Genomic DNA, 247,836 nt, shown 5'->3' with positions numbered 1-247,836 from the left:
TGTTAATGAACTTAGAGACAGCATTGTCTTCTGGTGTCAGGATAAGCTTTCAAAGAGTGCAGGCTTGCCTGTGTAAAATGCATGCCCAGTCAGTGCAGAGTGCCAGTACAGTATATGGCAATGTCAGGACAGTCTTCCAAGTTTAGGCTTAGGATAATGAATGGGAAGTTGGACTATGAGAGGCTGAGAAGGGAAGTGCGTTAGTGTTTCTTGGGCCAAAGTTACAATAACACTGGAAAGCTACATCATAATCTGTTGTCCTGCTCTCAGAAATGTTTGACACTTGTAGCCCCATGTTTTCTTGAGGCAGGTTCGGATTCCTGCCTCTCTGTTAAAAGCATTGCAAAATAAATTCATCAGTTCAATTCTTGTGCTCATACAGCTAACAGTGTTTCTTTATAGTTATTTTTAGAGCTAAGTAAATGGTTTTGAGCAATGCCTCATGGCTTTTAAACATAAGAAAGGAATCCTGAGTGCATCCATGAGTCTTAATTTTATGGTTTAAAAATCAAGTAGGTGCAGTGGTTGAGCAGGATCTTTTAACACCCAGTGCCTGGTGTAGTGCGAGCACTTGTGCTTACATGGATGTGGCTGTGGATGTCTCCATGCCATGCCATGCTAATGCCTAGGCTATCCAGAGATGAAGCATCAGCCACTGTTAGTACTGCAGCACTCATCCTGAAAAACCTGTTTACATTGTCAGTCTTGTTATGTGTGACCATAAAGAAGGCAAAGAAAAAGGCAACAGAAATGACTGAAGATGTAAAATATTTTCCAATGCCTAAATAGTCTGGGACTCTCAGGGAAAAAAAGAGATGTTTTGGGTGGGGATGAGACAGTTTTCTGGGGAATCCTAAGTGACATTAGGAAAGTGACTGCTACCTCATCAGTATGAGGAACTCAAATTAAATTAGCATATTTCAAAGAAATGAGGTGTTTATTCTTTCATGAACAGTTAAAATTGCCTTAAGGTATTATTGATGTTAAAGGTTTGCATACTCAAAAATAACTTGATAAAATCCCGGCAGGAGGGATAGGGTCATTAAGGACTGCTTGGGCTGATGCCACTGCTGTCTTAGGAAAGAGACTGCTATGTGCATTGAGAGAACTTGGTAGGGCTTATCTTGCAACTAGCAGTGTGTGACTGCACCACTCTAAAGCTCTTCACAGGCATTTGCTGTGAGAGACAGGATGTGAAGCAGATGAGCCTTTGGTCTCTGCATGCCAGTCTTGTATGCCAGTCTTGTAACATGGAAAGGAGGTAGATTGTGTCTGTGAGCTTCCAGTGGCTTGTCTGAAACAAGAGGACAATAAAAATGCTTATGATGAAAAAAAAGGCAAGTGAGACTCTTCTGGAGAAAATCCCTTTTCTGAAATGATCTGAGAAAAAAATTTCTATTGCATTACTGGTATGTTCAAGGGGAAGAAAAATTTGAAGTTTCAGGTGCATAGCCTTCTCTACAGGTAATTCAGTGTGCTGAGAAATGCACTTTTTCATAAGATTTTCTATTGTTGTCACTCCAGCATACCCATTGCTCTTACTCATTAGAAAGGAAGATTAGTAAAGGGAAGGCCGGAGTTGGAAACTGCTTCGTAGCTCGTAAACATGGGGGGCAGTGGGAAGGTAAGCTTTGTATATGATGAGAAAACACACTTGTATGTCTGGATTTCAGACTTCCTAGATCACTTTCTTGTGGCTATGTGGTTTGAAATCCTTTAAATGATGATGTTTAGATGTGTCAATAGAGAAAAGGTGTCATTTTTGGTCAGTATTGGAACAGATGTTTGTTAGCTAGGCAAAATCCCCACAAAAATAAACAATGCAGCCAAGTGTAACTGTGATGATGATGATAAAAATAAACACTGTCCTTGGAGGCTGAAACATACACATTGTGAAACAGGCTTCATGAATATTTCTCACTTCTACTGGTGATATGACAATTTCCGGTTTTTTGTTTGGGTTTTTTTTTTTTTAGCAAGGCTATGCTCTGTTAGGAATTAGTTGTGCAGTCTGCTCATTAAGTGCTGAGTTACTGTTTTATAATGAATTCATGATTTGTAGACGCTTGAGGGAACTTGTGAAGCTTCTCTTTGAAAGCCTTAGGGATGTGATACAACTTTTTCCCCGAAAACTTTCCCTGCTGAAAACTGCAGTAAAAATTTTACCAACTCCAGTGCTCTTCAAAATTGTATCTTGGGCTGTGGTACTAGAAAGGGCATGATATTAAGGAAGATACAGAGCTGAACTTCTCCCTTGTCTGTTTTAAAATGAAGTTTGAGGTTTTCCTTCTTCAGCCCTTTACTGCTGGGAGCCTTTCAATTGCTCATTTCATGGGGACATTTCTATATTTACATGGTCTTGCCATGGTTTATTTTGTGGTTTAACCATATACTGGAAAAGTAAAGTTATGCTAACTACAGATTACTTTGCCAAAGTAAAATACACCCAAATTTATTCCTACCCCCTAATTTTGCAGTGTAGCTTGACTGATGCAATTCAACTCACTGACAAAAGTCTCTGATTTTAAGGCTTTTTTTTTTTTAAGAGTCAATTTGAGTTTTGTTATTTTTTAAACAGCTGAAGTGACATGGTTTATATATAAGCACAGGGACTAGAATCAATGTACAAAGTGAAAAATAAGTAATGAATTACAAACTTGCAGTGGGAGAGAAGGAGCTGGATGAGGAAGGACAGCAGCAATGAGATCCCTGGCATCAGCCCCTGGTTATTGGGTTGCAGAAGATGTTGTGTTTGTCTGGCAGTGGAACTCTTTCAAGGGCCATTATTGGAGGTGAATGAGCAAATCTTGGCTTTGGCAGCGGCTGGAGAGCAAAGACTGAAGTGTCCTTTTCCCAGAGCTTTCTGCCCTACAGCCACACTTTGCCAAAGAGGATATTTTTCTGTGGTGGATGTCGTAAGTATTTTTTAACAGTACGTTGTTTTCAGCAGTCATGGTGACCTTGCTGGTGGAGTCAATGCATTGCATTCCTCCTTACATCACTAGAATTTCTGATGCTTGGTGGCATGAATAAGCCACAGTCAGTAGCTAAAGTATATTTTTGCTTTGAGAAAGATAAATGTTGATATTTTTCTGAAACTATTACATTCCATCAGAAGATAACACTGTTATATGAAAACATTTCACCTTTAGAAACTGGAAAAAAAAACATTCAGAGATTTAAAGCAACAGTTTTGTCAAATTTTCTTTGCCCAGTTGTAAATATTTCCCAGCATAAGGTTTGAGGAAGCCAGTATGAAATAACATTTTCTGATGTCAACCTAACCGTGCAACATTTGGTGTCTGGATGTTAGTAGCAGAGATTTCACATTGAAAGTATACTCAGATTTATAACCGCAGTTCTCTGTATTTTTTATTAATGAAATGAGCTGTAAAATGTTTAAGATATGAATAAATTTGGAAATTCTTGTTCTCCTCTTTGCAAATAAATAGCCTGGAAAGTGTTTTATCGTTGGTCTGTTCTGTCAGTGTTTCAGTGAATTAGTCTTGGCTACAGCACTGTTTGTGAGAGCTATTACAAGTTACTTGGCTTTTTGGTGATGGTAGGGGTTTTGTCCTAAACAGCTAGAATTTTCCATTCTGTGTTTCTATGTTTCTTAATCACTGGGGTTTGCATCGTGGCTAAAAAAAAATGTAGCCTCAGTAGGCAATTGTTCTGTAAACTGATTTCAGAGAAAATTTGCCCTACCTTTAATGGAGAGAAAGTATCAGTTAATGTACAGGGTTTGTGTGGTATAGTACAGCATTGGTGGCATGCATCATTGCGGAGCACTACCAGATTTTTTTCAACCTTAGGTTATTTAAAAAATTTTTTTTTCTGTTTTTAGGAGCTACTTTTTAAATGGCTTATCTTTTCCCCCCCATTTTTCTATCTAAAATTATCTAATTTCTGCACTGCATTCATGAAATCTTTCTCATATTTGAAGTTCCAAGTAGCTTGGTTTTGATCTGCTGAAGTTTAGAGAGAGCAGCACTTCTTAAGAGTGAAGATAAAGAAATTGCAACTAGAAGGTAGTTTGAAGAAGCATCCCCATCTCTGTAAACAAGAAATACCAAGTGGTGGCTGACCAGGTGGCAACAGCCGGGTCACAGATGTCAGTCACGTCATCGCTCTGGGTCATATGTGTTTGCCAGGATCTGAGATGATGGCAGTGGAAACTGAAAGCTACAGCACAGTGACAGGCCAAAATGCATGGGAAAGGGGAAAGGTTGAACCTTTTCCCTCAAGCCTTTTCAGCGTGTCTTGTAACAAAGGTGAGCTTGGAAGCTGGCACAGAACAAACAAATCAGCTTTTTATGGCTGAGGAAAGATCTGAGAGCCTTTGTAGGAGCAGTCATCTGGTGTGACTTGTCCCTGTGCCTGTGTGCTCCTGTGGAAAGTGTTTTTGTGCTGAAAGGACAGCTTGCTAGAGGAGGTGTGGGGTGTGGGCACACACTCTTCCCAAAGACAGCTGAATGTGAGGCAAAGGAGTAGCCTGAGAGGATGGTCTCAGTGTCTGGTTTCTGGAGACATCCAGACATTCAGTGGAGGTGTAGCTGTGCACATCTTGGCAAGGCAAGTTGTGGTTGTGCCCGCTTTTGCCAATTCAAGACATCGTTAATTTAGCTAAAGCAGTCCTCTCCTGGCACAGCAAATGGGACAGGCATCCAAGGAAGTGTGACAATTCTCTCTTGAATGGGCTTGGTGCTGCAGTGTGGCCACCTCTCAGGCTGTGGCTCCAGGGGCAAGTGCTGTATGTGCTGCAGGGAGCAGCACTGCTGGCCTCAGTGGCAAGCAGCGGTAGTCACCACCCCATATATGAAGACATACATCGATGTCCTAGGAAATGTCCGTGGTCTCCATTTATTGGCACATGTTTGTATCACAATGGTGTCTTTTTTGTAGAACTACAGCTTTCAGGTCACTGGCTTGAAGCTGCAGGACCGGCAGCCTCAGTGCCTCCTGCAGGATGTCAATGACTCCTTCCAGTGGGGCCAGGGCTAACACTTGGGGTGCCCTGTACATAAAGATATTTTTTGATGTTTTTTTTGAGCTTAAGGCCTCCTCTAAAATACAAGAACATCAAAATGGTATTGGGGCCTTTTCTGCTCCTTTCCAGGGCATATAAGGCTTTCTTTGAAATCACCTGAAATGGGATTGCAGGATGTCTTGTGTACTGGTGTGCTGCTTCAGGAACTCCAGAGAGTCACAGAATAAAAGAATTAAAAATGCCATACCCAAAGCAGCAGGGTAATGTATGGAGAAAGGGGTGGTCTTGCTTTGGGGATAAAAGACAGCACTTTGTGTTCTTTACTCTGGGGGCCTGTCCTTGTCCTGGAGCTCTCTATTCAGGGTTTTTGGTAATTTAAAAAAAACTTAGGTAACATTATTTCCCAGAATATTGTGAATTAGTCAGGTCCTACCAGGTCTAATTTTGCTGATGTGGGATAAGTGTCATTTCTGTTTAATTTTTTAAATGATGCTGACTTCAGGGAAAGCTAACACTTTCCTTACTGGGGATGAGGATTGAGCCTAGGGCTGCTTTCTTTTTAACAGTAGGAGTGGGAGCAGCAGCCTTCACACAATGAAGTGTTTATTTATTCACTTCTCTGGTTTTGAAGACTTTAAATTTGAGTTCTACAAACTATGAAGTGTGTATACGAAAGGCTGCATTTTGAGTTGCAGTTATATTGCAGACTTGCAGAAGGTGACAAATTTACTTTATAATGTTGCTTTTTTACAGGTGCAGATTCCCTCTACAGAAATAGTTTCAGTCTCAGTGATGAAAAGCTCAACTCTTCAACTGCATCTACTCCAAGCTTGCCATCCCCTTCAGTAACTCCTTGTAAAGGTATCTTAATTTTAACTGTTGGCATTTCTTCCTAATTCTCAATTATATGGGCTTCTTGCTGGGAGGCAGGATTCACATGCTTGCATGGACTTTATTTTTCTTGTGGTGTTCTTTTTCTTTTTCTTGGTTTTTTTTTTTTTTTTTTTTAATGACAACAAAACTAAGGATTACTGTTGAGCAGACTACAGATCCAAGTATTGTTGTCTTGATTATAAATAGCAACAGCATTCTGTATCTGTGCTTTGCAGGTGGCCTGGCAACTCTTTTGGTTTTGAAACACTGAGCTAAAAAAATAGACTTTTCTGGCTGATAAGGATTAATTATTAACTTGTGTTGCTTCTTTACTGAAGCAACTAAGTGGCTTAAGTGTCCAATTTTTCTGTAAAAATGCTAAACCTGAATGCAGGGGTAGAGGGACTCCTCTGAAGCCATATGCTGCCATTTAAGTTAACAAAATTGCTCAGATCCATGTAGACCTTACACAGTGCTTATACAAGCCATATGTTAGCAATTCCTTCCTCCTTTGAAGCTATGCTGTTTCAAAGAGGCTTCTGTCTTGCAGCTGATCTGACTTCCCAGGCCAATGTTTCACTCAGGTTAAGTTGGATTAACTCTGGAGCAGACATGTCAATAAGTGAACACACACATGCACTACATGGTGCTTTTGTTACAACTGCTCTCCTCAGGTGCATGTTTAACAGATTTTCATACTTTCAATATCTTTTCCACACTGACCAGTCACAAAAAACCCAAGATAAATGCTTTCTTTTCAATTAGTGGGATATTAGGGAGCAATAATGAGTAACAGTTTCTATGAAGTAGCAAAGAAAGAGCACAATTAAATTGACAGGACATATTTGGCAAAGAATTACGCTAAAGGACAAGATGCTCTTCCTGATGAGAAGACAGGAGTTGGAACTGGTTTGGAAAAGACCACAGAAATGAGATAAGAAAGCAACCTGCTGTAAAACTAGATTGAATGGAACCAATGGTGTTGCCAGGAGTGGAAAATTTGGTGGATGTTTGGTTCCAAATTTAAAGTGAATGGACCCAGATGAAAGGATCTGGCAGCACAGCAAACCTGTGATACTGACATGATTTTAAAGGGCTGAGGTTTGAGTAGGACTGGGAGCTGGTTGGGATTGATTAGGGCCATGCATGCAGCATCTGAAGAGACAAAGCAGGAAAGATGGCCACAGTAGCAAAGACATGGATTAGTTGATATGGATCTTTTATTCTTCACTGCAGCCCTTTCATTTTAATGAGACTACATAAAGGATTGCTTTGTGTTGCTTCTGTCAAATAGAAAACTATAAAAGCTTAGAATTCCAGTTCAGTCTCCCATGTTCTCCAAGTGCTTTTGGACATTGCAGCAACCCTACTGCAACTCATTGCTGACGATAATCCACAGCATGTTTGGTACCCATGAAAATTATTTGGAGGCTTGTGTGTTTCTAGTGTTTTTTCTAGCCAGAGAAACATGTTGTGTCTAAGCAGTATTGGCCCTTGTTTTGCAGCAAAGCTTGGAGACACAAAAGAACTGGAGGACTTCATTGCTGATCTTGACAGAGCACTAGCAAGTAAGTAGATTTTTTTATTAGTTGCTTGCTTCTCACTTGGTACTTGTTAGAAAGAGTGTTGAAAGCCAATGTATAGGGAGAGAGGGAAGGGAAAAATATAAATAGTTTATATAATGTGGCTTCCTTTTGGTTTGCTAGTCCTGTGGATCATTATCTGGATAAGAGGGTAAAACAGACTAAATTTACACTTTGCCTGAATGTTCAAGGCATGCAGTTTAGCCTGTGTGTCAAAGACTGAACTCAATGAACCTCTGGTCCCACCTCTGGGTCAGCTGCGATTCACACCCCATTGACAGTGGATCGATAAATAAACATCCGTTTCTTAAATACGCAAAACTCAGTTGAAAAACTGGTGATCTATTTCTTCATTATAAAGCTAAGTAACTGGAGGAGTATATTTAGGTGAGAAAAACATTTTTGTTCTAGATTTTACTTTATGAAAGAATTAAGGAGCAGATATCTTTATCTGTTGACTTAAACCAAATGTCAAAATCCTGTTTGTGCTTGTCTTTACCAGGAATGGAATTTGGATCACTTTTTCTGCCACTATCTAGAAACTGAATCTTTCAGCTACAGTAATGACTTCTTCATTATGATTTTTAAAGAAAACCAAAAAACTGGCTACCTATTGCCAACCATGTACTCTACCTATTCCTTTTGCTTCTTCCTCTTCTGTTGTAGACATAATACCATTTCTTTTGTGTTTCAGGTTGAAGGTTTTTTTGTGTGGAACTGAGGCTATAGAGCCCAAACCAACAAGTTGTAGGACTAGACCTAAATAGCAGCATAAACAAAGCCCTCTCAAACTATGAACTCAGAGTTCTGTGTATTCATTAGGTATTTTCCCTTCCCTGTGTTTCTTGAAGATATGGACTTAATTCAAGACAGCTGCCCTTATGGGCTTCCTGCTTCCTTGCTGTCTCACTTGTATCTTAATCCTGGTTTCACTTCTCATACTTAAAATCCATTTTCTAGTTTCCTGCCCTCTCTCATGGATGTAAGCTTGAGCTAACTCCCTCTTTACCACTGAAATTTAATTAACCACTCTTCTGAAAAAACATCCAAGTTTTTGAAGGTTTGTGTAGGACAATGAAAGCCCAAACCAGTAAATATTTGCATTGCTGTAAATATCTTCCACAGCCATGTTGCAGCTCTGAAGGGGCTGCTTATAATACGTAGGTTTCATTTTTCCCTTGCAAAAGTACATCAAAGGTGAAGGCAGGAACTACCACCTGCTCTAGTGGTTTTGTGCTTTTTTTGGGTTTTTGTTTTTTTTTAATCCCAGCTAGACAAATCTCCAGTGATCTCAGCAGAGTTTCATTTATTCAGTGAGGAAGAAGTCCAACTTCCATCTGGTATTTATCATCACATTTTTGAGGAGTTGTGTGTATATGTTTGAGGTCACACAGAACTTTGTACACATACCTTTTCGAGCATAATGCACTTGTTAGAACAGCACTTGCCTTGTCTCTTCTGCACACCAGCATTTCAGCTTTCATGTAAACTTAAAAAAACGCCATAATTTGGCTTGTCAGGCAGTCTAGCAAGCTGGGCATAGGCAAGTGTTTGATATGTCAACAACATGCAATCTTATTTAATAGAAAGCCTAATGATCTTTCTTGTCCTATATTTTCAGGTATGTGAAATGAATTTTCAGCCTTGTGCTTGCATGTGAATGTCCTCTGAAGGATGTGACATCAATCAGTGAGAACTGCTGCCCTTGTCTGATAACTTCGCTCCCCAAAATACCCTCTGAACATAACCTTTGTGAACTCCTACAAGTATTTAACTGGCAACATTGGTTTTGGTTTTTTTGTTGTTTTTTTGTTTTTTCACTTTGCAGCAGATGAAATAAGATAACTTAAATGTTAGAGCTGTATTTTGCTTTAAAATATAGCTTGAATTTTAATTTTAATTTAAAGTTGCTTTTATGCAAATATATTTGTAATTTTATATAGTTGAAAACTTTAATGCTTTTTTCCATTATAATATATTTTTGTATGCAAATAAATCCTGAACTGGAATCCAGATGTCTGGAAGCTTCCTATGAATGTGCAAACTCTGAAATATAAGTACAAATTAAACTCTTATTGAAAACAACATGCTTTAAAATATCTTGATAATGGTATATTTCCTGCTAGGCAAAATTTGTTATGCTAGTTTAATGTTGTTGCTTAAATAAGAGAGCTTTGTACTATATAAAATTAATACAATCAGGAAAATAATAAATTTGGTCAAACAGTTACTTCAGATGTGTGTTAATACAAATGAAATAACACTGACTTATTTGACATTTGAACAATAACACCTCTTTTAAACTCTATGTAAAAGCTGGTTTTAAACTTAGACCATTTGATGGGAAGCACTCACTATTTGGAAGGTCAGACATTTAGGCCCATTAGTTTAAAGGTATGGAGGTCCTGTACCACCGAGAAAATACTTGTGTCTGCACTAATTACTTCTAACTACTTGTTAGAAGTACTTGTGTACTTGTAACATCAGGCCCTTGGGTCTGGAACAGTCACGCTCTCTGAAAAGACTTCCTGGCCATCACTGTGGTGCTGAAAGGGGGAAGGTGAACCTGCACTTTTACAAGGAACCTGATTCTTTCCACATGCATTAGGCTCTGGGATTGTCATTTTGTGAGCTCTCCTCTCCTTGTGAGCTGCTGCAGGCATTACACCTGGCTCTGCTGCCTGAGCTGTGCTCTCCAGGCTGTTCAGACAAAGTGAGCTGGGGCTGGGCTGGTTTGAGCTCCTGCCTAGTTTTGACCAAAGCTGTCTCGTGAGCAGTTGCTTGAATGGTTCAGTTTTTGTGCCCCTTTGATGTGTAATCTTTGAGTGTGTCTGCACCTGTGACACTGCTACCTGCTTAGGGCACCTTAAAGGACAGCTTTGGACCTGCATTCTGCAGCTTGAAGAAAACCTACTGTGTATTTCCCAACAGGAACACCGTAAGTATGGTGCAGATCCATCTCCCTGGAATTTAGATTTCCTAAAAAAGGACCAAAACATTTGGGTTTTATTAAACACCATATGATCCCCCCCAGTTTTATTCATTAGTAAGGAGAGGAAATTCTGAACTGGGTACATTTTTATGAGTCTCAAAGAGTATTGAGGTCGTTGTGTGGGTTTTTTCCTTCTTTCAGGCAGAAGGGCAATGCAAAGTGGAGCAGTGTGTGATGGAGTGTGTTCCTGAAGAGGAAGCATTTCTTTCAGCATTTCTTACTACAGATTCTGTTGATAAATTGTCCCTTAGAATAGAAAGGGAGTAAAATGTTTTAGGAGGGTAAAGGTTAAATTTCAGATCTTCATATCTGAAGGAAATAGTTATGATTCAGGTTTGAGGCAGTGATGTCCTTCTCCTTGCTCCAGGATCTTCTCACAGGCTTCTGCATCACCGGAATTATTAACAGTATAATAATCACCCCATTATTAACAGTGAAATTCACTGCTACTATGCTGTAAACATACAGGAGCAATTAATTATTCCTTTTTGTTGCCTCTGTGGAACTTGAGAGGGGTGTCTGCCCCACCCCCCAGTCCCAGGTGTGAAGGGATTCCTTTGGCTGGTGTAGGACCCCTGTTAAATGTAGAGACACTGTGAGCTGAGGGAAGGGAAACTAGGACAGCAGGGACAAGCTTCTGCTTCCCTTTTAAGAAACATCCTTAGCATAAGGCATGTTTTTAAACCTGCTGGAATAGCAGCAGCGGTTTTGGCTGTTTTTCTATATTTTAATGCTAGTTGGTAGTGTGAACAAGGAGGTGGCCACTTCAAGTGATCCTGAGGTGGGGGGGAGATGGAGAGCTATTTGCTCCTCTCTTCCTCAGGTTGGATTGTTTGAGGCAAGAGTTTTCCACTTTACTTCTGCAAGTTGTGGCTTGGTCCTGTTGAATACTCTGTGCATATAATCAGTATTTAAAGTCAGATGTCTCCCTTTACAGATTGAAATCACCACGTTAGTGCAGTACTTTGGAATGGCAATACTTTGTCCTTATGGACACCCAATTTTGAAGGTTTTTCCAGTATAAGCAAAGGTTTTAGCGAGACGTGTTCCTCATTTTGAATAATGCCAGTGGTGATGGAGTTGGAGGTTAAGTCACCATCTGTTTGGGTCTTCTAATCTTGTTTATACATGAACAGGTGGAGACTTCTTGCTCATACAGCAGATCTGGAGATCATCAGCTGCAAATCTGGGAGTATCTTCTGTGGAGCTGTTTATCTGATTTCTCGCCAGTTTATGTTCAGTTTTCAATGTGTCAGAAGGAAGGTACTAATGTAGCTGTCATTTCACTGGAGGATGTTTATGACTTAAGTTCATCATCTGATTGCATATGGCCCTGAAAAATGCATTGCTGGAAAAAGTTCTATCATACTTTATCCCCAAGAACGTTGCTGGAGATTGCGCTGTCCTTTTGGGCCTGGCTGACTTTTTAATCCTTATTTTGACCTCCCTCTCATGCTGCAATGCTGAATTTGAATTCAGAAGAGTCTCAACCCTGTTGTGCCAACAGCATTCACCCAGAAATGGAAATGAGCAGCTTAGACTAAGCAGATGTGTTGCCACAGCTTAACCTGTGGAAGATGAGGTGAAACAATTACTTGCACGTGTGCTCTTTACCTACTGCAAATTCAAGGTTAAATGGATTAGTTTAACCCTCCATCACCAAGCCTTGAGCTTATGTATCTTATCTTGGGTTTGCTGTTGACTCTGTGTGTCCTTGGTGCAAGCTGGTATCAGGTTGGTGACCTTAATAAGGGAGGGAGACCAGACAAAGGAGGGATTTATGCTTTTCCTGGGTTGCCATGTGTCTATAGCCACTACAGATGCACTGACAGCCAGGTGAGTTTCTAGGAGGGAGGAAAACAGTTGCATTGGCAGTGATGGAACTTGGTTGTAAGGGGAGGGCTCAACCCCTGCTGGCTCCCATGGCCCTTGTCCTGGTGCCTTCTCCCCTTGGTTACTGTTATGGGCTTTTTGGTACATGCTGGGTGTGGCACTGATTTCCAGCAGCATTGCCTAACCTGATGGGTCAAAGGGGTCAGGAGAATCCATGTTCAGAGCTCCACAGATTCATTTAAGCCTTGGTTTCAGCAGTGGATGCTTGCAAAGAAAACTGACACAGGAAGTTTCTGCCTGCTGGGAAACATTGGGAATTCACCTGTGGGAAAGGTCCGCTCTGCATGGGTCTCCTCTGGAGCTCATCTCAGATGGTTCAGGTGTACCCAGCTAACTGTGAGTGGTATTTGCACCACTGGAGCCCATCTTGGGAGATTTAATTTATGTGAATGTGCTAGACATGATATCTGCTAGACTGTTGGAGAGAAACTTCCCTAGTTGCAATGTTTAGAAGCAAAGCCAATATGACTGCAGCAATTCTTGAATTAAATCCAGCACTGCATACTGACAGCATGAAATCCATATTCTCAATGGGGAAATCTCCTGTTTTCTATGTTACTTGCTACATTACTGACTTTTTTTCAGCCTGGCCAACAGCTCTAGCTCTCTAGATAACTTTACAATAACGTAAGGTGATCCTGGCTGCTACATCTCATCAGTTTAGATTCTAAACTGTAAATCAGATTTGTAAGCCAGATCTTTTCAAGGTTCTTTTCTTTCTTAGACTTTAAAAGAGCTCTCAGTCAAACGCTGTAGATTGACCTGTGGGATTAAAATAGGCCAGTCTTTACAAAGGCACTCCAGTGCTCTGGTTGCTTTTGCTCTTTCACACCTATGTTTGGAAAGCTAAAATATTTATTAGTTTAGCTTTTAAAAGCTACAGACTGGAGGCCTGTGCCTCCATTCTCCCAAGACATCAGGGCTCACTGTCTTCTCTGGGAGGCCTAAGGATGCTTAAATAGGCTTCAAACTGGAGGTGAGTGTTGCCTTCTCCATAGCTGATGACTGCAACACTGATTGCCATCCTTTGGTTCTGTTGAAAATGTATTTCAGGTCATTAGTTTTAATTAAAAGTATTTCCCTTGTCTTAAAAAAAACCCAACAAAACAACTAAAGTATTATGGTACATATGTAGTCTTCATATTAAAAAAAAAAATCTTGCTACTCTATCAAATCAGGTCAGGACCAATTTAGCCTGAATTAAGCACTTAAGTAAATCACTGAGGTTAGGATGTGTCCCTTGGCTCCTTGAACAGCCGTTACAGAAAGGAGAGGGAGGCTGAATTATCCCCTAATGGTGGTCCTTTGCTACAGCAAATATTGTCAAACACTACGGTTCAGCAGGTTTTTGACTCGGGCTGCTAAATCCACTGACTAAAGAAAAGTATAGGTGTCAAAATAAACCCGCCCACAAGTGGCCTTAAAGTGTAACAACAGCTGGTGGGGCTGGCAGTGCAGAGGCAGGAACGTCCCGCTGGGCAGGGTTCCTGTGTTTGGGACTCTGCATCGCTCTGTGCCAGCACAGCAGCTCGCTTCAGCCCTGGGACTTGGGGCAGGGCACCGCTGTGCCAGGCGGGAGGTGCTGGGACCCCGGGCCGGGCACTAAGCCCATATGGGATGTCACGGGATGAGCCCACGGGAACTCTGTGCTCGGAAGCAGAGTTGCCAGAACACGCTGCAGGAGGCGTGCACTCCTCATCCTCACCACTGCCAGCACCCTGCCTGCCGACTCCCACCGTGTTAGGCAGGGTGAGAAGCTCCAGTGGCCTCCTTGGGCAGGAGCAAGGAAACCACAGGGAGTCCCAGGATGGTGCCTGGGTGTCACGGTGCTGAGCCAGGCCCGTGCCCTTTGGCTTTCTGCACCCTCAGAGCACACTCTCCTGACTTTTGCTGCTCCCCACCACTGCTCTCTGTCCACAGTCCTGCTCCAGTTCCTTTCCTGCCCACCCCATGCTCACAGCCAGGCCAGACCTGCTGCTGGAGCAGGACATCTGAGCCTTGGGGCTGTTTGGTTTTTTTTAAAAAAAGAAGTATTCTAGGACTGTGCCAGTGGCTATCTCAGCTGCAGACGATTTCTAGGTTGATTATCTGTAATGTGTGGCTCAGTGACTGAGGATGGAATGGATGCCACTGAAATTCATGGTGAAATTTGCGGGTGGGCTGGGATTTAACTCTGTCAGTGTGGAGCTGGGCTGATGGCTCCCTTAGAGCTCCAGAAAGCCTGTACATTTGGGGTGGGTCAGTTTTCTTGTGCAACACAACTAGGAATTTCTGAACACTATTTGGAACATCTCAGGAGACATTTAGCCTAGTCTCTAGGTTAAAATTGAGTGAAATATTGTCCCCTGGTTTTATTCCATCTGTCTGAGAGGCAGAGTGATTCATGAGGGGGGAACGGGACTTGACTCTCTTTCCCCCATAGGGTTTGGCAACAAGGTGGTGCTAAGAGGTTATACCCACAAATATTTTGTGCTTTCAAGCTGTGACTTCAGTGGACTCATGCAACATTAAACCCTGGTGCTGGCAATCTGTCCCCATGGACTGGTTCTCAAGATTCTGTATAGTTTAGTAGTTTTATGCTCTTGGAAAACTGATTTATGAACAATAGCTTTATGTTTGTTTATGTGTAGAGTTTATGATGTGAAACAAAATACGTGTTTTTCTCAGAGGCCAAACAGAACAGCTCAGCTCTCAGTCTCCAAATAGCATCCCAGATAATTTATTTTGTTGACAGCTGGTACAATGTGCTGCTAATACAACAGTAGTTACTACACATTAGCAGCCATACATCAGCTGCCTCAAAGCACTTTGGCATGCTCCAATAAATAAGTTCCACTACGAAGCTCAGAGCAGATCTCTCCAGCATGCAGCAGCCCCAGTTTGTGAGAGGTGAAAGTTTGGTGCTTGGCCAGAGGAGGCTGGCCATGTCCATCAGTGATCCAAAGACTGCATTAATGCTGAATTTAGAATTAGGGCTTCTTGTTCATAGCACTTCATCTTTATATAATCTTGTAGGAAATGTCTTGCCATAGCAAGTGTGTCTGACATTCCTGAGCCCTTGTTGAATGAAATTAAGAGAACCAACTTGGTGGGTTTTCCCTGAGTTTGCTACCGGGTAACTCCAGCCCAAATGACTGCAGAGGAAAGTTACAGAGTTTTGAGAAACTTGTCTGAAATCCAATATCTAAGGATATTGTTTAGTGTTTTCAGTAATGCTTTCATCAGGAACCATGTGTTTCCTTACACTTCCACTGACCATGAAGATATAAAGAAACACATGATCCCTGATGAAATGCATTACTGAAGTGCGCCTCCAGCTGCTGTGAAGGTACATCTTGACACAAAACTCTTCCCGTGAATGGTTCTCTGCCCTCTACATCTCTTTGTTTTTAACAAAACCCCTTCTTACAGAGTTGTCTTCCCAAATCAGACCAAAAGATGGGCATTACAGGCTGTCTGACAGCTGGTCCGTCCACAAAAAGGCAAAAGAAAAGAAGAGAGATACAGTTAGAGATTGCAGATTTCTTTTCCTCCTCCTTCATCTTCTTTTGTGGCTCAAAATTCACATGGTCTTCTCTGAGAAAGAGCTGTGAGAGACATAAGCCCCTTGCCTGTAACCTCAGAGGCAGAGAGCAGGCAGAGCCAGAGCTGAGCTAAATGAGACACTGCTCATCTCTCCAGGTTTTTAAACCTTCTGCATCCCAGCTGGCCCCATACCCCTGATTTGTGGGGCCATGGGAAAAGTGTATGAGCATTTAGACTATTTAATGGGCTCTGGCTTTCCCCAGCATCATCAGTGCCTTGTTGTGCATCGAGGGGCAGCAGCTCCCTCATCACATCCCTTATCAGTGGCCAAGTGTGGCTGTGGAATGACTCTGCTCCTGTTCCCCCCCTGCCCTGCCTGGCTCAGCTGCAGACTTGCACATGCCTTGGCTGTGCTAGAGCAGCAGCAAGCACCGAAACACAACTTATTGGAATATGACATCTGGGTTTTTTATTATTTAAAAAATATTTCATTTCATTTCATTTCATTTCATTTCATTTCATTTCATTTCATTTCATTTCATTTCATTATTTCATTTTATTTTATTTGTGATTAAATGGTTCAACTTCAGAGGATGGGCCCTGGTGTATGTGTTACTTTATTTATCCCTATCAGGGACAGGGATGGAGGGAAAGGGAACAAGCACCCAAACAATGGGCAATCTGGACTGAAAACCATTTTAATATTTAAAATGTCAGATCTGTTTTAGTGTTTATTTAATAGGATGCATCCACAACGTCTCAGATGAGTCTATGGACTTATGTTTAAGATTAAAACAAGCATTTCTCACAGTGACGGCTGGACCATCTGCCATTCTTCCCTAGTCCTCATGACAGAGTGGTTAAATAAGGAGCCATTCAGCATCTGCCAATTGTGCTTTTCAAGTGACCTTTCAAAAAACTGACTTCTTTTTGACTGAAAATAAATTTTACATTACCAAGCCAATGAGGCAGACTTCCCTGTATATTTTGAATAACATAGTTGTTTTGAAATGTCTCTTGGCTCCCATGTAACAAAAGCCTGATGTTAAAAAAAAAAAGGTGATTTAAACTGGTTCTGATTATTGGCTGATATTCAAAATACAGTAAGACATTTGAGCTTCTGTGCTGTCCTGTGACATGCCATTGTTAGCACCTCATGAAATAAGGGAAAGGGAGAAGAAAATCACCCAAACATTTCTGGAAACCTTCTTTGAGCCACCTTTTTTATTCAGGAATTTTTGCTTTCAGAGCACCTCTGTTGCAGACTATTTCCCCATAATGACGTGTCTAGACTTTGATGGAAAAATTTACAGGCAGCTCTTATTTCTCAGTCTTCTTTTCTCTTTCCATCCAGGGGTGAGCAGATGGTGTGGTGATGACGATGTCCAAAATGGGAACCAGACTCTGAACTGAGCCAGTTCCTTGAGGAAAGCCTTTCCTTTGGGGGTTTGATGTGCACAGATAGGCATATCCATAAAAGCCTGGCCTGAAGTAGGATGGTTTTGGTCCTCAAAAGAAGAACTCAGTAGAAGAGATGAAGGTGCAGAAGCAGGGAAAAGGCAAGGCAGGATTTCGAGGGTGCCAGGCTGTGATGATTTGCTTTCTCCATTTCTGGCGCACGCAACAGAGTTCTCTGAAGAGCTTTCAGAGGCAGAGTTACACGAGCTGGTGTGTCTGCATGCAGTGCCATGCTAACAGACTGGAAACTGGGATCCCAAAAGTGCGATTCCTGCTTTATATCTGTACATAAAAATGCATTTGTAGTATGTGTCTGTTAAATCACTGATATAATTTCAGACGTTTTCTCTGCAATTTACAGACCATTTCTGAAAGCCAGACCAGTTCTGTTGTATCTTTTGAAAGTTATAAATACCTCCATGAAAAATAATTTTTCCTGGCTTTTGTGACAACCAAATGTCAGGATGACAGACCTGACAGCCTTGCAAATGTTGATTTTTTACCAAGAAGGAACACTTCTATGTGGTAGTGATGTGTGGTTGCAAACTGACCATGCTAAAGGGAAAAGGCAGGAAAAGTGACTTCTCTCAGCTTTGCTCAGTAAAGGGCTCAGCTTCACATTTTCCTATTCTTTGGCTTTTCCCCAATTTCTGTGGTTTTGAGCTTTTATTTTCCCCCATAATCAGACTGATATCATAGGGATTTCCATGGAAACTGATGCCCTCAGCTCATCTCAGTGCCAGAATTACAACAGTCTCTTGTTCCTAATGGAAAAAAAGATGTAAGATTTCCCAACAACCCCAGTTCATGTGGTGAGTGATTTGCTAGCCTACATGCAGAGCCTAGTGTGATGCCTCCATCTACTTTCATGAAACCAGATGAGAAATAGAAGAAAAGTATATGTTAATGTGGTATGTGCATGTGTAAGTGTTAACCAGGTCAGTGTTTCTCTGCTGCCCATGAGGCCTTGCCTCTATCACCTTGGCTGTGTGAAGAAAAGACCCCAAGATGCTGGGTTTTCCCCAAAGGGAGAAAAACCACTGTTGTTTTGGGGCCCCACAGTGACCTTCTGCGGTGTCACGCTCCCTGCAATCACAAGCAAGTATCTAAGTTTTGCTGAAGTTGTTTGGTACAGTATCCAGTCCTTTTAGGGGTTAGCTTGCTGGTTTAAAGGAAGGTTGACCCCAAATTCTGCTCTCTGAAGTGAACCATTCCTCCTCCATCTAGCAGCAGGTGAAGGGAGGTTCAGGAGATGGTAGGACTGGTAGAATGAAACCCCTCTAAAAGCCTCATGCCCTCTGGCTTGGGTACCCTCCTTTGGAACCATCAAAGGGCGGCTGACAGAAATGGATGCTGAACCATTTTCAGATATGCCAGATGGGTGGATTATAGTGCTAATGTCATTCATCCAGAGGGAGGAAGCTGATGGATAGGCCATGTGTGTCTTGGCCCTTTTAGCATAATTACTTCCTTGCCAAAGCTTTGGGGAAAATAAAATGCTTTTAATGGAAGCTTGCCCAAACAACACCCAAACACTGACACAAGTCTCTGTGTGGCAAGTTTGAATCTACCTGGCTTGTTGGCTCACTGCTTCAGAAACCAAGCTACAGTGCAAGCAGTGAACAAGTGGAGTGTGACGCTCCCGCCTGATGCAAAGTGAAGCAGCCGATGCTGGAATGTGCACCAGAGAGCCAGCTCAGTAGAAATCAAGACCTACTTTAGCATCAAATTATGTATTCTCAGCTTTTAGAGGCTTGGCTTCAGGCCGTTTTTTTCATATTTAGCTCACTCTGTGCTTTAACTGGAGCTGAGAAATTGCTGACTCTGTCCTGTGAAACCTCAGCCGCCTGGACGAGGAGCTGACCTGACTCACTGCCAGCATCGTGCTCAGACCTACTGCCTGTTCTAAAGGCATTGAGCTCCTGTGCCTGACCCCTTGTGAGAGCCTATCCCCATCTGCAAGCCAGATTAACCCACCTCCCTACCAGTTCTAGGAAAATTACAGTGGCTTGAAATAATAGACTTTGACGTGGGTCCTTTTCCTGGGTGCCTAAGCGCGAGCAGATGGCTTTTCCTCCTACGTGCACACAGGTGTTCTCCCTTTGGAGAATTTATGGAGAATCCCATTTATGGCTTTTTGTTAAGCTTACAGCCTTGAGAGGTAGAAGTTGCTTCAGTGACAGGAAATAGAGTTTTGAGGTGTGTGTAGGCAGGACTCCTGCCATGTTCTTGGGGTTGCTAAAGTTGTACAGTATCTGGGGCTTTTTGGCTGTTGGGTGTGCAGAAGCTGAGGGAAGGAGCAGTGGGCGGACGCCTACAGGTCTCTCCTTGCTTCCATCCTGATGTGAAGGGAGTCACTGAGGAGCGTGTGCTCCTCTTGCAGCTGCTGAGATCCACCCCCAGATCCACCAGCATGCACAGCAAAAAAGGTCTATTTCCACATGTGTCAAAATTAGGGGCAGGAAAGTATTTATTTATATACTATGTGTAGGTGCTTTCTGGCTTTCTTTGGAGACATCCTCTCTGCCCTCAATTCATTTTCTCCTCTCCTATATCCCATGCTTCCTCTTTCTACCCCCAGCACCCCCCTCTCCCCTCCCTGCCCCTGATGAGTTCCTCCTGTTCCCAGGAATCGGGGCTGGGAGGCTCTTCTGCGGCTGGAGGGATTGACCTTGGCAGCTGCACAAGAGCCGGGGTGGTGCAACTTGGGTGCCCTCCAGGCTCCTGACTCACTGCAGGGGGCAACCACATCCCTCCTGGGGAGCTGAAATGATCCAGTTTGAACTCCAGGCCTCTTTCTACCTCTTTCCACTTCTGGGTTTTAGGATTCAGAGAGGAGGAAGGGCTCTCTGAAAGGGACCAGGGCTGCAGATGGACATCATCACTCCCATGCATGGCATTTACCACCTGCTCTGCATTTACCACCTGCTCTGCTTGGGAAAGGCAATGTGGGTATTTTTCTCTGCCCGATCATTTGAGTGGTGTTGCTTTGGCATGACTCAGGAGTGACTGTCTTTGCCCAAGATAAAGACTCCTTGCAAGCATGAATCCCTCTTCCAGAAGAATGTGACTCACTTGCCTCCACCCTCTTTGCTGCAGTCCACAGCTGTGATTCCCTTTGAAGCCTTTTTTGGGTTTCTTTCACCCCAAAACACAGGTTGACTTTGAGAAGTGGATCTGTGTATCCTAGGCCAAATTCTTCTCCCATGCAGCATTTGTGGGCTAAGTTGCTCAGATCCCTGCAGGCCACATCCAAGTTTTCCTTTTTGTATCGAGTTCTCATGTCAGATGGCCATTATAAGGCACGGGAATTTACTCTGATTTTCTGTGCTTAGCATACATCTCAGGGTTCCCTCCAGTGTTCTGCTCCAAGCCCTTATTCTCTGGCTGGTTGGGGACGTGGGTCTGTATCCAAGATCTGAGGTGGAGACCTGTCTCTGTGGCTGAATATTGGCAGCAACTGATCATAAAATCTTTCCAGTGCATGGAAAGGCTTCTAAGGAGACTTCCTCCAGCTGATTCCACCTGGTCATCTCCAATGCACCACATAGAGGGAATCTAAAACTGTAGCTTATTTTGCTATCCTTGTTTCTGCATACTTGTTTGACTTTAAGTAATTGCATCTCATTTAATGGTATTTTTCTGGATAGTTGATCAGATTATTAATTTATGGCATACCTCGCTGCCTTTGCTGAGCTTTTCATGCTGTGTCCCCTCATTTTTATCTTCTGATGCTCAGTCTCCAAGGACCTGTGCTTCTGCCTGAATAACATGTTAACCTTGGACATCAGATGCTTGTTCTTTTCCCCCGAGGTCCCAAACCACCTCTGGTGAAAGCTGACATTGTCTTAAAACCTCTGAATTCAATACAAATGATGTTCTGGACTTGGAAACAGGAGGCTGCCTGCAGATTTGGGCCCAAGCTTCTCATCTCCCCCATTTGTGACTAGAAATGCTCTAGTACCTTCTCCAGCCCTCTCATCATCTGTCTCAGATTTCAATGCATCACAAAGGGAGGGAAAAAAGCTCTTCAGACCACCCCAGCACCCCAGTTATAAAATGTTCCAGCCAGAACCAGTCTGTACTGATTTAGCAAAGCTTTTGGAAACCTTAGAAACTGCTAGTCCAAGGCTTGCCCCTCCGTGGTAAGGAGACTTGTGCAGCTAGGAGCCTTTGAGGATGTGCCCAGTGAAGAAGGTGCAAACACTTGACGGTGAATATTATGAAATCTGGAGAGCATTTTAAAAGGACATTTAAATATTTAACAATGACAGAGTGGCTCAAAGAATTGCCCAGGGAATAGCTCCCAGTCCCACTGCTGGAGTGCTGTTTGCTAAGAAAGGTCAAATAGCAAACTGCTGAGGACACGCATACCCAGCCAAAATCATGTTCTCTTTCAGGATGGTGTATCTGATCTGCTCAGGTCAAACAGTCAGCCATGGTTTTGTCTGCCTTGCTGAGACAAGAACATTTTAGGAAGCTAAAGCTAAAGCTATGACAAGTATTCAAAACACATCAAGGAGACTCCAAACTGTCTCAAACCTAATTTCAGGGCAGACATCAGAAATTATGCCAGAATTTTAATCCTTTGCTTGAATTGTGTGATATTTTAAAAACTTTTCCTGAAACCAGAAGGGCTGGAAGGTTCGCTTAAAAATAATGGGGAAATTTCACCTAATGTGATCTTAAAGCAGCCTCTGAATAAAAAGTGAGGGCTCCAAAATCAGTAAGTTTGAGCTCAGAAGTGGAAAAAGAAAAGTGTTTCTTCAGATATAACCAACTTAAGTGTGGTGGCTCTGCCTTGCCAGGTGTTCTATCTTTGTTGGTGTTCACTATCTAGAGAAGTTTCTTTCTGAAATGCTGTAGGAACTTCTCTGTTTGCTCTCTTATAGTGTGACATTTAAGGAACTGGACAGTAAGTAATTCTGGACTTCAAATAAGCCTTTGATTTCACTTTAGGCTTCTCAAACAGATGTTGTGACAGGTATGTAGGTCCATGGTAAGCAATGACAATTGTACAGGTATTTCCAGCTATTTTTGTAGCCCTTTTGTAGCTCTTCCACAGCATTAGGACCTAATTCTCACCTTCCCCTCAAATATTCCCCAATCATGAGACACTAATTTTGGATTCATGATTTAGATCAGATAACAGGAAGAAATTCTTCACCATGAGAGTGGCGAGAGACTGGTACAGGTTGCTCAGAGAAGCTGTGAATGCCCCATTCCTGGAAGTGTTCAAGGTCAGGCTGGATGCGGCTTTGAGCAACTTGGTGTGGTGGCAGGTATTCCTGCACATGGCAAGGGGTTGGTGTCTTCTAACCCAAAATCTTCTGTGGTTCTATGGTGCAAATCACATGCAGCCCCTTCTTGTATTCACCATAAATACAAACCAATGCCTCCCACAAGCTTCCCAGAAGGTCAAGTGCTGCACTATCATCTCACAGAAGCTCCCAGATCTATTAATCTGTTAATGAGGCATCACAGCTTTTTCCAGTCTCAGAAATGTAAAATGACTTTCTGTGAGTCCTGCCCTGTGCACTCCTTTGCAGTGTTACCATTGCCTCGATGAATTTTTCTGCCAGAGGTGAGGTACTTGTCCACCTGCAAAGGGAGAAGCTGGAAAAGCTCTTGGTGGGAGAGAATATTGCGGAAGGGGAGGAAACACTCTAGTGAAGGAAGATTTGGTGGTAAAATTATTAATTTTTTTACAGACAGGAGCAGCTGACAAATCCATCCCATCTATGCTTTTTTGTGTGGCATTACAAAATTAGAAAGTTGTTTTTCAATGAACATGAGACTGCTGAAGAACAGAAACTGAAGTGCTGTAAATAGTGCTGGGTTCTTTGAAGCCACAAAGAGGAGACTGTTCTGCTGGGAGATGCCAGGCCTGGGAACATGGGTTTCCTTTGTCCGTGCGTCATTATGCAGCAGCTGGCTTGCGCTGAGCACGACTCCCAGATTTGCTTGTGCTGCTAACTCAGGACAAAGAAGAGTCAGTGGCTGCCTGGGAGTGGTGGCCTAGAGAATTCAAGTCCTCCAACCCACCTGGCTCAATGGGGCAATGGTCTTCTATGGATACACGTGGCAGGGTAAAGAACGAGTCTGCAAGCAAAATTTGCTCAAATTATCTGAGATAATTGTTTCTGTTTTGTCTTAGGAGGGATAGAGAAGTCCCAGTTCTTTCTTGTAGGAGATATAGCTTAGTCTCCAATGTCCTTGTCACCAGTGCCAGTGGATTTTGCACTCAGGATGGTGGCAGCTGACATGAGCACCCCCGTGGGCTATTTGTGACTCCTGAATACAGCATTCCACTGCTCTGTTTGAGTAGTTTGGTTTAAAACACAGCTGAGGAAGCAACAGGCACTGATTGGGGTTAGTCCTGGACCTGGCTGAAACCTCTCCATGGGCACAGCCCAAGGGCAAATCACGGGGTACTTTGACTGGATGCAACTCCCCGAAAGTGTCACCTAATAAGAAAGGGTTGAACTGAGCCCAAACACACGAGACACCTGTAGAAGCCCATTACGTTTTGTCTGGTGCAAATGCATGTGTTCGGAGAATTTAGACCTCATCCTACATCACTGTCTGGTTTCTGGATGGATGGTGTCTCGCCTTGAAACTTGGAGCTATTTTCTTCCACCAGTTGTCTGTGTCTGTGCCTCAGCTTGGCACAGCCCTGCTCAGCTTTTGGTGTTGAAAGCAAGGAGGGTCATTAAATCCCACTGACCTTCAAAAGAGTCCAAAATAAAACCCTAACAATGTTTTTAATAAAGGTGCTGGCTCTGAGGGGTTTTGTCTCATGCACCTCATGCCAGATAATGGCACAAGAGATGCTTGTAAATGGGAACTTTATTAAACTTTATTAAAGGAGTCACAGAGGCAAGGGCTGCATCTTTCAGCCGTGCCATGGCAGAAGCGCTGCAATAAAGCTTAAATTAAGCTATGGAAAGCAGGTTTAACCACTCTCAGTGATTTTATCACGTCTGCATGGAAACATTTTCTTAACTAATGAACACATGGTGAAGTCGTTAATTGATTGTAGGTGCCTGAGAGCCTCCGTGCATTGCACTGATTAATTGCCTGCTCAGCTCTTAGTCTGTGAAGGATTGCAGGATTTAATGTCCCGTGGAGTCAAGCCTGAGGACAGACAACCACAAAACAAGAGGGTTAGGCACAGTTTCACCAAGTAACAGTAGCCAAGATCTGGGGGAAAAACCTGCCAAGATCATCAGCTGAAGTAAGTAACTCAAGAAGGAGCTGGGCAAGTTTCCAGAGCTGCAGAGTATGAGGTAAAGCCATTAACGGGATTTTTGGTTTTAAGATAATGAGAGATTGGTTAGTGATTGGGATTTCCTGGACTCCTGAGGCTTAGGAAATACTAGAAACACGGATGTGGAAGGCTGGCTTTGGGGAAGTGGGCTCAGGGGCTGCTCTGTGCCAACAACCAGCCTCCCGTGGCCCAGTGCCCTACAGAAGGAGGTGCCTGGCAGGATCTGAGGCATGTTAGTGTTCCCAAAGCCAAGAGAAGGGTGAGCTGCCCCATTTGGCTTGGCACTTGACAGCCATGGGGCAGCAGCTGGTGGTCTATACCCAGAGGAGGATGGAGTTGCCTCCAAGGTAGGGGGTCTTTTTTTTTTTTAATTATATTCCTCCTTCTTTCAGTGGTTTGGACAAAGGAGGTTGTGCTTTTCAGGGACAAAACTCACGAAACCCAGACAGCGACCACAAGAGCACAATGAGGTGTCTGCTTACAAATTGAATCTCTTGGGGGTTTAATGCCAAACTCTGCCCTTGCATTTGGAGAAGCCATAGAGATTTTTTTTTTTTCAGTGTAAGGGTTTTCTGACAGTGTTGTGGTGAAAATAAGGATTGTGTAAAAATGAATCGACCACTGACTGTGGGTTCTAAATCCAAGCAGAAATGGTCAGTGTGTGCTGTTACCCTGCTGAACAGCCAGCAGGAGCTTGGATGATGATGGATTAGCTGTTTTATTGAGCTGCTTACTTGTCTATGCCCTTAGGTTCCTCCTGTGTATCTACATTCTGGGGCCTGGAGGTGACCCTCTCAGATTCCACCAGACATCTGCCGTCGTGCTGCTCTTTGGAGCTTGGTGGCCCCTGAGTCTGGGAGCCAACATGTTTGCCATGCCCACTAGGAGAGGGAAGAGAGGCCCCAAAATCCTCTGATTGCTCTCTTCTTGTTATTTTTCTAAAAATTTGCATGAGATACAAATAGCATAAATTAACAAAGCCCATCAGCCTAAATGAAGAGATTTATCTTGCAGGTGGGCCTGCAAGATGGAGTTGGGCTTTTCCTAGAGCACCTTGTTGCAATTAGATTGTGTCAAACCTGGTCCAAACATGTACCTTTGCCTCTGGCTGTGTAAGGGTTAATGTGATTCACAGGATGCCTCATGCCTTTAATTTTTTCCGTAAGTAGATGATCATTGCAAATCTCTTGGCATGCTTTGCAGCCATCACCAACAGATCAAATAAATACTAATAAAATAACTAGCTTTTCAGAAAAGGGTTAAACCACACTACCAGCTGTGTCTTCACAAACACCACAGCATCTGAACTGCAAAAGTAATGTTCAAACCCCATCTGTAATGGAACAAGTTACTTTTATGCCTATGCATAGAATTTCTGTCTTTGACTCCCTGAGGAGTTTGCTTCATCTTGGCATTTCTCAGTGTTAACCAAGGCTCCCTGTCTGATGGATACTTGGGAGTTTCAGTTACTAGAAACGGATACTCAAATATTTGTATGCATTAGCCTTTGTTAAATCAAAACTGTTTTAATCATGGGTTTGTTGCAAGAATCTTAATTCCTGTCTTGACTTAATGTAATCCTGTACCATAATACTTTAATGCTGAGAAAGCCTCTGCCTGTTCCATTTTCCAGCACCCTTTTCTGTAGGAGGCATGCCCGCCTCATGGGGACTTGGGAGCACATTGGCATATCCTCCTTGGTGTCAACAAGGCTGGCTGATTAGCATGCACATGAAAATATCAATCAATCATCAATAAGGTTAAAACCAGCAAATTCTTCCCACCTGCAGTGCTCCTGCTGAAGCAGGAGATAAGGAATGGGAAGGAATGGTGTAGGATGGGAGCTGGTACCCTAAGGCAGTGGAGGACAATGTTAGTCACTACATCCTTCATTAGGTACATGGTGGAAAGTCACTAGCAGTGAGTTTTTGCAGCCTGGAGGGGACTGGAGATTCAGGCCTGGAGACTGGTCCCTTATGGTTTAGGTCCAGATCCACCCAAAACTCTGTAGATTAAAAAAATTTAAGGACTGAAGAAATGATGCTCACCTAGTTTTGGACAGAGTGTGAAAATTGAGCGATTCAAAGGGGGTTAGTTAGGTTTTCTTTTTAAAGCCATGAAGTGTTGAATTCCTGTTTTGAGGAAAAATTGACTAAACTTTGACCTTCATTGCCTTGCCAGTCTGAGTTTCCCACATTCACACACATGCTTTTCCTAGAAGAAGTCATCCAGAGGAACAACGTGCCTTTTGTTAGGAGCAGCCGGCTGAGTTAAATAATGCTGCTTTCAGACCCCTCCACGGCACGGAAAGAGCTTGGTGCCCTTTTGGTTTGCTGTCTCACATTATCTCAAGTAGGCTGGGCTTTGCAGGCTGTGAGCTGGCAGTCAGGAGGTCTCAAGCCCTCTGAAGAGGTGTGTTTGTTTTCTGAAGCGTGCACTGAGCAGGTCTCAGCTGAAATCCCAGGGAGATGCTGCCCTGCAAAGCCTGGGCCTCCAAAGGGTGGCTGGGGAAGAGCTGCTGGGTGGGATGAGGAGACGCCAAGTCTGGAGCCTGACGCCTACTCAGAGCAAGTCTCCACAGCACTTGAGAGGAATAGAGATAGAAAAGAGCTCTTTTTAGAGTGTCTTCTGCCTCATTCTGTGCCTGGGCACACTTATTCTTGCCATTTGCTTTTCTTTGTGCCAGCTTGGCTTTGACTTGTTTTCTACCTCTTTCTAGCCAGCCCCTCGCATCTATTTCTGCTCTCATTTATTTTAAAAAAATAACTTCTCTCCTGGTTTCCCTCTTCATTTCTGGTCGTGGTAGTGAAAGGAAGGATATTTTCCCTTTTTGTTTTCAGAGAGTCACTGCTGCTTCCTTTTTTCTTTTTTTTTTTTTTTTTTTTTTTTTTTTCTCACCCTGCAAATAAGGCACGCTAATGAGGGCACACACCAGTGCTCGAGAAGTAGGAAGCTTTTAAACACCCCTGGTGTGTGCTGGCCCCAATTTGTGTAACGGATTTTGGGGCAGGTGTGCTGTGTGGAGGGTGCAAACAATGCCTCAAAAGGCTCATGTGACAGCAAGGGTGACACTTATGTGTCAATGCAGGGACCTGCTGCAGGTGCTTGGTGTACGTCATAGTGTCTTGCCTTAGCAAACCACTTGTGCAATCTTTCAGCTGAACCACCTGGATGAGGCTGAGAAGGGAATGGAGGGGACTTGCAGGTGCCAGTGAGTGAGATTAAACTTCTGTTAAGTGACTGTGCATCTGCCTGTCAGTCCTGAGACACCCCTTAGGAGCTGCCCTCAACAGGAAGGATGATTACAGAAAGATAAAGGCTAATGGGCTGTGAGCTGCTTTTGACCAAACACTGGGATCTTTCAGCTGCTTTGTAAACCATTCAGATGCATTTATGGAAATGTTTTACTTCTATTTTGTGATTCCAAGTATTGGATTAACACTCTAAGATGCTAATTTAAAATGATATTTTGGCCTTTGTCATGATCTAACTCCAACTGAATGATTTATCTGTGATATGCATGTGGATAAAAATTCACAGTTGATGAATTAAAAAACAGAGGAGAAAGGACACTCTATGTTTTCATTGCATTATAAACTCCCTAATGACTTCAGAGCTTTAATACCATGTGATTAAAGCTTTAATAAAATAATTCATACTTCTCTGCACCCAGTGCACAAGCAGCATTAATGCTGGCCCATGTTTGGGTATGGATGCTGCAGTTCAGGGCTTGGCTCCTGAGTGTTGGGGTGTGGGGCTTCTGCTGCGTTAATCCGGATCTTGTGTATTTTAAGACCTTCTGCTTCCAATCTGTCCTGCCTGCAAAAGACCAGACCCCAGAGGCTCCTTGATCTTCTAGTACTCTTTGCAGCAGAGAGAGGAATGATTTGAGGGGATGATGATATTTTTTTCTGAGCTGGTGCTAAAGGAGATGAGAGTTTTGAGGTCTTAAATGCACTATAACACAGAGGAAAATCTGCAGTTCTGTGGGCATGGAGACCTTCTTGAGTGCAATGATGATTGAGGGGATTTAAAAATGTAAGAATGAGGGAGAATAAGACAACTTAAAAATTTCTTTTCAGTGGCACTTCCAGTGACTGCCCCCACTTCACTGTTCCATCACTCCATGCCTGTTCAGTGCTCAGCTACCACCTCTCCAGCAAATTTTTGAAATCACAGCAGGAGCAGAAAACAATCTCTGTCCTCTCCAAATGAGAAGATAACAGCAGAGGAGAAGTCAGGGATGATACGGGGAGCAGCTGTAGCGTGGCAGACCCATGTGTTCCAGGTCAGCACGGCCCTGGGCGAGCATGGGCTCCACTGTTTGCTCTTCCTAATGCGATTGCTGCCCTCAGATAGCAAGCTGACAGCCAGTTTACATCTCACTATAGGGGCTTGTTTGCCAGTCTGTGCCTGCCTGCCTTGTCCCATGAAATCTGTGCTTAAACATAAATATGGTCCTTCTCCAGGGTCTTAGTTGCAAATTTATTGATGAATGTGAGGCCCCTTTTCCTCTTGCATCTGGCTCACTCTCTGGGAACTCTGCCACACGGAAAATGGGTCACGTCAGAAAACTGAGGGAGTGAGGAGGACTATGGCAGCTGTATCACTACTCCGATTTTGCTGTTTCGGTCCCATTATATGGCTACTTTCTAAAGGGATGCAATGAGGTACTCAGTCCTCAGTACAGCAGAGAAGGAGGACAGTTTCAGTGTTCCCGGTTCACCCTCCTGAGGAATGCCAAGGGAGCTGGAGAGAGCAGGGTGTGGTGGAGACCTGCAGAGCAGTTTCAGATAATTCTGATAGATAAAAAAATATGGTCATTTTGGTGCATCAAAAATCTGCCACATTTTATGCTGCTGAATGCAGAAGGGGGAGCATTGTTGCTTCTAACAAAATACATTTCTTTAAAAACCTCAAACTTATTTGTAATTATCAACTTGGAAACCAAAGTAGGTGACCTTGCAGATGTTGAACCAATCCAAGCTGAAAAGCAGATGTTGCTGCAGATGGCATGGAACATGATTTAGTCACAACGACAGCAAAAATATGTGGGACACCATTCTTTATATCACCCTTCAGTATAACACATTTTCCTAACCATGAATGTTATTTGTGGACTTTTTCCAGACCACAGTCTGCATATAATATTGTCATCTTATTCAGCCTGGCCAGAGTAGTTCATATAAAACATTCATTTAATGATTTGGACTGAAAAGGCTGTTGCTAAGAATGGGCTTTTTATCAAATCCTGATACAAGAAGAACTTTTTTTTTTCTTCATATTTGTGAGATTTGTGTTTAGTTTATAGGTGCTGAGTGAATATTTCCACCCTCAGTAAGAGCTTTCAGGGACCAGTAAATTTTGTCTTGTGCTAAAATGAACTTGTACGTATTTAAAAAGAAAGCAAGCTCCTGCAATTTGTATACAGGGAACATAGATGGTGTATTCTAGTCCCCATGCCGCTGTTCCATGAGGTTAACAAGCCTCAATTTGTTCCGAGCACGTGCCTGGGAAGTTTATTTGCTGCCTGTTGCTGATGAGGAGGCTTTAGCACAAGAGCTGAAGGGCTGAAGCCGGAGGATCAACCCTCGTGGCTCTGATGTGGTGCCGGCTTTGGCAGCTGAGCTCCAGCTCTGAGCCTGCCTCAGCCAGGGTGGGTTTGTGCTGCTTGGTGCTCACAGTAGGGCTTGGCCAGGACACCTCACTGCTGCTCTGGGAGCCCAATGTGCCTCCCCTGACCACCCTCTCCTGGCTGCACACTGGAGTTTTCACTGGGGGTACTCTACTGGTGTTGCTGTGCCTGGTAGAGCTTTCTGGCAGCTTCATCTGCTTTTCTCACCTCCATCCTGATCACACCTGCTTTGGTGCTCAAGTCAAGCCAGTTCAGAAAGCTGAGCAGGTTGAACTTGAGGAATTTGTCCTTTTTTCTCCTGCTTGCTTTCTCTCCTTATGTTTCTTTTGGAATGGAGGGAGCTCTGGTGCCAGATTACACCCAGCTGGCTGAGGGATCCACAGCCTCATGCAACCAGGGGGTCTGGGTCTAGTTTCCAGCCCTACCTGGATTTGCACAGCTCAGCCTGTCCAAAGAAAAACTGTACGTGATGGGTGGAAAAACCAGGGTCAATATCTGAGATTTTTTTTATTTTACATTTCCAACTCTCAGTATATTTATGGCAGTGAGGTTTTTTCTTGATTAGAATCATAGTACAAGTGTAGTAGTAGATCTGTGCTCTGATACACAGAATTTTTCTGCATGCAGTCACACCAGATGTTCAGACTAAGGATGTTGTGAGTAATGCTAAAGTATTTTTAAAAATAGATTTTCATTTTCATAGCCTTAATTGTTCTGTCAAAAGGTGGAGGGAGAATAGATGGTCATGAAAATGAAGTTATTCAAATTTTATAATTTTGTCCTTGTCTTTGAAAAAAACCCACCATCATCTTCATCCTGAAGAATGTCATATCTCTTCTGCAATCTTCCCACATACACTTATTTCCCAAAAAACACAGTTGACTTTAAAACATTTTATTCAGTGACAGTCCTGTTCACACTGACACAGCAATCTCAAAAACAAAACCACTTCTGAATCAGGCAATTTGTTACCTGTTTATTTTGGTGGTGCAAAGCCTGTCTCCTAGAAGAGGAAATCCCTCAGCTGAACAGTTTGCTTTGCGAGCTATTTTTTGGTAGGGGAATTTGTTTGCTACAAATTGTTGTAAACAATCTCACATGCCTGAGTGAGACATCACCTGCATCTGCTCTGATTGAACATCTGCCTGGACTTTCTGGTTTGGTTTTTTTTTTAATTTTTGCACCAAAGTTAAATAATAATCCTACGTGACTGTGTAGTGTTACTAACTGGCTAGTGGGTATGAACACATTACATATAGAAACAGAATTAGACCAAAATCTGCATTACAAGAGGTAATTAAAATCACTACTGCTGATGTGACTAATGCAATTAAAGCATTAGTGATAGGTCAGGCCCTGCTCCAACTGGCAGCTCTATTCATTCACCGAAACAGGGCCTTTCCATACAAACTGATGAGTGGAAAAGCGCCTTATTAAACTGTGAGAAGAGATGAAAAATACCTTAACACGCTTTCAGAGGGGCTGAGTGACACACAAAGCTGGTGCCTGTGTTGCAATGGGAGCAGCAACTGGTGCTGCTGTCAGCCAGACAAAGCCACGTTACTCTTAAGCATTCCACTAATTTAAAAAAAAAAATGCACATTAGGAAGCTCTGCAAATCCCAGGAACATGAAAGAGGAGTGTTTGCTGAATTTTTGAACAGTGAAATAACACTGCAAGTCCTGGTGAGAGGGAAAAGCACAGTTGCTGCTTTGATTTCCCTGGGGTAGCAATAGGCACTAAAGCAGGTGAGAGATGTACGGCCTGGGGAAAATTTTGCCCTGAATTTTTATAATTTAGAGAGACACTGTCAGGTCAAATATGCTCTGCAGTGAAATGTTATTAAAGCCAAAACTAAAACCCTTTCCTTCTGACTTGACAATTTAAAAAAAAAGGTTCGCTCATTTCTTCTCCCTTACTCTCAAAATCTGCTGAAGTACCTCTTCCCCTCCACTTTTGACAGACCCCACCTACAGTGCTTCATCCAGCTCTGGGCCCCCAGCACAGTAAGGACATGGACCTGTTGGAGTGAGTCCAGAGGATGGACACAATGATGGTCAAGGGGCTGGAGCTCCTCTCCTGTGAAGACAGCCTGAGAGAGCTGGGGTTGTTCAGCTTGGAGAAAGCTCCAGCAAGACCTTACAGCACCTTCCAGTACCTAAAGGGGGCTCAGGAGAGCTGGAGAGGGTCATTTTACAAGGATATGTGGCGATAAGACAAGAGGGAATGGCCTTAAACTGAAAGAGGGGAGGTTTAGAACTTCCACCCACTCCCATCCACCCTCATGGCCAGGCTTGGCCCTGGACATGGCTGTGTCCTACAGGCCCAAAGAACAAGAACTGAAACACAACAGACATGTCCTGGAACAAAGAATAAAACCAAAGAGTACAGAAAGGTAACTGTAAAGGATGTAACTGTAATGAAAGTTAACTGTAAATGATACTTACACATGAAGTATAATTTAGAGGCATAAACAAAAGATTAAAAACTGGATTTATCATAGTTTTTCCCTTAAATAGCACTAATTTTTTAATGATAAAGATAACAATATTTTACTGCATGTAAATCTGAGGTGAGAAAGATTATCCAAACAAGTCATGTAGAAAGTGTACAGTGCATTTGCTAATTAACTGCAAGAAAAAGCTTCTTTTTTTACAGGACTGCTGGCGATAAAGGCAGACCTGCTAAAGGAATTTCCATGTAAAGACACATTTATTAAGAGCCTTATTAATATATCAGTTCTTTATTGCATTTAGTATTTCATCATATGTTTACAGGACCAAGATATTTTTATTTTGAAGCACACTTCCCCTTAGTAGCAGCATCTGTGTGTATGTGCGTACACGTGCATTTGCCCCAACCAGGGATAACCTTCTCAACCTTCTCCTCCCAATTCCCTTCTCTCCAAACAGGAACTGCATCTTCAGTCTCTTTGTTTTCGCATATATAGTTATCATAACAATGCTAACAAGACTTTGAAAAATGTCTTCCGTCCCCTCCTGTCATAAAGAGTTTGCAAGCTGACCAGACTGTGCAACTTATCCTAAACAGGGGACATTTTTGATGCTCTGGTAAAGATTTTTGCTGCAGGACTGATGCAGTAAAGAATGACCACCATAAGCTGGACCCCTTAAAAAAACAATGGTTGTATTTAATGAGACCAAATTAATCTGCCTCCTCCCTTCCAAAGATACTGCTCAAGGTGCAGCTTGATCAGCTGCAGGACTAAGAGAAATATTAAAAGAATTGCAATTCCTCCTTCAGATTTTTATAAGCACTCTTCCTGAACATTCTTCTATTCAGTTACTCTCTAATATCAGCAGAGTATCAGTGATGATGCACATCCTCCACACCAGCTTAATTAAGTCATACATTCAATTGATCGAGTTCCCAAAGAACTACAAAATATCTCTTCTTCAGTAGATAAAGAGGAAGATGAAGGCCTCATGTGGGACAAGCCAAACACCAACTGATTGAATCATAAAATAAATCTTCACAACTAACTTGGATATTAAATACATTCTAACACAGATATCTTGCTAAAATACTTTCTCCTCTTTCTTTATAAAATATAACTTAATTTTTCATGCCTAAATCTCTCCTCCAGTTTCATCTTCAAATGACCCAAGAAAAACAGACCACGAACATGCTCTAGCAAAGCACTAGTAAGCAATTTGTCTCCTGTTTGAAGAGTCACCCCCATGTGCCCAGGCAACCCCAGGGATTCTGTGCAACAGTGCACTGGGTACAGCAGTATTGGCTGTGCAAAGGAGACACGGTAGGAATTCATTCCCTCATTGGAAACACTGCCTCTTGGGTTCTGATGGGTGTTTTGACCCCTTCCCCTCACTTTTCACCGGCAGAACTGAGATGATCTATTTTTGGACTGTTTTACTTCTTACAGCCACTTTCTCTAGATCTGACAACCTGGAGCACTGTGCCTGATCAGACAATGAATGTTTATGTGTGAAGGCCAGTTTCCAAACTGCCCCATTGTTCCCAGCGTTGGGGTGAAGCCCTGATGCCCATCAAGACAAGAAAGCAACAGGAGAGGAAGGAAGGATTTCCTGCCTGGCAAGAGCAGTCCTGCTTAAATCAGAGATGGAGTTAACCACCCATTCAAACACATGCACGCAAAACACTGACACAGATTGCCTGGCTCTGCCTCGCACAGGATTACCAAATCCCAGTGAACCATGTTTAATGAAACAGGGTGAGATGATTCCATAGTGCTGGCAACAGAGCAGGCAGAGGAATGATCACAGACTGTCCTTTGTTTGTTTGTCCCTCCGGAAAAACATTCATTCTGTCGCCATCCTCTGCCCGGATGCAGCTCTTTGAATGTGCTAAGGTGCTTGAGAGATTCTGGGGGAAAACTTACAGCCTGGCTGTCATGTAGATTATAGTTGCTTGGCTGATTAGAGAAGGGTATGTATTTTCATTAATAATTGGGTTCATCCTCAGCTTTAGGGTTTGTACCTCCAGCAGGAGTACGGTGATGCTTAGGCACTTGACAGCATGGTAGATGTGAAGATCTGCTGCAAAATCTGAGGGATCTCTTTGGTATCCATGGCAATAAAAGACCGACCTGCTGGCAGCGTCCTCTGCAGCCTAAGGAGCAGAATGAAGGACAAGACACAATTACCACCTCAAATTGGCTTCCCTACCACAAGACAGGATTCCTCACATTGCTGTCACCATGCAATTAAAAGGTTTGGGAAAGCAACAGAGGGAGAAAACACTGAGAGCAGGTTCAGAAAACACTGAGAACAAAGAGTTCCTTTCAGCAACATAAACAGGTATGTTGCCAGAGATTTCTATCCATGTCCCCTTTCTGACATGCCAGAACTTCATTTTGATCAAGGTACCAGTGATCCCATGACATGTCACCACAACGGGTTTGCTGAGGACAGCTACAGATTTACAGTGGAAATGAAGATATTTATCCTAAATTGACTACCATGAACCCACAGCTCTTTCAGTTCAACAAATACAACGATTCTAACTGTGCTCTTTGTATTTCTTCTTTGACATAGGTGCAGATTACACGGAAATGTATTCTTCCGCCAGTATTAACCTAACACATTTTTCTTCACAGCTTAACCCACCCTTAAAAGTCAAACTAGATGCATGTTACAAACCCCATCTCCCTCATGTCCAGTTAGCAGGCCTGGGATTTATTTTTTCTCTGCTTTTTACATGAAATTTTGTTCTATACTATTCCTCTAATGCTAAGTAAACTCTCACTTTTAAAACTAGTTTTAAAAAAAGCTGGAACAGAGAATCCCCTTCTCCTTCCCCCACAGCAGTTACAGGAAGGCTTTGTCTAATTCTGTACTTTCACATACATAGAGATGCATTTCAGTGACAGCACTGTGTGCATTTTCCATACCCAGTGCATTAGGCCATTATAAGACCTCTTAAACAGCAGGATATAGTCAAAGATTTTTTTTCTTTTTTTAATTCCTATCAAAAATAAAGGGACTTTCTGTAATTATAATCCTTCAGAATGGATTCTCTCTTCATGAATAACACAGCTGTGACGTATAGACCTGTTGCCACAACTCATACCGTCTGTGCAGTTATATCTTTCAATCCTTTACTGCTTAAAATTATCCACTGAGGGCCAACTCCCTTTCAGATTTCCCTCATTCTCCTCCAGTTGAAGACTCAAACAGAAACAGAAAAGATGCTGTTGATATTTGTGGCTATACCAGCTTTAAATACAGTGGGCTCATAAGGACATAAGTGAGAGTTTTTACCGGGGCCTGTAATGACAGGATAAGGTGTAGAAGTTTTAAACTGGTGTAGAAGTTTTAAACTGGCAGAAGGTAGATTTAGATTGGAGATATGAAAGAAATTTTTACAATGAGAATGATGATGCAGTGACACAGGTCATCCAGAGAAGTTATGTTTGCCCTGTCCCTGGAAGTGGTCAAAATTAAGTTGAATCGGGCTTTGAACAATGTGATCTAGTGAAAGACGTCCCTGCCCATGGCAGGAGGGTTGGAATAGATGATATTCAAAGGTCCCTTCCAACCCAAACCATTCTATGATTTTATGATACTATGACCAAAACCTCAGTGCAGAACAACAGCATGGGCAACTCACTGCAATAAAAGCACAATTTAGATTTATGCAGAATGAAAGCAAACAGTACTAGGCGCAAACCAAACACACTTACCTATCTGCCTGGTCTCCCAAGGATCCTATAAATATGGCAAAAGCATTGACTTGAGTGTTGGTGGTCAAGACTTTTGCAAACCTGGATGGCTGAATTCCGTAACGCTCAAGATTGGCGTCACTTAAGACGATAACAAAATACTCGTCAGCCTCCTCCTTGGCGATTTCCCGAATGGCATGTTCTGTCCCTTCCAAGGTATGGTCTCCACTCATGCAGAACTGAGCGTGGGCATGCATGGTCTGTGTGCACAGCATAACCATGTGGAAACACATAAGATGACTTTAGGAACAAGCATTCATTTCAGCTAGCACAGGAGGGAGTAAATATTCAGTACTGCTGTATTAGGGGGTCCCTCAGAAATGAGACAGTGCTCCAGAGACAAAAGAAGATGCAACTCTTAGCACATAATATGTCATATTTTAAGACAGGCATCACTTCTTAAAAACACAGTTGGTCAAACAATCAAAACCCACACAGGGACCTAATTAGACTGGGCCTTAGGGAAGGTAAAATATTTTGATCAGCTGCAGTTTGAGTAGATATATTCCTATGTATTTTAGGAAGAAAACAGGGCTTAGTTTCCTAATTCTGTGAACAGCTCCTGCATGTTCATTGTTTGCACTGGGCTTCCAAATCCTAGTAGGGTCTTGGTTCTTATCAAATATCTGATTCCTGACAGTGGCAGTCACATTTTAAAATGATAAAACATTTTGTTTGAGCTGTTACAAAATAAATGCACCATATTCATTGATGAAGCTGTTACCTATGTAAAGGCCAGAAGTTTTAGGTGTTGTTAAATCAGGTTCTTTTAATCAAAGAGCTATTTAAAAAATAGTTTTTAAGGGAAGCTCAAATACACGCTTCCAGCCTATCAAGCTGCCAACCAGGTAAATCCTACAATATACTCAATTTTTCTTCATCCTACTACAGAAAAATTTTGGTGAATACACTCACCTTGCCACTGTGATTTAACATGTTTCCAATTTAGCAATGGCACATTTTCCCAACACTACTGTGAAGCATAACTTCTTGAAGGTACCAGGCTGAATCACTTACCTGGGATCCCTCTAGTGTTTTGAATGAGTCACTTATGCACTAATAATATCACATGATCTGGGTAGAGCTATCTGTATCACTGTATAATCTTTGGAATTTCCCCTATCCTTTGATAGGTAGTCAAAATTACACATTTAGGGTGCAACAGTCCAGAATAAGGCATACCCAGCTTCTACGGTTTCAGGCACAATTGGTTTTCTGCCATGTCTCTAAAAGGGCCTGTTTCAATTTTATGCAAATACACAGATTTTTGCTTTCTTGTCTTTCTTTTATTTTACTGTCCTCATTCTTTGACTTGCCTATAATTTTATCTTTGCAGTCATAAAATCCTTAATTACCAGCATCACTTATCAGTAGGATTTACCTTAATAATCTCTAATCTTTGCTTATTATTCTTGGGAACTTTGTCACTCTCAACCAAGCTGATGTTGAAGCCATCTCCTGAATGTCCAACAATGTCGTACTAGAAGAAAGAAACACCATCAGATCATCAGTCACCTGTTAGTCACAAATGGCCCTTGCCTCACAGTGACATAAGACAGATCAAAGGCAATTTGCAATTTTCAACAAAAGACCCCAAGTACGGTTCCCTGTTTCTGTTTATGAGCTGCTTAAGGGAAGTACTTGCAAATTCTCACTGACACAAAAACATAGGAAAGAATTGCTAAATAATGAAATTAAGGAATAGTTCCTTATTTCCATGGTGTGTTTTTCACATCATCCCATCAACTGCAGAGTGGTGATGTGTTAGATCAAGACCTTGCCCTCTCATATTGTCCATGTATTTCTTTTAAAGCAGCAATTTTCATCCTCTTGAGTCTGACAAACAAGAAGCACACTGTTTGAGAGTAGCTCCTGTGTTTGATGAATCTTTTTGATGATCTCATTCTGTTCTGAAAAAAAGGAAAGAATTACAAGTCCCCTTTCTTGAAAATCAGCACTCCTTATTTTTGTGCATAACAGATCAAAGCCATTGCTGAAAGTATGTAGAGAAGAGAATTCCAAGAGCCCCTGCATGTTTTCAAAGGAGATGGTGTGCACATCATTCTCCTATGAGATGCTGCAAAACTGACGTGTAGAACTGCAATAGTTCAAATATCCTCTTGAGCAAATAACACAGTATTGCCAAGGCCTCTGTTTTATGTGAGAGCTTCATTGTTGTTACATGAAAACCAAGACAAGCTGAGTTATGGCAAGGTCCTGACCGGCCCTTTGTGTTGTGGATGTGGCAGTCACCCCAGGGAGAATTCATGAGCAGGACACAAATGGATTTAAGAGCTGTCTACACCAAGCAAGAGAGCACAGTGTACAGAATCTGAGCCCAGAGAGACCTGAGCTGGTAATTCCTCAGCATGAACATGCCTGTATTTCCCCCTGCCTAGCTGGCACAGACCTGCCTTTACTTGACAGGGAGCCCTGATGCAGTATTTTACCTTTCTGTTTTCTTTTTATCAAGTACTGCTACAGGTTCCTGCTGGGTTCACCATCCCTAATTCCCACATAATCATTTGGTAAAAGGCAGATCTATTCCTCAAAGTTTTTCTGTCTTTTCTTTCCCATTGAAAGACACTTTATTTGGTCTAAGTCAGGTCCTAGAGAGAGAAGAAATGGCAGTCTTTACAGACAAAGATCTTTTGGTTTCCACATTTCTAATTTGCTTAAAAATATATCAAAAGAAAGCTAGAGCAGCTGGAATAACACCTTTTAAGGTGACACCTCACTCTGTAAAAGAGCAAACGTGCCACATACTGTAGATTATTTCACCCGAGGTCAGACTATTTTATGACAGCCCCATGTAAAGATTTTCTTCCCCTAGGAAATCTTTATATAATCTAGTCCCCACACAATCCCATTTCTTTCTGCTCTGTTGGCTTTTCCCATTTCTGCTCTCCTCAGCTCTCACATGCCTAGTATTTGCTACCCAGCCTCATGTAAAGCTTTCAGTCTGCCACACGCTTTTTCTTCAACACCTATTTCTTATCACCAATAATGCTTCAGACTCTCTCTTTCTTGATGGATATGAAGACATGGCAAATGAAAATACACAAATTTTGAGAATATTGTCGAGCTTACACTCAGCATACTTCCTAAATAAAACAGGAATATATCCTGTTTAATAAAACCTGAACCATGCACAGGGAATGTGTGCGTGAGTATTGTTTTAAACATTAGAGACTATTCAAATCAGAGGAACTAAATAAAGCAGAGGTTTAATGGAGCAGAAAATATACAGTGCTCATGGTTCTTATGTAATGTCAGAAATGCTCACACATCTTCAGGGTAGGCTCTTAATTATGAAACCTTGCACATCCTCTGCTAAGCAGTTTTGCATTCAGTATCCCTTTTAAATCAACAATCTAACTATGTAAAGCAAAATGCTGCCATTCTCCTGTGTAAAAAGACTGATCCCTTTGTGGAAGGCTCCTTCCTGGCTTCCTGGATGTCTCCCACTGGCTGTCCTTGTGTCAGCTCTGCCATACTGAGTTCATGGGAACAGGCCAAATTTTGCTGTTTGGGAATATCATTGTGGTTCTTGACATACACCAGTAACAGACCAAGCTTTCATCTCAAACAGTCTGAGTTTAAACTCAGTGTGACAGCCTGTGTAAGGGGAATTGCAGCATCTGCTAGATGAAACACTAGATGTTGACCCTACAGCAGGGCCCCTCCAGATTCTTGCACAAGGCAGGAACAGACAACCTGGTTACAGGCAAGGTGAGGCTGAAATGATCTGAGCAAACTATTACAGGCACAGAAAGGCATCCACCTGGGAACATCATGTCCTGTCTGCTCCCTGCTCAGAGAGCTGCTTATTATTCTTTGTGTGTGCCCATGCATGCACCTGATACGTATGCTTATCTTTAACAGATGTTATCAGTTTCCTTGTTTCTTTGCTGACAGCTTACTATGCTATTTGTGATTTAAAAACGTTTGGTGAGGCAGCAGGGAAGAAGCCGCTACTTGATTCATCCTGACTGCTGCATTCTAGGTCAAGTAGGGCCTCCTGAAAAACAGAGTGAGATCCTGCTGCGTTGTAGAAAAGAGGAGCTGTGGTCAACAGCCCTCGTGCGCTGGTCCTCATGGTCCTCTGATCCCTCTGGAAGCCAAGTCAAGGATCAGGAGTAGCCAAAATCTAAGGAGTGTGAGTTTACTTTTGGGAAACTCAGCTCCCCAAACTGTGAGGTTGGACGAGTTCACAGCGAGGGAATGTAGCTGCACTGACTTGGACCGACTTAAATCAACAATAAGACTGCAGGCTAGGAGACCCTCCCTGGGAGAGGGGATGGGAGTAGGCTCACAGAAAAGCTCTGAAGGTGACAGAAGAGAGATGTTTGCCCAGGGAAATATATGGAATCTGTCACAATTTAGGAAAACAGTCTGGGAGAGGAGCAAAACTGGAGCAAAGAAGCTTACTCTGAAATGGCAAAGAATTAAAATCTCTCTTTCTTGCAGTAAATTATTACCTCCTCCTGATTTGTGTTCTAGTAAATGAACCCTTAGTGATTTCTTATTATCTTAGTGCACTTATTGTAAAGAAAAGGTGCAGACAGCTCCATAGTCCTGGTCAACTGGGAGCCCCAGCACATGCAGGCACATGCAGACTTTGTCAAAAGCAGTTTCCTTCCTTTGCAGCAGCTAAAGACAAGCACAGAAGGAGGGCCTTTGAAAAGCAAGGATCCAATGTGATGCTATTTTCCCTATAAATTCCCTAAGGAAGATTTATGTGGATGGAGTTACAGGTGAGAGAAAAGCTGTGATACAATCTTACTTGGAATTGATTTTGGTTTTGTTTTACAAAATTGCAAGCAAAGGCTCTCAGGACAAATCCAGCAGCAAAATACATTTGCCGTGGTGCAGCTTAATTGAAATAATAGATTATTGTGGTACACAGGAGCTTGTTTTCCAATAGCCTCAGGTACCCTGAGACAAGGGCTACTCCATTCAGGGTACACAACATGTAAACATGTATCTTGAAATAGCATCATTTTGTTGGTTTCTTTCATAGGGAAAGGTTAAAACAATCCCTGTTCCACAGTCACATTTTGCACTGAATGGATGGTTGCTGCTGCCTAAAATGGGTAAAATGGGAGACTTTGTCTTCTGCAGCTGCCATGTCAAAAGGTTTCATTTCTGAAGGCATTTAAAAAGCTGAAAGATGTGTGCTGAATGTAAAAGACAGTGTGAATTAGACTCTGCTGGAGGGCTAGATCTTTATAAATTTGCCTCTTCTTTGGATAACACTGAACATTCTATTTTTCTGAATTTATTTCAAACCTTTTGTTTGTTATGTAAAAGAAACTATTCAGCCCAACATGTGGACTATTTCTTCTTTTCCTCAGTTAGCAGTGCTGCCTCCACAGTAAATTTTACAAACACAGAATGCTAAAAGAGGCATATAAAATCTTCAGTATCCCTTTAATACAGCTATAAATAACAATTTAGGCTTTTCCTACCAGTTACATAATATGCTATTTATTGAGTCACAATATTTTTAAGGCTTCATAAAATTGCTGTTGGATAATTTACTGGACATGCCTCCTCAATCTGCCATTATGTGTGCAAATCACAGTAATCGGGGATGATATAAAAACATACAGTTTGTGACAGACATAGTACTAACTCAGATAAAAAATAGAACAAACTGCCCTTCTGTGCATATCTAAACAACTGGCACCTAAAATGGGATGTTTAGAAGATGGTCATCCTGTTTTCCCCTTGACAAGGAATGATTCACTACCTGCACTTATGGGAAATCAAAGTAGGGAGGATGTCCCACATGAGCATAAAAAACTGAAAAATACCTGCTGCACTTGTCTGACTTTATAAAAGGTAAAGGTAAATCATTAAGGTCATAAAAGGTCATTACTTGCTTGGTGCAGTCGCATACCCAATACTCAACTCTTCTGTATAAGATGGCAAGAAGAAAATATTTTCTACCTTCACTCAGTGCTGTTAAGATAATCATACAATAAACTTCATTCCTCATACCAAGCAGTACCACCCATAGGGAAAGCTCAGCTGGGTGAGATAAAACAGCCAAGGAAAAGCCCATCTGATTAATTCACAACACAGCAGAGAAGCAAACCAAGCACCATCAGAAAAGTCATCCTGAGCAAAAGCCATGAATTGCTTTCCAAAGTCTGCACTGCAGTTAGATGGCTGAAGGAAACATTACTATGTAATGTAATATTACTTACTCAACAAGCTAGATGATCCCCCCAGCTCAACCCAAGTTTTACAAGATACCCCTCAAATTTGCAGCATATGTTGTTGTGAGTTGTGCAGATGGGGCTACAACAGGAACAGATAACAGCGGGTATATCTGAAGGCCAAAAAAGTCTATTTTTATAAAACCAGGGAAGAAGAGAATAAGGAAAAGGAAGAAAGAAAAAAGTGATAAACTGCAGATTTTTAATTGCACACTACACAGTTGTGTGTTCTTCTTTTTCAAATGGTTCCTCTCCCAGACATGAGAAATGTATGCGGTTTTTGCAGACATACCAAACCTTCAGCTTTATCCTGAGAAAAATCAACAGCATAATGCAAAATGTCAGGAGTTATACAGAACGGAGTCAGTGATATTTTAAAAAAATCACTGCCTCTCCTGCTCTCTGAAGCCTGACCCATAGATTTTAAAATCACAGAACTAAAGAGATTTTGTAATGATCTTAACTAATTCTTCACAGTGTGCTGGCTGCATGTCTAGTTCTATATGTCATTCCTTTACCATACACTTGAGGGTTCTGGGTTCTCAGCTTTAAAGCTGTACTGGCAATAAGGACAAGTGGTTATCCGACATTGTGTTACATCCTTCTCCAGTGTTATCACTTTCTAAGCCATTTTCCTCAGCTGTGTCAATTTTTATTCACAGAATTTCAATGTGAAACATTCAGAATTACATTCAGAATGTGAATGTAATTTATTGTTCAAAATAAGACTGGAATGAACAATTGTCCCCTGGTCACCATTTCTGTTTTAGTCAAGATTTTATTGGCTCCTTGATTTTTATCTCCTCCACTCTAAGCAGCTCTTACCAAGTAACTTGCTTAGTTATTTAGTCATTCCTTGTATGGGGATACTTCCACACCCTTTGCAATATTTGCTACCCTCTATTCTTTTTCAGCTCTACAAGGACTTTTGTGAGATGGGCGAGCAAAATTGCACACACTACTCCTAATGTGAATGTACTATGGATGTTTATAGCAATGCTCTCATGCATTCTCCTTTCTTCTCTCTTATTGTGTTAATTGTTTAGAACATTCTATTAGCTTTTTTTGACAGCTGGTGAGAACAGAGTGTTCGAAGAACCACACAACATAACTACAAGACATCTTTGTTGCGCACCAGTCTATAGCTGGGAGTGAGGACTAACAGAAAGCTGAGGCTTTCTCACTGTGCATTTAAAATCAAGATTATTTTATTCCACCTGCAGCGCTTTACATCTAAAAGCACTAAACACCACCTACCATTTTATTTCCCAGTCACCATTTATGGCCAGGACCTTCTCCAACTTCTTACAGCTGGATTTCCCTTTTGATTTTCTCAAATAACTTCATATAATTAGCAAATTTTGCCACCTCACTATTCATCCCCTTTAACAGATCACTTACAAATATACGAAACAACATAACAGCATGGACTCTGGCACAGATCCTAACACAGCTCCATCACTGACCCACTAAGAAATGACCACTCAGTCAGTTTCCTACATTTTTAGCAGTAGTTTGTTTATCTGAAGGATTTGCCTTTTATCCCCAAAAGTCTCTGGCAAGGGACTTTATCAATTGCTTTTGGCCAAGGAGACTCTACCAACCAACCAACCTACCTTGCTTGTTACACACCTTACTTCCCTTTACAAAACCATACTGACTACACTACAGTATACGATATTTATCCTTGTGCCCATTACTTTTCTGTGTGGATGATCCTGCATTTTGCCATACTCATATCTGTGTTGCTCAGATATGCCTGATTTATCAAGCTACACAAATTATGCTGCATAATTGCACCGTCACTGTAAATATTTGTCCTAAACTTTTCTATCATCGGTGAGCAGGAGAGACATAACAGCAGAACCAAAAAAGCCCTGATTTCCAATTATTTTTTAAATTATATTTGAGTTCCCATATGGCTTCTCTGGGCTAAAGTAGAAGTTTATGGTTACAGCATTTTCCTCCAACAGGATTATACAGCATCACTCTCTACCCAGCCTATTTTCATTATGTTTTCAGGAATGTAGTTACTTTGGGAACAAAACCATAGTTTCAAATTTGTTTGAAATTCTACAACATGCTCCCTTTAAGGAAGTTTAAGGGCAAGAAAGCATTACTGCCAAAGAAGATGGCAGAACATTCCTTGTTTTCTTAGGAAAAAAAATAATGCCTGTCTCCTTTTATAGACTTTTCTCTTGAAAAATAGATGTGTGCATGATTGTACTTTAGAAGACATTCTAAAAGCACATGCCTGATTTTGTACATGAGATTCTAAGAACAGAAACTTGTAGAATTATGTTGTTGGAGGAACAAGGTGAAGCAGACATGACTGAGTTGATCTGGACTAAGTTTCTATTAACTTTGTTTAGGAGATTTTACATTTTGTCCAGATGTATTTCAATTCTTATGTTTGATATGCTCTTCAGCAAAGGTAGTGGACATGTCTGTTCTTCTGTTAAACATAGGGTATGTCCAGAATTAACTGGAGACTGCCATTCCTGTCTTCTTTATGGCTAAAAAACATGGCCTAGACTTTGTTGAGGCTTACTGAGACAAAAAGAGCGTTATATTTATTCACATTTCATTTGCAGGCTACCATTAAATAACATTTGGAACCTAGTATGTTTCAGTACAAGAAATTATTTCTTGCTTTCAGTTAACTAGGAGAGAGAAGGGACAAAGAAATCTGGTCTCTTCCCATGATCAAGTACTGCTGTGTGCATTCTGGGTGGATGGAAGGACATGGTGTCTCTGCATGTCCTGAAGATCACATTTACTTGTGCTTTGTAGGCTTGTTTTTTCTCAAAGAAAATAGATAAAACCAGAAAAAAACCCCAGAAAATCTCACTAAATCAAAGTCTTAGATTGAATAGTCCCCTGCTGAAATGTGTAATGTTTCTTACCCTTTCATTAGTATTATTTTTCAGGTTGCTGGAAATAGATTAATGTCTTTATTTCCTTGTGGGAATGAATAATATTCTTTGGCTAGACTGGCTGCTGAAACACTTTTTCCACTGCTGCACACAGCATTTGCAATAACCAGAGAGTTCTCAGCCCAGCTGCAATTACCTTGAATTTGTGCTCATAATTCTCAAAAGCTTCCATGACCATGCAGACGGCCTCCATGGAGCGCTCCAGCCGTCCATCCACCCCGTTGAAGCGGTACATGCTGCCGGAAACATCCACCACCAGGCGCAGGCGCTTGGGCTTCTGCTGCGGGCTCCCCAGCTGACAAGGAAACACAACACAACTAAGCCCAGTAGAAATGGGAAAGCAAAACATCAGGAAAGATAAAACATTTCAGAAAGAGAACCCAATGCACTTTGCAAATCAAGAAAATTTTATCCAGCAAACATTGTTTGGTTTTGTTGATGCTTTTCTTTCAAGAACAAAAAAAAACCCCAACTATTTTTCTATTTCAAACCAGTTCTTTGACAGATAACTCAGCTCATTGTTTTCCCTTACCTTCAATGACTGGAAACAAAATATCTCAAAAAATTCCACACATGCTTGTCAGGAAAATACCTTTTCTATTTCAGTTTTGATTTTTAACATTTTATTTCAGTACAGAAACTCTCAAATTTGCTCCTTCTGCCAAGGCTCATAATGGAAATGCTTTTCTTTGGCATGCAGTACTGACAGGGACTGTATATGACTGTAAAAACTTGTCTGCTGAGGTTAATAACATTCCAAAAATGTTTGAAATCTTGTTCTGATTAACTATGAGTTCCATCTTCATTCTAATGCTAAAATCATTATTTTTTTCCTGAAAACAAATCCCATCTGTTCTAACAATTTTTGGCATAGTACATTCTAGGGAGGTGTTTTATTTAGCATGCAATGAGATGTGTCTGGATTCAAGTATGAGGCTATTAAAGATGATCTGACAAAAAATCAGTCACAATATAAACAAATAGCTAAAATATTCCTTTTACTTGTAAAGGATTTATGTACTTTATTCTTCTAATTATTCTTTTAATAGACTGTGGCATCCCTGCCCTCCCAGAAACAGAAGAAGAGAAAGCCCATTAAATCCTACATTTATTTTGGTCTTTATGCACACACTTAAAGGTGTCCTTTTTTTTTTCCTAATTGAGTTACTTTTACAAAGCCTTAAAACTGATACATTGAGTAAACACATTTTGAAACAAATGAGAGTTGAGGATTCAATCACTTTTCCCTTACTGATCTTTCACACAATCAGTGCCAAATTCCATAAATCATTCAAAGCAACATAAGGACCAAATAGGATAAAAATAATACCAGGGATTTATTGCATATGGCTAGCTGCCATGCAAAAAGATGCTGTACTCAGCCACTCAAAAAAACGACTTAGTGTACTTAAAAATTGCAATCTGTCATTAAGTATTGCTGTTAGGTACTATGGACTAGCCCCACTACTTTTGGCCAGGTTTAGTTGGTCTGATTCAAGTGGTTTCTCTGTTGCTGACTCACATAGGTCTAACTGCAAAGCCTTCTAAGGAATGGCTGAATCGAGCCATAGGACAGTCAACTTTATCATATCTTAATGGCTTCTCCTCATACTTTTTTTTTCTATTGTAATTTTTATTCTTGTAAGTCCAAGTATCTACGAAAATTTAAAATTATTTTCATACCATGGAATAAGGAAAATACATCTGTAAACCACTTTTTTTTTTTAACTTCCTAGGGGATCAGCATATTTGTTAACAAAAATTAGGTTAGTGAGAAAATGTTTTCCTTTTTTCTTATAAAAGCAAACAAAATAAATGTTTTCTGCTAATTGCCTTCTGATCATTAAAATATGAAATATTAACATAAAAAACTGTTGCACTGGGTCAAAACTTAGCACTGCCTAGACTGGTGTCCTCTTTCTGAGGGTGGCCAACAGGAGATATTTATGCAAGACTGTATGAAGAGGTACAGCAAATTTTCAATCCTATGGTTGCCTCTGTGTCAGGGACATCCCAGGCCAGAGATATTTTTCTGAGTTTCTCATCCATAAAATGTACTCAAACTCCAAACACAGACACTGTACAGCCACTAGGAAATCAGCAACCCGGTTAAGCTCTTCTCCACCTCTCCCTGCTTCTTTTTGGATACTTACTTGTGGCTCATGTTCTCCACGTCGTTTATATATGGCTTTTTCTCCTGTCAGCCCATCAATGATTTTGGCATCATCTAGCTCTCCAACAGCTTGGTGTCTCAGCCATTGTCTTTCTTTACCCTTGGCCTACAACAGAAAAGAAATCTTCCTCAGTGATGGGAGTGTATGTTAGACAATTTAAGACCTACTGCATGTGACATACACATTCATTTCTTTGTAACGATGTGATAGTTTTGGCATAAGTCAAATCCAACAAGTTCACAGCTGTCCTGGTCTTCTTCTCTGAAAGAAAAATCAACACTGACAAAGAACATGTTCCCTCTGTAATTTGGTCTTTTTCAGTAGTTTCATATATGGGAGTTGAACTGTGAACTGCAGAAATGTCAACCTTTCTTCTTGCAAATATGCTGAAAATGTGTGTGGCAAGCCTGTTCCGAAATACATACAACTGCAGGGACACACATAACTGACCATTTGTTAGGTGTTTTCAATCCACACAGAACAAGAAAAAAGTCATTAGGTGACTTAAAAAAACTAAACAGTCTGCACTTTATCCACTTTAGGCAATGGTAAATGGTTGCTTTTAAAACAGTAGTAACACAGTATAAACTACTTACATATTTTAAAAAACTTACTTTTAAAATAGTGATATTCAAGAGACGGTCCAATATACACTTCTTTTGTTTTAGTTAGAAGGACATTGATTATCTACAGCCTGACCTGATGAAAATACATTACAATTCATGAACTCAAACATTCACGAACCCCTGTACACAAAGCATGCAGTTAAGATTGAATACTCAAGTGTTATAATATTAAAAGGAACATATTTAAGCATGTTTTCAAAGGACAGCTTCATCATAGTTCATCATACATAAGATCCCCCTAAAGAGAGCAAACTCTGTATATTTGGGGTTTATGCTTTATTTAATTTCTTTAAATCTTCATGTTAAAATTGCATATCCTAGTAGTAAGCCCAACAAGGAAAGACAATTCTGAATTTGTATACATATAATGCTTTTGTCCTGTCAGCAAATTGCTGGCCAGCAACTGGAGGGAAATCAAATATCCAACAGGACACAAACTGCCTTAAACATTGACTTTCAGGAATGAAAAATCAATTCCTCTCTGATGAGCAGGAAGTCTTATATTACAAATCCTCAGTAAACTGCAGGCCTGGGATTTGAAAGGATGAATCTTTTTAGTTTTGCACAGGCAGGTAAGGACTTCTTCAAGCTCAGAGAATCTTTGATTTTGCTTTGGACTAAATGTATGAGTTTTTGTTTCCGTGTCTAGAAAAGGAGTTCTGGAGTTCAGACTATTGCCTTTAATTACTCAAGATTAATGGACTACTTGCCCATGAAAATAAGTGGGCAGAAAGACTATAAAGCCACAGAAAAAGATTTTGATTAACAAAATCAAAAGTTTTACAGATGCTTCTTGATGGGAAGCAAAAACAATGTTTTCCAAAAAACAGAAACCTCAGCCTCTTAGTAAATTACAGAAGGGAAAGTGGAAAAGATTTCTGAGGTTGGGAATTCAGCCAGTTGTGTTCTCTGATACATTTCCATGGTGCCTCAGTCTTAAACTGAGCTTTAAGCTGCTTTGGCAATGGGGCATCTATGAGTTTGTATCACCAACTAGGAATTTCTATTACCATTAAATATGCCAGGGATGAAAGCTAAATCCCTTCTTCCATAGGATCACTGATTCCTTTGTTGCCTTCAGAGCTGTGTAACATTCACCTGCAAATTCCCAGTGACTTCTGCATGTCCCACCAAAATGTCACACAGTAGTTTTCCTGCTGTGAGAAGCTCAGAGGAAAATTTCAACACTCCAATTAACCATTAAAAAAATACTCCTGAAGAAAAAATGCTGCTGAGTAAGCAAAGCCTGTCTAAAATGAATCATGCACCTTCCAGGGTGATGCAGATGAGATGGCTTTGTTCCTACTCAGCGACTGTAAGTGGCTGAACAGAGGTAGACCCTAATCACTTCGTTAGCACTGGTGTTTTGTCAAATTTTTGTCATTGCTTGCTTTTAGTAGGCAGGAGGGATACACAATGAAAGATTATAAAGTTCGAGCGTCACTGAGCAAATTCTCAACTAGTTTCACCATTCTTTTAATTTACAGTGCTCTATCTTTGCAGCTATTTGATGTTCAAGGAACAGCAGAGTGAGAAGAAAATGGCTTTTAAATATAGATGTAGCTAAAAACAGTTTAATACCTTTGAAAGTTTATTCAACAAAAGCCGGAATTTGAGCTGAAATTTTATTGGAGCAACATGGAGTTGACATCCTATCCTAAAATATGAAAGAATGCTGACAAAATCTCATCTTACCTCTTTCCAAAATAATGCTAAAATCAGGCTACTTAGTGCCTGCCTCTTCCATGCAGAACTACTAAGAATTTGTTTCCTTTTATGAATGCTGAAAAAAATAATCCCTTTAAGCAAGGGTGTTACACAGTGCACACATTTAACATATTACACAGAAACTTCAAATCCTTTTTCATATGCAATTTTCATATGTTTAAAACCAACTTAAGTTTAAAAGCATTTACAATTTTAAGGTAAAACCATAACTAATACATATGCACCTTGTTTTGATATTTGACTAGAAAGGACATAAAACATATTACAATTCCAATATACTGCAACCGTATTGACAGAAAAATATATTCATTGTGCTGCTTTTGAAATTAGAAAAATGTGCCAGATACTGTATCTTATCAGTATGGCAGTGACTGATCACAGTGCACCACTACAGTAATTCTTTTCACTGGAAGATGTCATAAGCATATTTACCAAAAAAAAAAAAAAAAAAATCAGCTGTTAAGTCTGTAAATGTCAGAGGAAAAGTTGTGTATGTGAAGTTATCTAAATATGTAGCTCGTAATGACAGAGGATGTATTAAACACTGCCAGTTATGGTCTGCATTTGTTTCTGGGAAAACATTACACAAATGTTCCCTTAGCTGCTGAGATCATGAAACTACTAGTGACAGGGCACAGGGTTTTTCATATTTCCAGCTCTCCAAGCTATGCTTATTATAGGACTGCTAGTATTTTACTCTTGCTGCTATGACCAGACTATTCCTACATGGTCTAAATCAGACAGTGCCCAGCAGGCTTAGTAACTCAGGCTCAGTTTGCCCAGTTTAAATGTAGGGGCCCAAATGACGCTGAGAAGCTACAGGGACTAACACAGAAGCTAAAGTTGCCCCTAATTCTCTCTGCAATAATCAATAACGAGAGAAGTACTTTCTGGAAAGCAAGTCATATAACATTAAAGAAGTTCTTCCTGAGTGACTGAGTGACCATAACCTTTTAAATTTGGAGTTCAGACAGACAAGCTTCAGGGGAGAGAAGAAAGAGCCCATCAGTGACAGGATTTCCTGGACTTCTGGCATTGCTACTTCTACAGAAGATAAACAAAAACTCATTATGTTTTGATAACTTTGTTCAAAGAGCTGACAGAGATCAGCGAGTTATAAAAAGCAAAATGAACAATGAAATTACATTCTCAGACTATGTTTATGTATCACTTTCAGGGATCTGCCTATTCCAAAAATCTCTTTCTGCTGTTACTAACTTTTGGCGAGCCATAGACAACTGGACCTTAATTCTAGCCTCTTGATTCTAGGGAGATAAAATGTAATCAAATGAATATATTTTAAACAAACACACAAAAATAACAATAAAAAGGCGTACATTGAAGAGAAAATGCAGGTTAAATAAACATGGGCAATGTGCTTTGATGATGTGAACACAGTTTGAAACAAAGCAAACTCTAACATTTTTAAAAAGCCAAACATGTTCTCTACTGAGCAGGTAATTTGTGATTTTCACAAAGTTAAAAACACAGAGACATTTGAGTTACAAATTTTACTGCAGTGAACTTTGCCATTGGTTTCTTTTCTGAGATATGAGGAATGATGGACTGCTAACAGAAAGAGAATTGTTCTAGTTGAGAACTCATGGTGTACAGGACTATACAGAAAATATTGGGAGACAGATGCACAGTGCTTCATGAGGGCTGGATGAATTACCATTCAAGTAACTTTTCTTCCCCTCTCAAAAATATCACATGAAATGTATTTGTACTCAGTTTCCTTATTAACAAAAGGCATTTTGCAACTAAGAAACTTCTATTATCATTTATCTTCATTTTCCTAGTTCATCTTCTAATAAAATCCCTACCAAAATCCATATAAAAATTTATAAAGTTAAACATTTTCTTTCCCTATTGCTCTTATTCTAAGCCTAGCTTTTTCAAATTCAGTAAATTGGTTTTTCATCATAAATTACATTTCCTATCTTTGTGGTTAGCTGATCCAGGTTTTGGAAGGAAGTTAGCAAAGTTTCATAAAACAGTGTGGCTTACAAGACTTTGCCTTGATCTTAAAATGACCTTTTTTAAAAAAGCAAGATGATATGCCTTCTTATATTAAAATATATTATTTTTTATTATGATTAACACGATCCCTGAACATAAGAATTTTGGCTCCAAGGGACAGACAAGGAAGACTCAAAAGAAGACTTCAAACTGAAGATTCACTTATTGATTTCATACCCAAGTATCCTTCCAATAGCACATATGCTAGAAACATGGCAAAACCCCCACCTACATATAAATGTTGTAGAAAAAAATGAGATTTGCATCTGATTTTTTTTCAACAGAGACCTGTCTTTATAAGCCAAAAGTCTGTGTCCTGAACTGAGACACATATTAAGTGCATGAATTACCTAATCATGCCCAACTTAAACCTTCATTACAGGAGGAGTTCTCTGAATTGGTACACTCATAATAAAACTGGCTAATGGCTCTCTGTGTATATATGTGATTATAGTAATGCTGTTCTAGCTAGATGGGTTTAAAAGTATAAATAAGGCAAAGAAATATTACCCTTCTTACTTGCAATACCAGGGTATTGGATTTCTTTGTCCAGGAGGAGGCTGTTAATCATACAGAGTGATTTCTCTCTGTATTTCAGTTTTATTGCTTAACACACAGCACACTGACTAATAAACTAAGGTATATATACACTAGTGGTTAGTAGCCCTCAACAGAAATATTTATAATCAAATATGTCTTATCAGGAGTAAATCACTTTCCCTTTAATTTTCACTGAAGATTAGCAGATGCCTCCTAGAAACAATGCACTTACAATTTTATTTACCCTGTATATGAACACCAGTATTAAAAAAACCCAGAACAACCATCATGCCAGTTACCAGAAGAAAGGCAAATGGGTGGTTTTAGTGAGTTTCCACTTAGGAGATTTGAGCTATACCTATTTCTATTAGCAAGAGTTAAAAACAGACCCGAGAAAAATCCATGTTTTCAGCTGCATATGCAGTATGGCTCTTGCCTGGAGTCTGCCTTTTAACATCTACAGGATTTGCACTTCACAGCTAAAAAATACTCTTTTGAACTGGAGGTAAAGACATGAATGGACTCTATGCACCTTCACAAATTCTTCTCATAAAGTGTAGTAGTATTTTCTCACAAAACTGTGCTCCTGAGTAAGTAACCTCTGCAAGGTGTGGAATGGGAATACTGTAACTTGTAGAGATGAGCACTGGGTTCTACTTGTAGGTTACCTTTTATAACAGTAATTTGAAACTATTTTTCCTAACTGATTATAACCTGAACCTGCGTTTAGCCTTCAAAGGTATGACCACCAGATGTTAACAGGATTTTAGCAGGATAGTATTTGGGGCCTAATGTAATGATCTCTCTGTGTTCCTTTATCAGAGAACCAAAGATTACCTGCAGATTGTCCAAGATGATGCGGAGTGACTGAACTTGACGTCGGACTGCTCCAGAGAACCTTTCATAAGTTGATGCATCATATTCACTCATCTGAATCTCTTTCAATCTAAAGGAAAGAACAAGGAGCTAAGAACAGTTTAGGAAACAAGCATACCTTTCCACTTATGCAAACCAGAAGTTTATTTACTTGATAACAGGGGAATTTAGACTGCAACAAGCACACAGAAGAGACAAATCGGAGAAGTGGCAGCTGCTCTTGTGAATTTTTGATAATGCAGATGTTCAATGTCTACAGGGACTGTATCACATTAAAACTTATTAAAGTTACTAATATATGACTCTCTCCTAATCTGCTTTAAAGTTTGAGAAGTAAATCAGAGGGTCTGAAAAATGTGATCAAATCTGAAAGGTTTTGTTGGCTCAGGTGTTGCTATCGGTACATGAAAGGATCATGAGTGTCTATTCATTAATTCACTGTCAGAGTATTTTAAACATATCCTGATTCATGCTTCAACACACAGGTTAAGTAAAGACACTATAAAATCTGTCCTTGAAGACCTACAAATACTGTCTCAAACACTTATCTTTGTGCTTCATTAAATGAAGAAACCTTGAAGAAAAGAAGTTTTAAATGAACATTAACAAAAATGTACTCCCCCATAGAAAACGAGCCATGCACTATCTTGTCCAGAGGCCTGTAACAGAGAGCACGCCTGCACCATGAAAACAGATACACGCTTTCTTTATAAAGAAAAAAGATGTGTCCATTTCAAGTTCTGTCTCACCTTTTAAACAACACAGCTTAGCAGAACAGGTGAAATTCACCATTGGAATGTAATTACAGAGGTCCAATAGTGAAGAATGAGCTAGGGGACAGGCAGACATACCGGGATTGCTCACTGTTCAGTATTTGCCATGACCCAACATCACACAGAGAGACAGTGGTTGTGTACTTGCCCACCCCACCCACCAGCATGTGGCTGGGTTCAGTCCTGAGCTAAACCACATTGGCCTATCCGTGCCCAGTCGACTTCAAACAAGCACTTTGTAACAGCATAATCTCACTCACAATGTAGAAAAAATACTGCATTTTTAACTGAACTGAATGGATAGTAAAGTATGCATAGGCTAATATTATTTCTGATGGCAAATTTTGTAACACTATCACAAGGTAATTGCCTGGATCATAAAGTATACCTGAGAACTGCTGTTTAGACCAACCCTTTGGAGATCATATTAAAATCAAACATCAAGTCTTTGTTTTCTCTATCATGATGTCTTTTTCAAATTTTGCATACACATAGTCATTATAGCCAACTCTTATTCATTAGAGGTAGGAAAAAGTAACTTTCAGTGATGCACATTTAATTTCAAGAATCCTGCCAAAAGAGTTCAGTATCTTCAGAACCATAAAAGAAACATTTTGTTTCAAACAAAAAGAACCTCACATGCTGTTTTTCTTTGTTGCATTCCACATCAATCTGAAGTGAAAGGTAGTTCAGAAAAATACTGCATCTGTTCCAGAGTAGTAGTTAATTTCATTTTTGTCAAACAGGGCAATTAAAAATGTTTACCATTAGAAATACTATCTAGCCAGGAAAGCATTAATAACTTTTATATGAAATTTCTCTCTCCTTTCCAGATAGTCCTGTATGAACAAAGCAGTGAAATCTGCAGTTTCCTTTCTTTTTTTTTTTTTGTCAGTCTAAGGAGTGCAACCTCCCTATTCTTATCTGTTAGTTCCTACAACTATACAAGGGGTGCAGAATAATGATCCAAGTCAAATGTGGTTTCATAATAGGCTACACTTGCAGTTGGTACATGCCAGCCCTCTTGGGTTTTGCAGGACAGGAATTGTTACCTCACGTACAGATACCCAGATTTTACAGGGCATAGCTGCATGCCCCACAGCATGTAGCACTAGCCAGGAATTTCCCCTTTTCTCTATCTAGTAAATCACACACAGGCAGTAGAAACTCATCAAAGCATGCCAGGTGTGTATACGGACATATGCACAGACAGATATACAGTATCCAAGACCATACATATCCATTGTTTCTATTTTGAAGCAGCTCAGAAGCAAATTGAAGAGGGGGGATGTTTTTTTTTTTTTAAATACAAAATACCAGAGATTGACTTGAGAGTCCAGTTGGTGGAAGAAATCTGAATCTCTATGCGTGTTCTGGGAAAGAGTTGATCAGTAATCACACATTACACTCATACTGGGAAGACATGCTGTTCGTGTTAATTAGCTGCTGAAGCTTAACAGTTCAAATTATAGAACCACAGAACATTCTGAGGTGGAAGGGATGCACAAAGATCATCAAGGCCAATTCTTAAGTGAATGGCCCATATAGGGATCAAACCCACAATATTATTAGCACCATGCTCTAACCATCTAACTACAGATCTTTCAATCAGAAGCAATTTGCTCACAGTGGTCCATTTTGGATGACACTTGTTAAATGATTAATTCCTAACAACATACAATCTGTATTTATCATAATTCAAAGTAATTTTCATATAATCTATTTCTTTTTAAAAAGATAAATATTTACCTCAATCTCCTTCTCCATATAGCTATGTTTTATTCTACCAAATCACACAGTCATTTTAACATTGTGGCTTAATTCAATAAAATATTCCACACATCTTGTCGAGAACAGCTAAACATGTGCTGGTAATCTCTGTTAAGTGATAATGAACAGGGTAAGGTAGCTGATAAATGCAGTTAAGAAATAAAATTGTTTTCAACCGTCTTTTTCAAATTCTCTGGGAAATGAAAAAGAAAAGAAAGACTTTCACATTACCTCCGTTTAAAGGCCTTTTCACCCATCTCTCGAGCAGCTCTCTTAACTTCCTCGGGAACAGCATCCTTTTCAGCTTGAGATACTTGGTAAACCCTGTGGCCAGCATCCAGTCGATATGGCCCACCTTTGCCACCTAACCCAGCAGTGTCTCTCCCACCTAAAACGGTTGAGATAAAAAAAAAAAAATTATGAATACACATTTGATAGAAAAATAACACGTTTTCTTTAAAGCTTCCATTGTCATCTACACATTCCAAAAATGTTGTTAACAATGCCCAGTTGAAATATTTATTGTCAAAGGTTTTCAAAACCAAACAGCTATCATGGTAAAGAAGAACTCCCATAGAATACTTGTGTTTATAGTTCCTTGAGACAAGATTGATGATGATTTCTACGCTGTACAAAGTGTATAGAACATATAAATCTTTTACATCTCTTCAAAGCTCCTGGTCCCAGACTCTGTCTTCTCCTTGGAATTCGTTGGTTTACACTGCTTCCAAATCACTTTATCTAGTGATTACTATCATGACCTATTAGGAGGTACTTTGCCTGTCCTGTGTACATCTTGCCTACACTAACTAATTTTTTGCAGCTGCAGGGATATCTAAGAGAATGGCAAATGAATCAGTCTAGTTTCTGTGGCTGCAAGCTTCTTGTTCTCTGTATGGCCAATAAAAAGAAACAAAAAATATATAATTGAAGAAGAGATCTACTACATACAGTTTAAGTTAGACATTGCAAATACTTCTTTTCTCTTTTACTGGCAATAAAGCAACCCTGTATTGGGTAAAACAGCTCTCAGCAGAGGACAGCTCGGTATAAAAGTATTTTTGACTGGCACAGCATCTCCCTTAGATATCTGTCAATGATGCATTAAAAACAAAACAAAAAACAATGAAAAACCTGTTCCACCAGCCCACATATTTCCACCAACATGTGGCATGTTGTCTGGATCTACTTTTCCATGTTTGGGGGAGCTGACATCCAAACCACTTTCCCTCTCAATGGTTATCTGTAAAAGAGAGGAAGAGAGATTTAAGTATCTCTTATAGTAAAGAAAACACCCTAACAATCAAAAAATAACATAGCAGGTGTGCTGAGTAGCTGTAGGACCAGCATTAGTTCAATTAATGCAACATAGCCCCTCAGAACAACACAGAGTAAAACAGGGCTCCTGAGTGGCACATTAGACCCACACCCAAATTAAGACTACTGCCACATCTGAACCCCTCTGCATTCTGTTCATACCCACTAGAACCATACTAGAAATTGCTTCCTGATAACTGCCCAACATAACTCAAAATCCCCCTGCAGACAGAATCACCTGCAGTTCAAACACTTCTCAGAGTATTTATTGTATATCCACAGCACTGCACTTCCATTTACACATTTCATGTGCACCCAACTTCAGTCTCACGTTCCCTATTGATGGGTAGATTAATGTTCCTTTCATGAACAGGGACTAAAGAGATGAGACTGGACAGCAAATGGCCAGTTCAAATGACAGGCTCACGCAATCCTTAACGTTGCTTACTGGACCAGAGAAGTTCTCCTGTGCTGGGTTTCCTAGACCTGTCTGCTGACGGCACTTTCGCTGCTGATTCACGGCACAGCTGAACCCCCGACAGCTGCCAGATGGTCAGGGCTGAGTCACTTTAGGCTGGGGCTGGATTTAAGTGGGTGATTGAAGGCAAAAATACTCCTTCCCGTTATGAACTCTGAGTCACGTAGTAAATCAGTGAATCATGTGTGAACTGCCCCTTAATAATCTTCTATAATTTAGTACCGCTTTATGTTTCTTTTCAACAAAACCCAGTGACTGGGATGGAAAATTAATGTCTCTAACCACTTAAAATTAACTTTCTTCTTATCTGCCATAATACATTTAATTCTCCAATGAATTTATGTGTCTCAATAACTACAATTTATTGCCTTCTCAGAAGTTCGCTGGCATTATCAGGGTTTTCACTGTAGAGCAGCTTAATCCTTGAATTCACTGTCTTGCAGACTCACCGCTGATATGAATTCCACACATGTTTTTGAACTGAAAACATGTGCTCTAACAACACTGCCCTGGCAGCTATTCAAAACATCATTTTCTTTCCCTTTACAGAATTTATATCAATTCAAAGAGGTACAATACATCCTCTGTGAACCATGTCATTAGTGTAAAATCAAGATCTAATCTGATAAATTACATCCATTTAACATTTGTATAGGGAGAAACATGCAACCACAACAGCATGTTACCCTTAGGGTTATATACGTTTTTGGTTCAAGAGATTTCCTCCAAAATAAACCATTCCTTTTTGGCATAACTGGTGGATTTAGAAACTATCAGAAACATTGGTTAACAAAAATTGCTGAATTTAGTTTAAAACAAAATTATAAAACCCAAATGATAGTTTCAGCCTCATGAAATAAAACACAATATTATTCTATAGTGAAAAACATGAAATTAGGCAAAAAATTTTACATGTTCATGCTTACATACTCTTTATAGAAAAATCCTTTTGTAAAAGAAAGCTCTATGAAACAAACATGACTATAACCAGTGATGCAATGTCGTATTCTATTTTTGTCAAGTTTTTCCATTGAAAAATTCCACTAAACATTTTGAAATACAAGCATGCTTTAAATCTTCGGTGAAAAGGTCTGTAGACAAAAGAGCTTTGTTGCTCATATATCTTTCTCAAGTATATGTTGTTCACAAATAGTGTTTTTAGTACAAATGCACTAGACAAATTTCTAATATAAACTTATTTTACAACAGTATTGATCTGATTAGATCTGAATAAAGTAGGTATTTGTAACTTTGAAATGGCATGTGGTTAATAGAAAATCTTCTACCTTATAGTGATTTTTTTGCTTTCTCTTCTTAAAGGACACCAAACATCCAACATTTAATTTCTGTTAAAACTTTGAATAAAAACTGATTGAGAAAGAAGAAACAAGGGCTACAATTTATCATAGCTTAAGAATGTGAGTTCTTCACTATTTTTCTTGTTATGTATAGTTAAAAGCTAAATGAATAACATAATTAAAAAATCAATGATACTGGAATGGAACACCACCATTGGTGTAAATGTAGTGTGTAAAAGATGTGTAAGTGTCATACCAGTGAACTGCAGCAGTTTCATCTACTTTTCTTTTAAGGATCATCTATGCAGACAAAAGGTAGTAGAATTTTGCTAAGTCTGAACACTTCAACAACCAATTTTTATTAGCATCGGTTTGCAGGGGGAATTATTTTTCAAATTTACCGTATACTTGAAAACTGCATTATATTAGCACACCACAGAATCCTCTAAAGAGAACCTTCTGGATATACTTTCCTGGTTTTTCTTTGGCTCTTAGATAATTATCCCTTTAGTGACTTGTCAGACTTTTCTCCTTCCCATTCCCATATCTATGGAAGGTAATTTTACAAGTTTCAAGGTAATTTTACAACCAACAACTTGTCTCTATTCTGAAAGCATCTCTGTAAACTAGAAGTTCGACTACCAAATACCTATATTAGAATTGAAGATACATTTTACAAATAAATAAACAGTAAATCAATGAGCCTTGACATGAAATCAGAGGGAGGATAAGGAAAAGACTGAAGAGAAAAACTTTTGGACAATGATACATTCTTCAGCATGACAAATATAAAGAGAAGGAAGAGCCATAGGTAGAGTCACCCCATTGAGGACTGGAGAAATTCTTGACATTAGAAACTATTGGAAAGGTAGATTTAAGGGTCAGAATTCAAAACTGGATGGATTCCAAAACCTGAGAAACTGAAGAACACCCAGCAGAAAATAACTAGTTTGTCTGGAATGAGAAGGAAGACAAGAAAAACAAGTGCTAAAAGCAGAGAAGGGATTTAAGCAAACCTAAAATCCACAGTAGCTCTGCCAGGCTTGTCTGACTGCAATTTCTACAATGAGTTTTTTACTACTGTTATGATGGGTATTTTTCAAATATATAAATTATCTCCTTGCTTAAAAGTTGACCTGTCCCCTCCTGAATACATTCCACTTGACTCTAATTGCAAGACTTCTATGAACTTTGTTTCTTTCAACAAATTTTGATTAACCACTCCTTCTTGAGAGAAATCTGTGCTCTTCCCAGCTAAACATGCACTGAAAGGCTCTATTCATTACTGCATCATTGTGCAGATTCCATACTGCCTGGTGTGTGTATTATGGCTTTGTGAAACAACACATAAATTCAGTCTTGAAGCCTTGAGCTCCAGCTATGAAGCACAGGTCAGAGTAGAATAGTTGGAAGAACTGGATTTTTCCCTCTGAAATTTCTTTTTGATTTCCAAAAGAACCACTATTTCCAAAAGACTCAAGGCACACATGTTTCAATTGTAAATTATCTAAACTTGTTTATACATATTGGTGATTCACAGTCAGTGTGAAAGCACTTTTCCACTCCCTGTTTGAGCAGGTTTTCTTCAAAGTCTCCATCACAGAAGAAGCACAACTGCCATCCTCTCCTGGAATATATGATTCTTATTTTATTCTCTGTAGAGTCCTAATTGTCAGTAATCATCAATGATCTTAGTCACTGGTTCAAGTATTTTTGTTCTCTCATTTTCTTTCTATATTCTCAGGCACTTATAGCAATAGGTAATGGGACTTTGTGATGCAGGCTCTGTAGGTCTTCCAAATTCAATGAAACAAACAAAAATTCTGTGTGAGAAGAATATGAACAGTTCAGGTCAGAAAGATGCCAAAGGAATGTGCTTTTTCTTAAGAGGCATTGGCATGAAAGAGTGCTGAAGAAAAAGGAAAATTAAGAAACAACCACAAATACCATGACTCATTAATGCTTTGACTTAATTTTGTGGTCCTGCCTCTTACACATCCATTAACTCTTGGCAGTAAGGGTAGCCAGGCAAGAATAGAACTAAACACTGATTTTACATTCAGTGAGAGATATGTGGTATCTGAACAACTTGCTCTAGATCAGTTCCTTCTGAAAAATATGAATGTATGCCCAAATGGTTTTACATGGCTACACTTTTTTTTTTTTTTTTCCCCCTGACAACACTGGGATTTTAAGAGCAAACTGCATAGGGAAAACTGACACAAACATACTCAGTTTGGAAACTAAGTTATCTTATCATCCTTCATAAAGAAGGTAAAGAAGCTCAGAGAAGTCCATTACATGATTTACCGCACTCAACAACATGGTGAAACCAGGTGTTCCACATCTGTGCCATATTTATGCGAACAGCCATTAAACACATACCAATCTGTAATAGTGGCCACTGTGAAGATGAGTCAAAGGCTGGAAGTTTTGTCTAGACTTCGGCTGGTCAGGCAAACTATGATATATTGTGTACTAAACAAATCTTAACTATTTTGGAAGTGGATCTAAAACCACATTCATGCCAGTTAAGTGAATGTGGGATTGAATTCTTTTGAATTCTGATGTGAAATCATCTAATTAAATAATGTTAACCCCTGGAGAGTAAAGAAACGCTGGCATACTTTGGACACTTTTATAATTCCTCAGTTAGAGACAGAGGCTGTATTTGCTGGGGATCACACAGTTGACCCAGATACACTGTGCGTTGCCCCTACAAGACACTGTCACAGCTATGGGAAGAAAAGAACTTGCATGAACCCATTAGAAAATAACCCACAATGAAAGCATGGGAATTATGAAGATAGATGCTTAAATACTCTATTATTAAAATCATTGATGTCCCACACATATCCATATTTCATTCTAATTCTGAGTTATTTTAACAATACAGTACTTGCCTTTCGGAGTTCAGAAATAATTTTCTTATAATGTATTGTGTGAAAAATCTTTCTGGCTCTCTGAGTAAAGCTGACCAAAAGCATTATCAAATTCAACTTCAGCTGATTTTGTACATGTGGCTTTAACGACATTTTAGCACACAGTAATCCTAATCCTACATTGTAGCAACTGAGAAGAAAAAAAAAACCCTTCAAAAAGAAGAGTCACCAGTCAGAGAGTCCCAAGCAGCACAACTGTGCACTTCCGTATCTTAGCAAGGACTACACAAAGTACATCTGCATTGAATGTATATCAATAGCTCTATTATTAACATGTTTATAATAGTATCCAATGAAATGAGTAAAAACCACTTAGCAAAGTCAACTGAAATGAATGTTTCAGTAGGTCTACTATTCAGTCATTCATGTTTCAGAGTATTAACAACATTTCCTGAAGTATTTTAAGCCATACATCAGCTCTTCATTCTTCAAGTCTGCTACAAGTAACTAAAGACTAAAATTCTTCAAGTTGTATTCATTGTGGAGACATGGAAAGAGAGGGAATTTAATCTCCTCCTGTCTTGTCCCACTTGAAATTTTATTTATTCCTGGCAGGTTTATGCAAGAGGTTGAGCCAACAGCTTTTACTGTCCAAACCTCCATTTACAGTTGTGTAAAAAACTGACTCCCTAAAACAGAACATGGGGCCAGAACATGTAGTCAGACTTAGCTGCTGGCAGAAAGAGAACTCATGGTTACAGGTTAGGAAATACCTTTTAGAATTTGTAAGCAGAAGTCAGACAAACTTGAAAATACTTCTAGCTTTGAATAGAAAAGTAATTATCGAGTGACAGCTTCCAGTAAAATGTGAAGGGCTTTTTCCTTAATGCCTACTGGGATGCAACCCAGATGCAGTTAATTTTTTTTGGTTGTAGATATTCCTGCCCTGTAACTGACACTGCAACACTGCAAATCCGCCAGAGAGTGGATGGTCTTTTAATACAGCAGCTTACTTTTGTATCCTGACAGGGTTAACCTCATTAAAATTCCTGAAGGGCGCAGGAGGTGTCAGTGCTTCCCATCCAGGACTGCTTGCCAGAAAGTTCCTTTGTGAGGCTCACAGCAACAAAAGCAAGTTTCTGCCACAGGAATGGCAAAGAAACTCTGGTTTCCAATGGGGTTGAGCTGCCTCATGTACAGGGGAAGAGACCTTTCACCTCTTAGCTTTATTTATCTCTGGCCCTGACAGGGTGAACTCATATCTAATTCTCTCACATAAAATGCAATGCTTATTTTAATACTCCAGGTACAAAAAGGTGGAAAAACCAGAAAAACCCACTTTGATTCCAGGTTAACATCCTGCAGGCATAAAGGGATGAAATTTTTACTTTAAAAAACAGTCTATATTTCCATTCTTCAAACCTCCCCAGATCATGTATTTCTTATCCTTTTGGGAATGTTTAAGCAGAGCTGGGCATTCCTTGCAGGCTTTTACACCTTCATAATAGAAATAAATGGAATTCCTCTTTGTTGCATGTGGTGACAAGGAATCAACCTCTCTACCAAGCCCTTTTAAGCATTCAGTGGATCATTCCACATACAACACATTTACTAAAGATGCAACCAGCATGATTTCATTTTTATACAACTGAAAAAATGCATACAAATTATACAAGCAAACAGGGACACAGCTGCAGTATTTACAGCTGTAAAGAATATTTATGGAGAAAAATCTTTAAAAAGAAGATTTTAGGGTGGCCAAATATTGTTTTCACGAGCACTTAATCTACTATTAGTAATAGTACTGCATTACTGTTTGTTTCTTCCTGTTAACCAGAAGAAAATAGGGAAAAGAATGTGTGCACTAAGGTTTGAGGTAGAATACAATTAGTACAATTCAGGTGCTTACTTCAGTTTAAATTAAGAAGGCATGCATTAGCTTAATTAGTTGCATGATTACACAGTCCTGGAAAGTAGGCAGATGTAGGCTGGCAAGATCCCATTCTTCATTTACTTTTTTATCATAAAGGAAAGAACTCTTTCAAGATCCAAATTAGAAGATATCCACTCTTATCGTAACATAGCTGAGATGTGGAGGGAAAGAGTTAATCTGGTATTTTGCTTTTTCATTAACATAAAACATATTAAACAGGGCAGTTTCTAGTCAGTGAAGACTATGGGCTACTTTTCATAGAAGGCACTAAATTATTGCCGAAAAATATTAGTTATGTGAATATTAATCCACTAGAAACACTATAAAGTTTAAGTATCTTGCTTTCTTTATTAGTGCTGTAGACAAAGATTGAGCATGCATTAGAAAAATATTGCAGGAAAAGAAGGGAAAACTTTGTAGATTTTTGCCTTTGGGTGATTTGGGAGATGGTAATTTCTTTATCAAAATCAGTACAAGACCTGCTTTCAGTCTCATACATTATTATGAAAAAAGATTGACTTTGACTGTAACAAAACACAACTGTACTCCATGCGAAAAATGCATTAAGCAATCCATCCCACAGTGGCACAAAGGATTAGGAAATGTATTCCATGGAATGCAGAATGTATTTCTGCAGATGTGGAAAAGACTGATGTTTCCCTGAAACAAAATAATTGCTTTTCTTTTATTCCTGAGCTTCTCCAACCTTAAACCCTCACTATTATCCTAGGCTGCATTTAACAGGTCACAAGAACATACCTTCCTCTAACACACTCTTTATCAGCAGCATGAACATATGCATTACATTCTCAAAGAGCAAAGAAGCTCCACATCAGGCAGATCCCAGGCTAACCTGCCTGTTCCATTGTGGTTTTGCACTCTACCATAAAACTGATTCTACTAAAGAGAGACAGAAAACTTTTTATAATCTGCTTACACAAACTAGAGAGAGAAAGGCATACACAGGCAAAACCCCCTCCAATGGCTGCTATTATGTTCACTTGTACCGTATCATGTACAGCTTTTTCCCATGTACTAAAAATTAGTATCATAATTTCTGTTCACAACAACAGCACAAAATTGAGTCCTAAGTGATTTTTCCACAGAAAAGATATTCAGTCTTAGATAAGACAATAAAAATGTGTGAAACGCATTGTTTCTTCAATTGCATCCTGAAATGAATAAACCATTTATTGCACTGCAGTATAAAACTTTTAATATGTTCTCTTTTTTTAAATTTGACTCCATTTTGATTTTCTATATTGTTTGTAAAACTTTGCAAGAGTTCAAACTGAACTAATGAAGCTTCATGCATAGTCTGACTCCTATGAACATTTAATTCCAAAAGTAGCATTTAAAATTCATGCAGGCATTAAGCTTTTGTCTTGAATACCAGAATTGTTAAAAGCATCATAACTTTGATGGCGCTTTAGAAAAGTGAATCTGGATGGGGAAGAGGTGGAGATTTGGAGTGAAATTTATAAAAAGCTGTATCTGGCTTGCAAATGAAGTTTATATACACCAACTAAAAAAACCAAACCACTGTACAAAATGCTGCTGTGGGCTCTTTTTTGAACTAAATGCTGTCACTTGAAGAACCAACTCAGAAACTCTGCCCAGCAGATGCATTAAGGTATTTTGCCCACAAAATGCACCGTACAGCTTAAAAGCTGGAAAACTAAATTAAGTAATAAGAGAAAGTAATACATTTATTTCATCTAATGTAATTTGTTATGTAAACACCTATGTAAAGTCTATTTTCCTCTCATTATTTAAAATTCCCTAGTCAATTCTAATAAACTATATATATAAGGTCATAACCTTTTTAGTATTTTAAACCGCTATGAAATAGTACCAGAGAAGACAGATAATGTCTACCTTGGTTATTTATTGTGACTACTACACACCTCCAAGATCAATGAACTCAGAAAACACTGAATTTGGCTTCTTCTGGAGTACTGTGAATAATCAACAGCTAGAAAGTGGGATAAGTGAACACATTATGTCAGTTTGGAATGGTCCAGTCTGAAGACCATAAGGTAAAAAGAAAGTTGAAAAAAAGTACATGTGGAAGGAGAAAAGCCTGATTTTCTGTATACCTCAGACCTTGTCAATGCTGTCCTTAAGAATCAGAGGCAGAAGTTATTTAATATTGTTTTCTTTTCTAAAGGAAAGTCTCTTATAATTTGCATTACTGTAACATATCAGATTATTTAAATTTTCCCTGTGTTTGTTCTTTCACTAATCAGGGAACCACTTTCATAAAGGCATAATTATTAGTATGCATTTGACTTGCTGAGGCAACAGGATTTCACTGGACTTAGGAGCTCCAACCTTTATGTCAGCAATGAGCGCTGCTGCAGACTTTGAGATCTTCAAGGCGGTGTGTTGTGGTAATAATATTTTCTCCCATGAGAACTTTGGGCTTCCACAGGAAGGTCAGAGGAAGAAAAGGGAGCTTTGTTAGATCGGTCTGCTCTAATAGAAAGTCAAGGTTACTTCCCTCCTGTTCTTGGCCTGTCTGCTCTAATTAGACTGGAAGACCTCTCTCTAGGAAAGTGAATGTATTTTAGACATGTTTGTACAGTGGCTCTAACAAGGCCCTCACTCAAGCTGGGGAAATTTATAGAAAAGGTATCTGACAGAGAATCAATGATCTTTACCTGAGCCACTTTATCCCATAAATACTTTAAGAGAGATGAATCTATTTAGATCTGCGAGTTAGCAGCTTTCCAGTCTCATACTTTCCCATACTCAGATGCCATCATTCAAGGGCTGCTACACAGCTGCTAGTCCTCATTTGAATAACTTATATAGTCCAGGAAGAGGTTACAGACCTAAGCTGTGGATTTGGGGCTCATGGATCTCAGAACTGGAAATGCTATCAAACTGTATCTTGCAATCCACCTATTGACTAAATAACTCTGTTATCTGCAGTGTTTCAAGATTTTCAGGATCCTGTGCAGGTCTGCAGAATGCCATCATATGGTTGTTCCAAACTTACAGAAACTCTCCATTGTATGTATTTCTCATAATTTATGGGGCTTGCACCGACAGTATTTTAAAAGCTAGGGAAACCACTGTTATTAGCCTACTGATGCCCTCGTGTGGTCAGAAAGACTGCTTGGTGCAAAGTAGAAAATAGAGAACGGGAGGGTGGTGGGGAGAAGAACCGGCCACTCTTGCTGAAGGTCATGCTTTTATCTCGGTTAAAGAACTGCAGCATTGATCAGTTCAGTCTTACCTTCAGCAAAAAGCTGGATTTTTGTTACATTTTAAAGTACAATGTCACTTTTTAAAAAGGGAGAAACACCCCAAACTATCAGTATAGACTGAAGTAGATTCAGCAAACAGAAGCAAATTGGAATCACTGAAACACCTGAATGAATTATTCTTTAGATAAACATCCAACCTAAAAAATTAGATTTCATCAGGTGAACTCACATTAACCTGAACTTTAAAGTACAGCTTCAGAAAATAAGAAAAGAAAAAAAGGATGTATTCAATTAAAAAAAAAAATCACTTAAGGGGTGAATACTTCATGTACAGTTCTACATGATTAGCTGCATGGAATACAAATGGAATAAATGAGACTATTCAAGAAAGGGAATAAGACAATCATTATCCAAATCGACTTTCAATGCTTGCTTATTATGAAATACAATCCCTGTGGGACTGGCTACATGCAAAGTTATGACGATCTCTTCAGGTAATTCTAATTCAAGACAGCCAATGTCTAGGTATGACAATTGGGAAAAAAAATGAGAATGTGTGTGCGTGCACACAAATATATACATCTACCTGTGTGTGAATACATAAGATAAACACACTCAGCTACATTTGCACATCCCTCACCTAATTTAATGTCATTCTTTTAACTTTAACAGTAAATGTGAGATTTTTGGCATTATGAATACTCGGGAGTGTACTCAACTTTGACTCAAGTTCAACCTTTATGTCAGGGGAAGTCATGAAAGCAAACTGAGGAAAAAATAGGAGAAAATGTTTCCAGGCTGATCCTCTTCTTTGGAAGGGCCTGGTTTCATACTAAGGTGTATCTTACACACTTCCTTTGGACTGACACACCTATAAAGAAGCATATCATTTTTTAAGCCGAGTGCTGCCCATCAGTCTTTAGACTAGAGAGCTGGGATGATGTAGGTGTTGTATTATTCAGGTTCTACACAGCACGTGCACTTGCTCATGGGTAAATGTATTTTATCTATTTTTAAACAGCTGGTGCCCACTCAATTCACATGTGCTACATGTTTGCTCTGCTCAGTCCTACACTATGTGATCTTGACATCATATTGGCTGAACCTGAACCATCTAGGAAACTCACCTGAGTTTCCTAGAGTTATAGAAGACATAACCTGAGTCAAACGTTTCAGCATTTTAAGTTTCTGAGGAAAAGAACACATTACACAGAATACTTATGTTACAGTGGGGTTCTGTCACAGGCCTAAGAGAAATAAGCAATATCCATCCTTGAAGAAGAAGTGTACTGTAGAACAAGCAGGCCTTGACCTTTAAGATCTGGTATGTACCAGGAAATTGTGACCCTGATTTAGGACAGCAGAAAGACAGGAAAATGGGAAGAAGTCTCTTTTTCTTCCTTGCTAACTATTCACTTAGATGTAAATACAAATTAATTTCCAACTAAGTACATGAATGCTTATGAGAAAGGCTTCCTATACTGAAAATGAGAGCGAACAGTCCATAGGAAATCAAAATAGTTACAATCACAACTACTTAATTCATTAGGCCTTTATATATAACCACAAACGGAGGCCACTGCTGCAGTTTCTGAAACCCATCTCATGCATGTAGGAGACAATACAAATACTGCAGATTCAACAAATTCATTAAAAAACAGACACAAAAAATCCCCCACCCAAATAAACGCCTAAAAAGTCTTAGTTCGCAAGAATTATTATTATTTTTTTTTAATCAATCAGATCACTTCTTTGGACAATCCTAGTATTGAAATTACAGGACTATCCTCAGCTTCAGGAAAGGAAATGACTATCCTCAGCTTCAGGATGTCACTTTGCATGGTGATATTACTGAGATAAAGACTATACCTGGATTTCAAAAAATGTTGTGAATTCCATTTTGAGTTCAGACACATATTAGCATAAACTAGATGACAAAGCTTTTGCAATTTTTGACTAAGTCTATTTTTATGCACTCTACAGGTTCGGATATGTTCTGGGGCTTTTGAAAACAATGGCATTCTGAGTACACAGCATGAAACACCTTGGACAACAACCTACAGCAGGATAACATTGAGTGGAGTGAATACAGAACTAAACGTTTTTTGCTAATAGTAACAGATAAATGCTTTAACATCTACGGAAATACCTCTAAATGATGCACCTTTTAATTATTTTTATCCAAGCACTGTATTTTATCTAAATGAGACATACCACTAAATAATGCTTACTGAAAGACAATATTTGAACTAAATCAGAATGTAATCAGTGCTGTTCTATTTAATTTCCATCAATAACCCTTGGATGAAGTAAATAACACAAACATATCAATGTTTGCCTATTGCCATGAAACTTTTAGGGCCAGATTTTTAAAATAAATTGTCTTTCAAATTCTCTTCAGGTATTGATAATGAAATGACCTTTTTGTCAGAGACACCAAACAGTGAAAAAGCTCAATGACTTTTGGAGTAGAGGTCACTGCTGTAGAAAATACAGAATTTTGTTTATATTTTGTATTTTAGACACTACAATTTAATAATTTCAGAATACTGTAGTATTATTTTGAGTTTAAAACTTCAATAAATGACAAAAAATTCTGACCAGCCTGTATAAATGCAAGCTTATATGTAAACACATACCATATTTTGATAAACTAATTTGGTAGCCTCAAGACTTCAGCAGTTTGAACTCTGCTGAGTATGTCAACAATACAAAACAAATGTTGTCTGTTTTGAAGATTGCCACAAATTATATCAAGGGAGCCTAATTACTGATTACAAGTGGAACAGCTGTTTGTTTTCCTCTTTCATTGCCTATGTATATCCAGCCTCCTTCTCAGAGCTAACATGTTTGTGAAAGCAAAAATGCAGCCCTAGAAGACAGTACCAACAGTTCCAACTGAAGCCTGGTTGAAGATTTGATTCCAATTCTTTGAAATTATATTTATATTGAAAGCCCTCTAATTCTTTTTTCTCTAAAGGGTCAGGAAGATTCAAAGAATTTGTGTGTGTTTCTGCAGGTCAGTGGTTCCCAACCATATAGACAGGTCTTGGATTGGTCTAAGAACATCACCATGAAGGGATAATAAGCTTTGGTAAGCCTGTGGCAGTTCTGTGGGATGCAACAATGGCAGTTTTAAGGGAAGGGGAAAATGGAGGTGGGTGGGTGATATGTGGAACACTGACAATTCTCTTGAAGTGAGTCTCTGCTACAAGATGATTGGGAATGATGAGTTTAGTCAAAGAACTAGAGAAACCTCATTAGACTCGAAGTTACGTAACATGAGCATGCACACAAAACATTACACAAGAGGAGATAATTTTCATACACTTGAATGAACAAATCAATACATGGCTGCAAAACATGTCAATTTTTGCAAAAACAGGTATTAGGACATATTTAGCTGCAGCATTCTTAGCAAAGTAATTGTCCCTGGATCAGGAGACATGTTCTTGCTATGCTCAATTTAACAGGGAAGATACATGAATATGTTTTTAAAGTCATAGGATCCTTTCATTTCCAGAAATGAATGCCTTAATAAAGTACTGCTTTATTTAAGGTGAAGGCCATCATAGCCAATTAGCAAAATACAGAGTTTACACAGCAAGTAAATATCTATTATGTTACTGGAGATTACATAAAATTAAAGACCAAATTTTTTTCTTATTCCTCTACGCCTTTGTAAACAAAGCTTCTTAGGTCTCGTTGTCTTTCCATTCAAAGCAAAGCAAAAAAGTAAAGCAGGGAAACAGAAGTTAGTGATAGTGATGCAAATCAGAAGATCACATAGGAGGCTTTGTTCCAGCCCTTTACCACAAATCAAAGGGCATGTTATTTCAGTTCTGACAAACCACTGGTTTGACACAGGGAAAAAGAAAGATATTCTAAGGAGACTTTACCCTGGAGTGTGCCCAGAAGTGAGGCAGGCTGTCAGTGGAGAGAAACTGTACAGCAGATTTTGAAAACTGCCTTGTGACTGTGGGAAAACTTCTTGGCCTTCTTAAAAATGGCTACTTGAGATTTCTAGTTACATGAGGTAAATTTTCTAATGGCATGTACTTTCCAAGCCAGTATTGTCTAATAATTTGTTGGCTATTATTGACAATATAGTAATATTGTCGAATCAAATAACAAGTTCTTAAAAAAAATAAAAAATGAAAAAGGAGAAAGGAAAAAATAACTATTAAAACTGGTCAAACTCCCTGGGCTGGTGTAAACCATCTATATCTGACCATAAGGTGGTGCTAGTGCTACTGCACTGGCAATGAACATGGCACTGGCAAAGCCACAAGTGTGGAGCACCAAGGTGCTACTGGATAACAGTTTCCTTTTCTCATGACTTTATGAATGGCATTTGCTGAGGTCCAGTAACATGAACACTTCAGTTCTTGCCCAAGTCTCTGTAACACAAGAACATCTTGTAGAAAGGGAGCTAAGAGCGGGAAAAGAAATAAAAGATGTTTTGGCCCAATGTTCATTCACAAAAAACCCCAACCAAAACCAGAGAGAGATCTAATAAAGAATAGACTCATTCTTCTTTCTCATTCTAATAAAAGATGCAACTGAATGGTCCTGAATGTTCCCTCTGTGTTGCAATGGTTCTCACACATACTAGCCAGTACATTAACACTCGTTTATACATACACATATACATGCACATAGACCATACATGTATATGCTGTGTATTTTCAGCATCTACCTAAACATTCCTCATTAGAACATGGCTGCATGGAGATCCTAGCAACTCTGCTCAGCTGGGAAAATTATAAGATTAGTCAAAGGCTCTACTGTGAATTCAAGGTGTTTTTCATCTAGGTTTCAAGTTTCTTTTTCAAAGTAAAACCCCTATTTTTTTTTTCCCAAGAATTCGAACTCTGAAAAAGTATATCATTTTCTTAAAAATTAATTTCATTGTTGTACATTCTGCAAGTTGCAGTTAAAAAATCCGTAGGAGATAAAGAATTTATTTGCATTTAATTGCACTGGAATTTGGCAAAAATACAAACAGTGTAAGACAAAGAGTCTGTCAGTAACCATAATTACAGCAGTTATAAAATGTTTTTAAATTAAACTACTGTGCCTCTTTTTTTCAGGAAAGAAGTCTATCAAATTTTTCTCACAGGTGCACTTCTACTTCACAATGTTTTTCAACACAGCTCTCCCTCAACCCTTTTCCCAGCTGAAAACTCATCCGTAGCTCATTTTGTTAGGTTTTCCAGTTCGGCTTTGTGAAGTCCTACCTGCACAGGACGACCATCTTCCTGGCCAATCATGTTCCTCCAATCCTGCAGTGACTGCTCGAGGCTTTCCAGCCCAGTCTCCCAAAGCCTCACACCTCCTCCCATGTCCACAGTAACCAAACCTACTTTGCCCAGTGGTGCCAGCAGGGCATCAGCATCTGAGATCTTAGAGAGCCAAGAAGTATATGGAGAGAGAGACTGTGACCTGAAAAACAAGAATTAATGTGATTTTTCTTGAGGTTGCAATTAAAACGGGGATGGATATTTCTGCAATTAAGGTGACAATTATATGAAATTACATCCTCATTTCATGAGAAACTGTAACTAAGCCCTGGGAAGCCACTATTTCATTTGAAACTTTACACCTACTGAAACTGGACATAACCAAAAGACACCTGACTGTATCAGAAGCGGTATAAAAGACCAGGCTGAAAGGCACTACGCTGCCAAAACCACTGCTGTAGTTTAGATACTCTGCTGTATCTGATCTATCTAAAAGTAGTCCATCTTTAGGAAAAAAAACCCAAACTATTAAGAATTTAAAAAAAAATGTAAAAAGATGCTACGGAAAAATATAAAACTAAAAAAGAAATAGAGAGAACATGATCTAAGCACTGAGGAAAATATGTTTCCATCAGCTTAGAGTAACACCTTTCTCTAGTGCTTTAATAAAATACTAAGATTTAAACACTCATTTAACGATGACACAGCTTTATGTACAGAGAATTGTAGCACTTTTTTAAACAGTCAGCTTGCTGACAAAAATTTACTGCTGAAAGACAGGGCCTAATAAGTAGATAATATGAAGAGAAATTTAGACAATGTAGGGAAGAATCTATGTGTTTTTCGGTACTGTTAATTGCATGCATAAATGACTTGGCAACTTGAACTAATGGCAAAATTAAAAATTTTCAAAAATATAAGAAGGAGCAATACATGTTTCTACCTATGACTGAAACCACCATGTACTAACTCAACTGAAAGAGTTATCTCAGCGTTTGACTGGGCTAACTTTGCCAGAAAGAAGAAAGGTTGTTAGATTTTAACAGAGAACTATTCTTATATATATATGATGAAAACTTACTTTGCTTATCAGTTCTAAATGGAGAACATTTTTAAATCTGGATTAAACTTCTGCTCAGATCCATATACAGCTTAAATCCTAGTGCTATCTTAAGGGTCCTAATGTTGAAATATGTCTTTGCAATTTCTGTTATTTCCTGTAAAATCCTAGTGAAAAATAAAGTGATTCCTTACTATTTTTATGGTAATGTCTTTAATTTTTGAATGACTAAGATGTATGCCAATGGACCAATTATAAATGGTGAACAGTGCAAAAATAATTCTCTATTAATTAAACTTTTCCCAGATTATTCATGAACCAGGATGAATTTAAATGAAAATAAGCACTGTCAAAATCAATATCAAGTGAACAGAATGATTAAAAAATTTCTTTGTATGTTTCATACATGTGCTATTCAAATATGCAAAGTGGAGAGAGTGCCATTTAAAACAAAAATGTTTACTATTATTACTACAATAGAAAATGGCAATTTGGTACTAAAACATATCTTGATACAATATTTGCAAATACTCTCTACAGCTGTGAGAGAGATCTTAAAACCAAACAGAAGCCATAGAATCTGGCTATTTTAATTCATCATACAAGATACTTGTGTATCATACAAGATACTTGGGAATTAATACTTTCCAAAGGGAGAATCACAGAAGAGCTCAAGTTATTTTCTAAGTGAATTTTATATAGGACCAGAACTTGATTCCCAGTTTCCTAACACCTAGTACTGAATCATTTTGCCTGTCTTTCTCAGATCTTAAGGATAGGGAAAAAGGAAAAGAAAACAAAGACTGCAAATGATAATGAAAGAGGGTGAATAAAGTGGATGGAAGAGGGGGAAGGAACAAAGGTAATGAAAATCAGAAGACAAAGCTACCTGTCATATTTACTAATTAATTGCTACACTTTCACTGGCATTACCTAGTAAAAACAGATAAATAATATTGACAAAAATATACTGCAATGTTTGCAGAATTTTACACTAGGTATGAATTAGTCTTACTTTCCACATCAAAAGAAATATATGCTTATCCTGAAGTAATAATAGACACTAAACTCTCTTTGCTCTTCTCTAAGATGACAGTGCTCTAATCAATAAAATCAGTTACCTAGGAATTGCAATGTATTTGATTTTCTTTGAATTAAGATCTGTTACTTCCAAGTATCCAGCAGCTGGTGGAGGAGTGACATCTGAAAACAAACAAACATGTTATTTTCCAGCTGCATGATTAACTGGTTATTGCATTTGCATTTAGCAGATTAAATTTAAACATTTTATTATACAGTACCTGTCAGAAAATGATAAGCTTTCATAGTCAATTCAGGAATATATACCTTGCAAATAAGGAATAGTTTTATTATTACAATAGTGAGTAATCAGACAGTCACAGTCAGAAAAGAACAATGTATTTGTATGGCAAATGTCAAAATTACACACAAATATAGCTCTGCTCACAAAAGCACTATTCAAACATTACTGCAATCCTTAACTCACTGCTTTGATCTGTCACTGAAGATAGTGTCAGTTGTATATCTGACTTTAAAAGCATATTGAGGAACATTTCAAAACATTGTGTTTATGACTTCCACTTGAAAATATCTCAGTAATACTAACCTAAACACTGTTCCCTGAAATTGAACCACATTTTTTGGAGGCAGATCCTCAATATCCAAAGATTTTATAACTTATAGGCCCTAGACTATCAAGCATTAAATATTTTATTTATGGACAGTTTAATGAATACACCTATTATAAGGTCCTTCCCTCAGAAATAAATTTGTGTTTATGTGCCTACACTGGCTTTTGCCAACTTATGAGTACACCGTGCCTGGGCTCAGAAGTGGCTTCCAGCTAGGAGCTGACTTTCATCTGTGTGGAGTAAATTGAAGCAGTTCTTCAGAAAAGAAACCACAAGACTGAATCCCACTGCCCAGTATGGGTACAAAATGGATGAAAGCAAGTTTAGATTTTCCTCTGAAACAACTACCTTTCACCTCCTTGAAAGACGGAGTCTGACCTTACCTGTAGAAGTGTTGATGCTCACATAGAGCACACAGAGAAATGACCAGTAAGATCAGCAGCATAAGGAGATCTAATATTCAAAGGACCACACAGAACAACTCACAGCAGCACTTTATGCATATCCAGTGTATTTATATATTGATAGTATACATGCCTACTGCAGCATATCTACTAACTTTACTCACCTTCATAAAAATGGGAATATCAAATGCATCAGAAACAGGGGGAAAAGGTCTGGAAAAATGCAGGTTTGTGGGCCAAAGACCACTTTTGGTTTCCCCTAGATTTTGTTACTGTTTTAAACTGTGCTCTCTCTCTCTTTTGTTAGTAATGAAGAATAAGATACACATTAAAAAAATCTGATGAAGATCTAGAACAAGGGCAGACACTGAACTAGAAAGGGTAAAACTTTGGGATAGGAATTAAAAATTAAGTTAATAAATTAGAGAAAAAATACAAATCAAACAAAGACAATATAAAGACAAAGGATTGTAGAGTAGGAAGTGGACAAAAAGGTAATCAAATGTTAAAATGCTATACAAGAACTGCTGGCTAGGCCCCAGAACTGCAGCCAAAAATCTTGACAATGAAACATGAACATCAGACATGAACAAGTGCAGTTCCTCTCTTGCCAAAGCCTGACTGAGAAGAACAGCTATGGACCACTCCAGACATCAAACTTTGAGGAAAACAGACACAATATTTAGTTCTGGGCTCCTCTGGAGCTTCTGGAACGGGTCCAGAGGAGGGCTATGAAGATGATGAGATTGGAGCAAACCTCTTATGAGGAAAGGCTGAGGGACCAGGGCCTGCTCAGCCTCAAGAAAAGAAAACTGAGAAAGGACCTCACCAATGTCTGTCAGTATCTAAAGGGAGGGTGTTAGAGGATGGACCAGGCTTTGCTCTGTGGTGCCAAGCAATAGGACAAGAGGCAACAGATAGAAAATGATGCACAGAAAGTTGCACCTGAACATGAGGAAAATCTCCTTTACTGTGATGATGACCAAGCACTGGAACTGGATGTCCAGAGAGGTTGTATAGTTTCCTTCCCTGGAGAGGAACTGTTTGGACACAATCCTGAATAACATACTCTAGAGGACCCCGCTGAGCAGGGAGATTGGATCAGATGACCTCAAGTGGTCCCTTCCAACCTTACCCATTCTGTGATTCTGTGACATGAAATAGTCCTGAAGATGACAAAGTGGTCAGAACAGATAAATGGACAAATAAGGACAAGTGCAAGATTTTTTTTCTTTTGTCTAAACAGAGGGGTTTTTTTTTAAAAAAAAAAAAAACACATCCAATCCTATTGAGAAGTTTGTTATGAAGAGAGCAATATTATCCTGAGTGAGTGAAGGTGACATGAAGTATTCAGTTTTGTTTAGAGAAAGAAAAGATGGATATCCTAAAAGCTTTTCTTATACAAGGAGAATGAAGCAATGCAATAGACCAATTGTTTGAAAAACATCAATTAAGAAGAGACTACACATGTCATCCAGTCCCAATATAAACAGGTGGACCAAATGATGTGTCAAGGCTATTTTGGTAACATTGTGTGTTACACTGCATGTTGTTCCAGTTAATGTCATACTCACAGAGATACACATTCAGTAATAGGCTGTTATTTTATGTTCATCTATATAGAAAGTGCTGAGAATCCAAGTAAATATTTGATCTCAAGTAGTCCCTCATCTCTACAGTCTTGTTTTTAGAATAAACATTAATTCTTCTTTGCTGGATGTTGCCATGATCTCTTCTCTGTGTTTATATTTTGTGTCCATACATCTATTTGCCATACATCTATCTCTTTGGGGAAATTATTACTTGTTGTAATTTCTTTTCAAGTATAACTATAATTTGGTTTACAGTTCCAATAAAATATATAGGCAATTATTTCTTTGCTTATTGTTCCTGGAATAGCTTCAGTAATACATATTGGAGTATGCTAGAGTTTGGCTGAGTACTTTGAATTATTAATAGAAATGGAAGGCCGTATGCCAGAACTGACCATTTGTCCAAGAAGATGAGAAAGAAAATCTGATAGATATGGAAACAAAATCAAAAATATAGAACAACTTCTCAAAGGCAAAAGAAGACAATAGTGCAAGAACTTCAAGGGACTGATACATACTTGATTTCACATAGCAGGATACCTTTGCTTCACTTTACCATCTCCCAGGGAAGGACACAACTTCCATAGGTAAGTAACTACAGGTTTCCAATCCAGAAACAATGGAGCCCCATTAGAAATAAGCAACACTGAATTTCAAGGGACCATGACTGTTAAGCAGCAATTGGTAGCAGTTAAATGTGTATTCAATCAAATATTCTGTCAATTAGTGAGACTGAGAGGCAAACTCCAAAAGAAATAACAGCCCAGCAGAGAGTGTTGCAAGAACAGAATCTCAAATGGGCCTCATAAGGGCTAGTACCTTATTATCTCACCTTCCAAGTGAGCACAAAGACACATGCTTCTCTTTTTCACTTGGAAATATTTTTGATTTGTACCATAATAAGGGCAATACTAGGTTCCTCTAATCCAGTATCCTGTCACCAAGAGTAGTTAGATGCTTGAAACGTGTAAAAACAAACAAGTGCACTATGGTATTTTCCTCAAGTCACCAACCAGTTCCAATCTAGGGGCTTCTTAAACTGAATGTGGTGTCTATATTTTTATATCTATGTATTTAGTTAACTTTCCAGGAGTTTGTCCAGATTTCTTTTGGATCCACATTTCAGCATTCCCAACATCCTTTGGGAAGTGGTTTCACAGGTCAGTACTCTATGAAGAACTACATCTTGTTCATTTTGATGAAGTTCCTAATGGCTTCATTAGCTGCTCCCCAACTCTGGCACTGAGTGCAAAATGGTTGTTTTTTTCCACATCTTCATGCCATACATGTTTTTGTAGAACTCTACCGTAAGTCCCTTTCCTGATCTTGTCTTCATACACTGGAGGGTTGACCAATGCAATCTTGCACATCCTTGTTGTCTTTTTCTGAACTTATCTCAGTTCAGCCTTCTCCAACCTTGAGATGAAGACCAAAACTGAACAGTGTTATGGACACGTGGATTTGTACAACAGCACGAAGAAGTTCCCTGCTTTTTCTGTTTCTTCCATAGTAATTTTTAACATCTGATTTGCTTTTTTCAAGTGTTACTGAGCTATCAAGTTGAACTAAGCTAGCAGTTGAATTCCTATCTTAATGAAACCATCTATCGTGAAAGCAAAATAACGTTTCTAAGACGTTCTCATGATCCCCATCTTTTTTTGATGCAGAATTAGGATATTTTTCTTCCTCCACATACTCATCTATACTGAATTTCACCTGTATTTCTATTGCATTCAGAATTGTAGATCTTCTTGTAATTCTTCATGCTAAATCCTTCCTACCATGAATAATAACCACTATTATCAGCAGTGTTACCTTAGTACAAATTTATTTTAAATTTTTTTTTTTTGTGACATGCTGGGGAGCACAGGTCACCAGAGGATTTTCCTCATAGCTCCTCCTTCACTAGAAAATCCAGCAATTAACTGATAAATGGAAATATCTTGAAAAAGTCCTGAAAAAGGTTATGGTACAGAAACCCAAGAATCTTGCTCAGGTCCTATTTAATCAAAACAGTAAGGTTATATTAAATATGGCTCAGTTAAAATTAGTCTTCACAATTCATAAATTAAAACATCACTCCAAAAAGAAAAATCAATGATAATGATCTTCAAGGCATGAAATCTTTCAACTTGAATGGCCATAAAACGCTGTATAAACCTCACACAATTTTCTATACATTTAAAGCTATCAATCCTTATTGATAAATACATTTTGTCAGAGCTGAGAAAGAAAATTAAACTGCTTAGTCAGACAGAAGCCAATTCTCAGACTGATAATATGCTCAGGTTACTGGTATCCTGGACTCATGAAGAATGTCCCCTGGTTTTTAATCATAATAAACTAGCAATACAAGGTGTTACATAGCACAGCAACTTAAAAGGCTTTTAAAAATAGCAGTCAAGATCTCAATTTAGGTATCATTTGGAAGGACTGAGGGAAGATACCTCCCTTACTCCCAAATTACTAAACTGATTTTAACAAAAGCTCAGAAGATTTACCTTCTAAAACATCTACTTCAGATTCAGATTTTTTTTTTCTGTGAAGGCCTGAAAAAAAGAGTGACCCAGTCTGACCCTTCTGCAGTTTATAAAGTATGAGAAGATTACAGCCTGAAGTTGTATAATTAGTTCCAAGATTCTAACTCCAACTAATTTTATTAAGTTTAATCTTTTTAAGAGGTAATCTTTCCTTCAGTTACAAAAGAAGGTAACTGAAGTTTTCTGCCTTGTTGATATCCGTCACTTAGCTTCTTTAGTCAAGTAAATGTTTTATCCTCTTGGTAATAAAAAGAATTTCTCTACATAGGGAAGTTGATGGGTGTTAAATGAGGACAGGCAGATTAGATCATTCATTCTGTTTGAGTTAATTTGGAATAAAATGTTTATTCTGGGACAGAGAGTTCACACAGAGATCAAATCAGGAATAGCTTCTTGTGCTGATGAAATCAAGCTATTCTACCAAACACAAATATTTTGGGCATTTTCTCTTTTGATAGTAAACTTTGGAGATTTCTAAAGGTAATTTTAATGCAAAACTCACAAACACTGTTATTTAACACTAATTGGTATATTTTCAGTTATTGGCTGAAGAAGCTAAAGTTATAATGATAACAGAAAGCTTGGCATGGCAGCACAAAAATGCCTGATGATCTGTAGTCTACACCTGCTTTATTAACGTCAGAATAGAGGACGGTTTTGCTGCATGTGAATGTCACTCATGCAACATTCTCTTGGACAGGAGAAGAACTAAATAGTCTGGGTTCTTCAGTTTAGAGAGAAGGAAGGAGTGACTGAAGGTGATGGTTAAGGTGAATGCAGAATTGTTACTCACCCAAGCCTACAATGCTAGAAAAGGAGGACCTGATAAACCTGGTAAGAGATCAGTATATCACAAAAGATCATGAACTTGTGAGCTTGCTGTGGAGGTGCACAGGTTCAAAGAGGCACCAGATAAACTTGTGGACAATAGGTCCATAAAAGGAGATCTAAAGACTGAGGCAGGGATGTCCTCTGCAACATCCCCAGCAAAACAAGTGCAAATATTGAGAAAGTGTGAAGAGAAAGACAAAGAAGCAGACAGCCTCACATGCATTCCCAAAATAACCTCTCCTATTGTTCCTGCTGGGGATAGAATTCTGAGTTAGTCATACAACAGGTTTATCACTGCATCTCTGTGTGACACTGAGCAGAAGCTAGAAATACTGGTGAAGGCCAATTGCTGAACTGGAATGGCCATATTCTATTACTGGCTTTCCTCTGCAGAGAGAGGGAAATCCCATCTACTGAGATATCTACAGCAGACACCCTGTTAATTCCTGAGAAGTAAAATTTAGCATGCTAATATGATTCCAATTAATTTTAAAACTATGTGCAACTGCACTCATTCCTTCTCAAATACCTGCTCTGTGACTATTTAAGAACATTCTGGAAAAATTAATGAGTGATAGCAGATTGCAAAACAAAAAACAAGTGTGTTGCAGCACAAGTATATGAACCTCTTACCTTTTGGGTAAATGTCTTTCAGAGGCACATCTCCAGGTGCTAAAATTCGGACTATTTGATTAGAAGCCAATAAAGTAACACAATTGGTTTGTTTTGCAGCTCCTGTTTTCCTCTGGGCTCCATAATAAAATGGATCAGAAGGAGAAGCACGTTTGTGACTCAGAGAGGAGTTTCTTTTCCAGCTATACACTTCACTGGGAGACTGCAAAAGAGAAGGTGCCGACTGAAGAAAACATTACTATTATTAAATCTAAGAACAAACACTTCTTGATAAGTTCCACTTCTTATGTAATTTCAAATCAAATGTAGCAATTGTGGTTGCTTCTGATGCTACCACATGACAAAGAATGGCCCGGATTATTTTGTCATCAAAAACTCCTGCAGGGGTGAAAACCAACAAACCATCTACGTGAGTTTTAGGCATCAGGATGCTCTGAAGATCTGAAGTTGAATCATCTTCTTTTTTTTTGAACCAGGAACCAAAAGCATTGAAATAACCTAATTTGGAATCGAACTGTTAGATTTCTACTAATATAGATAAACGCAAACAGGTATTTCATTAATAAATTCGATGTTAAGCAATAAGACTGGGACTTAGCTCCAGGTTCAGAGATTTAAGTGTACGTCTCCACATAAAAGCCAGTGGCTTCATCTCTCACTGTGGTTGAAAGCTCCTGGCAAAAAACCTCATCGCGAAGGTCTCAGTGTTTGGTAAACTGAGCATTGCTGTTACAAAAAAGAACTCAGATACCCTGTTCATACTAAACACCTACACCACCAGCACTAAACACTGAACCTGAAGTTTTGCCCCATCACTCTCACACCCACCCTCAGCACTCCCGCTTTGAAATTCACATGGATATCTCAAACTATGTCTGAGGAAAGATGGTACCTCATTCTAAATCAGGCAGAGCCAAAAATGCCTCATCACCCACACTGGTGTGTTAGTATTGAAGTGTGCAGCTTCTTTAGTGCTCCCTCCACTAGACCACAATAAACTTTGCCAGCAATAAACTCACATCTATTGCAAGTAATACAAAAAGCTTGAATAAACCATCTGGTATTATAAAATCAAACCAAGGAAAACTCAAAAGCTAATTGCAAAGACGGTCTTACTGACAAAAACATGTTTTTGAATAATTTTGGATTGCAAAGAATTTTCTTCTGTCATTTGGCTTTCCCAAAATTCATGTCTAGTAACAGTTACATTTTCTAATTTGCCCCAATTTAACAAATAAACATGACACACAATTATTTATTCCATAAGCATTACCCTTTTTATGTACCATTAGGTGGTAAATATAAAAAAGATCCAAAGAATTAAACATACTGCTTGTATTTTCCCTGTGTTTGCCTTTACTCCTTGCAACAGCCCAAGTCATTAGATTGCTAAGTTTCACTTTCTTTTCTGGTCCTTTTCTAACTGTGTCATGACAGTGAGCATACTTACATGCAGTATTTACACTTAGCTACGTTATTCAGTAGTGTAGAGGATTTATAGTTCTGCTATAATTTTCTGTATCTTTTTTTCTTTTTCCTTAATTGAGTCTTGTTACTTGCTGCACACTGGGCAAGAAGTTCACACTGAACAATTCAAAAATATACTGATATACTTCTTCTCAGAGGTTATGCTTAATTAAAAAACTGTAAAAACACTATTTAGAAAATATTACTCTAGCCAGCACTGTACAGAGCTCACCAAAAATGAATTTTGTCTGTGCTAGATATTGTATTGTCCCATTTTTACTACCTAAAATACTACTGACAACCCTCTAGATTAGATTACCATAACAAATGGTGTATAGTACATGAATTTGTCCCTTGCTGTCATTCCCTTCTTTTTCCAAATCATTTAGTAAACAGGTACTTAACAGGTTACAGAATAAATGAGACCACGTTATTTCACTGTACAATACTGCTGAGTATTTACCAAGAGGTCTGGGAAACCAATAACAATTGTAGCATAATTATGCTCATCTGAGAAGATCCTGTTGGGGGAGCTGATCTTTTGTCCCACAGCTGCAGTGAGGTTTTCTGAAGATAGCTGGTCAGTTGAAACTGCATGAGGCACACACAATTCTGACACTAAACAGAAAAATTAAACAAAATGAAAGTAATTAAATCCAGATGTGCAATAGGAAATTATATTAAGTGTAAGAGTGCTGAGCATTGAACACTGGCTATTACTTTGAGCATAAAATTACTAAAAAGCAGAAGATCTGATTATAGTATACTATAACACAGAGGAGAAGGAAGTAATCCTATTTTTGTAAAGTCAAGTTAAAATCAGGAAATAGTAGCTTTGTAGTTGCCTATACCACTTAATTTTGTCCTCTGCTGTACACATGAGGCAGGAAGCCTATGGAATAGAACAGAACAGCATGTGATCTCATTGAAAATTGTTGTAATACAAATGCACCAAAAGGCAAAACATAGGTTTGCATAGGTATGTGTCATTGTGACATTTCTTGGTGACTCTCTCGCTGTCTTTGCAATTTAAATAATGTTGTTTGCAAAGCATTTCTTTTAAATAATGGTCCGGTTTTCTTTGTCTTTAAGCTAAGAAAAATTGAATTTTATTCTGTGCATCTGTGAGAGCCCTTTACCTTGCCTCAAATTACCAACACAGTCAGAACCTGCTATCTTTAGTTCTGCACTGTTTTCACTTCGATGGGCACAAGACTGTCTTGTTTATATGGCAGTGGGAGAAAATCTTTCCTCCCTCAAAGGATAAAAAGTCTGGGTCAGCAGTAAACCCACACTGGTTTACCTTTTTTTAGTTCTCCTGCCACAGTTTCTACCTCAAATTGCAGGAACAGGCTGAAGATGTTACATTTGGGGTTTGCTGGATGATTTGGAAAAAGGTGGACAGGGGATATGATAATATTTCAGAATGGAAGAGAAGAAACAAGATAACAAAGGATAAAAATAGTACAGAAAGCATGCAGCAATAAACTGCCCACAGATACTTTGAGACTGGAAATTATAATAACATTTCTATCCATCTGAGGAATGATACTCCAGAATGTTTTCTAAATAAGGTAGTAAGAGGAAGGAAACTACTGTGCTCTGATAGCGCTTGATAAGTTGGTAGAGTAAACTGTACAAGACTTAAAAAGGATTCTGGATATTTAGGCTATGGTTAGTTTTTGGTATCCACCTGCTTGCTGTTTATGTAAACGAAGCCCTATTATTTGTCAATAACATTTGTTTGTACCATGTTTACACTTTATGTTAATCTCCTTTTTCTTATTTATGCTAGCCACAAGAACCAGAACAAAACTTGTTCCTTCTTGAAGAGATATAAAGTGGTTTCTCTGTTTGTCTGATACATAATGACCAAAACCTATGAATTCTTAAGTGGGATGCACATGTACTTGCAGTCTTATTAAACCAAGCAGACTGAAGATGTTGTGCACCATGATCAAATGCTTAGCGTTGAAAATGTTATCAGATTTGAAGACAGACAGATCTTAACAGGCAGACTGACAACCACTGCAGATTTCTGCCTTACTGTTACCTAAGACATGCCTCAATGTCTAGCACCATCTGGGAATTTTACTGATTAAATTCCCCCTATCTTTTAACACAAGTGTGACGGCCTCCTGCACACTATCAACAGAACTACAGAAACTGTGACTTCTGTTTTAACAGTGAGTGGTTTGTATTTTTCTAAGGGTTGGCAAATATTTCCTAGCTCACCTGAGTGTGAGTAGCAGACCTGCAACAGTCTACAGCCTGGAATCATTAGTATATTTGTTCCCTCCTATTCCTGTTCTAATTCCTGCCTAATCATCTTTTTTCCTTTTCCAGTCAGCATGCTCGTCTGCTTGATGAAATTCCATGACTGAGGGTCTTGAATACTACAATGAAACAAGATGATTTATTCAAACAACTTGAAGTTTGAGCATGGAATGTGCCATGCCTTGAGAAAAGCTGTTATTATTAACCAAACATGATAAGGGGGGGGAAAAAACAGAATCAGAGGTTGTTACTCAGACCTTTAAAGAGTCCTGTTTATGCAGCTGCAAACAGAAATGACAAAAAGAACACACAAAAAAAATGAACTAGCCAAGCTTGCATTCAGTACCTGTTGTTAAGCCAAATCCCATGTCAGCTGGCTCTTCACTCAATGCATGCAGCTGGCAAACCTCACTGTCTTGAGCTTCCATATGGGCACGCTTGGTTAAAAGAAATTTCCTGTAAAAGATGCGCGTTTGTAATAATTCCTGATTAAACTTGTCACTCCTAAACAAGGACTTTTGTCTTCTGAAACAGTGAAAACAATCTACATTTATATAAACAAGTTTATCAACACCTTTTGCTAAAATTAAATATAATTTCCCAAACATCCGTGAGATAGGAAAGGGTAGGCCAGAAAGTGGCAGATTTGTCTTCTGGTAACTATTTACACTTTCATTTTCTGTGCATTTATAAAAACGAGACAGCAGAGTAACATTTTCTTCATGTGACCATGAAAGTAAAGGAAGTAGGCACTAACTCTGGACAACATGTCTGTATTTCCAGAGACAGGTCCACCAACATCCTTATTTTTAAAGATCAATATCACCTCAGTAAAATTAGTATTAAAACGTATATGATCAGCTCTAGTCTAGACTTTCAGAGGCTGGAATATCCTCTTCATTTCCTACTCCAAATGTCTACCTGCATTTTCACCACAACAAATCTGCATCTTGAACACCCACTTTTTAAGTCCAGCCAGTTTCACAAACAGAAAAAAACACTTTGAGACCAGAAGTGAAACTCCTGAACACAAATGAGACACAAATAGCAAATACCATCAAGAAAACCAGGCTGAACTAACTTATTTGTTTCGTTTTCCACCAAGAGCCACCGGTCTTCAGCCACCAGGAAAACAGATTTCAGACTGATTGGAAGTGAGATGGTATGAGTTTGACCCTCCAATACATCCAGTACAATAAGGTGGTTTCTATAAAATTGGAAGCCAAGAAAATAATTATCAGATAGGGATATATACAAGGAGATCTGATGTAAATCAATTTAATACAAGGGTATAATTTACTCTCACCCTGTTTCTTTGTAGAATACCAGCCAGTTTTTGTGTGAAAACTCCCGGCACATTTTGTAGTTGCTCTGTATAGAAATACGTCATAGGATAATTAGTATTCGTTAGACTTGTCCCAGTGAGTTTGACTCCTCTGAAAGTGTACTGGTTTTTTTCTTTGTACTTAGAAGAATCCACAGCTTTAATTACCTCTCAGAATCCTATCTAGCTTGCCTTGTTCCTAGTCATAAATTCTATAATAACTGAGTTCATTATTTTGGACATAATTCATTGTAACAAAATGTTCCACTAATTCCAGTTCTAGCCCTAAAAAGGGGTATTTTAAAGACACACATTTTCAAAAAATTTATTTATATTTTATATATCAACATTCCATGATAATGCTATTTTATGTGTAAGATATTTAAACATACGTAAGAGTAAACAATTAAATGCTTGGGTGTAAAACCAGGAAAAATTGAATGATCCTGTTTTTCCAATACTGACATTTGCTTTTAAAAAAACTTAGTAAAATAAGGGCAGGTGTTATTCCTCACCATGTCTTCTTTGTTGCTCCACCAAGATGTTCTCTTAGGAGAGTCTTGAGCATCTGGTGAGAGCAAAAGTCGGCGAAGGGCACCGTTGCTTGTATCCAGCAACAAAACAACATTGCTCTGTAAATGAAAAGCAGATCCATGTACATCTCAAGCTCATTTAAGAGATAACAAATCTATCTGAAGCACTTTTGCAACTCGAGCCACTCAGGACATTTGAAAAGACGATCTGGATTTTGTCGCAAAACGTAAGCTAGATTTTCTTGGTTCATTTCAAAGCTCGTGGAGAAGCTGAATTGAAGAGGTTAAGTTCATGCACGGGCTGGAATGATATTACAGTTTTTCCACAGCATTTCTTCTATACATCTCACATTCACTTCTGCATAAATAACCTCTAGGAACTGGACTAGTATGGCTTACGTGTCGAAGATGCAGCTACAGATAAGAGACGTACCAATTAGTTCTGTCAAGTTACTAAAATATTTCATTTCAGTTTTCATGTTTTCTTACCAATTTTCTGTTGTACCTATTGCTTAAGTCCCACTGAAGGTGACAAACTGGTGAAAGAAGAAATGGACTTTCTCTCCAAGTCCATACTTCTGATACACCATATCAGATGCTCCATATTTGGGATACTTAAATATCCCAAGGTGTGACGATACTTGTGTGACCTGCACTCTTTGACAGCTTATAGTGTCAGAGATAGGACAGCTATTGGATGACAGCAGGATGACTCAAAAGGATGGAGACCAGAAGCAGATGGGATGGTGCAAATCTCCATGTATCACATGAAAAAATGGTGTGATAAATTTTGAACTTCTTCAGATTTCCCATTTGTTACTTGATGCCCAAGGGTCAACACATGCTATCAAGTGATGAAGGGTTTTTAAACATTTCTTTTGGCCAAGTACTATAGCTGCTCCTAATGTGTTTAACTAAGAATTCAAGACAATAGTCATTCAGGGCCAACCTTAACTGCATCAAATGACATTCAAAAGGTACAAAGGAATAAGTTAATTAAGCCTTGTGTTCAATTTTTTGTTTGCCATTCAAGGAAACATTCAGTTCTGCAAGGACATTAGGTTCTGCAAGGACTTACTAAAAGTAAACTGCCTACGTACAACATGTGCAATAACGCACAATAGACGTTAAGGAAGTAAAACATAAATTCCCACAAATTCCCCTAAATAAAACAAATACAAACAATCTGAGTCACAGCAGTTTTGTTCTTTTTGGGTACTCTTCATACTTTCACTAGAAATATTTGTGAGAGTTAACTTTAATAATGACAGTAATTTGAAACTAAATATGGTAAAGTATTTAAAATATTATCATGCTATTTGGAGCATTTGGGAATTTCAGTTCAAGTTCAATATTTCTAAAAAAAGAAGCTTGCTTATGTACTACAAACTGAAATTATAGAAATGTGGTTCAGGGAAAAAAATAGGACATTTGCTTTGTATTCTGGTTCTCTGTCATATTTCAATTATACAATTCTGAAACAGCATTAGCATTCCATGTGAGATAAAGAACACATATGAATCAATTACACTCTTCCACTTAGTGTTAAATTTATGAGAGCAGTTGGTAGTATAAAAAGCTTCTCTACTCCACCCCTTTTGATGTTAATGGTTTCCTTCTGTGCTAAGTGACTGATGTATATTCTGTCTGTATTTAAGAATAGATTTTTGCGTCACTTGTGAACACATCCAAGAGCAGCTCTGGCAACTCTTCAAGTGGGCTGGGAGAAGACGTTGGTGTGCAATTCTGCTCTGTTTGTTCTTGACTGGGAGAAAAGTAACCTTTGGGTGACCTCTCGACCCCAATGTCTGGAATTCCAAACTCTGGACAGATGCAAAAACCAATCTTGTGGTGTGTCTTTATTTTTAGTTACAAAGTTTCCCTTTCCTTCTTCTGTTTTTATTTTAGTTAGCATTTTCCCCTAAAAAGTTCTTAAACCAAACAGGGCTGTGACTTCATTTTGCTGGTATGGGAAGTTGTTCCTTATGGTTTTGCAGACAGAGGGGAGGGCTTGGGGAAGTTTCAGAGTGGGACAGTGCAAATAACTCAGTTTAACGTCCTTGTATTCTTCTCCCCAAACTCATTGTCAGTTTTGATCTGTTCTGCCCTCAGTGTTCATGTCCTGAGCAAGCAAGCCTGCAAACACAGTCTGCTTCAGACTGAGGCTCACCCTTAGCTTGGCAGGGTAACCATACATCCTCTTGCCTCCTGTCCCACCTTTTCTTTTAGAGCTACCCAAGGATCCCTTCGGTGATAGAAACATAAAAATCCTGACACTGTAAATATTAGGCACAGATACAAACATAAACACAGTGTTCATCAGGTTCAACTGGAAAAAGTCTGTGCAAGAATTTATGACAATCTTCATGGGTAGGGAAATATTTGCAAGTAGACTACTGGTGTTTAATTAATGCAAGTGATGTCTTCCAGGTGATCTGGGAGACTTTACCGTATTCAAGATTTCAGTGAACTGAGAACAACAAGTAGTGGTATAAGCTTTGTGTTCGTGGAAAATAAGCCTTCTCCCATTCTACAGAAAGTGCACACATTTCTATATAAGCAGACCTTTACTATAAGGTGTACTCATAGAAAAGGAAAGTCTTACATAATATATATAAAAAAGAAGAGATCTAGCTTTTGAAGAAAATAAGAAAATACACCCTTTGTTCTGAAGATATACATCAGAATATCATGGGGACTGCAGGTTACAGAGGTTACTACTACTATGTTACTGGTATTTCCATATTCAGGTCCTCACTTGTGCTTCAGTGCTCCAGATCACAAACTGATAAAAAAGTCTTCTTTTAAAAAATGGTTGCCATCTCCTACATATGGTGAGTGAGGTGGATCTCTGTGTCAGTTTCTGTGCCACAGACTCCCTCACTCCCTCGTTATCAGAGAGCTTTGACAGAACTGCAGCAGCACGTGAGACAGGGAGAAGCATTTCCCTCCCTCCCCACCCCATTTCCTGACCAAGAAAGATAAAAGCAGAGTTAAAGGATGCTGGCAGGACACTGCCTGAACAAAGCTGTTGTGCTCCCTGAGGCAGACTGTAGGTTACTCTGTTTGTCCAGTCGTAGCGTTTCAACACAGTAAAGTGCTTGTAAAAAATCCTGGAAGTGTGCTGTTAATTTACGAGCAAATCAATTCTCCATGTGCAGTTTGCTACTACAACCCCATACAAAATCATGCATAAAAGTTATCAAAATCCTTTTCTGTCTGTACTTGTTCTCCTGAGCAGTAGAAGTGATAGATGCAAAAAGAAAAGTGCATATGGAAGGCACAAACTTCAGCAGGAAATAAGAGTAGGCCCTGAAGTACTTGTAGGGAGGACAGATGGCAGAGACATTGCTGCTTTGAAAAGATTAATGCAATTCCCATCTTACAAAGAAATTACTTGAGATTTCTGCAGAGTCCTTTCAAAGCTTATGAGTTTAGTCTGAACAAAAAGATAGAGTCAAAACAGCTCGCACTCATTGAGACCAATGGCCACCATGAACAATAAAATAATCTACCCTTTCTTCCAAGAAGATGTAAATGTGGCTTAAAATCAGATAAATCTCCCACTTGTGCCATTAAGTTAAATTCCTGAGGAGTTTACTTTCAGTAAATTTTTATTTAAAAGGACAGGAAGAACTGGTGATTTTTCATTTTATTTCACTGGAGGGCTCTATTGAATCTAGATGGATGACATCTGGGAACAAGATAAAACACACAAGTTTATCTGAAGAGCCACGATATCATCATTTCATCTTTTCCAATAAGGTTATCATCCATTTAGAATTGTTCTTTTTTATAACTTAGTCAGGAACATTTATCTCCAAAGACCTTTATTAAAAGAAAAAAAAATGAAATGCTTTTGGTATTGTTTAATTAACGGTTTATATTGAATATTATAAAATAGCACTTGCCAAATGTCCCTTTTATTTAATAAAGGCAAGTTCTTATTTCTACAAATATTTTTAATACTTCTTACTCTTTTTGCAACTAAACACAGATTAATCTCTAAAGCATCAAATATGTTATTTATAGTATTTGTTTTTCTTGGGTTTTTTTTATGTACTCCAGCACAACTACCTAACCCTTGTAGCCTTGCTCAAAATGCAGATGTGCCACTAATCTACTTATCTTAACATGTGAATGCTGCAAGTTCTGAGTGCATGCTTGCCAGTGATCTTAGTACACCCAAATGTAGGCATCTTGACTATATGCCAAGCCTCCTTCTGGAGACAGCAGAAAGGGAGAGGCACTTCCAGAGGGCAATTAAACATGTTCTACTTTAGCTGAGATGAAATACTTTTCAGGTCACCTTTATTCTCCCAGAAAATACAGAAGGTACTTGGATCATGATCTTAGACCACCATATGCTTACCTGCTAACATCAATAATAATAGATTAAATTTCATATGCACCAACATCCACCTCATTTCACAGGTGCACAGAGAACATGATTTTTCCACAGTTCCACCGCATGGCTCCCTCTTGTGATTCAGTGAGAACTTGAGATCCTAACACTGGAACCTCAACATCAGGAAGGATAGCAGTGGCTGTGAAGACTACAACAGCAGCACTCATCTAGCCTATGTTTTAGTGCCTCACTTGAGAACCAAGCCCAAATAAATTACCAAAGTAGTCCATGGATACGAGCATGCAACATACGAGAGAACAATTTTTTTTTTTTGTCTAAGTTATATGCTTAAGTTCTCAAGAAGTCTAAAATTAATTTTGAATGGTGCCCTAAGAATAGGACTTTTTGCAAACAAGTTTGTAGTTAAATGAAAACATATTTTCAGAAACAGTGAATATGGTCTGCCTTAATGGTAAAAATAAGTAAAAAGGCTTAAGATAATGCAAAATATTCAGAATATTTAAATTCTATATTATTTTCCAGTGTAAAACAGGTTTATTTGCAATCAAGATGTATTCACCTGTAGCACTTGCCAAGAAAGGCAAGTCTGAAACTGGCAATATTTAAGCTTTGTCAGAGTAAAACATGAGGTTACAGTGTGCCTGAAGTCATCTGTTAAGGGATACTGAACAACCACAGTCTCTCCACAGAACAAATTTTATTTCAGAGTGTGAAAAATGTATCTATCATACCATCACTAAAAGGTATATTCCACAAGGACAGCCAAAACCAGACTCTGAGAAAACTACCTAAAGCTTTACGGAATAACCTTCATTTCTGACACCAGATGCCACTGTGATTTGGTTAAAGACAAAATGGTAGGAAGTTTGGAGATTTGGAATGCAAATAATATTGCTGGGTTTATATTAAAAAGTGTGAGACGTTCTAAACACTCTTAGATACAAGACAGACTGCCATCTGTTTTAGTTTCCTGCATCAACTTCACCGAAGGAAGCCAAGAATTATTTAGAACCAAAAAAAGTGCTATGTGCACCTAAATATAGCCCAAATGGTACTTCTATAGCTGCTCAACAAGCAGGTAACCTCAGAATAATACTGTTTCCAGTTTGCATTGGAAAGTATCCAGTAGGCAGCTGCATCTGCATAGGCAGTTCTATCAAAGGTATAAGAATTGTGTTTCCCATAAGGCACTGAGCTTAACTGCAGCATCTGACACCAGAAAGTGGCATCAACACTTGACAAATGTTCCTGGAACATTATTGCAGAAATACCTGAAATTACTTAAAACTATAAACACCCCAACTCAGCATAGGAAAGGTTCTTCTGAAGTCTCTCACCTACTGAAAAATCAACAGAAGAAATAAAAAGAAAGGAAAACCAGCCAACAATAATGACCAGATTTAATAATGGCCCATGTCAAACCATGACTGGTAGTAGCATAATAAACTATTATTAATATTAAAAAATGAACAGCAGCTGCCCAGTGTATACTGTTGCCTCTTCCCACTCCTGGGCAAAGAAGTTTTGAATTAGAAATATTACAATCAGCTCACAGACAGTAGGGGAAAGTCTCCAGTATGCATAGTTGTCTTTAAAAAAGCATTTGAGTCAAACCAACACTGAAATTGTTAGTGGTTCTCATTTTGCATTGCTGATGTCAAGGCTTACCTAGTCTTCCTTCTAGTTCCTTCACAGGTTACAGAAGAAGAAATACAAGGATTCACAAAACAAATATGGAGGAAATAGAAGCAACATTTTGCTCGGTGACTCAGAAAACATCTCATTTATATTAGTTGAAAGTAAAAGGGGGACAAGACTGAAGCAGAACTTAAGTTCACATAAAACACTTTACTCTGTACTTTGGAAACATACACTGTTTGACTAAGACTCCTGAACTTGACCCACTCTCCCCCTCTCTCCCATAAAGCCAGTCTCCCTCTATCAGTAGGAGAAGATAAGCAGGTAGAACCCAGCTTCAAGAATAGAAGAGGACATTGTCCAGCTAAAGAGTGGAAGAGGAAAATCTCCATTTAAAAACTAAAGCTGAAGGCAACTCCCAAGCTACAAGTACAGTAAAAGAGAACATTCAGCAGGAGGTAGCCTTGTCCAGTCTATAGAAGTAGTGTCTCCAGTGACATACCCTCATGATACTACTTCACTCATAACTAAATATTTAGCTGGAATTTATTTTTTTTACCTCCTCTTCATGTAGAACCACTTGACCTTTAAGTGGATTTCCCAGTGGTGCTGCAGTCACAAAAGGTTGCCAGACACTTCCAACTGTTCTTGGGAAGAGGTCATAAAGATCCACAAAGTATCCAGTCTTACTAGAAACGTTCATGAAGTACAGGGAAACAGGATTGCATGTAGTAACGTAAAGAACATTTCCATGTTCCTCTTCTGAAAAGGAAGAGAAATAGTTTTCTGTGAAAAGTGAAAAGGCTACTGACATTGTGTATTTCTCTTCAGGAAAAAAATATGTCATAAACTTGGCAGATGACACAGCAAAAAGTACTGAAAAATTACTACAGTTGACAAGGGAGATAAAGAGAAATGATCTCTTGATATTAACTAAATGTTAACAGGCAGAACCTTGCCACAACACTATTAACACTAAACAAGTAGTCCAAGACATATGTACGTAGGCATTACTGTAGTGTTTGCCAGTTGCTAGTATGTTCATCTGATTTTGTTTATAATCTTGTTTCTTCTTCTTTCTCTATCCTATCCTCCCTTTAAATTAATGTATTTAATAATTAAACACAGGTTGAATGCAAACATTGTACTGAACTTTTCACATAAACCACCTTCCTGAATAATTTCAGACAATTCTTGAAACCAATACAAAGCTACCTAATTTCTGTTTCATTTCAGTGAAAATCTGCTAATGTATTTGTAAACTGGACTATGAGTAGAAAGAGCAGCATTCCAGATTGATCATTAAAATCTGTTTATAATACATAATGATGTTTAGACTGATGCCTTGGAACAGCTACCTAGAACAGAGGCTAGACAGAGTTAGAGAATAAAGGAGGCATTTATTAAAGGCCTTTAACAGCTACACCTTGGGCAGTGCAGAAGGCTCACAGAGGCTACACCCGAAGTGGATGACAGTCATGCGTTTTTCAGGCAAATATAAGTCTGGTCTATTTGTATATCAGGGGTTAATTGTCCAATTACAGCTTCAGGTAATGAAGTCACATTCCCCCAGTTTGCTCCGCCCCCAATTAACTTTTGTTCACACTTTTTGGGGCCTGAGGCTGTGAGGGTGACCTCAGTTCTCAGGCCTGGAAGGATTGTTTTGTCTGACCAAAATGAGAAGAGAGCTTACTAACACCTTATATGGAGTTCAGAGTTATACACTAATGCAGTATAGAATCTGAAAAGTATAAAAGCTAAAAGCTTAAGGCATCAAGACATGCTAATGATGAACCCTAAAAACATTATTAAATATTTCCAATGGTGCAATTCCCTCTGGGACGTAAGCTGTAGAGGTAACTAAGGCAGGTTTGGTCCAGTGAGAAAGAATCAGCATGAGAACAGAGGAAAAAACAGCACACTCCAAGTCAAAAGATTTATATTAACACTGAATTGAGAGAGGAAAGTCAAAGATTTTTTTTGTCAAGTAATGCAGTGTTGAACTTACAAATTCAATAAACTTGCAATTTTGTGGTTGTGTTCTACTTTAATTACACATCTTTCTCTTAGCTTGAGAAAGATGCATATCCTTACAATGACTCAGTGGAATTATGCACCAATTTCAGTGGTTTATTTTTGTACTTCACCTACTATTTAAAAAAAAAGTGGGAAAAGGCAAGTTATTCCTATAGTTCACTCCCATCCTCCACAATTTTAATTCCCATATTACAGTCCCTAGTATTATTCCTATACTCTACTGCAAGCATATCTAGAAATACACACTACTCTAAATGCACTGGAGTGTTGTTACTACACTTGAAATCCCTCATACTGACCTTTTATATTCTGCCCCTGGCTATTGGCAAGCACTTAAGAAGTCGGCAGCCCAGTCCTTCCTCATCTCTAGGACATCTCACCCCTTTGTAACATTGCAGATCATTACAAAAGTCAGTAGCTTTTCTTACTGTACCTTTTGTTACCGTGACATCGCAAACTAAGTTAATTTCATCTAAAGGCAGTGTCCAAAAAGCAAGTTCTTCTGTGAAACTGATGGACCTGGCTTCATGTCGTTCCAGTGGAAAGCCTTGAATATTTAAGTACACAGGGCCCTAAAACAAAAAATAAACATGAGGGCTGCCTAAAATATTCCACTCCACATTCTTTATGAAAATACAGAAGTCTTCTTCATGTTGCAATACTCTCAAATAATTTTTTATTTATTACGAAACAACTTAAAGAGAAAAGGAAATGCTTTTCCTATAAACTCTGAATGTCCATACTATCATTTCCTCTACGGTATAGAAACCTCATGCCTCTCCTCTTTAGTCTTTCCATGGTTAGAAACCATTACCACTTAGTAGCATGAGGAGACATCATGTACTGATAAAACATAGTTTATACGAGGAAAATACTAGAATACTTCTGTTTCAAAGAAATTATATGACAATTTTTTACTATATGAAGTTTAAATGTCATCCATACACCACATTAGAAGTACAGGTTTTTCCTTACTCACTGGAGTAATATTTACTGAAGTTAAGCAAAGAACTCAGAGCTGAAAAGGACTTAGAAACTTTGGCTGCAGATCAAATTGTACCAAAGGTTCAGGTTCAAAGTGCCAAAGACCCATAAGTCTTCAGCTGCAGGCAAATAGAAACAGAAAACAGCTATCTTTTCAGTCTCTGATTTTAGGCAAAAATTGAGACCTGGAGCCTGTAACTGGCCATCCCCAAACATCCAAAACAGCTAGAACATTTTTTCAGATAAGGTATTTTCAATATCCTTAGAAATACTTCTTTTCAAGAACTTAAGGCCAAGCTTACTGATTTTCAAGCACATCCTACACTGTGAGGGCTAGGTATACAAAAATGGTAATTTTTTGAGTCAGTGTAAAAACTCCAAGAAAAAGTGACAAGGACCATGCCTTGTACATGCTCTTTTTCCTGAAGAAATTAATCACATTTTAGATTTGTCACATCCCAGTACATAAAACCAGTACATGAATAAAAAAATAATTTTAAAGACAAACCTTTACATCTATTTTTTGAGTTTCTGATGGACACAGCATTTTCTTTTGTGCATTTCCTGGCTGATCGACTTTCCAGTAGCCCATAAACTTATGATCTGGTAATGGCAGTCTGTCAAATAATGTAGGAACAAATGAAGTTTTACATTTATTAACCAGTAAGTGATATAGAATAAATAATTTAGACAACTGCATTTTTTCCAACAAAATATAACTGAAAACTCTCTTGCAGAAAGTGTTTCCTTGCTAAAATATTTAATTCCTTTCTAAATCACAAAAAATTTAACTTTCTGGAGTACTAACACAGACACAATCTAAGGAGTATGATAAAAGAAGAAGCAGTGCATATCATACGGCCTCAAAAGGAAAAGTTTTCCAGTCTGAATTATGCGAGATATATCCAAACCATCTCTTGGTTGCTTTATTCGGATCAGGGAGCTTGTGACAGCACCCCTTAAAAGAACTTCTGTCAGTAGCTGACTCTTCTAAAAGACCAGCAGAAAAAGCACAGTAAGCACTGTGGCTCGTTAACCACACAATTAAAGTTCTGCAAATTATTTGTTTATTTTAACACTGCTCACATGAACAAAGGCAAAGGAATACAGACATGAGAGTATCCCATTGCCTCCTGGCCAGTACAATCTACAGAAAGGACAGGAACATCTTCAAAGGCCACATTTGCTTGCCTTGGTCTGATTTCCTCATTTCTGTACCTTTTATCAAAGGAAGAAAAATGTGGTCCATAGCAAAACCCATTTACACAGGAAAAGAAAATGCTGATGTGTGACAGTGTAGCATAACAGCAAAATACAGACAGGGCAATCTTTCTTTCTTTCTTTCTTTCTTTCTTTCTTTCTTTCTTTCTTTCTTTCTTTCTTTCTTTCTTTCTTTCTTTCTTTCTTTCTTTCTTTCTTTCTTTCTTTCTTTCTTTCTTTCTTTCTTTCTTTCTTTCTTTCTTTCTTTCCTCTCTCTCTCTTTCTCTCTCTTTCTTTTTCTTTCCTCTGAAGTGATTTACAGCCACTGAAAGCAGTTCAACTCCATTAATTGTCATGGATACCTTCAAGCTAACAAACTCGTAACTTTTGGCTTCTTTTCTTTGGGACCAGTTACTCCTAAAGAGACCTCCTATCAAAACAGCATTCTGTGTTACATGCTGCTGCACATTATTGTACAGCTACAGGACTTGGCAAGAGAATAGAAGACATTCCTTCTCCCAGTTTCTATAAATATCTTCAAAGTCTACTTTAAGGAAGTTTTCTTACACTGTTTGTTAAAAGTATCTGCTCGGTCTCTTCTATCCTATCTTTTGATGCTTGTTCCTACTCCTACAATTATATTCCCACTCCTCACCAACCAACCTGGCACTTCTAGATATTAAAGGTTTGTTTAATTTCTTCTCTATATTATTTTCAGAATAAGAAGAGATCCCAAATTAAAAAAAAAAAATCACTTGGACTATATGTAAAACTTAGAGAATTTTAGTTTTATTTTATTTTTTCCCCTAAGAACTTATGGGAAAAGTCAGGATATGAATACAGATATCCCTTAATCCTTGCTACTCATTCAGGAAAGATGTCTTAAGATTTCTTAATGGTATATTGATACCAAACCTCAAGCAACCAGAAGCCAGAAATCACAGGCATTCACTCAGCCTCCATCACCATTCTGCATTTGGACCATCTGCCAAGGCAGTCAGACAGCCAAAGACTGTTTTGCAAACAGAAAATGGTTTGGATGCTATAGATCACTGGTGCTCACCGACAAATAAATGGCCAGCTGCCAGCAGTGTGCCATTGGGGCATGTAATGAGGAAAGACTCATTAATTCGCTGTCTTAGTCAAAGAACAAGGAGAGTCTTCATTGCCTGTTTCTTGCCTGACTAAAAAGTTCAATAGATATCAATGTTTGCAGAGTGATTAATTTTGCATTTTTCCTCACTTCATTCTGCATTTTTCTGTTCTTGCACCTAGCTAACACAGCCAAAATTCTTCCTAAATGAAGAAGAGAAATTAATCCAGATTTAAAAAAATCAAAACAACAAAAAATCCCAAGCACACGGGATTGTGCTTTTACATGGCAAATGACAACATTCAACACCATTAGGAAAAAACACTCAGGATGCACTATTTTAACATATACAAAATTCTTAGATACACTTATTCATACAACCAGAAAAACAGGCAAACAGTTAAGTCACTAGACTAAATGTCAGTTTAGATGTCTATGAACTAGAATTTTACTTCAGGCTTCCATTTGGGTTTCTAAATTATTTGTTGGCAAAGCATTGGTTTTATCTTGAGCCACAAGCTGTCTTATGTGCAAAACCTGGAGAAACCCTCTCTTTGCTCTGTGACTCTGAGTAGCATAACCTCTGATATGCGTATAATCAGCAGTACTTATTTCCCATTAGCTCAGTGGAACATCAGCTGTCACAAGGATTTGGATTTTAGTTTTAATTCCTTACACATTACTCCCATGGACAACATCCTAGAAATCAACAACTCTACTGATGATCATGAATAGCTATTAAAATTTAAAACAAAACATATGTTAACCAGCTCTAACCAAACACCCTGCTTTTTTATAGCAACAGAATTGCAGATTGCATTCCCAAACGAGCATTTCCACTCTGTTTCACCTTTTTGGAGATTTTTCTTGCTAATAGCTCCTCTCTTCACTCAGGAAAACTGATTTCTACTTTTTCCTAGATTTTTGAAGTTTTGTTCTCTTCCCTGTTTCTGAATGATTTAGTTTCTCTGAGGCAGCAGAGCACATCATCATAAATAGCAAAGAAGAGGGAAATGTAGGTCTGAATTGCAGAATAAAACAGAAAGCAGAGTTCATAATATAAAGCTCTTTGTCAAGAGTAATAGGGATCTCATTCTTCCAGGGCCTGACAATTATATATTTTTTTCTTTGCTGTCTCACTGCTCTCTCATGTAATCTGGTCTAAGAAAGACTAAAAGTATTGAAGAAGCTGGTGGCATTAAGGTCTTACAATCAATCTGCTTCCTGAATGACTTTCAGGAGGGAGCAAGGGTGCAGAATGACTGGAAAAATATATGCACACTGAAAATGTGAAAACATCTTAACAACCTCCCCCTGGTTGATACACACAGAAGAAATTACCTTCTTTTCCTAGAACTTATAATTACAACAAGCAAATTTTGAAAATAACTTGATGTGACAGGACTAGTAAAAACTTCACTAGATGCTCTTGTCATACTGCTGTATTTCAAATTAATTAACCAAATGGCATTTATATAAAAGGTAGATTGAATACAATGGAATAGTCAACACTGGCAAAATCTGTAAGGCAAAGAGATCTGATAGGTATAGAAAGTGCTGTAGCTGGGTAAAAATGGTACTAAAACTTCATTGGTCTCTCCAAGCTGGGATGTACCGAGCAACCCGTGATTTTTGCCTTCCTCAAAAGCTGGAAAGGGTTTCTAGAACAGAAAAACTACACGTAGACTGCATTATTCTTGTAAGAAATCCAAGATTTAAGATTCCTTATGTTCTAAGGAATTATTCCTGATCAGTTCTTTGATTTTGGATGTGTCAAAACCTGTTGCTTAAGGAAAATTCAAAATTGTTTTAGTTTGTTCACCCTTAATATTAGATCCCGGTTTTCTACATGATTACTGCTGTCCATGAAATTTATATATAGACAGGTATTTTGTTCAGAAAAGTGATTGCACAAGACCTACAGTTGATGGGGCAATTCTACAAAAAATTACTATTTAGCCTGAGTTTCTGCATGCATAGCCGCCCAAAGGAGAAATGATCTGTCAAAACGTAGTTCTCTTGTGCTGCTAGAAAACTTTTCAAAGTGACACCTATAGAACATAATTTCTTTCCACTTTATATTTTTGATTTAAGAAAATAAATTCATTTTAGGGTATTTAAAAAAAAAAAGATCAAACAACAAAAACCCTAAATCACCAAAGAACTGTGTTCAAAAAGTCAACAGAACCTCCTTTATGGAGTTATTTGTTTGGCTTTCAGAGAACATAAAATAGAAGATAGCTAGGAATCTTGTAAAACTGAAGTTTCCCTGAAAACAAATTTTTCACTGTCAGACATCGTATTAGTACAGCTGTGGACATGAACTACGACAGACAACAAAGCTGCTAAATATATGATCTCGTAAACCAGCTCAGTGCTGGCACAGAATGTATTATTCAGGGCCTCCAGTAACAGTCTGTGCTCCATCTAGCTGAAAAGATTTCCATCCCACGTAACCTTTTTGGACTTAAGTAAGATACAGCTTGAAATGCAGAAAATTCCTTGCCAACCAGTTCTCCAAACTTTATCCAAACGTATTTTGATTTGAATACATTCAGTAGACATTCTGAAGTAGACATTCAGTTGTATGTTAAAACGACTGGCCCCTGAAAATTCCCTCTCCTCAGCTGACCCCTCAACACACAGGGTTGACAACAGATATATATGATATGAGACATATCCAATAAATAACTACAGATTACCCGGGGTAAAATAAAAGCCACACAAAAGAACAGTCTCAAGGGAAAAACAAAGCTGTTGAAATTTACATATTTACATTACATATAAAACACCCAGTTCATATAAAATAAATATTGAAGTTACAGGAAGCACGTGGAAGTGAATAACAACAGGAGGAAAAATACGGAATGGCAATTTCATCAAGGATAAATGTCAGAATTAGGATTAAATTCTTTTTACCTAGAAATTGCAGATGGTCTGAACTGTGCATAAAAATGGCAGATTCACATGAATTCAGATGTCAATGGGAAAAACAAAATGTAATTGTACACATAAAGAAAGATAATGAGTTAGTACCCTGAATAATTCATTTTACCTACTATGTCTTGGCAAACTATCATAGACAATCCATCTGTTTTACATACAATACTTATAAAAATTATAAACTAGAGGACAGGTGGTACCAGGAGACACAGACAGTATTTTAACACTTGACAATACTGAACATGTCAGTGTCTTGAAGAATGGTTATCCTACCTGGGAAAAAAATGACAACTGAAGAAAGCAAAAAGACCAAGTAAAGCATTCTTTTACAGGTCTAATATATGATGCTAATTTTGCTAATAAATAAGTCAGTATCAACAAATTAATTTCTCTCTTGAAAAAACAACTACCGCAAGAATCATTCTGTAAACGGTCACTACACACAATCTAATCTTCCCTTCCAAGACTAGGTATATTAATTCCAGAGTCTAATCTAAAATTCCTGTAAGGGTCACTGCAAGCACCTGTTCAATTTGCCCTGGATTTCAGCAATTTCAGCTGGATACATACCTAAATAATTCTTCTATTGAGACCCTGATTTTCGTGTGTTGCTTGTGTGTCTCATGGGGTTTTTTCCTATATTTACAGCATTTATGCTGCAGCAACAATTTAAATAATTCTGATTTATACAAGCTATCTTTTTGATTCAGTAATAGGGGACAGACTTCTCCAAAGCTTATTAAAATAAGAATTCACAAATTGTTTGATCCAAGACCTGCCAGAGACCACCTGTATAAAGGAGTCAGCATTTCACTACAACTATTTTTGTATCCCAGAATCTCCTGGAAATGTTTCTGTATCACAAAATTTAATTGCACAGGATTTATATTCCTAGACAACAATTTTGCTGTTGTATGACTAACATAGGCAGAGTTGGTTTGGACTATTATCCCAGTTTTTATGTTACTCTAAAGAACTGCTGAGCAATTTATTATGATAGCCAGTAAGTCTTTAAAGTCTACCAAAAAAAGACTGGGGCACAGAAGTCATCTGTGGAGATATGCTGTTTTGTTGGAACAACACAGAAATCACACCTTCAGATTGCCAGCTTGTGAGAGCCTAGAAGCAGGTAGGAAAACAAGCTTAAAACAGAAAGTGATCTTGACGTGTCATAAAACCAATCTGAAAAAATTCAATACAGTAAGAAAAATGTAAGTGCGAAGAAAGTTGATCACATAAAGTGAAGATGGGGTAAGAGCTATGGAGGGTTTTGCAAAAAGGATGTGGAGATTATGTTTAGAAAACCAGAGATGAGTTAAATATTGCATGAAAAGCAAACATAGTGGGCTTTTAAAATGTCAATACATTTGTATTCTTTTAAAATATCAATACATTTCTATTCTGTACTCTCATACTACTGTACTTGGCTCCAGCAAAAACAAACTTGATCAGTTTCACACCTAATACTTGATGATGGAACACATCAAGTGAAGACAAGGAGCATAAAAGAAAAATAAAACCAGAGGCCTTAAAATGAGGGAAGATTGAGAGGTGACTTTCTAGTGCTGAGGCTGTTTAGAAACAAGACTGACTTGCCTTGGGACATTAGAGAACTTCATCTCTGAAGGTCTTCAGGCATGAATCACAAAACAAACGAGGTAAGTCTTTAGAATAACCTGAATGTTTTCTGAAGGAAATGGGCCAGACTAGATTAACACCATTATCCTATTCTCAGATTCGTGGAAAATAATAGAGAGGTCAGTACTCCAGTACCGTTTCTGCAGCAGTACAAACAACATATACCAAATTACCTCAATGTGTCTGCCCATCACAGGAGCTTGCAATATGGACTGGAACAGATTTGGAGAGATTATCTCAATGTTCTTTAACCTCAAGACAGAATCAACTGTGCCTCAACCTGAAATATATGGCTGTAATTCAAAGTGATCTATGTGTGGCTTACAAGCTCCATAGGAGGGAATCTCATGCTTAAAACCAAGGTCGTCTTAAAATGGAGGGCTAAGAACCTGAAATGCCAACTGTAGTGGATGCAAGTGAGGGATTGAGACCAAGACAGCTAGATCATCAAAGCCAGGTGCTCAGCCAAGCACAGTGAGATCTAAGAAAAACTTGCATTTATCAGCTGTGTGTGAACTGCTCCTGTAATTTCTCCTCCCCTGGGCCTTCAGTGTACAAATTAAGTGCTCACACCTGCCTGTTTAGTGAAGTTTTTGACAAGCATCCTGTGGGGATCTTGTAAGTCTGTCATCCTTGGTGTAACCTGTCCTAGAAAACCTCAGTGATGCATTCAAAATGATCAGGTGATTATCTTTAATTCAATATAATTACATTTTGCTTTTATCTTCTCACTTCTAGACTGAGCAGTCACCAATTACAGCAATCTTTCTCTTATGCTTCCTAAACCTCTGATTGTCTCATTACTAAAGAGTCCTCTCCCACATCTAATACTTCTAAAATTATACAAAAAGCAAATTTCTAAAAAACTATGACAAACATCATAATTCTTTAAAACAGAAATTACCAAGTGATGTTTAGCAAAGAAATCATGGCAAGAGTTTCAAGTGAGTTCTGTCAATTTGACAGGCTTTGTCATTGCTCAAATACTGGTTCCTTAGGCATGTAATAGTCCTCTCATGAAGATTAAAAGGTACACCACAGGCACTACTCTGCCAATCTTTTTTAATTATTACATGTAGGGTGTTAGATATGATAACAGTGGTGCTGCAGCAGGAGAAACCTACACATGGACACCTAACACCACAGACCGTGTAAGGTGGGAAAGGACCACAGCGGTCAGCTGTTCCAACCTCCCTGCTCAAGCAGGGTCATCCTAGAGCACGTGGCACAGGGTTGCATCCAAAGGTTCTTGAATATCTCCAGTAAGAGACCTCTCTGGGCAACTTGTCCCAATGCTCACTCATTCACACCAGAATCATTATCAATACATCATGCCATAAAAATCAGTCCCTCCTTCACAAATTTAAAGTATGTATGTCATGTGGCAACTCAATTTTTCACATATCCATAAAGCTTTCTCCATGAAAAGGAAATATTTGTTTCTTCATAAATAAATGACGTATTAGAGCTCAAGACAGACCAAGTTTCCTAATTGCTTTTTAATATGATCTATTTAAGACTGTTTTCTGTGAATTTTGGAAGAATGTATTACATTTGTTTCACAGAATCACAGAATAGTTTGGGTTGTAAGGGACCTTAAAGATCATCTGGTTCCAAACCCCTGCCATGGGAAGGGACACCTTCCACTAAACCAGGTTGCTCAAAGCCCTGTCCAATGTGGCCTTGAAAACTTGCAGGGAGGGGGCATCCACAACTTCCCAGAGCAACCTGTCCCAGTGTCTTACCACTGCCACAGTAAAGAATTTCTTCCTAATTTCTGATCTAAACATACCCTCTTTCAGTTTGAAGCCATTCCCCCTTGTCCTGTCAATAAAGGCCGTTGTAAAAAGTATCTCCAGTTTTCTGGTAAGGCCCCTTCAGAGAGTGAGGGGGTGGCTTGAAGACGGGAGGGCATTACTGCACAATGTAACTGTTTTGATCCTAACCTCTGCAAAAGAAGTATATGGTGTAAAATGTCAACTAGTAATATAATTAAAGAATAACAGTGATGTACATTTTTGTAGAGATGTTTTGTAGAGATGTATATTTTTGTAGAGACCTCTGGGAGCATCAATGACAAAACCCAACTACCACTGAAGACAACTTTTTTTTTTTCCCTGCAGACTTAGGTAATAAGTAACAGGACAGAAGTGTATTACATTTCAATTAAAAACACAGGAGAAGAAACAAGTATTTCCCTTTATTAAGATATACCTGTTTACCTTACAAGCTATTAATATGTACATGGACATTATAGATTAAATAGTAATAATAAGCAAATACTCGATCATGAAGCAATTTATATTGTTATAACTTATTTGGAAGATTTGAACCAGTGGAGGATTGATTTCCAAGAATTCCAGGCTGTTTTTAAATCAATTAGCAGCAAGATAACACACTATAAAAAGTGATCATGAGAAACATGTCTTCGTAATATATATCTTATGTTATCCTTACTCCTTGGCCAGCTGTACATTGGTCGGTTTTGCTCCAATAGGTATCCCATATTTGTGCAAAGTGTTGTATAAAATTTCACGCATTTCATTGTTGTAGGAGTCAAAGTCAAATACATTTCGAACAACACTTGCGAGTCCTTCAGATGGAAATTTCTGTAATGAAACAGACCACCAAATTTCTTTTAGTGACTATGAAGTTACAGTGTATCATAATGTACTTCTAAAATGAACAATTGTAACAGTAACTTTGATTGACAGACAAGTGCTGAAGTAATCTTTACTTTTCATTTCCAAGACAATTTCAAGTCAGAATGAAATTACTGACACTAAACTTGATTTTAAACAAAAAAAGCATGTGACAATTATTAAACATCAAACACCATTAATGGTTTAAAGAATTACATAACAAGATGTTGTAATCATTGAAGAATTAATACTAGCCTGTGTTTTTAAAATTTTCTTTCTGTAAACCATGAAGATCTGACACAAAAACACACATTCATATAATTCACCCATATAATTAATTTAAGAATTCTGACTCTTATGTTGAATAATGTTGAATACAGAGAAGTAGATAATACACTCTTGGTTAACAAAAACTATTTTAGGTCGTGATGGATTTGAGTAGACACGGAAATTCACTTAAGATTCACAAACTTTTTTTTTTCTTATGGAAAAATACTAGTTGCAATGTGCTATGTCTATTTAAAAAACCCAAATATATCAGACTTTCATTAGTGTCTTTAACAGAAATTAAAGTTTTGTTACTGTGCTGGACTGGTTATTCTGGATGGGGAATTAAATGGGTGGATGGTTGCATCCAGAGGGTAGTGGTCAATGGCTCAAGGTCCTGATGGAGATGTGTGACAAATGGTCAGTACAGACCTTGGGGGTCTGTACTGGGACCAGGAATGTTTATTATCCTCTCATCAATGACACAGTGGGGTTGCGTGCACTTTCAGAAAATGTGCAGATAATACCAAGCTGACTGATACAGCTAATATGCTTGTGGGACAGAATGCTGTCTGGAGGGACCTGTCTGGAGGTGGAGAAGTGGGGCCACAGGAATTTCATGAGGTTCAGCAAGGCCATGTGCATGGTCCTGCACCTGGGCTGGGGTAACCACTGGTATCAGCATAGGCTGTGGGATGAACAGATCAAGAGCAGCCCTGACAAGGACTTGGGAGTGCTGGAAGGTGGGAAGTTGGACATGACCTGGCAATGTGCACTTGCAGCCCAGAAAACCAAACATATCCTAGGCTGCACTGAAAGGAGCACAGGGCAAGGGAGCGGATTCTGCCCCTCTACTCTGAACTGGTGAGACCTCACCTGCAGTGCTGCATCCAGCTCTGGGGTTCCCAACATAAGAAAGACATGGACCTGCTGGATTGAGTCCATGAGTGCTGAAGCACCCCAACTGTGAAGACAGGCTGAGAGAGTTACTCTGGAGAAAAAACTCTAAGGAGACCGTATAACATCTTCCAGTACCTAAAAGGGGTTTTAAGAGAGATGGAGAGGGACTGGAAGGGCATATAGTGACAGGACAAGCGTGAATGGCTTTAAATAGAAAAAGGGCAGATTTAGATCAGGTATTAGGAAGAAATTAATTGCTACCAGGGTGGTGAGTCACTGGCATAGGTTGCCCAGACAAGTTGTGAATGCCCTGTTCCTGACATGCTCAAGTACAGGTTGGATGGGACTTGAGCAACCTAGTCTACAGGAAGGTGTCCCTTCCCACAGCAGCAGGGTTAGAACTAGAATATCTTTTAGATGCCTTCCAGCCAAAACTATTCTAGGATTCTCTAAGTCAAAGTAAGAGAAATGAAGAATTTTTAGTATCACAAAAACACTCAGAGAAACTGATGCCACTGATTAAGAAAGCAACTGAGGTGGAGGACCTCAAGCTGGAGTAGGTATATGCCAAAAGGAGGCTGTGATCTCTGGCTGTGGGAAGCCCACACTGGAGCAGGCTCCTGGCAGGACTTGTGGCCCTATGGGGAGAGGAGCCCACACTGGAGCAGGTTTGCTGCCAGAATTTGTGACCCTGTGGAAGGGGCCCAGGCTGGAGTAGTTCCTGCAAACTGCAGCCAGTGGGAAGGACTCACAATAGAGAAGCTCATGCAGGACTGTCTCCTATGGGAGGGACCCCACGCTGGAGCAGAGGAAGAGAGAGAGGAGTCCTCCCTCTGAGGACAAAGTGGTGGCAGAGACAATGTGTGAAGAACTGATCACAGCCCCCTTTCCCCACTCTCTTGTGCTGCTGAAGGGGAGGAGGTAGAGAAAGGCAGGAGTGAAGTTGAACTTGGGAACAGGGGAGGAATAGGGGGAAGGTGTTTTAAGATCTGTGTTTATTTCTCATCTTCCTACTCTGATTTGATTTGCTATATATTAAACTAATTCCCTCAAGTGAAGTCTGTTTTGCCTGGGACAGTAATTGGTGAGTGATCTCTCCCTGCCCCATCTTGATCTACAGATATTTCATTCTATTTTCTCTTCCAAGCTGAGGAGGGGAGTGACAGAACAGACTTGGTGGGCACCTGGCATGCAGCCAGGGTTAGTCCACCACAGATGCAAATGGAGCAAAGCAAATAAAAAGAATTTAAAAAAAAAAAATTATCAATTTGCTGTATATCCTAGAACTTTACTGCCTAACCGATTTACTTTATCCCTTTTTTGGCAAGAGATGGGGGTGAGAATCTTTCTATTTAAAAATGTCTCACTCTTTGTCAACAGGCCTTTCATTCAAATACTAGATCTTTCAAGGACCTAGATGCCTCCATCTCAGTATGGCACATTTCCAGCGATGAACATAAACTTGTGAAGAGGTATTTAAGGAAGTTCTAGTCTTAACTGTTTTTTTCCCCGTTAGTGGGTTAGGCTGGTACAGAGAACTTGAAAAACAGACTTAAGTGTCTGAGAAGTTTATAAATGTATTAAAAATACAGATATCTGAATCCTGATAAAAAATTAAAATGGAAGAAAACAGAAGACCTTCAGAAATTTTTTTGACCTGTACTCCTAATCAAATATCAGCATTAGGAGTTCACTATTTTACCAATATTATAAATATCTGATATCCATAATAAAATACATGTGACACAAGCAATACTAAAATTAGCTAGTCACTGTGATAGACGAGAATACCACTGCTAAATTAAGCTCGTACAAACCTTTTTTTATCTGTGGTGTAGATGGTACAGAATATTTTAGTACTAGTGTTGCTATAAAAGCATGTTAAGCTGTGTTCTGCTTTTAAAACCTGTCTACGAGAGACCTATTAGAAGTTCTGCATCATTACAGCTTAACACAATACAAGTTATTGTGGGATAATATAAAAGTGTTCTACAGCCTGTGCCATCCTCGTTACAATGTCCAGTTCTTACTGAATGAAACAGGTACTAAACCCATTCTCCCATCAGCTATTCTAACTAAACACTGTATAAATATTTCACATGTAAGGTAAATTGAAAACTTTGTGACAATGTTTAGTAGTGAAAGTGCTAACTTCTATATTTTTAATTGCACCTTGGAGTCAAAAGCAGGCATCATTCCAAAACCACATTGATATGATGAATACTGAGTTTTCTCTGTTTTTCTCAGTGTAAAGCACAACCAACACACTGGCACCAAGCTATCTAACTCACTCATGAGCTGAGCTTTCACCTGCACTTCGTACTGCAGAAACCTTGGTCAAGTGCTTCAAATAATATCCAGTTTTCCTTAGAAGTCTCCAAGTATGTCCACAGTTCACTGAATCATTGCATAACTTCTAACACCAATACACTTTTCTGCACTGAATTGCCTCAATAGTTCCATGTCTCTCATGTCAGCAGGACTTCATAAAAAATTCCTGAGGTACAACAGATGGCTTCTGGGAACACACGCCACTTGTACAAAGGTCCTCTACTTCAGTAATTAAAAAAAATCACAACTCTCCTGTTTCAACCAGAATAAATCCAATCCCTCTTTAATAATTGCTTGGACAGCTGCTTACTGAAGAAAGGAAATGACAGTTCACTTAAAGGGAAAAAAAGAAAAAGACAAGAAAACCCGAAGAAGTTGAATGTTTGGGGTTTAAATTAAAAAAAAAAATCATTTGGTTTCTATTGATTTTTAAAATGAGATTACTAGAGAGAGTATTGATCTGTTATCAGTCGGTCTGGTTGTCATCCACTGATTCTTCCCCGTACAAGTAACACTTCTGTGTGTGTACCTTAGGTTATTTTCACAACTTAGATTCTTGGCTATTCCTTAAAACAGTTAAGTAATACAGTTTTTTGCCTTCAACAATTTTGTATTTTTATTTATATATTGTATGCTTTGTTTGATAGAGAACTTGACTTGGTGAAAAAGCTGTATTTTCACGGATCTAACATTCCACAAGGATACGTATTGCTACAGTTTGTGTAAAATCTATGAGCAAAATTGTAATTTTTTAGTAGAAATTGAGAATCTTAATTCAATGATGCTACACACATTGAGATGTTCTGTACTTCTGCCACTACCCTGAAAAGAAAGTGATAAATTGTCTGGTATTTAGTCTTTAACGAATCCAGACTTTTTGTTTTAGACTTCTACCTGGTGTTCTCAGTAACACATACTTCCCTATGTATCTTGATGTCTCCAGATATCTGACTATTTTCCATCCTGCCAGCACCATCTCAAAGATCCACCCTGCACACTCTGGTAGATCTCTGCCTACCTGCTCACTCCCCTGCACTCTTTGTCTCCCCCTGCACCCACCCCTGATGCCCTTTTACTGAATATTGCCAGCTCTCTCTGTGCCTCCTTAGTTGTCCTGCAGCAGGGCCAGAAGCACCATGTCTATGGCTCATCCTGAGTGACAGACATACTAATGGACTAACCAGTACTCGTGTCTTTAGTGGGCATTATCTACTGCCAAATCAAACAGCTGAATTCACCCCCTGCAATTTCAATCATTTCCTCTCTGTCACATAACCACTGATTTTGATTAAACCAGCAGAAACCTAATTATCTTTGAAAATTGATAACTGAGATCCATTGTGACTGGCTAAAAGGGTAAAAGGTTATTAGGCAGGAAACTGAGGAGATTATGGATAAGCCTATAGAGAAGGTTATTTGATAAGCCTAGTTTCCTTTTGAGATTAGGCTGGACATAAAAAAACAACAAAAAAACCCCCCCAAAAACCAACCAACCAACCAAACAAAAAAAAACAACCCAAAAAACCCAACCAACGAACCCCAAAAAGTGCCCTATCTTACCACAAAAACTTACTGAATAGGCTTTCAAACCTGATGATAAACAGACTTCAGGTGCAGAAGGTTTCTTAGGCACTTACTGCTCAAAAAAACTGCTATAACTAGTGCCCACTATTAGGAAGCGATCTCAGATATAAACAAGAAAGATGACCTATAAGAAAAAAACTAAGCCTTCCAAAACTAAAACAGAGTCAGTAAAAAAGCTATTGCCATTTTATCAAGACTAACGTGGCTTTTCTGATTAACATCTACTAAGGCCTCATGAAAACAGCATATTAGATTGCAGAGTAGTTATAGCATACCCTGATTACAGGCACCTTATGGTAACCCAACATAGTAAGGGCAGAACTTCTGAGCTTACCCATAAGCTACTATTAACGTAAAGACTTTTGACATTGACAGCCTGAAAACTGGAGGCGAGCAAGACAAAAAGGCTGTATCCAGGTCATCTGCCAACTAGAGCTGTCAGACCAAAATTCCCAATAGAGTATGTGAGGAGGAAAAGTCGCAGCAATCAAGTTAGGTACCTGCATTAGACAACACTTCCTATGCCTGCACTTTAGGGTCTTCAAAATAGTTTGGTGTCTCAAGCATCACCAAAAGAGCCTTTCCCTAGGGAAAAACTAGTATAGAGACAACCTGGCTCTGAGCAGTGTCTAAGCTACAACTAAATTACTACTTTTCCCCTACTTGCATAATCTTTAAGGGAGTATAATCTTGTAACTGCACTCTCTATGTGTATCCTAAGTGCTGAAGATCACAATAAATCAGAGATTAGCCTAACAATATTCTGACACCATAGCAATAGGTATGTTTTAACTGACTAGTCCTGATGCTCAGATGTGCTCTCAGACAGCAGTAGTCAAAAGCAATTTTTTCCTCCAAAACATCCAACCTTTTTTTACACAAGCAAAAAATTCCAAAATTATGTAAAAGAAATCAACACAATAGTACAAAGAGAGCAGGGCTGTGGAACTGCTGTAAGGGAAATTGTTTAACAACATGACTAACTTCCCTCCTTCCTTCCTAAGGACCAGAAATTTTATTGTCTCATTTCCCTCCTTCCTCTTTCTTCTCTACCTGAAGACCTAAAAGTTTCTTACTTTGGAATAACCACTATGTTTATATTCATTGTTTACATTTGGCTACTCCCAGTTTTTTTATTATTCAGATTGAAAAACAAGTTGCAGTAAACAAAATGTTGCATTCTTGCTAGGAGACTGGGATCTTGAAAATAAATGTTACCAAACAAGTCAAAGATGCATGTTGGAGATGTATTTGGATATTTACACTTTGAAAGAGATGAAAGCTTAGCAGATGAGAAGCTTCTCCACTGAACTGCACCCAATGTCCAGGTTGAAGTGACCACACTAATCTGCTTAAATGAGGAGACAGAAGCAGTCAGTAAGAGCCCTTAAGACAATTAGCAATGCAGCTCTTTCAATCTTCAATTAGATGCTGTTGACACTCAGATAAAACAAGAATTAAGTCTTATGTTTCTGCACTGGTTACCAAGAGAACTCAGTACAACTTCAGGTTACTTGGAGATAGATGATGAAGGAAAGAAACTTGAAAGGAAGGTAGGAAAAGCAGAAAGGTATGAAGACAAAAAGGAATTCATTTAACAAACACCCTAAAAAATTAGCTTCTCAGCAGCACAGCAAATATTCCTCAAGTCTATAATTTTTCCACTCTCATTTTGAATGTTACTGTGTGTTCAGAGATCACCATTTATATGTTCTATCAGCTTGGTAAACAAATACCTATCAGATGGTAATGGATCCTAATAGACTGCTTTGCTTATGTGTTCATCAGGATTCCTCAGCCTTTAGGTCTGAACCTTCTTTACCCTTAGTACAAAGTTACAGAGCATTATTTTTCTTTGTGTTATTCATATCATAGTAGTACCAGTTTGTCTTGAGATCTTCTTGCACTCTAGAGACCATAGAGCACAAAAATCTATCCTCCCCATAAATCTATATGAAAATTTTTAGAAGTAGTAATTCCAACCTGCAGGACCGAAATGTCCATGTATATGGCTGAACATGTGTGAATACATTCATGACCACAAACACAAACTATCATGCAACCCTGCTATCCTACACAGTATAAAACATAGGAGCAGTAGGTCAAAATTCATAAGAAATTATATTTTAATTGTATTACTTACATTAATTTCCGCTTTTTTTTTTTTAATCTAGGATTCAATAAGAAATGGTCTATAACAAATTACCAACTTTAGGATTATAAACAGAACAAAATAAAAGCACTGCTTTTTCAAAGAGTATTAAGATACTTTATATTTCAAACACTTCAGGCAAAAAACCCTTCCATTTATAAAGACAGAAGTCAGACTTTACTGTAATATTTAAAAGCCAGACCATCATTAAATCAGAATGCACAATTTTACAGTTAAATGTATGTAGGAAGTAATTGTGAATCCTACATATTCCGTTGGTGAATTATCCATCTATTTTCCTTAGAAAAAAACCACTATGGATGTGTTTTTGTTATGCAGCAGGAATTGTTGTTTCACAGGAAAGGATTAAATCCACAAAACATATAGCAGAATAAAATGAACAGTTGCACTATCCTGGAAATAATATACGTTGAATAAGGAATTTTATAATGAGGGCCAGTATGAACATTGCACAATGTATTCACAGTATGCATTTTTTTTTCTCACACAGTCAAAAAAATATGCAGAAAAAATATCTGCCCATGTACATCTGTGATCCTTACCCTCTGACTATCTGAACATTTGAATATTATGCTTATTTCAAAACGTAAAATGTTTCATAAGAATTAAATAAAAACACATGAACAATAATGGCATCTTTTTTCTAAAACCTTCAAGTATTAAAAAATCGGTATTGATGAACTCAAGTTTTCAATTAAATCTGATGTACTGTACCTGTAAATGTTTTACAATGTTCACAACTTCTCTGGTTGAATAGGGGTAGTTAATAATTCCTTGGTCAGCTAAGCTCCTGAGCTCTCCAAAAGCAGCTACCAGTTTCTGCAGAATTGCCTCTGGAACATCGGGACCATATTGTTTAAGCATTGCCAGTTCTGACTGCGGCTTGGGATTATCAACAGCATGGCAACTAAAGATGTCCCCTACAAAAAAAAAAAAAGCACAAAGATAAGTCATTTATATAGAAGTAGAATAACAACAGCCCCTTTTCATTTAATATTGCACCTTTAATAGAAAAGATATGACTCAAAAGAATGCTGAGTACCAAGCTGATAAAACTGTTAAAAATGTGAAGTACAAGCTATGAAGAACATTGAAGTTTCTGGAAACACAGAGGTTTCTCCTGTCATTTTAATGAAGCTGATGTCATGAGAGAGACATTACCTTCAGGAAGAAACACAAGTTGAATGAATGCAGGAAAAAATAAGAGGAAAAAGACTTTAAGAAAACATAACTGGTTGAATGAAACCTATTTGTGAACCCCTTCAAAACACCATAGAATGCAGGGAAATCTTGAAATGCAGGAAGGCACTAAAGCAAACCCAGTTAAGAGGTCTAGAGGAAATACTGAATTTATCTTATCTTTTCTCCCTGCCTGTCTTGAAGTATGGTGAGAAATTTGGCAAGATACTCTTTCCATACACTGGCATTATATTGATCCCAATTATATAACCTATACATCAAGTTTATTCATAAAAATTCTCTGAACAGTTGTACAGAGCTTTAAAGGAGCATGATCAGATTGGCAGAAAAAGAACTTGAATTAAAAGCAGAAGAGACCCTAAGCTGGAAAAACAGTAACAGTAAAGAAGCCCAAAATCTCAACCACACCTCTGCCATGTGGATCAAAAGCAGTAAACACTGGGATGATCGGTTTTGTTTAAAGGGTCCATGTAAGGAAGGAAATTAGGCTATGAAAAAGAAATACACTAATAAATTCTCTTGGGGCAACATAACTTGCTGAAATTCAGAGCCAATGAGTTTCAGATAGAATGTCCATTCAGTGGACTCACCTGAAAACCAAAGAACTACAAGGTAATATGGAATTGGGTTGCACCTGCTTTTTTGAGTATGTAATTTCTTGCAGAATAAGCATTACAGCCAAAGTTAACATAAATTAGGTTCCTGCACCAAAAATGCCCAAGCTAACATAGATAATACCGTCAGTGGAGTCTGGAGGGTATTCAGTTCACAGCCATCAAGTAACAACAAAACCAAAGGCCCACTTAGATTAACACTGGTCTGTAAGGGCCAACGGATGCTTCACCACTTTGCCTTATGCAACGTATTTTCTTGCTTTTGCTGTGAGATGAAGCTCTGGGGAATCTTTGTTGACACACAGAATTTCTGGGCCCTACCAGGAGCTCTCCAAAATAAGGCTTCTGTTGATATGAAAATTGTTGATGTGATATTTGGACAGCCTTACCTAACACTGAGATGAATTCAGTATCTTGTCAAATATATGTATTTTACTAAGGCTATCTTACATGGCTATATGTATGGAGAATCAAATGAGGATTATGAAGCAGGTAGCACAGTGCTAGCAGCAAAAAATAACAGTAGCCTTTACTGCTGAAAGGAAAGAAAAGAACCATCCATCAAGCTACCATCTCTTGTACCAAACAGGACAGCACCTGAGCTGTGGCTTGCTTGATATGGGGAAAAAAAATAGTGAGCAGTTGAGAGAGATGTCAGATGTCAAGCTTACAGTTGATTTGTCTGCTGTATCTGTATACTCTATACACTCATTAACAAAGATTTCCCATAACCTTCTGTCTGCAATGGCCATCCAGATCCCATAAAACAAAATAATTTTAACAGAGATCATTACATACAGTTTTTCCCTTCAAGGCAAGTTTGGGCACTTTTATTAAGATATGTAAATTTACATGATAGTGTCTTACATGAAACAAAGTATCAATATGCATAAGGGCCCCTTCTCCTCATGAAATCTAATTAATAAAGACAGATTTTCTATTAGTCAAGCCTATTAAAGATCATAAATTAATATGAATCACTTACCTAATGTGCCAAAAAAGTCATTACCCAGGAAAGGAAATCCAGGCCTGTTCGCCAGAACTATCATTCTAAAATCAGGATGAATAGCTATTACATTTTCTCTCCCCTCTACATGAGCATGATCTGGAAAAGAAATAAAATTTATTACTTCCCTGTATTAATACAAAGCTTGTATTAAGCTCTGCAATACTGCATGGATCAACATAAATAGATTAGGTGAAGAATTCTTAGAATTAGAATAAAAATTCCACTAATTAAATTATATTCTTCTTAGAATTAGAAGAACAGTTAGAAAAAAAAAAGGGTCAATAGGTTTTTACATGTCATTCCACTGAGTTTTCTAGGTTTCATTTTAAAGTTTCACAGTTTGTTTCACAAAAATCCAAAGTGTTTAATTGAAAAAACACAAAAATGCACCCACTGTTTTTGGGGGGCAGACTACCTGCCCCCTTTATATTTAATTTCACTAAAATGGTGAAGCCAATGGTGAATAAAATGTGATTTTATGTAGGTCTGACATTATTTGATCTGGGAAGACAGGACTGAAATTCCTCCTGGTTACTACAAAAAATTGTAAGACAAAGATGCATTATTTAACACGTGAAGACTCTGGTTTTCCAAAACTACTCAGACTGGCTCCATTCAGAATCTTGTTCCCTTTCAGCTTTGTTCCAGTGGTACATGGTGTTTGGGAATCCTTTACCTGCCTCGAAAAAAATACAGTAATAACTAGGACTGGCTAGCAAAATATTTTAGAATAAGCCCACCTAGGGGTCATAAAGACAAGTAAAATTCAGGTGTGCCACTTGAGTGTTGAATGATTGTTACACTCAAACATTTTTCCCAATATTGTTAAAATGAAACTAATTGCATAAAGTATGGTGTCTAGTACCATCAAGAGAGACCACCAAATATGGCGTTCATTTGAAAAATAATGAAAAACTATTTATTTCCTGAAACACAGATGAATTAAATTCCATCAAATTACAGACACTCTCATCCTGCAGGATATGTTTAAATAATAAAGTAAGCATATAATCAAGTAAGCATATGCGATACTTAATTAGATAAAACCATTTACAATTTGACCCTAGGTATACTCATTTTTCCATTCTAGACCTGATCAAATGATTCCCCAACTGTCTAGATGGGCATAACCCAGAACATAATTTTCTCAACTAGATCTTTATTTCTTATGGTGAATGAGAAGCAGACAGGTCAAGTTACACTTTGTTGGGTTCAGGTTTTTTTTTTTTTTAATTCTTCAGCAAAATCCACAAGAATGCTAATTTGAGTAAATCCTTGAGGCTATTGCAAAAAATAATGAAGAAAACCACTAAATTCTTTAATTGTTAACTTTTTAGCAACAAACAATTTATCCATTTGGACTGTTTTGTGTTGCTACTGAGCAATGTAATTGCTGAAAACCAGCAACATGTTACATTTTACTGTAAACAATGAAAACTCTTCCACTCTACTTACTGGCAACAATTCGTCTTCCATCTGACAAAACCATTTCCCCACTTTCCACTAAAGTTTTTAAGATACAGGTAACATTTGTTGGTGCTTTGTCCGCCTCATCAATTACCAAAATATGTCCAAACTTCACTGCTTTTACCTAGAAGAGAAAGGAATCACAACATCACTACCAGCCAAAATCCTACAAGGAGCTGCATTACTGATTTCTTAGTGAGCAGCAGTGACACCTCAGTGGCACTGAGACGAGAAAGGGACTCAAAACAGGGATAAGCTGTGACCAAACCACAACAGAAGGAAGAGGAGACAGGTGAGACAAGAAAGTTGGGTGTCTCCATTTCTCCTGGATAGGGATGGAAAGGGGTGTGCTAGGGAGGGGAGCGAGGAGCCTGACTATGAACAACTTGGAGTACAGACAGAGAAGTGCAAAGCCAGTTTGCATCTAGACTGTCAGCATGTAGCTGACAATCTACAGAAAGAACTGAAGAATGGCTGCAACAGCTGTTTGGAGCCCAACTTAGCATGTAGGTGTGAGATGCTACAAAGGAGAAGGAAGCAAATACCACTCTACCAGATAGAATGTGTCAAGTTAATACTAAATTATTTTCCATACTCATTTTGTGTGTGGGGACTCCCGAGATTATCATCTTATTCACATTTGGCAAATGTGAATAATGTGACCAAATAAAATGTGCAAATGTGACAAATGAGACCAAATAAAAATTAATAAAATGTTTGTTACTATGCTCACTCGCTGTGCCATGAAAAATCAAATCACCAACATTATAAATCAAAACCATTTCCAATTATAAAATCCAAATGCTACTACTGACCAGTGGTGAATCTTCATATATAATAAGACCATCCTTCACAGAAGGTTGTAGGGTAAGGCTTTGGACAGTGGTATCCCTGAAATGTGGAAAAGCAGATGGTATTAATTAGAAATACACAGGAATTTTAGTTACAACAAAATGCAAAATGAATAAATGAAAAACTGAATAGTCTCTTTTTCCTAAGAGGAAAAAATATCTTTTTTTAGTATATGTGAATAACTGGGAACAATGTGCCAGCTTAGTGGTCAAAAGTAAGTATCCCTGCCTATGCCAGGACTTTGGCAGTATTTCTCCATTTCTCATAAACCCTGAAAACAAAACCACTGAGAAGAGAATCAGTATGTTTTTTTTATGGAGGCACATTATTGATGTTACTATTTCTAGTTAAGTATGCTGAAACTGTCATTTATGTGACAAACAGGAATTGATACTGGTTTAGCTGTTCTTCTCCATGTATCATCACACAAAAACCCTATAAATAAACAGATCCAAAAACCAATCACGTGGAATTCTTATAAGCAATTATTTTTAGTTCTATCTAAGCTCTACTGGCTTGCTACATTTAATATCATGAACAGTATAAGCTCTTAGACGCGACAAAGGCTTTAGTAGCAGAATTTCCTTTTGAAATTTTTTTTGTTTGAATTGCTCAATTACCTTTTCTTCAAATTTAAAATAGTGATAATTAAAATCTGTAATGAGAGTATTCCTTCATCTTCACTATTTTCATCTATTTTAATCACCACAGAATGTACAGATAAATAAAAACCACTTGCAATCCAGAAAGGTGAAGCAACAGATATCACCACAATGGATTCACCTACACAAATTATGTCCATAACCTAGGGAAAGCCCCTCCCAGTTGTATAAAATACTTGCTCAGATTTTTGTCAAGATCTGCATAATCAACCCCATTTACTCTGGGGTTCAGAGGGACCAAAGTGCTAGAGAATAACCCAGAGGTGGGTCATGACAGAAGGTCCCCATGACTCCCATGCTTTCATGGGCAACAGGAAATTCAATCTTAGGGCAAGTTGGTTTTGCCATCCTTTTCCTCCTGTATTTCAAAATTTGGATTAGTCTGTGTCAAAAGAATGATGGGCTGATTACAGGACAAAACCCATCAGGAGAACCTCTCTTAATGCTGCTTGAGATCCACATACTGGTCCATACTTGGTAAGGCTTGTAACCTTTGCACTGTATGTAACATTTGGTGCAACAAAAATCTCTTCTTACCTTTCACAGCCATGCTGTGTAACAAAACTGTTTGCTTAAGCCTAGCTGACTCACTCTTCCAAATATCCACTTAGTTCTATCTTTAATTTTGCAACACCTTGTAAAAACCAACAATTCTGATAAGCTCCATGGGTACAGGAAATCAAACAGTACTGTTTGCACCACACTATTAAGTGGCCAGCTTCCAACTACAGTTTTAAACTGAGAGCATAACTTGCACATTTCCTTTATTTGAAACTGCTGTCAGCAGGATTTCTGTCCCTAATAACTAATAATTTCTTGTTTAGCTTTAAGCCTACAATTGATTTAAGCCCACAGTTTGCATGCACAGGAATAAAGCTGAGGGCAGAAAGAGAGACTTCTAATGTTTAGCTACTTGATCTTAACTTCAATCCAGAAGGGGAAAGGTCACAAAGATTGGACCACCTTCATTTAACTCTGTCACATGTAGGTAACCCTGCCCCAAATAGTTATATTAACACTGTATTCACTTGCAACATACAATTTTTAAAATCACTAAAATAAGCAACAGCACTAATCTATTATCTTGGAAATCTTACCATGGGCACAAAAACAAAGCTTCTACTGTCATCCTGTGTGTCTAACCAATTTATATGCAGAGAAATCAATAATGGATCCAAAAATAACAACAAACCAATGGTATTTCTTTTCTTGAACACACAATATTTAGGGACTGAATTCTCAGATTATATGTATCAGCCTACTTTCACTATCATTTAACATTTCTGGTTCAAACAAGTACAGTTGCAGATGCAGAAGAATTTACAAATGTGTGAACCGAACACTATATGAAGAGTGTATGAAAGTCATGTAAACCAAACGCTAGAGTATACGAAGGTCACAGTCACAGGTACTAATTAGTCATAAATAACTCCAGGAATTAATAGGAATTAATACAAGGTAAAAAGGGGAAGAAATTGTCAATTTTGAACTGTAATCTCTTTAAAGTAATAGAAAAGTGAGAAAATGAGAGAACCCAAGGAGAGCATAGGCCAAGAATAATGTAAAGGAAGATGCATTACAGGCTGCTTTACAGATCATAAACTTGCACTTAAAGATAATGCATGGAAAATTATAAAGTGAACAGAACACGTCAGGAAATGAAGATGTTTAGTGATGCTGTGGATGGTCACAGGTTATGACACAAGAAAAGACAAATGGTGTTTTATTGTAACATGAAACAGTGTTTTACTTTTGCTGAGTGAGTTAATCCCCTGGCTCTGCAGAGATTATTTACAACCCCTTAATATGGAATACTAAATTGTGCTTAGTATTCCATAAAAATCACCAGCCCACACAAATCCTGAGGATGATCTTATTCTTCAGAGAAGACAGAACTGCCATATTTTTGGGGAAAATAAACATTACAAGAATTTACTGTTCATTTAAATGCTATTACAAAAGTAGCATAATCAGAAAAAATACAGAAGGTATCAAACAAACAAAAAAAATTGACATTCTGAATCTATCTTCTAATTTTTTTCTTATTTTAGCTTTCTTCTGCTTTATTGATAGTCAGCCTTAATATTTAAGGCAATATATTGGGGGATTTGCAATATATTACAGAAGTTAAATGTAAGTCAAATATTAATTCTATTGGCTTGATAACTTCAGTGTGCAAAACTCCTGCATTTACTTAGGCTATTACATTCAAACATGTATATAGGAATGATTTTACAAGGGTTATCACAGATTAATGTTATTTTACTTTCAGAATCATATGCTATACACTTACATATCATTAATTTCTTTTCTTCAGAAACCTACCATGCCCCAAACAAAGTAAAGAATGGCTAAAAACAAACTGTTTCCTTAGGGTTTTTTCTTAAATTTCCACTTTGTAATGAATTATGTAAATATAAAGGCACTGAAGTATAGAAAGATAAAAACACACTAGGTCTGAAATATTTTTGAACAACACAGCAAACAGCATTTCCTAAGTGTAAAATATGTCTGGCACTCAGAATTCCCACAGGAAAGGAACTAAAAACTCCAATTCCCTTTCACTTAAAAATAGCACTACCTTAATATTAACTAACAGGCTCTAACAAAGACATGAATACCAAAACCTCCTCATTTCATCACATTTAGCACCCAAGATGAAAATAGGTCTGACACAAAAAAAGAAGACTCTAGGAATGTAGAAGTGAGTGAGAAAAACTGTCTGACATACTGTCATCTTACTCAACTGAACCAAATTTGTCTTCACCTGACTGTAAAAGAAAAACATAAAAAGCTCACTAATGTCTTTCCTAAGAATGTACTTTGACTTTTATCAAGGAAGCCATTCTCAAAAGTTTTTCATTTAAAAAGGAGGGAGGGGGAAGAAAAAAAAAAAGTAAAAGAATTTACTACTGAAATACAGCAACTTCTCTGACAGGACCACTCAATTCATAGTAGGACTTCTGAGAATTCTTCTCATATTTTTTATTAGCTTGTATCACTGTATTTTAATTATTTTTTGCTACTGCTGCATTATTTACTCTAAAGGCAGCTATTTCTGAGGTCTGCAGACAGACTCAAGCAGACTCAAACTGTGACAGTTTCTGTTTCACTGACAGCAATGCCTTCCTTCTGGAGAGCTATGAACTGTGCCAGGAGAAATTTCCATCAAACCCGGACAGTTAGATGTTATCCTCAAGTTTAACAAAAGGTATTCCAACACTTTAATTTAAGATTTGAGTCCCCAGGAAGGCTGATGCACAAATACAGGACACAGTGTCAGTGCCCCAGCTAACATCACAAACACCCACATTCCCTGGAATTACTCCATCTTGACAAGTACAGAAGAATACAGTCCTGCCTTCTGTATGTACTTACACTGAGGCTAAAAGGGCAAAAGATTATTTGTGCAAGGCAACCTTGTTTTTTAGGGGTCTCTGCTCATGGTAACAAGGTTACATAAACCAAGCTCAGGTTTGGCCTTCTTCTGATTCGCCACAAGAAACTTCATGGTTTGAAAAGGAAAAAATCAGAGATGCAGAATGTATGCTCTAAAAATTCTTCTTCATTTCTGTGGCAGCTATTATCTAAATACCAATGCATGTAGATATGTATTTCTTCTCAATTACATGTCAATCAGACATGAATATAACCATCTGCTGTGACCTAATTTTAAAGAGTACTTGAAAAATAATTAGTGCAAAGGCCATTTGAAGCTACTAATTGGTCAGTTAATCCACTCATGGATTATCCTGATGAAGAGCAGGCAATCCCAACACAAAGAATCAATTTGCATGATTTTGACATTTACAAATTAATTTCTTTAGCCAACCCATCACAGAGCCATTGCATTGCATGATCTGACTGCTATGTTTAGGAAATTCTGAAATATCTGAAAAGCCAACCAGATGTCTCATTGCTCTGTTAAAAATGACCCTGTAAAGGCTTTGTGACTTATTTGTATGCACTGATAATTAAATACACCTTTCTTTCCCCTGCTAGGCAGTTACAGCTACTCAGCAGGACATAAATTTGTTTAAAATGCAAGAAGTTATTTTGACTATAGAGGTACTTATTACTCAGCATGACTGCAGGTGGCAGAAGAAAGGTCAAAGGGAATAAAGTTTACTTCATATTATATGCTTAAATTTGAAGTTACACAATTACTTGTATGTGATCCATTTGCCAAAACAAGATGCAAAATTCATTCACCCTAATTGTAAAATCCATAAACGGAGAAACATGATACCCTGCAGCTTCCCTTATTGCTTGTAAGAATACATTTAATTGAGTAAACAGTGAGAAACTCTTACTTCAGCTTTAAAGGAAAATTAAACAACAGGGTCTTCTAACCTGAGCTATTTCTCCATAACAGCCATGCAGCAGGATATTAAAACTGAATTCAATTCCTACAAAAAAGACTAATGAACTAGCTTTCTAACACCTGGAATCTGACAATAACAGAGCTAGTCAGCCAGCTTATGAAAAGCTAACACTGAAAATAGGGACTATTGGCTAGCATGAAATCTTGGACGCTTTGCATTGCAACTCTGTATTGGCTGAAAACGTATTTAAGAAAACAGGTAAAAAGAAGTGAAAAACCATGAAGACACCTATTATATAGTTAACGCACTTAGAGCTTCACAACATAAATCTTCATAACAAAAATCTGTCATATTATTTATTTATTTCCAAACATGAGCTACATAAGGAATAAAGCACACTCTATAAAGTACAATATTAAAAGAAAATAATCTAAACATTCAGGACTCATGAGGAAAAATTACCTAGACTTTCGTTTTGTGGCTGCCAACAAACAAAACCACAACACAATACCCCCACCCCTCACCTTTGCTGTGTTCAACTGAAATCAACCAGTGCAGCTATAGAACACTTCCTTCACCCACGACGGAGATAGCTTTTCTGTACTGTGCATTTTTAAAAACAGACCTGCAGACCCATATCAGCATTTAAATTATTTCACATGGTCCTATATGATAATAAAATGTAATTCTGAGAACAAGTGCACTAGTATCCACCTGTGTCTTGGGCAAAGGAAGCTTCTTCTTCTGAAACAACTTTTTAAATTAGAATTTTAAAAATCTGAAGTCAATAAAGCTGAAAGGGTAGTTTTAAATTATCTCTATTGGGGAAACAGATAATTAGATTTTATACTGATTACATGTGCTGAAAAAGAGCGAAAGAAAATTGAGATCTAAAGATTAATGCACAGTTTGTAGTAAGCATTGCTTCTAGGGACACCATAAGTTCATTTTCCTACCCCAAACTCCCCATTAATTTGATTGTTAAAGATCACAGCAAAATTACATTTGTTTTGAAAAGGATAACATATGCAAACCCAGGTAAGTTTCGGAAAAAAGATCATCAGATTACTGTAATTTATTAGGGAACTAGAAAAGGCACAACACAAAATGGAGCAGATTTTTAAAATAAACCCTGCATCACACTTTCCAATCATTATTCACTAGAATAAATATAGTAACTCTGACAGAAAGATGTGATATCAAATCAAGATGTGATAAGTAATTCCTTGAAAGGAAACTTATTGGGACACAGAACAAGGTAGTGTCATATCTTAAAAGAGAAGTAAGGTCATCAGATACAAAACAGAATTTCAATAGCAGTTAGTATTCTATTGGCAATGTCAAACATCACATTTACAACAAAGAGAAATTGCTGTGGTGTATATGTAAATGCTTAGAAAGGTAAGTTATCTCAACCTGTAAGAAAAAAGATATCACATGGAGAACTAAGAACACAGCTAATTTAGGGGTAAAACCTGTTTTATCAAAAGCTAAAGAAGAAAACTTTCTACATTCTCTATTTTCATGAAAAAGAAACACATTGTATTTACAATCTGTTCTAACATTTTTGACTTCATAGAGAACAACCCTCATACACTAAAAAACATTCCCTCTTTTTGTCATATCGTTCTATGAAGATTCATATTATCTTTTTCACAATAAACTAATTTCCTAGAAGATTATTTTCTTGATACACAGAAGGAGAACAATGGAACAGAACTAATCATTTCATATCTTCTGCAGATTCACTGAGCTTTTGAGCAGCAGAAAATCCATTCATAGCCATCAATAAATTATTGAAGTAGATTACACTGCAGTCTACACATCAAAAGCTTCTATTTCTGTAAGTGATGGTGATGTTCTTATACAGATCTATGCACTGAAAACATCAGAGTTGAAGTTGACTAACTTTACATATCATTACTTCAGTGGCCACATCTGTAGTAGCTCAGAGGAGGGATCCAATTCTCCCACTAGCTAAGAGTAACCGAGTTCCCATCACAACAGAAAAGGATCAGTACTCTTTATTCCTTATCATTTTCAAATGTATAGAGGAATGTGTATTAAGGTTTTCTGCTTTACAGTACTGGAATGATTCATAAGACTTAAAAATTTCAAGAATATAAAACTTTACAATGGGATGCTGTATGAACGGTTAAAAGAAATGATTTATAACCTTCATAAACAATCAAAACTTTTAGGTCAGGCTGACCCTTCGCATGTGGATCAGTTGCAGAGCAAGTAAATACAGACGTCAGAAAGTAAGTTTAAGGAAAAACACACTCCTTTTTCTGTCTTGTATCTCCTCTCATCCTCTTGAAGTTCAAGACATAAAATGTGAGATTTTAAAATTACTCCTGGTGATAGCTTATTGCCTCTAAGATAAATACTCCGTGCTTGAAAGTCATTGAACATATGTAGAGTTAGAACTGCAGAACTCCTTACACTCTTTCATCAAGACAGTAAAAAAACCCCAAACCAACAAAAAACCCCACCCTAACAAATTTGTCAAGATCTGCAATTCAGGTACATGAGCACCATTAAAAACACTGTATTTAGAAATACTTTCCTTGGCATGCTTAAAGGTACTTACGGTAGCTAGCTAGGAAATCTGAAGAAACGCACAGGGCTACCAAAGATGAAGTGCACATTCTAGAATATTTTCTAATAAAGTACAACTGTGCCATGAGTTACTGACTGAATATCCCCCACTAAGTATGTAAAAGCTTACTAGGAAACTGTTGGGGGTTTTCGTAAACTTGCTCTTACTCCATTTTGAATCCAGAAGAGTGCACTAACAACACTGTAATTCTTGTTTAAACACCCTGCAAAGCATAACCAAAATATTAAACAGACTGAGTCCTTCACACAGCATTTCAAAATGCTACCCTGGAAATAGAAATTTCTGATTTTTCTATATTCATGAATTATTTTTGCAAAACTACATGGGACTGCTCATCATTTTCTGCTTCATTTTCTACTTCAACCTATTTCTAATCCTCTGTAATCATAAGCAGTATTTTAGAGACTATAGAACACTGTATTTGCAAGACAATAAACACACATTTTTCTTCCTAGTGATGTCTCAACTAGCATGCTGTAATTTATACATTCTACAGCCACATGAAAACCCCAAACACGGTGCTTACACAATGTTCCTGAGCTATATGAATTCATCTTTAAAGCACGATTCTGCTTCTCACTGGAGAATACACAAAAGGACAGAAATACTGTAGTACTTCGTGACATAATTGGGATTTACAAAAATCACAGTGTTCTTTATCCAGACAAAGTGGGTGGCTGTTCCAAGTAGAAAAGTTAACACAAAGCTGAAAGTAGGAGGTCACAAAAGCAGTATTTCATATAGAAGTGATGGAAGTCTAGAATAGGTAGTATAAAGGAAAACAGCAGTAGAAAAGTAATGAGATAGAGCTATCAGGAATACAAGTACAAGACATTTGAAGACAAAAATCTGGGTGAGAAAGTGAGAGAGAAAGTGTTACAAAGACTGCATTGTTAATGGGCAAAATACCAAAGTTTGACATTTTTATTAGCACTGTTTAAAAAACAGTGATTATAGAAAAAGACAGGGTGATGAAGCTAGGAAGTTGAAGACAAAGAGATAAAGATTAGGAACGGAGCTGAAATGGGATTCAGTTCAATTGAAAATGAGTCTTCTAGACATACTTATTCTTTATTTCCATTTATTAGTTTCAGGTTCATGTCATAAAAAGCAGGAAGATAATTTCCAATTATTTCAGCTTTTGAATTGTTTTCAGTTGGTTTATTGTCTTGAAGTCTGTTTTCAGCTTATGATGAAATTTTCTAATACAAACTTTTATGGGTGAGAAAGGAATACATACACTTAGCAGGAGTGCCAAAAGAAAAAAGCCAAAAAGGCTTTACTATGTAAAATGTTTCTTGTCTGATGAGTGATATATTCAAACACCTTTTCCCTCACACAATACCTCATGTTTAGGGAAATCTTTCCAGAAATGACAGCAAAATATAACTTGTTTTTGCTAAATAAAGTTTAGCATCAGCACACTTTGACTTCTACTTCCTCATGTATCAAACAAGGTGATTGCATCACATTCTTGTACCCACTCCTAAACCTGCCAGCTTATTGCCTCTGCCAGACAAATTCCTGTGGTCTGTGTGCCACTTACCATAATAGGGGGTCTTTGTTCAAACAATAAAAACACATTAAACTTCAGAAACATGAGTTTTAATAATGTGAAATATTTGACTTTAAAAAAAAAGGATGGAAATCTAACACATTCTTACCTATGCAGCTGTAAATACTCTCTGGGTCTGTTTAAAAGGTGAAGGAATCTGTCAACAACCTTGTTTTTCCCAACACCCTGCAGTAAACAAACATAACATTAAGACATAATACATATGGACATATTTAAGAGTTATAAAGAGAGAAAAAATAACTTGCCAAAATGGTTAAAATGCTCTCCATACTCCTTCAAAGGTAAATACAACTTCAGTCTATTTTAGAAAATTCTGAACACAAGTTGATTACATGCATTTTATATATATAAAAAATTATTATTATTATTATTCACAAAATACTTATCTGTCTTACTAAAAATAACAAGAAATAGGATTGTGTCCCTAGAGTTATGTCACACATGCTGAGCATCCTTTAACTAATACAAGTTTTTCCACCTTTTTTATTTCACAAAGGTATTGCAATATCAATGCTAGGAAGTTGTCTGGCACTTAATAGGCAAAGTTAATTCTTGGTGGTCATAGGAAACATCCTTTAACTGTCATGTGGAATTTTAGCACAGCTGTGGTAATAGCTGGTGATCCCATTCCACTGAAGTTACAAAAAGAGACCCAGATGGAATCAGAATTCAGCCAGAGATAAAAGTGATCTTTAACTCTATTGAAGGATGTCTGCATTAGCAAGCTGTGGAAAACGATGAGTTAATTCAGTGTTGCCAACATCCCGGTGCATCCTATAAAGCATTTTAGGAATTGGTATTTCAGTCCAGGTCTAACCTGGTCCCAGGGAAGGAAATATCAAAGAGCACAGATCAGGTGGGCTGCTGCAGAATGTCCTCCACTTCATTCTCATCCTAAGAGAGGTGAGAATGTACCAAACGACAAATGTACCAAATTCCCTTCAAAACTACATTCTAGATCTAGTCTGAAATTCTAATGTAGATGCAGAACAAGATGACAGCTCACATACAGAAACTCTTATCCCTCCTGTAAGGAGGTGGCTGTAGACCTCGAAGTTCAGAATGCCAGTGAGAGTGCTACAGGTTGCAAAGAAAAAGGAAACAGTAGAAAGAAAAGTTCAGTTATAGACCAATCAAAAGCTATTTGGCAAGACACTATCCCTCTGCTGAGATTCTCACTCTGACTCCATGAATGTATCTAGTAGTCCACACCAGTGTAAAGAAGATAAATATAACCCAAAGAAAGATTAAAGAGATTAGATTAAACCAATTTGAGATTGAGTAATCTGTTTCACTTGGCCTTGAAACAGAATAGGAGCCTTCAGAGCTGCAAGTTACGACATTTATGACTGTAAGTTCTAGCTGAGTGATGGTAACTGCCAGCTGCAGAACTGCAAACTGTTTAAGCTTCTTAAAATGGGACCACAGCCTCTCCTCTGACTACATTTGTAAGAATGGAGAATCACACCCATATGTATAATGAAATCACAGAAGGAGAGTTCTCACCATGAGAGCAGAGGAAAAAATACTGCAGAGGAGACAAAAATAGAACTACCTACATTCTACTGCAGACTTGACTCCCACACAGAAGAGCCAACTCTGTTAGCACTCTGCCACACGCCTCCTCACAAATCTTCCATCTGATTCTTCAGAAGAATCTACAGCTTTATATAGGTGTAGCAAGAAGCTGCAACACACTTAACACCTTTCACCAGCAGTTTATGAAAACTGTCACCTGAAACAATTCTCCACTGCTGTGAAAGGGGGTGAAATTGTGCTCAGAGGTTCTTGCAGGAACTTATAGGACATACCCATTTGGGAAGAAATATGCAAGCTCAGAAATTTTATCAGTAACATTAAAAGTAACCAGAAACAGGCTAAGAATCCCTTAGTGGTGCACACAGACAGTTTTATTCACATATGTTTCCTGCTACTTACAGTTAGATCATAAATGGGTGAATAAACAGGAACATTTCTAATGTCAAGCACAAAATACCCATGCTGAAAGCAGCTTCCTTTCCTAAGAGAGCTAAAGATGGCTGGACAGATGTCTGCACACAGTTTCTGTACTGATACAAGCAGATTGCCTATCCTGTTTCAGTGCAGAGTGGGACTCCAGCCAGCTGTGGCAAGTACAAAGATGATGAAATAGAGCAACATACTCAATCAATGTAAAACATACTTAATATTAAGCAAAGTGGTTACTGTAATTAAAAAAAGAAAATTTGCCTTCATGTGCATTAACAGAAAGAGTATGTGGTTTTTATATTTATGAGAGATTCTTAGAATTATGCCTGAAAATGATATATTTTCACAACTACAAAATAGTACTGCTAGTGTTTTTCTTCTTCTCCTGTTCCAATAGAAAGAGGACCAAACAACTGGTTATGCATATTTGTTGTTACCATCACCAAGTGTATTAAGAGGAGAGCACCTCCCTTTTAAGAACCCTCAGAGAACACAAGCATGGTGGAGGGCCACTGCAGAGGAAGGGAAGGAGCAGAGTTCCCAAAGTAACCCAGTGAAGTCAATGGGAGCTGTGCCATGGCCACATCTCACCCTTTCTTCATTTTAACATGTTCATCTCGCCACACTCTCTGCATATCTCCTTCTTTTTAAGTATACTTCAATTTCAGAACATCATACATTTTTAAAAGGTGTATGCAGTATGTAAAAGCTAAAAGGCATTCCCACCAGGTTTTAGCCATTATAAACAAGTTAACATTGCCCAATTTCCAGACTGAACTGCTTCAGAGGGTACATTGTGTGCCTTCACAGAGGCTGTGGTGTACCACATAAAATCTTTGGTTGGCAATAGTAGCTGGAGCAAAGTTCACATCAAAGCCTTTTGATTCCCTCCTTCTACATTCCTACTTCATGACAAGTTACCATTCCTCTTGGCCTCAGCTACTCCACTGAGAAGTCACAATATGATAGAAAGGAAGGAAGAGATCAAAGATATTCAGAAGGCTCTTTAACACCGTTAAGAAATTGCAAAAAACCAGAACTTGGATGAGCTTGTTCCTGAAGTACTATGCATTACTGTTAGGCCAAAAAGAGCAGGTTTGTTCCAAATTCAGCTGACCTCCATGGGATAAAGAATACGTATAGTAATCTTCAGGTAAACAAGACATGTGGAAGATGCTAACACATTTTGGAAAAAAACCCCAACCAAACCAACTCTAGTTACAGGCACTTAAGAAACAAGGAATTACAAAAATGGCAACAAAGTCACCCTCCTTTGCCCTGACTGCCAAAGATCAAGCTGGATCTTCTAGACACCCACACAACTAGCAGTAAACTATTTAAACAGGAATAACCTGAACTACCTTTCACACGAACATACTGAAAGACTGAGCTGAACTTGGATTGGATTCAGAACATAATCTCATGTAATTTTGCAATTATAGCAGCCTAAGGTAATGTTCAGAGGACAAGCCAGTTTGCCATTAACACTTGCTGTGTGCTATTTATATACACACTATTGCAGTTACTTAATTTAACAGAAATATAAACATATGCTAATTAGAGAGAAAAGAACATCTGTGTTGGTGTTTCAGCTGAACAGAATAAAAATACCTCAGAAAGCAAATATTAGACAATTTTTACTCCATCAGACATACAGGACAACTGAAATAGAATAAATGGCAAGTAAATATCTGCACTAATGAGTAACAAACAAGAAATTATGCAATTAGAAGGCAAAATAATCCCTTAGTTAAAAATCCTTCTAACTGACACTGTAAACAATTGCTACCAAGGATGAAATGGCTTAATTTCCTAGCAGAAGCTGCAGTTTCAAATATAAACAAGGTTGTTATAAGTCCCAGGAGTCATTCTGCAATTCAGGATGCAGACCTGACAGTAGTGGGACAAATTTATCCCCTGCAAAGCCGAAATAAAGACAATAACGTTATAGTCCAAAGGAACTGGACTCAAGTTTTTAAAATTAACAGTCTGCCTCTTAGCAAAAAAAAAAAATAATAATAATAAAAAAAAAATTTCGAAACCATGCTGCCTCACTTTTATTTTCTTTTAAATGATTTGCAGGTCATTGAAGCAGCTGAAGAGGTTGCCATTTTGTGCTCTTTGGTACTGCTCTTCAGCTGAAACAATACAACCACACTTTCTCCATATCAGAGCATGTTTCATTACAAAAGAATGAAACAAATTTTGAAACTGGTAAAAAAGCAGTTTATCACTTTTTCACCTTAAGAAGTTTCATTTTATAATAAATTTTAAAATTGCATTATTGGAGAATGAAAGACAAATTTGAGTTAACAATTTAAGTACACAGAACGCTCATGCCAGAGTTCTCAGTTTCTAACGTCATAGAATGTGTTGTATTATCATTATCACAGAAACTTTTCACTGAACAGTGAAAATAAAGAAAATGAAAACACTGTTGATAACATGCCATTTCTAACACTGGGTCTGGCACCAAACCACCTTTCATGGCCACAGCTTGTGAGTTTCTGTCAAGAAAGATATTTGCAATGCATAAATTTTGGCAGAGGCTGTGGTTTTTAGACCAGTTGACATATCTCTGGTTTTCTAAAAAAAATGTACTATTATCAGCAAAGCAACTACCAGTACCTATGCAGAATTAATTCACACACTCCAGGTGTTGAGAGGCCCTGCTTGGAACAAATGTTGAATAATGCATTTTAGTAACTGCAGAAGGTGTGCCACCAGCACACTCTAGACATTGCTAGCAGAGGACTACTGCAATCAACGCTATCATGGCTACCTTGCTTGAATGTTAGCAACAAATTTAAGCAGTTGTGCAAAAGCAGTGGTGATTTTAACTCTTGCCCCAGCTGCAATCTACATATTTATCAGTTATAAAAGTAGATGTACTGTGGTTTAGTACCTCATTTTTTTTATTACAAGTTTATCATCCGGGGCACACAAATATTATAGTGACAGCAAAAGAAAATTTCACTGTAAGAATCAACTTAATTCCCTGATAGGAATGGAATGCTTTGGATACATCTCTGACTGTATTTCTAGATAACTACTAGACTGTAGTTCTAATGTAGAGTTTATGCCTTTTTCTGACTTTAAGTACAACCAGAGCCCTTCAACCCAGAGCCCTATCAGGCTAAACACAATCCTTGCATTTCCAGTGAGGTAAGACAACTGTGGTCCAATGGAGAGGAACATATGAAAAGTTTATACCAGAAAGAATCTGTGAGAAGAAATATGCAAAAGAAAAATCGATTAATTGTTTCTTTTAAATTCTGGTTCTTCAGTTAAATTTGTAAAGGCAGAAAGCAATACTGTAAGCAGAGACACATTTGAAAAGCATGCCTATTCTCGTATACACACTGACTGTACCAAGTCAAAGAGAAATATTTTCTGAGTTTTCTACAACTATCATACCTAATTCCCTAGACAAGAAATATCATAGTATTAGGCCCAATTTAGCTCATTTGGAGCTCAGTTTCTTCATGCTCACAATAAAAAAAAAATTGGTTTAGGACAGTACATTCTTGACTTGCAGAGGAAACTATCTATTTTTAAACAAGTTTAAGCAGGAAAACAAGACTTATCTCTAGAAAAGTTGAAGTGCCAAGCATTTGCTATTTCAAGTTTTTTGATGACTGATATTATTACTCTCTCAGTTTGTACTTAATTCAATTTCATGGTGAGTTAGGAATAAAAATATTATATTAGGAAAAAAGATCTAATCAAGCATGTAATTTTAAATATCTTTAAGAAAGGCTCAATCATTTGTCCTACTAAATTCTTCAAGAATAAAATAAATTCCTAGTGTGAGCCCAAGAATTCATGTAAGTTGATCTCTCAGTTAAAGAAAGGCAGCAGAAAGGATGAAATTACATTCTGTCAGGGAAATATATTAGCAAATGTACCAGAATGTCATTACATTTCTAAGTTATTTTAATCACAGAATACTTGAGGTTAGAAGGGACCTCTGGAGATCATCTAGTCCAACTGCCCTGCTAAAGCAGGTTCACCTACAGCAGGTTGCACAGAATTGCATTCAGGAGGGTTTTGAGAATCTCCAGGGAAGGAGACTTCACAGCCTCTCTGGGCTACATGTTCCAATGCCCTTCCACTTTCACGGTAAAGAAGGTTTTCCTCATATTCAGATGGAACTCCCTGTATTTCAGTTTGTGTCCATTGCCCTTGTCCTATCACTTAGCACCGCTGAAAAGAATTGGGTCCCATTGTCTTGACACCCACCAGGTATTTGTTTACATTGACAAGATACCCTTCTCCAAGCTAAATAGGCACCACTCCCTCAACCCTTCCTCATAAGAGAAATGCTCCAGTCCACTGATCACCTTTGTAGGCTGGACACAGTACTCATAATTTATGTATTTCTGATAGTCTGCTTACTGTGGGTTCACATCAACATTTTAACAAGTGCTGCCAGAGTTTCTTTCAGATTATTTACAACATTTAGCACCTTCATAGAATTTTACATTCTGCTTCTGAACAGCTCACTCATGGCAACACAATAATGCCAAATAAAATAACTTCAATTTTGCTTAACATGCTGTTGAATGTTTTAGAATTTCAAGGCAATAAAACAATTCAGAAGTGAGAGGGTTGAGTTTTCTCTCTCCAAAAAGCCACAGATTCTCTGTCACTATAACTACTATGTTTGGTATCTTCAAAGACAGCGAATGGTTGCCAATACCTCACCTATGATTAGAAAGATTAAAGCATCCAATACATCTCTTTACATAACCTCCAAATGCAACAATTTGGGAAATGATATATTTAACATTTAAAATTGTGAGACAAAATAAAATTTCAGCCAATGCTATTTTCCAATGTTTTCTACATAAACAAATTTGATTGATTAACATAGTTTCCCTTGCATTTGCCAAAGAAAATCCAAGGAGACAGTAAAAGACAGCAAGTAGGGGGCCAATCCATGAACAGCACATTGACCATCAGGAAAAATACCACAAAAATAAAGCCTAAAATTTTTCCTAGGTAGTAAGAATCACTGCTCCAGTCTGTCTCATGAAGCTCAAAAGCCACTGCAAGACCTGTATTTACTGAGTATGTAAACAGCCACTGCAACATTTGAAATAACTGGGGGCCCTTGCTGTTCTTTGCCTGCTGGTGTGAGAGTAATATGCAGCTTCTTACTCTCAGGCAAAGAAGATGATGCTTTGCAGGCACTTTGAAAAACTGTAGATGGTCATAGATGGTCTCACTCATGCTCAGAGTTCATTCAGGTTCATTCAGGAAGCAATATCAGAACCCATATTTAAAGTACGGGCATGTCCTTTACTTGCAAGTTACTTCATAGCTGAAAATTCATATCTGTCCACTGAACTCAAAGAAACCTGTTTGTTTGTATACAAAATTCCAGTTAACATCCAAAGTAAATCATCAATCACTGTAAACAAATATTTATATGTCATGTAAAACATTTCACATACTGTGAAATCCTGGGCCATATAAACCCCAGGGAACAAACATGAATAAAGTGTTGTAAAGTAGTTTACTTTAGAAGTCGAGTACTTCTAAAAATATCTGCTGGCACCTAACACTTGTCTTCAAACTCTCCTCAGTTTCATTAAGAAAGCCAGTCCCTAACATCCACCAAGATAATTTAATAATAATTTACTGATACTAATCGTCGGAGTCTGTATCTTGAAAACAATCTTGGTGGAAGAGCTGCCATCAGTCAGCTCTCAGATTTATAGAAGAAACCACATTTACTAACTTTCAAACAACAGAGGCCTTAAGCTAACAGGAATTTTGTGTGTGTACATATGTTGGGCAAACAAAAGAGGCAAAGGTGGAAAACAATATTTAGTCAACAAACTGAAACCAAGTCCAGACTGTAAATAAAAGACTACAGGTCAAGCCTTGCACATTAAATCACAGTTGAATGGAGATACTCACACAGTCATCATTTTGAAAGACCAAATTATGTCCCAAGGTAAAGGCCAACTCAATTAAATATGTAGGAAATGACACGAATATTCAAAGGGATGTTAGTCTAATGTTTTGAAATACCCAGGTTCAGAGAATTTGAATTTTCAGTTATTACACTGAATTTCCATTCACTAACAAGAAGTTTAACAGAAAGAAACTCAAAAGAGTACTTTGAATCTCCTCAAAATCATTATCTATTTCTTCCAAATGGGAAACACAGGTGCATACTGATGTATATATGAAGGAATCACAAAACCCTAGCTTCTTATACAGACTGAACTGATAAAAGTAATTGAACAGAAAACAAAATAATCCTTTTTTTTAAATCAATTTCTTTACAAAAAAGGGATGAAAAGTCTAATATTTTCAAAAAGATATCTGTGCATACTGCAAGAAAGCACAATTGATGTAATATGGTTGCTTTTGAAGTACTTGAACATGATTCATCACAAGCTGCACAAATTTACAGTAAAATATTTAAGGAACTAGCCAAGGAATTTCTAATGGTTAGTGATCATTCCTGAGAAATGAAGAATGATTGCTGTGGTTCTGAAAAACTGCAGAATGGCAAATACAGCACTTCAAACTTAAAAACATTATTTTGAAAGGAAAAAGCCTGTTGGCCTTTTCTTAGTCACACATAAAAACTGTGGAACAAATTCGTAAAGAGTAGACCTGGAAGTACTCAAAAGTATGTTAACAATTAAAAAAACCCAACAACTGTATTGATGATTTGCCAAAGAGAAAGCTCAGCAAATAAACCAATCTTCCAACTTAATGGTGTAGCTAAGCTTATATCTGGAATCAAAACAGTATGTTCCAATACTTCAATCCAGTCAAATCTTTTAATGCGGTCTTCAATTAGAGATTCAAAAGATGCGGGAAAATGCAACATGCATTAAATTATTAGAGATTAGAATACAACAGCTTGAAAAATACCTTTTGTCCTAATAATTGTACTTGCATAGTCTTCAAAACTTTTCTGCCAAATGAGGCACATGTCAGAGCTCTGACTGTACCACTGGTCTATACAAGCTCTTTCCCCACACCTAGGGTTTTACTTGTTGTTGCTGAAGGTCAGCTCTGACATGGTTTTTCTGCCTTGCCAGGGTGTTTTTTTGTTCCCCATGTCTTGGGAGCTTCATTTACACTCAAGCCCTTTCCTTGGTTCCTTTCCAACCTGCCCTGTGGTGATGCTGTGCTCGGCCCTGTATCTTGCTGATCCCAGCCTGGACCTGCTGACTTGACTTCCCAGCTTGATCTCGGACTTGCCGCATTCACCATGGACCTGTCTGGCAGCCACTGAGCACTTGGGTGACCATGGCTGCTGCCTCCAGACCTGCTACTCTTGCTTTGGCAACGAGGGACTGCAAAAGATCTCATCAAGGACTCTGTCCCTGCCTCCATTTTCCTGTGGTTCAGCCCACTCCTGCTATTCCTTTACAGCAGGTGCTGCAGGCAATCTGTACTTCATAACATTTTCAATACCAGCTTGGAAGCAGGCATAGACAGCACTGTTTATGAAATAGAATAAATAGATCTTGTTTCATTTATGAAATAGATCAATTTTATTTATGAAGAGATTAAACCTTTTGGAGAAGCTGGCATTATCCATCAAAAATCTACAGAGGTTTCAAATACACCATCTTTGTAAATCCAAGTTGATAACAAGGATGCTAAACAGATGAGACATGAGACCATACTTCAATATACGCACATTAATAATAATTAGCATTTTGTATTTATTGCCATGTTGGTTAGATGGTTAGTGTTTTGTGTTAGACATTTTCTAAAGACTACTGCAAAAAAAAAAAAAAAGAGAAACATCTGCTAAAAAAATTATTTAATCCTTGCTAAAGGACAGCTAAACTAACGGGCGATTACTTTTTGGGCAAAAAACCAACCTCACCAATAAAGTACTGATCAGCAAAGATAATAGTCAAAGAACATTACAACTCTGTTACTCTTTTAGAGAAAACTAATATTTAGCTATCAACAATATTTAGGTAATACTGAAGTGTACATCTCTTACCTACCACTGGAGATTTTAAAGGAGTGGTTTGATACTTAGTCAAGAAGGATAACCAAAGCTATTAACTGAAGATTTTAATGATAATGATGCTACACAGAGCTATCACTATGTCAGGAGAGGTTTAGATTGAATTCAGAAAAAAGTTTTTCACCCAGAGGGTGTTTGGGCACTGGAACAGGCTCCAAGGGGAGTGGTCAGGCCTGACAGAGTTCAAGAAGCATTTGGTCAACACTCTCAGGCACAGCATGTGATTCTTGAGGATGGTCCTTTGCAGGACCAGGAATTGTACTTTGATAATCCTCACGGGTCCCTTCCAACTCAGAATATTTCATGATTATTGCCTTGACTTTTTACTCTGACAGCCATATAAAACATATATACAGCATTTACATTTTCCGCAAACGTGTGTCCATAAAACCCTTGGACACTGCTAAGTAAGGAATCTAAAAATGGGCCAAATACCACAGTAGTAGAAATGAATGCAATTACAAAGAAGCAAAAAAGAGATTTAATTTCATTATTGAATAACAAGTTCATTACATGCATTGCAAGAAATATTTAACTCACCTGGTTGCCAACTAAAAGAAGATGTTCTCCCAGAAGAAAGTCCTTGAGCATATCTTCCATTACCATCATATGCTAGAGAAACAAAACCACAATTTTCACTTGATTTTATGCTCTCAAGTTTATGCATTCACTAATGACAGTGGCACAACAGAAACCTAACGTCAAGGATTTGGGGCCAAACATTTTTGAACTTTATACTTACAGCTACTTATTTCATAGCAAGAGCCTCTCAGCCAATAATAGTAGAGGCAATACATCCAGTGACTAGAACAATGAAGCATTTACATCCTCTGCTCAAACTCATTTTGGGCACCTGATTTCCCTAAATACTTTTAATTCTCTGTAATCATCCCGTGTATGTTTCCTTTTACCCTAGTTGAATGCCTGTTACCCAGAGTGTAAGAACTTCCTTTTAGTTTGTGCCAATTTTCCCGCAATATCCTAGCAGAACATTACAGAAACCAAACAGAGAGAATAAAGGACATTTGTTAATTATACACATATATTTTATTAAACATTAAACACCAGGTCTAACTTAATAACAAATGTACTTTTTCTGTTCAAATCAAACTTTATTTTCAAGGAAAATAAAGACAGGAAAATGCATGCTCAAGTCTGAAAGTGTTTATATGTGTCTTACAAGATGTGCCTAACTATTCCATTTTTATTAATTAGTCATATGTGCCTAATCGAAGCCAAAATGCTGGAGGTACATTTTTACATATATGCAATATCATAAAAGGTAACACACACTGTACATCATTTAACCTTATCCTGATTCTCACAAATGATTTGTTTAAAAGGATAGAAAGGATTTCAGGATAATGTGGCAATGCAGACTACTTTACTTGCAATAAAGTAGTGTATATTTCTCCACTGTATCTAGTAAAAATAGGTCATCTGTAAGTAGGTCAGTCAACCTACTTAGAGAAATGTATGATTGTCTTTAAATAAACACAGTATCATCTCCTCTCTAGTACTTGATTAAAATAAAAATTAAAAATCAGCAGCTTGCTTATAATTTCTGAGCATAGAAACCCTCAGTTTCTCTGTGAAGGATATTTTAAATTTCCAAATCTCTCTAGAACACAGGCTGGGGGTGGGGAAAGAAACTCTTGTAAACACAGCTTAATGCCATGAAATCCTAACCACGTATTTCAAAAGACTACTGAATACTCAATACACAATTTAAGGAGAGCACTCCAAGGCAAATTGTTCTATTTTTTGGCATGTGCATACACTAGAAATTTTTAACTGAGGAGAATAAATTTGACCAGATACAGGAGAAATTCTAGGAAGTCAGTTTATGACACACACTGATTACATTTTTAAATTTTATTGCTAAGGCACAAATACGCCCTTTTGATGACTTTTTAAATCCTGAATTGAACAAATATACATACATTATGGTTCCCCTGCAAAGCAGCTTACCCACAAGAAACACTATGTATTGATACTTCTTTGTTGTTTTTGGTTTGGTTTGGTTTTTTTGTACCAGGATTTAACTAAGCATTGTATTATGATACATGCAGACATTTAATATTAGCTATTAATGCAAAGGACTTGTAAGTAGACACATCCATCTCCTTTATCAATCCATGTTCCCCAATGCCTTGTCTGAAAATGGCATTTGGCACATTACATAAAAAAATTATTCCCATCCCTATGCCACCTGTTGTGGACCAACAGCAATGTTCCATGGTAATATTAAATTTCACTGTAGTGTGAATTGTTTCGAGACCAAACATACAAAGGCAAAAATCTATGTGTTTCATTACACTGTGCAGCACTGCAAGGGCTGGGGACATATCTTTCTCTCTCTTTTCCGTTTATTTCTGTAGGTTTTAGGTAATGAAGCACTGTACTAAAATCAAATTTGTTCTGCAGCAGTATTTGTTAAATGATCATTACAGCACTTCAAACTACAAACTGGCAATACGGAAAATAAGAGTAGAATTCATTTAGAAATTGGAACACACATCCTAACTGGTATTTGGTTGTTGTTCCCTTCAGCATTTAGCAGACACAGCTATTCCAGGACAGATACAGAGCAGGTCATTCTCTGCAGCAGTTTTAATACAGGTTCCCTGAATAAAAACCGAACACAGTTTTGTCTATGGTTCTCTGAAGCTATAAGCAAGAAGGTGGAAAAAGCAATGTGGGTGTAAAGTGCTAGGAGAACTCAGAATTTCATTTCCAACAGACAGAAATTAAATCCTTTATCAAAATGGCAACACAGAACAAAATCTCACATGAAATGTTAGTAGGGGCGATGAAGTCTGTCATCTGTTCCCCTAGCATGGCTTGTCATCACCTTTAATAGGTGATACCCATGTAGTATAGTTTTTCTGGGGCAAAATTGTAAGTGGAGTACCTAAAAAGACTAGGAAAAGCAACCCATACTAGGCAAAAAAAGCAAAGCATACTTAAAAGCAAAGCATTTCACAAGATCATCCTGCGAATGTTGCCTTCCAGTAGGAAAATATTGTAGAGGTAACCAAGAGGGTAAATCTCTTGCTAAGGATACCTTTGTCTTACAGTTTGGAGGCTTTCATGCCAGACAGAGAAGAAAGCTGCTCTACAAAAGGGGTGCTGGAGAAACAGAAACCAAAAATCCCAGTCATAAAGCCCTTCCTTTTCCTTGTATTCACTAACCACTCTTTACTCCTACTACGAACTAATTGACACCAATGTCTAATTAATAAGCTAACCTATTTAAAAGCAATAATTAATAACTCCAATAACTAATTTACTAAGTACTATTCTCCCTGCTTTTCAAATATGCAATATTAATTCTAATGTAAAGGAGTGTATTGGGTCTGGCTGAGATGGAGCTGGTTCATGAGCTGGACACAAAGGGTTATAGTGAATGGGGAGACGTCAGTCAGTAGTGGGGCTCCACAGGGCTCCAACTTAAGCCCTTTGCTCTTCACCATCTTCATAAATGACTTGGAAGGGATACTAAAGAATGGGAAGGGGTACTAAGCAAGTTGGTGGATGATACAAAACTGGGAGGAGTTGTTGACTCCCTTGAGAACAGGGAGGCCTGGACAAATTAGAGAGATGGGCAAGCATCACCCATGTTAAGTTTAACAAAGGCAAGTGCTGGATTCTGCACCTGGGGTGGGACAACCCTCCATGTACAAGACAGACTAGGGAATGAGAGGCTGGGAGCAGTGCCATGGAAAGGGACCTGGGGTCCTGGTCAATGGCAAGTTGAACAGGAGTCAGCAATGCCCTGGCAGCCAGGAGGGACAACCTTGTCCCACTCTGCTCTGAGCTGGGGCTGTGAGCAGTTTTGGGTGCCACAATGTAACAAAGACATTAAACTGTTAGGGAGTGTCCAAAGGAGAGCAAGGACAATGGTGAAGGGCCTTGAGGGGAAGCCCTATGAGGAGCAGCTGAGGTCACTTCGTCTGTTCAGCCTGGAGGAGACTGAGGGGAGAGCTCATTGCAGTTACAACTTCCTCATGAGGGGAAGAGGAGTGGCAGGCATTGATCTCCTCTCTGTGGTGACCAGTGACAGGACCCCAGGGAACAGCCTGAAGCTGTGTCACAGAAGGTTTAGGCTGGATATCAGGAAAAGGTTCTTGAGGATGGTTGGGCACTGAAACAAGCTTCCCAGAGAAGTGGGCATGGAACCAACCTGTCAGCTCAAGAACTGATTGAGCAGTGCTCTCTAATATATGATGTTATTCTTGGGAATGGTCCTGTGCAGGGCCAGGAGTTGGATTCGATCTTTTTGAACCCTTTCCAATTCAACACATTCTATGATTCTGTGAGTTGACTTTCTCCTACCAGCCCTCACAGTGGTGTACCTTGCATTGGTAGCTGGAAAGGTGTTGATGACACACCTTTGGCTCCTGCTGAGCAGGGCTGGCACAGCTCAGTGCCATCTCCCCAGCATTTCCCCCCATCAGTAGTTTGGGGTAGGCAGGATCCTGGGATGGGAAACACCAAGGCCAACTGACCCAAAGTTACCACAGGTATATTCCACACCACATTACATCAGCTAAGATACAAAAGCTAAGAAAAGGAGTAGGAGTGGGGGCATTTGTTATTCACCATGTTAACTATTTACTAAATTTGTTATTTACTATGTTTGCCTTCCTAAGCAAACACCACATGTGCTGAAGCCCACAGCTTCCTGGGAAGTGGCTGAATATCACTTGCTGATGAGAAGTAGAGAATTAAATCGTACGTTTTTCTTTTTGATTGTGCACACACAAACTTTTGCTTTTGCATAATAAACTGCATTATCTCAACCTATTACTTGTTTTCCAGCCTATTATCTCTCCGCTGTCCAGGGGGAATGATAGAGTGGTTTGGTGGGCACCTGGAGTTCAGCCAAGGTCAACCACCCCGGGAGGTAACTTTATGCAACAGGCCTGTAAAACACAGTCTAAGGATGCAACCTACAATCCAGCCCTAAGGGTGGATCAGTTCAGCAGCAGTAAACATAAATAAAATGTTCAACGGAATTGTTATAATCTCTTCACACAGGAATGAAGACATGTCTGAAATGACCACCAAATGCTATGAGAAAAATTTAAGACTAAAGAAACTACTTCAGAAATATATCTTTAAAATTTAGTTAGTACATTATTTACTACACATATGAGCAGACCCATTAGTACACATTTAACAAACTTTTATAACTCAGAAGTCAGATATTTGTACTTACCTGTGCATTTTCATAAAACAAAACGTCTGGCACTTTCATTTTCTCAGTTGAGTTATAAATTGGCATGGTCACAGACCCTATCTTCAGAACCCCGCTGTTTATTTCACCTGGTTGTTTTTCAGGAAACAAGCAAATGCATTTCTTACAACATCTTCTAGGCAGACATGCAATCAATTCCCAACATTCACAAGTAAAGACTTACAAATTTTAACAAGGTTGTGGTTTGCACTCAATTATTTCTATCTAAAAAAAAGAGAACATTTGGAAGCCTATCCATTTACAAAAGGTTGCATTATCATCAATTTAAAATCTCTTGAAAACTGTAAAGAAGTGTATTACAATAAATGATGAAAAGGTGATCTTACAGGAAAAGGACCATAAGAAACACCCGAAGTTGTGACCACTGCCTTGGTCTAATTTCACACTCTCATTGTCTTACTGCAACATCAACAATACTGTTAGGCTACATTTCCTCAATCCACAAGATTTCACACTTCCATTCTTCTGTTGTCTTCCCCTGTCCCACTGTGGAGTGAGGTGCAGAGGTGGGGTAACAAGTGGCTGAGTGGGTGCTCAGCTGAGAGGGGGAACACACCCACTACAACAGTTCAGAGCCACTGCTGATCCTCCCTTTCAGCACTGCATAGTAGAAATATCCCTCAACTACAGCTCTGAGAGAAAAAGTACATTAAAATATCTTGGATCAAAAGAACTAAAAATTCAGTGCTTAGGAAAATAACAAATAAATAATAACATATGCAATAATATTTTTTTTTTTTTTTTTTTTTTTTTTTTTTTTTTTTTTTTTTTTTTTTGCTACTGATTTCTTAATCTGGCATGGTATAGAACTGAAAATACCCTTATTTCTAGACAGAAGTTTTTAGCTGTTTGCCTTTATGGCATGAAACAGAGAAACACAGAAAATTCAAGGGATGTATCCAGATTAAAAAAAAAAAGTAAGCAGGTAGTATCACACAACCGGCAAGAGTTCTAATTATTTTGTATACATAGTTTTATATATATATTAAATGTGAATTAGAGATATAATAATACATAGATGATTGGAGATATATATGTATACATATGGCTGCATAGTATTTGTATATAGTAACATACACATATTGTATATAATAGAAAATATATATCCATTAATATATCAGTATCTATGTATGTACTTCCATATACACACACATTAATAAATTCATAAAAACAGAATCCACATGAATTAAAACCAAAGATACGTTTACCACTGCGAGGATCAAACAGTAAAAATACAGAAATCTAATACATCATACAACTGGGAACAAATGTACAGAACAAGAGCAGAGATAACACTGGTGAGGCAGAGGAAAGGAAAAATGTAGTGAATGGAAAACAGCAAATTGCTCACAGTATGCTGCCTGACAGAGGAAATGAAAAGATATACAGCTAGCATGAAGGGGGTCATACAGGAATGAGAAAGTAGAAGTGAGAAAAATGGCAGAAACAGAAGTATATGCATAGCCCTGAAGGCTACTACAAATGAATACAAGTTGGATAAGCCAAAGAAACAAAGACCTGCTTGATAAAGGTGATATCCAACTACTCTAGCAATTTAAGGAGAATAAAGAGAATAACAAAGAAGTGTGTGCCAGAATGAAAGGAAATGATAGCACAAATCTTCTACAACAATCTCAAAAAAAAAAAAAAAAGGTGATTTTAACAGGAGAGAAAGAAGCAATGGTAAAAAAACAGAACAGAGAAATGTTAAGATCAAACTAAGGCTGTAACTGTACAGAGGACTAGATATCAGTGATGAAAAGAAATGAAAAAGCAGTACTAAAAGCCTGAAACCATGGATCTTATAGACTGAGAAACAATTAAACATGATGGAAAACAAAATTCCATGAGCATGGAAATTCAGCAGACAATACAACATACTGAGAGCAGCAACGCATTCTGGTAGAACAAAGTCACAGATATAACTGAAGCGCATTACATTTAATTTTGAGGATAACTAATACACCTTTAAATGTCCAGCAACCTGAATAACATTCATGCAGAGCAGGAAAAAATAGCAGAAGCTTACATGTGTAATCCTTTCCATCTATTTTCTCTGTGTCATCTGGACTTGTTTCAATACCAGAATCCTGCAGATTTTTATGCAAAGCTGATCTGGCGAGGTTTGGTAAAAATCTACAAGAAGGAGAATAATAGGAACGTTGTATTTTAAGGGTTTTTCTTTTTAAAGTTTTCAGTATTTTCTGTAATCTAAAAATCTAAATCTAATGTAATATGCAATCTAAAATCTAAAATGAAGATTCACTTGCACCTCCAAACCCTGAAGATCTATTCCTTACACAAAAAGCCTTCCACGTTTCATCTGTCCCCAAGGAGGGGAATTGAGCTTCTTTCATAGGCAATGAACTACGCTCGTGGCAGTGCACTCCTTTTAAAAGGCTTCAGTGTAATCAAATATCGCAATAGGGTTGTAATGTAGGGTGGTTTTGATGCCTTGGAAGGCTGACCTGAAACAGAGGCTGGACAAAGCTAGAGAATAAAGTAGGTATTTATTGAAATGCCTCCAGGATCCACCTTGGGCAGGACAAGAGCCTGGCCACGGCTACACCCAGGGTGGATCAAGAATGGTCACAAAGTGGCTGACCAGTTAAGAGATCTTACATTTTAATAAGTTTTTGTCAATTTGCACATTGGGATTTAACTGTCCAATTACAGCCTCAGGTTGTAGGTCTCATCCTTCTTGTTTTCTCTCTTCAGTCCACCATTGTTTATGCTGTTGGGTCCTTAGCTGAAAAAGGATTTGTTTTGTCTACCTACTCTGTGAAGGGAGCTCACTAGCACTTGATATGAGGCTCAGAAGTACATCCCTAGGCAGCACAGAATCTGAAAAATATGAGAACTAAAACTTAAGGCATCAGTTTAGAACTGGAGGCATGTAATGTCCTCATTTCATTGCAAGTAAGAGACACAACAGAAACAATTGTTTTTTGGAAATACCTTTTCTCATTACTCAATTTGCTTGGATCTCAGGTTTCAGAGAGAAAGATTAAGTTCTGAGGTGTCTAGAACTAGACCCTTTCAGTTTTCCAAACCTTTTGGTAACAACTCACTTTCTTTTGAAAAGGGAAAAAAAACCCCCAAAAAATCCCCAAACCACAAAAGCTCTAACAAACCAAAAGCCACAAACAAAATCCCAAAGCCAACAAAACCCTCATAACTTTTCTAGATACAGCTTTTAGAACTGAAACCAAGTGTCCATGAAACGTAAGTCAAACTAGAATTAATATGGTTCTGCTTGGAGTATTTTTAGACAGTGAAGCAATGCTGATAATGGTGACCTAATTTATATAATATATTGAAGTATCTTCATAAAGATGAGAAAAGTGTACCACATCCTTTCTACTTATCTTCTAGGTTTGAGAATATTACAGAAATATTTTTAATGAAATTACCAATTTCAAGCAATTGCATTATTTACTAAAACACATTAAAAGCTATCTTGCATGTTGGCAACTGACCACACAGGTCTTGAACTTCCACCAAAACTAGTAGCTCTACCTGGAAAGGCAGGCTTTATTAACAGCATCATAAAGGCTTTCATCTGGATGTTGTGACAGTCGACGACAAATTCGCAACAGTTGTCGAGTAGATAAAAACGAGGCCAGCGACTGTGCCTGTCAAAAAATACAGGGTAGTTTAATTATTTAATCCGTGTGAGGGATTTAGAGTGAACAAGTCAGGAGAAAAACATAATCCAGAAGGAATTACTTCAACTTTTCTCCTGATTCATAGATGCTTTGTGCCTTCTACAGCAACTCATGCACCTTAATAGGCAAGCTTGTAATTCTGTATTTTTTGCAGTAAGTCACTGTCATGGAAATCATTATGTCATCAAAAGATTAGCCTTAAAATATCACTTGATAAGCAACAGGAAAAAAAATGTGCCGTGAACTGAATTTTATGTGCAATATAAACCCTAACATTAAGACCAGCAATAAAAAGTAGGTTAGCTACTGTGAAAGGATCAATGTGCTAAAAACTCATCTGCTCTTCAGAAACTAAACATGAGCTCCACATGTTACGCTCTTGCAAAAAGGTCTGGCAGGATTCTTAGACACATAAACAGGACAACAGTGGGCAGCAGTATGGAGATTGTATCACCTCTGCACACGCCTTCTGGGTGGGCCAGTATTAGAACACTGTGACCTTTGCTGTTGTCTACATGTTAAAACAAATGCTAAAAACTGGATATGATTCAGCGAAGATTTACAGAAATTATTCAATGCTAGGGAAGGTAGACCTCAAACAAACAGCAAAATTCAAAAAAACAAACAAACAGAAGCACAAAACAAGCAATCATGTATTTAAAGTAAGATCCAAAGACTGAGAAAGAAATAATTCTATAATTGCATTTACCGGATGAAGGTATCTAATACAAATAGGTTCCTTATTTTAGCAGGAAACACACAACAATGAGTGTGATCTGATAAGTCACGCCATGTTTTGCCTGGGTCAAGTGAAATATTTTAATTAGGTAATTTCAAAATGTTTTGTTTGGGTTTATACAAGTTTATGTAAGATTTCTAACTGCATTAAAATTGTTTTAATATATGATGCTGTTTCAGTTATATAAAAAAAAATCTCATTTGAAACCCAGGGCAAAAAATAGAGAAAAGCAAGGATTAATGAATTTCACAGCCTTTTCTCCCCTTTATTAATTTTCATGCATGAGAAATATCTCAACACCAACTCCATCCCCCAAAAAACAGCAGTTTTGACAAAAAGGCATTTAAATTAAAGAAAAAATTAAGTCAGTTCTATGAAATCACACAAAACTTCTCTCAAATTATGAGAAAAGAAAGAATAATATTTTTAGCATATCTCTGAGCAATGAGGAAGAATTATTTAGATTGGGCTAACTGCAAAGATTTCTACTCTGCTCCTCCTACTTTCACTGACAGAAGATTGTGAAGCATCTTCTGAACAACCAGTTTAAAATCCAGCACTGCGGACACTGTGATGCAAACGACGGCATTTCATGTGTTACATCAAGACCTACTCAGCTATGACTGAAGCAAGGGCAAAGAGGCAAGGGTAAATGTTCTATCCTTACTATCCATAGAGGATAGGACCATTGAGGAAAAGTTGTATTACATCTTCTGAGTATTTCCAACTGGTAGTTGAAAGCATTGTAAACAAAATTTCCTCCTCTCTTACCTGATTTGTTTGGGGTTTTTTATATTGAACAGCTGCCAACTCAAAATTGTGTTAGTGACAATTTTTTTAATATGTATCTATGAGGCACCTAATTCAACAGGATCTTGATTGTGGTCTCCAGATTCTATTGTAAATCAAGCAAACAATTACAATGACACAGACAACGCCCACAGAGTGAACAGTCTACAGGTATTCTATTGTTAAGAAAATCACTTTAAACAAAGGTTAATATTTCAGGATAATCTCTGGCAGAGACTTACTTACTTAGACAACTCTACAAATAGCCTAATATACATAAGGCACACATTTCATCTCTTTGCACAAGTGTGCTGGTTCCCAACATGACTCATGTCACTGCTGATCTACAAGAATCCTCTTTCAAACCATAGCATGATTCACTTCTCATTCAGTATCACACAATTCATTTAGATATTTCAGAATTCCACAAATATCCACAGATTTGCAAAAGATTTTTGTGATGCTCTATTCAGGCATGGTATGCCTCCAAGTATGCCAAAACTGATACATTTACACATTAGATGTAGGAAGCTCAATCGATAATTATAACTGTTCCAACAGTATACCTAGAAGTCAATTTTTTACTTGCGATTTTAAGCTCAAAAGAGCATAACAGCCTCTCTCAGCTTCTTAAAACAGTAAAACTATAAAAACTATTATCCATGTTAAAATCATGAAGACTAAGGACAACAGATTAAATCTGTGTACCAGTTAAGCTGGTACTACTGGATTCCACTAAAAACATTTTACGTTTTACTTACAAAAGCATGCTGTGTTTTAGCTGCCATAGCAATAATTTATTTTTCTTTTCACCATGACTTAACTGTGTATTTACAAAGAATTCTGTGATCAGTTTGTCAGCAGAACTTATTTTTCTTGACATTACTTCTTTAATAGAATATTAAATATTAGCCTATAGCAGCAATGCAGCCAGGAGTTCTGGAGCTTTCTGTTTTCTCATCATCTTTTTATAATGACTATATAGCTCCTATTGCTCAAAAAGCCCCAATAACTTCAGCTATCAATTTTCCAACTACTAAAGCAAAGTAATCGAAAAATTCCTAAACACATGTGACTATATCCATGCACATTAAAAGGCACCTCAGCATGTTTCACTGTGAGTCACATACCTAAACTCACTGACAACATGTGTTCTGTTCTTGATTCTCTGGGATTTGTGCAAATTCCTATAACTTATGGAGATTCCAAATACATACACCATAAATCAAAGAAGTTTCTAGTATGCAGCACAATAATTGCCAGCAATAGCTTTCTGGGGCTGGTTTTCCAGTCAGGCAGCCTCTGAAATAACACTATAGCTTAGCACGTTTCAACCAGCTTTTGTTAAGACAGTCACAGACAGAGACAGTAAATTCAAAGAGAAAAAAGAAAAAAAAAAAAGAGCTCACAGTGGCATCATTTGTCTCCCGAAGCTTGTGTGTTACTGACAACAACTTTTCCACAGCAACACTGGGTACATTGGGAATCTGGTTGAAAGAAAAACAGTATTAATCTTACTGCGAGATATCCAAGTTCCACATATGCAATAAGCATAGACTTGCTACAGTCACTTTATGACAAAAGAGTATTTTTTGTTACAGCAGCATTTAATATTAAAGTAAGAATTATGCCATTAAAAGATAAGCAGGTATGTTGCTTAGTTAAGCTTCAAAAATCAGCTCCTTTATGCTACACTGAAACATTTATTTTAAATGTAGCAAATAATCCTGTTCAGTAAGCAATAGCCAGTAAGTGCCTAAAGTACTGAATGTACCTACCATTTGTTTAATAACTTCAATTTCTTCACTCTTGCTTAAAGACCGAACATTATGAAAAAGAAACAGTGTCAAAAACTCTGGACCCAACCACTGTTGGGTACTACTTCCAATGACAGGAGGTTCTGCTAAGACCACTATTCTGAAAGAAGGATGGATAGGAAAGATAGACCTGAAAAAAAAAAAAAAAAGAGTTTAAAAATGCATTACCTGGCTTAAGGAATGAATATTAGATTTAATTTTTACAATAGATGAAAAAAAGATACATTATTGTACTGAAATGTATCATAGTATATTCAGATAATTTGCAATGCAACTTTATGTTTTTTAAAAGACACAAGCCGCATAAAGTGAATTGAAATTTTTTAAAATTTACACATTTTTTATGCTCAGAAGCGTACCCAAGTCTCTTAAGCTGCAACAGAACCCGTATGCCTCAAGATGGACAAATATCACCGACTAAGCTACAGTGCTGTATGTCTGAAATGGGCACATCTCACTCATTTCATGAACTTTTACAAGTGCTTTACCTAGAACAGGGTGTCTCACAGGCAACTCAGGGACAAAAAAAGACCTACCAGAGCTGCAGTAATGAGTAACTTCTTGTACTGAATTAGACTGACAGAAAGGATGACACTGTAGAGATTTCCCTAGATACTGTGAAGAGCTGAATTTATTAACAGTTTAGGAACATTCCCTTACAGATGCTCTTTGTGGTCCTTGGATTAATCTGTCTAACTTCATAACACTCCTGAAAGTTATGCTTCAAAGACCAAACCAATCACTTCACCCCTGGCTCATTTTAGGGCCAGCAGGAAGAGACAGGTCTCTCCAGTGGAAGATTAAGATTTACAAGAACTTCAGAATTGCTGTCCTGGCTCCTTAAATCAACCAAGCACAAAAGTCTAGCCACAACCAGTAGTTTGTCCCTCTCATATTCTTTCAACACCCCCCAACCATAACTTCAAAGGATATCATAGGATAGATCTTTATTTGTTTTAATTTCTCTTTGCCCAAAAGTTATTTCTAATACCATTCTGAACTTCCCTTCTTCCTCCTATCTGTCTCCACACCTTCATGTGAAAAAAACCACACTGTTCCCAGCTATAAAAGGTACTTCTATTATTATTGTTTTTTAAATTCTTATGAGACTGACCTCCTAGTTTAAGTCAGTGTTTCCCAGTTCTCACCTGAGGATTTGGTAACTAAGAGTCTTGAGTCCACTGAAAACAATGGGAACTTGCAACACAAACTTAAATATACAATTTTTAGATGTGTATGTTAGGGCACTAAAAGACTGCTGCCATGGATTTTGATATCTTGACCTTCTTCACATCTTTTGTATCCCTTATGCCTGTAATATTTTCACCTCCTCTGACTGGGCACTCATTGGTACTCACACCTGCAAGGTTGCACCATCACACAATCAGTGAACAGTCCGAGCTGAAAGCAATCCAGAAGGATCATCAAGTCCAACTCTTAAGTAAATGACCCATACAGAGATCAGACCTGGGACCTTGCTGTTATTACCACCATGGTTTGATCAACTCAGATGATTTCCAGAAGCACCAGAAACAACAGAGTAACACATCAGATACAAAAACCAGTCAAATTTTGTGCAAGAAGGGCCTGTTTTCATCTACTAATTTTACAGTAATTATATTAAAATAGAAGATGTTCATTTGGAAAAAGCAAGTGAAATCTGATTAGGCAGTTTATATTGCTGTTACCATGTCATTTTCCATACAGATTACCAAAGGCATAAATTGACAAACCTACTGCATAGTTGGCTCATCTGTACATCACAACAATAAACCTGTGATACAACAGGGCAATTACTGCAATCTCTTGTATCAAAGCAAACAAAGGCAGTGGCATGAGTTATTCTCAGCTGGAAGTCATAAGCCTAGAAGCAACTCCCTGATTGATAAAAATAGAAATAGATGTCTGAAAACACCACATGAAAGAGGAGCCATTGGAAATGTCACTGTCACTAAGCATAAAAGAAGGTCAGGGAAAATTAGCCAACTTTATTATAGAAGAAAACATTTCCTAGATACGATAAATACATATACTTTCAGACTTACCTTCCCTAACATTACTAAGAAAAAAAGCAACCCTCCCCCAGACATCCATCAAATTCTGGTCCTTTTGCAATACTGTACGCGAAGACAAGAAGGAGTCAACTTTTCCGGTGAAGGAATCCTATTCATTTTGTATCATTTCCTGGTAAAGGAATCACTTTTCTTTTGTATCACCTCCTAATCTCAAGGGCTCAACAAAAGCCCCTCAAAGGGCTTGGTGGGGACAGCCAGGGAGGGCACAGAAAGAAGTGGGAGGAGATAAGATGCAAAGTCAGGGCAAGCTATCTTGGTGATATCAGTTTACTGACGTACTCTCTAGGCTTGGACAACATCACTGCTGTGGGTTTCCAGGTTGTAAACATGAATAAAACTATTTGGCTATTTCAAAAGCCTATTGTTTGGAGTGATGTTTGCAATGCTGAAAATGTCAGGCTAAGTGTATTATTAAACAAATACCATAAATGACTCACTTCTACAGAGCTCTGTAAGTTCCCATCTTCCATCAGCACAACTGAAGAGCTTCAAAGTTGTTCCATTGCATTACAGATCAAGTCTCAAAAAGAATACAATATGGAGAGCTCCTACATGGAGCTGTACTTCATAGAAAAGAAATCTTTGATGACAAGAAATCTTGTGGGTTTTACAGATGAAGATGAAGTAAGTGTATCTTGTTAAAAACCTGGCATCTTTTAAATTAATAAGCCTCAAACACAGTGGGAAGATTTGATGTTAACTGATTCATGCAAAGAGTCTCTATCCTTCTCTCTATTAAACATTTACTGACAATACAGGCAGCAAGGCACTCTCCTAATAAAATGAGTGTCCTTCATTTGACATCACTGTTTAATTTCAGCCAAGGATTACCATCATTGCTCTTACAAAGAAAATCACACACATTGATCAGGGCGATTTTAGGGAAAGATTTTCTTGTTACTGACCATAGTTTTGAGCAATTGAAGTTTCTCATTAAAAAAAAAACCAGAATAAAATAAAATGCAGAATGGCATTTTTAATGCAACTTTTTGGAAGACCAAACTATTTTTGGTTATCTCTTCCTGTAGCATGATTTAATAAATCTCATTTTCTATCTAAATTTTGTAAGTTGCGAATGATTGTAACACTAGGACCAAAATGATCTATTGTTATTTTCTTGCTGGTTCTTTTAAATTTCACCACAGTCTAACACCAACAGCTGACTTTATCTTAAAATTCACTAAACTGGAAAAACACCAAACCCCTAAACAACAAATTAAGTAAAAGCTAAAAAATGTAAGCAATTAAAAATTCTATTACTTGTTATATTCACTTCCTGCCACATTTCATACTTGTCTTATCTACTGTGCATTCCCCTTCAACCTAACCACATGGAAAAGAATCCAATGTCTGCAAGGCATTAAAACCACCCATGCATTATGAGAGACTTTTTAGTTTTTGAACTATCCTATTATGTACCTACTCCTAGATTTTCCTATAATAGCTGCCTTTCTATTCACCACACCAAGAACTTAGCATGTGTGTGCGTTGAGGGGGTACACACACACCAACAGGTTAAATACTGTATCCTGAGACAAACAAACCCTTCGCTGCTTAATTTGTAAGGACTGTGTGCTGCCTTTACAGTATCTGTCTCCATGAAGTAATGGATGATTACAGAAGAAATTCTATGCAGAAATCTTGGATATGCACACAACTTGGACACACTTTCTCCTACTCTCTGAACTTGTTCAGGGAAGCGAATCACGCAGTCGTTAAATGAGTAAGGCATCAGCAGCTATAATTTCCTTCTATGTAAAATATCTTTAAGGACCATCTGCCACTTTCTCGAGGGCAGTTTTTTTTCTTCTCCTTAAACTAATAAACGTGAATTCTTTGTTTCCCTAGAGGAGTGAATGTGTTCTATGACCATTTGCGAACTTCACAGCCAAATTGGCATAGTAAAGAATAAAGGAAAAAGGATTCTGTGGCCACCACTAGTTACTTTGTAGCTTAGAGGCTTTCAGGAGGCCAAGGAGTATCCCAAAATGTTCCAAGGGCAATGCACTTACCACTCCCGAGAGAGCTATTGTACCCACCAGCCTAAGGCCCTTCTCAGAAAAATGAAAACTTTTCTACAGATGTAGAAATGTGATGAAATAATAGTGAACATACTACTCAGTGACAATAATTAACCTTATTTAAAATCAGAATATACTTTATTAGCCCTTACAAAAGTAATAAAACTTGGAAATGTTGTCAAAAATGTAACTAATGAGTAATAGTGCTCTAATCTACAAAAATTGAAAACAATCTGAAAACCAAACCATACTTTCTTCTTTGTCCAGCACCTCTAATAACAGCATCATGGTTTAAGCACATTCACATTCTCTACTGTAATACTGTATGCATTTGTACACAAAGGCATGTGATTTCTCTAGATCACAGCATGATCTGAAATACCATCCCTTTAGTAAAAAATCCAAGCAAATCTCTTGATCCTCTTCTTCTTTCTCTTCTACCACACAAATGAGTATTCTGACTGTTGACAAACTAAAGATTAAAGGCACTAAAACTGCAGGGACATATTAATATTCACTTATTGGAAAATTAGGTACACAATGTGTCACTCAAACATTGCAGATTCAGTCCCAACAAAACTGAGAATGTCATCATATATACCACAGACCTGGTAAAAAGCAGTTGCACCGAAATTGCTTTAGTCAAATCCAGCTGCCTTTTATCTTCAGAAATCCAGCTAAGGCCACTAGTCACAGTCACTGGCACACAGCAAGAGAGATGTCTCTCATCAATATGGAAAGCGTCTCTCAGCTGTGATTTAGGTAAGAATTTGCTCAAACAATCTGCTAATAAATTCATCATACAATATACTCTATTTAGCTTCTCCAAAGACAATATACTGCAGGCAGAGGAGCGATGGTGAGCACTGTTGTGATTGAAATCTGTGATTTAATCAACTGTCTGTACCTCAGATATGATTTGATGGATTAATTCTGCTGGATTCTGCAACACTGGAAGGTACTAAAGTTTGCAGTGACTGGTAACTATTGCTGAAAAGGATGAGTAGCAAGGATGAATACAGTCCTGGAATCAAACAGCAATTATTGACATTGCATCCTGGAGTCAGTTAAAAGGCAGTGATGTTTTCAGAATATGGAAGGCTCCAAAACCATGTGAGGTCCTGGAACACCTTCAGTTCCTCATGGGCTGATGAGAACAGTACCCTCTCTTATAGAGAAGTCGTCCGTGATGACAAAGAAGTCCAAAGCCAAAACCAAAGAAGCAGTTACACGTTTGCATTACTTTAACCTAGCTTTTTTTTTTTTTTTTTTTTTAAGTCATTACAGAAAAAAGGGCAGATTGAACACTTCACCTAGGAGGTGAGGATTCTCAGGAAAATGGACTTCAGATGATTCAGGAGTAAGAATTTTCATCTGCATCCAAGATGGTGCTAAATGGTCACACTGAGCTTCCAGATACAAGAATGCCTACATAATGGGGTAATCTGTTTGTTTCTAAGACCAAGTACTAACCAGAAATGGATTCTTGTCTAGTAAAACAGACACCCTTCACTTTTGGATTAGAGTGTGAAAGCTCACTGTCAGTCAAACAGATAATTAAGAGCTTAGCAACTCAGAAGCATTATATTACAAAATATTGAGGTGGTTAGATAAAAGCAGTACACCGAGATCTAAAGGAAAGAGAGACAGCCTTTCAAGGAAAGCAAAAAAACCCCCAAAAACCCTACTTTTGGAGCCTCCAAAGTAGCCAAAAGCAATGTACAATTTGCACTGTAGAGCCAAAAGGTTACTCAATGAGGCTGAAAAGGAAAGTAGACACAGAGGTGACACAAAAGAGAAGGATCTGCAGAACAATCATTAAAGAAGACAGCTTGGACAGTGCTCATGGGTCTAACGGATAATGAAGATTAGAGGGAGCCCACTGCCAAAACAGCCATTGTCAGAACAAAAAAGCATGTGCAGGATCCAGATGTATATCTCTATTCTTGTGAGAGAGTTTTGATCCACTAGGAGTGGCAGCTCTGAAGACAAATTTGTGATGAACTGTCCAGGTTTTTGGAGTATATTTGGAATGTACTACAGGGTACTAGGCAAAACAGTACAGCCACTGCCATTCTGCCTGAAAGCACCTTGCACAAGACCATGAACACAGATCAGGGAGGAGACTGGCACAACAGACATATTTCTTACTACAAAGTCCGATGCAAAATTGGAATACCATCCCAGATGGGCCCTTGGAGCTTTTTTGCCGCTCTTTTCAAAGTCTGAGCTTAAAATCCTGATAAACAGAACACTTTCCTGATACATAGTTCTTCACTCAAATAAAACAAATGCAGAAAATGACCATCTAGCTAGGTGTGTGGCCTCTGCAGACTTGTTAGAATTTGCAACAATTAGGCTTAGAATGAAGTTTGAGGTGTTTGTTGGTTTTGTAGGAGCAGTTCTTGCTTTTTTTAAACCCACTGCATTTTGACTGAAAAGGGAACCAGAAATATGGAAACGACTAGGAAGTAAAAGAAAAGCAGCTTTTCCAAAGGGTGGACTATGGAGGTCAAAGAAAAATGTCTGATTCAGCAAGACAATTGGGAGAAAACGTGTGGCACATCATGAATGCACCCCTGCTATAAACCAATCAGGCCTCTTCCAAGTTTGGACACACACACACCCTGCAGCATAAATATGAGCATGGATGTCTGACATAAAACTTCAACTGTTTTTTCAGAGGATAGATCCATTTCAGAATCACAGTATGTTTAGCTCTTTATATATTACTGAATATTAGATTGCATTTGTTCTGACACGCAATCAACAATATCCCTCCCATAAGCTGAAATCGGTTAGCAGTGTTTGATCATGTATCAAATACAGTCTCGGAGAACTAGAAAACATTTCTATCTCGGGAATGTTTCTAGCAGACAAGTGGAAGTAAAGGAACAAAAAGAATAAGCATAATGGGTCCCAACCCATCCTTAGGATTTCCTGCCCCATATTAATTGTAAATTAAATACCAGCTTTCTAGCTCATAAGGCAAAAGAAAGTAACTAGTATTTAACTTCAAATGAGCTTTTTTTTCCCAAGACTTTAAATAAAATGTTCCAAAATTAAGTACTATATAGCTTTCTATCTATTTTTGTACCTACTTGGAATTTCTCTTCAATTTCTAACTCCTTCTCTTAAAGGATATTGAATGTTTTCCTTTCAGTTTAAGCACTCTAAACTGGATATATTTTGCCATACCACAAAAAGAAATAGAGCTCGGGAGGGATCTGATGTTTAAAATACGTTTCTCCTAGCAATTAGAAGGAATCAGTTTAACAGAAAAGCATTCTGCAGTTTTTTAATTAGACAAAAAAAAAAAAAAAAAGAAATGCTTGCATTCTGTAGTCGTAGCTCATACTTTACCTTTCCTGTAGTTTCTCATCAGTGAGCTGCAACTCTTCTTTTAAGTTTTGGTATCTATCTTCCCTTAACAATCTGGTGCCATCATAGAGAGTCAGTTCTCTGTCATGTATTAGTCTGGAAACAAAGAATAAGCTCTATCTTGCCTTTGATTAATTTTTATAATACATATAACTACTAAGGGTGTTTTCAAAAGTTATCTCAGTTAACATACACTGCAGTAAAAGGAAAAAATGATAGCAATTCAAAATGCATCCAGGCATGGAGGTAAAATAACATACCTAAGTTTTACCACATAGTCAGTCAACTTCATTTAAATCCATATGGTAAGAATATGAAAAATAAAATAATCTTTTTTACCTGTGGAGTGTACATAAAAGGCATGAAACTGCTTTTTTGTTATGCTTGTACCAAGTAATATACTTTTATTTCTTGACATGCTATCTTTCAGCTGACTTTAATGATTAACATACATACAGATCCAGCTTTTATTTTGTGATATGGAGAAGTTGATTAGCTATAACGCATGCACATGTCAGAACTAAAAATCAGAAAGGAACACTAAACGGATGAAAAGGCAAAAACACAGGCAAGTATAAATCTTTGTTCTCTCCTTCTGTATATATATAAGAGAAGGAAGAAAATGCTTTTACTACAACATGCTTTTAAAGCTCACAATGTCCTTTGATTTGCAAAAGCAGTTTATGATGCATGCATATGAAATGACATAAAAATTTGACCCTGCAGCATAAATAATTATTACGATAGCATTTGTTATTACTGTGTTCTGCAAAACTTAATTTTTTATTGGATTATGAAATAATGTTTAGAAAGAGATCTTTGCAATCAATATAAAGTATACTTCATAATATATTTTATATTATAACATGCTTGTTTAGAAGCAGAATGCACTCAATGCGTTTCAAATGTTTTCTGACATCTTACATTTTAAAATGGTCACACAAATATTACTAATGTTAAGATTTCATAATTCTAGAATAAAATCTAGCTCATTCCAAAATTCAGACTTATACTCTATATTTACAACAGGATGAAATTTCCTGTATTATTTTAGGCTTACAAAAAATTCAAGAATTGCTTCTGCTCTTAAGCAAATAATGAGCACTACATATTCTATGAAACTTCAATGCTCAGCTTGATCTTAACAGTTCAAAGTAAAGTTTCAAAGCCATATTCACCAGCAGGAACTTAAGGCCTCAGTATGCACGCACTGAATACACACACCACGTGCACCTAACTTATCCAAGCTCACATCCTGACCTTTGGAGCACAGCTAGAGTGCCGGGGTTAATTCGATGAATGCCGTCAAGAAGAACAAGCTTTCCTTCCAGAGCTGCGGTGACAAGCGGCGATGGTCTCCAAGCAGTGTCTCCATTAGGAAGAGTGTACCTTTGCTGCAGCAGATCTCTAGCTGTCATATCCTGGAAGTATCGGTCCATCAGAAGAATATATTTATGATCTATTCTCTTAATTTACAAGCACATGCTTTCTCCTTAAAAAACTGCATTCTGTTCTTCACAAGAATACAGGAAGATTAGCAGGAAATCTTCAATTAATTTTCCAAAGAGTATTAGAAATACACACAAATCTACTCACAAAATACTAAATAGACTGTGGAAGTTCTAGACTTGCCAATATCACCAATTTGAAACAAGAACAAAGACCCTTCTCCTCCCTGCCCGTATAACAAAACACAAGCATATGACAATATGTACACAGCCCTGTGTACAGAAGGGGGCAGCAATTTACACCTGGAGCAAACAAGAAGAATTTCTTTAGTACGGAAGCCACCCGAAAGAGCAAAGATTTTATCATTAATCTTGAACACAAACCAGCATGACATTCCACCTCTCAGCAGGAAAATGCAGTGAAAGTATCAGAGAATAATGAACAGGTAAGAAAGATGCCCGTAACACAGAATTTATCAAAAGTACATAGCCTATCACAAAATAATGCTCAAGGAATAAAACCAAAGACAAAATCTAGCATATCCTCCAGCACACATATTTTAGATGTTCCATTACAACAGGTAAGCACCAGAGAAAAAAAGACAGAATAGTAATTTTGTGACCTGGAAGACTAAATTCCTTCCTCAGACTGTGCTGTGAACCCAGAATCAGATAAAAACATATTTTCTATTGTAATTGTAGCTTTTGCATATGTCTTTTTCACAACTATAAACCCTCTGAGCTTTAAAGGATAAAAATAGAATACATTACGTCATATGGCCTGAATCATTTCCTTTTTCTACATTTCCTTAAAAGCCCCAAAATAACAGGACAAAGTCTGGTTCCTTCAGTGCTTCTACATTAATATAATTTAAATTCTCTCATTCAAATCCACAAAACCATACCATATTTTTATTGTTGTATTTCTATTGTTTTACTACTGCGATCACACTTTTCTATTTTATTAATGAATTAGACATGAAACATTTTTATAAAAGAGAGAGAAAAATGTGGGTTTAGGACTTGCTTAATAACTGTGCATTCAGCAGCTAGTAAATGCTGTAATGAGTATTTAGCTAACACACCTTTGAATAATTTACCTCTAAAGAAATGAAACAACATACAGTATGAATTGACTGGGAGCCTGGTATGCCATACAGCATGTCCATCTTAATTCCAACAATGGGAACTGTACACTAATTTTCTGCAGATAAACTTGTAAGAGTATTTTGCGCAAAATATTTTCTGAAATGTAACACGAATGTAACATTGTGACTTAAATGATCAAACAAGATTCAATTATGGGATGATTAAAAAAGAATACCATTGCTAACACCTGCACAGTTTTTGTAAGGAACTTATTTTATGGCTAAGTACTTGCCCAGTGATTTATTGTTGTTATTTATTTACTCTAACCCACTTAATATATGGTATTAAAACTAATCTTACAATACTCTAACACTAAAAAGCCCTCCCTTTGGAGTGGCAGTAACTGAAGTGTAAGAACTAATTATTCCTCTTATTTTGGACAAAGCAATGGCAACAATATGAAACAAAAAGGCTATTTTAATTTGTAACAGTCATTATAACTTATGTGTTTAAAATGTATTGTTTATTTTCCAGACCAGTTTGTATACAGGAAAAAAAAATGTTTAGGAGAAAAACCAAGTAGGACAACTTCTGTTGCACTCCCTCTTTTCTCATGGCCCATAATACTAATCATGTTCTTGGCAATTATGAGGTGAAGAATCTATCTTTCCTGCTTTTCATGCCAATTTGGACTCATCATTTGTTAGCATTTCTCAAATAAAAAACTGGAAGAATTTGGTGAAAAAAAAATATGAGGTCAGGCAAAAAAAAAAGTCCTAGAAACAAAAACATCACAGTACACAAACACTACTGATGTGCTTAGAAAACTGTTTTTGCTAGGGAAGAAAAGAAGCAAGTTGCTGGAAAACTGTTATTACTTCACTTTGACTGTAACTTTTTTACCCCCTCTGAAATTCTGGGGGAAGAAAATATTTTATTTTAAGCAACTTGGAATAAAAGTTCCCTAGCTACAGTCCACAAAGCACTAGCTAGCTACTACTTCTCATTCGCTATTGCTTATCCGCTTTAAGAGACAACTTAAAAACAAACCTTTCCTAATCAGGATGAGTTTCCTTTCTCAGCAGTTTACCTAAATGGAACTGCATATAATGACAAATCCATATAATGATGTCAGATATCACAAATGAGACAGGAACGGCTCTTTCAGCCAACTGTTAGTATAAGAGATGATCTAAGTTCCAAAAGCTTTGCTTTAGGTAAATTTAATTCTCACTTCACAACATAAAAGCTTTTTAGAGTTGTTTTTTCTGCATAATCAATATAGAGAGATACACCTTTTCACACTATTAATCAACTTCAGTTGCAAAGAACAATGAAGCAAATATTAGAAGTAAAGACTATGACTATATATATATACACACACACATATATTAAAAAAAAAATCCAAGACTTAATTTCTTCAGTCAGCCTGAGAAGAAATGGTGCTATCGCTTCAGACCAATGGTAAATGTCCCTCTACTCATTTTTGTGCCTGCAAAAATTATCATAAAGTAAATAAGAACCATAAAACAAAGAAAAGCCTCCTTAATTTTAGAAATGGATTCAGGACAGTATAATGTCTCTCTGAAAAAAACCAAAAGAACCAAAAAAAAACCCAGAAGACACTTTTTTGAATGAAAGTAGAAAAAAATGCTATCACACTTTTCATAGCCTTCACTGCTGAATTAGTGTATGAATTTAAACATTTGTTTAATCCTTAAATTATCCTAACACTCTGCTACGCAAAGCCCCTGATAGGCTATATATTTAAAGAAAAACAAATGCATTCTGAAATTCTATTTATTGCTCAGATACATTCAATACTATTTTTATACACTGCTGTTTGCAAAAACTTTTGGGCTTATGTAACACATTGTACATTAGGAAACATTTATACGTACAGATATGCATGCGGATCTTACCTAGGCTTGGCCACTCAGGAATTTACAGTGAACAAGCAGCTCTCAGTCATTTATTTACTTTATTGATACTGATTTGATATCACCAAAAAGCCTTTCTATAAAACCCCTTTGCCCTCTGAGCTTGATCAAACCCTGGTGAAACCAAAGGAAAGGTTAACTTCAGTGGGAAATACCCTAAATCCTTTCCTAGATTTTATTTTTATAGGAATTACAGATCCCTTTCAAATAAATGTCTACTAAATAAATAGTTCCATGTCAGCTCTGCTCATGTGACTCCAAAAATGAAGGCTTCTGCTTATATTCATTGAAACCATACTAATTAAAGGTAGGAAACTGAGAAACTGGGGCCATGTTTTAAAGCAAATAATTACCTAATTTTGCTGGTGAATATCAAATATCATATTGTGTGCAACAATACAAGAGTTAGGGTGTGCTTGCCCTTAAGCAGGTTTGTCACGTAGCAGAAGTTATTTTTCTGGGATGATTTAAAACTATGTTTACAGTAACAAGTACAGAGAGAAGTATGCAGAGTAGCTGGACACACAGTTCTGGCTCAGAAACTAAACACCTATTTTAACAGGCCACTATACAAAAGATCCTAGGCACTGCTGGGAATCCAGGAATATCACTATGAACACGACATAACACTGATGAGGACATGTAGCCCTGAACCCCAAATCTGCTCACACTTGGCCACATTAAAGCATAAGAAAAGGGCAGAAGTCACCCATCTGACTCCAGTTTTGCAGACAGAGTTTCAAAGTCCTCACCCTTATCAGCTGAAGCCACACAGGGGGGGAAGGAAAAGCAGTGGGATCCTGTCTGGGGAGGTTCTCAACAGTGCAGGAAAACATAAAATGGACTGTCTTTTTTTTCATCATCATTATCAGTGTTTCTCTTTTCTATTTTCCTCTCACTTTTTCAACCCTTCAACCTCACCACCCATCTCTGTCAGTGTTTCTCCCCACATGGCAGTGCACTTTTAAATCAGATGCCACTGCCATTTCTTCCTTTGGAGGTCTCCATGCTGTCTAGGAAAAAAAGTAAAGCAGAAAAGGGATCGAAAAAAGAGACCAGTATATTGCATTAAATCTGATGCTAATGTTTTCCTGCAGCATTGCCAATTATCCCTTAGAACTGTAAATCCTGTTATATTTGGTGTATTTTGACTCATAAGGTCATTGGAGACCCTTGACTTCATATTATATTTAAGCACTTTCATTCCATAATGTTATGGAGAAAACCTTACATATGTTATCTCTGTGTGAAAAGCTAGCAAATTAATTCATTCTGCTTTTAAATCTTGTATTTTTTCAGCTTATGCCACGAGGTTAGGGTGTACTACAACCTAAGACAGACAATTCTTCCAAGTGCTGAGTGACCACTGGCTATGACATTGCTCTTAAGCTTGATAGAGTTTGGGGCTTGCAAAAACACCCAACACCTTTAGCGCTGTGAGAAAGTCTCTACTCAAGATCATATTTAAAGCATGACCATCAGCAGATAGTTTCCTTACCTGGTATAGCATGATAGGTTCTATGCTGTATCCCAGTATATCAGCAAACTCCTTCGCAATAACTGTTTTGCCACAGCCCTAAAAAGTGAAAAAATATTAATTAGATGACATTCCAAAGGTCATGGGGAAGAAGGGAGAATAGAAATTTAAATTCTTACTTTTCCTCCAATTAAACACATGTCTTTAACCATATGGGATTGCATCATTTCTGCCAACAGTTGATCATGGCTGGAAGTCCTTATGAAAGTATCTGATTGAGAATGATTTTTTAACATTCCAGTTCCAGCTGGAACCTATAAGAAGGAAAAAGTAAATCAAAATGCTAAATAAGCTATACTGTGATAACTCTAAGCTTCATGTGAACTAGGCTATGCTTGTCCAAAACTATTGTAATATTTTGTTGATAACTGCAATCCAAATTTGAAACTGTCACCGTCACAAAATTAAACCTACTAATTTCTAACAGACAAACTCCCTCACCCACTCTTCATGAAAAAAAAGAATTAACAAAATGTGAATCTACACAATTACAGCATTGGGGTATGCAAAGAATTTCAGGCAGTCCGTGAAAGAAACAAATAAGAAGTCACCAATATTCACTGTTCATCAGAGAAACACAGAAGAGATAGAGCAATTAGTATTGTGAAAATCTGAAGGAACTGCTTTGACCCAAACTTTGGAGAGTTTCAATTAGTTCACCACGTTAAGGCACTTGCTCTACATTTCCACTTCCTGCTCTAGTCTAGAAACTGTTTCATCTGCAAACTTCTTTTGCCCTCCTGCTCAGAGAGTACAAGAGAGACATTCTGCAAAAGTACTTTCAGAATGTATCACCTACAAGTCACACTAAAACAAACATTTTTGCTTCAAAAAAAGAATTGAATCAAGTTTCAACAGACTCACCTCTTCCTGAAAAATTCCCATTTGCTGTTATTGCCCTCTTCATTTTGTCATGGTACAAACTCTCTTGGGGTATTTCTCACCAATGTTATTATAGTCTCTCTGACTCCCACTACTTCACCTTCTTTACAGACTCTCTAGACTCTCCAAATTCAACATTAACTTCAAATTCTCAGATCAGCATCTGTTTCCTGATTAAGAACTTATTTCACCACCTAGCAGGTCATAAACTTCATTGGAAGAAACTCAAACTAATCATATTTGATGTGATTACTTTGTTCCATTTTCCCAACATCCTGTGTCGGAACATTACCAAGCCCTCATTAGATTTTATTTGAAGTGTAAACAAAGACAGACGATTGTTTTCACAAAAAGAAAAAGGGAAAGCAGCATTAAGAGCATCATAAGTACTCTCTGCTATTCTAATCCAATAAAACAAAAAAAAAAAAATTAAAAGGCTTATTTTTCCATCCAAACTGTAATGATTCACATGGAGGAAACGATGAGTTTATCTATAAATATAATCACGTGTATCCATAAACTAATATGCCAATATCTAAATGTGTCTCCAATAAATACCATGTGTTGTTGTTCTAAAAAAAAAAAAAAAAAAATCAGTGCAAATAACTTTTAGTATCAAGTGTGTCAAATTCTTAAAGGGATGAAATCAAGTTAGTGATTTCTAAAAATGTATTGTAGTTTGATGAATATATAAATTCATACCTGGAATGTCACTTCTTTTTCACCAACTTGGACAGTTACATCAGCCTTGAAGGATTTGTTTCCATGTACACTTTCTACTCTAGTAATCTTCCTGGGAAACAAGTGTTTTTCTGAATCTTGAAGCTCAAAGCGCTGTAAAATTCAGGGGTGAGAAAATTAATTAATAAATACAACTTTCTGGTTCTTAAAACTGTTCCTTTTAAAATAATGCCAGAAGCATATTCATGATTAATTGCTTATGAAGTCCTAAATCCATTTACTTCAATTTTTACTGCAGATACCTGTGTTCACATTCTTGATGGCCTATATATTTTACATTTAAAACCAAAGCAGAGAGATTGTATACCAACTACTTATTCACAGTGTAGTGACACATCTAAAGTGCAAACATCACATGGTGACTTTGCCGAGTCTTAGCCTGACAGTCTAAAATAACATGAGAAATCAACCACAGCCTTTAGCATGTGTAATAATACATTGCCTATCTCTGCAGCTCATTATAACTAATTGTAGATTTAAACATCTGACTACCAATAAAAATAACCAGCAAACGTTGCATTTACTTAGTTCCATAGTTGCCTCATACAATGAAAATTGAGGACAACCTGTACAAATTAAGCCTTCAGCATGTTCTGGGTATATCAAGGACATAAAACAGGACATATGTTTTCTCTATCCTCTTTCAAGCATTATACTCTCTATTTTTGCTGTACATAGAAAGCATGAAAACCATTTAAAAACATTCAGTAAGGAGAGTCATACTGGGGACTCTATGCACAAAAAAGCTAGTAACTGGAACTACTGAATTCATAGAGCCATTTTATTCAACAGAGTGAAAGTTCAGTAAACAAGACAAAAAGGAGTACTGTCCAACTCCTTAGAATTCTTAGAAAAGAGTTTTTTCAACAGAAGTCATTAATGTAAAATCACTCTTAAAAGGCATATAGTATTATTACTACTAGGATTCATAGCACTGCCTATTAAAGATTAAAAAGAAAACTGAGATGGATTTCTACAAAATCTTTTTCTCTTCAACACTTTGTAAATTTCCATTCTGAAGCAAAAGACTACAAAAATACTATGTTTAAATAGGTATTTAAGATAAATATGCTTTAGTAAAGGGCTGCACCAAATTACATTTGTACTGCAACAGCTGAGTCTACTTCAGATACCATTGAATTCTTAAACCACAAGGTTGGACAGGAATGCCTACTGAGAACTATATCTCCAAGTATGATTCTAAGAAACACTCCAACTATGAGTCTGTGAAAGCAACTACCTAATGTTCTCACTCTTATCTTCATTAATAAATTGCAATATTCTTACTAAGTTAATGGCATTTAGGATAGAGTCAAGGGTGCTTATATACAAAATTGCCAACTGCTTGTAGACTAAATTCCTTACCAACAAGAGAAAATAACTGTGAGCAAGATTATCTGTACCAGCAGACACTGGATACTGTGTAACAAGGATTTAGAGCCAGTAACAGCAGAACTTGTACACAAAGGTCTTGGGAATTTAAAATTTCTAAGGTGTTTTTTTGATTGGTTGGAGTTTTTTTGTTTTGGTGAGGTTTTCTTTGTTGCCTTTTGTTGTTTTTGAGGGTTCTGTAGCATTTTAGACATTAAGTCAGGACAGTGAAAGAGGAATGTCTATGTGCAAATTGTTACTGAATTTACACAAGTTCATCCAACTGAATTTGAATTTATCACAGGTAATTACACAGCTGCTGAACTGAATACACTAGTAATTAAACAACCTCACACCTCTTGTAAATACCACACTTACACCTGAACAGGAGCAGAAAACAAAACTGCCTGTGGCCTTCAGACCAAGGCAGGTCTCTTTGACACAGTTCTTCATTTAGAATTATGATAGGCAAAAATGGAATCAGAACAGTATAAAATGGATGTACATCACATTAAACACTTCTGCTGAGCCAGAAACAACTTCCTCTATAAAATGTTCAAGTTGATAGCTGCAAAGAAAAAATATTTGTGGTTTGAGAGAACAACTACCCAGCCCATTCAGTATCAGAAATTTTAAGAGATACTTGGAGAACCAGAAGCAGGCAGTCCCATTGACTCACAAGAAAGCAAAAAGAATAGACCAGTCACCAAAAACCAGGGAAGTGGTTTGGCAGCTCATAATCATCAGGCCACGTTCTGCATGCCTAAGAACATGTGAGAAAAGGCAAACTGTAAAAGTTAGGGGGGAAAGGAAGAAGAATTCTGACCACTTGGAAGCACCTAATGATTGGCAATATCTCAAAATGGAAAACACAAAAAATACATCAGTAATCCAGCTGGCCAAAGGAACAGAGAGCTTAAATAAGCCATAGCTGCAGATGACCACTCAGGCTGCTAGGCTATTGAAAAGAGGCATCTAAAGGCTGGAAGATTCTCTGCAGGGGAAGGAAAGAGAATTTTCCAAAGAACCAGAGGACTGAACTGCTTCACAAGGAGCAAAATAGGAACTGCAAATGCAAGATGGGATGGATTGATAGATCAAGTCTGACAGATTCCACAACAATGGTATTTATTGGCACTAAAAGCATCTATTAATGCAAAACCCCAAAGATTATAAAATACTCTGGAAGGAGTAAGAGAGAAACAAATCCATCCGTAGAAAAAAATTTTCAACAGAAATATCTTAGAAAACAATTCTGAAGAATTCTTTCTTGTCTAGACATGAAATAGAATTCCAGTCTTACAAGTGTTCCTATGTACTGTGAGGCACGGAAATAGTTTTCAATGAGGAGGTCAGGTAATATTAAAGTGAGTGTGCAAGTAATACAAAAATGAGTAAAGGCAACAAAACCCATTTTTTTTTCATTTAAGACAAGACAGTAAACACAGAATTAATCAAAACATGAAAAAAAGAAAAATTCTAGGGCTTTAAAGTGAAGCTAAAAAAGGATAGAGGATATTGCTCATTTATATATTAAGACAAATGTGTTCTGGATGTATTTTTTTAAAACTTCATGGAAAGATTCTGCTGATTAGAAGGTAAAAAAATACAAACAGTGGGTGCTTCCAACACTGAAAAAGGTACACAAAAGGCATGTAAGAATTAAAAGAATAAACCTGAAACAGCAAATGAATCTGGAATAAAATACTAAAAGTTTATGGGAGGGACAACGGAGGAATAAGTACAGAAAATGTGAAGCCTCTCATCTGCCACCATGTTCAGCCTAAATGAAGCCAACTAGTTTTATAAAAGCCTCTCAGCTGCATACAGAAAACTCCAGTGCTGTGGGAAACACATCATACATGCTCAAGCTCACTGTTTGACAATGTTTAACTAAAAGCTGTTTTCCTTGAAATCAGTGATTTCTCCATATCTCGGCCTTGCAAAGAAAAACCTTAAATACATTTTTACTTATTTTTTACAATTTTATTTCAAATGTTTATCTCTCAGTCAAAATAATTTGTCATACAGTATTTCATGAAAGTACAGAATAATTTTGAAGGCCAAAATTACAACCAACTCATATTTTCCTTTGTCAGATCATCTAAGTTAAGGATCATCTTTAAGAATCAGAATACAAATTGATACAGTCGCCAAAGTTCAGAAACTTTAAATAAGGGTAAACAAAGGCACATCATCAGCAAGTTTATTTTGGTATTTTTGTCCTGTCTGTTGGAAGCTAGTGAACTAATAAATGCTGCAAACTGTAGCACTTCTACAAACGTTTTTGCATGTTAAGCACCTCTAAAGACTACCGCTGATGCTGGATTAGTGTGCAACCCTTAAACGTCTTTTTTTATGCTAACTAGTTGGAAACAAGGAGTTACATTCCTATTAAATTAAAAAGCTGGTTGACAGACATCCTTTTTTCTTCAACCTTATTCCAGGTGGGGTCTCACCAGAGAGGAAGAGAGGGGCAGAATCCCCTCTCTCAACCCGCTGGCCAAGCTGTTTTTGATGCAGCCCAGAGTACAGCCAGCTTTCTGGGCTCAAAGCTCACATTGCTGGGTCACATCAAGTTTCTTATCAGCAAACGCTCCCAAGAAAGAGTTATACCACTCCCAGGGAAGGTATAAGTCAATACGCCACATTATTTCATTACTGAGAATAAGAATTACAAGTAAGGCCTAGATCTTGGTGCAGCCTCAGTAAGCAAGGTGTATAAGGAAAGGACTTCTCCAAGTTGAAGATAACATTTGGGAAGACAGTGCTTTAAGAATATGATCTCTTCAGGAAACATGCACAGCATCTAACAGCTGCCAAAACAGCCTGTTTGGCATAACCACTGGTTATCTCACTTCTCAGTTCCAACAGCTGACTGAAGGGAAAATATCCTGAAATTAGGGTATGTTATCAGCTGTATTACTACATCCCCATATCTACCTCTGAGTCTGACACCTAAACTTTACATTCCATTATCTGAAATATAATGGGGTTTTTTGTAATCTGGGTTTTTTTCTTTAAATGTTAGCCAATGTTAAGAAGTGATTGAATAAGCAAATTAATCCATCAATGCCAACACATTTCCAGTATCTTTTTTTTCAACTCTTGTTACCACCCAGTTAAGATTAGCATTTTCTTTTGCACAGAAAATATTCAGTGTCAATTATTACCTGGACACTCTTAGGAAACCCATAGAAAAAGAGGAGACTTGCTTCTGCTAGACTCCTCTCCCTCACCATTCTTCTAGAATGCAAAAACTGATCTCTAATTAAAATTTATACAGTTCTGGAGCTGCTATTATTATAAACAGACGTTCCTCAATACAAGCAGTTATTTTCTGTATTTCTTAAGGTTCACTGCTTAACAAGATTTATGGTGTGCAAACAGAATAAAATTCCAATAAAATTATATGTACTTGTTCACACTGTAAGTTTGTGAAGGTAGTGATGACGAATATTTTTTAAAAAAAGAGGAAAATTTACACAGAAAAATCTATTAATGAGGTATTTAAAGGTAGATTACTATTGAGAAAGAAAATTTTACGAGCCAAATCAATCTCTCTTATACAAGAAGCAAAAGCATGCACAACACAAAGTTAAAAAGAAATAGAAAATGAAGCTGATGGTATTGAACACAAAGCCATTCACCATCTGTAATTGAAAGAATAAACAAAATTACAAAGTATTTAAAATAAAGGCATATTAAGATAGAAGTGACTGTTACTGCTCTACCAACAGATAAAAGTCTATTTCCACACAGATGATTGTTTTATAGGCAACTTCAATCACTCCTAACTGTGGTGGAAGGAAAACATGACACAGAACCACAGAATGGGTCAGGTTGGAAGGAACCACAGTGGTCGTCTGGTCCAACCTCCCTGCTCAAGCAGGGTCATCCCAAGCACATGGCACATGCTTGTGTCCATATGGTTCTAGAGTATCTCCAGTGAGGGAGACTCCACAACCTCTCAGGGCAATCTGTTCCAGTGCTGGGTTACCCACACAGTAAAGAAGTTCTTCCCCATATTCAGTTGGAAGTTCCTGTGCAACAGTTGAAGGCAAGTGACAAATGACTTCAGGTCCTGGACTTCAGGCCATATTGGCTTATTCAGAAAAGTGGCAGGCAGGACCCCACAGGAGTCAGCTTTGACAGTTCAGAAAAGCTACCAAGTCATTCAGGACAACTTCCTAATCAAATGCAAGGACTGTCCATCCCAAAACTGAGGCAAGTAGGAGAGCAGCGCAGTTACATAGGGAATACAGGACTGAACTCCAGTGCAAAAAGTAGGGGGGAAAAGGGGGAAAGAAAATGTCAATACGGATGGGCTACAAAAATTTCCCCGACACACAAGCTTGGTTTTAGAGAAACCAAATATTCGCTAGTGACAAAGCTGGTTATTTCCAAACATGAATATAGAAATAATATCTAATTTTCAGGACTGAAGGAGCTGGTTAAAATACCTTAATGCTAATTTTCAGCAATGTATGTAACTCCTACAACATATTATAAAGAAAGAAAGCTGACATTGTGCTTAAGTTTTAAAAGATAAATTAAATAACCCATCATAATTATAGGCTTTGTAAGCTGCTATTAAACACAGACAAAATGACAACACAGATCTGACCAACAACAAGCAACAAAAAATAGCACAGTCCAAATCCAGAGACTAATACAATCTATAATCATGCAATAGTGAATGTACTTTGTGCTAGTGATATCTACAATCTTTTTAGATTCTTCTCTTAAACATCAAATGCCAGATGTATTTTTAAGCATTTGACTATCTTAACCATACAAGTAACTACTTTCAAATTAATTAACCACTTATTACATAATGAGGACTTTTCTGTAGTCTTTAACTGAGGTCTAAATATTCTGAAGATCCTAGAGGTTTCACCTTTCACTATAATGAAATTAACTAGCTAATGAGGGTTTTTAAAAATACTGCTATGAAAGTTTTAAACATCAGCAATAATGTAGCCATTTAATTTACCTAAAATTTCTGATTTTTATACAGAAATAACTAAGTATCATGACCCGGGGTGACTTTATGATGCTGCTGAATTGTATTCCCAGTTGTCTGTCTAGCCCAGAAATAAGTTCGGCACCCTTAAAACCAGATCCAAGAGTGAAGGGAAGGGGAAGTGTTGGCGTGCAGAAGCGTCATTTTCACCGGCCTGTATTCCTGGCTCTCGGTGTGTGCTGTCTGCAGCATGGACAGCAGGAGAGAGTTCTCCTTTGCTTTTAGTTAGTTATTTAGCTAGCTGAGGCAGAGAAGTTCCCCAGACTACGGCTTTTCTTTTTCTTGGAGCTGTTCAGCCCTGCTCTGGACTGAAGACCCAGAAAAACACCGTGAGCTCACACCTGTGACTCACCCAGAGCCCGGGATGTGGCATTCTTCAGCACAGAAGGGACTGATGAGAGACTGAAGTGAGCCGAGCCACACCCCACAACAAGGACTCTCTTGTTGAATTTGCCATCTCTTCAGAACAATGAGAGGTTTCTTTCTTTCTTATTATTCATCTTTCCATGTTTGTGAGTACTTTGCTTGTTAAATAAACAGTTTTTTCCACTTTTCTTCAAGTAGGTTTACCTCCTGAACCAGTTGGGGAGGGGCTGCTTGAATTTGCTTTCTAGAAAAGACCACTTAAGAAGTCTCATCCCAAAATTTGCCCTAAAACAGGACATACCATTACACAGGAGAACTACTGCCATAATCCATCACTCCCTGGAATTAAAATACAAATATATTCTGCAAGACTTACTTTTAACATGTCTTTGACTGCAGTCCTGCCTTCCTTTCCAAGGAAAAGATTATAGGGGTAAAGTCGGTCAATAATATGCTGGACTGACATCATAGGAAAGGAATCCTAATTCAAATTAGAAAAAAAAAAAAAAAAAAGAAAAAAAAAAAAGAAAAAATTATTGGCTCATTCTGTCATCAGCCATTAACCCAAAATTCTGCACAGCTTAGTACTTAAAATAGTATTTGACTAGATGTCGAAACAGGTACTTCTCAGGTGTAATTCATTATAATTTAAATGTCCAAAGTAGATTAGAAGAACTATATCCTAAGAATTATTTTCTTTTCTCTGCATAAATGGAAGCTACAGTGACTGGCACAGATAACTAAAGACAAATATGGCCAAGAGAGATAAATCCCACCACAGGTAAATGAGTTTCGCAGTACTACTAGAAAAGAAACCACATGACAAGAAATCTGTATTTCAATAATGATCTACACATTCACAGCAATTTATAGTATTTAATTTTGATTCTATAATATTGTACCAATTCTACCTAACAAATCAGTTCATAGGAATTTCTGATCAGTTTGATCAAAACTGCTTTGTTTTGAAAAGAATAACTAATTAGGCTTGCATTTCCTACAGAAAAAAACCCCAACCTTTTTTTTTTACTATCTGCTTGTTAGATTTAAGTACTAACTCTTTTGTCAATTGCTGCCTGAACTATAAAAATATTTGACTATTTTTCTGCAGCAATAAGGAAAGAGAAATACATTTATGACTACTGAAGACCTAATAACTACTATGATAAAGCCTTTCCTGGCAGAAAAAAAGGTGTTTCAAACTCTCTAAGTTAATTGATTAAGTATTGATTGTTTGCTTCAAAAATGACTTGAAAATTTTTAAGGACAACTTGTGTGCAACACTAGTGAAAAACAGTCATTTGACTGGCACTATCTTTTTAAGCCTTCATCACAGCAAATAAAACAATTCAAAGAAAATTAACTGATTCCCAGTTATACACTTGGGTTTACATAACCACACAACTGAAAGAAGAGTTCCTTGGAAATGAAGCCAGAAGTCGCATATTTTATGAAATGTGTAATTCAATTTATAAGCAGTAACACTATTTATAATGTTCCACATCTTAAAAAATCAGTAAAAACAAACCATTTATGGCAGTATAGTAAATGTACAGCTTCAAGGATCAGGGAGCCCTTCATTGCATTTTAAAAGCGCTCCATCTATATATAAGACATACCATGTAATTTTTCCACATGATCTCAAATTAGTAATAATTACAATGGAATGTATAAAATAAGTCTCTTCAGAACAAGACCCTATGAAAAAATTTCCCTTTTGTCAGGCAGGAGTTCTCAAACTAAGAAATGATGTTTTGGGAATGTGTAAATTCTTCTCCATGACAGAAGATAAGAAACACTCATCACAATGCACTCTCTCCACTTTTAAACAGTTAGACTAACTAAACTAGAAGCAGAGTATGGCACTGACCCAGCATACAAAGGAAAAATGATGTAGCTCAAAATCACTGAGCACAGCTTAGAAATCCAAGTGATTAAAACTAATTCTAAAAGAAACAGTTTCCATTTACCTAAAAAAGACACTGTCATACAATGGTAACACTTCACATTCTCTAATGTAAAATAAAATGCTTCCTTCACTCGATAGTTTAGATAATAGCTTAGGGCTCATTTTCCTTCTGTTACTCTGAAAGCCATCTAGCTTTCATTTAAAAATAATTTTTCACCCTGCGGCTCAAGGAATAAAAAGTTGCAATTTATTTCAAAATCCAACAATATTTTTTGCCCAAAGCCCTCCAAACCCTACTTCATTTCACTGAACTTGAATTTTCATCACTTCTTAATATCTAATGTAGGACCCCTAATTCAGAAAACAAATTCTGTCTGTAATTATTCAGCACAACTGAGGGGATTGAACACCACAGTAACACACCTAAATGATATGCTTTAATGTATACAATCCAACAAAATAGGTAGGAAGTGATCTGCTGCTGAGCAGTACCGTAGGTAAAATGACTGAAAATGAGAGAATCGAGAACTATCCAGAGTTCCTTCTACAGACACCTGCAACTTGGAAAGTGGGTCTGAGAAAATCTCCTGGTATTTTACCCTCCTGAGTGGACCATACCTTCCTGCATGCAAAAGGGGACCAACTCCTCTCTCTTTATACAGATCTCATGTCCCTGACTTCCTTCAGGAGGCAGCTTCCATGTTGTCTTTGACTTTTTACCATGCAGTTACAAAGTCCAAGGGACAAAGGACTATCCAGGAAAGCTGAAAGACTGACTCAGCTTTAGTCCTGACCTGCCTGACCTGTCACTGTGAACTCCACAGATTTACAATTCCTACTTCCCTCTGGACTTAGCTGTCAGGAAGCACTGCATCTACAAGTGTGCACAGCCTGCATCTTCACATGATCCTCTACTTCTGTTTATTCTAAATCCACCAGTCAGCCAAAAGACCTAATATAGGCTTCATCTCATACAATTTAACTATTTCCTATGCCCACATTTGTTTTGGGTCCCTCAAGGTGTCAGTGGAGAGCAATAGGTGTCTTTGTAATGCAATCAATCTGATTTACATGTGTAAATTTAAATCCAAAGCACTTTTAGGTTGTGTTTTTTATTTCTCTCCACTCACTACCTCAGTGCCACCAGATAAACTGTAGATGCCCTGAAGTCAGGCAAGGTGATTTACCAGAGGGAGGAAAAATAATAAATGGGGCACTAAGTTACATTTAATAACAACACAGATCTTATGTCATACCATATTTTGCTCTTCAGTATTATGCTACGTGTTTGGTTAAAGTATTATCCAGAGATACCTGACTGAGACTTTTCTCCCTCAAACTATTCTTAGCTTTTTCAGGTTGTTTTTTTTTTAAATATTCATGCTAATCTTCTTCTAACAACATGAATAAAGCAGATCTAATACTGAGAAATTTTAAACCCATAGTTTCACAGCACGTGTATGCACATACCAAAATCTGAACTGCAGCAGATAAGCTGTCTAAAGGAAAATCTGGAAGTCCCAATGTAGAAGATTCTTGAGAGCAGAGAGTTGTAGCAAAAGACAGGAGCTGAGAAATCCTGCATTTGAAAAAGTAATTACAGAGTTTTATACATGGTATCTGCATTTAAAATACTAAAGCATAAAAAGTTAAATATAGTAAAAGATGCTGAAACTCCTTCTGAGAGCACACAAGTAAGGTGTGATCGAAGTTCTAAAGCACTAAGGATTCATTATATTAAGGCTGTGCATAAAACCTGTGCAAGCACATGCCCACACATATTATAAATTTCTTCACTTCTGGTCTCTATGCAGTGATAAAGACAGAAAAATAGCATGGAACCCTGAAAGGACATAGCTTCTTCATTCAATTTTGGTTTTTTTAATTATGAAAAATTACCTCTCTGTGGAAATGTTCGATCCAATTGAATATAATAGCTGAAGATGGTCCTGGAAATAGAAACCACAGAGTAATTAATTTTGGTATCATACTGTGGGTCACAGGTCACAATATGAAGCATTTTCTATCTTTGTCTCTAATTTAAACATAAGGATTCTACTCACTCCTTGACACAGAATTAATTTTATTTAAGAATTAAAAAAAAGATCAAATTCTTTCTTTTAAGGCTATGTTACGGAAGTTACTTTTCTGCTGCTGTACTACATGGCAACTGTAAGACTGAATGTCAGGAATTTATTATGCAATATGAAAATATGAAAAATGCACTTTTAAGATAAATTTCTTACCCAAGAACTCTTTTCAGAGGTGAGGTAAGTAAAACATAACATCAGAACATTATCTCTACTCAATACAAATGATCCAGTCTTCTGCTACCACACTCACCTTAAAGGGCAGATGATAAATATCTCTAGCTTGAAATCGAGAGCGAAGGGGTGGATCCAATGGGTTACCGGAGTATTTAGGTACTGGCAGGCCCAAGGCTATCACTCGAAAATCTTCACTAACCCGAACAATCTTCCATGCATCTAACTCTGATTTTGTATGCTCCTAAATAAATTAAAACAAAGCACCAGGAAGAAAAAACCCCACATTGCGTTATTAAAAACTTATGATGACTAAGCTCTAGCTCAACTAAAAGCCCCAGTCCCTCAGCCTAAATGTGGTAATGTTCTCAAATGTTCTTGTCTTTCATGCATAATGACTAGAAAGACTTGAGCTGGTCAAATCTGTAGATGATAAAAACACATTTTTCCAAAACGAACATAGAAAAAATGATTAATTAGGTATAGCTTTCAGACATGTAGCATTCTGACCAAAATCTCTAGATATGATAGTGCCTGTTGTAATGTTGCCTTACATTACATCTTGTGAAAATGTGCAAATACAACACTGTCTTTACAAAGAACAGAAAATAAACTGACCACAAAATCCATTTTATTCTAAAACATTAAAAGTGTGTTACAATGAACAAGGTTTTTTCTTTTTTTCCTCTCTTGTAAGTGTAAAGGCAACTAAAATCTGTTTCAGAAGCTTCATTCACAACTTATACTTTATTACATGAAATAATACAGAACTAGTCTCCTTCATGAGGACATTAAATACAGTATTATGTCAAGCAAAGGATTCTTTGAATACAAAAATGCTCTCTATCTATCCACATCACATTTAAGTCCTCCCTGAAACTATACATGAATACATTTCCTTCAGACCTAAATGCACAGTAATTATTCACACAGGAGAAGCAAAATTGAACATTAGTTTATATAATACAATAGTCCCCAAACAACAAAGCAACAATATTGGATTTAGTATTGTAGCAAGAGATTTCATTCATATACTATTATCAGTGTGCCTGAGGCACTTGTTTTGAAATATTTAATCATTAGAAAAGTGTTTAAAAGGAAGAGATATGTTTTACAACCAAATCTAAGTTTGAATTCTCATTTTAATTCTTTAAGTACATTTTAAAAGCTAGTTTTTGAAATATAATAATAATGCTTCCAGTAACTGTGGATACTAATTAAACATCACAAAATTTTTTTGAAAAGGCATGGATCAGAGGAATTTTAACCACAGATGAAAGGCATAAGAAATAACGATGTATTTTCAGAAATTCATTATGGTACTTCAGCACAGCTGGCAACTTCATACAATCGAGATCAGTGACTGAAGGCTTATTGCAAATTTCCTTGCTGTGCCACATGGGTTTGAATCATACACCTAACTGCAGGTGTGAAAGAGAAACATGAGCAAGCAGGTGTCGGACTGACAGGTATGTGACTGGAAACTACAGTACATGGAAGTAGAGACGCAAAGTACTACTGAAACTGTCAAAAAAAAGCCTGAAGAGTATCCACCCAAGCAGTGGGACTCAAAGCCCAAAGAAATGAAAATGGCTTAAGCCGTAATGACAACAGACACTAAAATCCCATTTCCTCTCAAAGGAAAAGCCTCTAACCATTTTCTATAGTTTAGATTGCTATTTATGTACACTTCTGTAAATTAAAGGCAAAACAGCATCAATATAGTGACTGAACAGAGAGATACCCATATTGACCTCACTCTTTTGGTATCCTAATATTTTAAAAGCTTAGCAACAAGGCTATTGCCATGCTCAAGCATTATCTAAACTTCATGGCAACAATTTCAACTTACACATCTTTTTACAAGGACATTTTAGTTATTCTCACATTGTGGTTTTCACATTTTAGAAACATACAGGCTTCATACAAGGTTAACATGGACTACTCCTTTTCATATGTAGACAACATAGAAATAAAAATTATGAAACCTTGGTGAAATTTTCCCCATCTGACTCCTAAGTATGCTGTCCTTCACAATAATATTCCAGCACTACCAAGAAGAGGAGGGGGAAAAGAAAAGAAAATCCAAATAGCATTTCCATACCTGCAAAAGTTTGTCATAGCGATCTGCAGACATGAGAAAACGACCATCTTCAAGCTGCATTTCCCTATTCTCCAGCAAATTGTTTAACACTGGCAGGACATTCCGCTCAGCCTTCTCCAAGCCTTCCAGAATAAGGATTCTGCCTTCAGTAGCTGCACGAACTGCACACTTTAAAAAAAAAAAACACAACATTTTAAAAGAAGTAAACTTTGTGTAATTAATTTAAACCTGTTAAAAAAGAACCTCCAAGTTCTTCCAAGAATCTTCCCAAAACGAGATCTATTTCTGTAAGAATCAACATGACTTGTATCAGTAGTGATCAGGAAGGGTGTCATCTGATAACCTTTAACAGTGCTACACATTCATGAGCTGGAGTTTTACTGCCTAAGTATTATGGGGACTGACAGAAGTAAGTCCCAGTATTTTGTACCAACAGAATGAGATACTAAACACTACAAAATTTTAGACTAAACACAGTATATACAAATATATGTGGCATCCTTTATTTTTGATGTCACATAATATTCTGCATTTTCAGGTATTTTAACACCACCAAACAATTCTGGGACAGCATTTTTAACAGGAAACATACAATCAAGTGGGTTTTACCTACTTACAATTATATTAAGATTTTTAGAAAGAAGTCCAGTATTTCTTTATATTTTTCTGAATATGCACCAGCATAATTCATCCTTAGTGTATCACTTTAGTTTGATTAGAATGTAAGTCTGTTGAAACCAAACATGGATGATGAAAGCAAAATAGTTCCACAAATAATCAGATATTTAAAAGAGCAATAAAATTAAAAGGATAATTAATTTTAAAATTATATTCCCTGACTGAACATGGACTTCTATGAATCCAGAATAAAAATGCTGCCATTAACTTGATAATCCTTTGAAGACTTATGGTGAGAAAACAGTTTCTTTTCTACTTTATTGGTTGTTCATATATGGCTGCTTCTTAACATGGAGTCAAAATGTAAAATTAACTTCTGGTGCTGATGGCTTTGTGCAGCTTTGTTACAATGACAGTAACTCAAGTACATTAAGTACACTCGATATCTAATATTCATAATTACTGCCCACTGAAAGACTCTGAAATACAATGCATTCTTGCCTTCTTCGAATCTGCAGAAGTTTAAGCTGATTATAATGCGGCAGGTTTGGACACAGGCAACATTTAGAGGCACCAGAGTCTTTCTTTGCATTCCTATCACATTTGAACACAATTTTAGACACAAGCACAGTTGCAAGGGGAGAACAAATGAAATCTTTTCCCAGCATGTCTCCTATAAACTCCTACAGAAGAACCTGTCATATAATGCTAGATGGAAATCTCTGATGAATACAATAGATGCCAAAAAAATAGGTCAGAGAGAAAGAAAAGATGAGAATAATGAAGAGGCACCAGAACAGAAAAATAACCCACCAAAAATAACATATGAAAGCAGACGTAAAAAAGACAAATACATATGGATAAATTAGAAACAAAGATGAGTTCAGTGCAACAAATTAATTGCTGCATGGGTTTAAAGCACGCAGCTGACTCATACACCCATCTGAGGAGACACAGAAGAGACTTGACCTGGTTTTGGAGAGGAGTCAGAGCTCAGAGTCACACGGGCATGGCCAGGCTGCTGTTCTGTACCACACAGGTCATCACGGGGCATGGCTTCAGGGGAAGCAAAGGGTGAGCACACACCACCAGTGGGACAATCTCCACTCTCCCTCTCTGGGAGAGGCTGCCAGGACCAGCCATGTGGACCCTGCCCTCCCTTGCACCCACCCATCCCTTCCCATCCCTCAGGAGAGTGCAGCTCTGGGTGATGAAAGCAGCTGAGCCCAGTGGAGCCTGGCAAAGCAGTCTGGAAGTGGAGCTGGCAGAGTCAAACCTCAGCAGAGCCAGTGTGGCATGGTGCCAGTGTGGGAAGTGGCTGAGGGGAATGAAGAGGCACCAAAACCAGGACAAGAGGAGCTCACCCCAAACCAAGCCCCAGAGGCACAGACTGGTCAAAAGCAGCAGTGCCACATGGAACAGAGTTCCAGCAGAGCTGACCAGAAACAGGTGGCATGATGTAATGTGACCTGTTTTACAGGGGGTTGTCCATCATTGCTTTTCACTGTCTTGGAACTAGGGATGGGAAGCACTGACTGTGGGAGGATCTGCCATCTTCTCTTTGTCTGGGGAAGCCAGTACTAAACTGAGGTGGTGAACACCTTTTGTGTGTAAAACACCGTTGGTTTTTTTTTTTTGGTATACTTTTGTTGTTACTATTACTACTTTTACTGTGCATTTCTTATTCCATTGCTGTTTGCTTTCAGTATATTGCTATCTCAACCCACATCTTGGACTTCATTCCTCTCTCACCAGAGGGGAAGGGGGGAAGGGGAGAGGCTTATTGAGGCTTATTTGCAGTTTAATTTCTGGCTGGTGTTAAACCACCACAACATTAAACAATAAGACTAATTAAAATGCTTCTGTGCAATTTAGAAGCATAACTAAGAACTGGAAAATTAGCAACAGAGTAAACTTTTCACATCACTATAAAGATGGAAACAATTCCAAATTACTAATGTATCTAATCTGGACTCAGACAAACATTACTGAAAAAAAGCACTCGTAAATCGTGGTGCAGATCTCCAGATCAAGTTCTCTTCTCAAAAAGACAACATTTTTATATCTAGCCTCATAATCAGTATTAAAGGAACCTGGAATAAGCCCCTTAAACAAGGACTAAACCTCAGATTATTTCTCTTCCACTGAACCACTAATTCTTTAAAAAAAGCAATGAATTTTTTTCTTAATTCAGGACATCATACACTATCTAACAGGCAACATAAATCACCTCTCTCCTCATCCCATAAAATAGGTACAAAAACCAAATTTTCTACTAAAATTCCTCTCTAGGAAGGTCATTGGTAATGTCAAAAATCTGGTCCAACCTGCCTGAATACAAAACCTGAGTCTCCAGCAGACAGTCCAATACCTGGCATGAACAAAATGCTATTTTGTCTAAATGCAGCTTGGAGACACAGCCAGAACTTACTTTAACAAATAATTTATTTGCCAAGCTGGTTGGATTCTGCATATTATAAGTCTATGAAGACTTTATGACTGATTTTTACTAGTCAGAGGAAAATACACATTCTGTTCATATGGTTTCAAAATATTTTGAGTATCCATAGAATCTTGTTGACTCATGTTGAGACACACACACTATGGATGTGCTGAACTAATAGGCTTCCAGTACGAATAAAAACCTCTCTCTTGAACAGGTATATGAAGAAAATCTGCTGTAGGGGTAGACAGCAAATATTAAGAAGTATATAACAATCATTAATTTTGAGAAAGAGAATGCTCTCCATTAGCAATGCAATCCTGAAAAGCAGCTTACTACATACACTGGATTAACTGCTGATTGTCAGCTTACAGCACCAAAATTTAAAAAGTACAGAACTTGGAAACAGTTTGAAGTTTTTATTCAAAATTCTATTTCTCAGGAAAATAAAATTTCAAAATATCTTTACCTGTATGTCCCTTTCCCAATCAGATTCAGACTCATAACAGTGATACCACCAACACCATCACCACCCCCTGGGCACTAATTTACTCTGATGTGCTTTCTTCCATCTTCAAAGCATACCTGAACACTGGAAATTGTTCTCTGGAATACAAGGAAGTTAGTGCACACTTACTTAAGTTCCTGCGTTAAATAGCATAAAGTCTGCTCTTAAGACCAGAACAGCTGGAATATCTCTCCCTGAATCATGTTATTTCTGCATTCTGGTTGGTAAAAAGTAGTAAGTTTTTCCAATAAGTTAGGCACACTACAAGGCATCCTCTGAAAACATTGGTTTTAGCTGTGTATTGATGGATTGGTATGGAAGCTAAAACACATTTAAAAAATCAGAGGAAGGAAATTAAGTTTGCAATCTGTGGCTGAAAATAATTTTTAAAAATGCTTCCAAGAAAGAAATCTTCATAACTCCATGAGAACCCAGAGAGAGTTGCATTGACCCACCTCTCTCATTAGTTTTGTTCACTCTAAATGTCTAACATAAACCACAAATTTGACAGAGGGCGTTATATAATATAACCCTGTCGCTAAATGTGAGATTAAACATATTAACTCTTGTTGAAAGGCCAAAAAGGATTTGTTAAACGTTTACTTTCAGATTTATTGTCACTGCAGCAAGGGGAGTATTTTGCTCATCAGAGGACAAATGCTGCTGCCTCCCACCTGTGCTCCCAGAGCTCTGGAAGGATGGTAACCTGGATACCTGCTCCAGGGAATACCTGCAGCTAACAGAGGCTGGGAGCAGAAACACTTCACACAGCACTGCTCTCACTGTAGTGGCTTTATGCAACAAATACATTATGCAGAATGCTTACAATGGTTTCACACTGCACCTACAAAAAAAAAATTGTCTTTAAAACAAAGGCAGAAACACCTTAGGAACAAGACAACCCTAGGCAGCCTTTCATTGACTTTCCTGTAGCTGAACCACGGCGAGCAGTGCAAAATATGACAAATACATGAAGCTGTAAACCCCAATTTTGATATAAATCACAGTGTGTAAGCATATGGATGAAGTTACATAGTGTCAGAACAGGAAGAGGGACAGAAAAAAGCTCACCACAATGCACACACACTGAAATGCAAAAACATCAGAGAAAGGAAGATATTTTTATACAGATTACCAAAATAGTTTGCAAAGCCACAAGAATTTTAACAGTATAGCTTTTACATACCAGAACTGAAATGGTAGTTCTTTTCCCTCAGGAAAATGCTTATTGCACACCAAAAAATTCTGGTTGTCCTGAAATCTAGGAGGAAGGTTCTTGGGGAACTCCAAAGGACTTTTTTGAAATCTGGCCACCATTCAGAATATGATGGACAGGCTACACTTCAGAACTGTTTTATAATTAAAAGGCTAGAAATCGCTCAACAGCAATCAGTAACGGTGTCTTTTACAGGAGCTACCTCAAGGTGCATTTTAAGGGTTTTTTAGATGATGACTCGCCCCTGCTCTGAAAACTGGATGCCTGTAATGACATCTCAAGCACAGCAACCATAAGAATGTAGAAAAACAACAACACAAGCAACTCTGTTAACATGAGAACTAATGAGGTAAGGATTCTCTACATCTGCAGCCTACATTTCCGATGTCCCTTCCAATGCAATATCTTGTTCCCACCACCCGCACAATATCCCACACAAACTCATCCACCCAATTCCTTCCACTCATTTCTCTATCTCATAAACATCACAACAATGTAATGTCCAGATGTCACTTACGATGAAAAGAGATCTTGAACAACCATCTGGTAAAGACAAAACTTTTGCTGGTTTTGAGCTAACACAATGCTGACTGGCTGCAGCAGGCTGATAAAACTTGAATCGTTAAATACATGGTACAGTCTATCTTCCACTGTAGGGATGAGAGGTCCTGTAACCTACCATGCTAACAAATACCACAAAACTCAGAGGAAATTGGTATCTTCTAAATTCATTTCCATGAGTCAAATACAATTAATTGAACCATTAAAATTTGAATTGTTAAAACAACTCAACAAGTAAAAGATAACAGAAAAAGAAATGGCAGAGAAGCAGAATGGAAATATTAGGAGCTTTTACTGTCTCCTAGGGGAAACTACTTTGTTAGACTTTCAAGATAAGTGTAAAAGACATGTCTAATGGTATGTCTCTACCAAAGACTATATTTCAAGGTATTTGTTCAGCTTTAAGGCCTAATTCCCTAGCTATTGTTTTCCCTCATGAGTTGAGCAAACAAGAAACCTGTTGAGCCACACTAAAATAGATGACTACTTACTGGGCCGAAGTAATAGAATCTTACAATCACAAATTTGCTCTGTTCTTACAGATAGGTATCACATCTGCCAATTTCCAATCACCTGGGACTTCCACAGTGGACAAGGACTGCTGATAAATGACTGAATATAAGAACAGGCTTTCTCCAAAATAAAAGTATCAGCAAGAACTGCATTGTAAAATAAAGTCCTACTAAAGCCCCATTCAGCCACTTTAAAAGCTAAAATGTCACCTTTTAATGAAAACTTCATGTTACCATTTTCCTTAAATATTTTAAAAATCTTATGCTAGTTGTTTAAAACAAGATGTATTTAATAAAAAAGTTATGAATGTAAAAGGCCATTCCAAGATGAGATGACGAACAGGCCTACCATTCATCAAAGTACTCTATCTTTTGTTACGAAATTTTTTACTTTGTAGATGATCATAAGCTACAGGTTGCATTTTTCAACTTAGGTCACAAATATACTGAGTTACACATATTCCAAATGTGATGTTCATATTTTATGAAAAACAATGTAATAGTAACAAATATGATTAGCCAAATTAAAAAGGTAACTTAAGAACTAATTCAACCATTTTCTCCCTCTGTAATGGAGCAGGGGGCTACATGTTCACTATTGAGCCAACCTCCCCACTGAGTTAATCAAGTGTTTTCTGGGTAGGTTTTATAGCTATTTTTCCTCCTGTGAGTTCAGCAAAATTAGAGAGCAGAAACTGTTATCCACTCCTTTTTTAATTTAAAAACCCACAAAAGACAGAGAAACTGCAGTATACCAGAGCAGTGTCAGCCAGGCTAGCTAGTATCCAGAAAGGGAATCCAACTGTCTGCAGTAGTTAGTGTTTCAGTGAGGATGAATGGCCTGAACTGGTGAGTATCTATTCCATGATGCTACACTATGGCATAGAATGAAAAGAAACTAAAGAAATAAACTCCCGAATTTATTAGAGTTTCAAATCAGAAAACTTGGCTAGAAAAGTTTAACCTAGGAAGTGAACTGAGATGATGAGAGCATCAATATGCAAATTTGACAAGAACTGGAACAGTCCTTCAATTCAGTCATTGATTTTTGCTTCACCAGTCACTGATTTCACCTTCCTCCACAGTTTTATTTTCCATATTTGGAACACATCAAGTGATCTGTTTTTACCTCCATCACCCCTTGCCCTAACATGACAGTCAGGTGTTTTTGCAACAGTGCCCGCAAACTGTATTTACAAGAAATTATGTTGCTGCCTTGGCAGGGTCCAGCTATGTAGCTGCTTTACACCAAGTATCTTAGTATGAGAGCACAGTTACATCAGATACATGAAACATTTTGCCTGGTGGCCAGAAACTAGGCCCAGCAGAAAGCAAACTGAGATTCTTAACATATTTATTAGTAAAAACACCTACAAAGAAATAAACCTAGGCAAGGTTTATCTTCTGTTCAGGAATAAGGGGGAAGGGTAACTTAAATTTTTCTTCCTGATGAGTAGCAAAATAAAAAGAAAAATAAATACTTGACAGATAACTAAAAATTATGAAGTTAGTGATCACTCTTAAATCACTTTGACTCAGAGCACCATCCATTAAGTCCATATTGCCTGTGGATATTATGATCCCACATGTTACGAAGGATTGCTCCTTTCCCCATAGTAGGAAATAACAGCTGAAAAGGAAGTGGAATACACATGTAACAGATACAAACGTGAGAAAAAAGAATCTCACACTTTTTATAGGGAATTATAAATACATGAGTCTAATATTTCTTACATTATAGGACAGACAATCATCTATATGCCCTGTACATCAAAACAAGATACCAGAGTCTGAGCTGCTAGCCTAACAAATCCAGTTACATGCTGACACTTTAGGAAACATGAATGAAGTATTGCAAATTATTAAACCAAAATCACTTTTACAAGTTAAGAGGCTACCATATAGGAGTTCTTAACACGCATTTTTATTTTAGATTAAAGATACATTATGTCAACATCAATAAATATGAATTTCTTCCAAATACTGTTGATTTTTACCTAATATTTCCCTCTTTATTGCCAATGTAGGAGAAAATAAGAAAACGAATAAGAACATTCACACTTTCGGAGTGCATTGCTTGTCTCTTCTTTCTACAGACTTCACCATCTCGCCTCTTGTTCTAGATACATAGATACTGCAGTGTTAGTCAGTCCAAGAAGTTATACTTTGTGAAAATGTGGCTGTGGCTAACTTATCAGCACATCAAAAACCCACTATCACCTCCAAGGCAGTAAGTTAGTAAATCACAGAATCACACAATTTCCACTCAGTGGTTAATTTTTGTTAAAAGCTGAATCGTTCTTACACATCTCTTTAGGAAGATATAGAAAGCTTTTTACCTGTATACACAAACATACATACATAGGTGTATATGCACACACTCTCAAATATTATAATCTCACTCTTCAATATGATCATAATTTCATTCAATTAATCTCACGTCTTATTTTATATATCTCTTTTAATCTGCTTTGATTAAAAGAAGCCAAACTCAAGCCTGGGTAGTGCTATCCGGGGGATTTCATGTTATGTTCATTTTACAGACAGGACAGTTTAAGCTGTCATTTCTGTCACTCTGGGTGTTTATTGGTTTACTACATAAAGTGTTTCAGCCATGCCAGAAGATTATTCTTCTGATATCTTGATAATCACTTTTACATTTTACCACTGTATAACTTATGATGCTGATGCAGTTGGACATGTAAAAGTATTGTATTAAATAAGTATGTTCACATAGTTCAAAGACACTGCAAAACAGAGTCTAATTTTGTACAGATAAATGACAGTGATATACATATATATCCACTCAGTGGATGCAGCTTAATCAGCAAATCTTCAAAAATTCAACGCTATATTTTCAATTTTTCAGCACATAACCATATGACATCTTTCTACTTACTCCAGCCTCAGTCAATTTGATTGTCTTGAACAGAAAAGACTGTATACACTTTATTACATGGTTTGTGTTTGGGAAGCTTCTTTCATTTAATGTAAATGCTGGAAGATAAAGGGTAAACAAAAATGGGCATTCTGGGCAATGTGGTTTACAACACAATCCTAGAGCAATTCACCTCTCAAAAACAAACAAAGTGGCTTAGCTGCTCTCCCAGATTCACCTGCTACATTAAAATTATGTAGAATTTCCTTGGATGTAAGAATTATTAAGGTAAGAGACTGTAGTAATAAGAGTTCAAACCAGGGATGTGATTTACGTAGCTGTACACACAAAATAAAAAATAAAACTACATCAGAAATGGGGAGAAAAAATACAAAGAAAAAAAAAAAAGCAAATCCAATTCCCTAATTTTTGGAAATATAATAGGCTGTTAGAATCTTCTTACTGGTTCAATTAAGTTGACAGATTAACTGTCAGAGTTATAGAAGCAGAAAACCACCTTGCAAAACAAGCTCTTCTATCAATAAAAGTAAAATCTGATGGTGCCATTTGAATATTTATGCAATATGAAGTAATTCTAAATAATGACTTGATATAGAATATAATTAACCTATGCAATAAATTAGAGAATAAAACCAAGAGGTTACTTAATCAGCTCAGTAACAGCAATAATGACATTTTTGAGGCTTTTAACAGCGAATGAACATCTGAAAGCCAAAAATTAATGGCCCAAAGTAAAGACAAGAAAGCAGAATTTTCTGCTGTCAGTACATAAATTAAAACAAATAATTCACCATTACCTCATCATAAGTTCTTTATTTTACATTTTTTTAATTGGCAGTGACTTTGACAATTCAACATTTACCTTTATTTTAATGACCTATTTCTGAGGTAAATAAACTCCTTTTTTCCCACCTTCATCAAATATCTCTTCTAACTACCTAACTCAAACTCTCCCATTTGATTCACTCTACTACTAAGAAACGCTGATATTCAAGAATATTTGATATGCTGGCCCTTCAATATATATTTCTATATGGAATTTCAACAACTGCTTCCAAATCACCGCCTCTCAAATATATTTTAAATGAGTAACTGCAAACATATTCTGTAACTTCATATTAAAATATAGCAGATGTTTTGAAACCTCTGAGATAATAATTTACAGCATTTAACCTGTCATTATTAAATGTGGAGCTATAAACAACTACAACATCTTAACAGTCACTCAGATACAACTTTGTAAACCTTTCCATGTCTGCAAACCTGATGATCCACTAAATTGACGTTCTTTTTGGTCACAAGATGCCAGGTTTTGTTACAGTATATTATTATTCAAAGTGTAAAATAACTATATTAGTATATTTTGACTCGCTTACAAAGAGCCTCAAGTATCTTAAACAAAAGCTAAGTTTTATTGAACCCATAGAATTCAGACACAGGATGTTCTGGAAACCAGACTTTCGAGCTCTGCTGTCTTCTCTTGGGTGACATGAAGAGCAAGCATGAGATTCCATAGGAAAGGAAATGGTACAAAAATCTGAAAAGCAGAGTCTACTATCTTCAGTCCCTCACATGAACTCACCTTCTCTTTGTATCAGCTATGCCAACTGGAGCAACCCAAGCTCTTTAAGGAATATATTGCTAAGGCTTCCTGATACCTTTCTCAGTTAATGGTTAGTAGCTTAAAGAGTAGTGTCTGGTTTCCATAACGCTCTGAATTAGTACAGCATCTGCAAATCCCAAATCATTAAATGAAATCATTGAAATTCAGGCACCAGTGTTATCTGTGAAACTTTATAGCTCAATAATAGAATGAAATGGTGGTTCTAAACATAACTATGTACCATATTTTATGCATCTTTAACTAAAATGCAGGATGAGAAAACTTCAACTGGAACATCACTATCTATGAGACTCATGTTTCCATTATTTTAGAATTGTTCATCTAAATACCACGGATTTCTTTTCTTAAACATACATTGGTTATAAACATGATGAGTAAAATATGAGCTCAGGAAAGACACAACAACTCCAACTGATTTTAGTACTTTGGTATCTTGCTAAAGAGAAGTCTTGGTCTGAAGTACTGTTGTGCTGGATTCTGGCAAAAACCTTTCAACTATTTTAGAAATAGTTGGAAAATTTCTAACTCACTGAGGAAGGTGGTCATCTTAGACCTTGATCTTAAGAAGCAAATCTTCCCAGAGCATTGATGCTGGAGTGAGATGACTCAAAATAGACTGTACAAAGTGAAGCTGTCTCATCCTTACACCGGGATCAAAGTCTACACACAAATACAGAGGTAACAGACCATCTCACATCTTCGTGAGCTTCTTACAGTCCTCAATACAGTGGCTCTTACAAATGTTAGTTAATTAATGCTCTTACACCATGAGGCAATTACCTTGACTACCCTGTAGCAAGTGTGAGCATAAGGCTGTCCTTAACAGCAGACAGCTGACATTAGTCCATGAGTTAATCCCACAGCCTACACAAATGCTCTTATCCTCTGGTAAATGAGAAGCCATTGACAGCCCTAATATACAGTACAGTGCTTCAATAATCCTGTCGTGCAATCCTCACATTTCCAGGTAAGCATGAAATAATTCGAAATCCTAGAAGTAACTAAAATAAAATATATTTAGTTTAACTGTTAATTCTTCCTTCTGAGGATCTTCCACTGCTCAAAGCCATTTATTGTGGTTTCAAGAAAATCTATTTAAAGGTTTCTTGAAAGTTTGGAGGCTGAAAAAGAGATAATTGGAAATTACAGAAAAAAAAGAAAAAGAAAGGAAAAATGTCTATTTAAAAGAGAGAACAAAGCTTTCCAGCTTTCTCTCACCAAACACCCATTTGATAGTGATACCATTGACCTCTATAGAATCACCAACGAAAAACTCTTTTAGATAACTCCTTTGTGTTCATACTACATCACAGGAACTCACTCACCCTATATAATCAGAAACTTAACTTCCATAAAAATGTTAGGTATCTAGGAAAACAGACATTTCTCATCAAGTGTGTATTTTACCTGCAGAATCAGAAAGGAAACATGCCACTGATAACTTATGAAGAGAAATCTTACCTAACCCAAATCACTGTATGGCTCTGGTAAATCAGCTACTGCTCTGGGGCAATATGGATGGCAGGAGTGTTTAAATCACTATTTTTATTCCAGATCAGCAATGTGGTTTCAAATCAAATCTCCCAAATGTCTCCCTTTACTGTGCTTGGGTTTCACAACACAGAACAGTCATAAAACACATGACCTAGATGCTTTTACAATTAAAACTGGATCAAAAGATTCATTTCAGGAATACATCTAATGTGCTGCAAGTGTTGAGGAGGAGACACAGCAAGGGTAGTGCTTATCTAACTTGCACAGAATGGATCTTCCTCTTACCAAAAATGGTCTGTCTAAATCAACCCCGTACTACTCTTAAGAGACAGAGTAATCTTAGATTTGGAAAAAGATAACATTTATGATAATAATGAGATCATTGTGCAAGAGACTTTCTACTTGGATTAGAAACATGTCAATCCACGTACTGATTTTTCATAATTTAAATCATGACTTCCTTCCAACTACTTGTGATTAATGACTAGCAACTGCAACTTGCCTGGTCAAGATAAAAAGCGCTGCCATCTCGGATCTCTCGTCGCTGTTTGAGGTCAGTCTCTGTGGTGTCCCTCGACAGTGCGATATATTCGACCTCCCTCTTTGTCAGCTCCTGTGGACAACAGCCTAAGGTTATTGCAAAAATAACACTATAACCTGAGTGACTGAACTTTAAGAACATGCCTAATGGTGTAAGTGTACAAAAAAGCTCTAGGCAGCAGCACAATGATCTGAAATAACTCTGAACAAAATCTAATCTCTCTTACTTTTAAAATGTTAACAGTGTGTTCTGCCTCAAACAAAATGGTTTAAATTTCTGCTCGATAAACTTTTATTTTCCCCAGATCTATTCTAAAAACATAATAACCAGCTCTATACTCTTTCCATTGAACATCTGCAACATCCTGTAGGTTAATCTTCTGGTTTCAGACTCTAAAAAAGAGCGAGCATCTACAAATCACAAATAAAAATCAGAGGTTTTCTGTAGAAGATTGAAACGTTCAACTCTCACAGTTCACTAACATTTACACTGTGATGCAGCTGTGATTATTACCTGCACATGCTCTGCCAGTACACTAATGAACTGCATTATTCTTAACCTCTCCTCCTTGGCTGTCATGAGATGCACTCTGCATCTGTAAAACTACAGACTACTTAAAACAGGAGAATCCTGTTATTGTTTTCCTTATTTTGATTCAATATGAGATATACTTAAGAGTATGCTATCTTAAAGGAATAAAAACAATTCCCCCATGTATTTATAACAGATATTTCTGCTACTTCCATATCTGGGTTATCATGCTTAGAAACAGATTCATAATGAAGTGCTCTTAGCCCTTACTCCTCAATTAAGGATATCATTGATTTAAAAGACCTCTCAACAGGCAGCTTTCAACTACAGTTGTATGAAAAAAAATACAAAATACAAAACCCAATTTAAACTATTTCCTTTCTGCTTTTGCAGTGTCTATTGGGTTACAAAGCCACAAATTCCTTTATGTTGCAGGTAGATATAGTTGCACTTTCTTTTAATTAAAGGGGGGAGAAGGAGTGTTTTTCAACAATTAGGCCTGTGTAGGAATGCACAGTAGCTTTAGGCAACAGCAAATACAAGTTTTCCAGGTTACTATATATTTTCATTAAAGGCACCACAACACGTATCAGCTCACATGGAAAGACCGGCCTTCATATAATTTTTTGGCATGGCATTGAATGAATAAGCTGCAGCCTTTCCAATAGATCTCAAGTGCATACAGTCTGTGGCATAAATAACGAGGAACATATCCTATGCCTGGATATCAGGTGTTTTTCCAAGTCCCCTTTTTAGATTATACCAAACTCTTATGATTTATTTTGAGGAATGGATCAAACTCTGAAATAGCACATCTGATTCGCCGAATTTAAAAAATCTTTTCTCTCCTGTACAAAGTTCAAAATCTTGAAGCTTTCTCTTCTATGCTTTACCTCAGAGACCTAGTCTTTGAATTAGCATCTTTTGATTTTTAAAGGAATGTCTGATCTTTTTAACAACTGCTTCTACGCCTCCATTTGTGATTCTTCTGCTCAACCAGATTCCAGATACAGCTCATGGCACACCAAGTCCTGCCCACATCAGTTTTTGGGGCAGACATCCCCCTCCTCCTGATCATTTAAGGGCACTGACTTTTTAAACGTGAAATTTTGTACAGAATGCTGCCATGATTCATGCAGATGGCTGTAGGCACGTCCTTCCCACATTCCAAGAGAGGATCATACATCCATCCACTCTTTCTAATCACTCAGAATAACTGTTCCCAAATGTTACTCAGAACACTTCTCTCCCAAATCCTTTCCTTCATTTCTTTTTTTATGTAATGAAGCAAAAACGATTTGTTGTCTGTAGCACTAGGCAGATATCTTAATCTTCTAAACATACATAATGCTGAGAACAAACTGTTTCTCCATTTGTGGTAGCATATGGTAACACAGTTTTCCAACTCTTCTTTTTCCCCTGGAGTTTAAGCAGAAAAACATGCATTAAAACGTCTGTACTTTCTATTTGTCTATAACAAAAACTGAGCTTTGGAAAGCACATTTATGAAAAAACTTATTTACTTCCTAAGCAGCTTGCTGTAAGATTTTCTAGGACTACCTTTCGCCATTTGCCTAGTATAAGAATGACTGACATTAATAACGGTGTCTCACACACATTTAAACAAACATACACACCAGATACTGCATGGCAATAGATCGCCGGAGAGGCCCAGGAGGCCCAATGAGAAAGACATCTTGGCCAAGGAGATCTTTCTGCATTATCCATCTTAAATGGTGGACGACAGACTGGGCCAGAGACTCTGTCACTTCAAAACACAAAGATAAGAACACGTTATTGAATTTTGAAAAGTGTTAGATATCTGGCCATTCAACAATTTCTTTGAGCTTATCTCCAAAATGAAAATACAGAAAGCTGTACTGCCCTAATCTGGACAGCTGAAAACCAGACAATTCCACACAGAGTTTATATTAGACCACTTAACTTACACATAAAAGTTTACACATGTATCTTACCGATTGCTTTTTTTCTCTGCCCAACTTCATCCTTTCAAAAAACAACAACCAACATAAACCAGAAAAAAAAGTAGTGGATTTGTATTTCACATTAAACTGATCAACATAAAGACTGTTTTTTATTACTCAGTGTTGAGTGGACTCCCCAGCATCAGATAATATAACATAAACACATTCTATATTTACACAATATATTTACAAAATATAATTTGCAAAATATTTATCCAGCCTATATCTCAATGCTTCTGTGAATCGTGAAGCTCAAATAAACCCCAAAAGCTCTGATTGCACCAGACTAAGATTAGTGCTCAGGGACAAAATGAATTTGGTACTTTTTTAAAAGAAAACTGCATTCTTGTTTATAAATCATGGAATCAAATTCTTAAGAAAATCCAATCTTTGCCCTATCACTAAATTTATACCATACAGCTTCCAAAATCACAATAAGAAAACAAATCAAAGCAGATCTATTTACTTCTATTAAGAAACATCATATGTATTAATTTAAAAAGCAATAACCTGATGATAATTAAACTAAAACTTTTACCACATGCATACAAATATTGGCAGCACTGGAAAGCATCATGCAGAAACAGCACACTGAAGGAGCCATACATTGCCCTATCCCCAGAAAAGCCCTTCACCTTCCCCGCCAGCAAAGCCTGGCTCATTCTCAGCCACAAGCAAAAAAACACTAGTACAGGAGGAGAAGGTGAACATAAGCAAGTCAGGAGGGAGATTTATGGATGCATGTATGTGTGTGGTCGCTTTCAGAACTGCCTGACAAGACCAATGATGAGGTTTGAAGCTGGAGGCTGAAGGGCAAGGACTAGGATGCTGAAGTGAAGTAAGAAAGGAGCAAGAGGCCATGGAATCTCCAGACTAATACTTGGCTATTTACCTTTTTTCAGTGTGATTACTGGGTACAATTAGAAGCCAACATTTACAAAAACAAGCCCTGGTGTTCTATCTGATACAGGGGAACCAGTATATACAGGTTAGAGTTAAGACAGCAGGCAATACTGCCACTCAGCTCTTAAGGGGTTCGGTTCACTGCTGAATCTTTGCAAACCAGAATTAAAACCCATTTTTGTAAGACCATAGAAACAGCATTAAATGACTGTGTGAGAATCAAGGAAGATTTTTCAAGCATAAGGGAGATTAAAGAAAATTTTAACAAAAACTAACTGAAGGTTTTGGTCTTTGGTCTTGCACTCAGGGAATCCATTTGAAATCACCTGCTTCCAGAGAAATTTATAATATCCTTACTACCAATGCGAACAGAAATAGTATGCACATGCAGGTGAGCAATCTATGCATTAGGATTATCAGATTAATTGGAAACAAACATTTCAGGTTTGCCTCATTGTCTAGTTTTGCTTTCTGAACAACTGTATGAACATTAGTGTGTCCAGGATTAGCTTTCATGTATGGTGTGGTGAGATCATATGAATGTAAAATGTTTTCTTCTTCCTTGCTGAAATACTGTATTCCAAAAGCAATACACATCATGCCACACACAGTTGGCCAAGTGCAAATCAAGTCCTCACTTGTTCCTTTCTACAAGATTTTCAAGGAAATTAGGGAAGTTCCTACCAGATATATTCTTTGGGAAATAAAGGGTAATACATCAGACCAGAGTAACTGCTGTGTCCAAACTTAGCTACTGGACAGGTATGGAAATTTGAAAAGCATCACACAAAGAAAAAGCATTATCTTAAAGGTAAGATTAAAATTTTAGGACAGATCTCACATTCATTATTACTTCTACCTGGATGAAGCCTCTAGTGTACTTCTACAATAGCTGTTCTCAACAGAAGAAAAGTACTTTGCTTGCAGTGGAAAAATAGGCTTGGAACTCCTTCATGTCAAAATTCATGCACTGAATGAATTTTGACCTGACTACAGCCTGACTACAAATGCCCCTGGCATAATTCTCATTAATATGTGTAGCTATCCTTTTCATTTTTAGGATGGTCTCAAGAAAAAACTTGGAGCACACTTCAAAACAGTACCATAAATAGCAACAGCACTTTAGAATGTTCATCATGCATCTGCAAGAAAAACTGTCATGTAAAAGAGAACACAAGTGTACAGCATTCAAAAAAACATAATATCTTAGAACATGATCCCCTTGAAAACCTTAAGGAATTTAAGGGCACTTATGTTATCATTATTGTGCTTGAATAGTTCAAGTTTACTTTGAAATAGCAATATAAAAATACAATTTACTGTCTGAGAATTTCCTGCTTATTTTGAGAAAAGGTCACAAAAGAGAATTCCTTATTGATACATTTTGTATAAAAAGGTTTTCTTGCTTCCCCATTCACATCATTCTCCTCACAAACAGATCGCATCTAGATCAATTATAATACATGTTTTCAATCACAAACTAGCACATCTGCAAACTCACTCAAAGGAAGCCTGTTACAAATGACGCCAACAATTCCAAGCTAGGATTCCCTAAGGTGAACTGTCAAGAGAGCAGCTTCCACTTGCCAGTTCCTTCAGTTCTAACAGGTAATATCTGTACATTGTTCAGATACTAAACCCACTTCACCTTCCCAGTTGTCTTTTTAATATTAGAAGAATGTAACATTTTCTTGTACAGGCAGTCTGTGCTGCAGAGTTTCCAAAGCACAGTGTGCTTTTCAAAAGCAACCTCAGATGCACATACACAGTACCTTGTATACCATTTATATAATTTTAGACTTCTTGTACTGCGTTCTCTGCATTGCAAGACTTTTAGGTTTTCTCTAACATGACTTGAAAAAAAAATCTTCTCAATTCAAGAGCTGTATATCAACTTTACCACAAATACCATTTAATAGTTTTCTATGACATTTAGGAGACAGGGCAAATTCACTGAGGAAAGCATCAGTAAGCATATTACAGCAATTTTTATTAATTACCTGATGAGTCAGGTAGCATCTAATGCAAACTGGGATTGCACAATCTGTTTAGTGGCACTCTGCTGATTTGTAGCAGTTAAATAGTAGGCCCTATATTCTTAATTTGCAGGATGGTGCATAGCAAGCCTCTGCAATGTATTCTCTAAGACACCATCTGGCACATGCAGGAGAGTAGTAGGTGCTACAATTTTCTATTCCCGTGTACCAAGGACAGACAGCAAAAGAAATTGCATTCTATTGATTCGTAGTAAGTGATAAGTAGAACAGCACCTAGCAGAATCTGCACAAACATTCTATAAAGTGAGCAGCTGAAGCTGAATAGAGAAATCCCAAAATATGAAAAGTAGAAAATGTTTTAGATAGATTTTGAAGCAAACACAGCAGCTGCTCTTGTTTGATCCACAAATCAGCTTTTGATAAATCCAAGACTGAAATGGCTATGCTAGCCTCAGAAATATTCCAGTTCACTCATACTTGAATTTTTGGCACACTCACTGAAGCCATAAGATTCGTTGGAGATACCAGACAGTATCTGCTTGCAAGTCCTTGTGTCCCACCTACAGAAGAAATCCCATAAATGAAGGAGAGATGTAACTCTTCCCACTGTTCAGACAGTAAGGGTAACTAATTCCCAAGAATACCTATTCCAGATGTGGTACAAAATACAGCAGAGCTCCTGTCTGCCTCTGTATGACTCTGGTCTATCACATAATAACCAACAGGCACTTAGAAAATATCAATATACATAATTTCAGCAGAATAAAAAAACACCTTTGCATACTCTGAATCTTCACTACAAGGCATGCTCAGAGTCTGAAAACGGCTCCTTGTTTCAGGAGACCTAAAACTTAATGACAGGAACAAGATGTCCCTCCCATCTGAATACCTGTGGCTGTCCATGGCAGTCTGCAGTACATCCAACACAGGGAGCAGAAGCCATAAAATACAGCTAAGGGAGAAGGGACGAGGAAGGAGGTCTTTGTCTAAAAACATAAGTACATTTCAAAAAGGGAATTTTTATTTCACTTTTTAAATGAAACTAATGAGTAAATGAGACTTACTTCACAACTTGTTTAGGCTGGGGGACAATGAGGAAAGAGAGTGAGTTGGCCAGGACAGGGTGAAGATGGCAGCATGTCCAAGGTAGAGAGGGAGGCACTCCTATGTGGTCTGCTTTCAGCTGCTGCCATTCAGCAAATAAAACATTGCTGCTCTTCCCATTTTATGCTGATGCACAGAACCCAAAGAATTTTCAGTCTCATAACGTGGTTACATCACAGACAGTTTTCACTGGAATACTATTTCTCCTCATAAAGTTTTCATGGGAACACTTTTCATTCCAAAAAATTTTTGGTCTTGCGGTTTTAAGGAAACAAGTTGCAAGTTCTGCAGGGGCTTAGAAAGGGGCTTAGTTACTTCTTGGATGAGACCATAAATTCATTTATCAACTCTTCTGAGTTGATTACTTCACAGAAAGGTGTTAGTTCTACACAGATAAATCATATTTCTCCATGTGAAAGAAATTAAAAGATAATAAAAAGGAAACATGTAAAACCTAACAGCTTTCTGGAAGAAACCCTGAAGGGGATTCTGAAGACTAAGTTTCTCCCTGTGACACGAACATGGAATAAGTGAAACTATTCCTAGCTGGATGTACTACTCAGAAAAATACACAGTCAGAGCAGTTATCCATAGCTCAGACTCCAGCTGGAGAGACACAGTGTGTCTGCTTTTGAGCACAACAGCTCAGGCCAGCACCAAAAAGTATGAGAGAACCTAAGATTAAAAAAAAAAAGAAAAATTATTGTAAGATATTTGAATTGAGTCTAGAAAAGAAATAACTGGCTTCCAATATGCAAGACGGAAGCACCATGAAGAAAAAAAATTCACTGCATTATGGTTATGCTAAATAAAATAAACCCCTGGCAACTAAAAGTATGCCAAAAAAAAAACTTAAATGAAGCATTCCAACAAGCTTTTGTCACAAAAGAATCCTTAATTACTGGAGGAAAGTGTGCAGAGAAGTTCTGAAATCTTTATCACGAGTACATTTTAAGAACAAGGAGGACAAATATCTCTCAGGAGTGGTTCAGATTCAGCTGGCCTTGAAGCACAAGGAACAGTGCAGACAACTCCCTGATCTCCATCCAGATCTTCTCCGTAAGTTTCCATGTCCCCATGTACGCCTGTGCCTCACTCTCAGTACAGACAAAATGGGGATAATGACGTAAAATATCCAGAGCCCTACTGACAAAAAGCCCACTATTTCAGATTCTGGATGAGGGGGTAACACCCAAAAAACAGAACAGTTGGAAGCCTACAGGAAAACTCCAACTGTTGAAATAATCATCATCTCTGAATGCAGACACCTTCCCTGAGGCTAGGAATGAAGAAATGTAATGACTGAAGTGTTTGTTAGCATGAAATTACAGTCACCCTGCAATATGACCTGTCTCTAGAAAGTGTTGCACTCTGATACTCAGATGTAAAGTTAACACAAAAAAGAACGAGCACACATCCCAGTGAAAACCTGAGCCTACTTAGAGCAAACACTGAACATACACCAGTCCCAACTTCATTACGTGACACATACCATCCTGTGAGGAGACAGAGATTATTACACGCTCAAACATTCTGTTTGAATTCATCACAATAATGACTGTTTCATATATTTCAACTGAAAAAAACCCTAACAAAATTCATCACTTAATCCCTTGTGTACACACATGTCACTTCTGATCACACACTGCGGGGGGGAGGTGCTTAGACTGAAGACATCTGGCAAAAATGACAATTTGAAATTATTCTTCTACAATTCAACACAGTTACATGCAAACTCTCTCAAATGCACTTGCACATTTACAGAGCAGCAAAGCACTATTGAAAAAGAACATCCGTTTTCCTGCCCTAATGAGGATTTGCCATCATTGAACAAAATGTCTGGAAGAGCTGTGTTAGGAGTCATTTTGTCAAGATTAGTAAATCGCTAAAATGTCAAGTACATTGTAATTTTCATAACATTTCCAGAAACCATTAAGGAAAGCAGTACACTGTCATGAATTCCCCCCCCCCCCAAAAAAAAGAGTGCATTCTTGCAATTCAATTTTAGATCTAAACTATTACAGAAAGTCATACAAAGTTTCTTCAAAGTTTAATTAAAGAAATAATCGTGCTTTCAGACATGGTGAGACTTTAAAAATGTAGAGCTTACTTTTACTGATAAAAGAACAAGCAGTGCAAAAATAAGTGCCCTCTTTCTAGAATGTGTCAGACACAGTTATGACAGAAATCCCATTAATAAAATTCCCTTGTGCATGACTCATTTTTACTTCTCACTTGCAAAAAGAACTCAGATTTTATGTAACTTTAATTATTGTCTTCCAAGAAAAAGTCATTTGCCAACAACAGCAAAACAAATTAATATTTCACATGAACACACTGAATGGAGCATTTCACAGAGAACTCGCTAGGGACCTAGCAAAAAAACCTGAAAAGCAAAGAGATGGAAACATAGGGCAAGCAGCAATACCTATCCTATCTATCATTTCTTCAAAATGTAATAAGGTGCAATAAAGGAGTTACAATCAGTCTAATTTGGTACTACAAAGAAATATTTTGGTATCAATTATGCGACAAAATGACAAATGTAAAGTTTTGTAGGTACTTTATACATTTACATTCTTTACTGTGTCATGATTTTTCAGATTTTTAAGGCTATTTTTAAACCTAGAAAACAATGCTGAGTTTAGAGTATGTTATAATATACCTAAAATTTGCTGCAAATTATAGATATGCACTTTCAACATCACCACATTTTAACATGGCTTTTACCTGGCAGAAGAACAAAAGCAGAAACGTCCTACTTTACACAAATGAGGAGTAGAAAACAATATCATATGCAATATTAATGAATACTAAATGAACTGCAATTGCTTCAATTCCCTCTTACTAGTTCTTACTCCACTACAAACATTAAAATGTCAGAGACCTTCTCAGGGATATTTCCCACTTAAGCAAACAAATTAATTATTTCTAGTCTTAGTTTAAAAGAAATCAGGTAAGTACACCTTTCATTTAAATTTAATATTAATTCAAAAATTTATTTTCAAAATATAGATGTTTAGCTTATGAATTAGTATAAACATGCAATTACTTCTATTTGGTTTATACCAAAACAACTCGTATCTACAGCAATCATTCACCCAGCAAAAAGAGAAGTACTCTTAAAAGAAGAAAAAAATATGTTAAGTAATGCACATACACAAGATGATAATCAACATAAGGTCAATGCAATCTACTTTACTACACTACAGGAATACACTTTTGCTCTCCATAGTAAGATAACCAAAGACCTTAAACAATAAAGGTTAAAAAGATTCTTAAGTTTAAATATACAAAGGAGCTGCACTCAAGTATTTGAAATAGATTTTCTGCTATAGAATACATTAGTATTCTACCTTACTTAATTTAAACTAATTTGATACTTAGGTTTACAAGCCAAATTTTGTACCTTATGTAAGCCTACTTTCAGTACATGACTACTGATAAAAACCAGTATCCCAAGCATGACACAGGCTCCTTTCAGTCATGATTATTAAAATTAAAAAAAAAAAGAGCAACTATTAGTAATACATATGTTCTAATAAATGTTATTGTTTCTTGGTATCAGACTTATGTTAGTAACAACAATATTATTATTATGTGGTATCAGATTTTAGCCAGGATCTCATTATTCTGTACAGTTCCATGCTTAATAACTTTTTCCTTCTTACAGTCATTAAATAGAAAAATCTCTCCTTTGATTCTACCAAATGCTTTCATATTCTCTTACCTTCTCAGTCCAAAGAACTGAAAGACATGCTGTTAGACTTACTTAGAGCTAACATTTAACTTGCTCAAAAGTGCAGGTTAAACAAAATATGTAATAGTGACTGGTAAAGCATTGTTATAATTAACACATTTGGTACAACACAGAAAACAAGAAAGCAAATCAATCTACCAGAATTATAAATAAGTGAAATGGATTAGCATAGACAATTGATGTCCTTGATGATCAAAATGAGAGAAGAGGCATACAAAATAAAGGATGAAAAGCAAAAATCTATTATTTAAGGAGTTGTAAAAAGTAATAATATAGTGCAGCATTTCTCAACTGTTTGGCTGCATTCCCAGGGAACTCATGAGGAATGGGAAGTGTCATTACAGTCTAAGCCAGAAACCCTTCCCTCATAGGCTACCCTGTAACAAGAGCTGGTGCAGGGCACTGGAAATCTTTGGTACCTTAGATCACCTGGTAGGAAAGTGACAGTGTGATGCCTACTGAGTTATAAGACTTCAGCAGCCCACAGCCCAGATGCAGAGCAGTGATCTGGCCCACCAGATTACTGGCAGATTTCACACCAGTCAAACAGTCAAAGCAAACAAAATCTTCTTCATATTGCTCCCTCAGCAACTTGATCTACCTGAAGATGTCCCTACTCTTTGTGGGGGGGTTGGACTAAATGACCTTTAAAGGTCTCCTTCCAACTAAAACTGTTCTATGACTCTGTATTTCTGCTACACCTCTCCAAGGAAAAATATTTCAGACTTAACGTTGTGTGACAAAATAGAGGTAAGGAACAATTACCTAAACATGTCAATATTAACAGTCTACTATCCCAGTTATTATAAAATCAGGAATCACAGAAACACAGAAATGGTTGAGATCGGAAGGGACCTCTTGATGTCAGCCTGCCCAACCCTCCTGCTCAAGCAGGACCACCTAAAGCCTGTCTAATGAACTGCAGCACTGTTGCCTAAGAAAACAATATAAACTTTTTATACTGCCAGCCGTGCAATGGCAAGTCTATTGTTGATATTTTCAATGCCATTCTTCTAAAACATAAAACAAAACAAAAAGACCAGTGCCCCAGGAGTCTTCTTGATTCAAAATGCCATGGACTGAATTTAGACATGCTCCTGGAAAGAACAGTCAGGAAGTAAGGATGGCAGCAAACCAGTGATCACTGTAACAAGGTATCAAAAGATAACGTGAATCAATTTTAGGTACATGTGTGTGCATTGTTAATGTGCGTAACTGGCTGCATATTTTCCATTTGACAGCATTTTTCATGACTATGCAACTGACTTCTCATTAACTTGATGCATTGCAAAGATCTGTATGTTTGACAACAGCCTTGTGATAATCTGGGAATATTAAACATCACAGTAGAAAAACACCATACATCTGCAAACTCCTAGGGCATATAATCGTATCACAACTGAATGATAATTCTAAATGGCCACAGTTTTATGACCAAACAACTTAAGATTTTTTTTAGAAGCAATCCCTGGATAGGAACCCTTTTGAACAAAATAATTAAATATACACAAACGATTCTCTTCCTGTCCCATTGCCCAAAGCGACAAGTTACATTCAAAGTTACATTCAGCTGGTACAACCAGCTGAACCAGAGATAAAGTAATGAACTAAGCAAAGACAGCCTCCCCCAAACTGCATGCTTCTTCAAACTGTATTTCTTAGATCATTTCAGTAAAGTCAGTGAGGTGATTGAGTGAGCAGAAATTTTTTGGACAAACTCCTTCAAAAGGAAAGCAAATCCTTACTGTAGTTCTGTGGAACAAGTTCTGGGTTCTTCGGTGTTTTGAGTTTAAAAGACACATCTCCAATAGTGACAGTATCACCTAAAATAAAGAAAACACGTCTTTTAGTTCTTACATACTTAGACACTTTAAAGAATTTGAAGTCCTTAAAATTTAAACCATGGGCCTGATGTGGTGAGGCTATGTGCTCACAAAGCAGCCTCTAACGTGCTTGTGTTTACTAATTAGGCTCTGCTGCTTTTCAGGAGATCAGGTAGCTGGACAATTCACATTTAATTAATATTACTTTTTCCTGTTTTTTCTTTTATTGCTGCTCTTAGAACCTTCAACTGGGAGCTACGAAAATCAAGCCCAGTGTAGAATACAATTCCAGCTACCATTGTTGACTTACTGAAATTAAAACTTTAGCATGTTTGCCTGTAGCACTATCAGCGACAAACACTTGTTGGGGTGATGATTTTCCTGAGTTTTCAATTAGCGGGGAACAGTATCTGTTGGAGGTACAAAACAACATTTTCATGCCAGTGGACCCCTCCTGCACTCCCTGACTGCATAGCTGCAGAACCTGGCACCTTTCCAAAGTCTGAGTGGTCCCAAGCACTTCTTGCTTGGGGTTTCAACAAACCTAAAGTATCTGGCCATTTTACTTCATGGTCCCTTCACTAGGACTTGTCTGTCTTATCTATCTTTCTGTAACCACAGGCTTGAATTAAATTGCAGGGCATGCCCTGTGCACTTTCTCATGGAAAACAAAAGTGAAATCTAGTTTGCAGTACGGAAACGGGCAAGCACCAACGCAGCAGTGGTCACACTGAAAAACAGCACAACACCCAAAACCCAGGAAAATGAGGTTTGGACTAGTAAGAACACAAAAGTCTATTTTCTTTCAAGAGTTTTGGCCCCACAAATGAGTTCACAAGTATTAAGACCATCAAACTAAGATAACTTTAGCAAAAGGACATTTTTCCCATTACTGTTGCTAAAGATAACACCACCTGCACTGCACTGTAGCACATGTGTGAGGATGGAGAGGATTGCTGGAGTAAGACTGCTGCACAGGAGTATAGTTTTGCCACAGCACTCAATTACACCTCCTTTCCATGAACTGAGGCCAAGTTTTGGAACTGTTTCATGTGTTTATGCTTTTCTCAGAAGTGAGATGCAGAAAACAGAGCCCACAAACAAGATCAAACAAGGATCCAGTACTTTTGTACACCTGCCCCTTGTCCTACTCCATCTAAGAGGACCCAGTCTACAGTTGCCTATCTAAAGCACCATAAAAGACACCAAACAGTTTGGAAGACTAATGCTGGAACCAGAAAGGGAGATGCTGGAGAAGCAGCTTGCCCAAATTAAAAGAGGTAACTAAAACTACTCCCATACATGCAGTAGCTCTCCCTTCAGTGAACCATAAGTCTAGGTTTGCACCCAAATGCAGTTCTCTTCCAGCATACCCAGATATTACTGCTCATCTCACAGGACTAAGAATTCCCAGGTTCTGACACGGCTCACAGAATTCATGTGAAAGGACTAGATTTGTAGCAGCCAGAGTAGAATCACCTACAGCAACAAAGAGGAAGCAGTGAAGAAAGGATTATAGCTGATTTCCTGCTGAATTGAAGGGCTTGACTAGAATGCACAGACTGGGATTCACAGCCTGACATACATGCCAGCACATGGGTCTTTATACTGTTTCTGGAATCAGTCCTCCATTCTTCCCTAAAATATTGGCAAAAGGTAGTAAGCTGATGATTGGTCCCACATTATATGCAATACAATATAATACATTTTATGCCACAATACAGTGCTCCAATAGCTTGCCAGAAAGTGGGACACAGGCAACAGCAGTACTGCCATATAAAAGGCAGACAAGTATTCATCCCTGGTTCTCAGGGCAAGCAGAACCAAGAAGATCCCACTCAGCAGGCTAGAACTAAGCACCCTTCTTTGATTGTGAAGAGTCCAGAAGTGGAATGGTTCCAAACAGAGCTGGGCTAAGCTAAGATTTAGGTAGCTGTCTAGGGCTTCAGCTCCTTTTCTGGCCCTTGCTGAATTTTCCTTTCAAATGCACCAGAGAGTACTGTGCCCTCTCCAGCCTGAAGCATTTAAACACAGTCCAAAAGAAAGTCCTGCAATAAAAGCTTAGAGCCCTGGTCCTGACTCTGAGAACTCTTACACATATTAAAGTCATTGAACAACAGACACAGGTACTGCAGGGACTAAAATCTAGCCCTCGGCTATCCCAGTGTTTTGCTCATTTCTTTGAGTTTTAAAGTAAGAAGACCTATTTTACTCACATCATCTTCCTTTCCCTTTCTTCTACTGCAGTTCCACGCTCACCCTTTCTCATGGGGAACAGCTAACAGGGATCACGGCAGGACACCAACATTTTTGCCACCACATCTTTTTAATCTGGGTTACCCATGGTGATAGGATGAGGGGAAGCCATATGCAGAGTGACTGAGTCACAAGATTTGTTCAGCCTGGAGAAGAAGAGACTCATTGCAGTCTTCAGCTTCCTCATGAGGGAAGGGCAGGGGCAAGAACTGATCTCTTTTCTCCGGTGACCAGGGAGGCATGAAGCTGTGTCAGGGGAGCCTTTTCCTCAATCTCTTCAACCCAGAGTATGGTTGGACACTGGAACAGACTCCCCAGGGAAGTGGTCACAGCCTGACTGAACTCAGAAACTGTATTTGGATAATGCTCTCAAGCACATGGCAGGATTCTTGGGGCAAATTCCTGTTCAGGGCCAGGAGCTGATGATCCATGTGGGTTCCTTCCAGCTCAGGATATTCTATTAATCTGTGGTTCTACGAAAATGCCTCCAAGTTGATGCAAACACCCTAGAAGCCCACTGCTTCCTCCAAAAGTTGACATCTCTCTCATTAGCCCAGCCTGGAACAACTTTAACATTCTAAAAAGAGCAAGTTGCCTTACATATCCTTAAGAAATTAGTGACAGTTTATTTTCTCAGAATTCCCCAGCCAACATGCAATGAGACAAGAGTATCTGATTAATTAGCTGCTAGCTGAAATCACCTCAGCTCAATAGTAAATACTATTTCATGCATACACAGTCTTCCAAAACCCAGTAGGGCCAAGATGCCAAAACAACAAGATGTCAAACTTTTTCAATACATTGGGATGATAATATCATCTACAGAACAGAATTCCAATTACCTAGTTTATTAGCACAGTACTGAAAAGCCTTAGTTGATTTCCTTACATTCCCTTAAAAAAAAAATCAAACCTGAATTTTGTCTAGGTGAAAAATGCATCACTTCTGGTGGTATTAATGTCAGTCCATGTCACACTAACCCTTGATCAACATATCTAACCATGTTCAGAAAATCCCACAAATATTCCAGACATCAACGGACCCTACAAGCTTTCATGAAAAATGGACTGGGAGAGAACTATATGTAAGATGTGGTGAGAGCTGATCACACAATCAGGGTATTCAGCTTTTAATTGGTTTGTTGCTGCCTGGAGACAAATGTTGCCTCCAACTTGCATCTGTCCAGAAAGCAAAAATATTAGCAGTGTTTAATAGAACCTTAAGCAATAACAAACCAAGACGGCAGAGTCCATTTACCTAGCTAAACGAGCATAGGGAGGATTAGCCCACTAATCTTATCACACACTTCCACCTGGGCTACATTTTCTCGTCTCAATTTGTTTCTTCTGTACTTGTTTAAAAACTCATGTTTGGTTACTCCATTTCCACTGCATTTCCAAACCCTTTGAACAGAGATGTCATTCTGGATAGGCTCTTTCTAGTGTTTCACCAGCTGGCAAGGAACTGATAACAGCCTGCTTGGTAAAATGGTGGTGTTAAATCAGCAAAACCCATAATTTGAGCACATGTATCCCAAATTATCTGACTACATGGCAAATTAGGGAACAGCCCACGGTACTCCAACCCATTCCACAAGCTACTACCACACTATTGTGGACAAGAGCTATATCCACAGGATTTTGTGATGAAGACTCTGTAGGCTGCATCAGGCTTGCTTGGGCAAGCAGTGAAGATGTGCTTCTGCTTTCCTGTCTCCCACAGAGAAAACAGTAATCTTAAATACCACAGTCTTTGGGGGAAACAGTGGGATACAAGCAGTGCATAATGTACACAAAGAAACATGGCTGCTGAAACAAAACAAGAGCCACATTGGCCAGAACCCCAAAGGTAAAAGGGACATGCCATTCACAGGACAGATAGGATACAGACACAGGAGGTCTTCTGAGAACCTATGCAATAGGGGTCAAAAATTGGCAGCACACAGGATCCTGAAGAGACTGAAAAAAAAAAAAAAAAGAGATATGAAAGCAGCCTCAATGCAAGCAATGAGCTCATTCTGCTGCATCTCAGAAAGACAGGCATGAATTGCACCTCTGGCAAAATGGAAATTAACACACGGACATATGTGTAATGGCAGAGCACTGAGTGATATGCTCTCTTCTTTAGACCTATATTTTAGACAGAAACAATATTATTGTCTGTATCTGTTTTTTACAGTAACTGAGAAGAGCTCTTGAGACAAGCAGGCCTTGTCTTGCCTACTCATTCTGAAAAGAAAGGCAGCACCTCCAGTTCCAAGTACCTGTGCAGCAGAGGAAACAGCCAGAAGGCAATTTGGCAAGGCACCCCTGCACGAACACCCCGTGTTTTTATTCTCCCCCAGCGTCTCCTACTCAGTGTTGGCCAATATGGAACAGTAAGTCTGATGGACCTTTGTTCTGACCCACTGTGGATGATGTGATGTTACATCTCAGGGGGAAGGCTTCCTGAACATGCAGCCTCACTGTGCCCTTGGCACCTTTGACTGATCTTAAAAGCCAGTAAGTATCACACCAACTATCCCTCCTCACTTCTCCACCTTCCAAGAAGAGACTATTCCCTAATCCTACTATTTATTCCTGTATGCTGAAAAGAAAAAGCCACTGCTGTTATTATTTACAGCAACACTGGTCATGATAAAGACAAACAGATTGCATATCAACTACACATTAAAAACTTACAAAGTAGAAAGAAGTTTTATTCTACTTGCCATTTTTTCTGGTAAAAGAATAAAATTAATCCATTTGAAAAGGCTATTTTAAAATAAAGAAATCCTACTGTAAATGAAAACAACCTGAAGAGATCTACACATGTATTTAGGTTTTTGAGTATACAACACAAATAGTTCCAATCTCATATTTGTATTTATCTGTGTTTTTGTAAGACACTACAATGAAGCTTCAAGAACATTATGTTTTTAGGTTGCTGAATTTATTGCCTTCTGGCCTCTTTAGTCCTGAAAATAGGTGAGATTAATACACTCTCCTTAGTATATTGCACATTCACTTGTACACAGACCATCCATCTGGTTTCGGAACCTGCAACAACAAGAGCATATTAAAACTGTAAAAGTGCTAAGTTCTGCTAATAGTAATTTCTATGTGATAAAACCACACCTGTTAAAGGGAAGTTTGAAATCTGTACTATATTCAAATGTATATTTCCAGGCCTTAATTTCATTCTAATGTGAAAGAGGGGGAAAAAAATATGCTTTGAACTGGTATTTATCCAGCACACTTCCATAAAGAAACAGACAAGAGCATCAGCTCTTACTAATCCTTGAAGAGCTGACTTATTTTGAAGAAACAGAAATAATACTTTCCAAGTTTTCCTTTTTCTTAACTTTTCCAAACACACTATTCAGGGAAAAAAAAAAAAAAAAAGGCAGCCCTGTAACTTACTTCTTTTTTACATTTCATAGCAGCTCTTATTGGCCGTCTTTACGGATGCAAATATTACACTCATTAAGCAACACTGTTGCCTACCCTGCACCTCCTATCTGTATTGGAAACCTCCCAAATACATGAACATGAAAGGACAGGAACCTATTTCCTGCACTCGCAAGGTTTAGGTTTGCTCCTTGATCACCAGTGCCTTCACACATAGACGAGGTGGAGCTCAGCTCCTGTCAACAGGACACTGCAGTCTGACAGCTGCTGCTGACTGAAATAGATGAATGTTTACATGACAAAACCTATCTCTGAGCTAAGCAAGAAAATCCACTAAAGTTCTGGATTTTATGGGCAAAAGGAAGTCTTTCCCTCTAAAGAATCAAAACAACTTCTTCAAACAAAATTTGAATATTATGCAATCTCTACTCAATGTTCTTATTAGACCTTCTATTTTATTTTTTTTTCATTTTCAGGTTTGAAGTTAACATTAGATTTTTCAATTGTCTATTTCAGGCTGGCTAATGAGTGTCTTTACTGGTTACAGTCCAAGGTGTCATGAAACCAAAATCTCGGTATTTACTCCAGAAAGGTAACATTTTTATTCATTTTTCTGCATTAGCAGAAGATCAACAACATGAACTCGGAATCTTATCTGACGTTGATCTCTGCTCTCTGGTGACCAGTGATAAGACTTGGGGAAATAGCCTGAAGCTGTGTCACGTAAGATTTAGGCTGGATATTAGGAAAAGGCTTTTCACCCAGAGGGTGGCTGAATCCTGGAACAGGCTTTCCAGGGAAGTGGTCATAGCACCAAGGTTGACAGAGCTCATGGTGTCATTTGGACAACGCTTGCACATGGTGTGACTCTTGGGGTGTCCTGCACAGGGCCAGGAGTTGGACTAAATGAATCTTGGAGGTCCCTTCCAACTCAGCATGTTCCATGATTCTATGATCCAGACATGCAGGAAGCATACAATCTTTACTTAGCAAGAGCTGAGTTATTTGGGCCAATACCCTGAAAGTAGGGAGTCTGATAATGCTCAGTTACAAAAGTCATATGAGGTGGAAAATCAATTTTAAATGTTTATTTAAATTATGATCTTACACAGACTTGATAAATTCCAGAACATCTCTTCACATTTACCATGTGGGAGAGGTGTTAAGCTGCCCATTTCATCAAATATCAAAACACTGCAGAAACATTGGTCATCTTCAACCTCAATATCAGTTTACTACCAAGGTAAGATCTGATGAGCTGTGGCTCTGTCCGAATCTCCAAAACCTTCAAAGACAATGTTCCACAGGCACTCCAGCCAATCTCTTCTGCTGCTGTATTCAACCTGACATCACTGCTATCACCCAGCCTTTTCACCAAAGCTGTTACTCAGCCAGTCCCTTCCCAGCAACACTTTACTCCACTAGCAGACCTTCATACTTCTAAACTTTCTGAGGTTTCCATTGTCCCAGTTCTCATGTTCATCACGGTCCTTCTGGACCAAATGTCTGCACTCTGGCAATATGGTAGGGGTTTTGTCCCTACATACTAAATTGCACTTTTACACTCCTGCTGTCTGTCCTTACTTGCACTTTTGTATGTTCCCTGTTTACGTTTTAGGTCACTGAGAAGGCCTGGTGCTGCTGCTGGATGGTTCATTCCTGAGCTGCCATTAAGTTTTCTTTAAAAATTTTTGAGCTCTCCTATGCACCTTCCATCTTCACGGTTGTTAATCAAAGGATTCTACCCACGAATCTCCTGAGTAAGTAAAAGCTTGCAGCCCTCAAGTCCAGGATCCTAATTCTGCTGCTCACCTTCCCAGCATTACTCCAGATGTGCAACTCAGTCTTGTTCCAGTCACTGAGATCCAGGCTGCCACCTGTGACCAAACTGGTCACAGCTCTTCCCTTCTTGAAAGCAGCAAAGTGAAGAGTTAACCCCGACTCTGGCATCTGAGTTACACAATTTTTACCAACACAGCCTAGGAAGCACCAAGAGTGCACACATGCCAGATTGCCCTCCTAGCTGATGTCTGCACGGCTGAAATCCTCTGTGGGCATGAGAGCTCATGAGTGGGAGGTTACTGCTAGCTGTCTGTAGAAAGCGATATCCACCAGCTCCTCTTAGTCACACAGTAACAGATGCCCATTGCATCACCAGTGCTCCCTTCCAAAACTTCTGTAGCCAGTGCTACTTTTGTGAAAAATTAGCTCAGAGTGTTTTGAAACTGTAGAAAGATTTCTGAAGTACATTTTGCTCAGCGGAGAAAAAACAGACTATCTATTCTAACCTGAGATAACAGCACTCAGATAACAAGTACATCAGTATAATTTCAAAAATGTATTTCAACCAAAGTGAATATACAACTTAAAATCAACAGAAATGTTTTTGAAATTTCACATTTACTGAAAAGCTATCCAAAATCGACAAAACAGCTTTAAAATTAGCTAAGGCATTGCCTACAACTATCCTGAGTCCCTGAGTACGCCAAGCAGCCACAATTTCAATCTTATGCATAAAGCTGGGCATAACTCGCAGAACACAACAACACATATCAGGCCTGTAACAGTTGTTTAAGAGAAAAAATTAAATTTCAAACAACTGGCAAATATTAACACTTAGAAGCTATTTACTGACATCCAGTCATATATCAAAAGTGAAGCTGACCTGACACTTCACCCCTTTTTTCCAGCTACAGCAGCACGTCTAATAAAATACGCTTTTTTTTTTTAACCATGAACCTTTTCTTTTCTAAATGTTAGAATAATTTGAAATAACCCAGGCATAACTCTGCAAACTTTCAGACAACTGGCTTTGAAAATTCCCATCTCCATTTGCTGCCTTTTGAGTTATGCTGACGCAACAGCTGTACACAGGCTCACCATAAATCAAATCCCTGGAGTCATTTCAGTCACCACAATGCAGCCCCCTAAGCACAACTATGGAGGCAATGAACAATTATAGAATGTCAGGAGAAAGAAGAAAGAACAAAGTCTCTTTATAAATAGGTTTTTCCAGCAAAAAAGAAAATATTGCCAGAAACACACTCACAGCTGTCAACATGTGAACTTCAACAAAGATAATGACACAGGTAAAATTGGAAAAGGCAATGTGCCAGAAAACATGTACACTCATCATTAACCAGTTCTTTAGTCTTTGGACAATGACAAACCTGGAAAAAAACCCACTTATAAACACACAAATTCACAGTCTTCTTTCAGATTATTGATTTTTACCACAATCATTTAGATCCTGTACACTGATGATGCACATTACAGGATTCTGAAGTGTGATGCAATTTTCACAAGTTTTACTCAGCAGATACACTTGTATGTACTACTGAGATCTTTTAGGCTTTAAACACAAATTTGATAAGGAACTGGAATTGACCAAAAATTTCATGTAAGCAAAGCAGAGGAAGTGAAGCTGGACAGGCAGGGCTGCAGAAAACAGTGAATGTAGCTAATATATATTTTGATCTACACAAGTGACAAAGCATAAGTTATTTTATGTACAATGAGCAGCAGAGCACACGAGAGATCATCCTTTGCCTGTACTGTCTGGCTGGAAATGGTCTTTATTTTTCCAGCTCTTCAGTTTACATCATATTGAGCATTTGTTCCCTCTAACCCCTTAAAGCAACTCCAATATTGTGTATTCTGTCAGCTTTTTATAAATATTCATATTATGTCTAGATTAAAATAATTAAATAACTGACAACTGAGTTAGGTAGAACCCCACTTTATTCAGCTCACAGTGCATTTAAACTAATTCATCACAAAGAACTCCAGTCTACAAAACTTTGATACTTTTTAGTCTTTTAGAAGGAAACATGAAACCTGCATTAAAAATGATTCTGACAGTCAGCCTTCTACATTTGCTACTATAAATTGTTTCCCTCATTAATTAAATTATGCAACCCCAAATCCTTCCTAGATATTCCCATTACCCTTTTGTGATGCAGTCTCTTTCACTTCGAGACTTCTCTTAAGCTTTACCACTTGACAGCTTTAGCGACTCCTCCACAGCCCCCAGTGAACCAGCAAGCCACACTTTCCAAAGACTGAGCTGAAAAGCTAAGAAGGTGAAAAAGCTGAAAAGCTACTTCACGTGTAACAGCACAACATCAGGCAACAGTTCCTCCCTTACATTCAAAAGGCACCAGGACAGACAGTAAATCTGACCTGGCAGGGATGTCACATCCAAATTATGGTGTACACAACAATTTGCTGTTTAGTTGACTCTTAACAGCTTCCAGCCTTTTGGGACACATTTTGTTTATATATGGAAGAGACATGCAACCTCGACACCACTTACAACAAGAATTGTAATTACAGCAGCTGCACAGAAATACCAAAAACACATACGGCACAAAAAATTTCAGATCATCTTTTGTAGCTTCAATATCGTCAAAGAAATGCTAGGCTCTGCAAGAGGACATGCAAACATTTTAAAAATTAATTAAAAGAATACCCACAAAACAAAACAGGAAAAAAACCCAATATGCTTAATATCAACATCCCAAATTCACAGAAAAATGGGAAACACAATAAAGAACATGATGCCTCAGGTGTCGGGAGAGTAAGTATCCCTAATATTATCTATAAGATTCTCTAGAGCTTTGAAACTTAAATCTTTCTACCAAAACTCCTACCATCATTGACTGCAACTGGAAATACTCCTACTATTCACATATATACAGAGAGTATTCACAAATATCACTGAATTAAACTCAGTTGCGTTCCACAGCACATTTAAAGTGATGATTTTTTTTCTAGCAATACTGCATTTGCTACCATTTTACGCTGCTAAATTTCTTTTTGTTCTTAAGGTTACTCATCCCAACATAGGGCTGAAAAGTGCTCAGCTACCTTCTTCAGGTGTTTGTTTTACTTGACTCACTTCATTGCTAACTTGTTTTCTTTCACACTAATTTGTTTAATGCTAAATAACCCTAGTCTTTCTAGTACTTTTCACAAATAAAATATTATCTATTCACAAATTTTTGAAGGAATTTTATGGCTATTAATTCCTCAAAGACTTCCATCTTGAGTAACTTTTCAGAAACTAAACAAAGAAATGAACCGGTCAACTAATAAACAGATTTAAAAAATTGAAAATGGAGAGAAATGGGATTAAAGGGGTGTAATCAAGAGCTTGAGCAAATACTCCCCCAGCAGAACCACTTGCAGATCACTACTCATCATTCACTCTGTACTCAGGAGCTTTGTTGCTTTTGGCATTCATCCTGAGAAGCATCAGTTACCACAGGCATATTCCAGACACCGCTCGGCACAGGCCCATCACCTGTCTCAAAGGTCACCAGAGGATATTCCAGGGCAGTTCAGGTCATCCTGCATGCCATCTGCAGGCTCAAGGTCAACCCTCTATCTCATTACCATGTGCTGCCGGCACACTCAGACACGCACCGGCCTTGGCAGCCCCGACACAGACAGTGAGGCTCTGTCCCACCCGAAGGAGGAAGCCGTGTGATGCAGGAACAGAAAGCATGGCACCATGTGGCAGACGCTCTGCGGAGCAGGGTGGTTCTCACAGGCACCGGCTGCAGGGCTGCCCCTTGCTTCACTGGGCTGCAGCACTGGGACCAGGAGCTATCACGAGCCACAGTAAGCGTCCCTGCAAGCCTGTGACTGAACTCTGCCCCTTCGCCCCGTGCCAGCTTGCAATCAATCAGCTTAGAAAAGACCTCTGAGATCATCGAGCCCAACCTATGACCAAACACCACCACGTCAACCAGATCACGGCACCAAGCGCCATGTGCAGTCGTTCCTTAAACACCTCTAGGGATGGTGACTCCATCACCGTCCCTGGGAAGTCCATTACAATACTTAATCACCCCTCCTGTGAAGAAACGCTTCCTCCAGTCCAATCTAAATCACCCCTGGCACAGCTTGAGGCTACGGTCTCTTATCCCATCAGTTGTTGCCTGGGAGAGGAGACCGACCCCCACCTGGCTACATTCTCCTTTCAGAGTTGTAGAGTGACAAGGTCCCCCCGTTGAGCGCCCTTTTTCTCCCGGCTAAACAACCCCAGCGCCCTCAGACGCTCCTCACGGGACCTGCCCTCCAGACCTTTCCCCAGCTCCGTTGCCCTCCTTCGGACCCCGCGCACTCACGAGGAAGAGACAGTGGGGCGGCAGCGCAGCCTGGCCAAGCCCGCAGCCCACAGGGCGGGACCAGCCTGCCGGCCTCCCCACGGCCCGGCGGCAGCGCCGGGGCAGCCGGGGGAGGCTGCGGGGGCCGAGACACCCGGGGCCGGGGTGGGTTACCTGAGCTGTGCAGCGCCCTGACCTCGGAGCGGCCGTACCGCGCCGCGGCCGCGCCGCCGCCCACCACCTGCCGCAGGAGCAGGCGGACCCTGCGCGCAGCGGGACCCCCGGCCCCGCCGCCCAGGCACAGCACCCGCGATGGCATGGAAACCGCGGGGAGACGGCACAGGCAGGGCACGGACACCGGCACCGCCGCGGCCCGGCCGAGCGCGGGGGAAAGGAAGCGCCGCCGCACAAGGTCCCGCCGGAAACCAGGGCCGGACGGGCGCGGGCCGGTGCCGCCGGGTGCGGCGACCTGCCGGAGCCGGGCCACAGCCCCATAGCCCGAGGCAGCCCCTCGGGAGAGCGGGGGGTTAACGGCGAGGACAGCGTGTTTTATTTTTATGTGAGGGGGCTGAACTCCACAGCTGGAAATGTTTGAAACAGCCCGGAGAGCCAGGCGCGGGCAGCGGCGGCTGCGGTGGATTTGTGCGCCGAAGGTATTTCCTACCTCTGGTGTCTCCAATGCAGCTGCGCTCCCGGGCCCTCCTGCCCCAGTGCCGCCCCTCGCCTGCCTTCGCGGCATTCGGGCATTTCCTACTTCAGGAGGAATTTGAGTTACTCCGGAGTGACGTTTGGCTTAGATGTGAGATTTTTGTAAAAGGTCACGTTGCAGAAATAGACTTCAAAACTGGCTTATTCCAGCTAAAGGTAATGCTCTTGGAGTTATGTGAAAGCTCGGGAGTAAATTTTAGAATAATTTGTGGAAGGCCGAAGCTTTCACGCTAACTAAGCCTAATTCGAAGGAAAATCCAGTTGAGATTTGGATCTCAGCACCAGTAGAAAGACGGTGAGGGACCTTTATGGAGGTAGAAGCCAGAGTGAGGCCACCACCTTTATCAGCTGCGCTTAAGGTTTTGGCTGTCTCAGCCGGGAGGATTTTGCTCCCATTTCCTGCGTGTTTCCAGCGCTGAACAATTATCCCAAAGGAAAGTCACTAAATTGGAACTAAGTATCAACTTAAACATAGGCAACCTAGACTTCTAAGCCCCCCTAAGATACTACGAACTAGGAATGTTGGTCTCGTCCTAGTCGTTTCTGCAGCTCAGTGTTAGGTGCATTAAACACTTACGAGGGGTGAAATTTCATGATCTTCAGCATTTCCTGTTGGCTAGGGTATTGGTTAGGTATAATTTCTATTCTTAGTACCTAATATAGGTCTTTGAACCTGTTTTCTGGGTCTAAGGCAGGATAAACTAAATTGAAACATCCTTTTATGGCTATTGCCCTAATTTCTTTTAAGCTGAAGATCACAAATGCTGGAGGCTAAAGATAGGCTAAGTAACAAGAAGGTCTGCTGGAACAGACTGGAAGGCCGGTGAGGCAAAAGAACAATGGAATGGTTTATGAATATATCTTAGCAAACTGGGATATTAAATTAGAAGACTACATTTTTTTCCTCTTTGTCATAGCTATATGAAAAAGAATAAATAGCAGCAGATACGCAAGTGATTAAATGCATCACCTGAATGCTGAAAATAAGGAGACATTTCGGTCTTGTACAGATTCACGGTGTTTTCACAGTAATTTCACACTGTGAATGTACAAAGCCTCCTTTTACCTCTGTGTGTGTGTGTATATATATGCACCTGTCAAGTGAAATTCTTTAAATTTCAGCCCTTTCTGAGTCATGTATCTATAAAATGTTTTGCTTTTTAAAGCATTGTCTTAAAATTCTGAATTAATCAACTTTTCCAGAACTTCAAATTCAGCCTGCAGTTCAGCCTCCAACTTTCCATCTGCAGCAAGAGGAAACTTTACTGATTTTCAAACTGTTGCAGTGAAAGATATAATGGAAACATTGTTATCTCTGTGCATAATTATGGATATGGTAATTTTGTTGCATGTATACATGTATACACAAACACTCACATGCACAACTTGAATCTTGCACTGTTTTTAGGCTATACACTCAGTCCTGACAGCACTCATAATTTAATGTAATAGTGTGAATGTATAGAATCAAGCTTTTTCTTGTATACGTGTGAAATTTTATCTGGCTGTACAATATTAAATTATTGCTTGAGTATGGCATCTGCCTCACTTGCTAATCTTAACTGATGCATACAGGCTTTACATATCTGGTACTTGCTCAATCCTCTCTGTGCAAAGCGTGATTCCGTCAGTGCTTCGGTACTGTCGTGAAGTGGAAGGATTTAGCAGTCTGCATCTGGTGTGTTTGTGAAGTCTTTCAGCAAGATATGCAGCACCGGTAACAAACAGCAATTTCATATTTTCATGCCCTGACTTAACAGCACTCTTATTTGGAATGTCAAGTTTCTTAACAAAAATTCTTTTCCTTTGATTAAACAGAAAGAACTTACTCCAAAGAGTAAGAGCTCTAAAAGCATCCCTCTGAGTTGACAGTTTCCAGACTATTCTCTCTAGTAGCTGTCAAGTACTTTGCTGTGTAGCTCTAGCTGCAAGACTAAATTAGACACAGGTGCAGACTGTAAAGAACAATGCATCATCTCTGCCTAGTTGTAGTCAGTTCTCCTACACAACAACAGAGAAGCTGAGATGAAATCCTGGCTTCATCTGAACTTCATAGGAAATCTCCTACTGAATGCACTGAAGCCTGAATTTTACTGAAATGGTCTGGCTGGACTGCAGTAATAGGAGTAAGTCAGTCTTCATGTCCTGCTAAAGCTTTGTCTAGAGGGTAGGTCTAACATTAAACTCCTTTGAAACTATGTCCAGAAAATGAGAAGAGCCAAAAAAGAGAAGTCTCTTAGAATTCATACAATTCCCTAGTAGTGTGGGTCCCATCTGGTGATACTAACAGAGAAAGTCAAACCATTGATGCAGGCCCTGCTTACCATTAATTTTTCTGAGATGAAGAGGATACTTCTGTATAATTTCTTTTCAGTTTGGCAAAATTAGTTTCCTTGGATTAAAACTTAGAGTTGTTCTCCCAAATTAGCTGTAGCCACTGATGTCTTGCTTTGGATAGTATATGTAGAGAGAGCCTGACTTGTTTTATTCTGTTGTGTACCAGTTTTGAACAAATATAACTAGTATTTCCATGGAGCCTCTCTAATTCACTATAGTAAGTGTTTGATATACCAGAAGGTGCTTCCCTTGTATGAAAATGATTTGTAACAATATAAATCAAATAAAAATGGAAATGCATAGCTGTTTCTTTGTTGACTTGAATCCTGAATTTGTCCCCTAGTTTAATCCAAGTTGATATAAAAAAAGAAATGGATCCACCAATAAGATATGAAGGTTCTAATGTAAAGTGTCCTATCTCTTAGTTCTTCCTAAACTGTCATTCAATGATTTTCAGTCATTGTCTTTCTCTGAATCTAATGGTTATTAGAATAGCCACCGCTTTCCTCTGTACTCTTATAAATAACATAAGCAAGAGTCAGTGCTATAATTCATTCTGCAAATGATGTTTATGATAGATTTCCCACTCCAGAATGTGTAATTACTACCTTTTTAGTAAAGGATTGAAAGATTTTTTCTATTTGTATGGTGTCTTTCTTTCAAGAAATTAAAACCCACTCTATTAAAATCCACTCCGCTCCAGTAGCTTTCTTGGTATCTGTTCAGACCCTTCTGTCTCTGAGTTTCTTTGCTGTCTGCACTGTTACACTGTACTAAAACAGCAAGTAAGGATAAAGTCATTATTGATTTTTTGTAAGAAATAATGACATGGAGATAAGGAGGTTCTTGCCACCTGATTGCTGAGTGGAAGGTTGACCTAATTGTCTCTAGCTACTTGGAAGTACATTTCCTGAAGATCAGAATTACAGCCAGAAAGCCTGTATTTATTTATTTTTTTTAAGGAACACGGAAGGTAGGAGAAATGAGAACTCTGCTGAGTGGTAGTGCACATTTGAGTATGTGTTACGGTATAAATGCTTAGAGAGTATAAAGGCCATGAGTGATAGCATCTGTAATTTCTTACGCCAAACTCCATCTGTTTTCAGTAGTTTGTTACTCCACCATTCTTTAATAATTTGGGCAGAAATTTCTCATGCTGGATTTCTGCCGCAGGCAGAACGCTTCTTTTGAAAACTTGAATAAAAATAGCTCAGCCATTTTTCAAAAAAGAGAAGAGAATGTTTTACTCAGGAGCAGCTATAACCCCTATGTGACTGGGAAGGCTGCATGGCTAAGCAGCCACATCACATGAAGGAGATGCTTACTGCTTTCCCTGGTATTATTGGAGAGTGGAGGGGAGAATAAAAATTAAAATCCTTGTCCTGCTTGATAAATCTGCATCTGGTTTTACCCACATGAGAACAGTTCTAAAATTAGATACTTCACCATACATGAGCTTTAGATCAAGGAGTAGAGTTCTGCTAAGAGTCATTCTGGTTTCCAAAAGATGCATTTTGAAGACACCCTTTTTCTTGTATGTGTGAATCATGAGCTTCTGAAAACTGGGGAAATAGATAATAGTTTAACAGGTAGGTCAACATATTCTGTTTATATGAAGCATGATCTATAAGAAGACTGTACTAGTTGAGCCAGTTCCCCCTCTTATTTCTCCTTCATGGCTGGAGAGCACAGCAAAGACACTCTTTGATGTACTTTCTCTGCTTCTTCAGAGCAGAAGGATTAGGAGCCAAGCCTAAAGAGACAGTTAGAAAATTAAAGTTAAGCACAAGGAACCCAAAGGGGAAGGGGGAAGGGGAGCATGAAAACATTACATGGATATTGGGTGAGTGTAAAAAATTATCACAGAAACACAAAATAAGCTAAGTTGGAAAGGACCCTCAGGGACCATCAAGTCCAACTACCTGTCCTGCACAGGACATCCCTAAGTGTCACACCATGTGCCTGAGAGGGTTGTCCAAACACTTCTTGAACTCTGCCAGGCTGGTGCTGTGATCACTTCCCCAGGGAGACTGTTTCAGCGCCCAACCACCCTCTGGCTGAAGAACCTTGTCCTGATATCCAACCTAAACCTCCCCTGACACAGCGTCAGGCCATTCCCTGGGGTCCTGTCACTGGTCAGTGCCTGCCCCTCCTCTTCCCCTCATGAAGAAGTTGTAACTGCAATGAACTCTCCCCTCAGTCTCCTCCAGGCTGCACAGACCTAGTGACCTCTGCTGCTCCTCATAGGGCTTCCCCTCAAGGCCCTCCACCATTGTCCTTGCCCTCCTTTGGACACTCCCTAACAGTTTAATGCCTTGTTTATATTGTGGCACCCAAACCAGCCCCCAGGACTGGAGGTGAGGCCACCCCAGCTCAGAGCAGAGCGGGACAATCCCTTCCCTTACCTGGCTGGCCATGCTGTGCCTGATGTACCCCAGGACAGGGTTGTGCCTCCTGGCTGCCAGGGCACTGCTGACTCCTGTTCAACTTGCCATCAACCAGGACCCCCAGGTCCCTTTCCATGGCACTGCTCCCAGCATCTCATTCCTTAGTCTGTCTGTGCATCCAGGGTTGTCCCACCCCAGGTGCAGAATCCAGCACTTGCCCTTGTTGAGCTTCGTATAGGTGGTGATTGCCCAGACCTCTGATTTGTCTGGGTCTCTCTGCAGGGCCTCCCTGCCCTCAAGGGAGTCCACAGCTCTTCCCAGTCTTATATCATCTGAGAAGTTGCTTAGTATCCCTTCCAGTCCTGCATCCAAGTCATTTATGAAGATGTTGAAGAGCACAGGGCCAAGGATGGAGCCCTGTGGAACCCCATTAGTGACAGGTCACCAGGCTGATGTCACCCTATTCACTACAACCCTTTGTGCCCAACCTGTGAGCCAGTTGCTCACCCATTGCATGATGTGCTTATCCAGCTGTGAGCTGGACATTTTATCTGGCAGGATCCTGTGAGAGACAGTATTAAAAGCTTTACTGAAATCCAAAAAGATTACATCAACTGGCTTCCCTTGATCAATCAGGTGAGTTACTTTGTCATAAAAGGAAATTCGGTCTGATAGATGGGACTTCCCTTTCATGAAGTTGTGCTGGCTGTGACCAATGACTGCATTGTTTTCCTGGGGTGACGTTGTGAGGTTTGTATCCCCAATTGTCTGTTGGGTCTCTGTTGGATATTGCCCTGTGTGCCTTTGGTGTCAGGTCTGGGAGCAGGGGGAAGGGAGAGGCGTGCGGTTTGTTTTCAGAAACTTTCCTCCGCCGGCTGGCCTTGAGAGTCGGATTCAGCAACACACGGCGAGGGACGGAGAGATTTTTTTTTTCCCTCTTCAGCAGTTAGTTAGCTAGTTAGGCAGTAGCTAGCAGAGGAGGAGAAGCTTCACCTTTTTTTCCTCTCCTCCTGTTTTTTTTTTTTTTTTCTTTTTTTCTTTCCTGGTTTTTTTTCCCCTTTTTTTGTCTTTCCTTGGAACTGTTAAAATCTCTCTGGACAAAGGACTCGGGGCAGCGCCGTGGGGGCCCACACCTGGAACCCACCAAGATCCATCCTGCGCAGCGTGTCTCAGTGCCAGAGGGACTCAGGCAGAGCAACCACCTCCAGGAAGGACTTCTTTTCTAATCCTGTCATCTCTCCAGAGCAGCACGAAATTCTTGTCATCTGGTATTGTCGAATTTATTGTGCTGGGGAGTGCTTTGTCTGTTTAATAAACAGGGTTCTTTCCACTTCTCTCGGAGGAGGTTTTTTCTTCCCTGAACCGATTGGGGGAGGGGAGGGAGGGCCCCCTTAGGAGGTTTCCTCCCAAAAATCTGCCTTAAACTTTTACAATCGTCTTTCAGGTGTTTTTCAATAGTAACAAGGGATGAGGTTAAGACAGAGATCGAAAGGACCATGACAACTATGTTTTACATCTCCTGAGCACCACTGGAACCAACTCCCAGTATTCTTCTGTTGACAAAAAGAGTTGTGAAATCCACTGAAAATGTACTGAACTGGTTCACTCACGCTGTTTGTCTGAGTGGTGGGGGCATCTCTGCTCTTCTGATGATGCATTACTTGGACTTCAAGGCAGAAGGGTTGTTTTTACTTGATTTCTGTAACTGTTATTTCTTTTAACTCTAGAAACATGAAAAATGCTACAGTAAACTAATATACCAGTTTAGTGATTTCAGAACTGCATGAAGTCAAATGTTCAAGAATTAAATACCAAAATGGTATTGTTACATGAAGTGTAACAATATTGTTGATTTATAACAATATGTGTGAAATATAGCTATATTGTTGTCGTTGCTATTGATACAAAATTTTCTTACAGAATTAGTAAGATGACAGACACTGGGATTTCTTTGGCTTCACAGATATTCATGGATTGAGAAAACCTAGCATGCATTGACAATGCTGATGTATGAACTAATGGATTTAGGGACTACCTAGCATAGTGTTAACACTTCAGAATTTAGCACTTCAGCAAAGACAATGATGCCTTCAAGAAGAGAGAGACAGAAAATCCACACATTGAGATCCTGCTTCTGTCTCACCTCCTGAAGAGGACAGTACCTGGATAGTGACTACTACAATCTGAGGAACTCAGGGATGTGTGTTTTAGAATTATAGACTAATTTAGGTTGGAAAAGACCTTTAGATTGAGTCTATCTGTGAACTGCCAAGTCCAGCATTAATCCATGTCACTAAGCACCACACCTACATGTCTTTTCAATACCTCTACCTCCCTCGACAGCTTGTTCCAATGCTTGACAGATCTTTCTGAAATAAATCTTTTCTAGTATTCAAACTAAACCTCCTCTGGCACAACCTGAGGTTGTTTCCTCTTGTCCTATCACTGGCTACTTGGGAGAAGAGTCCAACCCCCAGCTGGCTATGGCCTCCTCTTGGATAGCTGTAGAGAGCAATAAGGTCTCTCCTGAGTTTCCTTTTCCCTGGGCTGAACAACCCCATATTCCTCAGCTGCTCCTCATAAGACATGTACTCCAGACCCTTCACCAGCTTTGTTGCCTTTCACTGGACACGCTCCAACACCTCAATGTCCTTTTTGTAGTGAGATACCCAAAGCTGAACATGGATTCAGGGTGCAGCCTCACCAGTGCCAAGTAAAAGGGACAATCACTGTCCTGGTTGTGCTGGCCACATTATTTCTGATACATATTAATCATCAATGTAGGGTATCAGCTCACTTGTGTTTTACTTGATTTATCTGTGCTTGCATCAGACATATGCTCACCGGCACTGGTGTCTTTCTTGTGTCCTTCATGGCTGTCATGATCCTCTAAAACTGATCTGGTATCCTCTTCACCCACCTCAGTTCTGGTGTAAAATATCTGCCAAATTAACTTCATTATTTAGTATTTGACTTTATAACTAGAGTGTTATGCAACTGTATACAAAGCTGGTTAGTAAAATGGACAGGTACTCTCTGGTAAAATACACTAGTTCCATCCCAGTCTTAAATGCCTATATTCTAAAGCTTTTGCAGACGCAGCCCACAGCTCAAAGGCAGCCACAAAATGTTAGGAGAGCTGTTAATACGTTAAAAGCTAAGCAAAATCTGATCAGTGATTACCTGAAATCTTTATCGCTTTTCATGTTGAAATGGTAAGTTTCCTTTTTCCTTAAGTAATAAACATTGGCTTTTCCTAATGATTATGTCTCGATGCACTGCCTGTTTCTGTCTACAGAAGATTACACAGAATAACCTCCAAAGTGTCACTGGTGGCATGTGCCGTTGACCCAATATCATCAGTAAAATGCCAGATTTCCTGAAAACAGGAATAATGTTGCTCCCCTATAATTCAGCATCATCCCTGTGAAGCACAGGCTAATTTCGTGTATCACAAAGGTTAAGTTTCAATAAACTGTGAGGCAATCTCACAAGCTCATGTTTGCTGTTAATGAATACAGCTTTACCATGCTCTAGCTGCAGAACTTACATTAGTGCAGTAGAGCCTGAGGCCTTTAATGGGGTTTACATATTCCCAAAAGGTGAACATACTTATTGCCTCATTTCTGAACCTTTGACCTCTCTGTAGGCATTACTTTTATGTAAAATTGTCAACACATCTGGCTGGCCACAGGACAGAACAGTGAGTGGCACACAGTGAAATATTTGCACCAGAATGAAAGCTGTGGTGAGCACCCAACTGTTCCATTTAGACAAGTCCTTGCTTAAGGGAGCTGCCAGTGAATTCCCTGCTGGCATATGTTCTGGATCCATCTAACAGGAGAGTTCACAGTTGGCAGCCAGATCCCTCAACCTTTTCAATGTAAATAAAATACATAAAATTGTGACTTCTGTGCTGTCATCTGTGGGAAGAGGCATTGTGGCCTGCATGTCATGACTGCATTAGCATTACATGAACACAGAATGAAAACCTTCACAGATTATACATGTACGAAAACACAGATTTAAAATAGCTCTAAATGACCTGGTCTGAGATTTGAAATCCCACAGAGTTGTATTAATATAATCTCTTGTGTTTAATATAAATTAGAATGAATGAGATTACTTTTTTTTCTGGGAATTTTAAACTGAAAATTGATTAAATCTGTTTTTAAAGAACGGCCTAAAAATTTGTAAGGAATTAAAAAAAAAAAAAAAAAAAAAAAAAAAAAAAGCTAAGCCAGCTGTCATGAGGCCCTGATAAGATTTTCTTTCTAAAACAAAAGACCTTGAAAATGTTTGTCATTCATCTCTCAAGTCTACATCTGAAGTGAGGTACGATCTTTACTTTCTTAGGACAAGACTATTTAACACCGGTCCTCCAAGGAAACTCCAACTTCATTAGAATTCTCCTAGTGTTTTCAATACAGCAGCATTATCTTTTACACAATAGGCAAAGACAAACCTTTGATAATCTGATTGTTGTTTCAGCTCTTTGTTTTACTTTTCCATTATGTTCAGATGAAACAGTTCAAATTGAAAATGAGAGACATTAACTGCATGAACCAAGGATAGATTCCAAAAGAAGAGGCAGGAGATACAAAAACCTCTTTCTTTTTAGGTCAGTCAGAATTTCAATTTGTGTTGAGTATCAAACTCACTTTCACTGGTTGTTTGATGTACTGTACCTAGCTATATAATTTTATCAGACAGTTTATCTGAGAAGATCCAATTTTATGAAAAGTGAAAAAAATGTGAAAATGGTAATTATGAAGAGATTAAACTCCCTGTACCTGGTTAACTCCTATATTAGGAGGTAGATTTTTTCCTTTGTTTTACAAGTGGCTGTATGGTAAAAGAAACACTTTAAAGTCCACAATGGAGCCTCTTAAATAAGAAAAGACCTCAAATTCCTCTGCATGTATTTTCAGAATTGAAATATTGTATCTGTCTGAGTTGGGCAGAGTAACCCAACCCATCTAAACTTACACTTGCTGTCCTCAGCAATGGTCTTTTTCTGCCCTAATATCTTAAATGGATTAATGTTTTAAGAATGCTTAAATGGGATTGTGGAGCTTTTGTTTTCACTTGGGACAATATTCCTCTTCATTGACAAATTTTCTCTCAGTGTTTATTATTCGTTCTTTCTGAAGGTCAGTTTAAGGACATCTTAAAAGGCTTGCCTCCATTTCTACTCTTATTTCCTTGCTTCATGGTGTGCTGAAATAGTTCAAGAACAGCACAAAGCCTGTCAGATGCAGATTTGTCTTCAAAAGCTCGGAATTTAAGGGCTTAAGCCAGTTTGCATGCAACTAGTCAGTCATACTTTGATTTCAAAGAATGAGTACAGTTATTCAAATGGGTGGGCGTTAGCAGAATCCGTCCAAGGAGAGCAGTTGCACAAGTTCACAGGAGAGAGGATTTTTTTTGTTAAAACTTGCAAGTGCTTTGGCTCTGTTTTCTATTGCACAAACAGTGGCTGACAATCTAATTACCACTATGTTTTGTGCTCTGGAAGCAGTGAGTACAGTAGTAAGGAAGAGAAGGTACTAATGCCCTCTTACACAATTTTTCAATCCAGATCAACCCCTGAAATCCCTTCCCAAGCAGATGTAAAAAGGGGAGTGGGAATTGGTATGAGCTCCTCTCTCTGCTCTCTGAGCTGGTGCAAGATGAATCAGCTCACTGCCATGTGAGGAAATGGGCCTGAATAAAAGTGTGGTGGCTTAGTATCTCAGTATGCAGTAACTTGACAGTGAGATTTTTTGCTATTGTTCTTAATTATTATTCCCATTAGTGTTAGAAGGAATTTGAAGAAGATAAACTGAGAGTCCAGAGAACAGAGAACAAATAAACTTAGGTGTAACTTCACAAGTAGTTATGAAGTGCAGCTCACACCACTTATCTAACTTCAGATTTAATTGTGCAGCTAACTGCTTAATTACAACAGAATCTATTTTATGTCCTACTTCAACAGCTGTGCTATCTGGGATGAGCACAAAAGGAAAGAAAATCAACAGTATAATTTGAATGTATTCAGAGGAAGAAACTTCTGCTCTGGAAGAGTTGTGCCCCTTTAGACACAGCAGTACCAGTGGTCATGAGATTTTCGTTCTTCAGATCTGCCTTTGTAAGCCCGAAACATTTTCTTTGCCCGTAAAATACAGCAGTCACAAAGATGTTTGGCAGCCTGTGCTAATACTAATAATATTCAGCAACCATTCAACTATCAGTTCTTATTTGCTTCTTCCATTCCCATCTTCTCTTTGCCAAGTCCACTTTTTTTGGCTGCCCGATCTTTTGTAGTGTAAGATCTTTGAGGCAGGAAATAAGCCTTTTTGCTGTGGTTTATAGATGTTAAACACAGAAGGGCTCTGATCCACCACAGAAAAACTAAGATCATAATGCAGATGATACAAAATAAGACCAAGACAGATTCTATGTTGGTTTTAATTAAATATATTCTTCCCCAAATTACATATGGATCCTTTGAAAAATAAGACTAGGCCACATTGTCTTACATTCATCAAGCAAAAGAAGATATCTATGTTGCTGAAAGATGGTATTTGCTGGAGGCTTAGACAAGGCATTCCACATTTGTGACATGATTTAACTGTGCCTAGCTTTATTTTGTTTCATCAGGTCCTAATTTAGACCATTTAAAAGGCTGCTTTATATAGGCCTCTACTGATCCAGTCCCTGAACTCATCTAGAAGACAGAAGAATGACCAAAAAGAAATACAGTATAATTGTATTTTTTTTAGATGAGAAGAGGATTGAGAATACTTTGCATGAATTGTAGCCCAGACAGCTGATACCTGGGGCAATAGAAACAAATATAAGTTTAAATGATGCAGTCATCAGGAATGAAATAGAGTAATTGCTGTGTATAGATTATTCAATTATTATAATAACATTACAGCCACACAATACCAGTGATGGAAAAATTAAAAATTGAAAGTGAAGTATCTGCTGACACACAAAAGGGGTAATCCACTAGAGGGAGACAAACTGAAGAAACTATTGAGTTGAAATCACCAAAGAAATTGAGTGGAACAAACGGGAAAAGTGTTTAGACAAGTAAACATAGCAAACTTTTTTTGTGCATGTGTGTGTAAGTAAATCAGCATTTTTACTTCTCTTACCTCCTTGTCAGTATCAGGAAATGTGGAATTTAATGTTAATTTCTTGCCAAGTGTGTTAGCTCAGGCAAAAAGTTGCTACTAAAAATATGACATTTGCATTTTACAAACCCCATTGCTTGGTTCTGTAAAGATTTCTTCTTATTAAAAAGTCCATATGAAAGAGCCATCATTTAGATTTTTTCTGTTTCATGATGGAAGAAAAGTGTAGTGCAATATATGTTTAATGATAGCAGTATTTCAGATTCTTTTATAGCTCCCAGGGTTTGTAAACAATTATTTAGCAATCTTTTAATTCAACATGTTAATCAACATACAAAGTCCTCTTGACAAGTAGGGAAATAAAGGATTTTAGTACAAGACTGACCAACACATATATTTGGTCAATCCCACTTTATGTGGTGGATTGACCTTGGCCAAGTGCCAATACTTACACAGATGCTTGTTTATTCCCTGTTTCATGTGAGAAGGGAATAAGTGAGTGGCTGTGTGGGTGTTCAGGTGTTGGCTCAGGTTCACTCATCACAATCCTCCCAGACCCAGTACAAAAGTCTTCCTCATCTCAACAAGGTATTGTTGCTTTCTGTGGTGACAGTACAAATCCTGGGTTGCCTAGTATTGCTCTAACTTGAGCAAATAGAAACGTCACCAAATTTTGAGCAGCCAGCAGAAGGTCCACCTTATACTCAGAGAAAAAAAAAAAAAGACAGCCTGAAAGGACACTTCCTCTTAACCTAAGGCAGGTATGGTTCAGATGAGTTGTTACTTTGAAACATCTGTTTCCTTCCAATGGGAACTTTGCCTCATTAGCTCATTTCTAAATGGGTTACTTTAGACACCCAAAGGCATGTGAGGTGAAGCCAACTAACTACTAACTAACTACTTTTTTGCATGCCTTCTGAAACCTCTTCAGTTGTGAAAATAGACATGCCCCGTATTCTAGTTCCCCCTTATCCTAGAATTAAAGATTATCTCCTACTTTTGCTTTTATATTCTCAGTATTTTTTCCTGTGTTCTGACACTGTTTTTAATAATACATACCACTTTCTTCAGTAGCAGTTATTACATATATTAACTGTAGCCTGCTGTACTGGTTAAGCCATAGGTTGAGAAGGCCCAGCAAAAGAAAAATGCTGAAAATTCTTCTGTGACCTGAGCTAAATTTTCTCATGCTTCTATGCCTACTTCCCCATTTCATAGCTAATCACCATATGTAGCTCAAAGTATTTGCACTCCTCTCTCTTTGCTGATGAAAAGAATATTTTTCATTGAGGAGCAGAAGGAAAATTTTCCTTACCTGTTTGTCAGGACAAGATACAGATAGTGTCCCACTTCTATCCAAAGAAATCCAATAAAAATGAGCCTCATTGTAACTTTTAGAGCAGTTATTTTCATTGGGGTTCTTTGGCATAACTGGAAGCCCTAAAGTTTTGAAGAAATGGAACTTTGCTTAGGAGGAGTTCAGCAACACCACTGCACAACTAAATATGCCCTCCTATATTTTATATCTATCCTTCCTTCCTTCCTTCCTTCCTTCCTTCCTTCCTTCCTTCCTTCCTTCCTTCCTTCCTTCCTTCCTTCCTTCCTTCCTTCCTTCCTTCCTTCCTTCCTTCCTTCCTTCCTTCCTTCCTTCCTTCCTTCCTTCCTTCCTTCCTTCCTTCCTTCTCTCTCTACCACTTCTCTCCTTTGTATGACCCTCCTTCCTTTCCTTGTTTGTTTCTTCTCTCTTCCCTTCCTCCTCTAACTGCTTCTCTTCCAAGCCTTTTGATTTGCCAACTCTTTTTTGTTTCCCACATAACCACACAGCTTCGCAATATTCTACTTTTCTTTATACTACCTCTGTTTCTTCTGCTGGGCTGCATTATCACTGCTACTCATGCATTGCACATTAGAAATCCCACATCCAAGTCTAGTCAGTGAGGCTAGATTCAAAATTTTTTGATTGAGAGCAGGGGTCCATCTCATTTTACTGAAAACAGCAGATTAACTCTGCCTAAGACAATCCAACCCTAACCCACATTTGAGACTCACATCAGAGCACTGCAGTAGGTTCTGCAACTTTTAACCTGAAAGGCAGGAAGTTACTGGAAAACAAGCTCCTGTTTTGCAGCCCTAGTGGATAACACCCACTTGGATGAAGTTGCCATCTGTTGTTTTCTTGGATTATGTCAGAATATATGAAATAATCTGGAAGAGAGAGAAGCAAAATGACAGAAAAATGCAAGGGGAAATTCATGTCTGGAAAATTACTTTTGGGGTTCTACAAAGTAAGACACGGACACAAAAATATTCTGGTTTAGATCTGAAAAAGACCTGCTGGAGTAATAAATGATAGCACCAATCACCAAACTGGTTGGAGAATAAATAAATCTCCCTGGCTGCCATAGATCTGACACTGTTATTCTTTATTTCTTTTTCATACAGTATCCTAGGCATAAATGGACGGAATACTGTTAGTGGAAAGCGGGACCAAAATCATCCATTAGCCCGTGGCAATAAAGTAAAAGTAAAGAAGCAGTTAGAGTAAATAGCATGTGGACCTAATGATGGGAACTAAAAGTGTGACATTCCCATTAGCCTCTTCCTTCCAGCAAAACTGAATTGTAATAAAGAATCCAGCCTGCACCTTATAGCCTGCCTCCAGTTACAAGGCAGGAAAAGGGGACAATTTGAGGTATAGGCTTGCTATCAGAAATTTCATCAGTTTGGTGATACCACATATATTTTCAATTTAAATAAATTTAAATTTTAAATAAAGTGGCTTAGGATTCAAAACCAAATAACATCATCTCTGCTAGTGAAAATTAAATAATGTTGTTTATCCTCAGAAGCTTTTTTTGTTTGGTTGTTTGTTTTTTCTTCCCCCAGCTATCAAGGAATACACACCCATAATATAATAAGAACATACAGATATATATTATGTCCAATATTACACAAGACCCAAAATTGCTGCATTGTACAGAACATACATGTCCTGAAAATATTTTCAGAAATGTTTAATAGCAAATGTTTCATCAAGCTGTTATATCAGGTTGTATATGGAAAGAAAAAGGTTAACACAGAGGTAATAAATGTTACCTTCTGAATTTAAGCAAACACTTAATATACCACTAATATTTATTGTTTTTATAAATGTTAGGCATGTCTCTAAGTGGTATTTAAATCTGATTCTCTTAAGCTGAAACAGTTTTACTGACTCAATGATACAAGCATTTCCTGAAAAAGAAGGACATATTTCCTGTATATTGTTAATATTTGACAGCACTGATCCTAAACGAGTAGAAACATGACAGTGATTTGCAGGGCAGACTTTAAAGTACAGTTGAAATTCTGTCTTATTTTATCCCAAGTAAACTCATTTACCGAGCAACAATTACACAATAAATTACATTTAAACCCAAAAATAGACCCCGTTGTCCTTATTTCAGTGATAGAATTAAGCAGAGTTAAAAGGAGAGATGGTCCTGCAAATAAGCTCTCAGCTGACAATACTTTTTGTCCATGCACTGTGGTTTCCTCAGTTTCACAGCAGACAATCTGCAAATCCCAAATCCATGCCTTGGGTTCCTCAAAGGAGGAGAGTTTTGCCCTCAGTTCTTAGTTCGAAAATAAAACTCCAAGAAAACTTCAGAACTAATCTTCACAGAAGGGACAAGGCTAACTTTAAGATACTGCAAGCTTTTAAATGTTAATACCAGTATTTGCAACAGCATTCTAGTTTCTGCAGAGAGACAGTGGGAAGTTTGGGATCAAAGAACTGAAAATTGCTTGGTGATACTCAGCAGGAACACCTTGTCTTTGAATTTGCAGTGCATCAAAGTCAAATTTGTGCATAAAGCTTCACAGGATAATCCTTACTCTGAGGTTACATGTCTGTGAGCACACACACTAAAATAAGTGGATTAATAAAAGTGGAAAGAAACACATATTTTCAGGAACAGGCCCCACCTTTTTGTCACAACTTTCCTCCTCAGTGGAGACACAAGGAGATTCTTTCCCATTAACTGTAGCCAAAACAGAAATATCAGAAAAGAGCCCCTTGGCCCTCCTACCTGCCCGCCCCCCCCCCCCCCCCCCATCCCCCCGCAAAGAAGAATAATAAAAGAAAAACAAGCATATAACAGGAGCCTATGTTGGTCAAGAGAGTAAAAAACAGGTATTGCTGTAAAATAATAACAACAAAGTGGGCTCAATCTTCTTGAAGTGATGCCTAACAAAGTTTGACTAATCTTGGTCACGATTTCTAATTCTCAGTACATGGAATAGTGATTTTGTTGGCGAGGTCTTTCTTCCTACAACGAAATATGTCAGGAATCCAAATGATCAGAAATTAATGCTAACTTCAGTGATGGAACAAATCAGTCCGATTGTTTTGTAACCTTCTGATTCTTTTTTTGCGAGTCTAGTGGATATTCACAGTGTTCAGTCCAGTGTCAATGCTGGCTGCTCTATTATGGTGACTGTTGCACCAGTATCAGAGATGATACAGTTTCCTATTATACAGCAAAGATTGTGTCCACCCTTACTAAGAGAATCAGGCTGAGAGCATATGTTCAGTCTCTAGCTTCCATGACCTCAGGTACTTTCTGTCTTTCTTCAAAGTATTGCACATGAATGCCCTAAAACTTTCATAGTTAGCTTATCAAATAGTTGAGAGGCCTCAGTCACCTCTATTCTGCAGTATTTTCTATTTCTGCAAAATTCATATCATTTGAAAACAGCTATAACAGAGTATGCTTTCTTGCTTTGGAATAACTGATGATAGTGGAGAATAACAGCAAATCCCTTTAGGACCTGAAGCAACCCTTTAACGATAAGGCACCTTGCAATCAGTGGAGCTTTGAGCCACTGATTATTATCTTAATTTTTTATTATTCTAAATTCTCAGTTACCTTGCCAAGAGGTACCAGATCAGATGCCTTATAGAATATGCACACATATCCACACTTGCTCTGTGAGCTTTTGGTTTAAAGACTTCATCTCACAATATTTGTAGTTATTGTCTTGTTTCCCATTCTAGTCACCTTAGAATTGTGGAGAGTGTTGGTGACTTGGATTCATATTGACCTAGCTCTTCCTAGGATCACATCTCTCTGCCCAAGTGGTGTAAGGATTTTTACACTGCAAGTCCTATGGACTTTACTGCTGTAAAAGTGTTAAAAAAAAAATCAATCCAGACTTTGTGGACTGGAGACAAAATAGAATGATAAACAAGAATATAGAATTGTATCTCTAAACTTTGTAACTTTGATAATATTCAAGTATATATATAAAGTATATCCAGTCTTTTTAAATCAGAGAGTCACTATTATAAGGTTGACAACCCCTAGGTTTTACTCCAGTGCTATCCAATAGTTTTACAATAAATACTATGTATTTTCACAACAGTACGCTGTGCCCCAGATAGCTAATCTAGACTTTCTCAGGTTAAAAGTTTCCCTGCTGCCAGAAGAGAATAATGTCTGCATGGGTTTTTTGTACAAAATATTCCCTTTATCCTCCATATTACTTGAATCTGGCATTTTCAGTAAGACTCAATAGGTAAGGGCTTTGAAACTTCCTTGGCACCTCTTTAAATGCCACTTTATACTGTCATGTAGTAAGAATAGAGTCCTTTTTCTTGTACTGACAAAAAACCTAAAACTACTTGCCTGCTCATGATCCTAGGCATTATTCTTTTTCTATTCAAATTATCTCCCTCCTCCCTGTTTCCTTTCTTTAATATCGTCCCAACATTTCATTTACAGCCAAGGTGAAGTTGTTGATCAGTTGCCTGGGCAACCAGAGCCCATATTGCTACATCAGTCATGGAAGGACAAAGTTCCATGAGAGCTTTTTGCCTAGTACTTTCTGGAGTAGGTTGTAAAATAGCCAATTCTGCAAATAATCTAATTTAAACCTTCAAATTCAGCTTCACATTACTGCATGGGTTTTCTCTAAATCATTGTTGCAGAGATTTGCAAACTAATTCTTTAGGTCATTAAAATATAAACTTCTTTCTCTATCAGTGCCTGTCAAAAAAACCCTTGGAAACCCCATTTTAAATGTATAAATAAGTACACAAATTTTAGTAAAGATTAGTTAGTCCTATCCTGGGCTGTTTCTATTGTTTTGCAATCTAGATTTGTTTTGCAGGCAAGTAAAAAGTGAAATCACTTTGTGTGTAAACACCATGCCAAGGACAGGAATATTTTTTAAAAGTGTGGTGATAGACGAGTAGTGATGCAAGGTAATGCCAAATTGCACCACCTACATCATACCACTTGACACATGAAAGATATTTTTGTAACATCCTGGTGAATAATAGCTTGCAGTCTCTTGCCTTCTTTTCTCCCTTGAGATCCACAGTTTCTTGTGGATCATATTTCAGTTCTCACCAAAAATGCGAACAAACAGATAAAACTTAAGACTTGCAGCACAAGTGTACCCAGACTGTCCGTATACTTTTGATTGAGAAGAGCACTTTGTCTCTTAAAAATATTTTCTCTTTAGTCTGCTTCTATGGCAAACAATCTGATGGAAAACATAAGTTAGAAATTCAGCAAGTCAAGAGGGGAGTTGTGTGGGTGTCTTAGCAATAGCATTATTCTAAAACAGAAATCATGCCTACATCAAGTAGTGAAAAGCAACCCTACTACATGTGGGAGCAACACCAAAGACCATTAATTCTGTTTAATTTTGGTCTTCAATAAGATGGGACATTCTTTATTGACAACTGGCTGGCTTGAATTTCTTCAAAATTGGAATGAAATTCAAGTTTCTCTGGAAAGAAAAAAAGGGAGAAAATATGATTTGCATCGAAAGATAAATGCAAACAGGTGAGAATAAAAACTAGTTTAGTATGTTAAGACTGATTCAATGGAAGAGGTTTCTTCAGATTTTTTCCAAACAATATGTTAATTAACATCTCACAGGCATTATCTTTAAAGGGAAAATTTGTCAAAGCAAAGCAACAAAGGGTACAAAATAGTTTATGTGGAATTTTTCTTCTAGGTGAGCTGGGTGGCAACACAGTACTGTGTTGCACCAAGGAGTGTTTTATTGTGTAGCATGAGGATGATGAGTTTTGACAAGTTAACATAGTACAATGAAATGAAGGTGTTGCATTCACTCAATGGAAGGAGATCAATGTTATTCTCCATATTTCCCTCAGTCTCCAGAGGTGCTACCAGGAACTCTGAGAGAAAGTATCACAAAAGAGAAATTAAAATAGACTGCTCTTGTTGAAATTACCTGTTGTCTTTATTTATCATTTGTCAAATATTTTTAAATCACATTTGACAGCCTATAATGGCAAGGGAAGCACCTTAAGACTATTGCTGTTTGTGCTCCCCTTTCCTCCTGTACCTGGGAGAGACTGCAATATGCATAGTTAAATTAATGGCTGAAATTCAAGGATATGAATGTGTCATGCAGGTCATTTATTTATAGCAAGCTGGCCAACAAACATGGCTTGGAGGGGATGAAAATGCATTTTACATGCGTGAAAGGCAGCAGATGGATTTATTGACTTCAGATGCAGTCAGAGGACACAAAGTGGCATTTATTCCTTAAGAACCAGACACCACAGAATTTACCAGTCTGTGTATCTACACTAATGCAACAGATTGTGACTGAAAGGTTTATCCTCCTTATGCACTTGTGTTTAATTTAAATCTGTTATTATTTTGTTCATTGTTTATGTTTCTATCCTGCTAATCTGATTTTTTCCCATTTTTTTTTGTTTTGATTACTTTTATGAAACAACCTGAATATGAAGTCTGTTCCATATTAAAGATTACTCGCTTCCATTAGTCCTCCACCCCAATGAACTTCTTTTATTCCTCCAGGAAGAAAATCTAAGAACTGAGTCCACGTAGGTGTGATGTACAGCAAAACCTAACAGATGGATGTCAGACATAAGCTAAGCAAAAACTTAAGATAGCAAGTCTGGAATGCCCATTATCTATCAGAAAGTTGTCTGGCATGATGTCTCTTCTGCCTTTCATCTCTCTCTGATTTTCTCCCATCTTGAACAAATAAAAATGGGTATAATAACTTTATTTGTTCTTCCTGTACTGCCTGAGCTTGCACAATTCTACTGTATATTTCTAAACTATTTTTTCCCTCTTTCTTCAAATGGAGGTAATTTTAAACTTTCATTTTATCACTCTGAAAACCTTTTCCACCTTTTTTTTCAAAATAATTCCCTTATTTGTACTAAATTTTTCAATCAGATATTTCCTTGACCTTGCAGAATAACCATGATCTAATAGACGTAAACAAACAAAGCACCTCACCCTTAGCACTGAACATAAACTATTTACACTGCATTTTATGGATGCCTAAAAATCACTACGCAATACTGTAATCCATGCATGAAGAAGTAATTTCAGCTTCATTGCTTTCTATGGAGCTGCAGAAATTATACATTTAGTCTGACGATCCTACAAGTGGGAAAGAGCGTGTCTTTCTTACTTTCTCATTTATTTCTGTCTTCTTGTACTCTCTTGCTTACTTGAGGTGGAAAGGAATGGTATGGTTGAGTGAATTAGAAAGCTGCATGTGAAAAAGAAACCTATATCCTCTTTTCAGTTCTTTGTTGATGGGAAAGCTATGCAGAGGCACAGAGCACAACACCACAGCACTCTCTCTGCTGGATACATATACTCCTCCTCTGTTCAGTCCTGCCTTCCCTTCCTTTTAACTAGCCTTAAGGAGATTCTCATTTGCATTTTCCCTCCTTTGAAATGTCATGTCCTTCCTGCTGCTCAGTTCCACCAACATACCTCTCCTCATTACTTCCACTTCCCTTCCCATCAGGATAAATATAGCTGAATAACTGCGTGCCTCCGCCACTTTTGCATTGTAGTCCCAGTCCCCTGTGATAACTCTCAGCAGCTCAGTCATACACTGTGCTCTGGAGAATTCAAAAGCACCAGCTACATGGAAGCGGGAGGAAGTGTGAAAGGAGATGCCACTCTGCCTGAGTACAGAAGGTGAAGAGTGCTGAAGTCTTGCCTTTTTATGGCAAAACAAGGGTCAGAGTGATGGGTCTGATCCTCCCATGCACACCTATGGCGTGAACCAGATTTGAATGGATGACTAAGGTCTTGCACTTCTCCCCACTTCTACACCCAGAAGAAGAGTTGATTAGAAAATAAAAAAGAAGCCTGATGCACCCTTGAGGGAAAGTTAGCTGCTAAAATCAGTAATGAAGTACCTCTCTTTTACTGTTTGTCCTCATTTCATTTGCTAAGTGAGAATTTTCCTAGGTCTGTGTGGTGTCTTAATTTAAAAATGTTCCCATTTTTTTGGCAGCTGCAGCTCCCTCAGCTTCAACGATTCAACGTGTAAAACTGCTATCAGCACTAGGCAGGCTCTGCATGCTTTTACCCTGTCTTTTTGGAGGGAGAATTATCAGGCGTCTTATCCCTGTAACTGCAGATTACTCAGGCTCCTGAAGAAAGTTGAGGCTACTGACAACTGTGGATAACCTTTGTAAACCACTTCACTTCAGAGAAGTCATATCTGGGATAGTATGAAACAAATAAGCAACATGTTTGATCTCATAGTAAACAACCAGCTTATAAAAATAGTGGTGGGGAGGCTTCTGCACAGCCCTGTTTGGAGACCCATTCAATATCACTAGGTAGAAAACACCAGCTCAGGCCAAAGCCGGCAGCTCTCCTTCCCAACTCCAAAAAGCCTCCTCTCTCCCAAAGACACTGCACTTAAAACAGGCTGGTAGGGCTTGTCTCCTTCACCCCCGCAGAAGACGTGTGAAAGGGCTACTTCACCCCTTCAGAGGCCAAACAGAAAGATTGCAACAACCAGAGGAGAGGGTCTGAGGCTGCTCGAAGTTATGGAGCTATTTTTTTTTTCTTTTTATTGCCATTAGCCTAGCAGGTTTAGGAGGGGGGAAGGGGGACCAATGTTTTGCCTATTTTAATGATAAGGGAGGTTCTGCAAAGTTCTGCATGTCAGTGCCTTATTTGTCCCTGAATCTGTTGTAACCCAACGCAAAATAGGCTATTTGTGTGGCTTAGGAAGAAGTCAAATCATACAAGTTCTATTTATATGCCGAGATGAGTCTATGAAAAGGGTTAACTGTATCCCAAATACTTGGAATCATTAATCATTGCATCGTTAATAGCAGCAGCACCGCTTTGCACCCATTTAGACATCTGTTTTTCCATTGATTTCTCAAACAGAATGTCTTTTATGCCCTGTTCAAAGGGTTTGGGTGTTAGGATGTTTTTCTGCAGCCTGGTACTTATAGTCACTGGCTCATAGAAAAAACACAAACCTAGTATTTAGATGAAAGTCTGCTTCTCCCTGGGACCCATGCTGTAGGATTCAGCTGTCTGAAACCAAGAAGGATGATGGAAGGAGGGATATTCACTGAAGAGCTTTGGTGCACTGAGAAGCAGGATTTTGTGCTTCACCCAAGAAAAAAAAATCCACCTGGTAATTCAAGGTGTAGAACAGATATTACTGACATAAGGATCAAGTTTTCCTTCCTACAGCAGTTGTGAAGGGCATACTATGTGAGGCAGAAAACAGCTGGTAGCATCTGTAGCTTGGGTTGCATAATGCTTTCCACTGTTTGGGATACCAGGGCCTTGTTGTTTGAAGGGAAGTGTTTGAAAACACAGCAGGGGAATTCCTTAAAGTGTAGGTGATCTGGACACAGCTTTGCCACAACAGAGAGGGAAGGAATACAGAGAGGATCAGAGTCCATTTTGTTTGTCAAGTGAGCCATGTTCATGCTGACTGACTTCTCTTTTTTTTGGATGGCAAGTATAAGATACTAAACCACTAAGAAGAGTTACTACAGATGATGAATATCAAGAAATATCAAGTGGCTTCTCATCCACTCAGTAGCTGGATGTACCTGTAGCTGGAATGAATCCGGAGATAAAAACGTGTGATGAGACACTGGCTCAGGCTAGGCTTTTGCACAACAGGACCATATTGAGTTTGCACAGACTGCCTTAATTTTGGCATTGCCTACCTCTATGACTGCTTCATTTTGTAGCCTCAACATTCTTTTAAGGCAATTATTCCACCGTATGCAGTGCACAGCTCATACTAGGAACTTATGTAGCTTATTTGTGGAGGCACAGTCTGTCACAGGAAATGCTGAATACCATTTGGGTTAAGGAACATTAAAGAAGAGTCTCTTGAGGGACACATGGGTGGTATTCCCTGGAAAGCATCCCAAAGTATTTTTAGCGATGTGTTTTCTCAATGTGGGATGAAAATAAGCCAAAAAAACCAGACAAGATTTATCCTATGTACTGTATGAGTGTATGAGAGACTCTGCATTCAAAACTACAATAGAATGGAGCTTTTTTATCTCCAAGTAAAAGAAAAAAAAGATCATCAGACTTTCTACATATTTTTGTGAAGTGGTGCTTCCAAGGGTCTTCAAAGATTACCTAGTAGCACTGAAGTTTCTGCTTTGAGGAGTTGGCATGCTACTGTTCTTTTGACCTGAAGGCTAATGACTCTTCATAAAGACATCAACATTTGTGAATTCACATAGTAAAAGATGTGTGAAATCCACCAGATCAGGGTGAAGCTCCCCTTTCTGGACTATTCCATGCCCTGAAACAGGTTTTTAAAATTTATTTTAAAAATGTAGAGCAATGAGAGCAATGACACAGAACCTAATCTGGCTATCACAGAGATACATTCATCTGTCTCCATGAAGATAAGTGGTCTCATTCCAGAAATACACCGCAAAGACTGTGCCCATAATCTGTCTGCTCATTATCTAGTCTTTTTTAAGTCCTTGTTTCTCATGTTTCCTACATCATAAATTCTGATACTGTAATTCCAGACTGGCCAAGGCATTTTTCCTTAAAAATCCATCCACCAAAGTCCATTCCTACACTGACCACACTGATGTTTGTATTGCCTGGGTTTTATGGAACACTCCCTCCCAAGCTAATTTCAAAGCAGTTCTTTGTCACCACGGCTTCTTTCAGCTTTTAATAATAGTATAATCATTGTGACCCAAACTTCAACCAACTCACCTTTATGGTTTCTAAAATTGTTCAGCCAGTTGACAAAGAAGTTAATCATTCTTTTACATAATTCATTTACTCAGACCACTACCATCCTTAAAATCCATTGGTGTGCCCAGCCCACACAGCACCCGCCCAAACCACAAAACTCAATGTAGGTCAAACTGGAGGGAATTTAACCCCTTACAAATAATGCTGTACATCTAAAGACACACAAATTGACTTTGAAAGAACAAGTTCAAAGTAAACCATCCTTACCTCCAGCTCTTTTCCTGAAAGTGTTCCTGTTATGGCTAAAGAATTTCCTCTCTCTTTTTTTTTTTTTTTTTTTTTTTTTTTTTTTTTTTTTTTTTCTTATTTTCAGAAATCACTGGCAAATTCAAAGGTATTCCAGAGCTTGGCATTTGTTGTTGGAGAGAAGGCACAATGAGATTACTCTTTGATATCTCTGTTTATACTCTCAGTCCAACTTGGCTCTCAAGCTGTGGTTTAACAACAAAGTGAATCCATTTTTTGGGAACTTAGCGTCAAATCTCAAAGCCACTGTAATCATAAGAATGCATTATATGCATTCCACTGACTTGTTAACAATAAACTGAAGAGAGAATTTTGTCCTATCAGGTTGATGTAGATTTAATGTGGAGCAACTAATTCTCTGTCTAGGCAACTTTAACTTCATACTATCTTCCTGAAGCCAGAATAAAATCAACATAAAATTGTAAAGTGAATGTAAACACTGTGCTGTGTGCTCCGGCTAAACCAACTGAAATGTGATCATATGCTCTTGCCTGATTTTTATCAAATTTGTACTGCTAAATGATGTACAACTGTGTAGAGCTGGTATTTAATGATCATAGAACCACTGTCTGAGTAGTCTACCAAAAACCAACTCTGTGGTTAGAGAACCAAAGATATTTCATCTTAACATCTGTTCTTCACTGAGAATTACAAACACCCTCATCAGTGGAAGCTGTCATATCTAATAAAAAGACAGCTTCAATCATTGCTATCTAGGAGATCATCGGGAGAATAGGATGGAAGACACAGAAAACATGCATCAGCTGTAGAATTCTTAGTACTCTGGTTTTTATTGTGACCCAGACCTCCTTTAATTACAAAATATATTGCTTTTGTGACAGGATAAGGATATTTGTATGCCCTTATTTGGTCTAATAAAATAGATTTTTTTTCCCCCTAACCTAGAGACAATATATCATATTTCTGTGATTATAAACTCAAAAGATTCCCTGCTGATTATCTGGTCAGAAAAGATTATACACCATATATGCTACAGGAGATTTTCCTTGCTGTGGTGGGTTGACCTGGGCTGAATGCTAGACACTCACCAAAGCCACTCTATGACTCTCCTCTGAAGCTTGGCAAGGAAGAGAAAATATAATGAAGGGTTCATGCTTTGATATAAGGATAGGGAGAGATTGCTCACACAATACCATCATGGGCAAAAGAGACTTGAACTGGGAATAATAATTTATTACTAGCAAAATCAGAGCAAGTTAATAAGAAGTAAAAGAGACTTTAAAACACCCCCACCTCTCCCTCCTTTCCAGCTCTACCTTCTCTCCTAGCGACTCAAAGAGACAGGGAGTGGGGATTATGGTCATTTTATCACATGTTGTTCCTGCTGCTGCTCAGGGAGAGGAGTCCTTCTCCTGCTCCAGTATAGGGTCCCCCCCATGGGAGACAGTCCTCCACAAACTTCTCCAATGTGAGTCCATCCCATGGGCAACAGTTCTCTACAAACTGCTGAAACATGGGTCACTCTTCCACAGGGTGTAGTTCTTCAGACACAGCCTGCTTCAGTGTGGGTCCCCCTCAGGGTCACAAGTGCAACCAGCAAACCTCAGCTCCAGCATGGGCTCCTCTCTCCACGGCTCTACAGGTTCCTGCCAGGAGCCTGTCCCAGCACAGGTTTCCTATGGATTCACAGCCTCATTATGAGCATCGACGTGCTCCAGTGTGGGCTCCTCCATGAACTGTGGGTGAATCTCTGCATCACTGTGAACCTCTGTGGGCTGCAGGGGGACAGATGTTTCACCATGGTCTTCACCACAAGCTGCAGTGGAATCTCAGTTCTGGCACTTGGAGCATCTCTTGCCCCTCCTTCTCCCCCGACCTTGGTGTCCGCAGGGCTCTTCCTCTCCTACATCCTCCCGTTGCTCTTTTCCAGCAACAATTACATCTGCACAATAATTGTTTTTTCCCTTCTTAGGTCTGTTATCAAAGAAATGTTACCACCATTTCTGATTGGCCCAGCCTTGGACAGCAGCATGTCCATCCTGGAGGAGTCTGGCTTTGGCTCTGCAGGACATGGGAGAAGCTTCTGGCATGTTCTCACAGAAGCCACCCTTGTAGCCCCTCACTACCAAAATCTGGCCATGCAAACCCAACACACATACACAGAAAAGTGGGAGTTGATAATTTAATTCTCTATAGGGCAACCCATAATATACACCTGAGTTTGAATGAGTACTTCTTTTAAAACAACACACAATCTTCTAATTAAAAATTTTGAACTCAAACCTCAGTGTGTTATTCCAATGATTACTTTATTATTGGTTTAAAATCTGTCCTTGTTTCTAGTGCTACTTTTAAACTTAAAGTAGATGGAGTTTCTGATAGCTCATACATAGAGTGAAGAAAACCCCTCCCATCTTTCTCATGTTGTGACCTCCAAACTTTGACTTAAGTCATCTCTCAACTTCTCATGTTAATCAGGACAAATTTCCTGAGTCTTTAAGTGTAAAGAATGTTTCGTGGTCTTTCAGGTCTTTCAGGTGCTTTGCAGGCTGTCCCCTGCACCCTTCCTAAACAGTAATCATGTGTCTTGGACTGTGGACCACAGAACCAGAGGCCATGCTGCAGCTGTGTGTGCCTCAGTGCCAAATACACAGGCAATATTCCTCACAAGTACCAGAAATTCTACTCATAAATCAAATTTATGATTTGATTCTGGCTTTAGAAATTACCCAGCTGATTAATGACCATGAGTCCTACGACCTTATCAAAATGGAGACATGCCCTAAGGAATACCTAATAAAGATATATATATATATATTTCCTACAAAATTTTTATTTCAGTGCAAAATTATGCATTTTTCTGTTTAGAAATATATTTGCTTATCTTCATCTCACCAGCCAATCCAAATAATTTATTTCAATGATTTGCCATTTTCATGGTTTATCATCCCCTTGGTCCTCAATGACATCTACAAATATTATCATGTAAAGCCTGCCTGTCTCTAACTCCTTCTCTGCTTGTTTCCATGGGATTCAGATGCTTTCATCTTAGAAACTGTAGCCTAATAAATCTGGCCGACCAGGAGATGCTCAGTCTTTTCTAGGTTCATCAGATTGGTACTTTTCCATCCAAACCACAAACATTTCCACCTGGCATAGTTTCACCCACCAGGTCGCCAACATGAAACTCCCTCTAAGTTTCACAAACCTCACACAGAAAAACAATGTTGCTTCTAAATTGTGTCCCTGTTCTGACATTGTAGGAGTACAGAAAAACATAAAGCATAAAGTATCTTCAGAATTTGTCCTTAATTTACCTTTTTGCTATTCACCTGGTCAAAAGTGTATTTGCTAGTCCCCATTGCCTCACTCCACCACTCCTCACAAGGGAAGATTTAGCTCCTCAGGTATTTCACAGCCTGGCAGATCTGTTCACAGATCTGTCTCCCATGCTGCACAGCATCCCAGCAGGATGGACAAACCTGCCTTTCCCACCACACCACACCCTCTGTGGACTGGACTGGCAGGACCCACCAGAAGTCACAATTCTTCCATCGAGTGACGAGAAATTTCCACTGCTGTCTGAAAAATCTCACTAGTCTTATTTCACCACACTGTGAAGCAAGATTTTAGGACCAGCTAGGCTCTAGGGAATATGGTTGCTCCTAAAATATCAAGGAGGTGGTAGAAGTATGCATACCTGGATATGCTTTAATTTGACAGTAGTAATGCAGATTGGTAAATTCTATTAATAAACTCCTTAAAGTTGCAAGTCCCTAACAGTAATGCACACTTACTCATTACATCTCACTGTAGTATTAATAATATAAAAATTTTAACAGTGCAAATCTTCAATAAGACAATAAAATATTTTTCCCGAAAACCAAACATTATTCATGTGCAACTTCTGTGGTAAATGACACAATGATGTCCATATTCAGGACCCATTAACACGAGTCTTCACCCCTGCACATTTCATCTTTTCCAATCTAAAGCTTAGAGAAATGTCCTTTTTGATTAGCTTTTCATTTATCTAAACTAGGCTTGGTTACATCTAACCAATGTTAATTTGGAGTTCCCCTTATTCCCTATGGCTGTTTCGTGGATTAAGACTATTTCTTTAAATTAGAAATGAAACTTAAATAAGGCTAAAGTAACAAAAAAATTATTTTCTTTTCTGGTAAGTCATGTTACACCCTCTCTTTATTTGAAAGTAAAAATAGCTATGCAAACCATATGATGGGATCCCTTGAAAGTAATGTGGGAAGACTATTAGAGCAATGCCAGAATTTCAACTCCACATTAAGGTAATAGAATCTATGAGCAATTTGTCCCTGAGATAATTGAATTTAAATTACAGGATTTATAGTAAGAATTATTTTAATCTTGTTATACTTGACTCAATTGCTAAAAGCATCAGTTTTACTTAGTATTGGTCTTTGTGGAGTAACTAACTTATTTTTTTACTGTCAGAAAAATATATCATCTTAGAAAAGTAAACAGGCACATCCTTCATTCTCTACTGTTTGTCATAGACATCTTCCTTCCTTCTTTTCATACCATCTTTATACAGCAGATATTTCTCTTCTGAAATCTGTCAATTTGCAAGGTCCCCCACTGAGACTGTGTTCTTTCAGCATGTGCTAGAAGTGAAATAAATGAGACAAACTGAGTCCTTTACAGTAAACACATACCTCACTGGCTTGGCCACAGAAATACTCTGGTTTTCAGCACTACATCCACCAACTCTTGGGGAAACTAGTTTTCTAGGTTTTTTCTTTTCTGCTAAGACAACAATATTTGTCTAAGTATCCCCTAGCTCATCTCCAGAGAAGACCAGGACCATGGATGTGAGTCCATCATGTTACTTATTCAGATTGGTCACACAAATGCATTCATACTCACCCAATACTTCCACACATCTAGTTGCTTCTTCCTTTCACTTGTGCAGGCAATAAAACTCCACAGGGAAAATTCTGTCACTTTCCTCTGTTAAGCAGGTGAGTTTGAGAAAAAAAAAATCTGTTTTAATTTTTGTTGGAATGTGTACCTTGATAGACTTAGAAAAGAAAAATTACCAAAGTAGGAACTTTATATACGGATTTGCTGTAATTGGAAAGCAATACTGTGCATATTAAAACACAATGAAAGAAATGGCTCCATCTAAGCGCCTAGTTGTTGGGTGGGCTAAATTTTTCCTTTTCCCAAACAAATAATTTTGCCACCTGTTTTCTCCTTTTTCAGTGTTAGGAGTAAAGTTCTTTTCTCCCGTTCCTATTTTTCTTTAGTTTTTTAGAGATTGTTTAACCAAAACCTCTATTTTAGTTCTGAGCGTTTCAGAAGTAGCATATTTATTTTTTCCGTGATTTTAAAGTATCACATCAGTAACCTTCATGCTTTACTAGTCATTTCTCTTTCTCTTTTAGAATAAATGTTTGTCAAAAAGTTGTATCTGCAAGGTCTGAATGAGTTTAAAAGTTTGTGCCAGGCATCCCAAAGTGGGCAACCTCAAATGCAAAGCTCCATCAGAGGTGTTTGGCTTGTATGTAAAAATGAGGTTAGAACACATCCTGTGTTTAATCATTTCAGGTCTTGTATTATGAAGTGAAACTTTAAAAAAGGATAAAAAGAAGGAACTTGGGAATTACTGATCCATCACATAAACTTATATTCCTCACAAAATAAAAATAAAATGTTTCTAATTACTTAGAAGAAAACAGGGAGGGGTGTAACTAATACAGGCTTTTCAAGGACAGATAATGTCAAACAGATCAGGCCTGTGGATGGGGTAGACTCACTGAAGCTTTCGACACTGATGTGATATTTTTCTCGGAAATGATGTTTCACCTGAAATATTCCCTGGTGCTCACAGATCTCAAGAGATGCCAACAGGAGGAAGTCCTGGTTTACACACAAACAGGAAGGATATCTGAATATCCTCATCAATGGTCAGGATGATCAATCAAGGAGTTTGTACATCACACCTGGGCAAACCCAGGCTGCTGTTACTTAAGGTGAGGCCTCAGATGGAGCATGGGCACTGCATTTCAAGCAAGCCACAAACAACATCTTGGAAGTGTGAGCTGAGAGGTTGATGATGAGAATGAAATTAGGTTGGTTGAGAGTAGAAATGTGTGACAACAACCTCTAAACCCACCAAAAGTTATTAGTGAAGACACATGGAATGTTTTCCACATATTTATGGGGAATTAGATACATATTGCAGGCAGCAGGTTTAGGTAATTTACTAACTACATCCTCTAGGAAGGATCTAAAGTCCTGGTCATCAGGGGTCTAAGAGATTGGAGTGAATCACTCTTCCCAAAGGTGATTTTATGAAACAAAGCTAGAATGTCTTAAGCCTGTTTCACCAATATTCTTAAATAAATGTATTAGTATGTGGCCCCAGCCAGGAGCACTGGAAGGCGTGGTTAGTGAAGGTTAGCAGTGGTTTGAACAAGCACCGCACCATCTACAGCCATGTTCTTTCATGTCAGTTTTCTTCTGACTTGCAGGGTATCTGTTGACTTCAGCAGAAAGTCAGAGCAGTGAAAGGGGTGGGATGACAAAAATAACTCCAAGCCCCCTGCTAGATGTCTCAGCATAAAGTCCATAAGGAAAATAACATTCAATGACATTAGTCCCTGATGTTGGCACTCTGAAGGAGGTGCTGAGGTGGTTCTCCATGCCAGCAGAATGACCAGGAGGTGCTGGCACTGGTGGGGGGTGGAGAATTTAGCTGGGGAAATAAAAATGCTGGGAGGGAAATTAGGTGGATGGTGGATTGTTCTTCCACAGCTCTGCTGCTGTTCCAGTAAAACACTTTTTCCCAAGGCTTTTTTCTCTGTGACTTCTCTCTTTCTAAAGCACTTCATTTAGAAAATAATTCTTTCATCTGCATAAATAATTTCCCACTTGTAAAACCCAAAAATCAAGGGAATTGTTGAAAACCATTCTGTTGCTTACAGGTAGGTATGTGCTGAAGCAGTTGTTAGGTTAATGAGAGGAATTATAATTATGAAGAAGAACACACATGTTGGAGGAAGTCCATGAAAGAAAACTGTAGGCTAAAAACATTTCTCAGGTGCCAATGTGAGTTCCAGGCAGTAAGCCCTGTAAACTGGGAGAAATGCAGAATTTTTTCAATAGTTTAGATGCTCTTACAAACAGAAAGTACTGGATTTCAAGGCAACTATCAGGACCTACTGAAAAAACACACCTGTTTTTTTTTTAAATTACCTGTTTTGTTACTTCAGTTCTATCTGAAGGATTAACAGAGAGGTATGTACATTTTGCTCTGCTTTTAGTACATTTTTCATTTTAGTGACGCGCTGCAGGTTGTTACTACGTGTCTGGCTGGCAGCAACTACCCAGCTACCATGTGGATGAAATCATACCGTCAAATGTTATGCAAAATTATTTAAAAAAAGGCCAACTGGCATGTTTACAGTGAAGAGAATGAAGAACAACATTTCCTTGAAGAATTTAGTCAAATTAGGTTTCATACTATATGCCAAGTAAAGATGGAAGTTTCATGCTAGCATGAATTGATGAGAATTAGTGCATACTTGGTATGTCATATATGCTGAATGCAATGCAGGTGGAAAAATACAGAAAAATATAAAAAACCTCATTTTTTAAGTGCCTTTCTACCTCAGCTTAGAAAAAAGGTTGAAAGCTCCTTTTTCCACCCCCAGAGAATGGAAATGCTTCAAGTGGTGGGGACCTTCTTGTGAATGTCCAACCACAGCACTGGAATCGAAGCTAATATGTTTAAGTGTGTCCAAGATATCCAAAATATTTTGCTTAGAAAATGCAGGCTATTTTCAATTCACTTCCTGTAAAAAAAGTCAATAATGAAACATTTGATTTGTTGTTCAAGTTTTCACTGAGTCATTGAGGGCAGGGAACAAAAGAGACAGAGAGAGATGAGGAATCTTTGAACACAGTAGATAGAGTAGACTACTACCAAGACATTCAATCCCTAATGTCTGGACTGAGTTGAAAAGATTGGAAAAGATTAAAAAAAAAAGACCCAAAATAATCCAAACAAACAACACAATTTGGAAAAAAAAATAAAAAAAATCAGAAGGAAATGAAGTCAACCCCCAGGCTGTGTTGGAGATGTTTTGATGCAGTTTGGTAGACCTGATAGAAGAACCACTGTCTGCTCCTGCTCCAACTGCCTCCAGTGGCTTCTTCTCCCAGTAGAACCTCCCATCTTCTCATGGAAACTGTTGGCCACTCCTTGTTTTAGCAGGCAGCTCCTCTACTCCTATCATATCTTAGGCGTTTTCTTCCCCATAAAGATGGGTTGTCATACCCTTGCCTTGGGCCCGACTTCAGTTCCCTTGGCCCTCTGTAAGTGCAGCAGTGTGCACCCAAACAAAAACACCCCAATAATCCTGTGATTCTGATATCTGCCTTTAAATTCTTTGTTGGCTTTGACAGAATGACATCTTCCAGCAAAATCCTTGGCCTGTGATTTTCAACCAGTTCAGTCAAGCAGCGGTGAGAGACTTCGGTCTCACCAGGAACTGTGCTCTTCAACTCAGTGAGCAGAGGGAAATCACGCAGGGTAGGGCTCCTTAGCAAAGACAGAAATCTGTCACTCTGACAGAAAGAACTAAAAAATCAGATTTGGCATTCAGGAGCCCAAAAGGGCAGGGCTGAGCTGAATTGCATTGTATAGGTTGCACTTAAACCCAGCATGATCTGTGCAGCAACTGATGCCTGTCCTTATTCAACAAGACCTTGAAATACACCTCCAACCTAAGTAGGTCGTTATAATCTTCTGGGGCCTATACTAGCTTTCTACTTATGGAAACCAAAGTTTGAACTCCAGGGGATGAAATGAGGTGAACACAACTGCATATCTACTCACAGGTATGAGATTCAGGGCAGACAAAACAGAAAATGGGGCTAGAGGCACACTGAGAATCTGAATTTCAGGGCAGAAAGGGACATATAGTGTGTGAACTGAAGAAGTAACTTCAAGACTCTTAGAGTTTTAAGATACTCTCTTTTTGTGGTTCAGCAAGCAAGGGAATGCGAGAGACTAAAGTGACACGTATGACATATATTCCATGGCAGGTGACTTTTGCCACAAAGCTTCAGCATGACCAAGGCTAAAGAGGCCAGAGGTCGAGAGGTATAAACAACCATCATGTGAGATCCTCCCGTGCATCATGAGGAAAGGAGGGGAGCTGACTAATCTTACTCTGACACTCCTTCTTAGTGTAAAACTCTTTATAACATGACATTCCTCAGCAGTCTCTCATACTCAGGGAACAAAGGGAAAGAGACCAGACATCCTTGGGCCACTGTTGCTCACCATTAGCTTTAGAAAGCTGCCTTCCAAAACCCAAAATGCTC

General features: G+C 38.2%; 2 protein-coding genes across 3 annotated transcripts in view; one reads left to right on the top strand and one right to left on the bottom strand.

Annotated features, from left to right (window-relative positions):
* The window catches only part of RGCC (regulator of cell cycle), a 13,485-nt gene extending 3,954 nt beyond the window's left edge, over positions 1-9,531 (top strand). Inside the window, exons 3-5 of the mRNA XM_066176233.1 lie at positions 5,744-5,851; positions 7,369-7,431; positions 9,068-9,531. Coding sequence (XP_066032330.1) covers positions 5,744-5,851; positions 7,369-7,431; positions 9,068-9,075 — 179 coding nt within the window. The 3' untranslated portion in view covers positions 9,076-9,531. The remainder of the gene's footprint in view (positions 1-5,743; positions 5,852-7,368; positions 7,432-9,067) is intronic.
* A 21,236-nt stretch (positions 9,532-30,767) lies between these two features.
* Positions 30,768-213,970, bottom strand: VWA8 (von Willebrand factor A domain containing 8). Of its 2 annotated transcripts, none has more exons than XM_066176231.1 (45): positions 213,790-213,970; positions 201,780-201,857; positions 191,923-192,053; positions 189,716-189,826; positions 177,339-177,506; positions 175,314-175,478; positions 174,870-174,919; positions 174,441-174,549; positions 171,438-171,542; positions 164,260-164,391; positions 162,795-162,929; positions 162,637-162,714; positions 157,922-158,082; positions 156,644-156,757; positions 149,146-149,314; positions 148,777-148,854; positions 145,691-145,806; positions 144,201-144,307; positions 142,133-142,239; positions 137,449-137,520; positions 127,009-127,085; positions 117,698-117,773; positions 116,871-117,006; positions 115,392-115,511; positions 113,307-113,512; positions 105,153-105,304; positions 96,330-96,438; positions 95,271-95,409; positions 93,360-93,562; positions 86,776-86,892; positions 86,243-86,307; positions 86,018-86,143; positions 85,283-85,392; positions 83,123-83,277; positions 81,193-81,394; positions 74,662-74,743; positions 72,478-72,682; positions 57,249-57,357; positions 56,346-56,502; positions 53,533-53,641; positions 47,759-47,884; positions 45,742-45,900; positions 37,824-37,922; positions 36,404-36,642; positions 30,768-34,830 (listed from the first exon to the last, which is right to left on the bottom strand). In XM_066176231.1, exons 1-45 carry the CDS (start codon positions 213,932-213,934, stop codon positions 34,722-34,724), a joined length of 5,718 nt encoding a protein of 1,905 aa, XP_066032328.1. In that variant the 5' UTR covers positions 213,935-213,970; the 3' UTR covers positions 30,768-34,721. The 2 variants fall into 2 exon arrangements, with proteins under 2 accessions (XP_066032328.1, XP_066032329.1); XM_066176232.1 differs by lacking the exon at positions 213,790-213,970 and adding an exon at positions 203,231-203,251 and having other exon boundaries at positions 30,769-34,830.
* Between the last annotated feature and the right edge of the window lie 33,866 nt (positions 213,971-247,836).

This window comes from Chamaea fasciata, unplaced genomic scaffold, assembly GCF_029207755.1.
Source record: "Chamaea fasciata isolate MVZ Bird 193981 ecotype frontalis unplaced genomic scaffold, bChaFas1.0.hap1 SCAF_2, whole genome shotgun sequence".
NCBI classification, from domain to species: domain Eukaryota; kingdom Metazoa; phylum Chordata; class Aves; order Passeriformes; family Sylviidae; genus Chamaea; species Chamaea fasciata.
This window is presented reverse-complemented; position numbering and strand designations above follow the sequence as displayed.

Coding starts and splice junctions, on each gene's coding strand:
- VWA8 (XM_066176231.1), bottom strand. CDS start 213,934: ATGCCATCGCGGGTGCTGTGCCTGGGCGGCGGGGCCGGGGGTCCCGCT. Junction 174,920..175,313: donor TTTATCATCTGCCCTTTAAG/GTGAGTGTGGTA, acceptor TTCTATTTCCAG/GACCATCTTCAGCTATTATA. Junction 148,855..149,145: donor TTGAAGTTATTAAACAAATG/GTAGGTACATTC, acceptor TCTTTCAACCAG/ATTCCCAATGTACCCAGTGT.